Source organism: Micromys minutus (assembly GCF_963924665.1).
Source record: "Micromys minutus genome assembly, chromosome: 33".
In the NCBI taxonomy this organism is placed as follows: Eukaryota; Metazoa; Chordata; class Mammalia; order Rodentia; family Muridae; genus Micromys; species Micromys minutus.
Window position 1 is genome coordinate 1,268,929 of NC_137968.1, and position 286,974 is coordinate 1,555,902.

The following is a 286,974-nucleotide window of genomic DNA, read 5'->3' on the forward strand; positions in this document are numbered from 1 at the left end:
TCAAGCAGCCCCTTTTATAAAGTCAGGTCACTGGGGTGGAGCATACTTGGCCAGGTAACTGAGGGGTGGGGTTTACAGAATCCCAACAGCAGTTGGGGGAGACTGATCAGCAAGTTCAGAGGGGGGACTGAAGACACTTAGGGTGAGATTTCTCTGGTGTTTGATTGCACTGTAAGGAGCCCTGTGGTGGTATGAATATTTCAAAACAACTAGAAGAAAAGAATTACGTGTCTTACCACTAAGAAATGATAAAGATATAAGGTAACGGACATGCTAAATACTTAATGATCTTGTTGTTACACAATCATATATGTACCAAAACATCCCACTTCTCCTTAAATACAATTATAATATGTCAATTAAAAACAAACAAACAAAAACCACTGTGTTACATGCAGGTTGACACCGTGCCTGTCAGTCAACAGGAAGCATGCGATTTCTCTCATCTTACTGACTGGTCTTTAGGGAGTAAGGGAGTAATTCTGGGTCAATTCTGGATGAATATGGGTAGAGTCCAGGGTAAGCTCACCATAAGCAACCAGGTAGATGTGTTCAGGACAAGTGACATTCTCTAGGAGTATTTTCTGGAGCCAGATGTGGGCAGAGATTGATCGTGGTCCTGCTCTGTGATGTAGAGAAGGGTCTGCCTCTTGTGACATGTGGCTGTGACGCACTCAGCGCTGAACCAAGATGTGACAGAGATAAAGAACAGAATTGGGATACCCCACCCTGCCCCCAACCCACACGTGGAAAGCTGTTGAGTAGCTTTTGCCATTCTATCCCCACCCTCATCTCACTTGGCAAAGAAGTTTAGTCTCCTTCCTGTTCAGCCAGAATCACTGGACCTCCATTTCAGCAGCCAGAAATCATCCTAACCGATACGCACCCTAATTCAAACCAGGAGGCTCCGATAAAACTCAGCGGAGGCCAAAGGAGGAGGCTGCCGCAGGTAGAGTTTTCTAGCCTCCTAAAGACTTGACACAGTTTTTTCTCGGCAGGGTTCGGTTTGTGAATGACACAGGGCAGCTGGCCCCAAGTCGGGTCACAGAGAGGATTCCTGGTTAACAACAAAGCCAAGGACATCAGGGATTGGAGCCCAAAGAGCTCCTTTCCTTATGCAAGGGGCTTGGCTTTAAGGAGTGTGTGTGTGTGTGTGTGTGTGTGTGTGTCTGTGTGTGTCTGTATGTGTGTCTGTGTGTGCGTCTGTGTGTGTCTCTGTGTGTGTGTGTGTGTCTCTCTCTGTGTCTGTGTGTGTACATGGGGGAGGGGAACTGAGCAGGGAGGGGGGTGGAGAGAAGGGAGAACATAAGACTAGTTGCACTGTCAAGGGTTTCTATCCAGGCAGTGACATGATCACATTTGTCTAGTTCTTCTGGTCACTCTGCAAAGCCGGACGGAGGTGGGAATGACAGAGACAAAGGTGCTGGAGGTGGCCAGCTTGTCCCAGTTCCCCTGGGACCTCTTTGTTTTAGAATTGAAGTGTTCTGGGACACCTGACTCTACCCCAACACCCTCACCCCTGGTCTCAGCTAAACAAAAAGAATGCAGTATGGGAAAACCACTCTGAGTGGGGGTTGCCTGCCTGCTGTAGCTCAGACACACCAGAAGAGGGCATCAGATCCCATTACAGTTGGCTGTGAGCCACCATGTGGTTGCTGGGATTTGAACTCAGGAGCTCTGGAAAAGCAGTCAGTGCTCTAACCACTGAGCCACCTCTCCAGCCTGGAAGTATTATTTAGCTAAAATAATGGTCAAAAAATTATAGCACAGTGTCATAGATTTATTTCCTCAGAATTGAAACATCCTGTAGAGAAGATGCATATCTTTCAGGAGATTCAGTAAATTTTGGAAACTTAAAAAGATTCCTAAGCCCCTTTCAGTCCATATGCCAAGAAGAGGCTCCTGGGCTGGCCAGACTGCCTGCAAATCGTCAGGGATCTCCAGGGACACAGCTGTCCTGAGCTGTCACTCACATCAGGGTGGGCTTCCCAGTGAAGCAGCTACCGTTGGTCACCCACACTCCTGGAAACAACTCCTCACTGTTAGACCTTGGTGGGGACGCAGTTCCGACTGTCTGGTTAAAGCAAGCTGTATTTAGAGGTGCATCAGGGGACTGGCCAGACAGATGCCTCTCCCAAAGTCCGGATCTCAGAGAACAGCAGCTCAGTGGCTTTTGAGGTCTTTTTTATGGGGCAGGGTTGGGACTGGTAGAAAAGTGCCGGGGAGACAATTGGCTGTTGGCACCTGCACAGAAAAGTGGGGGCCTCAGGGCTCAAGGTTGCTTGGGACAGATAAGTACAAGAATATGTCTTCTGGAAGGAGAGCCATCAAGGCATCTGAGAAGACACCCTTTTGTAAGGCAAAGGGACAATCATGTATCACAAGTTCAGGAGTTTAGCAAGGCAAAAGGGTGTGCACACACCATGGGGGTCATAAATTCAGCATAGGGAGTGGAAAACGTGGACTGTGGGATACATTAGATTTAGGAAACTGAAATGCATTCTTGGAAGGTGTAGAGACTTAGTAACAATGCGGCTCGTCTGTTTCACACTCACCTGTAAGCAGCCCCAGAGGGCTCTTCGGCTCAGCAAATTTTACTCTGTCATCAGTGCCCCGTCTGGGGTAAATACATGTCTATTCGTGTCGATCCAGAAAATTATTACAGGGTGTGTGGTAAAGATGTGAGTCACATAGCTAGGATCAGACATTCTGTTGTACAGGTGTGATCCGTGGTGAGCGGTGTGGTTTGTTCAATTACATCAGCATCCAAATAGCATGATCTACCATTTTACAGCGGCTACACTTGTGCCTGGCTGTAGTAAATCTCAATTACAAGTCCAGGGAACACTACTGCATGGGATATATGCCATTAGCCAAAACGTTATAGGGTTCGTGACTATTTTAGAAGAAAGTAGATTCTATGGCTTAGATCTTGAATGTTCCCCAAAGGTTCACGAGGTAAAAGTTTGGTTGTAGGTTGTGGTATTGTGGGGTTCCTTAAAATCCAACATAAACCTAACATAACTCAAACACCAGGTCAATGCAGATGGCAAAAGTCTATTATACTCAAGCTGCTGTTGATGGATCGAGGCCAAAGAAAAGACTCAGAAGCTTAACTACAACCCTGAAGAGAAATTGCACAGCACATTAAAAGGAAGAGATCATAAAGCAAGAAGGATTGGGGGTGGGCGGTAGCATTGTCCAGTTATATTTTCACATGATGGTTGAGCAACAGAGTTTCCATCAATCAGGTTAGGAAGCAGGTTCCTGGGCCTGGCAGCATAATCTTATCTGACATCCTCCAGCAAGATGGAGAAGTTGTCCGTGAGATGGCTGGGCTCAGTTTCCTTGAAATAGAAGCTGTTCGGCTATTAGGAGGCTCCCCTAGGGCCTGGGACCTTGACTTTAGTTCTCCTTATGATTAAATGGAGTCTGAAAACGAAACGGTAGTGCTTAGAGTAAGTTTCTTTTGCTTGTTCCCAACAGTAGCGAGACCTTTGAGAGTCGGAATCCCATGTGAGCTTAGGTTGTGTAGTCAGTGCCTCCAAAGGGGAGTGTTAACCTTTCCGCCCTTTCTCCTCCCATCTCTCCCCTCCAGCCTGTGAGGGGAGTGGTTTTGCTCTCCCACCATGAGGTGTTCCCCACCATAGCCAAAGAAACAGCCAGTTAATCCTGGGTTTATTGCTAAATTACTAAAGCTATGGGCCAAAGCAAACTTCCTCTTTTTCAGTTGGTTATCTCTGCTGCCTCTTTCTTGGGAGGGAAAGCTAGCTGACAGACTGGTTTCTCCACTGCAGTCTTTCGCCCACTCTGTGTTCTTCTGGAGGCGGCCACTTTGCACAGCCAGACCTAAGGAGCGGGGATTTTGCGCCACCTCCTTCTGGGAAAGTAGCTACATAAACTAGTTGGAATGTTTCTACATGAAAGATTTGTCTCTTATTTAATTTTCCAGTCATCTGTTTAGAACAGAATGGACTCCAGATGTTAACAAAGTTCGTCTTGTTGTTTGTTTTAGAGATTTAGTTTTTAAAATTTTTAAAAAAGATTTACTTACGTTATGCATATGATCACACTGTAGCTGTCTTCAGACACACCAGAAGACAGCATCAGATCCCATTACAGATGGTTGTGAGCCACCATGTGGTTGTGAGACTTGAACTCAGGACCTCTGGAAGAGCAGTCAGTGCTCTAACCACTGAGCCACCTCTCCAGCTTCCCACAGTTTGTTTTTAAAAACAGCAGTTTGCTACTTCTTTCCCTCATGGGGAAAACCAGAAAGGATACTAAACATTATCACCAAAAAAAAAACCACATTAGCCTGGTTTCAAAGTTCTTCTCTGGAGTGTGTGTGTGGGGTGCATCATGCAATCTAAAATGGTTGACTAACTCAATGAAAGTTTCCTTGCAAAAACTTCCTGCAGAATTTGTTTAATCTAGTCTAAACTAGCATTCTTTGTTTCGGCTTACTATTCAGCTTGCAGCAAACCCAGAGCAACACTTGCTTTAGAGTATAAAAACAAAACCAAACAAAAGAGCAGTTTCTTGTGCATGAGGACATCTGAGAGAGAGGGTGGGGCCATCTGAGAGAGAGGGTGGGGCCATCTGAGAGAGGGTGGAGTCATCTGAGAGAGAGGGTGGGGCCATCTGAGATAGAGGGTGGGGCCATCTGAGAGAGGGTGGGGCCATCTGAGAGAGAGGGTGGAGCATCTGAGAGAGAGGGTGGAGTCATCTGAGAGAGAGAGTGGGGCCATCTAAGAGAGGGTGGAGTCATCTGAGAGAGAGGGTGGGGCCATCTGAGAGAGAGGGTGGAGTCATCTGAGAGAGAGGGTGGAGCCATCTGAGAGAGAGGGTGGGGCCATCTGAGAGAGGGTGGAGTCATCTGAGAGAGAGGGTGGAGTCATCTGAGAGAGAGGGTGGGGCCATCTGAGAGAGAGGGTGGGGCCATCTGAGAGAGGGTGGAGTCATCTGAGAGAGAGGGTGGAGTCATCTGAGAGAGAGGGTGGAGCCATCTGAGAGAGAGGGTGGGGCCATCTGAGAGAGGGTGGAGCCATCTGAGAGAGAGGGTGGGGCCATCTGAGATAGAGGGTGGGGCCATCTGAGAGAGGGTGGGGCCATCTGAGAGAGAGGGTGGAGTCATCTGAGAGAGAGGGTGGAGTCATCTGGGAGAGAGGGTGGGGCCATCTGAGAGAGGGTGGAGTCATCTGAGAGAGAGGGTGGGGCCATCTGAGAGAGAGGGTGGAGTCATCTGAGAGAGAGGGTGGGGCCATCTGAGAGAGGGTGGGGTCATCTGAGAGAGAGGGTGGAGTCATCAGGGAGAGAGGGTGGAGTCATCAGGGAGAGAAGGTGGAGTCAGGTTCCAGTCTGACTGCATAGCTTTCTGGGCCCTCAGAATCCTGATGCCCTAGAGCTGAGTTTCACTCTCTGCAATCCAAGCACAGCCCCACCAAACAAAACCCCTGGTAGTCAAGCTTTGAGGTGGTGCCTGGTCGGCAGCCTATTACGAGTGGCCATGGTATTAGGGTACAACCTCTAGTCATTTCTTTTTTCTTCTTCTTTTTAAAAAGATTTTATTTATTTTATGTATGTGAGTACACTGTAGCTGTCTTCAGACACAACTGAAGAGGGCATTGGATCTCATTACAGATGGTTGTGAGCCACCATGTGGTTGCTGGAAATTGAACTCAGGACCTCTGGAAGCCTCAGAACTGGCTGGAGTCCTGTTTAGTCTAATTGTCTTTTTTCTTTCAATCCTTGCTCCTGCCCTGTGGGACCTGTTTTTTGATAGAACTGGTCTTGGCTACTGGGCCTTAACATTTTACCTAGGTCTTAACACAAATGGTAGATAAAACAATAGTGTAGTTATTAAGTATTGTCTCATGGGCTGGAAAGATGGCTCAGTGGTTAAGAGCACTGACTGTTCTTCCAAAGGTCCTGAGTTCAAGTCCCAGCAACCACATGGTATCACGTGCCCATGCTTCCCGCCGCTAGGAACAGGCGTGCAACAAACAAACAGATTCTTCTGTGGATAACCTTTATTGTACAGCACTTTGAGCAGGGGACTTCTTGAGCAGGAAAGTTCTCTCTGAGCCGGGGACTCCCTACCGGGGTCTACTGTCTAGGCAACCTCTCACGCGCAGTCCCCCACGTGCGATCTCTCTGTCCAGTCTCTGTCCACGCGGGATCTCCCGCAATCTCTTTTATCGGGTCTCTCTCCACGTGGTATCTCTCTGCCATCCCTCCACATGGGGTCTCCCGCAATCTCTCCACTATCTCCCTCTCTTCCTCTGTCTTCCTCTCCATGTGGGGGGGAAATGCACTGCTATATCTGCCTAGGAGACTCGTGTCGCTACCTGATTGATGCGCCCTCCAGTAACTCAATAGTATGCCCCGAGAGCGGGCTATGACGTATGTGGCGCATGCACATTAAGTCTCTTGGCTGGGCAACAGCTCTGTTTGCTGAGTTCTCGGCGGGAAGCCGGCGCCATGTTTGGGTGCGGCACAAACGGCTCCCTACAACATGGTGGGATCAGATGCCCTCTTCTGGTGTGTCTGAAATAAAATGAATAAATAAATAAATAAATCTTAATATTTTATATATATATATATATATATATATATATATATATATATATATATATATATAATCACTTTTTCCTTAAGACTACTGACTTGTGGTACTTTTAATAATGTCTGGCATGTATATCTTGTAAGACCTAAATTGAGTCTTATCTATTTGAGGCTCCCATGAATGAGACAAGAGATCGGAGATCGATGCAAAAGCAAGAGGTTTATTAGTCCAGTGCACTGGGGTGGCCTACATCCAGAGGAGAGGTGACCCTAAAAGATTGTTACAAGTAGTTTTTATACTCTTTAGGGGCACAGGTTATATTAGCAAGGTTATAATTTAAATTCATTGGCTAAGCGTATTAGCCTTTGAATCTATTGGCTAGTGAGCATGTGACAGGCCATGGGATCAGAGGGTCAGGTGACAGTACATTCTGCCGTTTTTCAAGAATGTTCCTGCTCCTCCCAAGAACTGTGGGTGAAGAATGGAACCTGGCCTTGCCTTCACCTGAGGTGGTGGGTGTGAGACTGTTGAAAGCTCCTAGGGTCCTTCAATCTAAACATGATAGATGTTTCTCACATGATGCACAGCTGCTGAAGAACAGAGGTGGGTGGCAGACCAGAAGCCCGAGGCAATCTTCAACAACACAGAACGCACAGCAGCCTCGCCTTTATGAGACCTTGTTCTCCCCAGAAAACAATGTTTCTCAATTTTGCCATCAAAAGCGATGTTTTAGTGCCCAGAGAAGTGCCTCAGTACTTAAGAATACTTGCAACTTTTCAGAGGACCAGGATCAAGGTTCAGTTTCCAGAATCTACACGGTGACTCACAACTGTCTGTAGGTACATTTCCAGAAAACGCACTTTGACAGTCCTTTCTGGCTTCCGTGCTACCAGACACACATGTGGTATTCACAAATGCGCGCCAACAAACTCTCATACACAGTTTCTGAAGTAGATAAATAAATTCAGGGGTTGAGAGGTTGCTCACTGGTTAGGGCTCTTACTGTTCCTGCAGAAAACCTAGGTTTAGTTATTAGCACCCAAAGTAGTTGGATCTCAACCACCTATAACCCCAGTTCCAGGAGATCCAATACCCTCTGGCCTCTGAAGGAACCTATCCACATACACATAAATACATACATACATACATACATATATACATAAACAAACTTTTAAAAGCCATTTTTTTTAAATTATTTATTTTATGTATAAGTACACTGTAGCTATTTTCAGACACACCAGAAGAGGGCGTCAGATCCCATTACAGGTGGTTGTGAGCCACCATGTGGTTGCTGGAAATCGTACTCAGGACCTTTGTAAAAGCAGCCACTGCTCTTAACCACTGAGTCATCTCTCCAGCCCCAACTAACTTTTTTAATAATAAAAGAAAAAATGCTAAAAGCACTAAAAATTTTAAGATATATTTTGACATGTAAACTGATGTCAATATGCAGTTCTTACTTACACAACCAAGTTGAAGAAGTTGCACCCTGCCCTTCCCATTCTTCTCCCCGCCCATGCCTGATAAACAGAGATAAAGGGAACGATGGCCCAGCTTCACCCCGCTTCAGCAGAAGGGACACCCTTGAGTAAATGATTCTCAGATAAAAACGCAGAATGTATGGACTGATAGTCACCTGACCCTCTGGTCCCAGACAGAGTTCGAATCCCTGTCACGTGCTCACGAGCCAACAGATTCAAAAGCCAATATGCTAAGCCAGTAAGTTTAAACTGTAACCTTGCTGATGTAACCTGTACCCCTAAAAAGTATAAAAACTGCTTGTAACATCCTTTTAGGGCCGCCTCTCCTCAGGGTGCAGGACAACCCCGACGGATCAATAAATGTCTTGCTTTTGCATCAATTGCTGCCTCCGAGTCTCTTTGAGAGGGGCGTCTCCTGGATACAAAGACTCTCCGAGAATTCTAGTCTAGAAGGCACTACCTTGCAGTAGACATCTTGGTCCTTTAGCTCTTAAAATTTTTCTTTCCCACCTTAGACCAAGCCCTACAGGCAAAGAGAGAGAGGGAGAATCTGTTTTCTCAAGGGACAAGCCCCTGATAGGCTATCCAATCCCAAGTGTGCAACCCTGAGCACATGTACCAGACTGAAAGGGTTCAGTAAGGTGTGTGTGTGAATAATTAAAGAAGAGGTCATGAACTTGAGCAGCAGTGGAGAGGGTTATGGGTAGAGTTGGAGCCGGGAAACAGAAGAGCAGGAATGATGTAAATATAATACCCAAGAAAGGAATTCTCTAAAAAAATTCAATATTCACATTTAAAAGGGAAAACAGAACTGACAGTGTCAGGCCATAGACCTGATAACTAAAGGTCAATAAATGAACACAATTTGAAGGAGAAAGCGCTTAACAGGGAGTGGAGGGAGATTAGCAAGGGTAGGGCTGTGGTAACTGGACATACTTTATGCATGTATGAAATTATCACAGAACAAATTTATTAAATACTTTAAAAAGATTTATTTATTATATATAAGTGCACTGTACCTGTCTTCAGACACGCCAGAAGAGGGCATCAGATCCCATTACAGATGGTTGTGAGCCACCATGGTTGCTGGGATTTGAACTCAGGAGCTCTGGAAGAGCAGTCGGTGCTCTAACCACTGAACCATCCCTCCAGCCCAAAAGATATTTTTTCAAAGTGAGATTTTTATCTTGATGGCTTTTACTTTTAGTCTTGTTTGTCTGTCAAGGGATAACTTACTTTGTTTTCTATGACTTTTAGAAGTCATCTTTTCAGGTGCTAGGGTAGGAAAGAGCCTGGCTGGCCACCTTGACCTCATTTATCCCGCCATGTTCTATTTTCTCGGGGGAAAAAACTGGATTAAAAAAATGGCAGAATTTTTAATGAGACCTAAGTGACAAAATGAAAACAAACAAACAAAAACAAAAAAGCAACAGTCAGGCGTTGGTTGTGCAAACCTCTAGTAGCCCGGGCCACAAAGAGACCCTGTCTCAAAAGACACCCCCCTCGGGCTGGAGAGATGGCTCAGTGGTTAGAGCCCTGACTGGTCTTCTGAAGACAGCTATAGATTAAAAAAAGAAGAAAAAGGAAAAAGGACACCCCCCACTCTACCCACACAGACACACAAAGGGAGGAGGGGGGGGGGGGACCCAGTGCAGAAGAAACACTGGTGAGTGACCCTGCTGTGACTTATGGAATATTCAATAGTTTATTGCATTCTAGTCCCTTCTTAATTTGTAACCATGAATGAAAAACGGAGACTTCTTAACGTGCTGGTGTGAGTCACAGGAACCAAAGGCCTCTTAACCTCACTTGGGTGCAGAAGCCCTGAGCTTCTCAATCAGAGGTTCTGGTGAATTCTCAGCTGACCACTCAGCTACACACTTACAAGGACAACGTTTAACTGGGGCTGGCTTACAGGTTCAGAGGTTCAGTCCATTATAATCAAGGCAGGAACATGGCAGCCTCCAGGCAGGCATGGTGCAGGAGGAGCTGAGAGTTCATCTTCATCTGAAGGTGCTAGCAGACGTCTGACTCCCAAGTAGCTAGGATGAGGGTCTTATAGCCCACACCCCAGTGACACACCTACTCCAACAGATGTTCTAATAGTGCCACTCCCTGGGCTAAGCATTTGCAAACCGTCACACTGATCCTGCAGAGGACCCAGATTTGAGTCCCAGAACCCAAATAGTGGCTCACAATGGTCTATAACTCCAGTTTTACAGGCTCTACATCATAGATATAGTTACTCAAGTTTCCTGTACATTTTCTTTTTTTTAAATATTTATTTATTTATTAGTACACTGACACACTGTCTTCAGACACACCAGAAGAGGGCAAAGGGTCTCCTTACAGATGGTTGTGAGCCACCATGTGGTTGCTGGGCTTTGAACTCAGGACCTCTGGAAGGGCAGTCGGTGCTCTTAACCGCTGAGCCATCTCTCCAGCCTGAAGACTCTCTTTCTGTCTAAAGTATATCTAAATAGACAAACTTTCCTTGTTTCTAGTTGTTGGGATTCTGTAAACCCCATCCCATAGTTACCTGGCAACAGCCAGGTATGCTCCGCCCCAGTTTTTGGCACTATAAAAGGGGGCTGTGTGCCTCCTCCTCTTTCTTTCTTGTTCTCTTGTTCTCTCCAGCCCTTGTTCTACCGACTTCCCCCCTCTCCCTCCACATGCTCATGGCCGGCCTCTACCCCTCTATTCCTTTTCTTCTCTTTTCTCTCTCTGCCTCTACTACCCTCTTAGCTCCCCCCATGACCTGAATAAACTCTATTCTGTACCATAGGGTCGTGTGGCTGGTCCCTCAGGGGAAGGGATTCCCAACATGGGTCCTCCAGAGGCATCTCCTTTGCCCCTATGCCTGCACCTCCATGGGCCATATCCCCCCAACCCCACCCCCTTCATCTTTTAACTAACATTGGTGCCAAAACCCTGTGACTTCATCTTTTCCCTAAGATTCTCTTTTCTTCCACTGGTTAATTTCTTTGAAAACATACAGGAGACTTAATAAGGCTTGTTGTGTAAATAACCTCACCGGTTCTTAGCATGACTACAAATGTATTTCTGAACCCATTCTAGGATTTGATCATTTGTAAGGTGACTACTAACTTGCGTCTTAAGATTATTTTCAGCAGTTTGCAATAATTTATTAGCTTTTGTAAGACTAGAGCTTTACGTTGCATGCCTGTTTGATCCTTAAGAAGTCATGACTTTGAATTTAAGCTTTTCTAATATCAAATAAAAGTTTTAATCATAGATACAGTCCATGGAGAGACTGGCAACTTTACTATATTGATCCTACTATATTGTACCATTATAGGCTACTATAGTTTTCTGTTTGACTTAGTTATCCAAACAGCTAAAATACAAAAAGTATATAAAGTATAAAAAGAAGCTAGATAGATGTCACTGTGACCCTGGGTAGACTTTAGGAGTGTATAGATCTTGATTATTAAACATACCTTGTTCATTAAGCGTATGCTGTTAGTTGTCTAAATTGTATGGCGTCTTACAATTAGCCAGGACATAAGTAATTAGCCATACACCTTAAATTAGCTTTTGTCAATCTGAATAGATCTTTATAACCTTGAAATTTCATCATCATGTACAGCATATCCACAGCTCACCTGTCATAGCTGGTGGCGGCAGCAGGGGGCGACGTAAGCTGTGAGGGCAGCCTGCAGAATCGCCGGGAGGCTAACGCCACGCTTAAACTGGGGTAGATTTTCTTAATTTGGTATTGAGAATAAGACCCAGGGCATAGGCAAGTGCTTCGTCACTGACACAACACAGTAAGAGAAAGGGGAGAACTCTGTTATGCACAGCACCATAGGAGAGTTCTACCATATACCATGTGTTAGGATGTGGGCGGTGGAGGGCAGAGGTGCCTTCTGTAGAGCAAACTGAGGGGAATATATGGGGTTCCAGGGTGTGGCGGTTCCAATAGGCTCGGCCCATGGAACGGGGCACTATTCGGAGTGTTTGGTTTTACACGCGGAACAAGGGACTGGAGTATATATTTTATGTATCAAAGAAGACCTGGCCTCCGGGTTCTCCCAGCATCCCTCAGTCCCTACCTGACCCTCCCAACCCTGAATTTTCCAGCCCAAGGGGCTGGGCTACCCTTCCCACAAAGGCTCTTCTGTATATAATCAAATATTTTATTCTTTCTCTCTCCCTCCCTCTCCCCCTTTTCCTCTCCCCCTCTCCTTTTACTTCTCTCTCTTTGCATGTGCCCTTTCTCTTTTTTTTTCCTATCCCCCCTATGATGAATTCCCTGGCTCTAATGCTTGGGGCCAGTGAACTCACCCAAGAACTGCTTCCCTGTGGGGAGCCCTCACTAAGGATTATTGCCCTGACATCACCGTTGCCATCTTGACTTTATCTACCATTTCTGAAGCTGCTAACAAAGCACTGGCTGCTCTTCCAGAGGTCCTGAGTTCAAATCCCAGCAGCCACATGGTGGCTCACAACCATCTGTAATGGGATCTGATGCCCTCTTCTGGTGTGTCTGACGACAGCTACAGTGTACTTATATATGTGATAAATAAATAAATCTTCTAAAATTTTTTTGGACTTAATCAGAATACCCCGGCTTGTCCCAATCCTTCGAGTCTCCTGTTCCTTTCTCCTCACCCCCTCTCCCAGGTCTATTGCTGACTGACCTGCAGGCCTGGACACTTCCCAATACATTTTCCTTAATATAACCTAATCTGGTTTGAATTGATTTATTTCACTGGCGGAGGGAGAAATAATCTATCAAGGAGGCGTGGCCTTACTGGAGGAGGTGTGGCCCTGTTAGAGAAAGTGTGTCACTGTGGAGGTAGGGCTTTGAGGTCTCCTATATATGCTGAGGTCTGTCTGGCCACTCAGCTCCTCCACCGCCATGTCTGCCTGCACGCTGCCATGCTTCCCACCATGATAAGAACAGATTTAGGCTCTAGTTTTGTAAGCTAGCCCCAGTTAAATATTTCCCTTTATCCGAGTTACCTTGGTCACTTTGTCCCTTAACAGCAAGGGACACCCTAACTAAGACACATGGCTTCCTAGGATTGGGCAAAATTCTAAGCTCTGCCCCACCTTTACCTGGCAACAGCCAGGTATGCTCCGCCCCACAGAGGGGGCTGCTTGCTCCCTCCTCTCTTTCTTGTTCTCTTTTGCTCTTCCTGTTCCCATTCTCTCCTCATCCTCCCCCACACCCCTCCACATGCTCATGGCTAGCCTCTACTTCCCTACCTCTTAACTCCCCTCTTCATACCTCGAACAAACTATTCTCTACTATACATTGTGTTCCCCCCCGAAGGACCCCCCCATTCTTCACCTTCATAGGACATATCTTCCTCACTTTATTTTTTTAAATATAAATATTTATTTAATGTATGTGAGCACACGGAGGTGTCTTCAGACACACCAGAAGAGGGCATCGAATCAAGTTACAGTTGGCTGTGAGCCACCATGTGGTTGCTGGGATTTGAACTCAGGACCTCTGGAAGAGCAGTCAGTGCTCCTAACTGCTGAGCCATCTCTCCAGCCCCTCGGATGTTTCTGATTGCAATCCAAATCTTTAAATATTGATGGACCGCACAGAATGCCATATTAATACCACTATTAATCAGTATTAATCAGGATCTGCTGTTTTACTGTTAGGCACATTCATCTACCATCTTCATGTCTTTCCGGTTTTTTTTTTTTTTTTTTCCTTTTTTTCCTGGAGGCAGGGTTGGTGTCTCGTGTGTTTTGTCTTCAGTCCAGGCCTGACCAACCCCCAACTCCGTGATTAATTACAGGGGCCCTGAAAGCACATCAACCTTACTCCTGACTTCTACTTTGGCTGCAGTTCAAGGCCGCAGTCAGCTCTGTGTTCTGTCTTTCAGAGTCCTGACCCTGACTCAGATAAGATCAGGTTCTCTAATGAGTCATCTGGCACAGTCCTTATTTCCTTCCATACGCTCCTACAAATGGCTTCTGTCACACCCTCTGTGGAACACCTCATTCTTACTTAACTGGGACAAGAAACAGCTCTCTCAAAACTTCTATCCTTTAGGTTACTTTAAAAAAAAAAAGATTTATTTTACCTATATAAGTACACTGTAGCTGTCTTCAGACACATCAGAAGAGGGCATCAGATCCCATTACAGATGGTTGTGAGCCACCATGTGGTTGCTGGGATTTGAACTCAGGACCTCTGGAAGAGCAGCCAGTGCTCTAACCACTGAGCCATCTCTCCAGCCCCCTTTAGGTTACTTTTTAATTTCAGGTTTATCTCCACAGCCAGCTTCCTGTGTGTATGAGATGGGGGCATACACCTGATCCTCCCTCAGAAAAGTCCTGAGCTCTGCTGCACCCATTTTGAAAGTCTTAGTAATTTTGTTATTTTGTTTCCTGAGAGCATCTCACCATGTAGCCCCCACTGTGCTGGAATTCAGTCTGCAGAGCAAGATGGCCCTTAATCGCAGAGATCCAACTACCTCTGCCTCTCAAATTATTTTTCAAACCAGATAGGTCCAAATTTTTCCTTTTGCTGGACCCCACAAGTTTCTCTGTCTTTGTGTTATATACCTCAAGTCTGTGATATTTTATATTTAGGAAATTCCAATGATTTTTTTTTAAGTCCACAATTTTCCCCAGACAATAATACAGATATTTTAGTTCAGTGTAAAGTGGCATGAGAAAGTCTTCACCTCTCCTCCCTGTTCATTGGGAGGTGTCTCGGAAGTCCTTATACTCACAGATTAGTACTGGGGGTGCCAGGATTGTTAAAAACCCCAGGGTTGTTCTTTCAAAGAGGGAGGGATGGATAGCCCATTTTTCTTCCCAGATCATTGGGATTACGGCAGAGCCTCCCCTAGGTCCTTAATTGTGAGCTGGTCAATCTATAGAACCTGTTTGTGAAAGATGTCACTTATCGTCAACCCATAGACCCCATCTTTGTAGTAGATGTCACGTGTACCTTACACAGAGTTTCAGCGCAGATAGGTGTTCTGCTTTCTTGTGCACACGGATCGATAATCATCACGAGGGAAATTTTGCACCACACTGTGCTGTGCATAAATATGTCTGAAAGAAACTCCTTGGGGTCAGACTCCCAGCATTTGAGGGCTAACACAGCCTCTGCACCTCTTACCAGAACAACCTCCCCTTCCCTTCAAACCTCAGAGGCTGTGTTAGGTGTTTTTTCTTGTTGTTTTGCTTTTTCAGTTGTAGGCTAGCCAGCTGTGGTCCTTGCAAATCCTCCTCCCTTTCTGTTTCTGTTAGTGGAGGTATATGCCTCTTCCTCAGGGTAATTGCAACTTAACCTACAGGTCTGAATTTCATTGTTTCCGGCTGTCCTGGAAGGAATTAAGGCCTTCTGAAAGGACCCTTGGGAGTCTTCTTTTGGCAATGAAACAATGCTTCCTCTTCAAATTGTAATTTCCCCAGGAATCTCCTGCTGAGGGAACTAAGTGGCTTGGAGCTGGTGCCAGCCAGAGGAAGAACCAGTCAGGGAGAGATTTCAAACAACCAGTCAGACCACTTTACAGGAGACTGGAGCTGAAACAAGGGCTGGGTGAGGTCTCACCTTACCTGCTTGTTCATACCTCATTTGCCTTCTACAGAAACCTACATTTCATGTCAGCCTCGGAAGATGGATTAGGAGCTGGGACAGAGCCTCTTTTTCCCTTTGCCCAGTGAGGCCACACTGAAAATGTCCCGCTTTTATTCTTTTCTCCAGTATTTGTCTGTTTGATTTTCCTATTGAGGACTGCTGGCTAAGTCTAGCTTGTTAGGGGCTGCTGTTTTAACTGTAACAACCCTGACCACTTCAGCACCTCTGGGAAAGCTCTCCACAATCTTCCCAGTGTGTTGCTGTAGACTTCCAAGTGAGAAGACCCCATGACAGGCTTCAAGTTGGCAGTTTAGGGGACTAGGCCTAAGAACTGGGCAAGACCAGGCAAGTCAGTTACTAGGGGAGTCAGTTCAGGATATATGTGCCATTGCCCTCTTTACAATTGGAAGTTGCAGAATCCCCCATTTTTCGGGTCCTCTAGATTCAATCATACTGACTCCACTTGGGATGGTTATCAGCAATTGTTCCAGGTCCTCTTCACCACAGAGGAGAGAGAGAAAATTGGCTTCAGACTCACCTAGGCTGCCTACTCAAGCTCAGACTGATGCAGCTTTTTTGGCTTTTTTTCACTTGAGCCGATGGGGATTTTAACACTGTTGAAGGTAAGGAGAGGTTCCAGGTCTATGGCCAGATTCTGATGAGAGGCCTCTAAGAGGCTGCCAGATGGTCCACAAATTTACCTAAGGTGAGCCTGGTGATGCAGGGAAAGAAAGAGAGCCTCGGGGAATATCTAGAAAGACTTTTGGAAGCCTATAGGACTTATACTCCTTTTGACTCAGAAGCCAGAGGGCATTAGTCAGCTGTGAACACGGTTTGAGTTAACAACCAAGCTGCCCCTAACATCCTTTGGAAGCTTTAGCCACTGAGTGGCTTTGCAGCCTGCCTCAGACACACGAAAAAACAAACTCTGTTTGCCTATGAATGGCGGGCACACCCCCAAACAACTGTGCTCCAGTGTGCATTGCAGCCCCTGACTTGGAGACATGCTAGCAGACTGCGCGAGACCAGCTACAGGAGCTGAGTCAACTTGGCTACTGAGTCTCTGCTAAGAAGGCCCAGCTTTGTCAACCTGAGGTCACCTATCTAGGGTACATATTGGGGGCGGGGGTGCAGTCCATGGTGTTGGACATCCGGGAAGCAAAGCATCCTTAGCATTCCAGGCCCATCAGCCTGAAGGCAAGTTTGGGAATTTCTGGGATCTGATGGGTTTTGTAGACTTTGGGCACCAGGGTTCACTGAGATAGCCAAACTGTTATATGAGGCTAACAGAAGCCAAGAAAACAAAATTGAAGATGGGGCTGGAGAGATGGCAGCACTGGCTGCCCTTCCAGAGGTCCTGAGTTCAAATCCCAGCAACCACATGGTGGCTCACAATCATCTGTAATGGGATCTGGTGCCCTCCTCTGCTGTGTCTGAAGACAGCTAAAATGTACTCATATACATAAAATAAATAAAATCTAAGAAAATAATTGTTAAGTGCTTTAAAAACAAAACAAAACAAACCATCTGGCCACCCAAACTTTTACTGCCAACATCCTGGTAGCTTTGCCGCCCCCTGCGTTCTCAGCCATCCCTGAATATACTGCTGAGATTTGGGGAATAAATGACATCAGGCAAAATACCAAGGAATTTACAGAAGAAAAGGATGGTTGCTGATCTCTCATGACTCTATCACCCTACCTAAGGAGTTTGCTAGGCAACGTATCTATCAGATTCATCATGCTGAAAACTGACGGCATTGCTGTGAGGGGCAAGGTTGAAAGATCAGGTAATTTCAGACTGAGCCACCTGCCAGGCTGTGAACTCCCTAGGCCACAATTAAGGGACTGGTTTAGGATCCAAAACCAGGGATCAATGGTCAGGACCTAATTATACAGAAATGAAATCAGGAACATACGGATGTAAGTATTTGCCAGTTTTTATAGATACCTTTTCAGGATGGGTAGAAGCCTACCAAAAGGAGGAGACCGACAATGTAGTGGCAAGGAAGCTTCTGGAAGACAATACACCCAGGTATAGATGGCCTACCCTGCTTGTATATGACAGTGGACCAGCATTCATTTCTTAGGCAACTCAATCTCTAGCACAGGTTCTGAGGAACAATTGGAAATTACACTGTGCACACAAACCCAAGAGTTCAGGGCAATGCACCAACCTTGTCATCAAGTTCACAGTGGCTAGCAAGAAGACTGGACTACCAGTTCTTAACTCCCCTCTCCTTGGACTTAGCATGGACTCTGAATTGGAAATAAGGTGCCCCTAGCCTATTCCCACCTACAGTCACACTGTCACCCTTACTGTTGCAGAATACGTGCCGCCCCCAGAGAATGCTTGGTGGGCTTGCACCCCAGGGCTTATTCCATGCATTTATGTCCTGGTTGTAATTAAACTTTTCTTTTCTTTTAAGATTTATTTTGTTTTATTTATAAGAGTACACTGTAGCTGTCAGAAGAGGGCATCGGATCCCATTACAGATGGTTGTGAGCCACCGTGTGGTTGCTGGGAATTGAACTCAGGACCTCTGGAAGAACAGTCAGTGCTCTAACCACTGAGCCATCTCTCCAGCCCCTACATCTTTATGTTCCAATATAGCTTGTACCCAGAGTGACTTATTACTCTGGGGATATATCTTCCACCAGCAGGTACCTCCAAACAATAGGGTTAAAAGGGTGGCCATTTTGGGTGTGTTACTAAGTTCTCTCCTTGGTATAGGGCTGGCTGAAGCTGCTAGTTTAGGGACCTCAGCCCTCATGCTCCAAGATAAAAATTACAAGGCCCTACAGATTTCAATAGATGCAGACATGCAGGAGATGGAAAAGTTCATCAAGGCCCTGCAGGATTTCCTATCCTTCCTAGCAGAAGTAGTCTTAAAGAACAGAAGAGGCCTCGACTTGCTGTTCCTCCATCAGGGAGGACTCTGTGTTGCCTTAGGTGAGGGATGTTGTTTCTGTGTTGACCCCTCACTGACAGGAGGTTAAAGAATCCATGGCCTTAGTCAGAAAGAGATGACAAGACAGACCCTACTGATGCTAGCAATGTCTTCTGGCCCCTACATCATCAATGCTTTAGTTTGGTTTGTTAAGGAATGGGTTTGTTAAACATCTCAAGAATTCAAGATGGCCCAAAACTGAAGGGGGGAAATCAGAAAGCTAGGCTGACTCCATGACAGGCCTCAAATGGGCGGTTTAGGAGACCAGGCCTAAGAACTGGGCAAGCCCAAGTGAGTCAGTTACTAACAAGACACCCCAGGCTTCAGGCAGCTAGCTAGTCAGAAACTGCTCTGCCACCTGGCCTAAGGGATGGACAGCGGGTCCTTCCAACAGTTTCCAGCCCCCTGGTAATAGAATGTCTCTAGAGATGGAGCAAGATAAAGGTCACCTACCCAAGAGTCCCCCAGTGTGCCTAAATCAGGTCTGGGAGCCCACTTGATTGTCTGTCTTGGTGATGGAAGAACCCGGCCTACTGGACTTCCGCAGAATAAAACACTTTGCGAATACCACTACATTGTGGTTAGCGGCTGTCTCTTGCTATGAAATGGCAGCCACACTCAATTAGTAGGACTGTTTAATCCCACAGACACAAGGACAGAGACCACTTCTACCACCAACCAATTAAAGAAAGCTTTGTTTTCTCATGGGCACTAGCTTGTCTGCTGTCTCATCCTGTAGTGATAGGGAGAGTGCCTCCCAGCTAGCTTTTTCAGTCTGTTTAAGCAGAGAATCTACAAGGTTAATAATTAAAAAAAAAAAAAAAAAAAAAAGCAAAACAAACAAGAAAACCACAAGAGTAGGTGCAAGAATGTTTACATGGGACAGATAATTGGTGGTTAGAAAAATACAGTGAGGGCTGGAGAGATGGCTCAGTGGCTAAGAGTACTGGCTGCTCTTCCAGAGGTCCTGAGTTCAAATCCCAGCAACCACATGGTGGCTCACAACCATCTGTAATGGGATCCAATGCCCTCTTCTGGTGTGTCTGAAGACAGCCACGGTGTGCTCACATAAAATAAATACATTTAAAAAGAAAAAGAAAAATACAACGAAAAACAAGAATTCCTAAACAAGGAAAAAAAAGTCAAGAGTTTCTATCATTTATGTGTGGAGTCATGTCATAGGGTTGGTGGTCACAGGTATAGATCAAAGTATTCCTGAAAGCATGGTTTGCAAGGTAAGGGGCAATCACACATGCTAGGGTTGGTAGCCACGGTTCAGTGTGTTGGAGACTTTTTAACTCCAGGGACTCCATCTTGTATATAATCTTCATTTTGGACTAAGATAAATTCTAAGAAACAGCTGAATCCCCACAAATGCTTTCTGGCCCCAGGTGTCCTAGATGAATTTAGACCACAATATCTCACCCCATGCTTCATAGGTCAGTTCTGGGGGGGGAGGGGCTTCCTTCCAATGTATCCATCAATGACGCTCACACCACCGACATGGTTTGAATCCCGAACCCAGCCATCCCTCTGATAGATCAGCTTTAGGTTTAGCAAACAGAAACTTATCCTAACTAGAAATCCAAGCCTATCCTATAGGGTGTGGGAACTCAGCAACAGCCTGCTTTGGTCTCACAGGACACACTCAGAAGGTTTTGATAATCAGACAAGAAAATGGGTGGCTGGTTTATTTGAAGGCATGAAGGTATCTAAGGTTTCCCTTTGTTTCACCGAGAAGTAAAACAGGCATTTAGAAGTTGTTTCCAGGTGCCAGATTATAGCTCGGCTGGTAAAATGCACACTGTGTACCACCTGAGAGACAGAGGATCAGGAATCCAAGATGGCAAAGTAGTGAGTTCGAGGCCAGCCTGAGATTTATCATAGTCTAAAAAACAGAGGAGGAATCGAAGGAGGAGTCAGAGGAGGAGTCCGGAGTGGAGGCTGCAGCTGGACGCCTCAAGGGCACACATAGGAAACCAGGGCTAGGACGAAGGCCTGGAATCTGCTATCATTTTTTTTTTCCTATTATTTCTCCATGGATGTGTTTTTACCTGCTTGTCTGTTATGTGTTCTCCTGCATTTACCTGCCCATGGAGGCCAGAAGGTGGTGTTGGGTCCTCTGGAGCTGGAGTCACCAGATGTGGGTGCTGGGAACTGGACCCAGATCTTATACAACTTCCAGGAGCAGAAGTGATGTGATTAGGAGACCACACCTTCGAGGCTGCTTAACTACGCTCCCGTTTTCTCTCTATCCAAATCTAAAGCTTATGTCAGGAGCCCAGACAGACTTAGGGTCTCTGGACCCCTCGACTTGTCCCTGTTCCCAGTGTGGTCACTTGGATGAAGCTCTGCTCTCTGCCTTTCACGGTCACCTCTCTTGAATTGTCACATCATCACGGTAAGGGGCTGGGTCTAGCCTGAAGGGGCTGCTAGACTCCAAACTTTTGTCCTAAAAAACGATCCTTACAGGAGGAAGGCAATGTTTTAAAAAATGCAGAGGACATTTGAAAGCACATTCCTGGCACAGGCCATAGGGATCTTTTCTAACAGACACTGAAGAAGTAGTTCCTCTCTTTTAAAGATTTATGTTTATTTGTATGTGCATATGTGTGTATGCATGTGTATATGTGTGCATGTGTATGTATGTGTGTGTGCGTGTGAGTATATGTGTGTATGTATGTGTGTGTATGTATGTTCATGTGTTTGTGCGTGTGTAAATGTGTATGCATGTGTGTATGCATGTGCATGTGAGTGTGCATGTATACATGTGTGTGCATTTGTGTATATGTGTGTATGCGTGTGCATGTGTGTGTGTGTGTATACATGCCCATGAGATGCCTTTTCCAGTGTTTATAAACTGCCAGATACGGGTACTGGGAGCTGAAATCAAATCCTTTGCAGTATCTGCTCTTAACCACAGAGCTATCTCTTCCACTCCCCCACCCCCTCGCCTGGGAAAAAAAAACATAGTTTTCTTTCCTTTAAAAAAATTTTATTTATTTATTTATTTATGTATGTATGTATGTACACTGTAGCTGTCTTCAGACACACCAGAAGGGGGTATCAGATCCCATTACAGATGGTTGTGAGCCACCATGTGTGTTGGGATTCTGTAAACCCCACCCCTCGATTACCCAGCAGTAACCAGGTATGCCCCACCCAGTGACCTGACACTATAAAAGGAGCTGCTTGACCCCTCCTCTCTCTCTTGCTCTTGTGCTTTTGCAGCCTTGCTCTCTCATCCCTACCCCTCCTCTTCCCTTCCCTATCTCCCTTCCTCCCCCCCACCATGTGCTCATAGCCGGCCTCTACTCCTTTTTTTCTCTTTGCCTCTACCTCCCTCTTAACTCTCCCATGACCTGAATAAACTCTATTCTGTACTATACCATTGTGTGGCTGGTCCCTCAGGGGGAAGGGATTCCCAAAATGGACTCCCCCAGAGGCATCTCCCTTGCCTCCCACTCTCTTCATCCTTCCCCTAACATTGGTGCCAAAACCCAAGACGTCATCTTTTCACAACATTGGTGCCCCGTGACTTTTCCTTTCAGTGACTTTTCCTTTCATTGGTGCCCCATCATCTTTTCCTTACAACGTGGGTGCTGGGAATTGAACTCAGGACCTCTGGAAGAGCAGCCGGTGCTCTAACCACTGAGCCATCTCTCCATCCCAAATCATAGTTTTCTTAACGGTCAGCCTTTGGAGTGCCCTGAAGTCTCTCTGAGCGTAGGTCGAGGTCAGCGGGAGCTGCAGCAAACCTCTCTAGTTCAGAAAGGGCTCTCTCTGTTCAGCTCCTGTTCTATTTGCCCCACACAAGTTTAGATAGAAGCAATGTCTTCATGCAGTTTTATTTTTAACCCAACTTGTCTGTTCCTAGTGGAGACAGCTTTCACTCATGCCTTCATTCTGGGTAGCATCAGCAACTTGCCTTAGGATTCTTCCAAACTCCACTGCAGTTACCTGGCCCTATAACAGGGGCTGCTTGTCCCCCCCCCCACTCTCTTGCTCTTACCCCTTCGTCCCTCCTCTTCCCATCCCCTCCCCATCCCCCCCATGTGCTCATGGCCACCCACCCTCTACTGCTCGTCTCTCTCTCTCTCTCTGACCCTACTCCCCTCCCCATGCCCTCAATAAACTCTATTCTATTCTATACTATACCATCATGTAGCTGGTCCCTCAGATGCCAAACATGGGCTTGCCCGAGGCACCCCTTTGCCCATACCTCACTGCACCTCCATAGAACAAACCACCACAAGTTCTACCACCAGACGAGGTGACCAATTGGGGCCAGCATCAGGACAGTGCCACCAGTCTGTATGGCCTTCCTTTTCATGCCTCACAGAGTAGGTATACAAAGTAACATTGTGCCGTCTGCATTTCCACTCTTTGAAAGTAATTCATAGTAGGGAGATTTGAAACCTTTGTAGCAGTGAATCCTAGTAATTTTAGGTCTTGAGAGTTTGAGGTAGAGGTGTTAATCTTAAACGGGGTCTCTGTACCCCACCTTTGATCATTCAGTTCCAGATAGAAGACGGAGCTTTCACTATTATTAAAGATTTATTTATTTGTTTTCTATGAGTACACTGTAGCTGTCTTCAGACACACCAGAAAAGGGCTTTGGATCCCATTACAAATGGAAGCCACCATGTGGTTGCTGGGATTTGAACTCAGGACCTCTGGAAGAGCAGTCGGTGCTCTAACCACTGAGCTATCTCTCCAGCCCCCATAGCTTTTGTTATTATAACAAGCCTTAATTAGCACTAGAGCAGGACAATTATGTCTAGTTCCCTGCCAATAACCCCACAATGTGACTTGTTCTGTTCCCTCTGGGCTGCTCTTAACTCCAGTTGGCCAGCCCTCATGGCCATGATTTCATGACTCACCTAAGGCATGTCATCTTCCCTCTGAAGAACCTCTCTGCCCCATCTCTGCTTTAATCCTTGGCAGGGAGACCCACACTCCCTTGTTACCTTGCAGAGCTAAACAACCAGCATTCCTTCCACCCCTCCTCCCTGCCCGGGTGCAGATGCCTCCTGCCTTTGAAGAGGGCAGACAAAAGGCAGCCCACCCTGGTATCCACATCTCAGCCTTAAACCCTGGTGCTGAAACTTGCACTCCCTTCTCATCAGCCAGCTCATCCCCAGAGCAGTTGGCTCCTGCCTTTGAAAGGGACAGAAATTAGTGTCCTTGAAGCGAAGAGGCTCCCACTCTTAAGCTACGGGGAAGAGGCAATTAAGTGTTCCCAGAATGCGTGACCAGTTTGTAAAAAATACGATAGCCTCCAATAACGGAATAAGTTATTTCTTCCCAGGTCAGGAAGGTCCCTTCCAGCTTCGAGGTTCTGCCTTGCTGACTGAACAAACATTAAAGGTTCTGAAGGACCGCATTCTTTACCCCTTCCCCAATCACGTAACACAAGGCCCAAGAGCCCATAAATACCCCAAACACCTGGACTCGAGTGTTGCCTTCTAACCTGCAGAGCAGGGAAATTTGCTCTCCACGTCTGGACTTGCACTATAAAAACTCCTGGTGTTTACATTGGCGTCATTTCTGGCGGTCTCCCGGGGTTCCTCCCTCTCCTCTCTTTGTCTCTCTGAATCCTGCCTCTCTCAATTCTGCCCAGCTATAGGGCTTAGACATCTTTATTCACCAATCAGGGATAACTTGGGGAACTAGGTCACTTAGGGTCCCTTGGGTCTACAAGCAGATACTCTCATTGCTGGAGGTAATCAGGCCTTTGAGGCCAGTAATTAGCATTACAATATATAGCAAAAAGGCCCACAGTCCACAAGGAGACCTAAACTCAGTCACTTGGGTGGATTCACAGATTCTCCCATCCCTCCCAGAGGAGGGAGCAACCAGGTATTTAGCATTACAATTTATAGTAAAAGACCATCAACAGGGAGGTTTAGTCTGGGCTACTTAGCCTTACTCGGTCTCAACGAAACAAAACAAAACAAACAAACAGACAAACAAAAAACCTGGGCTGGAGAGATGGCTCAGTGGTTAGAGCACTGACTGCTCTTCCAGAGGTCCTGAGTTCAAATCCCAGCAACCACATGGTGGCTCATAGTCATCTGTAATGGGATCTGATGCCCTCTTCTGGTGTGTCTGAAGACAGCGACAGTGTACTCACATATAATAAATAAATAAATCTTAAAAAAAAAAAAAAGCCCCAAATGAAAACTAAAAGCGAATAACCTGGCTCTGCGCTCTATCTAATTTACAGGGGGAAGCCCAGTTCTCTCTCCTGCTGTTTGGTTTTGGAGACAGGGTCTGGAACTGACTTGGAATTCACCACGAAGACTGGGCTGAACTTAAAACTCACAGAGATCTACCTGCCTCTGCCTCCCGCCTCCTGAGTGCTGGGATTAAAAATGTGAGCCCCCAAACCGGGCTCAGTTCTTGTTTTTCCGGCAATCCTCTATTGCATTCCAACAAGATCATTCCAAAGATGTCGGAGCTGTTTGGTTTCTCTGCCAAGCTTCAGTGTGCACATTTTCTCCAGCTAGCTTCTCTATTTTAAAATCTGTAGCAATTTGCCTACTGTGACTTCCTATCTAGAATAGTAAATTTTCTGAAATACGGAATTCACCTGAATTAATGTGTCATTTGCTTAATAAACCCGAAATCTTGGTGGGAAAAGAAGAGAGAGGGCAGTAACAGGGTAACTTTCTAAGAGTGTGAATTTTCAGTCTTTATGTTACCATCCCTTTTCTGAACACCAGTGCTTGGGCACTAATGGCTGTAGACATAATTATATACTAAGTTTTTGCAACCCCGAGGATAGAACTCAGAGCTTCTTGCAGGCTTAGATAACGCTCCACAAGAGCGGAAAGCCCCAGCCTGTAACTAACAATAGACAATCCCAGAGAGAAAATTATCTTTAATGTTAGGGAGCAAAGGCACAAACACTGGGCTTTTCTAATTCCTCCCACAACGGTTATCACGTTTGCATTTCGGCTCAAGGATCTTCACTTGGTATCTCTGGGAACAGAAGCCAAGCTTAAACCACACAAGAATGGGGTACGTGCACGTCTTTGTGAAACTAACCAATCTTGCTCTGAAGCCTCCCTAGCTAGCATTATCCTCAGTCAACTCCCAACTTATTTGACATGCATTTAAATTTAAAACCATTTTATTTCTTGTTCCAATTCTGTTATTTTGTCTTTTTTTTTTTTTTTTTTTTTTCTGAGCTGAGGACCGAACCCAGGGCCTCGAGCTTGCTAGGCAAGCGCTCTACCACTGAGCTAAATCCCCAACCCCTCTTGTTCCAATTCTGAAATGAAACCTCATTCGGCCCTTTGTCTGTCCTTCCTTCCTCCTCTCCCTCTCCTCTCTTTTCCACTCCCTCTCTTCTGCTCTCTTCTCTCTCTCTCTCTCAGGGTTTCTCTAGCAGCCCTGGCTGTCTTGGAACTTGCTCTTTAGACCAGGCTGGTGTACTTCATTCCCAAGTGTTGGGATTCAAGGCGTGTACCACCACCACCGCCAGGGTTAAGTTACCAGAGACTCTTAGCTATCACTGTGGTCTTCAAAGGCTAAACTTGGATCCTGTCCTTTAAGACAAAACAGCAGCTGGAAGGCGCTCCAAGCCAACCCCCAGTCCTATGGGTTCTTTCAACGCTGTGTATCTTGCATAGACCTCTTGGCAGTAATTGGTCCGATGATAATTTTAAAAGAATTTCAGTCATTATTAAAAATGCCACGGGAGCCCAGCGAGGTGCCCTTGACACACATTGTATTTTCTGGGAAAAGATTTCTACCAGCGTAATTGAGCTGGGAAGCTGAGACAAATGACTACTCTCTGCGGTGGTTCGAAGTACCGCAGTTGACCGGAATAATCACACAAACAGCGGAAAGGAAGCAGTTTTCGTTCCTTTCCGCCAGTTTCCAGGATAACTACAACCCTAGCACAGCACCCACGGGTTATCTGCAAGCCCGACGCGAGGCCAACACAGCTGGGACGAATCTGCATCCCAAGCAAAGGCGCACCCCCATTTCCGGAGGAAAACTCTGGAGCCTCCCCGAGGGTCCATCAACCGTGCATTTCTTTGGCTCAGCGCCCCCAGAGCCCGCAGCTGGCTGGAGCCCGCGGTGACGTCACGAGCCCGGGCAGGTCACGTGACCCAGACCTCCCCGCCCCCTCGCGTCCCTGCGGTCCTGGAGCCCAGTGTCCCATCGCAGCGGCCACTCGGAGCCTCTCGGTGCAGCGCGGAGCCAAGGGTCGGGCGAGCAGTCGGAGCGTCGGGGCGGCCAAGGAGAGGGGCCGGAGCAGCGGGCCGTGCGAGCGGGGAGCCCCGGATCGAAGAGAGCGAGGCTCTGGCAAACTTGTGCGAGCTCCGGAGCCATGAAGATGGTCGCGCCCTGGACTCGGTTCTACTCCCACAGCTGCTGCCTGTGCTGCCATGTCCGCACCGGCACCATCCTGCTGGGCATCTGGTACCTGGTGAGCGCGGCCGGGCGTGGAGAGGGGAGGCCCCCCGGGGTCCCCACGCGCGCCGCTTAAGTCGCTTCCAGGTCGGCTTCGGCCTGGGGGCCGCCCGGGATCATCCGCCTAAAGTTGTATTATTAGAAAGTTAATTCTCGGGGAGAGCTGGGCTGCAGTGGCCGGGCCGTGAGTGTGAGTGTGTGTGTGTGTGTGTGTGTGTGTGTGCGTGCGCGCGCGCCCCGTGTGCGCCTACGGGGCTCTGGGGGTGCCAGCCGGGCTTGTTCACCCCCCGGTGCTGCACCACCGCGGCTGCAGAGCGTTTGCTCTCTCGAGTTCGCGTCCGAGCAGCAACGGTTGGGAAGTTTTTTGCTCCCCGTCCAGAGGGTTTTCCCCGCAAATGCGTGTTTCCAGCTCGCACACAGGGAAGGCACCCCCAGTGTGCCTGCGTTCCAGTTGGCTTGGAGAAGCCATCTTAGCAACCTCTCAGCAACCTGCTGAACAGGGCAGGTGATTCTTCTGAATCGGCACAGCGGGCAGATGGAGTTTTTTTGTTCGTGTGTTTGATTGTTTTTTTATTTTTATTTTTTAAAGGCTAGCCTTCAGGTTGGCGCTCCTAAGTAAGATCTCATTAGTGTCGAGAACAAACAGTGATTCTCCGGGGGACCGTCAAGTTATCTTGATGGATTTATGCCCTGTGGCGCTCGCTGCCCTTGGTTGAGGATGCTTGGCAACCTTGGACTGGGTCGGATTCCTCTGCATTTTGGATTTTGTAACATCACTTAAGCGAGTTAGAGCCGAGCTACTTGGCAGTGAATAAGGCTGCAGGACAAAGAAGTGTCTTTAAAAGAGGGAGTTAAGCGGCGTAGATAACTTTTCAGTTAGAACACATTCTTAGCTCCCTTTGGTAGTTTTAAAACACACACACACACACACACACACACACACACACACACACATAACGTAAGGTATTGAATTGTAAACCGCCTTGTGCCGTTTTAAATAGCGCATTCCCCTTCCATGTGATGTTATTCTATTTATGGCTTCAAGTTTTCTTTAGTTGGGTCCATTGTGGCCACATAATAGAAATTTTTAGCCTTAAAAGCCTTCCAGCAGGCTGTTGGTATATGTTGGTTCTGTGCAGTGTGATTGCAGATGGAACATTAATGTATTGGCTCAACCCTGACTTTTTCTCAAAGCCAGGGGGTTTACAGGAATTTAAAATCATAATTGGAGTGTGGTAAGTGGCCTCACGTAGTGCTTTTATCGATGGCCAGTCAGGGCAGACAGTCGTCTACAGATGTCTGTGTCCTCCTTGGAAGTGTTCAGATCTGCAGGTTTGCAAGTGCTTCGGTTGGATGCAATTCGTAAAATCTAGGGCATTGCATTAGGCAAATGTACTACATGATCTACGGGAGAGATAAATCTACTTTGAGCCTGGCTGTTGGCAGTCATCCAACTGTGCTTTTGGTGTGACAAAAGCCAACCTCTCCCTAGGCTTCCTTTCCTGTAGGAGCCTGCCCTGTGTGTAGCAAACGCGTTCAGTAATTCAGCCATTTGCATGATAGCTTCCCAGAAGACCGGAAACCAGGGTTAGGTACCCAGACTATACAGAAATCTATTTCCCTAGACTATTGAATTGAAAACTTCTTGTTCTGTAGTTGGGTCCCCTTATAGTTTTAAATACAAATTGGTTATCTAAGATCTTAATTTCCATTTAAAAAGGTCAAGGTTGGTTGGGGTCTAAGGCCTGAGGAAAAACCCGGCACCTACTTCTCTCCTTCCTACAGCCTCCCACTTCCGGGCTCTGTCTCACCTGGTCATTCACAAGAAAGAAGGCGTGGATGGCTGTTGAAATAGAGCCCCATGTAGGCTGAGCCCAAATAAAGAAATAAACCTACTTGAACTATGTGGATTGAACTTTTCCAATCATCCTGTATTGGTATGACAAAGGCAGACTTCTCCAAATAGAAATCACTAATATATATATATATATATATTTTTTTTTTTTTTTTTAAAGTTGCTGTTTCGTATCCCTGCCTTATGAAAGGCTCACTTTTTACTAACTTTTTACTAACCAGGTGCTTCATGGGATGTCCAGTGCTCAGTAAGCTAAATTTAAATATTCCTAGTGAGATTTCATTCCTGTGCCAGGGATGGAAATCAAGGCTAAGAGCTTGCGGTCACAGTTCATGTGATAGTCGTTTTTTCTTTGAGCCTTTAAAAACTTGTGGTTTTTGCCTTGACTATCAAAGGTTTTCAGAAATATAACACTGATTTCAGTGTTTTTCTTATTAAATTACTGTTCACATACACGAGATTGACAGTGGATATGCCAACATGACTAACCCATATCTCTACCCAATAAGGTTTTCTTTTCCTCCTCTTCCTGGTTCTCTTTAGGGTGCCAGGGTAGGGGCGGAGGCTGGGCTACAGACAGAGTCTCACTGTGCACCTGAATTCCGTTCTTATTCCTTTCACTTGGAAGACACAACTTTTCCTAGTGTTGGGAGTGTGTGATTGGCTTAATGTTTGGCTGCTTAGAATACACCATTTCTTATTTGTGTGTTTCCCAGAGATGGAGCTATTTTTAGTTTGGGGCCATTCTGTGTACATTCAACTGCTCTGAACATTTTTCTTTCAAAGATTTATTTTATGTATGTGAGTACACTGTAGCCATCATCAGACACATCAGAAGAGGGTTTTGGATCCCATTACAGATGGTTGGAACTACCATGTGGTTGCTGGGATTTGAGCTCAGGACCTCTGGAAGAGCAGTCAGTGCTCTTAACCACTGAGCCATCTCTCCAGCCCCACTGGGTACACTCTTAAGTACAAATGGCCACAGCCATTGCAAGCTGTTTTTTTTTTTTTAATCTAGAATATATTCATTGGGTATTTGGAAATGGATCAGCTTAAATGATGTGAAAGGTTGACTTACTGGCTTTGCCGCTTGGTTCAAGCCTAATGCCTTCATTCTCTTGGTAACTGTCTATGAAATTGGCATAACTTTTAGCAGGCTTTCATGCTCCCCTTTTAACTTTATTTTCCTTTCATCATGTTTCTATTATTAGTATTGTTGTTGTTAATTTTGGTTTTTTTTTTTTTTTTGTTTTTTTTTTTTGAGACAGGGTTTCTCTGGGTAGCCCTGGCTATCAGGTTGGCCTTGAACTTGGAGTTTGCCAGCCTCTGCTTCCTGGGTGCTGGGATCAAAAGGGCACGGCTGCACCCAGCTATCCCGTTTGAGGCTTGACGGTGGCAGTGTAGTCTTCTAAGATTGATAGTTCCTCCACAGCCGCAGGTTATATGACTTGCTAGTAAGTCCACGGATGGGCTGACTCATGGCACTGATAGGTTTACTGTCTACTGTTCCATCTGTAAAAGATTGAAATACTGTGTGAGGAGCCGGGTTTTTTGATCTCTAGGCAATGGGGGGAGAGCCATGAACCGGGCTGATCGTGTATAGAATTTCTCTTTTTATGGTTGTTTTGAGATAGAATTTCACTCTCTGTGTGTATGTAGCCCTGGCTGGTCTAGAACTCATGGTTTAGGCTGACTTAGAACTTGTATCAGATCCTCCTTCCTCTGTCTCCCAAGTGCTACGCACAGGTATGCGGCTAGCCAGCTTTTAGGGGAGATTAAAATGGCAGGGTGTTTCAGATGGCTGTCGATCAGATCAGGGTGTGTTAACCATCTAGCTATGAGACATGACAGGTTCTTTTCAGTCAGATCCCATCTGCTGATGGTGTAATTCAGGTGGATAATTTTTAAGGTCTCTGCTGTTTAGCCTTTTTAATTATCTGATTTGAAACAATTTGGATAGTTTTGGTTTATGTTTTTTAAAAATCAGAGGCAGCTCTAAAATATTAGCTGGTAGAGTTGTTTAATGATGTGTGTGTGTGTGTGTATAATTTATTTCTGAGCTCTATTCCCCTTTATGTTTTCCTAATGGTAACTAGTTTTCCTAATGGTAACTAGTTGTTAGAACATTTGTCATGTATATTTCTGAGCACCGCCTGCATGTCCGATGCCCACAGAGGCTAGGCCCCCTGGAACTGGAATTGTAGATGGTTGTGAGCTGTCATGTGGTTGCTGGGAATTGAACCCAGGTCCTCTGCAAGAGCAGCCAGTGCTCTTAACTGCTGAGCCAGCTCTCCAGCCTCTGTAAGGATATTTTAAAGACATTCTAGACAAAAACAAAAGGTTGCTATTAAAGCTGTTTGTTAATATCAAATTTCCATGACTCCTTTAAGCATAGCTAACAGAATACCAGGTATTAACTTGATTAAAGTGGGTTTCACATTGCAAAGTGTATTATGTTGAGAAACAAAAAAGTCCCTTTAATTTGTTTTGTCAACTATGAATCTCCATCATGTAGGAGGAAGAGGCCAGAATTCTCCCTTTCCATCCATCCTGCCCCTTTCTGGGCAGCTTTTTAAAAATTCTTTCTCTCTTAGATTTTTGTGTAGGATGTGTGTGTGTGTGTGTGTGTGTGTGTGTGTGATGTGTGGTTCCTTGGCTTTCCACTTTTGGAACTTTGGAAATTGTAGAAGAGCACTGAATTTTCTATGCCCAACCCACCCTCTAAGACAGGGTTTTTTCTCTGTAGTCCTGCCTGGAACTCACTCTTAAACTCAGAGATCTGCCTGCTTCTCCCTTCTGAGTGCTGGGATTAAAGGCTTGAACTGGTTCTTATTTTACTTGAAGAAAGTACCCCCCCTTCATACACAGAAGACAGACAGACAGACATGCACTCACGCACTGAAAATAAATAGGTGCTGGAGAGATGGCTTAGCCATTAAAAGCATTTGGGTTTAGTTGCTTAGTGTCCACAAGGTGGTTCACAGCCATCTGTACGTAAGTCTGGTTCTATTTGTACACATAAAATAAACCTTAAACATTTTTTTTCTGATAAAGTAAAATAAAAACCATAAAACCTAACTTTGAGGGCTTAAGCTTTCTTATTGCAGTTTTCCAGGGATGTCTCAGAGACAATGTGAGGGGCCAAGGAAAGGTTTATAGCAACAATTTTGTTCATGATTTTTTTTTTTTAAGTTTAAGTATGAGTACACTGTAGCTATCTTCAGATGGACCAGAAGAGGGTATCAGATCGCATGCACAAACATCATAACCAGAAAGCAAGTTGGGGAGGAAAGGGTTTATTCAGCTTACACTTCCACATTGCTGTTCATCACCAAAGGAAGTCAGGACTGGAACTCAAGCAGGTCAGGAAGCAGGAGCTGATGCAGAGGCCATGGAGGGATGTCACTTACTGGCTTGCTTCCCCTGGCTTGCTCAGCCTGCTTTCTTATAGAACCCAGGTCTACCAGCCCAGGGATGGCTCCACCCACAGTGGGCTGGGCCAGGGATGGCTCCACCCACAATGGGCTGGGCCAGGGATGGCTCCACCCACAATGGGCTGGGCCAGGGATGGCTCCACCCACAACGGGCGGGGCCCTCCCCCCTAGATCACTAGTTGAGAAAATGCCTTACAGCTGGATCTCATGGAGTCATTTCCTCAACTGAGGCTCCTTTCTCTGCGATAACTCCAGCTTGTGTCAAGGTGACACAAAACCAGCCAGTACACCCCCCTTTCTAGATGGGACTGGGAGCCAAAACAACAGGAAAATCACTTGTCAGCATTGGGTACTTTTCTGTCTAGGGATTAAGGCTGAAGGAACTCTATTGTCATGAAATTAAAGCCGATCTGGGAATTTGTTGTTCTCTCTCAGAATGTCTCATTAAACCGCCTGCTTTTAGCTGGGTGAGGTGAGTTTCGGCACCAGGTGTTGGACCTGCACAGCCCAACGATGGGGTGTCCACTCCCACAGAGACACAGATAGACTGATAACCATGCAATAGTCAAGAGGTTTAATTGATAAGTTCAGTATACTGGGGTAGTTCTGTAAGTAGGACAGAGACGACCCCGAGGTTTTAAAGTACACACTTTTTATACAGTTCTGAGGGCAGGTTTCAGCAACAGCATGGGGGTGGTGGCATTGAATTGGTGGGTTACAGTGACCCTTGGATTCATTGGATGAGGGGTTTAGGCTGATGGTGATGCATATTTGAACTTTTCTATGAGACCTTGTGTCTGTCAGCCACTAAATTCTGTCCTTGTTTATTTTCTCAAAACTGGGTGTTGTGAAAAAGTCTCAGAGCAGGGGCAACTTAACCTGGCCAAGAGCCTCACAACATTCTTGGGTGTTTTGGAAAGTCCCGGGGGGGGGGGGGGCAACTGCAGTTGTCCCTAGGTGGCCTGGCCAAGAGCCATACACTGGGTCTCCTTAGCCTGGTCTGTTGGGGCCCAGTCAATAGCTTGCTATAGATTTTATTTAATAGCGCGAATGTAGTATTAAGTTGTTAGTAAAACACAGTTGAATTTTTAAAACTTTTGGCCTCCACGATGGCACGGGCAGGTGCTTCCGTGGTGCGGGTTTGGTGCAGTGGCTCTGGGCACGGGGTCTGTCTGCATCTGTAAGGTGAGCACTGTGTGGAGGGCTTGGTATTGGCAAAAATGGAGGTACTATGGGTAAAAACAGGCATGGCTTTGGGTCCACATTGGTCCTGGGGCAGTCTTGGCCTCCAATGTGCCAGTTAGAAAGCGGGGAAAAGGAATTTATTCAGTGTGTGAAGAGACATCCCAAGAGACCAAGTTCTCAGCACAAAGGAGATTTACTTGCTCCAGAGGAACACAGGGCAGGGACTAAAACCACGACAGGGCATAGAGAAGGGAGAAGAGGAAAGGAGCTAGAGGGACAGAGGGACCTGGATAGATTGGAGACAGAGGCGGCCCACAGGCAGAATAGCTGTTTATAAAGTCTCCTCTGTATAGCCTTGGCTGTCCTGGAACTCTATAGATCAGGCTGGCCTTGAACTCAGAGGCCTCCTAAGTGCTGAAATTAAAGGTGCCCCCCCATGAATTTATTTGCAGTCTGAGCTGTCACTGGGAAGGGGGAACATTCTCACTCTTAAGTTGCCCTTGGCGATATTGTAGTTTACAGAAAAGACAAAAGCCAGCCTCCCCATACTCAGGTCTCCAGCTAAAATTAGGCCAGGCCAGAGAGACTGCATCACAATTAGCTTTCCCACTAATCGAGCCCTCAGCCTCTCTGGAGATAGCATCTTATCTGTGTCCTGAAACTGAATGCCTGACTCCACCCCTGGTGAACCCACGCAGTATGAGACACAGCACTGTATCAATACAGTGGAATAAAACTGTCCCTGACGTGCGTCTGTCCACAGCCAAGTATGTACTCCTTTCCCAGAGAGGACACTAACTGTGATAGTGGGATTCAGTTCTTAACGGCTCTTCAATTGACCAAGGAGTTTACCAATCCCTGGGACTAAAGGATGTTAGGAAACATAATGAGAGACCAGGGCCAAGGTGTGTCCCCGAGAGGTTATGGCTTACCTGGTATGAAAGAGGCTTATTGGGGGAAGGGAGAGGAGTAGGGTGGGCATGCAGATAGGCAGATGACCTACATACGCTAGAATCTGTATGCTAACCGAGAGGGAAAGATGAGTTTGCCTCCTCTATGACCCTTTGTAAGGTCTCCATTTTGTTTCTCTCTGTGTCTTATTTCTGGGCTTGGTAAGAAGGTCGGGAAGGCCTCAGTCCTGCTTCCCTCTGGATAGAATAGGCAAAACTGCTGCCATCCCATCCTGTTTCCTGGAGTTCCTCACCTGTGGGCCTTCCTGAGGTCTAGAGAAGCCCCTCCTTCACTGTGGTGTGTGGTTGTGGGGGGCTGCTCACCTGTATAACAGTTTGCTCAGAAATGGAAACATTCCATCCTACCGGGAAAGCCCTTTAAACAGGAAGGTAAACATCTGAGAGCAGCTTTAGGAAGTTCCTGAAACCACTGCATACATAATCTGAAACAGAGAAGCCAGCGCCTTGTGGACTGAGAGCCATTGGGAACACTTGGCTAATCTACATCTTAGGTCCCCACAAATAGCAGGGGCTGGAGGACCATAAAGGAGGAAAATGGGGTTATCAGAGAAGCTGTGTTTGAACCCCAGTTCCCTGGGCCAGGTAGAGCCGTGTTCACGACTTGAGGTTGGTTGGGAGCTTCAGTGGCTTTGCCGAGACCGTTGGTGGGAAAGGCTTTGACAGATCTGAGTGACTTAGCCCAGCACATGGAGATGGTCCATAAAGTGAGAGAGCATCCCAGAGGAAAGAAGAACGACAGTAGAGGAAGAAGTTTGTCTTGGTTACCGTGGTGACAGATGTGCCACGACTTGTGTCCAGTCCTGCAGGACTCAGTTCGAGGGGGACCATGCCTGTGGGGAAATGGGCGAGAAAGAAAGAGCGAGACCAAGCAAAATGGTTCTCAAGGTCTGTTTAGTGTTTCAAAAGCAGTTTTAAGCTGTAGAAAGAGAAAGTAGGGAGTGGGGGTAGGAAGGAGGGGAGCCTGGTGGGAGGCCAGGGAAACCGGGAACATGAAGGTCGCAGGTGTTATTGGCTTGTGTTCCAGACTTAAGAGGGGGTTGCATTTTGTCCTCGAACGCTAGTCTCTGACAGACTTGTATTGAGCTGGAGTTGCTAAGGGGAAAACGGATGGAAAGCTACCAAACTGCTGAAGAGCTGCTGGGAGGCTTTGTGAGCCAGGAGGCATCCCTGAGGAGCAGTACAGGCCCACTGATCAAGCCTGGCCCTGGAGTGGTAATTATCCCCCAGACTAAGACCTAGGAGGGTACATTGCCCTCCAGCAAAAGGTTATTATATTCTAGGGGTGGAGGGGATGGTTTGCCCAGCCAAGGTGTGTGGTGGCTTGAGAATCAACAAGGATGCCAATCAACCCAGGGCCATCTGACCCAGGGACCCAGCAGGCGCAGCGAGAGAGAACTGGGTTATGTCACTAACTACGTCTGAGCACTTTCCCTGGTAGAGAGGTTCCATGGAAGCGCTCCAGGCTGTGGAAATGGCTCAGGGAGAATGACTGAGGAATTTTAGTGTCTTAGTTGTGAGCCTCTGGGGTTGCCTGGCACTTGCTCAAAACACATGACAGCAGATGTTCAGGGTGCCTCACCAAGTTCCTTGTAACTCCACCGTTTGTTTTGGGAAGGTGGTTCGGGTGTGGCCTTGTCCTGCCCACCTCTGGGAAAGGTTTTGTTACGTAGTAACATATAACTCGGATTGTTGCAGATTTGGAAAGGCCCTGGCAAGACAACTCGTTACAATGTTACTTCCATCTGTCTACAACCACAGTGTGGCTGGGTTCTGAAAGTTTCCCTGTGTGGGTGGAAAAGGACACCCCCAGAGGACATCACATTATTTAACAAAAACCCAATGTTAGGGTTGTTCTGTGTCCTGTGAGCCTTAGTTAACAAGGGAGGCCCTTGAAACTCCCCCCCCCAAATGTAAAGGCTACTGCTTTGGTTATTTGCCAGAACTATCTAGTAGGATCCTATTGTTGGAAACATTGCATTTGCAGGACGTAAAGGGTTTAGGCCGAGACTGTACTAGCGTCCTGATGGCTGGCTCTCCTAGTGCTCGAAGGGGCTATATATAAGGTGCTAGTGTAAACTGTCAGCAACATTCCTGCTTGGCTGTGGACCCTGTGTGCAAAATACCAACACTGCAGACCGGGTGTGCCTGCTTGTGCAGTAAGTAGCTGCCCCGCTGTCACGGGTGGGATCCACAGCCTTTCCGTTTGATGTAAGGCCTGCTCTGCATGAGGGGGTTTTGCATCTGGTATTGTAAGCCAGGAAAAAAACCTGTGCCTGGGGAGGTCATAGGTGTCAGCGGGAAGCAACTTTTATGGGTGTGATGTACCTGCGAACGGCTGATTAAACGTGTGTCTTCACATGTAGGTTCTGTTGGCAGCCTCAGCTCACCGCTCCTGAGAACAAGTGGCCATTGTGTGGCACAGTGGCCTATTCTTAAGATTTATTTATCATATGTGAGCACACTGTCGCTGTCGTCAGACACACCAGAAGAGAGCATCAGATCTCATTACAGATTGGTTGGGAGCCACCATGTGGGTGCTGGGATTTGAACTCAGGACCTCTGGAAGAGCAGTCAGTGCTCTAACCACTGGGCCTTCTCCCCAGCCCCCATTCTAGGTGTTTTTAAAACTGCAGATCTTAGGTCCCCACTGCTCAGCCTTGACTAGATTCCGGGCCAGGCCTGCCTGGTCACACGCATACAGTCAAAGTTCCAGGGTATAAATGGGGGTACCCTCTTCCTTCCAAAGCATAGATCTCATGAGACTGCGTCAGGTCAGGTGCTGTCCTCGCCTTCCTGGGGGTGGGGTGGGGGTGGGGGTATCCTTTGCTTCTGCCCACTGCCTAGCATATTTTTAAAAAGCACATTTCTTATTTGCAGATATTGTTTTTATTATGCGCATGGGCATTCTGCCTACATGTATGTCTGTACCATTTGCAGAGGGTGTTCGATTCCCTGCAACTATTATATTTCTTGTTAATTACATGGTCTTAGCCTTTTTCTTTTTTTTTTTTTTAAAGGTATGCACCACCTCATCCATTTTGAGTCTTGCATTTTGAGTGTATACCAGAGCTCAACCAAGTCCATTCAGAGAAATTGGTTGGGATTGTTTCTACTGCCTTTGTATATTGGCTTTGTTAGTCTTGCACTGAGTGACTGCCTATCCCTTTTACCTCTGGAGTGCTGGAATCAAAGGCCATGGTGCTCTGCTTTATTGAAGGTCTTGCAATGCCAGCTCACCGGTTAGGCTGTTTTTTTTTTTTTTTTTTTTTTTTTTTTTTTTTTTTTTCATGGCAGAAGAGAAAGCTTACTGTGGATAAAAGAGAGGCATTGTACTGGCTGGTTGTGTCAGCTTGACATAAGCTGGAGTTATCACAGGGAAAGGAGCCTCAGTTGAGGAAATGCCTCCATGAGATACAGCTGTAAGGCATTTTCTCAGCTAGTGATCTAGGGGGGAGGGCCCAGCCCATGGTAGGTGGAGCCATCCCTGGCCCAGCCCATTGTGGGTGGAGCCATCCCTGGGCTGGTAGACCTGGGTTCTATAAGAAAGCAGGCTGAGCAAGCCAGGGGGAGCAAGCCAGTTAATAACATCCCTCCATGGCCTCTGCTTCAGCTCCTGCTTCCTGACCTGCTTGAGTTCCAGTCCTGACTTCCTTTGGTGATGAACAGCAATGTGGAAGTGTAAGCTGAATAAACCCTTTCCTCCCCAACTTGCTTTTTGGTCATGATGTTTGTGCAGGAATAGAAACTCTGACTAAGGCAGGCACCATCAGAGGCATGGGCATCTGGGAGATGGGCTTGCTCCTGAGTCCTGTGAGGAGAGAGTGGGGAGGAGAGAGAAGAACCAGGTGCAGCAGCAGCAGCCAGGAGGCCCAAAAGATAGGAGACGGATAAGCTGCTGACCGCTCTTGACGGTGCTTTAGGTGCAGGCTACAAGTTTGTTTGAGATCTGCCACGTGATTTAAGGTCGAAAGCTCTGGAGAAGGTACAAGGGCCTAACACACCACCTAAGTAATTAAGAACAAGGAAAAAGGTGTTGCCAGCGCAGGAACTATTGGTACCCACATCACTGAAGGACACAGCCCAAACACAAGCAGGAAAATGGAGCAGGGGTGTGTCTGCTGGGTCTTCTGCAGGAGATGAGCCCTGACTACTGGATTCCTGGCACGTCTCCGGTCTCATTTGCATCAGGACTGATGACGTAATGGCTCTGTCTCAGGAAGTTCCTACCCAGGATTCTCAGGGCTTTAGCTTGTGTTTGGCCTCGTCCATCTGGTCGTGGTTAGTTGCCAAGCTGACTGATTGTCCCACCTCTTTGTGCTGCCTCACATCCTCACGGACACAACTGCGTTCATCCTGTTTGTGGTGCTTAAGTCCCGCCCAGCTGTTGAGTAGCAGTACAGGCAAGTCAGGTCGGACGGATTGTCCGGGAAGGTCTCAGCTCTCAGGGAAGAGGCAGTCAGGTGAGGGAGAGCTGGAAAGGACCACACCTTCCACAAACCTCCTCAGAGATTGGTACCCTGCGTACACCTCAGGGACGTGGGCCGCATGGAATGTTCTAAGTCCGGGGCCATAGCTGTTTATCACCCGCCTCTGCACAAGACCTCACACCTCTGGGATTACTAGGTAATTACTTGGAATGTCCAAACCCCAGGCTCCCACCAACCAAAGGCTGAGGATGCCGTCAGCATCTGAGGCTTGTTGCTGAGATTCTGTGTCCACCTACCTGATGCTCCACCAGCTTATGTGGAAGTGGAACATGGAATTTGGGGTAACTCCAAGATAGAGTTGTGGGTTCTGTCTGTCTGTTTGTTTTGTTTCATTGTTGTTGACCGTCCTTTGGATGTGCAAGAAGCTTACCACTTTTTTTTTCTTACAACTTTATTTTAAAAAGATACATGTACAGATTTTTAAAAGCATTTTGGCTTAAAACTGTATGAATATATTTTTGTCAGTACTTGATTCTTTTAGAGGTTTGATAGTATGCATTGATATCTTACTAGTTACTATAAGCATGTAGAACAGAATGTAACATGGAAACAGTCAACATTTTCTTGGTGTGTATAGATTAAACATAATGATTTTTGAATACCAAAAATTGCTACAAGGCTATATTCTTAGCTCTTGAATTATTAATGGTTTAAGGTCCAGGTGTACCACATTTTGAGAGGGTGCTATATACTTATTTTTTTTTTTTTCTAAGAAGGAGTGAGCTTTTTTTTTTTCTTTTTTTAAGAATAACACACAGGAGGCAGGTGGATCTTTGTGAGTTTTAGGCTAGCCAGAGCTGCATAGTAAGAACTTGTTTCTCTAATAAAAAAAAAAAAAATTAAGAGAAAATTCTGTGTACTTGTGGTGGTTTGGTATGTGTGTTACGTATCTATGCATGTGTGCATGCATGTGTGTATGTATATATGTATGTTGTGTGTGTATGGATGTATGCGTGTGTATACACATATACATATATACATATACATACATATATACATATATACATATACACATACACACACACATATACATACATACATACATACATACATACATACATACATATATATATATATATATATATATATATATATATATATATATGGGTCAGAGGACAAATCAGGAGTCAGTTTTTTCCTGACAGGGATCAAATCATTTCATCGAATCTTGATGCAAGTACCCGTTCTACCTGCTGAGCCACTTGCCAACCCCAACCATTGATTGTTACCTGAATTACTCCTCAAAGTTCGGGGGCCCATGGAGGCTGCAGTTCCTGGACTGACCCTGGGATACAGAGGCCTCGGGGTTCAAGGTCTGGTGAATGTAATTGTAAAAAAAAGCAGTAGGAGTGTTGGGGGAGAGAGGCTGAGTTAAACCAAGAGGGGAGAGCAGAAATGCACTAAGCTGTCAGAAACAGGGCAGGCATGGTTGTCAGGACTGGGGAGGGCCGGAAGCTGGGTGGAGCAGGCGACAGCATGGTGACCTGACTTGACATTGTGGAGGAACATGTGGCAGCTAAGACCTTATCACCTTCCCAGCCGTCATTTCTGGCGGTGACAAGATACCTCCTCACCCAGGCTGCAAGTGGGGTTAGCTTGCTTCTCTCCCTTGCCTTCATCTTTGTGTCGATTCTGGCTCTGGTGCACACCCTACCTCTGCCACACCCTCAGACCCCTGCAGGTAACACGGTGTGACAGCTGCTGAAACCTAATCTTCCTGAGCATCCAGAGGGGGCTCACATTTGTGACCATGTCCTGGCCTTCAGGGTTCTCCACCATCTTCCACCCTCAGCCTCTCACCCTGGTGTCAGGAATTATGGTTAGGTTACTAAGGTAACTGCATCCCCATCCCGTCTCTCCAGCTTGCCCCCCCCCCCCACACCGTGCTCCTCCCCCAGTACCTACATTCTTCTTAGCATCACTTTTGAGACTGTGGCCCTGACCATGGTCCACACGCATTAACCGAAATGGTTGATGTTTCTGCAGGCTAAATCGTAAAACCAGAGTAACTGGAGGAGGAAGTGTGGTGTCTGGAAGATACTGTTAAGCTCTGCAAAATGACAGATGTTGCAGGGTTATTTCAGCCCCTTCAAATACGGATGTAACCGCAGGTTTTTCTTTAAAGCTGCTGTACCCTTGAGCTTTGACATCAAGAGACATTTTGGAGGCATTAGCCTACTTTTGGTCTGACTATATATCTGTTTGTCTGTCTGTCTCTCTCTCTCAATATCTATCTATCTATCTATCTATCTATCATCTATCTATCTATCATCTATCTATCTATCTATCATCTATCTATCTATCTATCTAGGATATCTATAGGCGGTTTCTCTGTGTAGCTCTGGCTGGTCTCCTCAGAGTTAGGATTAAAGGCATACACCACCATCATTCCTCCAGTACTCTTAAGATTCATTTATTTATTATAAGCACACTGTAGCTGTCTTCAAACACACCAGAAGAGGGCATCGGATCCCATGGTTGTGAGCCACCCTGTGGTTGCTGGGATTTGAACTCAGGACCTCTGGAAGAGCAGTCAGTGCTCTTAACCACTGAGCCAGCTCCCCAACCCCAATGCCTCATACTCTTAACTGGCTTGACCGGTCATTTCTAACTCTCTCATGCTCATGCTCGGAGAGCTTTTCTTTCGAGCCTCATAGTCTCACATTCCTCGTCTTTCCATGGGCGTCATCAGCTTCCTTCAAATGAACTTTGTCGGCCAGACCGTCAGAGTGTCTTGTGAATTATCTTGGCTCTTTAGAGAAAACCAAGAAATGTTTCTATTAATAACCATGTCAGGAAACTGACTAGTTTATCAGTGTGTACGTAGCTCTGTGAGGGAGAATAGGCAGATCAGAGGAAACTCAGAAACTCGGGAGTTTCAGGCCACGCCACCCTGGCTACATAGTGAATTTCAAACCATCAAAGCTGCGTTGTGAGAGTCTAGATTAAAACAATTTTTTTTTTAAGTTAGTGCCGGGATGAAGGTCAAGTGACCAACATACACCAGACATGGTTGTCTTCCAGTAGTTTAAGAGCTTCTAGCACTCTGGAAGTGGGGGTAGTAAATTCAAGGCCAACCTGGGCTATGGAAGACCCTTTCTCAAGCCCCCACAGCCTTGATCTCATACTTGCATCTATTAAAATAATCATGCATGTGTATGTGTGCATTTAATATAATTGTGTATGTGTGTATTTAATCATGCATGCATGTGCATGTAAAGTAATCATGCATGTGTGTGTGTATTTAAAGTAATCATGCATGTGTGTGTGTGTGTGTGTGTGTGTGTATTTGTGAAATAATTTTCTTATCAGGCTGCATCTGACAGTTTGAAAAATAGAGAAGGGAAAATTAAACCTAAGTGATACAATAATTCTGAATTAATCTCTTGAGATGGTCATATTAAAAAAATTCTGCAGAGTGTGTTTACCAAATAGTCTGTCTCTGAATCTTTCCTGCAGTAAGTACTTCCACATAGTAGGATGTGCCTTTAGTTAATGTTAGTAAAAGGCTTTGAGAAGAGTAAAACCGCACACTCGAGTTTCCGAACTTGGGTGGGGTGTGGGCAGATGAGCCCAGATAATGAAGTCACACGTTTGAGCAGAGGACATGAAGTCGAGGCTTGTGATGGAGGCTCCCATGACAAATCTCTCTCCGGTCTAACTGTGATTTTGAGCAGTGTTTTTAACTTTTGAGTCTCAGTTTTCTCACAATGGGGATTATTTTGCATTGCTTTAATTAATTAGAGGATTTGTAGGGATTGGGAACGCACTTATTAAGGTGCTTGTTGGCACGTAGGAGCATTGTCCCTTTTAATCACAGTGTGTGGTACACTCCTGAGAAACAAGGAAGGGATTGGTAGAGGTGGGAGTTGTAGGCTATGATCATCTCCACGTGGGTGTGCTGTGGGTGGGTTGTGATAGTACTTTTCACAGCCTCCGGCATCGTGTGTGTTTGTGCACACGTGGGTGTGTGTGTGTGTGTGTGTGTGTGTGTACACTCGTGTAAGCACTAGGTTGTCTGGCTAGCACATTTCAGGGACCTGCCCATCCCCCATGTTTCATTTTGCTTTCTAGTACTGTGAAGATATAACCACACAACACTGCACTAAAAAATAATTGTGTGTTTACATGCACGTGTTTGTGTAAGTACACATATGAAGCTCAGAGTACAGCTTGGAAGAGCCGATTCTCCTTCCATGTGAGTTTTTGGGGATGGCATTTGCATTGATATTATCAGGTTTCGTATTGATATTATCAGGTTTGATGACGAGTGCCTTTACCCTTGTCGCCGATCCGCCCTTGCACTAAAAGGTTAAGTGGACCCTGGAGGTCTGACCTCCGGTCTTCCTGCTGGTCCAGCTGACGGGCAGCACCGTGGGTGGCCTGGGACTCTAGCCCGAGTGTCTTATGTCCCCTTTTCTGCCGCAGATCATCAACGCCGTGGTCCTGCTGATCCTTCTCAGTGCCCTGGCAGATCCTGACCAGTACCACTTTTCCGGCTCTGAACTAGGAGGGGAATTTGAGTTCATGGATGATGCCAGTAAGTACGTCCAATGACGGCGGGTGATATTTTGGGATTTCCTCGGGACGAGGAGTCTGACTGTCTGTCTTTTCTGTGAAATTACAAATATTGATTTGAGGGCCTATTTGAGCTGCTCTTTTAACTTTATTTTCTTTCTTTCCATCACTACAAATCAAATCAGCAAATGCTTATGTGCTACCCATGCCCTGGGTTCTTAATGAGTATCGGATGGTAAATTTTGCATATCTTTTTTTTTTTAAAGCATAAGTCTTACAATATACGTGTAGTCATATATAAAATCAGGTTTTCAAATATCATCAAATACTTTGTAACTATTGTTGATTTAAGTTAACCCATTAATGAGATCATTTTTTTCCATAGCATTAAACGATCTTTAAATATAATATCTGTACTTTTTTTCCCTCATTTTATTTTTATTAGATACATTTTGTTTATATTTCAAATGTTATCCCCTTTCCCAGTTTCCCCTCCATAACCCCCTATCCCCTACTCCCTCCCCTGCTTTTGTGAGGGTGCTCCCCCACTACCGTCCCTCCCGCCTTCCCACCCTGACATTCTCCTACATTGGGGCATTGGGGACCAAGGGCTTCTCCTATTGATGCCCAACAAGGCCATCCTCTGCTATATATGCAGAGTCCATGTGTACTCTTTGGATAGTGGTTTAGTCCTAGAAGCTCTGTGGTATTGTTCTTATAGGGTTGCAAACCCCTTCAGCTCCTTTAATCCTTTCTCTAACTCCTCCATTGGGGACCCTGTTTTCAGTTCAAAATGGTTGGCTGTGAGCATCTGCCTCTGTATTTGTCATGATCCGGCAAAGCCTCTTGGGACAGCGATATCAGGCTCCTGTCAGCATGTACTTATTGGAATCAGCAATATTGTCTGGGTTTGGTGGCTGTATATGGGCTGGATCTCCAGGTGGGGCAGTCTCTGGATGGCCTTTGCTTCTGTCTCTGCTTCAAACTTTGTCTCTGTATTTCCTCCTATGAATATATTTGTTTCCCCTTCTAAGAAGGACTGAAACATCTGCACATTGGTCTTTCTCCTTGACCTTCATGTGGTCTGTGAATTGCATCTTGGGTAATTCAAGGTTTTGGGCTAATATCCACTTATCAGTCAGTGCATACCATGGGTGTTCTTTTGTGACTGGGTTTCCTCACCCAGGATAATATTTTCCAGTTCTATCCATTTGCCTAAGAATTTCATGAAGTTGTTGTTTTTAATAGCTGAGTAGTACTCCATTGTGTAAATGTACCACATCTTCTTGGTTAGAATCACGCCAAGGTATTTTATGTTATTTGTGACCATTGTGAAGGGTGTCATTTCCCTAATTTCTTTCTCAGCCTGTTTATTCTTTGAATAGAGGAAGGGTACTGATTTGTTTGAGTTAGTTTTATATCCAGCCACTGCTGAAGTTGTTTATCAGCTGTAAAAGTTCTCTGGTGGAATTTTTGGGGCCACTTAAGTATAATATCATGTCATATAAAAATAGTGATGTTTTGACTTCTTCCTTTCCAATTTGTATCTCTTTGATCTCCTTTTGTTGTTTAATTGCTCTGGCTAGGACTTCAAGGAGAGAGAGAGAGAGAGAGAGAGAGAGAGAGAGAGAGAGAGAGAGAGAGAGAGAGAGAGAGAGAGGTCAGCCTTGTCTAGTCCCTGATTTTAGTGGGATTTCTTCTAATTTCTCTCCATTTAGTTTGATGTTGGCTACTGGTTTGCTGTATATTGCTTTTTTATGTTTAGATATGAGCCTTAAATTCCTGGTCTTTCCAAGACTTTTATCATGAAGGGGTGTTGAATTTTGTCTGATGCTCCCGGTCCCTCCTGCCTTTACTTCCCAGGTGCTCAGGTTTCTGTGCCAAGCTGGAATTTATATATTTAAAAACTATCACCTTCTAACAGACTTGAAGGCAGGGTTTCACGTGGCTTAGGCTGACCTGGAACTTCATCTGTAGGAAAATCTAACCCAGAACTCCCAATCCTTCTGTCTCTGGCCCCTGATGTTGGGATTATACACATATACTACCACACCCAGTTTTGCCCATAGACTTTGGCTTTTTGCATCAGAGAATGAAGAAATATCAGGAATGAATTTGAAAAGGATTACACATCTCTTTCAGGGTATTCTGTTAGCTCCAGGAGTTGCCTTCCTTCCAGGACAGCATTGTTGCTGGTTAGTTGTAATGGAGCCTTTAATGGCAATGGAATCAGGAGTGGCCATCCTCTGGGAAGGATGGCCAGCTCAGAGGTACAGGACTTGTCTACTCAGTCCTGCTGGGTCTTGGCTAAGAGACAGAGCCAATCACAACCATAAAGGGCAGGTTGGGCAAACTGATGATCAGCGCTGTAGAACATTATATGAATTTAAGAAAGTGTATCTTGGGGTTGGAGAGAGATACCTCAATGGTTAAGAGCACTGACTGCTCTTCCAGAGGAACTGAGTTCAAATCCCAGCAGCCACATGGTGGCTCACAACCATCTGTAATGAGATCTGACGCCCTCTTCTGGGGAAAGAAGGTGGAAACACGCTTAGGATGAAAAGTAGATTTTGCCTTGAAGCGTGCAGGCTCTGAAGACGGCCCTGAGTTTCTGCTGACTCCAGAGTCCCCTTGGCAAAGCAGAGGAAGTGATGGGATCCAACAGGGATGGGGTGTGAAAAGGCCTAGGACGAGGCCTGTAGTAACTGCTCAGTTAAACCCTCACTGGCTGGGTTTGTATTTGTAGATCCAGCCCTGGTGATAGAAGCAAAGAAATCAGTGTAAATAAGTGTAGAAAGGAGTCAGACAGGAGGTGTGGATTGAGTTATTTGTTTGCCCTGGGTGGGGGAGGGGAGTGGGAAAGGAGGGCAAAGTCCTAGAATAGAGTTCTAAAGGGCTCACAAGTCAGGAGGAGGACTGAGGACAGACAATAAAGCCGGTAATGGGGAAAGGGAACTGTGAGGTGCACAGATTAGGAATCAGGGTGGGGCTGGAGAGATGGCTCAGCAGGGAGTTCAATTCCCAGCACCCATGTGGTGGTTCACAACCCTTTGTAAAGGATTCTGATGCCCTCTTCTGGTGTGTCTGAAGACAGCTACAGTGTGTGTGTGAGAGTGTGTGTGGGTGTGTGTGAGTGTGTGTGTGTGTGTGTGAGTGTGTGTGTGAGTGAGTGTGTGTGTGTGTGTGTGAGTGTGTGTGTGTGTGTGTGTGTATAAAGTAAATCTTTACAAAGTGGGAGGCTGAAGCAGCAGGACCAGAAATTTTAGCTACTCTTGAGCTACCTGAGAAGTACAAGGCCACCCCTGAGCTGTGGAGGAGCACACCTCCAAACCCACAGACATACAAAGAAACAGTAAACAAGTAGTCGGGGTTATGGTGTCTTAAAAACCAAGACCCTATCAGATGTGAATGGAATCTCTTTACAGCTCCTAATTGTTCTGTTTTGAGATTGTTTCACCGTGTAGCTCTGGCTGGGCTTGGAGCGAGCTCACAGAGATCTCCTTGCCTCTTTCTACCTCTGGAGAAACGCGTCCACGCCCAGCCTGACAGTGTCTGATTGACCTAGAAAGATGTTTTCTTTCACTGTTTCCAGGCATAGGAGTGTCTTTCTGAGGTAACTGGGGAATTTTAAATGGCATCACTGTGGTCCTCTCCGATGCTTGGGCCAAGCTGGGCAAACACTGTCTGCAAGAGAGGCTTGCTGGTACTTCAGACAGAAACAGTATTTATCTTGTAAAGCCCTGAGTATTGATTGCACCGTGCATGTGTGTTTGTGTGTGTGTGTGTGTGTGTGTGTGTGTGTGAGTGTGTGTGTGTGAGTGTGTGTGTGTGAGTGTGTGTGAGTGAGTGTGTGTGAGTGTGTGTGTGAGTAAGTGTGTGTGAGTGTGTGTGTGAGTGTGTGTGTATGTGTGTGTGAGTGTGTGTGAGTGTGTGTGTGTGTGTATGTGTGTGTGAGTGTGTGTGAGTGTGTGTGTGTGAGTGTGTGTGTGTGTGTGTGAGGTTTTGCACATGTTCCACACCACGCATTTGAAAAGACTGAATGAATGCTGTACCGTTGCTATTAAGAATGATTTAAGCAGGGTGAACCTGGTGCACACGCCTTTAATCCTGGCACTTGTGAGGCAGAGGCAGGGAGATCTCTGAGTTCCAGGACAGCCAGGAGAAGCCCTGTCTCAAAGAGGGGGGGGGGGTTGGACACGAGTCGGGGCACAAGAGACAGGACAGGACTAAGTAGAGGAATGATTGAATGTGTGCCTACAGAGGTGCAGGAGAGTAGGTGTCTGAATCTTTAAAAACAACGTATTTTCTGTATGTCGATCAGTACGGTGCTCGGTGATGCTGTTCGGTATGTCGAAGCCGACTGTGAGGTGGAGCTACCTAATGGGGCTTGTTTGCAGACAGGAGGCTGAGAACAGAGTCACAGGAAGAATGCTTGCTGCTCTGCTTTCGGGCCTCAGTACTACAGAGGTGTGGGGCGGGACCATCGGCTTGTAGGTTAGACGTCATTGTGCCAGACAGGCCTTTAAGTATTTAGCCCAGGCATAGATAGGATTAAAAAGTCCTTGAGATTTAGTTCAGGCGGCAGGTTAACAGGGCTATTTGGGAAGGCGAAAGGGCCAGTTTAAAAACACCCCTTTAAAGGACTTCTTGCTATGGAGAATCTGATTGTTTCTCAGCAATATTCGTGGTATTCCCCATATCTGACTCCATTTTTAGAGGATTTGATGCCCTCTTCTGGCCTCTGTGGGTATATGCAGCCTTTTTAACATAGCACATATATACAGGCAGGCAAAACACCTATAAACACAAACTTTGTTGTTGTTGTGTTTTGTTATGTTTTGTATAGCTTTGGCTGTCCTGGAATCCTTATTGTGTAGACCAGGCTGGCCTCATACTCAGAGATCCTCCTGCCTCTGCTTCTTGAGTGCTGGGGTCAAAGGTGTCTGCCACCTCATTTCGTGTTTTTTTAACTTTAAGATTTATTTATTGATGTATGAGTGTCCCATCTGCACATACACCTGCACGAAAGAGGAGGGCATCAGATCACAATACAGATGGTTGTGAGCCACCATGTGGTTGCTGGGGACTAAACTCAGGACCTGTGGATGAGCAGACACAATCTACCCCCTGAGCCATCCCTTTTTAAAGACTCCTTTGTGTGTATGCACACATAGACAGAATACATATGGCTGGGAGCGTGTGCGTTTGCGTGTGCGTTTGCGTGTGCGTGTGTGTGTGTGTGTGTGTATGTAGATCAAACCTTGTCCATGCTAGGAGAACACCCTCACCACGCTGTAACACAGCCCGTGTCGCTGTCTGCCGGCAGCTATCTGACCGAGGATTTTACCCCGACGGACGGAGCGTGGATTTAGTTCTTTGCTATGTAGTGCTTTGTCCCAGGAGATCTGGTAGATCAAAATAGGAGATAATGAAATACTAATCTGTATATTTTTACTTTATAGAATAATTTCCAATAGAAAGTTTTTTGGGGGAAAGTTTTTTTAAAATACCTGTTTTAAAAAAAAAAAAGAACTTGAGGGGGCTGGAGAGGTGGCTCAGTGGTTAAAGATGCTGACAGCTCTTCCAGAGCAGTACCCGTAACCAGTAACCAGCACCGATGCCCTTAACAGTCACGCAGCCCCTTAGGGTTTCGGGAGAGCATCACCCGGTACTTCTTAGCTCTGGTTGGTGTAAAAAAATTTTCACCTGCAATTGGTTTTTAAGCAAAACGAAGAGAAACTCGGTGTGTTTGGTAGTGGATCTAATGGTTTCTCCCCGACTTCTGTTTTTGACCTTTTTTTTTTTTTTTTTTTTTTTGCTAGACATGTGCATTGCTATAGCAGTCTCTGTCCTCATGATCCTGATATGTGGTATGGCCACTTACGGCGCCTACAAGGTGAGTGGCTGTGGAGGGGACGGCCGGGCCCTTCAGGCTTCCGCCAGAGTGGTGGCTTTCAGTCTTCTTTTTTTTTTAGGGAGGTTTATTTATTTATTATATACAGAGTGTTCCGAATATAGATCTGCATGTCAGAAGAGGGCACCAGATCTCATTATATACAGATGGTTGTGAGCCACCATGCGGTTGCTGGGAATTGAACTCGGGGGCCTCTGGAAGAGCAGTCTGTGCTCTCAGCCTCTGAACCATCTCTCCAGCCCAATAACTTCATTTTTGTTGCTGTGTCACATCTATAATTTTGTTACTGTTATGAATTGTAATGTAAGCCCCTGCGTTTTTCAACGCTCTCTGGCAGCCCCTGTGAAGCAGGCGTTCCACTTCCAAAGGGGTTGCGACCCACAGGTTGAGAACCACAGCCGTAGTGTAACCTGAGGTTACGTTTGCTGAGTGTGGAGTTGTTCGTAGTTTCCTGCAAGTCTTCGGGAATCTCTCACTAACCCATGGTGGTACTAGAGAAACTGGTAAAACTGACATTATTGTGAACACTCGGTATTTTGTGTTTCTTTTTTCAAAGAGTTACTTGTTTTATGTATATGAGTGCTCTATCTGCGTGTGTGCCCGCACACCAGAAGAGGGCATCAGATCCCATTACAGACGGTTGTGAGCCGCTGTGTGGCTGTTGGAGATTGAACTCGGGACCTCTGGAAGATCAGACTGCTGGGACATTTCTCCCCCCACCCAGTATTTCTGTTTCTTGACCACGTCAGCTTGGCACACCAGTTTGCCATCACCACCCGGTTAATGACTGCCAGTTTCCACAGGTCCCTTCACCGATGAACCCCGTGTCTTGTTATACCCAACACACTAGCATTCTGTTCTCTCGCTTTTAGCAACACGCGGCCTGGATCATCCCGTTCTTCTGTTACCAGATCTTTGATTTCGCCCTGAATACGTTGGTTGCCATCACCGTGCTTGTGTATCCAAACTCCATTCAGGAATACATACGGCAACTGGTAGGTGACGCCCCTCCCCCACTGCCTCTCGTCCCCCCCCCCGGGGGGGGCACTGGTTGAACAAAGGACAGAGCATTATCGAGGGTCACACACTTTAAGCAGGTCTTAAACTTGCAGCTGAGTGTCTGGTAAGATGGTTGAGTTTGGGTTTTTTTTTTTTTTTCCTGGAAGTTGGGAGTTCTGATTTACCACGGTGCTTCTGGGACGTTGTAACTGTCACAGGACCTGCAGGGATGAGACAGAGCAGAAACAGCATTCCCTGTGTCTGCGAGAAGGTTGATACGTTTTGCTTAGGTGTCAGCAATGGATGGTATCTTTCCTCTGTTGCCCCGCGGGGCACAGGGAACTACTGTTCTTTCCAGACTAGTTCCCTGGAGACCCCTTTCTTCCTGATCCCTGTTAGGTCCTTTATGGACATCTGCAGATAAGGAGCTTCTAACAGCACCAGATGGAGTAATCATGGGCCCTTGCTCTTTTTAACCTTGGATTTTTAAATTTATGAATGTGTCTGAAAATGTGATTTCCTTAAAATTGTTTAAATGGCAAAACGTTCACTGTTTTGGGGAGAGGGATTATTTTTTTGTTTTGTTTTGTTTTTGTTGTTCTGTTTCTTGAGATGAGGTTTCTCTGTGTATCCCTGACTGACCTGGAACTCATTTCGTAGTCCAGGCTGGCCTTGAACTCAGAGATCCGCCTGCTTCTTCGTCCCAGGTGCTGGGGTTAAAGGTGTGAGCCACCACTGCCCTGTAAATTGTTCACTCTCGAAGGTTTCCTTTATATAATTTTATTTTTTTAATTGTGGTATCAGGGATTAAACCCAGGGCGTGCCACACGCAAGATAAACACTTTCCTGATACTGAGCTGTATCCTTACTTTGGAATTGCATTTGAGACTGGGTCTTGCTGAGTTATCCATCCTGACCTCCTCCTCCCTCAGCCCTTGGGTTGCAGGTGGTGCCAATGTGCTCATTTCTTGCAGCCTCTGCAGCAGTCTTCGACCTCAGGGCCCGAGAGCCGAGGCTACGGGATGCCTGTGGCATTGGGCACTGGACGGTCCAGTGGAAAGGATGGCTGAGGGGGCAGGGAGGAGGGAGTGAGGAGAGAAGCTTGTAGTCTTGCCGAGAGTCCCGCTTCGACCTGTACCACCACAGAAGGCCCCCAAGGTTTCGCTCCTTAGAAACGTCTACGTTGTTGTTCTTTTTATTACTGTTTGAAGAGCCAGGACTATGCTTTGTCGGGCAGTAGTGTCTTTAAAACGTCCCGTGTGCCAGTTTTGAGAGTTGCCTCTTGGGAGATAGAACATGAAGGGAGGGGTCTGATCTGTGATGGGCAGGCAGGTAGAGAATTTGCCTCTGTGCTGAGGCTTCCGTTAGCACCATGATGATCGGCTGGCTGGGCCCCTCAAATCATGCTGCAAGAGAGGAAGAAACTCAGGCCCACAAACTTGTCATGTACAGAGGCTTCAGTTGGTCTTACCGTGTCTGCTACCCTCCACTTAGTCACTTTGGGACCATCACATGGTATAACGTCAGTATTGTTGGAGCTGACAAAAATTATAATACTATTTGAAAAAAAAAAGCACCCAACTTTCACATTTATTTGTAATGACGGACCAAATACCAGAAGTGAGATATTTCAGGAAGCCAGGTGAGGTGACTGAAGTTCAAAGTCAGGGGTTGAATGTCATCTTGATCTGCATAGTGAATTTGAGGCCAACCTGGGTTACATGTGACCCTGCCTTGACTTTCCAATCCCTCTCCACAAACATTCTGTGATATTCAATAGTCATTCCCAGCTGGGCACAGTGGTGCATGCCTGTAACCCCAGCACCTAGGAGGCTGAGGAAAAGTCCACAGTCGGCCCGAGCTACTTAGTTTTCACAAAACAAACAAGCCCCAGGTCAGTTTGAGCTGTCGTAATTATCAGCAATACCTAGAGACGTCACTGAAGGGACTGTTTCCAGTCCCTCGATGGCTGCTGCTGACAAATCGAAATGTCGTGGGTTAGAAAGTCATCTGAGAAGGCTGCGGGCGAGCCCAAGCTGGAGTCTGCAAAGCCCGGTCAAAGTAATTTATCATCCTTATTTACAGAACAAACATGTAAGAGTTTGCTATCTAGAAAGATGTGCCATTAGCAAATATTCACTTCAGGGCTTCTCCTTGTCCTGCACTAAGCCTTTAGCATATCCAGAACCTGACGAAAATAAGAAAACACTACCACGTCAGACCCAGGAGTGTGCAAAGCACCGCTGTGCTGCTGAGCCCCAGGGGCATTGGAGAGTGGAGCAGTGCCACACACGTGATTGTGTCTGAGTTGGGACAGCGCTGTGTCTCACACCAGCCTCCGGTGTGCCTCTGCATTCTTCTTGGAGGATGAATGAGGTTTGCTAATGAGGCCCCCTTTCTCTTCCAGCCCCCCAACTTTCCCTACAGAGATGACATAATGTCAGTGAATCCCACCTGTTTGGTCCTTAGTATCCTCCTGTTCATTGGCATCATTTTGACATTTAAGGTAAGCATAAACGTAAGCATTCTCTTTAAGGGCGAAATGTTAAACGTATTCCTGAGTCTAAGCACATGAACAGACACGGGTGTGGGTATTTGTGCATACACCTGTATCCCCCCACACATAAGTAAATGTTATTAAAATAAGTGTAAGTCGGTGTTTTTAGTGCATTTATAGGTGTGTGCGCTGTGGCTCTAGGCCTGTGCATACTGTAATTTTTTATTTCTGTGTAGCCCTGGCTGCTCTGGAACCGGATCTGTGTAGATCTGCCTCCCAAGTGCTGTCACTTGAAGGTGTGTGCTGCCTTCCAGTCTAGAGCATTTTTTTACCACATCAGGCAACTTGATTGAAACTTGGGGCTATATACTATTTGACATCAGTGTGTGAGTTTTCCATTTTCATTTTCTCTTGAACCCTTTATTTTTGTCAAAGAATTTTAAAATTAGGGAGGGATTTTGAAATAACTGTTCTAATTCAGTTAGAGATGGCTGGAGCAAAAGCACAGAGGGTCCCTGCTCCAACGTCTCGCGGGTGGCCTCTAGCACATTGTTCTTCTGGGTGTTAATCTTAAGTATCCTCAGATGCTCCGTTTTGACAATGGTTTAATACAATCAGATAATCCTGTAGAGTAAAAACTGGAAAAGTACTTGCCTGTAATTCTAGGCGTATGCTTTGGCTACTTTACTAGGTTCTTATATCTGCCAGCCCCACCCCCAAAACCGGATAGGAGAGATTAGAGGGGAAAGGGGATTGACCTTCAGACCACCCACCAATTGCGGTTCAGTCTTAGAATATTTCCAGCCAGCAAACAGAATCCCAGCACTAGCAAAAGCAACAAATGCAGTGGCAAGAACCAGTAGCGGCTGGGAGATCCGCTGCCGCCCTGGAGTTTAAACCCTGTCCTCTCAAGAGTCCCCGGAGTTCCAAGTAAACTGTTTGTGACAGGCCAAAATCACATCCCTCCTTATAGCACCAGACAAATCACAGGGGCTGTGGGCGATCTGAAACAGCCCCATATCCCACGCCTGGGATGGAAACCAAACATAGTCACATAACGGAACTGGATTATTTAAGAAACCGAAGCTCTTACTACATGTAATACTGGAGAGCAGGCAGCTAAGCAGGAGGAACTCGAAGGCAGCCTGGGTGGCACGTCAAGTTCGGCTCACCTCTTGCCAAAGCGTACATGCTACGGTGGTAAATGGTTTAGCAAAGTTGACTGGCTTATATTTCCTTTTAACCACCCACTGTGGTGCGTCCCATCCTTAACCCCCACCACCACCCAGCATCAGTACGTCCTGTGCGGGACATGATAGAACACGGCTGTGGCAGTTTTACCCCTTGTAAATGCATCGAGTTCAGTAACATTAACATGTATGTGATAAATAAAACCTTCATAATATGGTTTCATGTTGTTCTGAGTTTCCTTTCAGTTTTGAAGATTAATAACCCGATGACTGTTGCTTGCAGGGATACTTGATTAGCTGTGTTTGGAGCTGCTACAGGTACATCAACGGCAGGAACTCCTCTGATGTTCTGGTTTATGTCACCAGCAACGATACCACAGTAAGTGTGTTGTCTCCGAACATGGGGCCTCCCCACTCTACTGTGTGACATGTTTTAGTGTTTGGTGCTACTTCCTGCTGCTTCTGAGATGTGTTTGTGTGTGTGTGTGTGTGTGTGTGTGTGTGTGTGTGAGAGAGAGAGAGAGAGAGAGAGAGAGAGAGAGAGAGAGAGAGGAGAGAGAGGATTTCTCTCTGTAGACGAGGCTGGCCTCGAACTCACTGAGATCTTTCTGCCTTTGCCTCTGTGTGTTGGGATTACCAAAGACATTTGTCATCTGTGTGCACTGCATAGCATACAGGTTGTAGGTTTTTTTTGTTGGTGTGACAGATACCTGAAAGAAATTACTTAGAAGGGGGTGAAGGGAGGCTGGAGAGATGGCTCAGTGGTTAAGAGCACTGACTGCTCTTTCAGAGGCCCTGAATTCAGTTCCCTGCAACCACATGGTGGCTCACAACCACCTGTAATGGAATCTGATGTCCTCTTCTGTATGTGTCTGAAGACAGCTACAGAGGATTCATAGAAAATAAAATTTTAAGTCTTTTTTTTAAAAAGGAGAGGGGGATTTTGGTTTTCTTTTAGACATTTCTGTAGTGTCATAGGACTTGTTCTGTTACCTCAGGCTTGTGGTAAGATTTGAGGAATACCATTGCTGTAGGCCCTGTGGAAGAAGAGGTTGCTCACACCAGGGCAGCCAAGAAGCAGAGAGGACGATGGAGACGCTCCTGGAGGACAACCACTTCCCTCTCAGCAAGCCCCACGAATGCCATCAGATTAGGAACTCATCAGTCAGTTAACCCATTGATGAGATCAGAGCCCAGTTACCCAGTTGCTTCAGTGACTGGATCCACACTGGCTGGGGACCGAGTGAGTCTTGGCAGTGAGCGGAGTTCCAGGGCATTTCACATCCAAACCATGACATAAGTAATAATTGGAACATGGAACACAGCCTGGAGAGAGAGATGGCTCCGCAGTGGCTGCTCTTTCAGACCCAGGCTCCTTTCCTAGCACCGCATGGTGCCTCACAACCACCTGTAATTATGATTCCGGTTGACCTGACTCTGCCTCTTCATAGGTACCGGCCACACACATGACACGGACGTGCATGCAGCCAAAACACTAGCATGTAAATACAATAGATATAAACTATACACACAACAAACCAGTGAGGAGCTAGGGGGCTATCCCACGTAAAACTACAAAACGACATGTATTTTGATAAGTTGTGTAAACTTGTTCTGTACCCATGCTGTACCCTGAGAAAGGGAAAACAGACGCGTTCCCTAAACACGGTTCATAGGACTAATGCTCGGCCAGACCGGCCTTGGCCAGTTGGAGCCTCAGCAATAGCTCTCGGGTGTTCTTTCTCTCTAGTATACCCCAGGCCTGTGTATTTTCTATACCACCCTTGTGGTGTGCCATTTCTCCAAAGAAATTCTTGTTGGCGGAAACCGAATCTGGAGACCCTAATATAGTGGTCCCCGTGGATAGGAGCACTTTAAGATTGTTTGGCAAAAACTAGGGGGCTTAATGTTGGCATTCTAATGTCAGAACCAAAATGTGCCGATGCCTGCCTTAGGCCATGTAGGAGGTGGGGGGTGATCTAGTTTTTCCTAGCGTGTGACCACGTCCGTTTCTCCTTTGCCATGTCAGGATTGGGCATCCACACAGACACAATAACATGGCTTTCGCTTCCTATTAGTCTTGGACCAGATGGCTCTTCTCCCAGGCTAAATACATTCACGTTGACCTTTGTGGGTAGATTCTGGAGTTCTTGTTTTCTGAGAGTGTGCACGCGTATGCTGTGATCCGGATTCCTGCTTTCCTAAGCTCTGCACACAGAGAAGACAGGAAGGAGTCATTACGTACTGTACATCATTCCCAGACCACGTTTAACCTTGCTTACGTTTCTAACCGCCTGGGGCTGGGGTGTGTGTGTGTGTGTGTGTGTGTGTGTGTGTGTGTGTCCCAAACATAATGCCTTGGAGCCTGAGAAGAATAAATACCCGACTCTTAAGAGTTTAAAATATCCCAAGGTGCCCCCTTTGCGCCTCTGCACCCGCCTGGCCCCAGCACTGTTGGTGCCTGAGGGAGATGCACCCTCCCTTAGAGCCCCTGTTGGAGAAGTCATGTGGTGGACACATTATATAATGTCACATTGGCCTCCCAATGCCATGAACATGTGCTTGCTGGAAGGAAAGCACATTAAAGTGATAAAAACATAGATTATGGATTTCTTTTCAATAGCAAACTGAAGTGTTTGACAGCTTAAACTGGGCAGCTTTGTTTCACCAGCACCACCAAAGACCTGGGTCCCAGCAGTATTTTGCCAGATGTAAAGTACTCAATCCCCGTGGGACCAGGGTTCTCGGACTCAGTAATATTCAGCCAGAACAGTGTCTGAAATTCTGATTCCAGATGAAAGCATTATCGTCTTAGATGTGAAAGGAAGGTTCTTAATGTTTTAAAAGGAAAGTGTGGATTGTTGTGCTAAGCCTTGTGGGTGCTAGTTCAGATTTCTTACGTAAGTTTATTGCTCTGACTTCTCAAAGTATTCTACTATATGAGGCTTTCTCTTTCGTCTGCTTTATAATAAGAAAGACTTCAGTTGATGGTTATACTAATAGTCATTGCCCAGTAGATTCTCTGCCATATTTACCGAGGGTCAGCTAAGGCTGACCTTGGGTCATAAAAATGCTCAGAAGAACTCAGCAGTTGGAGTGACATTTGTGGAGGTCTTGGTGACTTTCCCTGTATTATGTCTCAGTTCCTGCAGGGTTTCTCTCTTTCTCCTTCCTTCTTCATCCTGCCCTGTACCCCGGGGCTACTGTCTGATTTTCTTCACTTGGTATAAAGTAGATGGTTCTTTTCAGAGGCAGGTTCTTCACCAGGGACTGAGATGAGGTTCTTTGTGGTCAGATCGGCAGGGAGAAAGATCTTTTGTTGGTCTCGGTTCACTCATCCCCAAGGAACTAGACAGTCAGAGCCTAAAGCATTACCAAGTTTTCATCCTGTAGGTTTTGCAGAAAAATCATAACTAACCTGCCAGATAAGCGTGGGGAAGTCCTTGCTTCCAGGGCAATTGGAGGGCAAGCTTCAGATGTGTTTTCACCGGATTCAAGAGCCAGACAGGGTCTCTGTACTGTTTGGGTGATGGTGTCGCCATCTTTGTTTCAAAACTTCCACAGGGTTGACACGAGATGAAATTGTACGGTTCTTGGAACACAGCCCCACACTGTTGCACAAACCACAGCCGAAGCTCTTCCAGTAACATTTATCATTGATTAACTGATGAACTCGATTTCTTTTTCCGGATTTCATCTATTGTTTGTGTGGTATTGTTTGTGTGCACCGACAGGTTGACAGTGGGTGTCTTCCTCTGCCTTGCCACTCTAGGCAAGCACTCTACTGAGCTGGCTCCTTCTGGGAGTGGTGTGTGTGTATGTGTGTGTGTGTGTATGTGTGCATGTGTGTGTGTGTGTGTATGTGCATGTGTGTGTGTGTGTGTGTGTGTGAGAGAGAGAGAGAGAGAGAGAGAGAGAGAGAGAGAGAGAGAGCAACTGTAGAGAGCCTTCTCCTTCCTGTAAGTAGACAGTAGACAGGCCCCTCCATCTTCCCAGAAACTGTTCCCTTTCCCCCCTTCTTTCTCCCCACTGCAAGTGCACGCCCACCTCATGAGACCGAGCATTCTCTCTAATGTCCTGTTGCTGCCTCTGGCCTTCGGGGGAGGGGGCTTTTCTGGTCCGAACTGCCTTCCCCCTGTACTGGATCATCATTTCGTGTTTTGCCTGCTCTGCCTCCTAAGTAAGCCATACCCTCTTGAGCAGACGGCACAGTAAGTCACTGGGTTTGTGTTGCTGATGTGAGCACCCCCAGAGTGGCCGGTCCCTCTGTGGGGAGAGCCCTGAAGTTGCCTCCTGTCCCCTGAGTGATTTGTGAAATATTTAGGGCACTGGGACACCATTACTCCCCTGATGAGGAGACAGACACACAGCTAACAAGCAGCCCCACTGTTGCCTGCTGACTTGATTGCAGCTCGTCCTTCCTACTTGTCTCTCACCTGCTTGCCTGTGAGCCAAACCAGTCAGATTCACCATAGGAAGGAAGGGTCTTGTTGGCAGAGTCCCTGAGTTTAAGTAGGAGGTACAGACGTGGTTGTGTCAGGGTTCTCCTGACATGTCTGCTTCTTGGTCCCTCCCTGTGGATGGCCTGGGGAAACATCTGAGGAGGATGCTGACAGTAGGTGACATCTGCTGTGTTCCCCTTGCTCTCCACCCAGTCACACCTTCTTAATTGGGTCCTCAGCCCTCCAGGGCCACACTAATAACTTATCCAACCGTGGCTTCTGACTTGGCTGAGTCAAAACAATCCAGAGGAGCTTCCGCCTTAACCTGGCACCTTCATTTTCCCTCTGGGGAAACCTCAGAGGCAACTTAAAAAAAACGATTGAGGTGGTTTGCACCTACCGAGTCCCACCCCCAGGTGAACTGGAAGCCCCAGTCTTGGGTGAGGTTAAGGTTGCAGCCTATGGGAGTTACAAGTGGAAAAGAGAAACCCGTTAAGTTAGGGAGGGTGGGGGTGTCCTGAGTCGGGTGAGAGACACCGGAGTTTTCGGTGTCTGTTAATTTTTATCTTTCCATGCAGAGTGACTATAAACAGTCCTGGTTTATGCTTGAATGCCAGCGCAGATGTGTCCTGTCAGTCAGCACAGTCTTGTTAGCTCCTCTTAGGTTCATGCCAAGCACAGGGCTCTGCTTTTCAGGCCTCTCCTGTTTTACAGATGTAAACCCCGAGACTGCATAATGTACCTAAGGCCATGCAGATAACAATGTGACTCGTGACCACTCAGCATGGTAACCGTGAGTTGGGCACAGCGCTAACCATCACTTAAGGTCATCGCTGAGTGGTTTCTGTGGTCGGCTTAGTGCCCACACACCGGGAGAACCGTGTAGAAGTGTCAGAAAGGCAGAGGTGGCCGAAGTCATGCCCCCCGTTGCTTCTTTAAGGTTTCAGAGTCTCGCACTAAATGTGTCCACTTAGTGAGCTGCCAGTTATAGGAAGGGTTTAACTGTGTGCCTGTTCAGTTAAAGCCTGGCCTCAGAGTCGGGGTGGGTGCCTGCTTTAAAACACTGACCCTGGGCTCTCTCTCAGGTACTGCTCCCTCCGTACGATGATGCCACTGCTGTGACCAGCACCGCCAAGGAGCCACCACCACCCTACGTGTCTGCCTGAACCAGGTGTGGAGGGAGCCGAGAGCAACTGTTTGAGCCCCACAGCTGCGTGAATGATCCCGAGTTTTTTCTTTCTTACCTCCCTGATGAGCCCTTTGAGCTGTATGTTTTTAAAACACCATGTTGTACAATTTAGATGTTAAGTGGAAGCCTCTGTGTGACATATACCCTGTAGCCAAAGCACCGAGTAAGTCGCGGGGCTGTAGGATTGTTTTGGTAGGAGTTGAGTTCCCAGAGTCTTTCTCAAAACTATAGACGGCATTCCCCAGTTTTGTTTTTACCTGCCTGGCCCCAAAGCCAGGTTGGCAGCCATACTTCTCCTCTCTAGTCCCTCTGACTGTTTTGAAAGTATAAAACCAAAATTAGATAATACTTACTTAAACTGTATCCCTAATACAAACAGTACTAATTGCTCTAATTAGGTAGTTAGGAGCCCTTACATATGTGATATAAGAACTTCCCCCACTATCCCCAAATTCAGTGATGTTCCGAATTTGCTGGTCAAGGATTTTCTTTGGGCTAAATAAAGACTCTGAGGTGACGGCGAGGGCTGCCAGAGCTGTCTGTTGTCTTGGGCTGTAGCTGATGTGATATGTCTCCCTGTGTGAAGGGGGGCAGCTTGCTGGGCCCTTGAAAGACTCAGACTCCCTTTTCCTCTGGGTCTTGCCCCAGAAAATATCTTGCTTTGTCAAGCAGAACCACCCATGTATGTTTGGAAAAAATGGTGTTCATACTTTTTTTTTTTGGGCAAGGTACAACCTACTTTGAATTTCTAAGTATGTCTAGTCATTTATTAAAACGTCAAGCAGTCTTCAGAAAGATAAAGAGGCTTGTTCCCATGTGGAATGCTCTGGATTGTCTGAATTGCAAAAGATGTTTATGTTCATGTCTCTGACTGTGAACAGCTTCCATGCTTGTTCACATGCTGTACACGAACGCTTTGCAATTAAAGTTTGTCTGCATCCAAGAAAAAACCAACATGGCTCTGGTGACCGCCTGGTGACTCTCCCTGTCCTCGGGGCTAAACAGATACACATAACTCAGCCCATTTCACACAGATGTCCTAATACTTAAATGCTGATGAATTCTGTTGGACCAAGAATGATGGGCCAGCAGCACCCCGTGTCCTGGGTCACTTACCTGTCCCTGCACCACCTCACTCAGCGGTGGTGTGTGTGATCATGTGTTCTTGATACCCACCCCTGCCCATTTCCCCTCCCCCCTAAGAGATGGGTCCTTGCTTTATCTCCCTAATGTTGGGGTTCTAGGCATGTCCCACCACACTAGGTCACCAAGCACTTTCCTTTTTGTCTGTTTGCGGCAGGGTTCTCAGTGTCTGTCCTAGAACTTTGTGGACCAGGCTGGCATTGAACTCCGATCCACCTGCCTCCTGCTGTTGTCAACTTGATAGGATTTAAAATCACCTGGGCATGATGAGGAGGTTGAGAGCTTTGAGGTGGGAAGACCTGATTACAGTGGGGCAGGGCCATTCTCTGGGTGGCAAAGCCCGGACCCCATGAAAGTGGGGAACACGGGCACAATCTGCTTTCTCCCGAACAGTTTCCTCAGCTTCTTGCTTGCCTTGCCCTTGCCGCTTCTGCTGAGATGGCAGGGAACCCTGGTGTGTGAGCGAGAATTAAACCCTTCCTGACTTTGCTTTTGTGGGTAGTGACAGAAAAAGAACGTAAGATGTAGGGGAGTTCATTTGAAAGCTGGGCTGGCGGTGGTATTTCATCCTTGAATCAGCCTGAGCGAAGGTTTGGTTTGGTTTTCATTGGGACTCTGAATTAATCCTGAGAAATTCTGTCTCTTGTACCTGTGTCTGTAGGATCCTCACAAAGTCAGACACACAAAGCCTTCAGAGTATTAAAGGAGTTTATGATCCCCGTGGAGGACTCATAAGGAAACTACAGCTGTATGCTTATTCCCCTGCGAGGTTTTTGAGCTCTTTGCCTGATAATCTTTGCAAACAGCATGTAGTCAGATAGATAGTAGGTGTGCTTGCCTTTGGGGTGAAAGTGCACCTCTTGGCATGGAATATACATACATACCCCCACTGGTCCCCCATCTTCATAATCCAGGATGCTTTGGTCTTTTTTCATATTCACTCTCAAATCTTAATGAAATTCTCAGCTTCAAACTGGGCTCTTCATGGGTCTCAAACGGGACTGAGTTAGTAGCAGACGGTGTGAGGGAATTTTAGACCCCTGCTAGGCTACTGGGAAGGTAACCTTCTGTGATGGTCAGCTTCAGAAACTGAGCTTTTGTTTGAACCTGCTGCACAGACAGACTGTTAGGAGGGCAGCCAGGGAGAGACTTAAGGTCAAAGGGCAAAGAACCTTCTGTTCTTTCTCAAACACCTCGGTGCCTCCCCAGTCTTCATGCCTTAACTCCTCAGCAGCCCTCGGGACCAAACACCTAATGGTCACCCTTTGCCTCGCCCCACCCCTCAACTCGCACCCCACCCCTTTCCCCTCCCCTTTCCTTCCTTTCTTTTTCTTTCCAAGAAAATGCTCTTGTCACCAATATCCGTTAGTTGGACTGCTTGACCAAACCACATTCCATTTAATTTGCCCCTCCGCCCTTAGTCACAACAGTCCTTGGTAACATTCTTCGTGGGTCATCCTCGGACTGTTGATATCAAAGGAGCTGTCTCCACAGAGAGCTCACTGCATCTGAAATAGTCATCATGCGAAGGAAAAGAAAAATCCTGCTGTGCAGGACCAAGCTTCACGATAGCTAACGAGACTATAAAAACATTTATTACCTTCCATTTTTTTTAAAAAAACGATTTTTTTTTTTTTTTTTGCAGCCAGTGTGGAAGCTGACTTACATATTGAACTGCCGGGCTGCAGAGCCCTAAGCAGGCCCAGGCTTTGGGAGGGAGAAGATATCTTTGGCGAGGTCCCGAAAGATCAGCCCTTGCAGAAAGGACTGACAACATAGGTGAAGCCATTTCTGGGCTCCCTGCCTCCAGCCCTAACAACAACCAAAAACAGTGCCTGTGGATGTGTGAAATGGGTCTTGGCAGCTTATGGCTATGTGTTCTGAGAGGGAAGGAAAAGGGAGGGCTGTCTCCACACCCGTGGAATTGACTTAAAGCGTTTCTGCACAGTGGCCAAGTTCTCTGCTGAAGGGCTTGTGTATGGAATTCTGCCAGCCAGATCTGCACCCGCCTCCCCAGCCACCCTTGCTTGCCTTCCACCACCAGAGCACCAGGACAGCCGAGAGAAGCTGTCACTTAGCCACCAGAACAGGTTTCATCAAAGTGGAGCCTGAAGCCCTCTCAACCAATAGAGGACTCCACTCATTTGCTTTATCCTATACAGCACTTGATGCTTTGCCGGAAAGTCGTTAGTGGTACGGTTTTTTGTTTTAGCACAGGAACCCTTTAACACAGCAAAGACTGAACAGCTGCTACAAGGTTTACTTTGGCTCTTTCTTGATTTTAGGGGTTTCAGCAGTGTCACTTGGGCCTGTGGAAGGCAATCCCGGCCCGGCAGAGCTCTTACCTCACTGTGAGGATGTAAATGGGGAAGAGAAAGGCTAGAGTCACACGGCCCCTTGTCAAGGATTGCCAGCTACATTCCATGAGGGGCTAGTCTTTAACGATATCTTTTAAAAACGAAGTGTTTTGGGCATCAGGGGACATGCCTGGAGACATGGTTCAGAGGTTAAAAGCAGATCTGAGTTCAAATCCCGACACCCGTGTTAACCATGTTGCCTGTAACTCCAGCTCCAGGGCATACATCCTGCACCTCTGGGCTCCTCAGGCATCCAAATCAATGTGCACATACCTAAGTCAAGTCTTTAAAACATGCAAATGCTTGCTACAGTGCTTGGGTAGAGATCAGAGGACAAATTCAGGGAATCGATTCTTTTGAACATGGAGTTGGATTGTGTCATAAGTCTTGGTGGCAAGCGCCTCTATCTACGGAGCCATCTTGTTGGCTCTGGGTTTTTAATTAAACTAAATAAAAAAATAAAGCAAATAATTCATCTGTTTGGCTTCTCACCCTAAAAGTCACTTCCTTTAATCTCAAATGGCTGAGAGCACTTAAGGAAATGTTCAAAGTCCTTAGCCATGGGGGGGGAATGGAAATCCATTTTACACCTGTCAGAATGGCTAAGATGAAAACCACAAGTGACAGCTCATGTTGGGGATGTGGAGCGAGGAAACACTCCTCCATTGCTGGTGGGGGAGTGCAAACCTGTACAACCACCATGGAAATCAATATGGTGGGTTCTCAGGAAATTGGGCATCGATTTACCTCAAGACCCAGCTATAACTACGGAGAGGATGTTTGCTCAGCCATCTTCAAAGTGGCCTTAATCCCCCTCAGTATTTACGATGGGGGAAAGAGGGGACCCTCAGCAATAACACACTACTCCCCGGGAGGATGAGCCCCCTATTCTCTGATTCAGAGAGCTGTTCTATCACTCCACCCAATTTAAAGAATTGTCCCTATCTTGCCCTAAAAACCAAGCCCCGCCCCCTTTTCACCCAGTGTTTAGGTTGCCAAGGGAATTCCTATAGGTGTTGGCGCTGGAACAGCGGTCTTCAAAAAGTGACCCAAACCATGCTCAGCTCCCAAAGACAGACCGGTTCCCTGGCAGCCACGGTATTTCATGACCGACGGGGACTAGATGTTCTTACAACCAAAGGAGGTGGGTGGTCTTTGCCTTTTCCTCCAAGAACGCTGTTCCTATGTCGATGAGTCCGAAACAGTGAGAAACAATGCAGTAAGCCCTCTAGTTCCTGTGTTTAACCAACACTACATGGACGAGGATACTGCCTTTCCTAAGCCTGCTTCTCATTTCTCTGGCTTTACCATTTGCTTCCCTCATCTCCACATTCCTCCAGGGACAAATGCAAAGGATTTCTAACCACACAATCAGTTCCTTCTACAGGATTACCAACCACTGTCCACAGAGCAACCTGATGCGAATGGCTATCAAATAAGCCCCAATGGTGAGGGTCAGCTAAGCCCCAAAGTCACCCTAGACAGGTGGAAGTAGTTTAAAAGGTCTGACGCCCTGTTCCCGACCGACTCACCATCAGCCTCCCTTCCCCTTTTCTCTTTATAAGAAACAGGAATGTTGACATGAGTTGCGTCCGTGGACAGCCAGAAGCTCTTTAAACCCAGCGAGGAGACACTTCCATCCATCTCTAGGTGACAGTGCTGCTCCTGCACATGTCACATGGGTCCTGGCCTGGATAAAACTTCCTCCTCTCCCCCTCAGAGGCTGCCTCTGCCAATTAAACCTCCGGGGTGAGACCTGCGGCTGGTGTGATTTGTCCGGGATTGCACTGCATTTTCTGATAGTACAGAGTCATGGAAATTACAAAGTCGTTGTGTGGTAGAAGGTTGAGTTTGGTATATTTTTGTCAGAGCGTTTGGTAGGTCTCTGGCTTGGTTGGCCTGGATGGGAGGAGGTGGGCTAGTGGGAGAGGCCAGCGGAAGCTCATTTATTTTTCTAATGGAGCCCTGCCCTGGGTTGAAGGAAGGACGGGAAGGTGGGGCAGATAGCTTGTTTAGTGTCTCCTATTTTACATGGTCTGCCTGTGCACTGCAGAAAGGTCGGCAAAAAAATCTTGGGAGGGTTTTTTTGCTTCTTGGGTATCCCTGCTTTGGGTGAGAGAAGCTATTCTGGTCCATGAGTCAGGGCTGTAAATAGTACCATTGGCCATGCATGGCTCTATCTGAAGAACGTCCTTCCAACAAAGGCTTGTTTTTTGGTGATTTTTATTCTGTGGGATTTTAGTAGGGCACATCTCTCCCTGACCTGGGGGAATTTTCACGTGATGACAATCTGCCCTTGACAGAAAAGAGAAGAAATATCCTGTCCAGTGGGAGTGTCCCTTTGGCCTATTGGTTTTGCGGGACCCCACAGAGATACAAAACGCTGAGCCTTCCTGCAGATTTAAGGAATAGTAGCCACTATTAAATGTGGCTTTTAATTGGCTTCAGGTTTTTTGTTTTAAGAAGTTTTTAGAGCATCTTTGCCAGTGCTGTTAGCATTTTGTCTAGGTTCTATCTCAAAGTTACCTCGCAACAGCCAGGTATGCCTGACTCGATATAAAAGGGGGTGCTTCCCCCTCCTTCCTCTCATGCTCTCCCCTCTTGCCCCTGTTCCCCTCTCTTCCCCATTCTCCTCCCCCTCCTCCACGAGCTCATGGCTGACCTCTTCCCCCCCCCCCCATCTCTACTACCCCTTTACCTCCTCTCCCCGTGCCCTTAATAAACTATACCATCATGTGGCTGGTCCCTCTGGGGAAAGGGACGCCTCATCGTGGGCCCACAGAGATACCCATTCCCCCACACATACCACTGCCTCCATCAAACATATCCCTGGCTTCTCTTTCTTTTTATAAAGCACAATATTGGTGCTGGGACTCAGATTTAGAAACTCAAAGGTTCACATCCTCCGCTGTCACGTGAAGCGCCATCACAACTCGCTAGATCTATCCACCTAAACGTTGGAGAACTGATCATCGTAAACATCCCCTGATCCAAGGGGACGGTTGTCGAGCTTGGAGCCACCCCCTGTGCTGCCCTTGATGACAGAGACATTCAGTTTTTATGACTGGTCTTTCACAGACACAGATGCTTCTACTGGACCTGCTCCTTCCTACCGTCTATCAACGGTTCCACAGACCCTGGACAGCAAGGAAACAGCCAACAGCCAACTCTCCCAAGACTGGACCAACATCTCCACACCTATTTTTTTTTTTAAAGGTTTCCCAGAGATACACCCCAAACACAGCAGGAAGTAGCTAAAGTTCACAATGACCCTATTCCTGCTTCACCCCTATCACCTCTTTCTAATTTTTCCTGTTTTAATTTTAAAAAAATGAGGAAATGTTGGCATTTAGTCTAGGCTCTACCCTACAGTCACCTGGCAACAGCCAGGTGTGCCTGGCTCACTATAAAAGGGACTGCTTGTCCCTCTCTCTCTCTCTCTCTCTCTCTCTCTCTCTCTCTCTCTCTCTCTCCCTCTCCCTCCCTCTCCCTTCCTCCCCCTCCCTCCCTCCTCCCTCCCTCCCTCTCCCTCCCTCCTCTCTCTCTTTCTCTCTCTCTCCCTCCCTCCCTCCCTCTCTCTCCCTCCCTCCCTCCCTCCCTCTCCCTCCCTCTTCTCTCTCTCCCTCCCTCCTCTCTCTCTCTCTCTCTCTCTCTCTCTCTCTCTCTCTCTCTCTCTCTCGTTCCTGCTCCCCCCCCCACGAGCTCATGGCTGCCCTCTACTCCTCTACTTTACTCCTCTCCTCCCTTCCACCCTGCCTCTCATCAACTCCTCTTCTCTCAACTCCTCTCCTCGTGCCCTGAATAAAGTCTGTTCTATACTGTTGTCCCTCAGGGCGAAGGGATGCCTCAGCATGGGCCCTCAGAGCCCCTTCCCCCACATCACACCATGCCCCCACCCAAAACATATCCCTGACCTCTTATGTGTCCATTATGGGATGCTGGGTTTTAGACAGGGGTAAAGAACCTTTCACCTCACACCGGAGGCATGGATTCCTTCAGCTTGTCCAAAGTCACACCGTGGACTGAAAGCACAGCAGGAAAGGACAGGTTGCTTGTCTCTAGAGTTGGGGGCAGGGCTCACCTTCCTGTGGTATCATTGCAGTGTATCTGCTGTTCTTGCCCGATGTGATCACCAGGTACTGGTCTATGCACCAAGATGCCATCCTGAGGTCTGTGGAGCTCTGGCAGGAGTGGCCAAAGAGTTGCCCTCTCTGAAGAGGACAGGGAGCCAGATCAGGGCTAGTTGCTTCTGCAGAGTTGGTGGCAGGTGATGGGGCAAAGGTCAGATCCGCCGAGTAGCGAGTGACTGCAGTAGGCTCAAGTAGGTTTCCAGCCGTGAAAACTTTGGAACTCTTCCCCGAAGCCTTACAGCTCTATAACAATGATGCTCATGGAGGGGTCTTATATACATTTGGGGGTGGGTTGAGGTCTAAAAGGAGATGCTTTCTAATGACTTGGTCTGAGATGTTAGAGATGCCTTATCTGCACATGGAGGAGTTTCAGGGGTTGCCTCTATATAACTAACAGTCACAGTCCTCTCCATGGGGTGTCATGGTCATGTGATCCAGGGCAGGACTCTGGTCAGGAGCAGATGAAACACCTGTCATTCTCAGATGAGGGCACTGGGGCTTTTGAATCCACTCAACCTTACCAAGTTTTCTGTCTGGTGGCACAGTCCACTGCCTCACAGAAAGTGTGGTGCCTCTACATAATGAAATATTACTTCCCTGTTAAACAAAATGGCATCATGAATTTTGCAATGGATGGAACTAGTAGAAAACATCCTGAGTGAGACAACCCAGACCCAGAAAGACAAACATGGTATGCACTCACTTATAAGTGGATATTAGTTGTTAAGTAAAGGAGAATCAGGCTACAATCCACAGACCCAGAGAGGCTAAGTAAGAAAGAGGGCTCAAGGCAGGACACATGGATCTTGCTGGGAAGGACAGATAGAATAGATTTCAAGGGTGTGTGGGGTGGGTAGGGAGGGGAGCAGGTGGTGGGTGGAGGAAGAAAGTAGTAGGAGAGATTACTGGAATCAGGGAGCATTTTGGGAGCGAGATAGAAACATAGTGCAGGGGAAACTCCTTACAAGGGTGACCATAGCAAAGACTCCTAGTTATGGGAATACGGAGCCTGAGCCATCGTCTATAAACAGGCAGTGTTCCCAGCAATCTTCCACCCACAGTCTGTCCTCCCTGCAAGATGTGCTGGAGCTGGGGTTGGAGAGATGGCTCACTGGTTAGAGCACTGACTGCTCTTCCAGAGGTCCTGAGTTCAATTCCCAGCAACCACATGGTGGCTCCCAACCATCTGTCATGGGATCCGATGCCCTCTTCTGGTGTGTCTGCAAATGGCTAAAGTGTACTATCATATAACTAGCTAGCTAACTAACTAAACAAATAAATAAATATGTGCAGGCAATGGTGGCACAGGACTTGTGGGAGTGGCCAGCCATGACTGGTCTGACTTGAGGCCCACCCTAAGAGATGGAGCTCACTGCCTGGATGAACTGGATGGAAGACTGGACAGCCCAGAGACCTAGGATAGAACCAAACACAACTGGAAAAAAAAAAGTTCAACAAATGATTACTAATGATATTCTGCTATACTCATAGATTAACCTAGCCCGTCAGAGAAGTGTCATGCAGCAGCAGATGGGCGTAGGTACAGAGACCCCTGCAGAAGATGACATCATGAGAACAGCACCCACCCTTATAGGGGCTCACAGAGACTGAAGTCCCAATTGTGAACCCTGTGTGGGCCTGAGATGGGTCCTTTGCATATATGTTAGAGACGTGTAACAATAGGTGCAGGGGTGTCTCTGACTCTCTTGCCTGGTCTTGGGACCCCTTTCCTTATACTGGAAGTCTCACCAGCCTTCACGAGAGGTTTTGTGCCTAGTCTTACTGTAACTTGTTACGCCATAGCCACATTTGTTTGACATCCCTGGGAGGCCGACTCAGGTTTTGCAGGGGAATGAAGGAGATGTTGGGGAGACGGGGTGGGGAGTGGTGACTGGGAGGAGTGGAGAGAAGGGAATCGAGGGTGGGGTGTGATGTGTGAGAGAAGAATTTTTTTTTAAAAGTGACTTCAATTTAGAAATCTCATGGAAGCTGGGCTACATACACAAAGAAACTCTGTCTTGAAAAACAAGAAAAAAAGGAAGAAGAGAAAAGAGAGAGAAGAAGAAGAAAAGAAGAGAAAAGAGAGAGAAGAAAAAAAGAAAAGAAAAGAGAGAGAAGAAGAAAAAGAAAAGGAGGAGGGAGGGAGGGAAGGAAGGAGGGAGGGAGAGAGAGAGAGAGAGAGAGAGAGAGAGAGAGAGAGAGAGAGAGAGAGAGAGAGAGAGAGAGAGAGAGAGGAGTATGTATGGTTAGGAGTAGTGATACATGCCTTTCATCCCAAGAAGCACAGGCAGATCTCTGTGCATTTGAGGCCAGCCTGGTCTACAGACTGTGTCCCAGGACAGCTAAGGCTAAACAAAGAGACCCTGAGTCAGAGAAAACAAGTGAACGAGCAATTAAACAACCCCCTCAGAAAACAGTGAAAGAAACAAAAACCAAAAGGAAAGGAAATCTTATGAAGCACCATCTGGGAGGCAAGTTTGTGGTTCTCACAACACTCCCAGGACCCCCCTCTCCTGTCTGTGATTCTTTAGTTGTGGATGTGTTGCCCATTTTTTTAAAGATTTATTTATTTATTATATGTGAGTACATTGTAGCTGTTTTCAGACACACCAGAAGAGGGCATCAGATCCCATTGCAGGTGATTATGAGCCACCATGTGGTTGCTGGGATTTGAACTCAGGACCTCTGGAAGAGCAGTCAGTGCTCTAACCACTGAGCCACCTCTCCAGCCCTTGTTGCTCGCTTTTATGTCAGTGCCACGCACACATCTGGCAAATGGAAAGGTCTCAGCAAGTATTTACGAGAATAAAAATAGGCACAGGAGGCAAATTAAAGCCAGATGAAATCCCACCCCCAGGCATCGCCACAGATTCTTAACAGCTCTGTGGAGCTCAAATCCTACAGAAGAAAATTCTCACAGAGGAGCCCAGTGGGAGAAAACACATTCCTACAGAGCATTCTAAGGAAAGGGCCCCTCAGGCAGACCCCCAAAGTCACAGCTGGAGAAGTGTTTATAGCATGTGTGCAAGTGTGTGTACACGCACACACGTGTGTGACTGTATGTGTATGCATGCATGAGTGTGTGTGTTGATTTTTATTTTTTGCACATCACTCCTTCATTATACTGATCTGGAAAGAGACTTATGATGTTGAGCCCAAACGAGTTCTGAACCCAAACGAGTTCTGAACCCACCCGGTAGGGTCAAGCAGCCGGAACATGATTCAGACAGTGAAAGACAGACTTGGACATGATCAAGGGGCCCTTCACCTCTACCAAACACGGCAATCGGTACAAGGAGTTTATCCCATCTGATATGAGGAATGGCTTATTTTCTGGTGACCACATAGACTGTTTCAACTGCCACTAGCAACCTCAGAGTTGCTTTTGTGTGCTGATATATGTATATATACTATATGTATGTATGTATGTATGTATGTGTTTGTGTATGTGTATGATGTATGTGTATGTGTGCATGTATGTATGTAAATGTAACACATAGACTTGACAACACTTTCTCAGGCCAGCAGCTCCTTTAGGGTTGGAGAGAAAATAAAGTCTTTTAAGTCACTGTGATGTTACCTTCTTACTGGTCATACCACAGTGCAGTTCCTCTCTGACTTCTTCCTACGCAGCTAAACAAGGAACTAAGAAAAACTGTAATTACTGTCTCTCAACTCTCCTGGTACAGATACATCACAGAACAGAAAAGTCAGGCACGGTGACACATGATTGTACTCCCAGCACTGCAGAAGCAGAGAGGATGGGTGCCTGGAGCTCACAGTTTCCACTCCAGTCTAACCAGTAAGTCCCAGATCTAGACCGTGTCTCAAAAACCAAGGTCTCAGCACCTGAGAAAAGACGCCCAAGGTTGTCTGTCCACTGGATGCCACATGCATACCACATACAATATGCATGCGTTACCAAACACTAAGCACCTCCCACGACACACACACACACGCCAAAACAGAACCTGAATTCTCTTTGGAATGTGCTTTGTTTCTTCAACAAAGTGTTTGACCCGCTATATTAGTTTTCCCGATCCCTTTTGCCTCATGTAGTAAAAAATAGTTTATAAATTCCAGATTGGGGTTTCTTCCCACTTTAGACCATCCATGTTCCCAGATGAAAGATGCACACAGCCTTATATCATTAATACACATTAATGATTAATATATTATAATTATTAATTAATTAATATATTAGGCAGCACAATTATGGGCAGCTGCCTACACTTCCTGCTGTTAGAATCTACCTCCTACCCGTAACCCAAGCCGTTACTTACTGTTTATTTAGGCTGCTCTTAGCTCCAATTAGACAGCTGGCCCTTTGGGCCAGGGTCTCTGAGCCCCTACCCCATGGCTCTCCTAGCTTCTCTCATGGTGGCTCCCTCACGTTTTTTACCCTTTCACTGTGGTTTTTTTCTCTTTCTTATTTACCTTTCTATCCACTTATTAGGTTTCTTGGGCTTGAAACCACAAGGAAGGAGCAGGAAGAGAAAAAAAGCCTGCTGTGTGTGTCTTTTATCCAGGAACATAAATGATCTAAGGCGGGAAGAAACTCCACACCAGGATTTATTTAAAAAAAAATATATATATGTTTACTACAATCTTGTTTCTCTAAGGTGTTTATTTAGAAACCTCTCACACTGGATGTGGTGGTGTAGGACTTTAATCTCAACACAAGAGGTAGGAAGAGACCTATGAGTTTGAGGTGAGTTCCAGGCCAACCACAGTGAGACCCTGTCTAAAATAAATGGTGCGTGTATTGTGTGTATGTGTTTTGTGTGTGTGTGTTTTGTGTGTGTGTGTGTGTATGTGTGTGTGTATGTATGTGTGTGTATTGTATGTGTGCATGTGTATGTGTGTGTATGTGTGTGTGTGTTGTGTGTGTGTATGTGGCACTAGGCATGCAAGTAGTGCACAGACAAACATGCAGAAAAACACACACATAAAAACAAATCTCGAGGGCTGGAGAGATGGTTCAGTGGTTAGAGCACTGACTGCTCTTCCAGAGGTCCTGAGTTCAAATCCCAGCCACCACATGGTGGCTCACAACCATCAGTAATGAGATCTGATGCCCTCTTCTGGTGTGTCTGAAGACAGCTACAGTGTACTTGCATATAATAAATAAATCTTAAAAACAAATCTTGAAAAAATTCATATTGAGACCCTTCATAAATTATGCTTATGTGAAATTACGGCCCCTCCCCCAATCCCAAATAGACATTGTGTTAGCTTTCTTTCTATTGCTGCGATAAACCACCAACCAAGAGCAACAGGGTGTCAGTCCACTGAGGGAAGCTACGACAGGCACCTGGAGGCAGGAACTGAAGCAGAAACCCTGATCACACATTTCTCCATGGATTGCTTTTGTTTGTTTGTTTGTTTTTATTTTTCAAGATCGGGTTTCTCGGTGTATCCTTGGCTGTCCTGGATCTCGCTCCGTAAAGATCCACCTGCCTCTGCCTCCCAAGTGCTGGGACTAAGAGGTGTGTGTTGCTGGGCCAGCTCAGCTTGCTTTCTAAATACAGCTCAAGTGTATGGAACGGGTAAAATGGGCCCCAGCAGAGAGCCTCCGCAGAGATGGAATGGACGCTGGCACGCTGTACAGTTACAAATGTGTGATCCAACAGTTACCTCCTGAGCTCTTCGACACCATTGCCTTCATTCTTGGGGTTGCTCGTGTGAGTCCCCACACGAACTAGACACCTTAGCCCAATGCTTCTTCTGAATGCGGTTCCCTCCAGTCTACATTGGAGCCTCAGGCACAAAAGGCTCCAACGGTTCATCTCAGCTACTTACCTTTACCGCCTTGCCCCGCACACGAGGTACCCGAGAGGCAAATCATTGTTCCAACCGTGCATACCAGGACACTGGGCTTCCGTATGATTTGCTGGGGGCCGTGTTTGTTTGTTTCGGTTGTTGTTATTGTTTTTCGGACCTAAAGAGCATCCCATAAAGTAGAACAGCTCATTTGACCCTTTTGTCCTGCCCTTATCCTTGCGCCACCTACAGATTTCCTCTTCCTAAGAATCCCCATAGAACTCCCTGGGGGGGAAACACCCGCTTCAGTTGGCACAGACTGAATAATGCAGATCATTATTAAATCAGAGTCTCCTCAGAACTGGAAGGATTTCCAAATAGCTATTGTTTTCCTGGTAAATTACTGGACCCCGTGGGTATTTTGGGATACACACACATTTGAAATATAAATTTCCTTAACTTGTAACTCAACTTTTCCAGCTCCTCGGAGATTTTTGCTGTCTTCTATAGGATCCAAGACCAAACATTTCCTGAAGACTTTGTTCTGTTTTCTGACCTCCACCTTCTTTCTCCCAAAGCCTGAAGGAGAAATTTATGACCAGTGCAAGAAATCAGTAACATCCTGTGGCCCAAGGTTCAGGTAAAGAACTCAGGGTTGTGAGGCCCTGATTAGTTCTTGGCAGTAAGGCCAGAATGCGTTAACCCTTTGTTTTATGGGTTTTTATTGTTGCTTGGTTGGTTGTTTTTGACTGCCTCTCTATGTCGCCCTAGCTGGTCTGGAACTCACCATGTAGGTCAGACTGTCCTCAAACTCAGAGACCCCTTTATTCCTGGGTGCTGGGACTAAGGGTGTGCACCATAACCAATGGTCATTTTATTTATTCTGTTTTATTAGCTGTCTTCAGACACACCAGAAGAGGGCGTCAGATCCCATTACAGATGGCTGTGAGCCACCATGTGGTTGCTGGGAATTGAACTCAGGACCTCTGGAAGAGCAGTCAATGCTCTAACCACTGAGCCATCTCTCTAGCCCCATAGCTGAGATTTAAATTACCCACTCCTGGAGCTCTTTGTAGGAATAGGTCTTACCTGACATTTGTCTGTATTCTAGGATTTGAAACCAGTTAGTTCTGATTTTCTCTGATGGTTTGTTAAAACCCGGATGGGGGTGTGTTGGCTTAGCAATTGAGTGATAGAATTTGTTTTTTTGTTTGTTTGTTTTAAATTTGATTGGTTTATCCGAATGTACACCTGCACGCCAGAAGAGGGCAGCAGATCCCGTTACAGATGGTTATGAGTTGCCATGTGGTTGCTGGGGACTGAACTCAGGACCTCTGGAAGAGCAGCTCTTAACCCCTGAGCCATCCCTCCAGCTCCAGAATTAGGGTTTTATTAGATGCCTGGCCATCTGAAGAGTCCTGTCATCCCAAATTGGTAATCCCGGAGCCTGGGTGTCAGCTCGCTTCCCTGGTACCGATCAAGCCTGTTTTCTTTGTCTCTTCTAGAATGGCCGCTCTCTCGGATAATGTTTCAAAGTTACAGAATTCTTGCGGATAATTTCTCCAGTCTTGTCTGTACTAGACGTTGTTCTTTCAGGGGGAGGAATCGCACCTCCTCATCTTGGCATCTTAATGGCCTTTCCCATCCCAGGGGCTGGTCCAGAGCCAGTGGATGCTCCTAATATGAACTGGCGCTGGTGGGGCGGTCCTAGACAGCCAAGACAACTTCTGGCCCTGCCAACAGTCATTTCAAGTCTCACCAACTTCTTTCTTCATCATGGTGCTCCAAGGATGCCTTCAGGAGAAAAAAAAAATGATCCTCAATTCAAGTTATGACTCCAGCTGTATCTCCTGTTACCAGGAAACCCTCACCCCAGGCCGACAAGCCCCCTAAAGCTTTCAGTTACCTCTGCAGACCTATCCATCCACCGGGGCTGGAGATGCACCGGGAGGGTGAGGTTGGCAACGGGCAGGGAGAGCTGCCGGGGTCCCGAGCTGGGGGCGCTGCCTGCAGCGTGGGGCAGCTCTGGTTGCTGCCTCTCCCCGCCTTCCCCATCCCCAAGGAGGACACCCCTCCTTCCGCCCGCCCGCTTCCAGCCCTCGCGCGCGCGGTTCCGCCTCCTCGCGCCGCCCTCGCAGGGAGCCTCGCCGGCGAGCGCGGAGAGCGCCCTGGGATGGGACTTGGAGGCGGCGGCTTAGGACACGGCGTAGGCGCGGGATCCTCGGTCGCGCGCCCAGGGAGCTCTGCGGTCCTCTGCGGGGCGAGGCGGCGGACCACGGAGACGGACCCTCCCGGCTACGCCCCTGCCTCACTTCCTCGGTGCTGCAGGTGAGCGCGGCGCGCTGACCCGGGCGCAGACAGACGACCCCACCGACCCACAGATGCGCAATCTGTCCCGCTCCGGGGGAGCCGCTGTGTCCACGGGAGAGTGGGAGAGGAAGGCGGCGTGGCCGAGTGTCCTCAGCTGGGAGAAGTCCCGCCACGCCGAGCCAGGCGCGGGACACACGGCCCGGCAGTCGTCCACGGGTGCCCCGCGGGGGCGCTGTGCCGCGCTGCTGGGACACTCAGTCCCGCTCCACACTGACCAGGGAATGGGGACTTGTTGAGTGGGTTTCCAGTGACAGTCTATCTACCAGGTAGAAAATAACTTGGTTACCCCCTATAGACCAGGGTCGTCTAGATTTCCTTTGCCTCCTCTGTCTGGCTCAGGCTTCCTTGTATTTCGTGTTGCTAGAAGACTGGAGGACATTTTGGGGAGAGGGCAGAGCAGTATGGGGACAATCTCTTGTAAGGTCTCCAGGAGTAGGTGTTCTGGAGATACTCTACAGTAACAACTGTGGAGCGCTCACAGTGCATGTACAAAGAGGGCAGTTCCCATCAGCCTTTGAGGGTTGGACAATGAAGCTGAAAGGTTAAAGGGCAGAGGCATGGGAATCAGTAAGGCCTCGTTCAAACCACAGCTACTAAGTTTTACAGGTTGGAGTAAACTTGAGAGTTTCAGGGTTCTCGTCCACCTAGAGGGAATTTTAATGCCTACGGGGTTAAATGCGATTTGACGGGAGCACAGAGAATAGTTCTAGAAGTCTCTTACGGCTTGTGGGCTCTGCCACCCACCTTTCCAGAACAGGAAGGAATCTGTGTGAACATTGAATTCACACCCCACTCCTAATTCTAGGGCAAAGCCTTTTGAGGGTTGCTCTGAGATGGCAGATAACTTATATGTGTTAATGGAGTTTATTCTGGCACATTCTTCCTGCCTTCTTTCAAAGTGATAATTTCACAAAGCCAGTCGAGATACCAAGGTGAGTTCGTGGCGTGGAAGGCTTCCTCTAAGCCTCTGGAGTTTTTTTTCTCTCAGAAACTCCACCGGAGGAGGTGGAGGCTGCAAGTTTTCATCTCCTGTCTCACTTCTTTTTCTGCTTTTATTCCACTTGGTAGAATTCAGCTTCAGACCCCCACATCACCAGCCAGATATTTTCTATAAACCCAGGCTTCGGAGGGCCTGATTTCCAGGGTCCAGACCCCGGAGGTCAGGAGACACGGGGCCTGAAGTTCATTGCTGAGGGTATCAGTTAATTGAACTGTGAGACACCCTTGGACAACTGGCAGATCAAACTCCTATTAGACAAGGCCATTCGCGTCTGACAGGAAAAGGCTAGGCGAAAGCCGGACATGGTGGTGCATGTCTATAATGCCGGCACTTGAATCCTGGCACCAGAAACAGGAGGATGAAAAGTTCGAGGTCATCCTTGATTATATAGTAACTTTAAAACAAACCTGAACTACATGGGACCCTTTCTCAAAAAACTAAAAGAGGGAGGAAAAAAAGACAATTGGGATGAGGCTCAAGATTTTAGGAAGATGAACCACTGGAGAGTTTGCCTAGAAGCAGTTCTTACTGGTAACTAAGAGAAGGCACAGAGATAAGGGGGTGGGAAGGAGAGAGAGAGGGAGAGAAAGCCTGGTCTTAGTGGAAGCTGCGTGAGTGAGGGGTGACCAAGGGGATGCTGGGATTGGTAGGGCCGACTGGAGAGGTAACACCAGCCAGGCCAGCAAGGGCCTTTCCTGGAGTTTTCTTCCGGCATTTGCTTGCTGGTTCTATCCCATGAGCAGCCTCCTGTCCTGGGAGTCTCTGGGGGAAGCTAAGCGGGATTCCCTTCTCTGTCTAACGTGAACGTGGGGATGATGCGCAGGGCTCTGGGGATGGCTGGTACGCCAGAGAGTGGTGTGCATGGTGTTGCTAGGAAACAGTGCCGGATGCTCTTTCAAGAGCTCCCAGAGCTCCAGCCCATTAGGTCACCTTTAAGTTCTGTAGTAGAATTCAGCCGCCAGTCACCACAGCATGAAGGCGGCTTAGTTGGCAGGGCTGGGCTAAATTTCAGAGCCCTTGGACATCGTTGGTAGTGACAATGACCTGGACATATGAGGGAAAGCAAGAGAAGAGTTCAAAGCACGATGCTTGACATCTGAAGAACCAGACTTCCAGTCCTATCTCCTCATACCTGTAGGGACTTTAAAAAAAAAGTGTGCTCCGTGCCTCAGTTTCCTCCAATCAGGCGTAGGATTGTTGGGGAAACTGAGCTCACTTGCACTTGCCAAATGCTTAATGTCTGGCTCTGAGCAGAGGCTTGGTACTTACTGTCTATCCTTATGACCCTGGCTTTGGTGAGATCTGTCAAAGGTCAAGTGACAGGTTCTGAGATCCAAGTGGAGGTCATGGGACTCCACCCCGTACTCTAGGTTTCAAACTCACTTGGTTGAAACAGAAAATTTCACAAAATAGCTGCCCGTAAAAAAAAAAAAAAAAAACAGCGACTGAGCGGGCTCGATGTTCCGGGAGCGCTGACAGGGAAGCCACCGTCTACCCATGGATGTGCCCAGTGAGAGGTCAGACGCTGAAATGGGTCTTTCTGTTGGCTCTAGGAGAAATGTGACGCCTCATGTTTTCTCAGTTCTAAAACTGATTGTTTTTTTGTTTGTTTGTTTGTTTTTGGCCCTGGTCCCTTCTTCCATCTCAAAACCAGGACCAGCATCTTCTAACTTCTCTGTCCTGTTTCCCATTCTCCCTGTCTCTGTATCTCTCTCCTCCCTAACCGGTCTATTTCCCTCCCTTCCTCTCCCCGTCTGCCCTACCTTCTCATTGCCTTTCACCTGTTACTGTCTCTCAGATTCTTATACTTACATTGGGCCCATGAGGAAATGACTCATTCGACTCTACCATCTTGGAACGTGACTCAACCAGACCAGCTGAGTTCCTTTTTGAGCCCTTGGTTGTTCTCAAACTCAGGCCAGAAGTAGCTACTCCTGTTCCTTTTGTATTTTCTCAATTTCTTGGACCAACCACAACTTTTTTTTTTTTTTTTAAGATTTGATTGTTTATTTTATTCATATGAGTACACTGTAGCTGTTTTCAGACACACCAGAAAAGGGCGTCGGATCCCATTACAGATGGTTGTGAGCCGCCATGTGGTTGCTGGGAATTGAACTCAGGACCTTTGGAAGAACAGTCTGTGCTCTTAACCCCTGAGCCATCTCTCCAGGCCCCCAACCACAACTTTTTATTCTGGGCCCTTAACAGACTGTTCCCCCAACAACAGAATTAGGTGATTTTTTTTTCCAGTCTAGAAATTTTTAATATGCAGCCCTCCATTTCCAGTGAATCCATTTGCATCAGTTTCTCATGTAACAAGGCATTGCAAATTTAATTGCTCAGACCAACACAAATGCACTAGCTTATTTCGGTAGAGGTCTGAATTCTGAATGATTCTCATTGGGTAAAATCCATTGTCCTCAGGACTGGTGCCTTCAACTTCCAGAGGCTTCCTGCATCCTTGACCGGAATGTTCCATGAACGTCACGATGCCACCTGCTGGGCTCTCTCTTCTGTTTCTGTTGAGGACCCTTGTGATTATGCTTGGGTTCCTTGCCTAGTCCAGGGTCATCTCACCATTTTTGCTTTATTTTTTTTTTTTTTACATTTATTTATTGTCATGTATGTGAATGTTTCTTATGCCTGGCATCCTCACTGGCCAGAAGAGGGCATCAGATCCTCTGGACCTGGGGTAACAGTGACTACGAACTTCTGTGTGGGTGCTGGGAACTGAGTCTAGATCAGCAAGACCTGGTGATTATTAAAGCCCTTTATTATTATTATTTCTTCCTTCCTTTCTTTTTTTTTTTTTTTTTTTTTTTGAAGTAGAGGTATTACTGTGTAGCTCAGGCTGGCTTTGAGCTCATGATCCTTTTTTTTTTTTTTTTTAAAAAAAAGATTTATTTATGAGTACACTGTCGCTGTCTTCAGACACACCAGAAAAGGGCATCGAATTCCATTACAGATGGTTGTGAGCCACCATGTGGTTGCTGGGAATTGAACTCAGGACCCTTGGAACAGCAGCCAGTGCTCTTAACTGCTGAGCCATCTCTCCAGCCCTGAGCTCATGATCCTAATGCAGCTTTCTGAGTTGCAGACATTACTGCAGAGTGCTTCACCATATCCGGTATCTCTCTCTTTTTAAAATTAATTTGTTTTATGCATGTGAGTATACTGGAACTCATCTTCAGACTGTAACTGTCTTCAGAGGGCATCGGATTCCATTACAGATGGTTGTGGGCCACCATGAGGTTGCTGGGAATTGAACTCAGGACCCTTGGAACAGCAGCCAGTGCTCTTAATTGCTGAGCCAGCTCTCTAATATTTCTGTTTTTTAAAAGTTTTTTTTTTTTTTTCTTTTAAAGGTCATTTGATTAGCGGTCTTAATTCTTGTTCTTAATTTTGTTTAGGACAGGGACACGTTTAGAACACTATTATTCTCCCTCACAGGGCTTGAGAGGATGCTCTGGGAGGTGGCAACGGTACAGCCTTGTTTACTAACCATTCCTCTCTAGGAGATACAGGATGGTGAGCGGGTCCTGGGAAGCAGTCCTTATACGCTTCAATTCTGGCTGGCCCATAGCAGGATTTGAGAACCGAGCCTTGCTTAGCACTAAGTGCTTATCTGGGTTGTAGCTCCATAGGAGAATGCTCGCCTAGCATGTACAAGGACCAGGTTTTAGTTCCCAGCATGCACTTATTTCTCGGGGCACTAGGGATTGAACTCTGAACCTTACAACATGCTAGGCAAGTGCTTTTGAAACTGAAAGACAGGTAACTGAGTCCAGACACTCAGGGAACAATGTAACTACCTGCCGGCTCCGTATCTCTGAAGCTCCTCACTGAGTCCGAGTGGATCACTACCTATCTTCTGAGGTACCACTGTCGACAAAGATTAATTTCTAGAATTAAACTTTTTGTGATGTTAACATATGGAGAAGTGCACAGGTCAAGGAAGCTGCTGGGTGTGGACAAGGGTCTGAACCACAATCAGCAGAATGATCCCAGCACCCAGAATTCCTGTTAATACCCATCTCTGTGTGCTAATCCTCTCATGTAGCCACACTACTGACTGGAGTGCAGATTAGTATTTTATCTTATTCATTATTATATTGATGGTTTATCATGTATACCATGTATCATGTTGTAGACAAAGCAGTGATTCGTTCCCACTGCCACACTACTCAGCTATTAGGACCTGCTAAAATAGTTTCCAGTCACACTTTGTTTCTAAAGTGTAGCGATCGCCTATCTCACCAGCAAGGAAGATGCACCACACAGGATCCTTCTACAGGCGTTTATTGCGGGTTTGATTGCAGAGCCCAGAAACCAACCCTCCTTATATATGCTTAGGAGGACTGTGTCGCCACCTGATTGGTGCATTCTGTGTGCCCTAATTAGCATACTTGGAGTCAGCATGAGTCAGCAAAACAGGCATATGTGCATGCGCACTTAGGTTGTTTATCTCAAAACTGGCCACCCTCCCTTCCGGCTGGGCGCCATCTTGTAATGGCGAATGCGGTGGCTTCCCACACTAAAGGGTGACACCTACCCAGTACCTCAGTTGTCTTATCCAGTCAGACCTAAATGGAGACACTGTATGGTGTCTGCAATGGAGGGTTGATGCTGCAGGGAGGAGAGGGAGAGAGAGAGAATATAAGAGTGTATATGAGAGTATGAGTGTGGGTACCCAATAGCAGAAACCCTGGAGCTGGAGTTACGGGAGCTGCCAAAAATAAGTTCTGGGAACTAAACTTCAGTCTTGGAAAAGCATCAAGTGCTCTTAACTCCCGGACTAAGGATGATTTAAAAAAGAACAACGCAGCGCATAGCTAGGTGGTTTAGAGTATGGATGTATGCTTTCAGAACACTAACTGGAAACCTGTAGGGATGCCGGCCCCTAGTCCGCTCTGCCACAGGGCACGGCCACTTGGGGAGGTGGGAAGTGGGGAGTTTGACCCAGCCTATTCCACACCTCACCAGGGCATCTGGGGGCTGTAGAAAAGCCCAGGACACAAATCGGAGGGTGGGAAAGGACAGTCTGAGGCATGGGAAAACCAGAGCTGGTTTGGGGGTCCATTGGCCTGCGGACGAGGGCAGAGCATCTGTTTGTCATGCACTTGGACATCCAGGGGCCATGGCGGGTGGGAGGGAAAGAGAGTTTCCGTGGTGATTGTGCTTGGCTTGATAGCTAGCAGGCTTGGTAGTGGTTGTGGCTGGGAGCGCAGAGAGGCCTTATGGCAGGTCTATAGGCCTTCTCCAAGGCTCCCCACAGAGGATGTGGATGAAAAGAGAGTCTGTGGTTCTAAACCATTTGTTGCCATGGTGGAAAGTGGATGTGTAAAACCACACCCCACATTTCGGGGTGGGGGGGCTGAGATTAAATACCTTTTGCAGGGAGGAGTGTCTGGAAAGGAAAGCTTATTGGCTAAGCCCTCAAGACCTCTAGATACCTCATTAGCATGAAGATCTTTGTTTTGAGCCTATGTAACAACAAGTCAGGTCTCTTTTCCTATTGTCTTGGTCTGAGATGTTAAGGATATGAAAGGGCTTGGGGGCATTGCTCTTCCATGATTGATGGCCACTAATCTATGGGGGACTGTGACTAGTGATGGGCCTGGTGCCTGGGAGCAGGTGACACACCTATTGTCCCTTCAGAGTCTCTGGGACTTAACCGAGGTCCAAAGGTCCTTAACCAAGGAGCAGGCTATCTGTCACCGTGCACTCCCTTACAGTGACTGTCCACATGGTTTGTAAATTAGGACTGCTGGCCTGGGATAAAATTTCTAGTGACATAGAATACATGGATTAGAAATTGGCAGTGTCCCAAGCAACCTAGAAGTGAGCATGCTAGGGACCTCAGAGGCATCTTTAGTGTTAATACATCATCTGTGTCAGAAAGGCAAGTAACACTCAAAAACATCTTTTTTTTTTTTTTTTTTTTTTAATGTATATGAGCACACTATAGCTGTTTTCAGACACATCAGAAGAGGACATCAGATCTCATTACAGATGGTTGTGAGCCATCATGTGGTTGCTGGGAATTGAACTCAGGACCTCTGGAAGAGCAGTCAGTGCTCTTCACCACCGAGCCATCTCTCCAGGACATCATTTTATGAAAACAAAACCAGAACTTTGATTTATACAAGCTTTTCACCAAAAAGCATTATTATTATTTTTTTAATTCATATACAGTTTTACAATTTAAGACATCTTTAGTATGGATCCGTGGCACATTTTGATAGTTCATCTTTAGTCCTTTAAAAATGCATGTTTAATGTTTACATTGGTCAAGAAATTGCATGTGATGGGCTAAAGAGGTGGCTTGGTGGTTATGAGCACATGTACCCATACATGCATGAAGGCAAAACACTCACACATACAAAATACAATAAATAAGTCTATGTTTTTTTAAAAAAGATTTATTTATTTTTATGAGTACACTGTAGCTGTCTTCAGACACACCAGAAGAGGGCGTCAGATCCCATTACAGATGGTTGTGAGCCACCATGTGGTTGCTGGGAATTGAACTCAAGAAGAGCAGTCAGTGCTCTTAACCCCTGAGCCATCTCTCCAGCTGAAGCCTTATGTTTTTAAACATTATTTCAAACAGAAACTGCACGTGAGGGTCCTGCCATTAGAGTTGAGAACCTTCTATTACAGTTGCCTTCATTTGAGCAAATGTAGTCATTAAAGACAGGGGCTTGAGCTACCAGTTTGCTTTGGCCTTTATCGATCTTCTTTCGAATAGGCATTTGTCCAAAACATCAATCCTATACAAACTTATTTACAGAATTTGGAACCAGCATGTGGGAGACACAGGGGACAGGGTGTCATCACGAAGAGTAGCCCGTGCCTAGACAGGAAGAGGTTTGAGGTAGCAAGAAGAATAGGGACACAGGTAACAAGTCCATCTGTGATGTGTGGAAGCCAACCCTTGTGAAAACCAGAGGATTTTTACTGCCTGAGTGACCCACAAGTCAAACATGGAGGGCTGAATATCCTCTTGATTAATACAGAGCGTAGGCACTGGAGGACATGGGCCCAGCATAGGCAAGGTCGCCCTTTGCAAAACAATCTGGGTGCTTCCGGCTCTACTTGGAAGCCTTGGGTAAATGTGGGGACATCCATATTGTAGAGATGGCCAGTGGTCAGTCATGGAGGGTCTTGAGGGTAATATTTGTTCAGTGAGGCCATCGGCAGACCTTAAACAGATGAAGAAGCCACAGAGAGGGCGTTTCAGCAGTGCCCCAGAGAGTCTGGGTGTGAAAGGCCTAGACTGCAAAACTGGCGCAGCCATGGAAGCAGCTGGGAGAGAAGAAAGTGAAGTTTGCGCATTTCTGACTACGGCCAGGATGCAGAGGGCAGATGGAAACTGGCTTGCATTTACTGGTCTAGGTGTAGACAGCTAAGCCAAGGGGTAGCCTTGACCACCGACGGACTTGAGGAAGAGAAGATGAGCTCCTGCCTACACAAGCTGGTCTGGCAGCAGATCCTCACCTCTGGTTGGAAGTCACAGCCCTGTCAGGTCAACCCGGTAATAACCAGGGTGTAAAATTTTGAATTGTCCGTGGGTACCTTTATGTTCTAGCATATACTGGCTGGTCGTGCAAGAGATGGCGATTCTGATAACAGGTGGAAGGAAGACAGGAGAGCCCACCTCTGAGATTTATTCTCAGCATGGCCCGGTTATCTGTAAATGCTCAGAGTCACATATTGATATATGCTGACAGAGGTCTGTGAGGGACACAGTTGCCTACCCGATGTCCTGAGAGGTGGCAGGGGGAGAATCTTCATGGTTTTACCAGTTAACCAGCTCTGAGGCCTTGGAAGGTCTCCATCTATAAACCTTAGGGTTCTGTCCTCAGAAGTAAGAGCTTGTCTGCTTTGGTTGGGATCAAATGAGATGACAGTTTGCAGAATACCGGATTTCCTTCACTCAGCCAACATTAATGCCCTTCCCACTTTTTCCCTTAATTACATTTAAATTTTTATCGGATGAATTTGTGTGTATATGTGTCCATGAGCACACATGGAAGTTGGTTCCCTGCTACCAAGTGGGATAGAACTCAGACGGCCATGTTTGATAGCAAGAGCGTTCACCCACTGAGCCATCTCCCAGCCTGCCATTTCCTTTTCTTATGTGAATGGGGCTATAGACTTTTCTAGAAGAGCAGGGTACTATGGGCCTGCAGTCTTGTTTAGGAAGAGACACCGCTTCCATGTCCTGCCTCTTACTGATGGTTAATTAAAGACCAGAGAGTTATGACTCACAAGTGAGGTCTCTCAAGATCCATAGCTCCTTGTTCCTGACTGTGGAGGGACCCTACTTGCCCGATGAGTCAGATAGTGATGCTTAGAAGGCCCCCAGCTGTTAGAGCACCCCTTTTTCTCTGTCCCAGTCTCTTGGTAAAGCTGCATAAAAGAACTCATTGTCTCACGGAAAGGAGACAAATGGCCAGAACAAAAGTCAAAGCGCCTGTGGTATTATTTCCAAACATTCTTTCTGTCCCCCCTCCCCCCTTGCTTCACTGTTTCTCACAGAAAAGCTCTCAGTTGCTCAGAGCTGAAAGGACTGTGCTGAAAAGCCGGCTCATTTTTCTCTTAGGGATGTTACATCTTCTTCAGACGCCAAACCAAGAGAGCACCGTTGACTTGAGGACATGCATCGACTTGCTATTATGTGAAAAGCCCATATTGTCCGATTATAATAAGTATATTACATAACATCGCCATTACTATGCATATAGAATCTTTCTTATTTTAGTTAGCATGTATTGGTGACTACAGTAGTAGATTTCATTATGACTTTTCAGTCACATGCCCAATGCGTTTGGACCGTATTTGCCCCCATTACCCTTTCTTGTTCCCCTCCTGGTTTGACTCCTCCCCTTCCTCTTCCCAGCTCATATACTTTCATGTCTTTTAGCTTTAATTGGGGTTCACGTGGAGATGGGGAACAACTTTGTAGAGTCAATCTTTCTAACTGGATCTCTAGCCATGAGAAGCAAGTACTTTATCTCCTGATCTGTCTCACTGGCTTTCATGTCTGTGTGGTGCATGCTCCATCCCGCCCCAGTCTCTGTCTCTGTGCCTGCCTGTCTGCCTGTCTGCCTGTCTGCCTGTCTGTCTGCCTGTCTGCCTGCCTGTCTGCCTGTCTGCCTGTCTGCCTGTCTGCCTGTCTGCCTGTCTGTCTGCCTGCCTGTCTGCCTGTCTGCCTGTCTGCCTGTCTGCCTGTCTGCCTGTCTGCCTGTCTGCCTGTCTGCCTGTCTGCCTGTCTGTCTGCCTGCCTGTCTGCCTGTCTGCCTGCCTGCCTGCCTGCCTGTCTGCCTGCCCCCCCCCCACTCTGTGTGTGTGTGTGTGTGTGTGTGTGTGTTAAGGTTGGTTACAGGAGCAGGGGCAACTTCCAATGTCTACAGCACCGCAGAAAACGTCTCTCCTTCTCCTAACAACCATTAGCTACCTAGAAATCCTCCTTGGGGAGGGACATGGCCTGGGAGCTTGCCTCCCTGCATGGGGTGGGGAATATTAACAGGCCCACCCAACCTCATGCAGGTCTTGTATAGGTAATCAGAGCTGCTGAGAGCTCACCCAAGCTATGGCTAGGGCATGCCCAGAAGACAGTGTCCCACAATACTCCAACCCTTCCTCCCGCTTTTCTTCGATGCCATTCCTTTATTTTAAATAGCTTTTTTTTTTTTTTGAAGTTTAACTTACAATGGAGTTTGTTAATTTTAAAGGGTATGATTTGGTAAGTTTCAACAGATACATCGCCCCATCATAACCATAAGGTAAACAGCCTTCTAGCCTTCGTTTTGGCTTCTCCCTGGCTGGCTCCCTTTTCTTACTCACAAGCCCATTGGTTTTCTTCCTGCTCTTGTTGTATAGTTTTTGCCCTTTATTAACATTCCTCTAGTCAGAGAATTCAGAGCGTAGTCCTTTTGTGTCCGGGTTGCTTTACTTGGTGTGGTTCTGGGGTTCAGATGGCAGAGCGTTCCTAATTGCTCAGTAGGACTCCGGTGTATTCTGATCTGTTCCCCACTCATAAGCTGATGGTCATTGGGTTGTTTTCCATGTTCAGCATTGGAAAGAAAGCACAGCCCCTGTAAGCATCTGAGAAAGAGTTAAGGTGTGTATGGATGCTTGTGTCTTCTGAGTAAGTGCGTAGGGTCAGGGCTCAGAGAGGGCAATGCTTTCGATTTTCCTGGGGTTGAACGGTTTCCCAGGGTGTGGCGTTTTGGCGCTAAAAGCATGGATGAATAGAGACATTAAGTTACCTGGTGTGGTGTTATTTAGGTATAACTTCACAGGAAGCTGACAACTGTGCTCCAAAATGACACACTACTTGACATGCTTAACAGCAAATCATGAGGGTTCCAAGGTCCTTGCATCCTTTCAAGGTGGCAGGCATTGTGTTGTGGTGGCTGCCCCAGCAGGTGTGTTGAGGTGAGGTGCGTTGTGGTACCTTTGTCTGTATATTTCCTTAATAATTAACATTTAAACGTCTTTCTGTTGCCTGCTGCCTCTCAACTCCTTCTCCAGCTCCATGTCTGCCTGGACACTACAGTGTTTCCCACCATGGTATAATGGACGGAACCTCTGAAACTGTAAGCCAGCCCCAGTGAAATGTTTTCCTTAATAAGAGTTGCCTTGGTCATGGTGCCTTCCCACAGCAATAGAAACCCAAACTAAAGCATTCTTCAAACCTTTGCATATTTTCAAGTGCTCATTCTTTTTTTTATTATTGAAAAGGGTATACATTTTTATATTAACTACACAAATAATTAATTATATATATTTATAAATATCTCCTACCATTTTATGGCTTACCGTGCCATTTCCTTTTGAAATAAGAAAAATTTAAATACTTTCAGATACTTATATGTAGTTAAAAAACCTTGAATTGGGGGCTAATGAGATGCGAAAAGTTGTCCATTGCCAATCCTGACAACCTAAGTTTGATTCCTGGAATCCACATGGTAGAAGGAAAGAACCAAGTTTTTAAGTTGTCCTCTGAGTTTCCTGTGCATACTGTAGCATACATGTATCATATATATGTATACAAATATATAAAATAAATAAATGCTAAAAGCTTTTAAAAATTATGAGCTTCAGCATTGTTTTGTATGTAAACACACTATCTGGCTTCATGCTAATGAAACGGTTCACCATGACCACATTAGGGTATAGTCTCTGCTAATTGTGTGCAGAATAATAAAAATAACAAAGTGAGCTGGCAAGATAGCTCAGGGGGTAAAGATCCTTGTCCCTGAATCTGACACCTGAGTTCAATTCCTAGAATTCACATAGTGGAAGGAAAGAACTGACTACCACAAGTTGTCCTCTGACCTACATGTGCACACTGTGGAGTGTGCATGACCCCACCCCCAATAAATAAATAAAGGGAAAAAAGTGTAACAAAAATAGCATACTAGGGATTTGCATTTCCTTAAATATAATAATGTATTGTTTTAAAATTATAGTATAATCACATCAGTCCCCCTCCCTTTTCTCTCCCCAGTCTCTTCCAGGCACCCCCTTGGCTCTCTCTCAAATTCATGGTCCTTTGTCTTTCATTGGCGTACGACCCCGCTCAGTGTGTATAATGTTACCTGTATGATGTGGGGGCTGACCACTTGTTATTGGAAAGCATGTGATCACGGAAGGGGCTCGTCCCTGAAGAAGACCACCTCTCGCTCTCCACATTTCCCAGTTGTCCGCATTCTTGGTAGAGGCCTTAGGCCCTGTGAACTTTCCCCCCTCATGAGTTATCCATGGGTGGTGACGGTGCTCAGGTCTTGTTTAGGAGCTGTGATGAGTTTTCACGGGTCTTGCATCTCTAGCATTTCTAGGGCTCACACCCTCACTGCAACCCTCCTGCTCCTCTGGCTTTCACCGTCTTTCCAGCGCCTTCTCCACAGTGACTCCCGAACCTCCCACGCAAAAATGTATCGCAAGCGCATCAGTGGGGACTGGGCACAGCACCATCTCTCCATCTCTTAGTTGTGATGTTCCATAATGGTTCTTTTGCAAAGAAACGTTTCTTTTTGTTCTTGTTCTTGTTGCTGTTTTGTTTGTTTTTGAAACGGGTCTCCTTTGTGTAAACCCAGATCTGTAGACCAGGCTGGCCTCAAGCAAACAGAGATCCACCTCTCTCTGCTCCTGAGTGTTAGGATTCAAGGCGTTTGACACCACCCGGGGGCTAAGAAGTTTCTTTGGTAAGGGGTATGAACTGTCCTTAACTGTAAGGATAAATATTTAGAGTATGGGTAGAAATTGTACTGGTTTAGTAAAGTTGGGTTTAACCCGTTTTTAGATCAGAGCCTGGTATAGTGGTGAGCATTTGAGTCACAATACTGGGGAGACAGAGGCAGGAGGACATCCTTGTGAGGTGGAGGCCAGCCAGAGTCAGACAGTGGAGCCCTATTTCAACAAATTACAAAAATCATAGATGAACATGTATACATCTTTGGCTCCAGTGCAGAAGGATACGGATAACAACAGATACGGCTGGACGGATGGCTCAGTGGGAGGTGCTTGTCCCCCGGTTCGTGATATATTTATGTATGAACTAAGCAGATTGAACTGGACCATAGTCTACTACAGAAACCAGTCAGACTCAGAAAGATACAATTCAGCAACTCGCTGACAGTGATGGTGGCTCACTGTCTGTGTCACAGTGACTCACAGTGATGGTGTCACACCATCTGTCACAGTGACTCACAGTGAGGAGTCACACCATCTGTGTCATAGTGACTCACAGTGATGGAGTCAAACCATCTGTCATAGTGACTCACAGTGATGGAGTCACAACATCTATGACATAGTAACTCACAGTGATGGAATCACACCATCTGTCACAGTGACTCACAGTGATGGAGTCACACCATCTGTGCCATAGTGACTCACAGTGAGGAGTCACACCATCTCTCATAGTGACTCACAGTGATGGAATCACACCATCCGTGTCATAGTGACTCACAATGATGAAGTCACACCATCTGTCACAGTGACTCACAGTGATGGAGTCACACCATCTGTGTCACAGTGACTCATAGTGATGGAGACACACCATCTGTCACAGTGACTCACAGTGATGGAGTCACACCATCTGTCACAGTGACTCACAGTGATGGAGTCACACCACCTGTGTCATAGTGACTCACAGTGAGGAGTCACACCATCCGTGTCACAGTGACTCACAGCGAGGAGTCACACCATCTGTCACAGTGACTCACAGTGATGGAGTCACACCATCTATGGCTTAGCAACTGTGTGATTAATATCCAGGCATTATGAAAACAACTAATAGATTTTAAGATTCAAAAAAGAGCCCAAGGCTGGAGAGATGGTCCAACTGTTTTAGAAAGTATTTAATTCCAATCCAGGGTTTCAACCCTGCTTTGACCATTTAGTTCACGGATAAAAGACGCTTACAACCTCTGCATTTACAAGGAGCCTAATCAGCATAAGCTGTGCAGATATCTGCCCTCTCTGCTATTAAAATCTGTTTCCTATGGCTAACCTTGAGTTATTACTTACAATGTTTCATCTGGGCTGCTGTAAATTCCAGTTGTCCAGCCCTCAGGGCCAGGCCTTCATAAACTCATCTAAACCATGTCGACTTCTCCTTGTGGTTCTTTTTTAACCCCCACCCGAGGCCTGGGAACCCTAAAACCTGCCTCTGCCTCTTCTGCCCAGCTATTAGATGTTAGCATCTCCGTTTACCAATCAGAAATAAGCTGGGGCAAACATCACTTGGGTCCACATGCAGACCTCAGGGGTTGTCTCCCTCAGGGGCAACCAGGTCTTGGGGACCTGCACTTGGCATTAAATACAGAGCAAGAGACCAAAGTCAACACTCACCAGAAAGGCGAGCTCCGACTGCTCTTCTGAGGACTGAGGCTCAGTTCTCAGCACCCACTTGATGACCCCCAACCTTCTGTAACTACAGTTCCACGGGATCTGCTGCCCCCTGCTGGGCTCATTCATGTACTGCACAGAGACATAAATGCAGGCAAAAACACCTACACGCATAAAATCATCATAAAAAAGAAAAAGAGAAGATAGTTCACGTTTTCTTCCTTTTTCTTTTCAGAAGGAATCTCAGAGTTAGTGGTATAAAAAGTCCAACTAGAGGATTCTAAACTATTTAAATAAGGGAAGATAGACAAGAGTTATGAATAAATTTAGGCAAATTACTTGTTTGAGTTACTGTTAGAATCCAATCACTCAGTGTTTTCAAAGCCTTTGGCCCAGTACCTGGCATAGAGAAAGATACCAAATAAATAAATAGTTGCCTATTTTTAATACAACTTTGATACTTAGTAAAAAGTTTCCGGAATTGGCAGGTTCCTCAGCTGGTCAGCTCCTAAGATCTGCTGAGCAGTGCTTGGTGTGTGTGTGTGTGTGTGTGTGTGTGTGTGTGTGTGTGTTTTAATTCCGGAAACTGGTATTTGCCTCACCCCTGCCCTCTTTCTGCCTGTATCAGTTTTAAACAGCCATGGCCTTGCAGAAAAGGACACCTGGGGAATCTACATTGTGTCAGTTTAGGTTTGTGCTTGATCAATGCTATATGTGACCCTGACAAGCTGGCTGGCTTCACCGAGCCTTTGGGAATGCAGGATGAATGCTAGCTTAATGAATGAATTCATCCACCTACAGCACTTAGATGTGACTGGCACAGGAACGGGCTGAGGACAGAGTTCTGGCTGCATTATGTTCCCTCTTAATGAATGAATACAGGCTTGCTGTGGTGTTACATGACAAGCTGAGGCAGGAGGATGATGAGTTCAAGATCTACCCGGATTACATAGCAACATAGAAAACAATGCTGGAGGCTGGGGCTGGAGGCTGGGGTTGGGGATTAGGGGCTGGAGGCTGGGGTTGGGGGCTGGAGGGTGGGCTTAGGAGCCCACAACTGGCACAGTCATTAAACCCATATCAGCTCCACATTGATTTCTAGGGGCATTAATGTCTATTAATTTGTGCAGTTTGCTATTGATAGCCAGAAAGACCATGATTATCTGAATTCTAGGATCTCTTTTCCTTTTTTATTTTTCAAATCTGAGATGTAGAATGTGCCTATGAGTAACAAATAGTAACTTGAATTGATTAAAACCCTCCAAGATACATCAGTGATCCAAGGTGATAAAGGACTTCCCACGGCTCAGGGGTGCTCCAGAGGACCTGGACAACATATGCCATCCACGTAGCATGTTTGGGACCTGAAAAATCAGGGCAGCAGCACCTTCACATCTGGGATGCCCAGAAAGCTCACTTGCCTTTCTCGTGTTGTATTATAGCTGCAGCCCTGTTCCTCTTGAAGATGGAGAAGATGTTGGTGGGGTACTTGCTGACACTTGGGCAGCTTCTCCTTGTCCTCCCTGTTGGAGCCAGAGAGCGTCCCCAAGCCAGGTTCCCTTCCAGAGGGCGTCATGGCCGGATGCATCCCCAGACTGCACTGCTTGGTGAGTGGTAGTCCCTGTGGCAGCAGGCAGCGTGTGTGTGTGTGTGTGTGTGTGTGTGTGTGTGTGTGTCCCTGGACCAGAGCCTGGGCCAGGAAAGCTTCTGCCTCTTAGTTCTCTGCTGGCTGTACTGGGGACTGGGGGAATCCCTTTGGCAATTGACACCCCTGTACTAAGGATGCAAAGTGTCCATTAAATTAAATTAAATTAAATCTAAATTAAGCTTCTATTTTAAAGCCTTGAGTTTAATGTGGGCATATAACATCGCTCTAACGCACAAGGCCGAATAGCCTTGCTGGACTTGCCTGGATAGGGGTATTATGAGAAAAGAAAATGTATAAAACCTGTCTGGATACGGCCATCCATGTTGCAGCCAGGCAGAGCCTGCATTCAGATACGGGGAACGAAATAGGTAGGTCTCAGTAATTTCCACTTAGGAAACATGTCTTCTCCAGAAAGAAGATGCCACGAAACACACGGACGACCAGCAGTCTGTCTGGTCTGACGCACAGGCCATAGCTGTTAAACGCAGGGAGAACATATTTTGGAATGGGTCTGGATTCGACTCCTGCTGCTGCTTTTCACTGGGCGACCTCTCTGAGGCTCCATTCCCTCATTTGTAAAAGAGAGGCAGAAAGGTTGGCTTTGGAGCACGCTCAGAGAAGTGAGGCGATTTCTGTAAATTCTAAATACATAGTAGACATTGGCTTTAGCACAACCTCACGTGATCTCAGAAACCACTTTAACTTCATAGCTTACAGGCAGCTTCTAGAACATAGTCCCTTCAGACAGGTATCTGGGGACCACAAATTACAGTCGGGGACCAAAGGACTGAAAATTCCTGTTCTGATAGGGCAGAACCTGTTCTGATTGACTGAATGGTGAGCCAGCCTGTCTTTATTCTCCCAAGAGTCCTCGGTTCATAGTACCATAAATGCATGTCTTTTATGCATTTATGGGAACCGGGAAGGGCTTAGCGCATCAAAAATATTAAAGATATTTATATGATAAATATCATATGTATTTAGGTTTATATAAATAACTGAATGTATCTTGATGCTTCCTGTACCGCCATCTGTGACTGCATAGTTGGGCTTATTTTATTTTATTTTTTTATGATGTTAGAGGCAGAACCCAGGGCCTTTCACACTTTCACATACTGGGGAAGGACAGTATCATTCTCTCTCTCTCTCTCTCTCTCTCTCTCTCTCTCTCTCTCTCTCTCTCTCCCTCTTCCTTTCTCTTTCTCTCTTTTGGTGGGTGGTTGGCTGGTGGGGATGGGTAGATGTGAAATAGGGTTTCAATGAGAAACAACCCTGTGTATTGCTTTTTGACCAGGCTGGCCTTGAACTCACAAAGACCTGCCTGCCTCTCTGCCTCCTAAATGCGGGATTAAAGGTGTGTGCCACCACACCTGGTGGGGATGGGTTTTTCAGGACCATGGATTGGCCCTCTGAAACTGTAAGCAGGCCTCCAGTTAAATGCTTTCTTTTTATAAGTTTCCTTGGTTAGGATGTCTCTTCACAGCAATAAATCAGTTACTAACCATAACCCCATAACCAGCGTCCTCTCTTCCTCATTTTACTGGGGACTGTGACAGGGACAAAGTCGTGGGACAGGACGAGTCTTCAACCTGGGCTTGGAAGCGGCATGCCGTGTGCAGTTGCCTTTCTGCTCCCTGAGCCTCGCATACTGAGGTTCCCAGACATGCAGAAAAGCATGTTTGCTCACAAAGGATGTTGAAAAATAGCCGTGAACCTGGAAGGCAAACCCTGCAGCTCTGGCCAGGGCTCTGGACCACAGTCTCTTTTAGATGGCACTCGGAAGACAACCAGGTGGAGAAACCAACCTTAGCTAGATCATGTGACCATCCTTGTTGGGGTCCAGGAGTTACCCCACAAACCATACAAAAGCTGATCTCAGTCAGACAGGGATGGTTTATTGAACTCACACCCTAAGACCAGTCAATTAGGCTGTAGCTCAGAATTTAGGGGCTGAGCTATAACCTCAAACAAGGCCTGCTAACAAAGGCAAAAGAAAAAAGAAAATAAAAAAAAAAAAAAACAAAAACCCTCAAAAAACCACAATGAATTTATGCAGGTGCAGAAATAACCTAGTGGTTAGCTCTGTCTCAAGCTATTTTGGATAGCTAGACAGAACAGTTCTAACTGACCTTTCTTCTGATTGGTCTTAAGCCGAGCTTATGGTTGTTGAAATTCCTAAGATTAACAAACCTCAGAACATACAGAACATAACAGGGTATGTGATCAGCATGATCCTGCTCTGAGTCAAGTTATTTATCCATGCCAGTGACTGGCAGGCATATGACAATAACAGTACGAAATAGCTGGCAAGAATGGAGCAAAATGTCTACGGCTATGCTGAGGGGTGGGGAGGGGGCTGGTCAGACCTCAACAGTTCTCACAACAGGATAGCTTTTGTTTTATGTGTGTTTGTTTCTCTTTCTATGTTCAGAACACTGTCCAGGGCACGTTGCACTCTTGGCCACAATTACAGCATCTCTCAGCATGATGTATTCCCTGGTTATTTGCTTACAAGCATTTGAGTAGAAACAAAGTTATTTCTTTATTCATTCATTCATTTATTAGCTCATTCATTCATCGACAGGGTCTCAGTAATAGCTCTGGCTGGTCTGGAACTTTGTATAATAGGCTGACCTCAAACTTACAGAGATCTGCTTGTCATCTGCCTCCCAAGTGCTGTGCTTAAAGGCATACGCCACAAGTTTTTGCTCAAACTTTTTAGGTTTACAAACCTTGTACATGTGGATTTTATATCTGTAACCAAATCAGAGTCTCAGTAGCCATAGGGGGGCTGGGAAGATGGTTCTATTGATAAAGTCCTTGCTGTGCAAACATGAGTTCGATGACCAGAGTCTAACCTACTTAGCCAGCCTAGGGCAAGTGAGAGACTGTCCGAAAAACAAAGTGGGTGGAGTCATGAGGAACAACACCAATTGTTGACTTCTGGTCTATACATACATGCACATTCATGCGTCAACACACTCATAAACATGTACACACACGCATACCATCATCAGAAATGCTCTTCTATACCTGTTCCTTGTACCAGTGTGTTTGGCCACTTCTATGTACATGGGCTTATCTTGTTCTTTTCATCCACCTGGGGTTTCTAAAACCTGAAAGACATAAGACACAGTGTGGGAGGCCTCCATGAAGAGTGTGTAGTGAGGTGGCGGGGAACAGGTTTATAGAAAGATCAGTAGTTTGATAGAAGCAGTGTGGCCATGCAAGGCATCTTCAAATTAGCCGGTCTGCCAGCTGAGCATGCTTTCTCTAGCTTTTTGATCTTAGGAATCTTCCTCATACACTCAGGAGTAAATGAGAGCCTAAAGGAGCTACTTTGTATGTGAGCTAGAAATACCATGAGTGGCACCAGGATCTAAAGAGAAACTTAGAAAATACTGGCTAATAAAAAAGCAGCAATAATTCCATCTTATGTGGCGCATGCTTTTTAATCCCAGCACCCAGGAGGCAGAGGCCAGCATCTCTGAATTCGAAGCCTGCCTGGTCTACAGAGGGAATTCCAGGAAGTGCCAGAGCTCCACAGAGAATTCCTACACAATTGCTTTACCACTGAGCTATATTTCCAGCTATGGAATGTTTTGGTTGGTCTATATATAAATGCCACATAAATACACATACCACATATAGTTGGAGAACGGGCTTATAGAAATATCAGTAATCTTATACACACATGTACATGAGGCATCTTGTAGCAGTCTTCTCATGTAGAGTATTTTTTTGTCAGAACATGAAATTGAACAATGGTTTCTTGAAATTAGTTGTATGGAATCAAAAACCTCAGTCAACCTTTGTTGTTGTTGTTGTTTTTTTTTTTTTTTTGCTAAGTCTCAGAGAATCTAGAATTGTATTCTCTCTCTCTCTCTCTCTTTTTTAAATTGGATATTTTCTGCATTTACATTTCAGATATTATCCCTTTCCCCAAATCTTCTTTCCCTCCCTCTCCCATTACCTCCATGAAGGTGCTCCCTCTCCCAACCACCCTCTCCCACCTCAATGACTTGGTGTTCCCCTACAGTGGGATAGCGAGCCTTCATTGGATCATAGGCCTCTCCTCCCATTGATGCCAAACAATGCCATCCTCTGCTACATATGCACCTGGGGCCATGGGTCTCTCCATGTAAACTCATTGATTGGTGTTTTAGTCCCTGGGAGCTATGGTGGGTTTGGTTAATTAATAATTTTGTTCTTCCCACGGAGTTGCAGACCCCTTCAGCTTCTTCAGTCCTTTCTCTAGCACCTTCATCGGGGCCCCGGTATTCAGTATGGTTAGCTGCTCTGTATCAGGATGGCTTTGGCAGATCCTCTGAGAAGGCATTCATATCAGGTTCTTGCCAGTTAGAAGTACTTGGCATCAGCAATAGTGCTTGGGTTTAGTGGCTGCATATGGCATAGATATACACTCATGAAAGTCTGGGAGAATGAAGTATGTGTTTCAGATCTCACGGATCTTCTGAAGAAGGTTCAGGGAGCCTAGGAGCCCCCAAACCACTTCCATGATAGTTGATTTAAGGGAATACTACTTGTGAAGATCCTGGAGAACTATGACCATGGAGAGCCTTGGGTTGGGCAGGCAGCACAGTCATGAGAATGGAGTTCAAAGACAACCTCAGACATTGCCCTGAGGATGCTAGACTGGCTCTGGTAGGGGATTTAAAAAGGATACAATCTAAGAAGAACAAACAACCAATGACTTAGAACTTCAGGGGCTTCCAGGAAAAATATGAGGACTTTCAGTAGACAGTAACACTGACCACTTTGACTTGAACCCCACAGACCTTCTAGACTACCACAATGTTCCTGGGTAGACAAAAGCCAGACTCTTTCTAGCCATGTGACTTACAAGGATCACCCAGAGTGATGCTCTTAGGCCACTAGGAGGGCAAATGAGCTCCTACTCTTCAGTTCAAATTTCTTCCATGATGGTGGCAGGTGAAGTTTGAGCAGCATTTGTGCTATCCTAGGATAGCACAAAGGCTTCTTCCCATTTTACCAGTGCCACGGCCCCCCAAGCCCCTCAAGGTGATGTCAGCAGGAGGATACATTATTCTACCCCCAGACACTGCTTGAATCATCTGTGCACATTTGTTCTTTTATACATCACTGTCCTATGGGGGTGGTGGAGGTGTGTGTGTGTGTGTGTGTGTGTGTGTGTGTGTGTGTGTGCACTGTTTCTAAGGCAACCAGCACAGCATCACAACTGTTTGAAAACTCCTCACTGTTCTTGCCCAATTGTTTACATATTCTTCATGTCCTTTGTTCTGAAAGTGAGTGTGAAGGGAAGCCTCTTCATGGCCTTTCCACATGGGTGTTCTGCTGTTGGCTTGCCTTACAGCTTTTGTCTCTCTCAGGTATTGTTGACAGATTTATTCCTTCGTACACTTGCCATCTATCTTAATTAGGGCTCTACCGCTATAAAAAGACACCACAGCCATGGCAGCTTTTTAAAAAGAAAATAGGATTGGCTTACAGTTTCAGAGGTTTAGTTCATTATCATCAGGGTGGGAAGCATGGCAGAGCACAGGCAGACATGGCACTGGAGAAGCAGCTGAGAGTTCTATGTCCAGATCCATAGGGAGCAGGAAGAGACAGAGACATGACTTCTCCAACAAGGAGAAGGCCATTTTTATTCAAACCACTGCATCAGCCTGGCTCACTTTGTTTCTATCGACTAACCTTGAGATTTTTTTTTCCTTTCCCCATATGTTACCACCCCCGTGGCAATGCCACCCACATAAATTCCTGTTTGTTTCACATGTCCTTGTGGTGATATGGCTGTAGAGTCAAGAAGTGAGTGACAAAGGCTAAGCTGGATTCTAGCTCCTTAGCCTGGGCATTTGGAAGCAGGAGCATTATTCTTCTTCCTAAGCATATATTGTCAGGGAGAATAAATAGTGTGTGATGGAACAGTCAACAAAAATTGAGGGACATGTCTTTATAAGTGTCATTTTACTACTTAAAATTCAGATAATGTTGCTGGAGAGATGGCTTAGAGGTTAAGAGCACTGACTGCTCTTCCTGAGGTCCTGAGTTCAAGTCTCACAACCACATGGTGGCTCACAACCATCTGTAATGGGATCCACTGCATTTTTCTGGTGTATGTATGAAGACAGCTACAGTGTACTCATATAAATAAAAATAGATAATTTTTTTTGAAATGAAGAAAATCTGTATTACTCAGGGTTCTCTAGAAGATCAGAATTATAGAACAAATCTCTATGTATGGAAAGGAAATATTTATTTAGGATAACTTACTGACTGTGGTCCAGCTAACCCAACAATGCCCAGCTTTGAACGGAAAGTCCAATAATCTAGAAGTCGCTCAGTCCACAAGGCCGGATGTCTCAGCTGGTCTTTAGTATTTGCTGGAATCCCAAAAGTAGATTCTAGTGTCAGGGAAGGGATGGAGATGCCAGCAAGGTAAGAGTAAGCAGGCAAAGGACAGAAGTTTCCTTCTTCCTTGTCCTTCTGTAGGCTGCCAGCAGAAGGTATGGCCCATTAAAGATGTGTCTTCCTTCTTCAAGAAAGGCACATATTTTCCCTAGCTCAAAAGTCTGGATCAAAGGGGTATCATCCTACATCAAAGATCTGGCTGAGAAGTGGATCTTTCTACTTCATATTAAGCAAAAAAATCTCTCACAGGTTTGACCTCCATTTTGGGATTTTACTTCATTTCAGATGTAGTCAAGTTGACAACCAAGAGAAGCCAATGCAAAATAGTTTTATTTCACCTGATGTATCTCTAAACATTGCTCTTTGGAAATTACAATTTGCTGTGAAACATTTACTACACTGCAAACACCTGTAATTAAGCCTAACATTAAAATAGTAGTAGAATTATGTGGTGGTTTGAATATGCTTAGCTCAGGGAGTAGCACTATTAAGAGTTAGAAGAAGTGAGTCCTTGTTGGAGTAGGTGTGGTTTTTTTGGAGGAGGTGTGGCTTTTTTGGAGTGGGTGTGGCTTTGATGGAGGAGGTGTGGCTGTGTTGGCATAGGTGTGGCTTTGTCAAAGAAGGTGTGGCCTTGTTGGAGTAGGTGTAGCTTTGTTGGAGGAAGTGTGGCTTTGTTGGAGGAGGTGTAACTTTGTTGGAGGAGGTGTGGCTTTTTTGGAGGAGGTGTGGCTTTGTTGAGGGAGGTGTGGCCTTGTTGGAGGAGGTGTGGCCTTGTTGGAGTGGGTGTGGCTTTGATGGAGGAGGTGTGGCTGTGTTGGCATAGGTGTGGCTTTGTCAAAGAAGGTGTGGCTTTGTTGGAGGAGGTGTAACTTTGTTGGAGGAAGTGTGGCTTTGTTGGAGTAAATGTGTCACTGACAGGATGAGCTTCTACTACCTGGAATTCGGTCTTCTCCTGTTTGCCTTGGGAACAAGATGTAGAACTCTCAGCTTCTTTCTCCTGCACCATGCCTGTCTGCATGCTGCCTTGATGATGCCAGACTGAACCTCTGAAACTGTAAGCCAGCCCCAGTTAAATGTTGTCCTTTTTAAGAGTTGCCTTGGTTATAATGTGTCTTCACAGAAAACTAATTAAGGCAGATGTATAGCTGAGGGGATGGCTGAGTGGGGAAGGGGACTTGCTGCTCAAGCATTAGAACCTGATTTTGAGTCTGTAGCACCCATGTAAAAAAGCTGTGTGTAGCCGTGTTGGGGGCGGGGTCAGCAAGGATAGGAGGAACAAGAAAGCTCACTGGCTACCATCCTGTCTCAGGTTCAGAGAGACCCTCCAGGAAGTAAGGTGGGACATCCCACTCAAGTACCATGCGTTTCATTAGAAGACCAGACCCTTCCTAAATTATCAGTGTAATGAGAGAAGCTGACCCTTCTGGAGAGGAAGAGCAGGCTGTTACTGATGAGGGTCTCATGCAGCTTGCTAATCAATAGCGTTTTAATCCCCACTTTTGGATAATCATGTAGAAAGGACATTCATGTTCTCAAGCAGTACCCATGACTGGCTTTAGCTGGTTATGGTGAGGGAGGGAAAACAGATCTCAAGCTACCGTGAGGGAGGGAAAACAGATGCCAACTGCCATGAGATTCCTTGGCTCTTGGGGAGATTTCATTAAAGCTTATATCTTTTGAGGTTATTTTGAGGGGCTCAACTTTTATTTTCAAGTTCCCCCAAGATTTCTGTTTTTTATTTTCTTCCTTCTACCCAGAACATCTTTCTTCAGCCAAGACCCGTTGTGCCGACTAGCTTTATGTCCATTTGAGACAGACTAGAACCATTTGAGAAAAGAGAGCCTCGATTAAGAAAACTCCTGCATAAGATCAGGCGGAACCAGGCAGTGGGTGTGCACACCTCTCTTATCCCAGGTCTCAGGAGACAGGGGTAGGCATATCTCTGAGTTTGAGGCCAGCTTGGTCTACAGAGTGAATTTTAGGACAGCCAGAGCAACCCTGTCTCAAAAAGCAGACAAACAAAAGATCAGTCTGTAGAACGTTTTTTAAATTAGTGTTTGTTGGAAGGGCCCAGACATCTCTGGTTTGGTGGTACTGAGTCATATAAGAAACCAGTCTGAGGAAGGCACTTGAAGCAAGCCACTAAGCAATGCCACTTCATGGCCTCCGCATCAGCTCCTGCCTCCAGGTTTCTGCCCTGGTTGAGTTCCTGTCTTGATTCCAATGATGAACAGCAATGTGGGAGTATAAACCACGTAAAACCATCCCTCCCCAACTTGCCTTTTGGTTATGGTGTTTTATGGCAGCAGTAGAAATACCAAAATACCCATGCTCACTGGTGGTAGTGTAAACCTTTAATCCCAGAACTTGGGAGTTGGACCTCTGAGTTCGAGGCCAGCCTGGTCTAAAGAGTTCCAGAACAGCCAAGGCTACACAGAAGAAAGCCTGTCTCCAAAAACCAAAAATGACCCCCCTCCAAGACACCATTATCAGAGTGAAGTTAAAAAAAAAAAGTCAATTCCTTCCTCTCCCAACCAGGCGAGACCCACCTTCAGTAAGCCTCACACATTGTGGGTCTTCTGCCAAGGCAGCTCCCCTTTGTGTTGTGAGGGCAAACAGTGATTCCTCCTTTGGGGAGATCAGCATTCCTGCTATTTTTATACTTAATGTCTACCAAAGTGTGGCTCTCTGGGAAAGAGCGCATGTGAAGGGCCGCTGACCTGTGAGCTCCCGAGACAGCAGAGACGTTACTATGTTTCATCTGCAAGGTAAGTCTTGTTCTGTGCTTGATAACGAGGAGGAAACAGTGTCTGAGAGGTTAAACAATTTATCAACCTGTCAGCGCTTCCGCAGCCCTCACACAACCGGTGCCCAGCCTTATGAAAGGAACCTTGGCTTGGTGGCCCAGGCACTCAGAACAAGGAGGCGTGCCAACAGAGAAAGGCATGGACTGTGCACCTGCCTGTATACCCCCCATGGGTCATGCTGAGGTCCTGCTCACCTCCGTGACCTTGGTTTCCCCCACAAACTAGTGTATTGATATCTGATGGCTTTGTTATTTGGATCAATATTTATTTATTTGTTTATTTGCTAATTTTTTCACTGGTTTCTTTAGTGATGGTGGGGAATCCAGCCCTGGATCTTTACACATGCAGTGTTCTGTATACACACAGAGCTGCATCCTTCCTGCTCCCGGATGATTCCAGCTTGCGGAGTTTTTTCCTTTACTGTCTTTTCTGTTTTCCTCTTCCTCTCCCACAACCCCTTTGGCTGTCTCATGTGTGTGTGTGTGTGTGTGTGTGTGTGTGTGTGTGTGTGTGCGTGTGTGTGTGATGTGTTGTGTGTGTGTTTGTATATGTATGTGTGTAGTGTGTGTGTATATATGTGTGTGGTGTGTGGTGTGTGTGAGAGCATGTTTGTCTGGTGTGTGTTTATGTGTGTGGTGTGTGCATGTGTGTGAGTGTGTGTGTCGTGTGTTGTGTGTGTGTTTGTATATGTATGTGTGTAGTGTGTGTATATATGTTTGTGGTGTGTGTTTGTGTGGTGTGTGTATGTGTGTGAGTGTGTGTTTGTGTGGTGTGTATGTATGTGTGTGAATGTGTGTGGTGTGTGTGCATGTGTGTTTGTGTGGTGTGTATGTATGTGTGTGTGTATGTGTGTGAGTGTGTGTGGTGTGTGTGTGTGTGTGTGTGGTGTGTGCGCCATCCATCTTCCCATCCCTGCTCCCACGCACACACCACACTCAGGTTTTCCGTGGATGGTGAGACTCTGCATTCAGCTCCTCATGCCTGGGCAGCAAGCACGCTCTTAGCCACTGAGCCATCTCCCAGCCTGGATTCCTGTCTTGATCTGACGACTTCTTACTTAGACAAACAGTTTTCTTCTCTGAGAAGTTTTGTTTGGGACACGCCTTTCTTTGTTCCTCTCGGGAAGGGAGAGAAGGATATGGATTCCCCAGGTTTAATATAGGCGATGTGGTATCACTCTTTCTTTCCACATCCCTCTAAGCATGTGTCTGCTCTCTGCCTCACTCCCTTAGGTAAGAGTGACAAGGAAGCACTCCATTTTGGAAGCTAAGGAGGGAGAAGTTCTAGGTAGGATGAGTTAAGGAGTTGAGAGGTAGGAAAGATGGGCAACAGGACCAGGCATATTGGAATAGAGATTATTACTCACACCTGAAGGTGTCACTTAGCCGGTTTTGCTAACTTAAACGGCTGCATTTCTCAGGACTCCAGCATGAGAACCGTCACCGAAGAGCAATCTTGGAGGCGGGGTGGAAATGGACAAGAGGAAGGCCTTGGGAGATGCTGTGGTGCCTGAGCCAGGAAGAGGATTCGAGATGAATAACATCTGCAGGGAAACTGCAGCTGGAGGATTAACTAACTTCAGGCTGGGTCCACCCCTCTGAAAGTTCAAAAATAAGCTGCTCCCATTTTCCTTCCCAGGGAGGGGTTAGCAGAGGTTGAGCCCACGCCCGTGTGGGAAGCCAGTTTCGTCCAGCACAGCGGGTCACACGGCATCTCCACAGGCTCCATTAGGACTGATCATAAAAGTGAAGGTTGATGTATAGAGTTTATGGGACTGTTCTAAACTCCGGAGTCAGAGGGATTATGGGCCCCACAGAGGGAATCATAGCTGCTTCTTGAGACGGGCATGTCATCCTGTATCAGATACTCCTTTCACGCCTGATAAATACATAAACCACCTCCGTTGTTATTCATTTTCAATAAACCGTATAAAATAAATCCCCTCTCTTACCTTGTGATTAATACTTAGAGAATTCTCGAAGTTCTGGTTTTCAACAAGCCACAGGTTTAAAAGCTTTCCTAGCCAATGGGTAAGTTGATTTTTTCCCTCCTCCTATATGACATGACCCTTTCCTTCTATTCCCTATTAAAGTCTTCCCCCGTCTCCTATCTCTTTCCCCTTCCGTTGTCTTCTCTTATCGACTCTTACCTTGCCTTCTCTCGTTGCCTTCCTCAGTTCCCACAAGCTGCATCCCCAGTGGGTCCTGTACCTGCCCTATGTGGATGTCATGTGGAGAAGAGGTGGGGTGGGGTCCCCTCTGTGGGCGACAAAGCTACCGATCTCCAGTCTCCTGTTTCCTCCAAGGGCCAGTCATGTCCCTGGTCTCTGTAACTGATACTAATGATGACAGTGACAGGCAGTGATGGCCACTGTGGGGCTCTTTGTTGGCTTGACTTGTTTTTGTTATTTCTCCTTTGCATCTGCCGTCTACCTGCACCGTGCTAGAGCAGTTCACACTTCACTCAGCTCAGTGCAATTATTCTCTCTCTCTCTCTTTGTGAGTGTGCATGTGTGTGCTTGTGTGTGCATATGTGTGCATGCAAGTGTGTGTGAATGCATGTGTGTGTGCCTGTGTATGTATATATGTGTATGTGCCTGCATATATGTGTGCTTGTGTGTATGCATGTGCATGTGTGTGTGCTTGTGTGTGCATGTGTGTGCATGCATGTGTGTGTGCTTGTATGTGCCTGTGTGTGTTTGTGTGTGTGGATGCATGTATGTGTGCCTGTGTATGTATATGTGTATGTGCCTGCATGTATGTGTGCTTGTGTGTATGTATGTGCATGTGTGTGCTTGTGTGTACTTGAGTGTGTACATGTGTGTATTTGTGTGTGTGCATGCATGTGTATGTGCTTTTGTATGTGCATGTGTGTGCTTGTGTATATGCATGTGCATGTGTGTGCTTGTGTGCACTTGTGTGTATTTGTGTGTGTGCATACATGTGTATGTGCTTTTGTATGTGCATGTGTGTGCATGTGTATGTGCTTGTATTTATATGCAAGTGAAAGCCAGAGATTAATGATGGGTGGTTTTCTCAATCACCTTCCATCTCACTTTTTTGAGGCAGGGTCTGTCTTGGCGATAAAACACCACGACCAGAGCAGTTTGGGGAGGAAAGGGTTGACTTCAGCTCACAATCCCACATCACAGTTTGTCATCCAAAGCAGTCAGGGCAGGACCTAAAAGCACCCAGGACCACCTGCCCAGAGCTGGTACTATCCACAGTAGTCTGGGCCCTCCTACATCAGTCACTAAGAAGGGGTTTGCCTACAGCCTGATCCCATGGAGGCACAGGCTCCCTCCTCTCCGATGACTCTAGCCTATATCGAGTTGACAAAAAGCCTCGCCAGCACAGGCTCTCTGTGTTTGGTTGTGCTGACTGCTCATGGTGGCCTCACAGCACAGTCACAGATGCGCATGCTACCATGCTTGGCTGTTTCATGGGTGCTGGGCCCCAAACTCAGGTCCTCCTCGCATCTCCATGGTCCCTTGTCTCCGGTTGCTTTCGGATACAGTGTTTCACTGTGTATCTCAGCCGCTCCAGTGCTGGCACTGCAGGAATGCACCACCTTGCTCAAATCTAGCTACGTTCCTCTTTTCTCAAGCTCAACATTCTTTTTCTTTTTTTCTTTTTGTCCTCCCTCCCTTCCTCCCTCCCTTCCTTCCTTCTTTTCTTCCTCCCTTTCATTCTTCCTTCCTTTCTTGTCCTTCTCTTCTTCTTAGATCCTTTACTGCTTGGTATAACAAGTTAGGGTCACTTGCAAATTTGGCAAGAAGCCTTCTGTGTCTTCAAGTCACGTTGAAATATTAAAAGAAAATTTGTTAAAATTTGTTTTATCTTTGATGAAATTTTAGTCTGGATGACAAATGGGTCTTGCCGTGACATCACTGCACATCTGTGGCATTCCACTTGTTCCTTTTCACCCCAGCGACACCTCCAGGCGTGTTGCTCCCCTCTTTCTCCAAACCGAGCCCGTCCTGCTGTCACAACTCTATTTCATTGCTCTCTCCCATGGCCCTGTGTGTGTTACAGCTCAGATAGGAAAGGTAGGAACACCACAGAGCACCTCTCAGCAAACTCCACACAACGGATTTACTCGGAGGGGAAATCCCAGGAGGACTGAGAACTGAGCAGAAGACAGGGTTTATATACAGCTTCTGGTGGGGGTGGGGGTTGGAAGGGGACAGGAATGTGAGGTGGGTATGGGGAGGGGGACTCAGGAGTGGGGTAGGGACTGGGTGGAGGAGGTACTGGTGCATCTTTCCAAGGTGGCCTGGATTGGAGGGATTATGTGGCCTGATCTTGGTGCAAACTTAGGAATTGGTGGCATTCTTTTCTGTAGGGCCTGGTCACTCTCCGATCCCATGGGGCTGGGAATAGCTGTTATGGTCCTTAGAGAAGGCTGGGGTGTGGGGAGGAGACAGGTCTTGCCTCTGGAGCTCCTTAGGGATGGGTCCTAGCTTTTGGAGTTCCTGGGGGTGGAGTGGGGGCTGGCCACTCCAATGTCTCTAGGGGTCAGGCCTAGTGCCAGAGTATTTTGGGGGTGAAGCCTGGCCACAGGAGATCTTCAGTGATAGGACATACAAAGGGAGTCTCTGTATGCCTACCCACACCACCAGAGTAGGAATGAATAGCTACGATCCTCCTTCCACCCTCCCTCTCCACTTCCTTCTCTCTCCCCCTTTACTCTCATGTTCTACACACATTCATGCACACACAACACACACACACACACACACACACATGCATACATTTAAATCAAGATTTTTGCATACAAGGAAAAGCATGGTATTGATCTGTTATTTGTCTTTTAAAATTGCCATTTCTATTTTCCTGTGAATGACATAAGTTCAGTCTTCTCAAATCTTTTGTTCATTTGTTAAAAAAATTTCATACAATGTACTTTGATCTTATTACCCCCATCCTTCCCTTAATTTTTTCTAGATGGCTCCCCACTTCCTAACTTAGTGCTCTGTCCTTTTAAATAGTTTATTGACGAGGCCCTTCAACTTATGCTGCACATATAACCATAATTTCTTAAAATAAACACTTTATATTCTTTACTTTTTAAGATCATATCTAGATACTTAATGAGGGTTGCTGAAAAATTCGAAAGAGCTTGTTCTTAAGTGTGGTTCGAATTCAGTATGTAAATTCTTATGGGGTTCTGTTAATCCCACTTTTCTAGTTTGTTCCTTAAGTAGCTCCCTTCTTCTTTCTGACTCACCTGATGTGACATATGTCTTGTGACTTCCCCAAGCATATTCAGACTTCAGCAGAGTAGGGTGCACATTTCCAGTTGCAGGTTTGAGTCACTAAAGTGAGCCCAACCTTCTATCCAGTTGCCTAGCCAAGGTCCTGCGGCTACAGATGGGAACTGAGCATAATGTAAGGGTGGGGGTGGAACCCCAGGTTTGAGGAAACTGTTCCAAAATACAGAAATGAGAACCTCATGTTGAGAAAGCCTTGCTTCCAGACATGCAAGTGGACACAGAAATAAGGAAGAGAGGCAGTGTGTGTATTTTGGCTGCTCAGAGTGTGGTGGGGCCAGTGAGGGAAGAGGGAGACATTCTCATAAATCCCAGAGCCAGAAAGTAAGTCTAAACTTCAGAGGAAGACCTGGGTGACCAAATGTACAAAGGGCTGTGGGAAACAAAATGAATGTTGGCGTTGCATAGCTTGAGCTCAGAGCCAGGAGGGGCCTATGGCAAGGCATTACATGTAGTGTGGGTGTTGGGCCATGAGAGGCCCTGGAAACCAGTCCAGAGGCTCTTCAAATCAGGTTGAGCTGTGAAGGCTGCATCCGAGGAGACTGGACCTGGCAAAGGTAGTGAGTACCTGCTATCTACCTCCAGATCTCCTCCAGTGCTGACTCCAGGGCCAGTGCCTTGCTATTTGACTTATCCAGCAAAGAACTGTATTTTCCAGGACCCCCTTGGTCCCAGGGCTGAGTTTGGACTAGAGATGGAAAATCCTTACATCTTAGAGATGGGAGGGGGTGTCCTGTTCAGCTGTGTGCGCCTAGAATCAGGTACACCCTCCTTTTGTCATTGGATCGTAATGCCATCTCCAAAGTTCAGGCTTGAGAAGTTTAGGCTTGTTTTTTTGTTTTTGAAACAGGATTTCTCTATGTCTCACTGGCTGTCCTGAAACCCACTCTGTAGACCAGGCTAACCTCGAATTCAGAGACCTGCCTGCCTCTGCTTCCCGAGGGCTAGGATTAATGGTGCGTACCACCACTGCCTGGTGAGAAGAGACGTCTTGATTAGGATTTCTTCTGCTGCCATAGAACACCTTGACCAAAAAGCAAGTTGGGGAGGAAAGGATTTATTTGGTTTTTACTTCTTCATTGTTGTCCATCACCAAAGGAAGTCAGGACAGAAACTCAAAGATCCTGGAGGCAGGAGCTGATGCAGAGGTCATGGAGGAGTGCTGCTTACTGGCTTGCTCCCCATAGCTTGTTCAGCCTGCTTTCTTGTAGAGCCCAGGACCACCAGCCTATGGATAGCACCACCCACCACCCAGAGAGACTTTTTCCTCTCTGATGACTCTAGCTTGTGACAAGTTGACCCAGAATACCAGCCAGTACAGAGATTCTTCTTGACAACTTATTGAATTTCTTTGAAAGCTACCCATAGATTTGGCTTTTTTTTAAAATTTATTTTTCAGTCTCCTCTGGTATAATCGGTTTCCTTAAAAGCTGCTCCACTTATCTGCACGGTCAAGTTTATTGGTGTAAATTGCACTTCCCAACACTGAGGCACAGCTCAAGAAGTAACACAAGTGTCCCTTTAGTAAAACGTGCCCATTGTTTTGTTTTCAGAGATCATAAAACTTTTAGCAGAAAGTTCTGGAAAAACATTGAGACCTCAGGATAGGCTTGTGTTTGATATGTATATATATAGGATGTGAGCTCTTGGTTTCTCTGTGAGATTTAGCCTTGATGACAGAGCTTCAACAAACATACTTTCTTATCTTACAACTTTCTTGACTCCTTGGCCCACCTAATGACCCCAGCTTCTCACAGTGTGAGCCTACACCCCAGTGATGTGGAGGGTCATCTGCCTTCCATAGCAAACTTGAGACAGTAGGCTTTCAGAAGTGGATGGCCCAGTCTATTTGGGGTCAGATTTGGGAGATGCGTGTAGGGTTGTCTGTATTTGTTATTTGACTCACACTAAGGAACTCTGGGTTTTCTGGGATGCTATAGACCCTGTGGTATGAGGGAGTCTCTGACCCTGTGAGACCTTGATTTAGATTGGTCCATCTTTCTGGAAAAGGAGGGGCTACATGTATGATGTCTAGGCAGAAGGAGTGCTCAGGCATTTTCTGACAATCTCAGTTTATGGTTATAAGTTATGTTTTTATATATAACATATTTTTTTTAAAGAAAGCATCCAGTGTTTTCTTTCCATGGATCATAAAAGGCTTTTTGTAAAAATCTGAAGAAACATTTTGACCTGAGGCATGGTTGTGACTCTGGGAAGAGAAACTGCTGCTGACGCTTGCGTTTTTCTGATCACTTCCACCGTTTATGGAACAGCTTTACAATTTAGAGTACTTACTGCTTGTTGGCCTTGTCAAGTCCTTGAGGATTAGATTTTATAACGGTGACTAATTTATAGATAAGGAGATCATGACCTGAGATATCATCTTCATTGCTTTTTCTATTGCTGTGACAAAACAGGATTACCAACACTGTTAAACAGTAAAGCTTTTAATTGAGCTTATGGTTTCAGAGTGCTAGAGTTCATGATGGTGAATCGAAAACATGGTGGCAGGAAGAGCTGAGAGTTTATTCATCCCCAGGTAGGAGACATAGAGACCTAACTGGGAATGATGGGAGTCCGGAATGATGAAATCTCAAAGCCCATCCCCATTGACACACCTCCTTCAACAAGGCCACACCTTCTAATACTTCCCAAACAGTTCCACCAAGTGGGACCCAAATATCTAAATACTAAGGTCTTTCTTAGTTAAAGCACCACAGATGTTTAAGCACCCGTAATGGTCAGATGAAACCAGAGGCCACTCCTTGATTATGCCATCTTATTTACAAGGAACAATATTTTAGGTTAAGATTTTTTTTAAAGATTTATTTATTTGTGTATATGAGCACTCTGTTGCTGACACACCAGAAGAAGGCATCAGATCCAATTACAGATGGTTGTGAGACACTCTGTGGGTGCTGTGCCCTTGACTGCTATTCCCGTGGCTTGAGCTGTCCTCTCCAGGGGTTCTGGATCCATATAGATCTTGCCACATTTGCTTTTGAGTAACTACTTTGCCCTGCTTTTGGTGTGTGTGGGGGACACTTTTTTGTTGTTGTTGTTGTCGGTTTTGTCTGTTTTGTTTTGGGACAGGGCTTTTCTGTGTAGCCTTGGAATCCTAGAACTCTCTCTGTACACCAGGCTGAACTTGAGGTCACAGAGATCTGCCTCTGCCCCCGCCCCCGCTTCTACCCCTGCCTCCCGAGTGCTGGGATTAAAGGCATGCGCCATCACAACCCAGCTGCCCTACTCTTACCTGGAATGGATTGTGTTAGCACTTTACGATTCTGATTTACAGGACAGCCGGAGGCATTTGGGTCTGCTGGGCCTTTCTACCTCATAAACAGGATGTTTCATATTCATGTAATGCCAGTTCAGCTCCGTTATAGTCCCACGATCCCTTCTAGGTTAATTCCTTCCCAAATACTCCTGTGGATACTGTTCTACTAGGTCCAGTGAACTGGGCCTCAAATATCCGGCCTCCAGGTACTATGTGTCCCCGCTCTGTCCTGACGTCTAATACCGAGGACCAAGTGTTCCTAATGGCACAAGCCCGTTCATTAGCAACCGATTTCCCACATTCCGCATCAGGTTATGAAGCCTTTGTCATAAGAAGGAATGAGTAATCCAAAGAAATGACGGAATTTCACTTGGCTTTTAAAGAATCTGTGTGATCAAGGTTAGGATAAGGAGGGCACAGGCGAGCTCTGCCCAGGGGGTAAATACTGTAGTTCAGGTGAGGCTAATGGTGGAGATGGAAAATCTCTGCAGTGTAACAGGGGACACAGCATCATTTTATTTGGTGACAATCCCAAAGTTTTCTTTGAAGATTATTAGGTTGCGGAACAACCTGTAGCTCAGGGGACAGCCTGTAGTTATAACTGGGCAGCATGGATGTATATCAAGTTCAACAGATTGTGTTCTAGTAGCTATGTGTGTGTGTGTGTGTGTGTGCATATGTGTGTGCACATGTGTATGTGTGTGTGCATTTGTGTGTGTGTGTGTGTTTGCTCTTCCAGTACAATCATAGGAACTCCAGAGTCAGATACAGTTCAGTCCTCACCCCATTTACTATGTGTGTGGTCCTGGGCCTCTCAGAACTATAGCTTCCGGTCTGAAATGGAGGCCATGTGAGGACTACCATGCTAATACATCCTGTTGGTCTATAACCATTACTCTATAAACCACGGGGGAAGGGCCAAAGCACACCAGAGCTGGGAAGGCATACCATCTCATCCAACAGCCATTTTCTAGGAAAGGAATAGAAAATGATACAGTAAATATGTATGGTTAGCGTTCTCTCACTAGGCCTAGCATGCAGGTCTCTGGACTTTCAGGGTGTCTGCCTCTTCCATACATCATCACCAAGGACCTTCATGTGTTTCTAGGTGAGAATACTAAAAACAATAGCAAACTAGCATGATCTCCCTCTGTGTACCATTCTCAATACACACTGTCATTCAATCCCCACGACGGCCCCATCTTATTGTCCCGATCTTGTAGAAAACCGAAGATCACAGAGACCTAACTTCTTGTCCCCAGTGGAAAAGCATGGCTTGAAGACAGGGGCAGACTAGAAGTCAGAAGCCTCAACACACCATGGAACACACACGTCTTCATTGGAAAAATACAATCATTAAGTGCCCCTTTCAGTTTTAAAATGTCTAAGTCCCAAGTGCTTGATGACTCTGGGCTTGAAGAAATGCCGTTTCAGCTCATTAGCTTGCTGTCTTATTTATTGTAAATCAGGCCTCATGTTAATGATCGGCTATGAGAAAGGCTTCTGTAGAAGCAGAGGTACCAAATCTGCGTGGTGCGGATTCCCAGCATGTTATTTCTGGCTTCCATGGCAACCCTAATGTTGGGTGGCAATCTCGAAGAAGAAGCAGCCGACGGCAGCAGCTGGAGGCAGAGCATTTGCTAAAGTGCTGTGAGCAGCAAGGGAGACAAATTGCTTGCCCAATAGTTTTCCTTTTGAGTAATTACTGTCCCTGTGTGTTTGGGGAGTTGAAACTGAAGCCAAGTTAAGTAGGCGTGGAGGGAAAAGAAATAGCATGATACCAAAGTGAAAGAGGACAAAATTTTCAAGAGAACATCCAGCCAGGAAGTCACTGGAGAGAAGGGTGTAGGGGTGGGTATTCAGAAGGGCTAGGTGACCAGAAGGTGAAGACGGTTCGTTTGCACAAAGCCTGGGGAGGTTGAGTGTTCTCGACAGTACTGAGCAACGCTGGGTTGGATTATTCCGATCCAACAAATTGGAGCCTCCATCTGGAACCATCCGAGGACGGACAAGGCATTAAGCAGAGAGGCGACTATTGAAATAGTGCAGGAAAGCAGAAAGCGGTTCAGCACAGGGAGCCGCACGCTTGACACTTGGCACCAGGTATAGGAAATGTCAAAAAGCCCTTACGGTCAACCTGTATTTTCTCCCTCACCTACCCATGCCTACGATTAGACTTATTCCTGTGGCAGACATGCAACTCTCAAAACCAAAGGGGTTGAAGAGATCTTCTCTGAGTTTTTGTTTCAGGCTTATCCACAGGGGTCTGAGAATTTATACCTGAGACCTTGTTGCGGATCTACAGGAAGGAACACACAGGTAGTAATAGGTTGGGGATAGGTCTTGTGAGACTGGGTTAGACATGAAGTCTGGGCTGAGTGTGTGTCTGGATGAACACACACACACACACACACACACACACACACAAAACGTTTTCTATAGCTCCACTTCAGCTTCTAGTAGTGACTATATGTGGTCCCAGACAGCCTGTCACCCTGCCTCCTTAGGATCCAGCCTTACCACCCACTCTGGGTTCCTTGTATAGCTGGTCTGGCTCTGAGCCTGTTTTCACACTTCCCTACGGTGTCTACTCAGTCTCTGGCCTGACCCAATCTATCATGTAAGCTTGCGATGCAGTAACCTTGCTCAGCAATCCCCCAGTCCCCAAACCTAGCATGGTCCTCTGTTTCAGGCTTATTTTTCATGCCTTTTGCAAACCTCCCAAATATGCCTACTCTGTGAAACATCTTGTTGAGACTGTTATGTGGTGTCTTTAGAATCTTGTACAAGAGCACTTGTGTTTGTACAGTTGAAAGTGTCTCTCTTGCTGGCCCAGAGGTGCAGCACTCAGAGATACATTCCTTTCATAAAACTCATCTTTAACCTGGGGAAAAGACACCAGGACCCCGTGCCACGAGGCTGAACGTACGGGGCCTCTTTCTCCTCCTGGCTCTAAGAGCTTAGCTGTGCTGCATTGCTGTTAACGCTCTGTCTGCCCTGCTTCTGTTTGCTGAACTCTTATAAAGCAGACGAGGCCACTGCTCGAGTGTGTGTGTGAAAGGCTAGACTCCCGGGTCGGGGATATTCCGACCTTCAAAGTGCGTGTTCTCCACACCTCCCAGGAAAGGCGACACCCCAAATCACTCACGAGAAACGGTCTTGATCAAACTGCAAGAGGATTTTTATTCCGAGTGCGCTTGGGGCCCGCAACCTGTATACCATGTTGGAGTAGAGGGCTGCGGACCATGAGAGCAGAATTGGGACAGATTTTATATAGCTCACAACAAAGCCTGAGAATCACAAACCAATCATTTCATAGCAAAAGCCTGTGAGTTACAACCAATCATTGCAAAACCTGTGAATCACAAACCAATCATTTCCCTATAGTCTCAGAGGTCTGTATTTGTGTGGTCTCCTGGGTGGGGGTGACAATGGCCGTCAGAAGTCACTAGGGTGGGGAGTTTCTATGGTGCAGTTTGCAGAAGCCAGATAAGTGGTTAAGTCAGCTTATCTCCTGTTAACTTACTAGGCCCGGCTCTCGTATCCAAGAGCCTATACTACACCCTTTTACCCAGTTTCATACAGAAAGCAGGCTCCGGAACAGCAAGGAGTATGACCTTATATCTGCTTACTGGCAGAGAGCAGGGTCTGAAATTTGAGTTATTTAGGGGTTCTTAGGCACGGGGGTTAAGGCTCCTTTAGCTTGGGGTCCTTGGAGGGGTTGGGCTATATTTTTTATCCTTTCATGTGCACGCACATTCACACTCAGATCTGTGGACTCTAATGGAAGATAGTGCTATTCCTCAATTTAAGAAAAAAAAATGCCCAGACTGTTTGCTAATAATTCTAAAGTTTTTTTTTTCCCATTTTTTATTCTGTCAGCTCCTGTTTTTCCAAAGGATCTAAAGCCCCTGACTACGTATGTGTTTCTTTACCAATTACAGGAGAATTTGTGCAGCAGACTCTGAGAGGTCCTGTCGAGCATTTATTTCTCAGTGAGGTTGGAGCAAACTGCTTCATCTTGCAAGGAAATTTCAGTTCATCGGAAACTTTTTCTCCAGGGCTGAACTGGGGCAGCCTTTTCCTTGGCAACCTTGTAAAGAAACCTGTCCAGGGTTCTGGAAGCCACAGTTGTCAAAGCTCATACGATGCCTCCTTTCAGCTCCTGTAAAACTTAGCTGAGGAGAATGGTATGATGTGGCATTCTTTTTTCCTTTCCCCTTTTCTGGCTCCTTGGTGCGTGCTCCCTAAGGGCCTTGGAGAGCCGAGTTCCTGAAGGAATTTATGACAACTGACATTTGAGCTGGTGTCAACTGGGATCCCTCAGGGGGCCCCTGGCCTGTGACTTCTTATTAAGCAGCAGTATTGCTGTGCAGAGATGCCCACTCATCAAAGTCTTTGTAAAATATCAGGAAGGAAACAAGTATATTTTTGCAAGGACTCTGCCCGTGTGTATGTGTGTGTATGTGTGTGTGAGTGTGTGTGTGTGTGTGTGTGTGTGTGTGTGTGTGTGTCTCCAGGTCGGGAAGAATTTGTCTGTTGGGGCTTATCCCAGTACGTTTGTCCTTCTGTATATTTTCTTCTGGTGCACACACTGGCAATCCCAATGCTTCTGCCTTTGACCTCGGGTTCCACTGGTATGTACTAAAAAGAACATACAGGCTGATATTCAGACGCTGTTTTGGGTATTCCTGAGGGAAGCCAGGGCCTGAGTAAGTTCAGTGATGTCAGCTGCTCTCTACCCAAAAAGATGCTCTGCACAGAAAGGACAAAACGTGCTTGTCTGGCAGGAAGGGGAGCCGAGCTATTGCATTTCCTCTCTCTTCGGTCATGTTTCTTTTATTTTGACCAGACATTCCACTTGGGCTGTGGAGGGATGACCCTGAGCGTTGTCTCGGCTTAATGTGTGATGTGACGTTTAGTCTCAGTGGGAGGCCAGGACTAGAGATTATGTGAGCATGTATTTGCACTGGGTTCACGAAATTCTCTCTGTGTCTTTCAGTCAGATGTCAGATCTCTGGGGTCTGTGATGGGGTAGGATCTTCTCAGAAAGCACATTTGATGTGGCTTGGATGGTGTACCGGCTGGTTTTGTGTCAACTTGACACAAACTGGAGTTATCACAGAGAAGGAGCTTCAGTTGAGGAAATGCCTCCATGAGATCCAGCTGTAAGGCATTTTCTCAACTAGTGATCAAGGGAGGAGGGCCCAGCTCATTGTGGGTGGAGCCATCCCTGGCCCAGCCCATTGTGGGTGGAGCCATCCCTGGGCTGGTAGACCTGGGTTCTATAAGGAAGCAGGCTGAGCAAGCCAGGGGAAGCAAGCCAGTAAGTGACATCCCTCCATGGCCTCTGCATCAGCTCCTGCTTCCTGACCTGCTTGAGTTCCAGTCCCGACTTCCTCTGGTGATGAACAGCAATGTGGAAGTGTCAGCTGAATAAACCCTTTCCTCCCCAACTTGCTTCTTGGTCATGATGTTTGTGCAGGAATAGAAACCCTGACTAAGACAGATGGTAACTCATCTGACTCTGCCCTGATCTACAGTCAAGGGTAGTTACTTACATCAGTGAGCAGATAAGTGTGACCAACTACCTGGTACATCTCAGAATGCCCATGTCCCCACAGCACCAAGCGTGGTCTTTGGCCTATGATGCCTTCAGTTCACCACCTTCAGTGCACACATCTGAGCTAGGCCGTCACACACCGAGGATTAATGCAGTCCAGATATGTGTCAAAGTGTAGTCTGACCTGTGGGCCTTCTGGGGCAGCAAGCGCTGTGCTTATGGGATGTCACTACCAAGCACGTGTCACTGCATACCCTGGGATGCACAGCAGATAAAGTGTGTGACGTTGGTTGCATTTTATCATCTCATTCTCCTCCCAGTCTCGGGTACCAGCTAGTGTGCTATCTCCAGACTTGTCTGTGGGACATTTTTCTGTTGAAAGGAAACTACATGCTAGGCTGCGTATTGCAATGCAACAGTGGTTGGGAATCCAAAGGGTAGAGTCAGACTGACGGGTTTTCAAGGTCTTTCCACCATTTCCCATCAGCCCCGTGTCCATGGAGTACCTAAGGGATCTCTAAGTCTCTTTGCCCTCTTCCTCCTCACACTCCTTCCTGTGTAGTCGTGGGCCTAACTTCTTTACTGTCTCAATCTAACTGGAAACTACGGCATAGCTGTCACATACATGATTCAGCCATGGGACGATATTTGCACCAGGAGACAGGTGTCACCGTATTTCTGAGACTACTCCTCGTAATGGAGACACAGTCATGAAGTACCCTACTGCTATCCCTCTTCTAGGCTCTTGGCAGACAGCCCCTCATGAGTACGTGTCTCTAGAGATGGAGCGAGTGCTGGTCCTTGCCTATAAAGGATCTGAGTCATTGACTTTAGGACTCAGCATTTTGAATACATTTGCCAAGTGTTTCTGACATCACCAGACCACTAGGGATCTCTGTCATGGCTGTCCCTCATTGAACCTGCAGATCAGCTTTTCCATCCACCCACGCTCCTCTACCTCTTTTTTCCCCCACTCCTTACACCTGCATGTACACACCAAAAGGAATAAGCAAAGATTTAGACAAGAGCAGCCAACTACATGGCGCTTTTGCTGAGTCCCAGGATTCATAGGAGACCATGTTTGTGGCTAAATAGCTTCATACATGAAACACAGAGAAAGGATTTTAGTTAGAGGTAAACAGGGGATATGAGAGACGGTCACTGGGGTCAGTGGAGGTCCACTAGGAGAGGTGTTCAAAACAAGACCCCAAGGCTTAGGGCATCATAGCAGCATGGAGTAGTGTGCAGAAGGCCTCCTGAAAATGACAGTGACCTTACTGTCAGTGACCTTGGGGCGGTGGCTTTAGGAACCACTCCCTGAGGCTTCATGGTCCTGGGCACTTCATCGCTGTCAGACAAACTGTTGTGACTCGGATCAAAATGTCACCAGATACTCATTCGTGGGAAGTTCTGATATGAAGAGAAGATTGAGGTCCCTTGAGTTAGGAGAGGCCAGGAGGGCCATTGATGGGACAGTTAAAATATTAATGTTAGGAGGAGTCTAATGATGTGCTGGCACACTGGCGTTCTTCCACAAACCCCTGGTTGGGAGATCTTGACTTGTGGTGTTGATGGGAATCCTACAGCTAAAATTTGACGTTAAAGCCAAGGATTTGGGGCTGGGAACAGAGGCTGTGGTGTAGATCTACCTGCCATTCTGGTCCCGATTTTAATCCTTAACCAGCTGTCAATCCGGAAGTCCCTCTCCTTGGTGGGTTCATAAATCGATAATTGAACCTCATGTAAATCGAGCAGCACTAACTTCTATTAGGTTTCGCCATATTGGTTTTGATTCGCTATTCTAGAAATACCTCGTGACCCTGACTCTGTTTCTTTATTGACTCGTGATTCTTCCCAACAACGTGCCTGGAGAGACCACAAGAGCCGTTCCTCCCCGCCCCCCCCCCCCGACTTTGGAGAATGCTCGGAAAGTGTTACCCAGGACAAAAGGTGTTGTCGATGAGTCTGGGAGATGTCCTGGTCCCCAGTCAGCAGCGGAGGGCGTTGCTGTTTCCAGCAGTGCATTTGGAAGATGTGATTGTGCATGGAAGTGACAGGGTCAGAGAAAGCCATCGCTCATCAGCCGTGCAGTGTCTGATGTGAAGTAACGCAGCAGCTGGCTTCTGACTAACAAGGGAGTTGGAGAAACAAGAGTTGATTACAGGTCTTCCAGGCCCGGCCAGGGTCCAGGCCCTCTATTAAAGTGCCTAAAAAATGTAGGAATTACAGGTCAAGTCACACTGGGGACAAAAGCCAAAGATGAGTCAAATTATTTCTGAAATATCCCTTTTACCATCTGTAAGCCCTGCAAGTTGGTCACAGTCTCTGGGCACACGGGGACAAAATCACGCGTGTCATGTGCTTGTGGCATGGGAGGGGGCTACCACGCCATTGCTTGCACGATGGCCTTCGCTCCAGGCACTCCCCACCCCTGCCGCCCACCTCTCCTGTGCTCCCCAGAAATCCTTTCAGGTCCTTCCTTTTCTCTATAATGCTTTAGTCACAAATCTAAATCCTGTCCAAGTCCCTCTGGTCAACCCTAATAGCGAGAGCAGTTGTAGCTGGTAGCTCACACCATTCCCGTCTTCAGCATGACTCTTGCCATGATGTTGGCGAGCTCAGTACGCACATCATCCTGAGCTCATCTATTAGCTTCTCTTACCTCCACCCTGTGTGTAACTGCTCTCCCTGCCTCACGCCTGCACTCCGACAATGCTGAGGTCTTATCTGGACTTCTCATCCATTGATCTCACCGCCCCCTTTGCCCTTCGCTTTCCCAGTTGCCTGCCCTGCCCTTCCAGATTTACCGCTGTCAACCTTTGCCCCTCTCACCCCCCATCCACCCGATAACCCTGGATGTAACCCCAGCTTTTGCCCAACTTCCCCCAAGTCGGAGTAGCTGCAACGAAACACCCTCAATGTGCTCACTGGTCTCACGTATCATGACCCTCTTCCTTCAAGCCAGCCTTTGGGCTGTTTAAGATCACTCGTTCTGAACACAGTCAGAGCCCTAGAAACTATTGTCTTTTCCCCATTCAAATCTTCGGTTCCCTTAGTTCCCACAAACCTTCTGCTTGTGGAACTTTAAGGACTGATATGAAGCCACTGGTCTCTGTGATCCGTTCTCATTGGTCTGTTGTCCTGACTACATCCTTCCTCGTTCCCACAGTCACTGAAAAACCAGCGGCCTGTCTTTCTATCTCAGCGTCTCCCTCCCTCAGACTCCTCAGATCTCACACCAGCTGAACCCTTAGCAAGCCTTGTCAAGTGATTGTGAGTGTGTGCTAACTGGCAGCCTAAAGTCCCAGGCTCCTGTTGTGATGAAGGGGGGGGGGTGTTTTTATCATTTGGTTAAGTTAAATGAGTGTTTAGCAAGGGGGAAAAGCCCTTGGTGAGGTGCAGGTAAGTTTGGGCCATGTTGCTCCGCCTGCATTCCAGAAAATGAAAGAACTGTCCCCTCTCCCGGCTTCCCGGAGGGCAGACACAATCCTGGTGGTCCCAGGATTCTGGGAAAGGAAGGTGACAAGGATGAGGTGACCACAGTATGGTGGTTAGTGTGAGCCTTGGTTCCCCACACCAGCACAGTCAGACAGGTTTCAAACCAACGTCTCCACCTCCTAGACAGGAAGGAGACGGTAAGCAGTTTGGACTCCCTAGAGCCATGTCCTCATCTGTAATGTGGAAACAGAAACTACCCAGTTCCTAAGGTGACTAGGGAATAAACAGGCCGGCATATGGAAAACATTCCCGACAAGGTTGGGCAGTTCAGTGTGATCTACAACTTAGTGCAGTGTCCTCTTTGAATCTTACGAGTTTTTTTTTGGTTTTTTTTTTTTTTTTTTTTTGAGGTTTTCTTGTCCTATTTTACAGAAGACTGAGGATTGGCCTAGGGAGAGGGCTCCATTCCTAGAAACTTAAAACAAACAAACCGGTCATAGTGTCACGCACTTTTAATCTAATGCTGGGGTAGTAGAGGTAGGTAGACCCTTGGGGCTTATTGGCTGACAAGTCTAGCTTACTTTGTGAGAGAGACCCCATCTCAAAACAAAGCACAAACAAACATGAAGGGAGACAGTGCTGAGGAACAACAGCCAAGGTTGTCCAACATAAAACATGGGCAAGCGCACACGTGCACACAGACACACACATACACAGACACACACATACACAGACACACACATACACAGACACACACATACACAGACACACACAGAGACACATACATATACACAGACACATACACACGCACACACACAGATACACACATACACATACTCACACACATATACACATATGCACACACACATACACATGCACACACAGAGATACACACACATACTCATACAAGCACACACAGAGAGACACATACATATACACAGATACATACACACAGATACACACACATACTCACACACATATACACATATACACACATATGCACACACATATACATATGTACACACACGGATACACACACATACACATACAAGCACACACAGAGAGACACATACATATACACAGACACATACACACAGATACATACACATACTCACACACATACACAAACACATATGCACACACACATACATATGCACACACACAGAGGCACACACACACATACATATGCACACACACAGGCACGCATTCACACACATTCACAAGAGACTGAGGGTCAAAGAACTTACAAAGATGCTCAGGGCTATTCAGGCAGAAACTGACAGAGGTTGGACTTGTACTGAGATCATAAGACTTTATTGCTGTTTCCCTGACAAGCCCCAAGTTCTCCAGATGAAATTACTTTATCCTCATTAGAGAGACTCACATCCTTCCCCATTCCAAAATGCCCTGACTTCCCCAGGGGATGGCACCAAATTCTCACTACGCCGCCACATACACGTGGTTGACCTTAGCCAGTGCCAACAGTGACAGATCTTCGGCCCAAGGAGAGGAAATAGTTGTGAGATTGCACACCGTCACCCGGCAGGGCAGCAATGTTCTTAAAATCCTTCTGGCCCAGTTTCTCCTTCTCTGGAAGGGCAAGAGACACTTTTCCCAAAGCCAGGACTTGGAGTCCAGATGACAGGATGGGGAGCGCAGTTTACAGAGTCCAGATCATTGCTTAATGTTGAGAGGGATGACATTTTATTATGTGCTCACAAATCCTCATCCAAGTGTGGCTGAAAGTCCTGTCATGAGGGGCCAAGAGGAAGATCATCGTGTGTTCTTCCCCCAGGCGGAGGAGGAGGGGCATCTTTCCTCAGCACCAGTAATTAACATGAAGGGATCACTCACAGAAGAGTTCATTTTTCTGGAAATATCTCTCAGCTGGCCAATTCTGGAGAAGCTACAGGTTTTCCACAGAAAGTATTTCAGTGTCCTCAGGCTTTTCGAAGCGCACATGGCTGTGTTTTCTGTCCTGATGATGTGTTAAGAAGGCCTTGAGATGTTAGGGAAGCTACCATTGTCACCCCAGCCTTGAGATTTTGCAGTGGGAGGGCCATTTTCGTTAGCCTCAGCTTGCTTTTCTGTAATGTGGGTGACTGGCCTCAACATGAGGTCTTTTGGCTTACATTTCATAAGTCTGGAGTCTATGAACTGAGAATTCAGCCCTCATAGCACTGTGTGTAAGTGTAGGAACTAAAGTTATGCCACACCTGCAGGACACACCCATGAACACTCTGGCTTTAAGGCTGATGGTGCTTCCTTCACTCCATTGCCCTGACTCAGTTTCTTCCCCTGAAGCCTTATTTTACCACTTGAAATTTCACTTAATTCTACAGATGTTGGTGTGGTGGAATACTCACTGTATTTCCTCCACATACACGTGCACACATGGGCCCGCACACACTTTCACATAGATATATGCATGCACACACATACACACGCATGCCTACACACACATATACACACACATGCACATAAACATATGTACACACATACATATGTACACACACACACTTCAGAATCCTACCTTGTGGAACTCACAGTGAGGTAGTGAAGTCAGGACATACCAGAATTCTTTTTATTCCCAGAGATTTACTTTCTGGCATGCTCAGATCATGATCCCTGGACCAGAAACAGCAAGTTAGAAAGGCAAGTTTTCATATGCCTCTCCAAACTTAGGAGCCCAACAGCTCTAGGGATGCAGCTCACTGCTTTGACCTTTGGCACATGCACACTTAGGCTTGAGAACCACTGAACTAGCCTTCTAGGGGCACACTGAGCTGGTCTGACTTCTTACGTGTAGACTGCTAGAACCTGATTTCAGCTCAGAGCTACAACTCTCGTGGAACTTCTTGACCACATTTTTGAACCATTGTGATGTTTTTGTTGTGTCCCGAGCATTGTGGAAACTATCCATTTGTTTTTCTGGGAACTAATTTAGTTTAGCACACAATTCCACATGGACCTTCCAGGATTTTCTTCAAAGTGTGTTGCTCAGTAGGATGTTGATGTCATGTGTAAGACTCACAATAAAAATCTCAGTTGGAACAAAAGCCCTTGTTACCAAATATCTCTAGGAAAGGAGAACTTTTGGTGATTTAGTCCTTTGTGAGGTCTGCTTCTTTCGAATCATTAAAATCCTTGTCTACTGTGAGGTCAGTCGGCAGAATCCCTGATCTCCTCAGCAGGTAAAGACCACTGGACCATTATCCCAGTGTACTGGCCGATCTTGTGTCAACTTGACACAAGCTGGAGTTATCACAGAGGAGCCTCAGTTGAGGAAATGCCTCCATGAGATCCAGCTGTAAGGCATTTTCTCAACTAGTGATCAAGGGGGGGAGGGCCCAGCCCATTGTGGGTGGAGCCATCCCTGGCCCAGCCCATTGTGGGTGGAGCCATCCCTGGCCCAGCCCATTGTGGGTGGAGCTATCCCTGGCCCAGCCCATTGTAGGTGGAGCCATCCCTGGGCTGGTAGACCTGGTTCTATAAGAAGGCAGGCTGAGCAAGCCAGGGGAAGCAAGCCAGTAAGTGACATCCCTCCATGGCCTCTGCATCAGCTCCTGCTTCCTGACCTGCTTGGGTTCCAGTCCTGACTTCCTTTGGTGATGAACAGCAATGTGGAAGTGTAAGCTGAATAAACCCTTTCCTCCCCAACTTGCTTCTTGGTCAAGATGTTTGTGCAGGAATAGAAACTCTGACTAAGACACCAAGAAATAAGTTCAGACTTACTTAGAAAGGGTAGGCAGGTGTGGCTTACCAGTTCCAGAAGGGGAACTGATCTGGGCCATCCTGACAGTGTCTAACTCTAGCCTAGGGCCAGATGCTAGATCATTACCCCCTCAGGCCTCTGGGGCTCAGGGCTTACCTGGCTCTTATTTCTCCTGCCCTTTGTGGGTGTGAGTATAGGAGTGTTTATGTCAGGTGCCAATTGAGCAGCTATGAGCTCTAGTCCTGCCCATTCTTGAACGGAGTATGAGAACCAAGGAAGGAGAAAGAACTTGGGAGAGGAATATAGGCAGAGGAGAGCCTGCATGATTGCTTATGTGGGTATGACCTGTCAGCCTCTTGCTCATTGCTGCCCCGAGAGCTAGGGTTTAGTGTTATCTCTGCGTGTTTTCTCTTTTCCTGAGTTATGAAAGACTCATAAACTCTTCAGCACCTCCATTTTCTCGTCTACGCAATGGGCACAGTCCTAGCACCTTTCTCAATAGCTTGTTAGAATGAACTTAGGCACCTATGATGAAATCACTCTGAAAAGAGACTTTAGAACATCTTGTGAATTTGGGGGGGGGGCATTGTCCTGAAAAACTCTCCTTCTACATACCTAGATCCCAGTATTGGATTTGGGTGTCATATGGCGATATGTTATACGTGGCTTCCTGCCAGGCTGCTGGTACTGGGGGCACCCCCTCTGCTCTGACTGTTGGGCATGTACGGCTGCAGTGGAGAGGTGTGTACTCCAGCTATACACCCCAACTCATCCCCAGGCAGATGGCTTCCCAGACCTTCTCCACTTCCCATCCTAGTGACTGGCTTCCCGGCTTCATCTTTGGTTTCTGTCTCATTCTTGCAGCTGTGGTGGTTGAGATTTTGGGAAAGGGATTGAGGTCTTTTTTTTTTTTTTTTTTTTTCTAATCTCTTTCAAATCCTGCTTGAGATGCAAAGTCCAGGGAGGGCACAGAGAACGGGGGAAGGGGAGGTTTACTCTGCCTAAAGGCAGGGTATCGGTGCGCTTTCTCCTGGGCTGAGGAAATCGGTGTAGCTAGGTGATTCTGTTAAGAAAGTCTGGGGCTGAGAGATGGCTCAATGGGGGAAAAGCTGACTGCAAATGAACAAGAAGCCGTTTGGATACCCAGTGTCCACATAAAAAGCTGAGCATGGCTTCGCATGTCCATAACCCTACCGTGTGCAGCAAGGGAGACAGAAGGATCCCCGGAGTTGGCTAGCCAGCCAGTCTATCCAACTGGCTGAGGGAGAGACCTACCTCAAAAAGGTAAGAGAGCAATAGAGAAGGACCTAGACCTCCAGCCTATGTGTGCGAACACACACACACACACACACACACACACACACACACACACACACACGCACATGTATGACATACATAGCCTAGGTGTTTTTGTCAGGCTGGAAGGTCATATGTGATCATGACTTTTTGCTGATAAGTAATCGAGGAGACATAAGGCACTGTGTGATAAAGAAGTGTATGTGTAGATTGATTGTGTCTCTTCCTGCCTCTGTCTCTCTTCTCAAAAAGTCACCAGAACTCAGCAACAGAGGCTCTGCTCCATTTGGTCCTGATTCCTAGTGAGGGCCCAACCTTTGGATGCCATAGCCCCATTAAACTTCTCTCTTCCTCAAGCTTTACAATAGGATTAAATCTGGTCACGTGACCCTCTGAGGAAGGCTCTCAAGTCCCATCCAAACAGTAGCAGGTTGTTGCTTTCTTCTCTTAGAAATTCCAACACTGGAGTGGATATATTTGGAACCTCTGCGAGACTCAAACTTCAGTTGACTCTTTTTCCTCCCATGCTGAGGGTTTAACTCAGGCTCTTGCAGGCTAGACACATGCTCTACCACCGAGCTGCATGCGTCGGCAAGCTCTGATTCGGTTGATTGCGGTCGTGTGACTTCCCTACAAGAGATGTTGTGTAACATGGTGCGAAGACATCTTACCATCTGTGACCTGTGTACAGATTTCTGAGTCTGACTCGAAAACCTTTTTATAGTTGGCTTCTGAATATTCTCAGCTAATTCTTGGTGTTCTCTGTATTCTAGAGCCGCTTCCTTAGTTTCCCACCACATTTATCCTGTCTAGGATGTTGTTCACAAGCTCCATTCCACATACTCTTTCAAGCCAAATGTTCTCTATTCACAAGACACCCATGGCTTATCTCTTTGAGCTCAGCCCCAGAGTATATTCTCCCTCACTCTTTTTCTTTTCCTCCCTCCCTTCCTCCCTCCCTCTCTTCCTCCCTCCTTCCCTCAGCCCTCCTTCCCCTTTGGAAAAAAAGATGTATTTATTTTTATTCTATATGTGTTTTTGACTGCATGTACGTCTGTGAATCTTGTGCATGTGCTGGCCCTTGGAAGCCAGAAGAGGTTGCCAGATTCCCGTAGAACTGGAATTACAGTCACTAGCCACTGTGTGGGTGTTGGGAATCAAACCCAGGTCTTGTGCAAGAACAGTATTCTTGTATTCTTGACTGCTATTCATTGTCTGCTCTCTTAGCTCCGTCTTCCAAGATAGATTGCAAGCCGTTTGATATTGGACCTTCTCAAGCATCTTTCTTGTTCTCTTCCTTGTTAGACTTACATACCATGTTACAAATAATAAAATACATTTGACTCTGATAAAGGGTTTGACTGGAACTGCACTGGTGACCTTGTAGATTTATCTTGCAAAAACAAACTCTGTGTATAGTCTAGGGTCATCTACTATGCACAGACATCCTGAGAACCTTCCTGGATAAAATTAAAACTGAATTTTGGAGGTTCTAATGGTGTCCCTGGGTCTCAGGGTTTCCCATAGGAGGCAATTCAAATTGGGTCCTTACCTCTTATCGGGTTTTGCTCAGCTTGGCAAAAACTTGCAGACACCTGGGAAAAGAGAAACTCAACTGAGAAGTCATCTTCATCAGACTGGCTTGTGGACATGTCTGTGGGGACATGTTTCTGAAGGCTGATGTTGTAAAAGGACCCAGCCCACACTGTGTGAGTCCCTGGGCAATATAGCCCAAGCTGTATAAGAAAAGTAGCCGGGAACGGCAGGAGAGGCATGTCAGTACCTAGTGTTTGTCCGCAGTCTCTGCCTTAGCTTTCCTCGATGTTGAACTATAACCTATAAGCCAATAGACTCTTTCTCCTCTGTTGAAAAAAAAAAGTATTAGCTCAGGACCCCCAAGACCAAGTTCTCAAGACAAAGGAGATTTCTTTTGCCCCAGAGGGACAGAGGGCAGGGGTAAGAGACAAAGACAGGAGATAGAGGATGAGGAAGAAGGAGAAGGAACAAGAGAGAGGGGAGGAAGAGGGCAAGGGAGAGGTGGAAGGGACATTTGTCCTGCAGTGAGACAAAGGCCTGCTTCTGGGTAGAGAAGAGGCAGATGTGGCACATAGGAAAATGGCAGTTTTCCCCTAACAAGGGAAACCCCCATGTTAGGATGAGATATTTAACTTGAACTGACCGTGGTAATTAGGTAGCCAAAGGAGGCTTTTGATTGCTGGACTTTAACACTTTGGAAACTGGACCTTAGTAGTCAGCCTCAGGAGAGGACCAAAGAAAGGAATAAACCTTAGGGGCCAGCTTTGGGAGGGTGAGCTAACAGCGTTTAGCAAGACAGAGGGAATGAGGAAGAAGGGCGAAGCCTTCCCGCACCAAGATGGCGGTGCTTGCTCACCATTCCTTATAGCCAGAGCTGTCCCTTTACCCTTGCTACTGTGGGACCAATTATTTTGTTTTAGTTTGGTTTTTTGAATTAGGGTTTCTTTGTATAGCCTTGGCTAGTTGTAGAACTAGCTCAGTAGACCAAGCTGGCCTTGAACTCACAGAGATCTGCCTGTCTGTGCTGGTATTAAAGACATCCACTACCACCACTTGGCCTGGGCCAGCATTTTCTTACAGCAACATCTGAACTTTTCCTTCCTCTGATACGTGTGACCTCTGCTCTTTCCCCAGAGAGTTCCTGTGAGAACAAGCGGGCAGACCTGGTGTTCATCATTGACAGCTCCCGAAGTGTCAACACCCACGACTACGCAAAGGTCAAGGAGTTCATTCTGGATATCCTGCAGTTCTTGGATATTGGTCCTGACGTTACCAGAGTCGGTCTGCTCCAATATGGCAGCACAGTCAAGAATGAGTTCTCTCTGAAGACCTTTAAGAGGAAGTCTGAGGTGGAGAGGGCTGTCAAGAGAATGAGGCATCTATCCACGGGCACCATGACAGGGCTGGCCATCCAGTATGCCCTCAACATTGCCTTCTCGGAAGCAGAGGGGGCCCGGCCCTTGTGGGAAAATGTGCCACGGGTCATAATGATTGTGACGGATGGAAGACCTCAGGACTCAGTGGCTGAGGTGGCCTCCAAGGCCCGGGACACAGGCATCCTGATCTTTGCCATCGGTGTGGGTCAGGTAGACCTGAACACGCTAAAGGCCATCGGGAGCGAGCCCTACAAGGACCACGTCTTCCTGGTGGCCAACTTCAGCCAGATTGAGTCCTTGACCTCAGTGTTCCAGAACAAACTGTGCAGTAAGTCCCGTGCCTCTGTGGTTTATTTGTCTTTTAAGGCCTTCAGTCTGTGTTCAGGTCCATGGGCAAGGAGAGAGGCACCATTCTTTGGAGGGTTGCACATGTATGAAGCGTATAATTACACAAACTCGAAAGTAGCCTTAATCGTTAGCAGTGTGATGGAAGAATTCAGGGCACGGTGGAACACAAAACCCCAGGGTCTAATCTAGTTATGGTGTTTACAGAGACTTTCCTCAAGGAAAGGGTTTGTGTGTGTGTGTGTACGTGCACCCACAGCTTATGTACGGAAGCATGTATGTATGTATGTATGTATGTATGTATGTATGTATGTGTGCATGTATGTATGTATGTTTGCAGGAGTTGGTTCTCTCGGCCATGTGGCTCATGGGAATTTAAACTCAGATCCTCAGGCTTGGTGACAGGTCCCTTTACTTGACAGCTCCAAGGAGTGTTGATACACAAAGAATAGAACAGGTAAGGGACAGGACAAAGGTCTCCTCAAGTTCAGCTGGTGCACTGGCGTTCCCAGGATCGGAACTTTCAAGTTGGAGTGGGAAGAGGAGCAGACAGCGGAAATGATAGCTTCCCGTGTGGGGACGGTGTGAGCAGTGGGTGCTGGGGAGGACGGTGTGAGCAGTGGGTGCTGAGGGGGACGGTGTGAGCAGTGGGTGCTGGGGGGGACGGTGTGAGCAGTGGGTGCTGAGGGGGACGGTGTGAGTAGTGGGTGCTGGGGGGGACGGTGTGAGCAGCAGGTGCTGGGGGGGACGGTGTGAGCAGTGGGTGCTGGGGGGGACGGTGTGAGCAGTGGGTGCTGGAGGGGACGGTGTGAGCGGTGGGTGTTGGGGGGGACGGTGTGAGCGGTGGGTGCTGGGGGGGACGGTGTGAGCAGTGGGTGCTGGGGGGGACGGTGTGAGCGGTGGGTGCTGGGGGGGCAGTGTGAGTAGTGGGTGCTGGGGGGGACGGTGTGAGCGGTGGGTGCTGGGGGGCAGTGTGAGCAGTGGGTGCTGGGGGGGACGGTGTGAGCGGTGGGTGCTGGGGGGGACGGTGTGAGCAGTGGGTGCTGGGGGGGACGGTGTGAGCAGTGGGTGCTGGGGGGGACGGTGTGAGCAGTGGGTGCTGGGGGGGCAGTGTGAGTAGTGGGTGCTGGGGGGACAGTGTGAGTAGTGGGTGCTGGGGGAATGGTGTGAGCAGTGGGTGCTGGGGGGACGGTGTGAGCAGTGGGTCCTTGGGCATTGGAAAGAAAATGCCGGGGTGGGAATTTTAGCTCAGGCAGGAGCAGCAGGGCAGGCGGAGTGAACCACTTGAGGAAGTGTGGAGAAGGCGGCTTGCAATCCGAGTGACAGTTCGTGCCCACGGGGGCCGTTAAAAGGATAGGCCATTCCTTTTTAATATTTACTGCAACACATTTTAAATTTTATTATTATTATTATTAATTCACTTTACATTCTGCTCATTGGTTCCCTCCTACTTACCGCCTCTCAAAATCTTACCCGTATTGCCCCTCCCCTTCTCCTCTGAGCACGTGGGCATCCTCCTGGGGACCCCTCCCATCCTTGTACATCAAATTCCTGAGAGGCTAGGCACATCCTCTCCCACTGAGGGCAGACAAGGCAGCCCAGCTCGAAGAACATATCCCAAATACAGGCGACAGCTTTTGGGACAGCCCCTGCTCCAGTTGTTGGGGACCCACATGAAGACCAAGTTGCACGTCTGCTACACGTGAGGCCCAGCCCCAGCCCGTGTATGATCTTTGGTTGGTGGTTCAGTGACAGCCCCAAGGAACCAGGTTAGTTCACTCTGTTAGCCTTCCTGTGGAGTTCCTATCCCTTTAGAGGCCAAAATCCTTCCACTTGTTCTTCCCTACGAGTCCCCAAGCTCTGTTCACTGTTTAGCTGTGGGTGTCTGTTTCTGTCTGAGTCAGCCGCTGGGGGCCTCTCACAGGAACAACCCCCCCCAAATTACACACACACACACACACACACACACACACACACATATACTTGACAGGCTTCTCTGTGTAGCCCTGGCTGACCTGGAACTCACTCTGTAGACCAGGCTGGCCTTGAACTCACAGAGATCCACCTGCCTTTGCCTCCCAATGGCTGGGATTAAAGGTGTGAGCCACCACTGACCAGCTCCACTTTTTTAAAATTCTTTGACACAAAGTCTCGATAATCCAGACTGAGTTCAGACTCCCTCTGTAGTGGGAATGACCTGGAATCATTTTATTACTGTTACTGTTATCATTCTGTTGTTTCTGCGTTTCACGAGCCAGGATGACAGGCCTGTAGCACCACGATGAGGCTGGCTGGGATACATCCCCAGCCCTAGGGTGCACTTTTGTCGTATCATTAAAAGAAGACAACCTCGCAAACCTTGCAAAAACTAACTTGAGCAAAGACTCCATCTTCTCTCAACTCCAGAGTCAAATGATTTACTTAAGAAATCAATGCCTGAAAGAAAAAAAAAAAAACAACCTTTTTTTTTCCCCTGAGCAATGTCAGTTGGAAACCGTTCAGAAGCACCATTTCCCTGGCTCTGCAGACAAGCTGCATTACTGCGGGGCACCGTGGCCTAAGTCAACTGGAAAACTCCAATCAGCAGAACGCACTGCAAACGTTTTAAAGGTTTACAACTTTAAATGACTTCAGCAGAATTTATGTTCCCCTCCCCTTTCCTGGAAATATTTTTTTAAAAAAATCAGTTCATGGGTACTGGATAGCTTCAATGGAGGAGCCTTTTATAAGCACGCTGTATTCATCAACAAATGGAAAGAAAGATGATAAGACATAGGACGTGAACGACCCCCACGTGACTGAATGTGGACTTGGGCTCAGAGAACCTTCTTTCTCTGTGCGCTTTAGACAGGCAGCAAATTTAAAGGGCCATTTGGACAGTCCCCCCCAATCATCTCTGTTTAATCTGGAGCCTTTAAGAAAACACTGATATAATCTCATTCCTTTGTGCTGCCGGAGAAATGAACCCCCTGGGACAGCTGAGCCAGGCTCATCAGCTCTCCTGAAAGGCTGAAGAGGCCCCAGAGCCTCTTTATCAACCACACGCTGAACACCACAGTAACCAACGTTCGTTTAAGCATTTTCCCCCCTTGCATTTGATGCTTAGGAAAACCAAGGAGGCAGGCTACACGGTACTGCCTGGTATGTCTGTGTTAGGGTGTCAAATCCCCTGGAAATTGAAATTACAGACAGCTGTGAGCTGCCATGTGCGTGCTGGGGTTTGAACCCTGGACCTTTGGAGGAGCAGCCATTGTTCTTAACCGTGGCGCCATCTCTCCAGCCCTGGCCTTAAAGGTTAGCAAACTTTGCTGATTCCGAGGTTCCTGTCTTGAGGTGAACCGTTTTCTAAGGGCAGCCTCCACAGGGAAAATGGCTCTGCTGAGGCCATTCATCTGAGGAGGGCAAACCTGGGAATTGGCCCATGCGTAGGTCTAGGACAGTGATTGGTGAGAGGTTGGATGTGTGGTTGGGCCCTTTGAGCTTCCCTTAGCTCATCTGTAAGGTGGGGCTTTTACAGGAGGGTGGATGTGTTACAAACACACAGTCCATATAGTCAGACCCTCTCGGGATGCATGGGCAAGGCAACTGGCTTTATCTTTGACCTGTAGTCTGACAACCAGACACGGCCATGAGCATCCTCCCGAGACATCGAACTGCAACCCCGGTGACCACAGCCGGTCATGTCTCACTTGAGGTACATTCTGTATGTTGGAGGTACATTTCGTATGTTGGAGGTACATTCCGTATGTTGGAGGTACATTCCGTATGTTGGAGGTACATTCTGTATGTTGTTCCATTTAAGCCTGAAACTGCACTCCCAGACAGGTATTCTTGCAGTGCCCCGAGTACGAAAGTGGAAACTGAGGCTTAGAAGGAAAAAAAAAAAAAAAAACAGCTTAAATACCAGCTCACGTGATTCAGAGCCTAAGTGCTTCCTTTCTGTGCACAAGCCCCAGAATTGTTGGGAAGATGTTCTCCTTCATAGCTCCAGGATAGCTGTCTGGGCTCGGAGCTCATCCCAAAGAGCTCCTGGGTCTGCATGGGGGCTCCAGGAAGCCTTTAAAACGAAGCAATAAGCGTAATAACGAACAGTCGCTGTCATCAATATATCCATGCGTCTAGGACTGATCGTACACTCCTGTCACCTGCACACTGAGGTTGAGGGGCCAAGGAGCTGGCTCAGAGGGTAGAGGCGTTGACATGGGTACCCTGAAGTCCACCCCCACAACTCACACTCACAGAAAAAGCTGGAGGCAGTGGTGAGAGAGAAGCCAAGCCTAGAGGACTGGCAAGAAGCTTCCACGCCAGATAGCCTGGGGTGCGCGCAGCATCGCAGTGATGAGCTGGATAATGAGGAGCCAGTCCTGAAATGCTACCCTGACCTCCAAAGGACACGTTGGCATGTGCCTATGTGAGTGTGTGAGTGTGTGAGTGTGTGTGTGTGTGTGTGTGAGAGAGAGAAAGAGAGAGAGAGAGAGAGAGAGAGAGAGAGAGAGAGAGAGAGAACACTCATACACAGAGGCAAAATAAAAATATAAACAATGTTTTTAAACAGACTGAAGTAGGAGGCTCTAGAGTTTAAAGTTAGCCTAGGCTATATAGGAAGTCCCTGGCCAACCTGAGCTACAAAAGAGAGACCTATCTCAGAGATGTGGGCTTGTGTGCTTTCTGGGGCTCTAAGCATATGGAAAAAAATATCATCTTATTCACACAAGAAACATAGGTACACTTGAAACTCGGGAAGAAATCAAAACTTAAAGACCTAATAATTGCCTCGCAGGGTCAGCCAGCTCTAGGTGAAGAAGAGAAGGGCAGCCGGGGGTTCTGGTTCTGAAACTACAGCTAGACCATGATGTGTGGCTCAGACGGGAAGAGGAATAGCAGCCCTCTGCCTACGGTGGCCGCCGTGATCCAAGCACAGAATGATATTTTAAAGTCTGTTTTATATGCAAATCGATGTCTCTCTGTCTATCTGCCAGTCCTGGTCCTTCCTCTGGTTTCACTCCCTCTACTGAGGGACTGTGACGATGAGGGGCCGGCGTGGGAGAGGCAGCCACTGTGTGTGTGGAGGGACAGGGTGTTGCTGGAGGCAGGGAAACGAGTTGGGCCTATGGGAGCAGCAGGCTGTGTCCAGATGTATGCAGGAAGGAGCCACTGTCATGCAGTGACCACCATGAGTAAGGAAGAATACGGGGTCTGGCTCTGGCTGTGTGACCATGAACCCGGACACAACAGCCGTTTTATGCCTGCGGTTAGTAACCTCTCAGGACAGCCACAGCATGGGGAAAACATGAGGTCATCCTCTCAGGCCACCCCGGAACCCACCGCAGATGTAGAGACCAGAGTGCTGTGAATCGAGGTCCTGTGTGCAAGCTGACCAAACCCCACACCCCCTGGCATCCATGTTCGATGTCCAGGAGCGGAAAATGCTGACTCTCGTGGTTGAAAACTGCAAGTATTGAGGTTGAAAGTCTGTCTTCTGAAATCTGGTGAGTCAGTGCAGTGTGGCTAGGGCTGAGTTTCCTTAACTCTATCCTGTCTGTTTGATCAGATGGCATTCTAGAGCTCAGAGCAAACCTCCTCCTATCCTAACAGCCCCCCTTCCCACTTAGGCACAGCTTAAGGCCCTAATAGTTTCGAAGGCACACCCTGCATTTGGGCTAAGTCTACACTGACTCCACCCCTTTGAGGCTCTGTTGTGAAACGGGGAGGCAGACCCACATAGATGCTGGCTTATATGTTTGGTGGTTGTTCCCAAGGAGACCCTCAGTCAGCCACACCGAGCAGAATGCTCAGCTGGTTATTCACACAATTACTAAAGATAGATTTCTCAAGGTGTGGTGGCGCACACCAATAGTCCCAGCGTGCAAGAGGATGAGGGAGGAGGATGACGAATTCTAGGCCAGTCTAGGCTACCTAGACTACCGCTGACTGGCTGGCGCATGTGTGTGTGTGTGTGTTTTCACATGCTCACGAGCATGTGTGCCCCCCCCACATTCTTCCCTTAGGCCAGGCTGGGTTAAATGAAACATTGTCTTAAAAAAATCAACTGAGAGGAAGGCAATGAGAGGTCTATAAAGTGAATTCAGTAAAAAATTAATTAGTAATGATAACAATAATTCCAACTCTAGCCATCACAAAATTTAACAATAAACTTAAAAATCCAGTCCCAATCTTGATTTAGACTGGATTATTATTTCTTCTGAATAAAAAAAAAAAAAACCTGGTACTTTCTGAGGAATGGGTTGAAAATGATGGAAACGCAACTTGACTTGGGTTAACTACACCGGAGTCCATCTTGGGGGAAATAACTATATGCCTCCCAGAAAAAGCATTTGAGCGTGCTCATTCCATCTGCATACAGGTGGAAGACTAGAAACCGTCCTCATGCTGACCGACAGTAAATGTCTAAGTAGGCTGAGAAATGGCCTTTGGACAACGGAAGAAGCCATCGGTAGGCTTTAGCAAGAGCCGGCTAATTTAATTCAACCAAGAAGGTTAAATTAGATTAGAGCTCAGGTTCGAGATTAAACCCAAGATAGAGTTGTTTTTCATTGTTCAACGAAGTCACTGTAAACACTGAATGGAAGAATATGGAATCATTTATTTTATATAAAACACAGGCAGGGTCAGTTGAGATGAGCCTCTGGTCATCTGACATTTTCGTAGCTGGTCAAAAATATAATCTATTCAGAGACAACAAGTTTAATATGTTTTGTTGACTCACTAACCTTGAGCTCATGGCCATCAAAGACCCTAAATCATTCTAGGTTAGAACCTATTTGAATGCATTCATTCTTCTAAAAGGGCTTTACTGTAGCTTTTCTTGTCCTTAGTGGGTCCTTTCAACCAGGAGAATTACTACAAAATCCACAGAAATGTAGACACACTGCTGCCTAGGCTGTGAGAACGATTTGTTATCATATAAAACAGAAGATTAAAGGAAGCAATGCTGCCTTGTCCAACCCACCCCAGGGCATCAGAACCAGGAGATCACTATTACTAACCTTTCAGTAACTCAGTGACGCCTGGGAATGCGCTGTACGTGTGTGTGTGTGGGGGGTGGTTACAGTACATCTCAGTGACCAGGAGAATCCACAAATGGGGAGTCTGTCGGGAATGAGGATCGTTTTAATATCCTTCAAGTTAGAGCCCATTCTGGATGCTGTAAAATACAGTGCTTGGGTTAGTATAGATAGAATTTGTCACTAATGAAAATCCAAGTGGGTGGATAGATAGATGGACAGACAGATTGATGATAGGGTATAGGAATAGATGGTATTCCCAAATGTAAAGTAAATGAAACTGGGATGGAGAGATGGCTCAGCAGTTAGAGCTCTGGTCACTCATCCAGAATATATAGGTATATGCATAAAGCAGCCCATCAGTAGCTGAGTTTCCCTACCTACTGGCTAAACACAGGGTTGCCCTTAAATTTCTCCTTTGTTGTACAAGCTTCAGAAAGCTGTTTTCTCACTTGGACATCTTTTGTCTATGAGAACACTCACATAATGTGCTCCATTAACACTGATGTCTGTTGATTTTAAATAAGCTCAAGTTTGATTGATTAAAGCCATAAACTGAGATGCTAAAAAAACAACAAGAGCTCTAGATAGACTTATGTAAGAACCTGTGTATCTGAAGCTGAGATACTTTCAGCAACTAAATGCTACAATATTTAAAACTGGGACACAAAAATCATGGCACTATAAAGCATTTGAATACGGCGTTGTTCCGAATTTTTGTGTGCTTTATGCAGATTTGAAAGTACACCATTCTTAGAATTTATGATTGTGGGAAGCTGTTGGCTTCTAACACCTTTGTTTATCCAATAGCTCTGCTCCTACCTCTACTCCTGCCTACTCAAGGTTTCATCTTCCTGAAGATGTCCCAAAATCAGAAACCTCTCTGATCTTCTCTGCTTGTCAAATAATGGTGTTAAGCTGAACCTGAAACGTGTAGATTTGTAGGTCATACAGAATCCTCGATTTTATATGGTTCACCCTAACACCATTCCTCTTTCGCCTTATGTGGTCCTTTCTTTATCCGACTGTCGGATTCAGACAGTGAACCTCCCTGCTGAAAGGGACTTCAGATGGTTTCTCTTTGGGCTCAGCTCTCCTCCCACATGCTCACGACACACATTTGCTGGGTAGACTGAAGCTAGGGGAAGGTTCCCTGCTCACTTTTACTTTCTTTGTCTTCCTTTGCAGCCGTCCACATGTGCAGCGTCTTGGAACACAACTGTGCCCACTTCTGCATCAATACACCCGGCTCGTACATCTGCAAGTGCAAGCAAGGATACATTCTCAGCACGGATCAGAAGACTTGCAGCAGTAAGACCATTTTGCTGATGTGTCACTTTGCTTGCGCTCTAGCTAAGTGCGTCTTATTCTCCCATAGTCCTTCTCTCAACCTACCTGCCACCTCCTCAGATCTGGAAATAAATCACAGTGTCTAAGCCTGGCACATAGTAGGTCACCAGGCAATGCGTGGATGGTTGGTGGAGATGCTGTCTCAGAGAAGCAGTCTCTTTCACCTCTTCTGCCCCTTGGAAGCTTTTCCGTCCTGGCTTTATTAGCTGGGCCCTAAGGAGCTGTTTCTTTTATCTTCTTCCCAAAGCATGAACTGAGGACCCGTTATCGACCTCAGCAGTGAATCATTAGACACACTCCATTCTAGAGGTATGCAAGGATCTGGCTGCTTTGGTGATAGACATTTTATTGTTCTTGTAATTAAAAAAAAAAGGAGGAGGGATAGACAGACATAAAGCATTAGAACTTAGAATGTTCTTCTCTGACCCTGCTTCCAAAACTAGACAATACACTGATATATAAGCCAGCAGGAGGTACCCCAGACTTTCAGGAATTAACCATATAGTAAGTGTGTGCCCTTTCTCCTCCTCCTCCCCTTCCTCCTCCTCCTCCTCTTCCTCCTCCATCTCCTCCTTCTCTTCCTCCTCCTCCTCTTCCTCTTCCTTCTCTTACTTCTCTTCCTCCTTCTTCTCCTCTTCCTCCATCTCCTCCTTCTCTTCCTCTTCCTCCTCCTCTTCCTCCTCCTTCTCTTACTCCTCTTCCTCCTTCTTCTCCTCTTCCTCCTCCTCCTCCATCTCCTTCTCTTCCTCTTCCTCCTCCTCCTCTTCCTTCTCCTCCTCCATCTCCTCCCCCTTCTCCATAAGTTGTAACTATAACCACTGTTTTAACCACATACAGCCCAACTGAGCACACAAGGCCTGGGAAGACCGGCTGCAAGAGAGCAAAGACAGCTCAGCTAAGTCTGATGCGTAGTTCATGCAATGCAAAGCCGTTACAATTACCACATGGCGAGCATTTCAGGCACTAACGGAAAGCAGCTTGCACAAATGGCTGTGATTAGCACTGCATTTAGAGAGCCAAGACACAGTTTGCACTTTTCTTCTCACTTCTAGGTTTCAGCACCGAGCATTTGACGGAAGGACCTCCCTGTCCCCCTGTCGACTTGGCGCTCTATTCTGGGGCTCCAAAAGCATGAGAGCTTTGTGTTCTTGGGCTCCTCTGTGACCCCCAGAACCCCAGCTGAAGCCAAATACTCATGGGTTTAATAGAATTTACTGATGAGCCAGGGAGCCTAGGATGAGTCATCTAGAACCATCTCACACACCTCTTGGCCACCTTGTCCTCCTCAGGTGTGTCCAGCCATCATGCCCACCCCCTCTCTGCCCTCTCCTCTTTGAGGGGCACAACACATTCTGTGTCTCATGCCCCATGATTGGCTGGGGCCTGGGAAGCGGCCAGTGCCCATTTTCTCTGGCTTGGCTGTGCCGGATGAATTCTAACACCAACGAATAAACAAATAGATAAAACTAAAGAGCCTTCTTTCTCTCACAAGCAGCCTTGTCAGTCCTGCCTAGCCAGTGTAGACCTGGTGTCCTCAGACTCCTCTCAGCCTGAGGGAAGTGCCTAGGCTCAGGGGAAAAACCCAAAGGAGCCAAGCAGAGCTCCGCCTAGGGCTGTGGCACCACAGAGCTCAGAGCAGAAGCTACCTGGGCTTTAAGCAGACAGTTAGGTGCGGGAGTAGGGAAGTCCACTAAAGGAAGGGCAGGAGCCCAGGGTAGAGGCTCTTAAATTCAAGAGTGACAAATGAATCAGAGAGCGACTCCCAGAGTCCTCGGCGACTGGACTCTACAATCCGTGTTTGTTCTTCACAAACAGATTTGTTTCTTTTACTTTATGTGTCCGGGTGTCCTTCCTGCATGAACGTCTGGTCAGTGCATGTACTGCATAGCTGTGGAGGCCAGATCCTCTGGAACTGAATTTACAGGTGGTTGTGCACGTGGGTCCTAGGAACCAAACTTGGGTCTTCTGCAAGAGTAACAAGTGCTCTTGATGCTGAGCCATCTCTCCAGCCTCCACCACCACCACCTCCTCCTCCCATCCCTCCTCCTCCCATCCCTCCTCCTCCTCCCATCCCTCCTCCTCCCATCCTCCTCCTCCCATCCCTCCTCCTCCCATCCTTCCTCCTCCCATCCTTCTTCCTCCCATCCCTCCTCCTCCCATCCTTCCTCCTCCCATCTTTCCTCCTCCCATCCTTCCTCCTCCCATCCTTCCTCCTCCCATCCCTCCTCCTCCCATCCTTCCTCCTCCCATCTTTCCTCCTCCCATCCTTCCTCCTCTCATTCCTCTTCCTCCCATTCCTCCTCCTCCCATTTCTCCTTCTCCCATTCCTTTCCTTTCCATTCATCCTCTGCCTCTCATTCCTCTTCCTCCCCAAAAAGTACTGTTATTTGTTTCTGTGTCATAGAAGCCAAAGGGATTCTTTCCCCTGTGATCTAGAGTTACAGGTGGTGGTGAGCCACCTGATATTGGTGCTGGGAATTGAACTCAGGTCTTTGGCAAGAGCAATGCAGGTTCTTAGTTTCTAAATTATCTACCCAGCCCCTTTTCTTTTCTTTTTTTGATACATGGCCTCTGTCCTCCTGAGTTTGGGGATTACAGGTTTAGAATCTCAGAGAGCTTCTGTCCATCAGAGAGCTGCCCTTTGAGGTCCTATAACCTTGTGCAATAAAGTTTAGGGAAAGTGTCTAGCCTTAGGGAAGAAGTTGGGGTAAAGACTGAAGTGTGGCAACCTAGTTGCCCTGAGGTTATTACTGTAGCCTTCAGCACCAGAGGTAAAGGTGCACCCTTCCCTCTCTGAAGCAAACCTTACTATCTCAACTGCATTTCTGAAATGGGGCTCATGAGACTAACAGGGCCATTAACGTTACCATCTTCTGGTTGTGGCTGCTTATTTAACTCTTTGACCCTCAGTTTCCTCACTTACTAAATCGGAATGACGGTCACAAGTTAGAACTTAGCCCTGCTGACTGAACTGTGACAGCCCATGTGCCCAGTCTCAGGATGACGAAGGCTGTGTGAAGGCAGAGCTGAGCCGGCCTGACCCCTGTCTACATGCTGTCCCTCTGCTGACACCGGTACAACGCACCAGGGGTGAAATGAGACACAGCTATATGCCATTTTTTTTATGATCCTGTTCTGATTGTAGCTGGTTAATCTCCCAGTTAAAAAGGAATGTGGATTCTGCCTCTTTCCCTGAAGCACCTCATGTTCCGGAAGAAATGCTTGCTGTTCATTTTTTTTTTCATGTGCTCACTTGTGGATCCAATTTGTCTTTTTTTTTTTTCCCTTTCGGTCTGGTCACAAGTGTTTAGACATAGAAACATACTAGGTCACATGCAGAACCCTAGAAATCAAATAATGGCTGGTGGGGGGGGGGCTTCTTTTGTTTGGAGCTTGCTTTTTTTTTTAACATGGGAGGAAACCAAATAAACAGTAATGGCAGTCGGTGCTGATGCAGCCCTTGCCCAACTCACTGCTCAGGACGTGAGGTCAGCCTAACTCCAGACGCCCTTCACGTGTTTGACATGTGCCAGGAGCTTCCTGAGAGATTTATGTCTGTTGCCCTGTGAGATTGTCCCAACGAGATCTTAAGTAGGTTTTATTACTGTCACCCTACAGATGAGGGAAACAAAGGACAAAAACATTAGACAATTTAGGAAATGTGGCTATACCCCAGTCAGAATGGTCTTGTCTCTAGCTCCTAGCCACTGCATGTCACATGTTTCTTATGAGACCCTAGAGGGCTGTAACCAGAGATTTCCTCAAGCCCAGGTTTGACATGGTCCAGGACCTGCTGATTGTGGGAGGCTCGGAACTAATTTAACCCCGAGCATACCACTGGCTGTTAATTCTCCACACCATTGCCTGTGCTATTGTTGGTACACAAAATGTGGGAGGGGCCCCAGATACTGCCCCCCCAACACACTGCATATGGAAGTATAATTTCTCTGCTGCTTTCTGTTTAGACTCTGCTTTTGTGGAGAAAGGGAGTAGGCATAGGTGGTTCATGCGCAGAATGTCATGGACTCAAAAGTTTTAGCTCCCTGCCCCAAGCAGCCACCGAACGCTATGCCCCGCAGTGTCCAAGTGAGAAATGGCTCTAGAGAAGCTGATTACGCAACTGCAAAGCCCCTGGATCCTAGACTCCTTGTGTTATCAAGTGAGCTGAATGAAATGTTATTCTTGTCATTTCTACCTTGGCTCTTGTTTGAACCCTCTGAAGCCATATTCCAGACGGACGAATACTCTTTCAGGTGTGGAAGACTATTCCTGTCTGCTCTGCCTACGGTCACTAATGTCTCTTTTTCAGAAGATATATGAGCTCATTTTAGGTGACCTGGTTTGGGGCATCTTCAGTGTCTAAGTGACCCTCAGTTTAGTGAACACCAGTTGTTGCAAAGTTTCCATCCATTCAGCACTAGATCAAATGCATGGGAGCTCACCTTCTGAGTTCCACTCTTGGAATGCACTGGAGGTCTACATTACTGATTTTTTCCCTGCCTTTCATAAAGCTTTCCCTACTCAGCTTTATCATATGAGACATTTACTGTAAAAGCACTTTTGCCTGAAGTAATTGTTGTCTTTGAGCCTTACTTCTGAATAAGCTCACCCTTTCTAGTTCTTTCTGAACTCTGGCTGGTGGTTCAACTTGGCTGGTGTGGCTCAAACATCTCTCTAAGCTGACTGACTCAGTCTGACTTCTCTTGGCTTCTCACTGAATTGCTCTGCTTGGCCTCAAACTAACTCTGGCAGTACTCTCTGTACTGACTCCCAACTGACTGATTCACCTCTGTACTGCTCTTAAGCAGCCACCCTTTCCTGCCTATTCTCATCAGAGTTGGGCATTTCCTTTTTTTTTTTTTTAAGATTTATTTATTTATTTATTTATTTATTTATTTATTTATTTATTTATTTATTAGATATAAGCACACTGTTGCTGTCTTCAGACACACCAGAAGAGGGCATCCGATCTCATTACAGATGGTTGTGAGCCACCACGTGGTTGCTGAGATTTGAATTTAGGACCTCTGGAAGAGCACCCGGTGCTCTTAACCACTGAGCCATCTCTCCAGCCCGAGCTGGTCATTTCCTATCTCTGACATATCCTGTCAAATCTTTTCTCTGATTCATCATATTATCTGCCTCTCAATTAGATGTCACTTTGAAACATGGCTGTTTCCTTCTACAAATTAGCTGCACCTACATTGTTTGGGATTAAAGGTGTGCACTAAGGGCCTGTCTGTATTTCAGGCAGAAGGAGCGAGAGTGTGTGGTGTAGCTGCTGCATTCTAGCTGGGATCATACAGACCTAGAAGGTCTTTGGGTGTGATCGGAGCACATGCTGCTGGATTAAAATTCATCTACAATGTATAGATGCACTAGAATGGTGCTAGAACAGTGAACATTTGAAGGTGTGTGTGGGAAAACCTTGTGTGTTCCTGCACACCCACATCTGCTCACCATCTCTGTTTGAATTACTTTTCCACTAGAGAGACCTCACCCCCTTCCTTTCTCTGTTTCCCCCCCTGCACCCCTCAGGTTTTTGGAGACAAGGTCTTTCCATGTAGTGCCCTGGCTGTCCTGGAACTCACTCTGTAGCCCAGGCTGGCCTCCAACATGTGGCAATCTCCCCACTCTGTGCCTCCCAAGTACTGGGATTACAAACGTGGGCCACCACGCCCAGCCTGGTAACTGAAACTCCACCTACTTCTAATCCCCAGCCACTTTCACTTAGCTGTAAATTGGGGAGCAAAGTCTACATTGTATCACTTGGTGAGTGAGGAGCTGCTCACGGAAGGGGGTGGGGAGGGCGGACGACTTGTCATTTCCTCCATGCTGACAGAGAGAGAACAGACCAGGACCAATGGGAGGAGCAGGTGGAGGAGTTGCAGAGGAGCAAGGAACTTTGGGGTTGATGATTATATTTGCTATCTGGACCGTGTTGGTAATGTGTAGATATGCCCGGTTTATCAATTCAAACAACTTAACTTGTATTGAGATGGGTCTTTCATTTGTAGCCCAATCTGGTCTCAGACTCACGGTTCTTTGGCCTCTGCCTCCCCAGGGCCAGGCTGCGCTGCCGTAGTTGCTTGACCTCGAATTTAACAGTTTGTTTCTGCCGATTACAAGTCAATAGAGCCGGCGTCTGTAAATCAGAATTATGGCTCCGAAGGTTAGCAGTGTTCAAAGTGCTGCGAGCAAAAGAGACCACAGAAAGAGTCTTGGAACTAGGCTGGACTCAGCGACGAGAGTCTCTGGTGACGAGAGCCGAACGTGTGTGTCAAGGGCAAAGTCCCAATTAGTCCTGCATATTAAAATCACGGTTGGATCTGACGTGAATGTTTCCTCTGTCCTAGAAGGCAAATTATGATTCAAAGATGCCATTCATTTATTCAGTGCCTGTGGGGGTCCTTTCTGTGAGTGACACTCTTCCTGGGCATTTCTCTCCCACGTGTGAGACTTAACCTCAGATTTTAGCTTCCCCTCCACCCCATCCACAGCACAGGCCATGAAGGCTAACAACCCGTTTAGGATGCTGACTGGTTTCCATCCCGTGTGCACTCTTTATGCCTACAGAATTGTTACAGCCACAGCAATGATTTGCCCCGAGGATGACTTTATGACATGAAGTGGGGTGGGTGGGTAGGTGGGTACTGAGACTGGCACATTTCTTGATAGAGAAACATGGTTTTGAGAGCAAACGGCAGGGTCCAGGAGCCAGGCAGTGAAGGGAAAGCCTGGGCAGGACATGATTGTTACTGGTTAGCAGAGGGGTCTCGGGGGGCGGGGAGAGAGGGAGAGAAAGAGGCAGAGACAGACAGAGAGAGACAGAAAGAGACAGAGAGAGAGACAGAGACAAACAGATGACAGAAAGAGACACAGAGAGAGACAGAGACAGACAGAGAGACAGAGACAGACAGAGATAACAGAAAGAGAGAGACAGACAGACAGAGAGACAGATAGAGACAGAGACAGTAAGAGAAAGACAGAGGTGGGGCAGGGAGGCAGGGGGAGCAGGGCATCACTAACCCAGCTGCTGAGAAGTAAATCCGGGCTCCCAGCTTCTTCCCAATCCTGGCTGCCGAGCCCAGAGTTTAGAGATCGTGGTGTATCATTCGCTCACCCTCTGCCTGTGTCAGGTACGGAGTTAAAAACAGGCGGGATCTGGGGAGACCTGACCCGACTAAACACGAAGCAGTAACAGTTTTGAAAGAATTCCACACAAGCCTAAACCTTGCGTCACTTCTGCGTGTTCCAGACTCCACCTGCCCAGACCTGATAAATCAGGCCCTCCCCGCAGGGCTCACAAGCCACCTTGGATTCTAATGTCCATTATCTTAAAGCCTTCGACAGAGACATTTAACTCTCACTGGGAAGCTCACTGAGTCTGCGCGTGCGTGCATGTGTGCGTGCGTGCGTATTAAGACCATAATGGGGCTGGAGAGATGGCTCAGCAGCTAAGAGCACTGACTGCTCTTCCAGAGGCCCTGAGTTCAATTCCCAGCAACCACATGGTGCCTCACAACCATCTGTCACGGGGTCTGACGCCCTTTTCTGGTGTCTGAAGAGAGCAACAGTGTACTTCACTAGATCTGTGATGTGATAACTTTGAAAACTGAAAGGCGCCGCTCTCCCACAATGAAGTATGATTTCACTGATTACTTCATTCAGTCGAGGTCTTTTTGAAATGTATATGTATATGGTGTTGCCCGTAGGTATGTCTGTGCATCATTTTGTGTGTGTGGTACCTGTGGAGGACAGAAGGGAGCACCGGATCTCCTGGACCTGTTGTGAGCCTCTGTGGGGATCCACGGAAAAGGCACGGGCTGTTCTTACCTCTGAGCTCTGTCCCTAGCCCATTACTTGGGCTTTAGTATTTTGTGTGGACACCTCCCCATATCCTTTCTTTCCTTTTTTCAAGGAAAGCCAAAATCTCACAGTGAATAGGAGAACTGATTCTGCAGAGAGAAGAACAGGCCCAGCTGGAGCCTGCCAGGGAGGGCAGCTTTGTCTTCTCTGGGACTTTTGGGTTCATTTTGTTTCTTTCGGGAGAGAAGCACAAGGCCGATGACTCACATTTACTGTTGAGTCTTAAAAGTCCAAATTGCAGCTGTCAAAATAAGATTAGTGCTTTCAGGCAGGATGAAAAAAATGGGGTGGGAATGGCCCCCAAAATGTGGGCTTGGGTTTGACTTTCCTTTGTAGATGTCTAGCCCAGGGGTGAGTTTTGAGGTTGAGGCAGGTAGAGACCCCGGTGTTGCCAATGAGTGAAATGCCAGCTGTGGTAACAGCTTTCCTTTCTCCATCTTGGATTAAATTCTAGAAGGAGGTATTGAGAAAAAAAGAGTGCCTTAGTGAAGGTGTTCATTTGTTTTGACTCCAAAGGAGAAATTAAGCCGTCCTTGGTGCCAGTAGCATGCGCTGTGGCTTGTCTGAAGTTCTCAAAGATCTCTAAAAGCCCTTTGAGTAAGCCCCGGGGTGACGTTAGCTAAGCAGCCACAGCCCCGGCCACATGCTCCCCTCCCCCAACGTGAGCACATCCCAAGCTCCCAGGCTGAGACCCAGCACTAAGATCAAGATTCCGGAGAAGGGAAATGCTTAAATGCAGGGTTTGTGTGCCCCTCTGGGGAGACCCCATGGGTGAATTGCAGCAGCCTTGAGGCCCGGAGCTACGGTGCCCTTATTAATTGATACCACCTGTCCTTGCAGCCCACTGCTCCAAATTCTCCAGGGCCGAGGACTGATGGGCGCATTTCACTGACCCTGTGCTAACAGTTGCCTCTGGCAAAACATAGCCTGAATTTGGCCAGACCATTTGTTATAAGCTTCAAAATGCCAGTTTTGCTGTATCAGACCAATTTAGCAAACCAGACATAGCCAAAGATACTTTTAAAATATTTTGTGAGTGTCATACCCATGTCTGAAGCTCCCCTAAGTACCCAGTAAAATGAAACCATCTTTATGGAATTGGAACTTGGGCAAATCTTGTCTCTAGGGTCATTCCTGTGCCATGTAGACCTTTCTCCGTCCTGTCTCAAGGCCTAGGAAGCAGGGTATGTGTGTGTGTGTGTGTGTGTGTGTGTGTGAGTGTGTGTGAGTGTGTGTGAGTGTGTGTGTGAGTGTGTGTGTGAGTGTGTGTGTGTGTGTGAGTGTGTGTGTGTGTGTGTGTGTGTGGTTGTTTAGCCTGCTCCAGGCCTCATGCTTCTCCATCTCTTATTATTCCCTTGAACTCTGTAAACAGGGCACTTTCTACATTCAATTCCACAGCTTTTCTTGCTGCGTGTGGTGGAATACTCTTTTAATCCCAGCCTGGTCTACAAAGTGAGTTCCAAGACAGCCAGGGCTCTGTTACACCGAGAAACCTTGTTTCAAACAAAACAAACAAACAATCCAGGACCCAACAAACAAACAAACCCGTTTCTTGAAGGTCATTTGCTGGAGTCTCCCAGCTAAGGCCAAGTTTGCCTCTGAAGACGTCATTCCACCTGCTTGCCTCACACCCCTAGCTTCCCAGAAGAGGCATGGTGCTGTCTTCATCGACAACTCGTGCAAGACTCTGTTTCTACATCATTTCTTCACGTCTTTGCACAGAGTCACCTCAGCAAAGCCACGTTTTCTATCACATTGTGTGAAGTGTGTTTCAGTTAGGATTTTACTGCTGTGAGCAGATACCATAACCAAGGCAACTCTTTGGAGCTGGCTCACAGGTTCAGAGCTTTGCTCCATTATCAGCAAGGCGGGAACATGGCGGCATTCAGGCAGGCGTGGAGCAGGAGGAACTGAGAGTTCTACCTCTTCATCTGAAGGCTGCTAGGAGAAGACTGGCTTTCATGAAGCTAGGACAAGGGTATTAAAGCCCACACCCACAGTGACACACTAATCCAACAAGGCCACTATCTCCTAATAGGGCCACTCTCTGGGCCAAGCATATGGGAACTACCACAATGGTAGTCTGTAAACATGCCTTACTCCCTGCTTACAAGACAGCGTTGCGGGTCCTCATTAGTGATTTGCTGGTAAGTGTAACTATCTCTCTGGGGGAAAAGGCTTTGGTTTGCAGTGTTTGCCAACTTCCCTAGTGTAAACACTCCTGACATGGCCGTTTCAAGCCGCCTATGTGGAAGAAACGCCAACCAACAGTTCTGGATGAGCTGACTCCAGCACATCGAAGAATTCCTTACTAGGTTCTCAATGGAATTTTTTTCTTGCTTTTTTTTTTTTTTTTTTTTGGCCCATTTGATTTACTATTGTTTTCCTCATACAATGGAGAATTTTCTTGAATGAACAAGTAGAATAATCCTGTCATTCACAAACGTTCCTTCGTCAACTACCTGCCAGGCATTAGGCCGGGTAGCTGAGCTTACTAAGTCAAACAGGCACAAAGACCTATCTGCTCCTGCGTGACGGGGGATGGGTTCATGTTATTTACAAATTAAACATTAAATTATAATTATTGTGAAAACTGTAGAGGGAAACTGTGATGGGGGACTTGACAAATGCAGCTGAAGTCTCCTTGGCAAAAATACTTTTTAAGATATGATATATATGCTCTGTCTTCAGACACACCAGAAGAGGGATTTAGAGCCCATTACAGATGGTTGTGATCCACATATGTGTGCTGGGACTTGAACTCAGGACCTCTGGAAGAGCAGTCAGAGCTTTTCACTGCTGAGACGTCTCTCCAGCCCTTCTAAAATAAAGCTTTAAGATGTATCCTAAAGGATTCGTAAAAATTAGATAGGTGGAAAGCAGATAAGGAAGAGGTATGAATGTGTGAGGTTTAAAAAAAAAAAAGAACAGCGTGTACAGAAGTCTTGGAGCATGAAAAGTCTTGGTTTGGAAGATAAAGAGGAGTGGAGAAGCATTGGCTATAATGGAAGAGTAATTTTATGGTACTCTGGAAGGCTGGGATATCAGGCTGGACGATCGGGAAGCCACTAAGACTTACACAGAGGAGAGGCCAGAGTGGATTGCTGCACCATGCTGCAGCCACACCAGAAGACCAGGTGGCGTTTTTTCCAAGACTGATTGAACTGATTCTGGCTCCTCTTGGCAGGGCACGTTGAGAACAGTAGCAAACAGTATCAAAGACTTGGTTGAGTTTGAAGGACGGGGAGTGGGAGGACACCCAAGAGTTCCAAATTTCTGGGATCATCTTCAACGCCAAGGCAAAAATCTGCTAATGGGGGTGGGGGGAATACCTTTGCTGAAGGGAAAGTAAAAATTAAAGAACAATAGGGTTCTTTGTGTGGGCGGAGAGGAGGCTGTCAGATCACCTAAGCCTGAGGCTTGAAACTCACAATCTGATCTATGATGCCACAGGAATGCCCGCCCTTCAGTGTTGGCCCAGGTAAGAAGAATAAATTAGAGACGCCCAACAAGCCTTGTGTGACACGGATGTGAATTTATTTATCTGTCCAACGTGCCGGGCACTGCAGTTGGTACTAGGCATTAGCAGAGAGCACGCAGGTTCTCTACCCACCATGACAGCTTTTCCGGTATCTCCAGCTAGAGACTGGTGCCTCCGCCCCTATCCTCAGACAGGAGTGTGTTTTGTTGTGAGGACCATGAAGATGTGCAGAAGTTCGTTTTCATCTCTCTCATCTTTCCCAGATCCTATTTCTGTTGTGGGGAAGGGCTTCGGGGAGTTACAAACATCTTTGCGGGAAGGCAGGGGATTTTGATCTTTGTCATTGGTCAGGCACCTCCATGGCCAGCCCGAGGGGCGTGGCTACAGCAGGTCCATGGCTGCCAAGAGGCATTTCCCATAGCTACCTAGTGTCGCATGTCCTCCTCCTGCACGTGTGCCACATTCCTGATAAAAGGCCCTTTCCTCCGCCCAGAGGCAGTTTCTGTATCCCCTTCCCCTTCTTCCTCTGGATAAAACCTCCCACATGAGGCCTGTCCCACGGTGCGACTTTGTGGATCCCGACGCATCGATCCAACACTCAGGGACAGCCCAGGAGGCTCTGAGCAGTCAGGTGGAACAGACCAGTTTATGCTTTCTGGTCCAGGCAGGCACACGCCCAACCTTTCCAGAACCGGGGTAAATGGTCACGAAGCTGTAGGAGGAAATCTTTGAACAGGCTTCTGGAAGAGATGATGCTTGACTGAAGTCGCAAGCCATTCTTAGGTCACCAGGCAGAGAAGGCAGGAGGGTGTGCCAGGGTAACAGGAAATCTGAAGTCAAGGTCTCTTCAGTGCCCCAAAGTGGGTTTATCACTGTCCAGTGAAGTTCTTCCAGGCTGCAAAGGAGAAAAAAAAAAGTTGTTTTTCAAAAGGGTAAGGAATTGTCCAAAAAACATCTATTTTTTTTTTTTTTTTTCAAATGGAAGTGATCAATGCTAGGAAAACAAGAAGGCATTTGGTTAGAGCCCAGTCTCCGTTTATTCCTTTGTCTTTGTTTAATAAAATTAATCCCTCAACAGTCTCCCTTGGGTCAGTGCAAATTACTCATGGCCATAAATCCCGACATACTAAAAACAGTATGAAAGAACAGTCACACAGAGCCAACTGGCGAGCTCAGTATTCATGGGACAATTCTTTGGGACTGGGAGCTGTAATCTTTCCTGGTCCTACCAGATTCTGCACTCTCACGTGTGTCTGGAGAGAGAAAGCTGAGCCTTGGGGTCCCAGGTCACAAGAGAAGACTGAATGCTTTCCTCTCAGAGAATTGTGGAGATTTTTTTCTTTTTCATGGGGTTCGGTGATTGTTAACCACCGCACTCTGGGGATTTTGAGGATGTTTAGCAAACACTGCTACTGAGATCCTACCCCTTAGCCAGTCTAGTTTAACAGAAGTGGTGTATCTTGGCATTGGGAGAGTGCTGTGTGTGTGTGTGTGTGTGTGTGTGTGTGTGTGTAGGGGGTCTAGTGACCCAAAGGGGGCCAGGTGACACTTGAAGCAGGCACAAGCTCTTGCCTCCTGGAAAGATAGCTAGCAGCAAGTTGCCATGAGCTGAACCTGTATTTCCTCAGCATCAGGACTTTGTGCTGGATAACTGCAAAGGGACACAGAGCCTAGTAAGGATGGCGTAGTAACTGCACCACCACATTAACATCACGATGCATGCTTCAGAGGGAGCAAAGCAGGGGTGCACCGGTGTGTGAGGCTGAAAGCTCCTCACAGCACGAGGCAAACTGGCTGTCACCTGACAGGCACAGTGAAGCCTGGGACTGAGGACCCTGATGCTGTTCTCATACAAATACTTGTCCTTGAGCTATGCTGGAAGTCTGCTAAGGTCCCCAGAGCTGAGACTGGCTGGGGCAGATGCTGTCAGACACACAGGAGCACAGAGCACAGTTTGGATGAAATCGCCCTTACCGACGTGTCCCCAAAGTCTCCATTCACCTTCTTAGACCTGAGCATTTTCATACGTGAGAGTGTAAACCTTTATTCATTTTTTAAGGGCTCATCTCAAGCTGGAGAGGGAAGGCTCCATGGGGGGAGGAGGAGAGGAAACAAGAAAAGTCAAGAAACAAAAAAACCACTGGCTGCTCTTCCAGAGCATTTGGTTTGACTCCCAGCACCCATGTGACAGCTCACAACTGTTGTAACGCCTGTTCTAGGGGCTAGGATGCCCTCTCTTGCCCTGCTTGGGAACTATATGCAGGGTTGTAGTGCGCAAACCTCCACGCAGACAAACATCCATACACATAAAAATTAAAAGTAAAAAAAAAAAAAAAGTGCAAAGTAAAAAAATGTGCCCAATTTATTTAATAGAGATGCTGAGTCAGATCAGTTTTTGTCTTTTTTTTTTTTTTTTTTTTTTTTTTTTGGTCAATTTAATATGTTTTATCTGAAAGCATAATACACAGTTCAAAGACCAAGTAGGTGATAATTTTATTTGTGTGTGTGTGTGTGCACATCTGTGGAAGTCAGAAGACAGCTTGCATTGTTATTCCTCAGACACCATGCACCTTTATCCTGAGGGTCTGCCCCTGGTCTATGTCTTCGGCAAGTGAGGCCAGCTAGCAGGGAGTACCAGCTATTCTGTTCCGCCTCCTATCTCACTGCCAGGATTACAAGTACCTGCTACCATTCTTGGCTTTCTATGTGGGTTCTGGGGATCAAACCAGGTTCCTCATGTTGCCAAGATGAAAACGTTGCAGACTGAGCCATTGTCCCCAGGAGAGGACAGTTAGACAAACCGCATTTTACAGTGTGATCGAGACAAATACAGACCTGCGGATATTCACGGGGCTGAGGATATGTGACAGTTGGGGGCTTCTTCCTAAAAGGGCTTATGGCTCAGCGGTTAACAGCACTGACTGCTCTTCCAGAGTTCAATTCCCAGCAACCACATGGTGGCTCACAACCATCTGTAATGAGATCTGATGCCCTCTTTTGGTGTGTCTGAAGACAGCTACAGTGTACTTGCATATAACAAATATATTTAAAAATCTAATTTATTTAATAAAGAATATTTTAGTAACAAGGAAGGATGACGAGGCTGGAGAGATGGCCGAGCCACTGAGAGCATCCTGCAGAGGATGTGAGTTCAGTTCTCAGAACCATGTCAGGTGACAGCGTGTGTCACCAGCTCCAGAGGATCTGAACCCTGTGCTCCGTCCTGTGGGCAGCTGTGCTGGTGGCCACATATAAACAGACACACAGTTAAAGATAAAAATCAATCTTTAAGTGCTGTAGACTTTATTTTTTCCTTTAAGTATAAACGTTAGAGTCAGGGACCGACAGCTTGCTGGGTAACTGAGTTTTCATCACACTTGATGTAGTGATGCTTTGTAGCCAGAGGAACGTCCCTTTAATGCATCCAGTCTCCTTTGCATTCTCTGGCTTTCGCTGGTTTTAATGGCAGAATCGTGAATAGTATCATCTCATGGTATCCAAGCAGCCTCCTTGCTAGGAAACAGCACCATCATGTCTGCCCATCTGTGCCAAGGAGAGACTGAGTCAGTGGTGGGTGGAAGGTGCCTTTAACTTTTTCTTCCTCTGACGTATTTCCCTGCAATTCTGCATACACGCATCTCTGAGTGTGAGTGACTAGCCAGCTCGCCGCACTGTGGCTATGTGATGCCTAACTCAAACCAGACCGTGAATAGTCACTCCCTGCAATCTTAGCTCCTCTCATGGTACCTGGTGTCTGCTGTGCAAATGGTCAAGTAGCCCGCAGAGAGAGCTTTCAAAGACCTTTCCTGGGGTCGGGTGGGAAGAGGCTGAGGGGAATCTGAAGATGGTGCTGTGCTCGGACTTGCCACATGTCCTAGTCAGTGCCCTATTGCTGTGAAGAGACAGGATTGCCATGGTGACTCTTACAAAGGAAAACACCGAACTGAGGCTAGCTTACACTTACAGTCCATTATTGTCCTGATGGGATGCATGGCGGTATGTAGGTGGACACAGTGCTGGATAGGTAGGAGGGAGAGAGAGATCTACACCTGGATTTGGCAGGCAGCAGAAAGACAGAGAGCATTTGAAGCCCCCCAAAGCCCTTCCTGAGTGACACACTTCCTCTAATAAGGCCACACCCACCCCAACGAGATCACACCCACCCAAAGCCACACCCACTCCAACAAGACCACACCCACCCCAAAGCCACACCTACTCCCACAAGGCTACACCTATCCCAAAGCCACACCCACTCCGAGACCACACCGACCCCCAAAGCCACACCCACTCCAATGAGACCACACCTACTCCAACAAGGCCACACCTGCTAATAGTGCCACTTCTTGGTGAGAGCCTATAGGGGCCGTTCTTACTCAGACTGGTAAGTCAGTAACTTCCTTGGCTGCCTTATCTGCACACTGTCAGAGGCAGCTCAAAACAAAGTCCTCCCAGCAAACACTGGTGAAGCCACCCATGCCCGAAGGCTAGGAATGGTACTTTCTGGAAGCAAGGAGAAGCTCTCGATCACGATTCAACTCTCATGAGCCCTCGGAACATGTTCAAAGCGGTTTTCACTGCCACTTTTACAAAAAAGGATAAAATTTATATTAATTAAAATTATTTAGTTTCCATATAATCCCAACTTTGAAAATGTTTCTAATCTACACTAAAATGCATAAAATGTCCGCAGTGGTCGCCTCTGGGAAGAAGACTTCAGGTGGATTTTCCTTTTATGCATTTTGCCACGCAGTTTTCTACAACGATAATATGTCAAAACGTGTAGTGTTACTTAAGATCTCTGGAGTAAGTTCTACGGAGTTGAATTGTCATGGGTCAGGAGCTGTGTGCTAATGGTGTGACTTTGCCTCAGTCCAGGACCTGTGTGCCACAGAGGACCATGGCTGTGAGCAGCTGTGTGTGAACATGCTGGGCTCCTTCGTCTGCCAATGCTACGGTGGCTACACCCTGGCGGAGGACGGGAAGCGATGTACAGGTGGGTGTTGCTCCGGCCTGTGTGCTGAGGAAGGGCACATCAAGAACAGGGTGGAACACGACAAACCCAGACTGTCCTTTGGGCTTTAATGAAGTTCTTGGTTTCATGGTCTAGTTTGTAGGCAGATTTTGAACTTTAAAGACTTGGTTTTGTGCTTGGGGTCAGTATCTGCGCATTCCAGACCATCCACATAAAGCACCCTTGATAATCTACATAAATATAAATTGCTTTCTGCTTCACGGCTTTAAAAGGGCAGAGCTTGGGGACGTAACTATATAGCTCATGTACTATTTATTAATCCTGCTTGGTGATGGGGCACATGGCAGCCTTGTCTTTCACTTTGGACCTGCAGTTCAGTGAAAGGCTCAGCTGTCTGAACTGGCATCGTGGTCACAGAAAATAAACAGCTTCTAACACAAAGCCAGGGAGCGAGAGTCCCCGTCAAATGTAAGCTGCAAGCACAGATTTGAAGTTGAACACCCTCCCATCTCGGGGACGCCACACTGAATGACTGGGTTAGGGGCTGGGATGGCCTCTGATTTCTTCACTGATAGGTTGTAGTTTTCCTTAACCCTTGGAGAGCAGGCCAGCAAACCCCTAGCATGCAGGACCTTCCTGATTGGCTATAATACCCTTGGCTGATCTCATTCATCATCTGAGCAAGAAATGGCAGGTAAACCGCAGGTGATCGAGCAGAGCCAAAGGAACGTAGGTTCCTGACCAAATCTTGCTGTTCTGTAGCTTTCAGAGGCTCTGCTGCCTCTCTTCATATAATATACATTCAATCTTTCGTATCTCAAATGCATGTTTTCCAGAATACCCTGGTTATTAGGTGTATGAAAGAGGAAAAAGATAACCAAAATAAAAGTGGTCATTTGCTATCTGCATGGGAGACGTGAGAGCGTTGTGGCTTTGCTTTTATACGCTGTTATAAAAGAGATCAGCAAATGGGATTGGTCTCCTAAGCCTTTGGAGCTATTTATTGGGGATGGGGTGTTAATTTCCTGGTGGTGACTATGACAAAGTGGCAGGGTATTCTGTTGACACCAAAATGGAAGCCGACGCTGATCCACCAGGTATTATTTCATTTCATTAACTTTTTACTGTACAACTAATATTCAAAGGGTGAGAAAAATCACTGCCCACAATTCATTGTTTTCTACCATATCCACCCCCCAGAAATATGTACTACAAACCACTTCGCCCCTTCCTGTTGTCAAATAAGTAGAAACTTTGTGAACCAGAAAAAAAGAGAGAAACAAAGAAAGAAAGAAAAGGAAACGGGGTGGGGAGTGGGGGGTCTTTGTGAGTAAAAATGGAGACCCTGTCAAGGAGCCAGGAGACAAGTTCTAATGAGTGAGGGAGAAACAGAATGAACTAAGAATGTGACATTCACAGGGGACAGACGGACGAGCGGGAGGCCAACTCTTGGTCCTTGGAAAACTGGAGGGTGGCGTGGAACGCAGCCCTCTCTGTGACCAAATAATTGTCCGATTGTCCCAGCGCAGTAGAGAATCTTTGTTCCTCTCGGGGCTCTGCCGTCAGTTTGGAATCTGACATTTGCTGAAGCGCGTCCGCGCTGTGGTTGCCAGGGAGCAGCGCTGTATTCTAGTCATCCAAGAAGGGCGCTTTCTGGCTGGTACTTATAAGCACGCGTTGTGTGTAATTTTTAAAAAATGCACTTGCGCCTTTGCCCAGGGCCGTGCTCTCCTCTTAGCTCGGAGCTCACACCCCCGCCAGCTTGCTACCTCCTTCCCGGAGACTCTGTGCTCTGGCCTCTCCTGGTTTAGCTCCGAGATCGGCAGCCACACTCACTTCCCGCTAGCTTTGCCGAGCCACCACCGACCACCCCGGCTGCCCGCTTTCTCCTTCTGCCCATCTTAGTCCCACGACTGGAAAACACTGGACAGTTTTGTTATTTTTAAATTAGCCAATGGCTGGGCGAAGACTCCCCACCCTAGGCCCTAGTCGTATGAGTAACAGCTCCTGCCAACCTCCCCTCTCCCCTATTCCTGTGCTCTGCGTGTGTGTCCTGTGTGGAAAGTACCATGTGCTCTTACACATCTCTGGATTTCTTTATGGTTCAATCACCTCAGTCTGTAAATTAAGGATAATAACATGTAGCTTACAGGCCAGTTCAACATGTGACTCTATTAGAGTCGGGTGTCTAATTGTCTTGATCTCAATTAGATGCTTGTGAGTACTTCCTAAGGGTGACTCGGTTTAACGATGTCACTGAGGTATGCTCTAGTCACTTCTCGGTTGCTGTGATAGAACATCATGACAAATGTCCGTCTTGGTCTTTATCGCTGCACTAAAGTTTATGTCTGAAGAGAGCTGAGTGGTTGCTCACACACTGGGCAGAGACTGGATACAGGAAGGCTCATTTCTGACTCTAGGACATTAGCCCTCTGTGATCTATCTATATGGCTAGCCAGGGAGTGACAGTATTCCTCCCATCTATGAAGGTGCACATAGAGACTCCAGGCAGAGATAACGGAAGGGATTGTGTTAGAGTGCATAAGGAGAGTGGTCAGCTTTACACGTCTGCCCGTAACCTTGGCCTTCCTTTTCAAAAGTACAGTTTTGCAACTTGGGAAGTTATGCAACAAATCCAAATTCTTGGTGTTGAAGAGAGCCAGAGCTGAGTGGACCGGAACTCTCCGGATCCTAAAACTCTGAAGTTCACATGGGTTTCTTCATGTCTGACTGCTGAGTGGTTGGCCTAGACCACCACCACCCCTAAGTGTCAATGACAGCATTTAAACATTGAGAGTTTATAGACCAGGGTCTTGGGAACTTACCATCACTGAATCCAGCCTTTCCTTAGTACAGACATGTGTGCACCCAGAGGATAAAGCAGCCTGAGAGTCAGCCTGGGTGAAGCTCCTATGACAGTCGCCTGTGGAGGTCTAGTGAATGGAACATACCAGCCCCCCCCCAAAAAAAAGTCCTAAACACTATGAATTCAGCTGGAAGGGCATAGTGCTATACAATTGTGTAATCCAAGAACTCCAAAGACATTGCTACCAAATTCCAGGCCAGTTTAATCTACATATTAAGACTCTGTCCCCATCACAAACCTCAAACCAAGCAGCTTCTCTCCTAAACACATCTCATCTACACACACAAACGTATCTTAATTGTTAAAAACAAGTGTACATTTGATAAAAGTTATATTTAGTAGTAGTTTCAAAACATTTAATAGGCTCGTTTGAAAAAAATATATATGTTTTTCAACATCTTTCTTGTATAAATCATTCCCATGACATAATGTATGGAATTTTTCCAAGTTTGGAGTTCTTTAGGTTGGCACGGGATTTGAAGAATTAGGTAAAATAATCTAGGGTCAGAATCCTTGTTGATATCAGTGACAAAATGTTCCATCTTTTATATTTATAATACCATAAAAATTATTGTTCTTGGAGTAACTTTATTTGGTACCAAGTGCCTTAAGTTTCTCCAAAGCTTAACTTATATTTTTAAGGAAAATTCCGAGTGCTTATATTTACTTCTTATTATTATAGCTACAGTATCATGTGCAAATGGCATATGTAGTACGTGCTACAATGTAACAGAGACTATTAAACTTTAGCTTGCACCAGAATTCCCTACTTGCTCACTTGTTGACACAGATCTCAGGTTCCAATACCCAAAAATTCTGATTCCACTTGTCTAGGGCAGGACCAGAAAATTGATATTATGGGTAAGTTTTCAAACGACAGGCCAAACCGTGAGAACCTTGGCCTTTCATTCATACCACGTGGTCATCGGGAGAGCGAGGTTTTCAAGAGCACAGGTCTGCTCTATAAGCACGCATCCAGCCAAGGTGAGGTACGTGCAGAGTCTAGAATGCAGGGACTCCAACTGCCTCAGTCACTCCCCAGAAGCCCTAGAGGAGAGAACTGTGACTTATCAAGAATTGTGACTCTTACTGCTGTTCACATTTATATAGTAACACGGGGATTGTGCTGATGTGCTGCTCTGGGTTTCACGCCTTTGTGGTTTTAGGGTGCTGGGGATGGTCTCGGAGCCTCGGGAGTGCAAGGCAAGTGTGCTCTCACTGAGCTCTGAGCTGCCGCTGGGTGTTATCTGATCTCTGTTTTTCCCAGTTCAGTAGGCGTGCCTTGTAATAATTTCGATTTGCTTTTCTGTCCCATACATCCTTTATCTTCCAGAATGAAAGCTTGATCTAGATTCTTGATTATTATTATTATTATTTTTAGAGACCATACTGACTCTAGTTTTGTTCTGATGTTCTGTTGCGCCCTCCTTTGTCTTCCAAATTAAAATCTAAATGTGTGTTGTGCTTTGTAGCTGTGGACTACTGTGCCTCAGAAAGCCACGGATGTGAACACGAGTGTGTAAATGGCGAGAGTTCCTACCTGTGCCGGTGCCAAGAGGGATTTACTCTTAATGCAGATAAGAAAACATGCTCAAGTAAGTTACATGCACCTGCATACACTCTCGAGTTCGAGTGCACACACACATCACACACATATACACGCACACGCACGCACATACAGTGCTGTTGCTGTGGGCACTGTGGACCTCTCAGAGCATGGATTAGCCCGTGTTAAGTCATGAGACTCTGCCCCATTCCTCCCTTTTAATATAGTCCTAAGATGGTGGCTTGCTCAGTCTCAATATCCCCAAAGTTTTTGGTGGCAGCATCTTTAGTTAGAGACAAACATGCTAACAACCAAACCAGTGTCCCACATGCTGCCTCAGTGTGGCTGTGCCTAGCATCATAACAGGACCCCACAAACATTTTCACTGAAGCGCTGTGGTTTGTGGGCTCCAGCTCTGACTCCACATGAGGACCAGAACATCGCTGAGCCAAAAGGAACTGAATGTGGTTTCTTGATGGCAGGGTGGGGATAGGTGAACAGCATCTTACTGGAAACTGCTCAAGTATTCTGAAAACTAATTCAGCTTGATTTTAGCTATGTGCATAAATGTTGATCTTAATTTAAACTCCTGAAACAGGAACAGAAAAATCTATAAACTAAAGGTGGCCACCAGTGTTAAAAGATGCCAGTATTTTTTTTTTTAATATAAAGGTGTAGGGGAACACTTTGGGGGCTTTGGTGAATAGATTATTATCCTGTGAATCAGTGGGAGGGTCACATGAGGAATGCCTACTTCTGAAATATTGGGGCCCAGTGATATTCTAATGAGATTCAATAACAATTAAAATAAAATAAGGCATCTCTACAGTGTGCATCAATGAGAAAATAGGATTTTAATGAGTAAAAAGTTGCTGTAAACGTCCACCTTTCAAAAGTATATCCAGTACGTACTGCTGTGTGTATTTTCAAAAGCGTCCTTTCCTTTTCCTGTTCTCCAATCCCTTACTATTAGCAGCTTAAAAACCCAGAGCTGGATTCAGGGCATATTACATCGAAAACATATGTTACTGGAGCCCAGCCGCGAGCCAGTAGAAACAAAGGAGGCAAAGTCCTTGGCTGAGGCCAGATCTTGGCTGGATTTTAAAAGTGAGCCATCATTTGCCACACAAAGCAGGGGAGAGGTGGGTGCTGAAAGTAGAAAGGAAGGTGATAGAACAGCTTAGTCCAGAGCTGGTCTAAGATACGGCACTGAGAACTCCATGCCCAGTACATAGCTCAAGTGCAGCCACTGGTTTGCTTTTGGAAGGAAAGAGGGGTTTGATAGGCTCCTCTGCTCCCTGTGTCCCCACCCCCTTCTGTGCAAACTTGAGCAGTTCTCATCGAGATGCTGTGTACCTAGTCCCACCACACCCTCAAGAAACACATTCTGAACTGGAAAACAACAGCCAGGCTGTCACTGAGGCTGGGAGCTATGGTCACTGGGCTGATGAACCAGCATTCCCGATCGAAGGGGGACCCTGTTCAAATCTCAGCCTCTCTGCCTTCACTCTGGGTGATCTCTGAGAAACCTTGGGCTGCAACCTCCGAGACTGTGACGGGGGATAATTCAGTCTGTTAGCTTAAAGACTAACTGGGATCGTTTATAGGAATCAAATTGCCAAGTGCTGATTACATTTTCACCGAGGAGGATGCTGGGATGTGGGGGTATGACTCAGTCGATAGGGAGATTTGAATCTCTGGCACCCCCATGAAAAGGGGCTCACAGTGAGGAGGTAGAAACAGGAGGCTCCCAGGGACCCACTGACCAACAAGTCTAGACTAATAAGTAAACCCCAGGTTCAGAGAAAGACCTGTTCTAAGAAGAGGATGGAGAACAATTGAAGAAGATACCCAGCACTGACCTCTGACCTCCACTCGTGTGTACATACATGTGCACACACGAACACTAACAAAAAGATAACACTGGCCACAAATATTTTAGTATTAACTAGCATGTACCATATGCCTTGACTAAGCAAGAAGGTACGTAAAAACTCAAGACTTCTGTTGAAATTTTGTGGGAAACCAAGTCCTACCACACAGAGGAGTTCGGTCACAACACCAGGACGAGTGTAACCAAGAGCCCTGAGTTGGACTAGAGGAGGCGAAAGCATGGCCCCATTGTCAGAGAAATGGAGGGAAACGCATCTGTCCGATTTCAAAACTTCCTCCCGGGAGGAGTCCCGATCACATTACCAGAACAGCATCCTCGTCCCCAGTGTCCCTCAGCACGTTTCCTATCGCTAAATCCTATTCCAAACCCCAGAGTGATGCGGAAAAGCTCTGAGCTTTGTGGTCAGGTCCTGAAGAAGCCGCAGTGTAGAGACCTGGCTGGGACTCAGGGACAGGCTCTTCCAGCTGGGAGGTCTCACCAGCTGGGCGCACAGCCAGCAGCTCAGCTATCTTCCGGCCATGTTAAAGGCAAGCCCTTGAAGCTGGCCAGCCCAATGCGTGGGCAGGAGGAATGCTGGGAAAGCTGTGGGGTCCAGGCCAACAGCACCAGGGTGAACTGCCCCCTAGAAAGGCCGTCTTCCCACCATTCTTGGGGGTGGGCGAAAGCCAGATGGAAAAGCCTGGCAAGAGAAAAGAGATGTTCCAAGTATTCAGAAAATGGTGCAGGAAGTAAAGAGAAAACCCGCTCGTGTGGATATAACGCCGGGTGTCCCTGTCTCCGGCAGGACAAGAGAGAGCTGAGAAACAGCCGATGGTAAGCATTATGACACAAGAAACAAATCCAGCAGCAGCCAGGCAACAACCTTGTTTGTAGCTTTGAGGCATCACAGACCCAGCTACCTGGCCACTGCTCTTGTGCTTGGGGGAAAGATCGCAGTTCTTACACACGTCCACAAAAAAATTAGTGAAATTTCTGAAAACTCAATTCTTTGCATTTTGGTGTCTATAAATCTTATTATACATGTATTTTTCTTTTGAAAACGTGTGTGTGTGTGTGTGTGTGTGTGTGTAACCTATGCACATTAAGGCTAGAATTATAGGGGTTTGTGAACCACTGGGTATGGGTACCGTGAACCAAACTTGGGTCCTCTGCAAGAATTGTATGTGTTCTTAACTGCTAAGTCGTCTTTCTAAAATATACTTAAAAGTAACTGTCTATAGATGGTCTTCTAGTCAAGGTAATGCACCAAGCACGACCAAGGTATGATTGGGCTAAAATGTGTCAAGTTTCTGAGCATGTGTGTGTGTGTGTGTGTGTGTGTGTGTGTGTGTGTGTGAACAGAGATGAGTAATATCCAAAAGCATCCCCAATTCATACACCTGAAACCCCCGCACCGGGAAAGCAGAGGAGTCAAGGTCAACCTGGTCACTGTAGTGAATTTGAAGCCAGCCAGGCCCTGGTCTCAAAGACAAATGAACAAAACAAAACCAAAAGAAAGTTAACACAAAAACAGACAGTCACTTAGTCTTTTAGCTAAGTTCAAAAATAAAAACAAATCAGCTAAACACATCCCGGTGGGAAGAGGATAGCTCTGGTTTGCAGATGCATTGGCTAGGATTTTTCATTTTTATTGCTGTAAGAATACACACACAAACACACACACAGACAAACACACACACACACATGCACACACACATACAAACACACACACAGACAAACACACACACACATGCACACACACATACACACACACATGCACACACACACAAACACACACACGCACTCGCACACACACACACAATCTAATTTGCTACTATGGGGCTGGAGAGATGACTCAAGTGCTCAGGTATTGGGAGAACTGCCTGTTTTTCCAGTGGACCCCAGTTTTTTATTCCCAACACCCTCGTGATGGTTCACAATCGTCTGTAACTCCAGTTCCAGGGCATCCAACACCCTCTTCTGGACTCCAGGAGCACCAGGCATGCTGGTGGTGCACAGACATACAGGCACACAAAGTAGCCACCAGGTATTACTCTATTAGGAGTAGTAACAATAATCATTTAACCATATTCATTGAGCAGCTACTGTGTGCTAGATACAGCTGTAGACACAGGGCTTACCTCTCAGTCCTAACACTTCGGAGCAGGAACTCCAAGCAATGCCCAAGTCTCAGTGACACACCTCCTCCAACAAGGCCACACCTCCTCCTCCAAGGCCACACCTCCTCCAACAAGGCCACACCTCCTCCAACAAGGCCACACCTCCTCCAGCAAGGCCACACCTCCTCCAACAAGGCCACACCTCCTCCAACAAAACTATACCTCTTAATCTTTCTAATCCTCAAACCATTCCATTCCCTAATGACTAAGCATTCAATTGTATGAACCTCTGGGGGCTATTCTTTTTCAAACCTAAGAACATAAAAACACAAGAATTTTATGCATATGGATTTGAACAACCTGTTACAAAAAAACAAACCTGTTTAACAGATCATACCGTGTAATATACAGAATATTATATAGACATTAAAATGTTTTATACATTCAAATGATATGTTAAAATGCTGCTGATTTAATGTTATATTGTATGATCCTAAAACTACAAAAACACATCCAAATGTGTACCTTTTTAAAAGAAAGACTGGGCTGGAGAGATGGCTCTTCCAGAGGCCCTGAGTTAAATTCCCAGCAACCACATGGTGGCTCACAACCATCTGTAATGGGATCTGATGCCCTCTTCTGCTGTGTCTGAAGACAGCTACAGTGTGCTCAAAATAAGTAAACAAATCTTTAAAAAAATAAATAAAATAATAAAAGAGAGACTGTTGAGATGGGTCAGTGCTTGCACAAAAACCTTATCTGAGTTCAAGCCCTGGAACATGTGTGTGGTAGCTCCATTGAAGGATTAGGAGGTGTGGCCTTGTTGGAGGAGGTGTGGCCTTGTTGGAGGAGGTGTGGCCTTGTTGGAGGAGGTGTGGCCTTGTTGGAGGAGGTGTGACCTTGTTGGAGGAGGTGTGGCCTTGTTGGAGGAGGTGTGGCCTTGTTGGAGTAGGTGTGGCCTTGTTGGAGTAGGTGTGGCCTTGTTAAAGGAGGTGTGACCTTGTTGGAGGAGGTGTGGCCTTGTTGGAGGAGGTGTGGCCTTGTTGGAGGAGGTGTGGCCTTGTTGGAGGAGGTGTGGCCTTGTTGGAGGAGGTCTCCAACGGGTAGGTTTTCTTTTTTTGTTTTTGTTTTGTTTTGCTGGGTGGCATTGCAGAGGCAGAGACAAGCAGATCTGTGTGAGTTCGGGGTTTCCCTGGTCTGCAGCGTAAATTCTAGAGAAGCCCTGTCTCTGGAAACCAAAACTAATAGATAAATATCTAAGGCCGTGGGGGGAGCAATCAAATAAACAAACAACAATGGCTGCCTAAGAACAACCAGAACAAACCACAGCAGGAGACGTGTGAGTCGCGTGGACACAGGCAACTCGGGAACAAATCTTCCCCAGGGAGGAGCCCTAGTTGGTTTCTGATACCAAGTGGCCAGCCCTGAAATCATCCACATGCTGACCACACTAAGCGGAGTCAGCAAGGTGTGTGCGTGTGTGTGTGTGTATGTGTGTATGTGTATGTGTTTTTTTGCATGTGTGTGTGTATGTGTGTGTATGTGTGTATGTGTGTATGTGTGTGTGTGTGTGTTTGCTTGCATGTGTGTTTGTGTGTGTGTGTTTTCTTGCATGTGTGTGTGTGTGTGTGTTTGCTTACATATGTCTGTGTGTGTATGTGTGTGTGTTTGCTTGCATGTGTGTGTACGCGTGTGTGTTTGCTTTCATGTGTGTGTGTTTGTGTGTGTGTGTGCGCACGCACACGCGCGCGCGCACACATATTAAAGAAACAGAGGCCATGAATTTGAATTTGAAAGGGAGGGAAGTGGGTGGGAGATGAGAAAGGTTGGCGGGAGAAGGAACGAGGGGATGATAAAACTCTGGGATTTTGAAGTCACCACATGTCGGGGCCCAGGTGTCACAGGAAAACACATGAACACTGGTGTCCGTCAGATTCAGAGCTGGTCTATAACAGAGAAACACAGCAAAACCACAGTGAGCTCTGTGTAGGCCCAGGAAGGGCTGCCCAGTGGTTGGCTCTGACCCACGACATTTCAGACACAGCTGTTCACGCCCACCTTTAGTGTGACAGGTCCTATGCAAAGCTTCACGGACTTTAAGGTTAATTCACCTTACTCAGGACGTTAACAGGGCGTGTGGTCGGCAAGACCTCGCTCTGGGTCATTTTTCTGTGTGGATGACGGTTGTACGTGTCACGACGACAGTATGAAATACACGTGCACAAGTCCCTCCGCTGTACAGATATTTTATAGAATCGACTGTCAAAAAGATCTTTGTGATGAGAACATACAGTGTAGACCTGGAAATGGATTTTTGTTGTTGTTGTTGATGAGGCTCCTCTGGGTCAACATGAGAAGGTCTGTGTTTTGTGCCCTGGGGAAATGGAGACAGAGCCCTCGGTTCTCACGGGCAGCCATATTGCCTCATTCATGATCCCCACGCTTTCTTCCCAGAGACAGACTTCTGTGCCTCGTCGGATCACGGGTGTGAGCACGAGTGTGTCAGTGCGCAGACGTCAGCTCTCTGCCGCTGCCTGAAGGGATTCACGCTAAATCCAGACGGGAAGACCTGCCGCAGTGAGTGTCCCATTGTGTGTGTAACGGGCGGGTTTCCCTTTTCGCGTGTATAACACATGTTCATGTCTATTTAAGATCACACGGCACTCATGGCCTTTTGCCTCAGCAGCATCGTTTTCGGGGAGGGACTAAGTCTGGGTGTGAGATTTGCATGCACACTACATGCCTGTCCCGTGTCACTACAGGCATGTGTGGGAAATTCAGGGAGAAAAAAAGCAGAGGTGACATCAGAGGAGCCGCTTTCCTCGGGTTTCACAGGACGTCACCTGACCCACACGCCTGTCACATGAAGTACTGATAGGTGGCAACTCCAGACCTCTAGGCTACATCCTAATATCTGGAGATGCACACTCACATACACACAAATACACATGTGCACACACCCTAACATGCACACACATACACACATGCATACATGTGTACACACAGACACACACACTGTTTCCTAGGGGATGAGTGTTTGTCCACATATGTTTCATGGCGGCAGCTCCATTTCCTCTGTAGCCAGGTGCCCTGCTTTTATAGCCAAAGAAACAGATTTTCCTAAGAGCTGGTGTCTTTGTTGGTTCATCTCCTCCTCCACCTCCTCCTCTTCCTCCTCCACCTCTTCCTCCCTCTCTTCCTCCTCCTTTTCCTTCTCTTCCTCCCCCTCTTCCTCCTTTCCCTCCTCCTCTTCCTCTTCCTCCTCCTCTTTCTCCTCCACCTCCTCCTCTTCCTCTTCCTCCTCCACCTCTTCCTCCCTCTCTTCCTTCTCCTTTTCCTCCTCCTTTTCCTTCTCTTCCTCCTCCTCTTTCTCCTCCACCTCCTCCTCTTCCTCCTCCTCTTCCTCCTCTTTCTCCTCCTCTTCCTTCCCCTCTTCTTCCTCCTCCTTCCCATCCTCCTACTCTTCCTCTTCTTCCTCCCCATCCTCATTACATTTTCTGTTGTCTCTGCTGCAAACCCAGGCCTGTCACAGCCGCCCCCCTAATGCTTGCACTGTGAAGGCTGTAGTGCAAAGCCTGGAATGCCATCAGGGTCTGAGCTGAGCAACTGCAGCGTGACCGAGATGTGGGCTGTGAGATTCTTGGATTCTGGCACTCGGGCTGGGGCTCATCACAGCTGGAATAACATCCTTAAAAGCCAGTGTGAATTTCCTAATTAGTCTGAGTCGTGAGGTCCAGCTGGGGAGCTGCCATCCCATCAGCGACGTCCTTCAGACATGTTTCTACTTCTCTGGAACCTGGAATTCCTTAGTGAGGAGTTCAGACTCCGCTTCAACATTTTTAACCTTTGTAGTAATTCTGGAATGTCTTTCCCAAGTCATCCTAGTGGCGTGACTTGATGCGTGGGGTTTCTTGTCACTCCTATTTTCAGTCTAACCTTCTTTATCTGCCTTGAACTCTTTATGAATTGACTACAAAAAGGACACTGTGTGACAATTCTGGCATGTGACTTCAGCATACCAGATGTCACTAGATGAAGTTGTGTCCATTCCTCTCCCTTCACGCTGCTCCCCAGTTTACGGTTTAACCAGCAGTGCGGTGCACAGAAGGCATTGATAACCGCACCTCACTTCTTGGCACTCAGTTACATCTTTAGTGTCTAACTTTGGTCCAGATTCGGTTTTGCTGTGTCTCCAGAGTGCAAACCCTTGAAGGCCGGCCCTCGGCAATGCTCACATTTACGTGGATACCTCCAGCTTAGGGCCTGGCTGTTGGCTGATAAATGGCTGACTAGGTGATAACTCCCAGCTTGCTTCCGCAAGCAGTATCCAGCAGCTTTTTCCGTGGAGTCTGGGGGAACCTACTCTAACAGCCTCACACAGTCTTTGCTTTCTCTCCTCAGGGATCAACTACTGTGCACGGAACAAGCCAGGCTGTGAGCACGAGTGTGTGAACACCGAGGAGGGTCACTACTGCCGCTGTCGTCGGGGCTACACTCTGGACCCCAACGGCAAGACCTGCAGCCGTGAGTGTGCGCCAGGGGTGTGGGAGCTGGTGGAGTAGCATCAGGTCACAGTCCTGTGGGCTCATTGGCATCCACACCCTTCCAGAGCTTCTGGGTGTCCTGCAATTTGCAAACCATCAAGTGTCACTGTTGGTACTGCCCACGTCAAAGGCTGAGTTGTCACGATCATGATCATACGGGGCCTAGAGAGGATCCATGGTTAAGGGTACTTGCTGCTCTTGTAGGAGACCCAGATTCTGTTCCCAGAACCCACCTAGCAGCTCATAACTGTAAACCCAGTTCCAGGGGATTCAGCACCATTTTCTGATTTCTGTGAACATATGATACACATACATACATATATACATACACACATATATACATACATATACATACATACATATATACATACATACATACATATATACATACATACACACATATATACATACATATATACATACATACATATATACACACATACACATATATACATACATACATACATACAGGCAAAGTTCTGTTACACATAAAATACATAAATCTAAAAGAAATTTAAAGAGAGTACATGCTAAGTACAATGGAGTGGCACTGTTAGGAAGTGTGCCATTGTTGGAGAAGAAAATATGTCACTTGGGACATGGTCTTTGAGATCCTCCTCCTAACTGTCTGGAAGCCAGTGTTTTCCTGGCTGCCTTCAAATCAAGAAGCAGCTTTTCCAGCAGCCTGTCTGCGTGGATGATTCCATGCTTCCTGCCATGAGGAAACTGTAAGCCAGCCAGATTAAACGTTGTCCTTCATGAAAGTTGCCTTGGTGTGGTGTCTATCCACAGCAATGGAAATCCAAACTAAGACAGAAGTTGGTAGCAGGGACTGGGGTATTGCTGCAATGGGCCTGAGCATGTTTCGGTTTGGAGGAGTGTGGATTTGGGGACTTTGGATTTGGAAAACCATGGGTTGCTTTAAGCGGGACTTAATGGGCCATTCTAGTAGGACATTGGCATTGAGGTGATTTGAACTCCGGAGGTTGTTCTTATGATGTTTTGGTGAAGAACATTGCTGCTTTTTGCCCTTATCCAAGCAGTGTGCCTGAGGCTAAGGTAAAGAGGTTTGTTTATATTTATTGCATTGACAAAGGAAATCTCGAAAAAGCCCAGCATAGACTTTGCTCTCTGGTAACTCTCATGGAGAGTCATCTTAGAAAGGAAAAGTACAAAATGTATGGCTCCAAGAGTAATGGAGTACCAGGAAGTGGAATGACAAGAAATCCTGTGTTCAAAGATTTTAAATGGGATTAAGGAAGTGGTGACCCAGATAAACTTCTATTTGCAGTTGTATGAAGAAGGGTTATATCACGTTAGGTGCTATTATGACCTGGTTATTGTTTTCTCCTGGGCATAAGGAGATGTGATTGTGTGTCAAATTGATGAGGGATGGATTGTGATAGCTATTCTCAGTTTTCTACTTGATTAAGATCTGTGATGAAAAGCTTAGGTTCAAGGCATGACGGTACATACCTTTAATCCCAGGAGACAGAGACAAGCAGATCTCTGGTACAGAACAAGTTCCAGGTAAAGAAAGCTTAAGTCCGGGTGTGGTGGCACATGCCCTTAATCCCAGCAACCAGGGGACAGAGTCATATAGATCACTGAGTTCACAGTCAGTCGACAACAAGTTCCAGGAAAGCCAAGCTTAGGCAGTCAGGGAGTTGAAACACAGAAAGCTGACAGTACAGTAAGGGGGCCATGTTCCAGCTCCAGCAAGCACCAGAACTTGGCAGCTTCAGCCATGTGGCCTTGGCTTTCCAGTCAAGAATAAAAAAGACTACTGGGACAATTAAGGCTGCTTAGCTGGAGCTACGAAGTTAGCGGTGATTAAGATGAGACCAGCATCTAGGAAGTATTTTCTGAGAGCACAAAGAAGGTATGTTCCAGAGATAGATAGCGAAGGTTGTACCTTGTGTTGCAGTTGGACTTGGTAATGTTTAAGAATCACCCATGTGATACTGGTTTTGAAGGCATGAAGGGGTCGTGAAGAGCAGCTGAGGCTTGGCTCTGTGAGAGGCTTGGGAAGCCATTGGTGAAGGTGCAGCTTCAGATGGTCCAGGACTGCAAGGGTCACACAAAGAAGAGCTTTAGCACCATGAAGAGAGCCTATGAGAGGCTATTGGTGAAGTCTAGTTGCAGCAGAAGATTCCAGCATATTGGAGATGCCAGTACCATGGGATGACCACCAAGAACAGCAGCAGCAGTGGAGTGGAGTCAACCAGAGCCTAGAGTTCTACAGAGGACAGAGTTGGAGAAGTGACCCAAGCCCCTTAGAGGAACCCAGAAGATCATGTGTGGATCCCAGTCATTGGAACAATAATCTGTAAAGTTGAGGTTGCCTTGGAGACCCCAAGATGTTAGAGATGTCATAGGACACCTTCTGAGGAAAGCTGCTAACAGGGAGTTGAGCCAGCCCAAGAAAAAGAAGTTTGTTGCTCTCAACAAAGATGAATAGAGTTGGAGATTTGAAAAGCGATTTGACTTCAGACATGGAGACACAGAGTTTGGGTTTGCCCACCAGGTTTCTTTGGTTTTTTGGTTTGGTTTGGTTTTTGTTGTTGTTTTGTTGTTGTTGTTGTTGTTGTTGTTGTTGCTGTTGTTGGTTTGGTTTGGGTTGGGTTTTTTGGTCTTGTTTTAGCGCAGTATTTTCTCACTATGATGTTTTAGAATGGTGACATATATCATATGATGTTGGAGGTATGTGATCTGCTTTTTGATTTTACAGGAGATTACAGTTAAGTGATTAGATGAATCTTAGAAGAGACTTTGGACTTCTTACATTTTTGAGACTGTTATAGACTATGAGGACTTTGGAAGTTGAACTAAATGTATTTTTTTTTTTTTTTTTTTTTTTTGTATTAAGCTATGGCTAGGTGTGGCTCCCATAGACTCCTGTGTTGAACACACCTATGGGGGCTAAGGTGTGGAATGCGGTGGTTTGAATATGCTTGCCCCACGTCGTGGCATTATTGGGGGCCTTGTTGGAGGAGGTGTTCTCTTGTTGGAGAAGGTGTTCCCTTGTTGGAGGAGGTGTTCTCTTGTTGGAGGAGGTGTTCCCTTGTTGAAGGAGGTGTTCCCTTGTTGGAGGAGGTGTTCCCTTGTTGGAGGAGGTGTTCTCTTGTTGGAGGAGGTGGTCCCTTGTTGGAGGAGGTGGTCCCTTGTTGGAGGAGGTGTTCCCTTGTTGGAGGAGGTGTTCTCTTGTTGAAGGAGGTGTTCTCTTGTTGGAGGAGGTGTTCTCTTGTTGGAGGAGGTGTTCCCTTGTTGGAGGAGGTGTTCCCTTGTTGGAGGAGGTGTTCTCTTGTTGGAGGAGGTGGTCCCTTGTTGGAGGAGGTGGTCCCTTGTTGGAGGAGGTGTTCCCTTGTTGGAGGAGGTGTTCCCTTGTTGAAGGAGGTGTTCCCTTGTTGGAGGAGGTGTTCTCTTGTTGGAGGAGGTGTTCTCTTGTTGGAGGAGGTGTTCCCTTGTTGGAGGAGGTGTTCCCTTGTTGGAGGAGGTGTTCCCTTGTTGGAGGAGGTGTTCCCTTGTTGGAGGAGGTGTTCCCTTGTTGAAGGAGGTGTTCTCTTGTTGGAGGAGGTGTTCTCTTGTTGGAGGAGGTGTTCCCTTGTTGAAGGAGGTGTTCCCTTGTTGGAGGAGGTGTTCTCTTGTTGGAGGAGGTGTTCTCTTGTTGGAGGAGGTGTTCCCTTGTTGGAGGAGGTGTTCCCTTGTTGGAGGAGGTGTTCCCTTGTTGGAGGAGGTGTTCCCTTGTTGGAGGAGGTGTTCCCTTGTTGAAGGAGGTGTTCTCTTGTTGGAGGAGGTGTTCTCTTGTTGGAGGAGGTGTTCCCTTGTTGGAGGAGGTGGTCCCTTGTTGGAGGAGGTGTTCCCTTGTTGAAGGAGGTGTTCCCTTGTTGAAGGAGATGTTCCCTTGTTGGAGGAGGTGTGGCCTTGTTGGAGGAGGTGTTCCCTTGTTGGAGGAGGTGTTCTCTTGTTGGAGGAGGTGTTCCCTTGTTGAAGGAGGTGTTCCCTTGTTGGAGGAGGTGTTCCCTTGTTGAAGGAGGTGTTCCCTTGTTGAAGGAGGTGTTCTCTTGTTGGAGGAGGTGTTCCCTTGTTGGAGGAGGTGTTCCCTTGTTGAAGGAGGTGTTCTCTTGTTGGAGGAGGTGTTCCCTTGTTGAAGGAGGTGTTCCCTTGTTGAAGGAGGTATGTCTCTTTGGATGTGGACCCTGAGACTCTCTTCCTAGATGCCTGGAAGCCAGTCTTCTCCTGACTGCCTCCAGATGAAGATGCAAATCTCTCAGCTTCTCCAAGACCCTGTCTGCCATGTTTCCTGCCATCATGAAATTGTAAGCCAGCCTCAGTGAAATGTTGTCCTTTATAAAAGTTGCCTTGGCCATGGTGTCTGGTATCTCTCTCTTCACAGCCATGGGAATCCAAACTGGTGGTGTTGAGGGTGTAGCTGAGTCAGGAGGTAGAGTGCTGACTTTGCACAATGCTATCGGTTAGATGCCAACAATAATAAAGCTGGGAGGAGGTGGGGGTGGGGGGAAGAGAGAGAGAGAGAGAGAGAGAGAGAGAGAGAGAGAAGGCTGCTTAGAACAGGGCTGCTAGCAGCTATTAGTCTTTGCTATTAAAAGCATTTGTTAAATCAAATAGGCCCGAATTTCAATCTAAGTTCCATTGCATTCTATATACATGACTCAGACAGGTTGTTCTCCAAGCTTTGATTCCATATATTTTTTAAAGTTAATAGCATTGATTTCCCCAGGCGGTTATGGGAAATAAATTGAAGCCATTTCCAATCCCTTGGCCCAGTGCCCAGTTATGATAGCCAAAGTGCTGAAGATAAAAGATAATAGTTCATATCACAAAGCCTGAGAGAGTGGCTAATGACAATACCAGGTTGGACAAGAAGCCAGAAGGGGTGGGGGCCTTGGAAAACTTTGGACTACCCAAGCTGCCGTGAGGAAAGAAACTGGGCAACACGGGAATTTTGTGAAGTTGTTTCCTTATATCTGACTCACAAGAAGCTTGGTGATATCAACATGAGGACTTTCAGATCTTGCAAGCTGGAGGGGCCCATGACTTTTGGGGGGGGGGGTACAGTCTTCACGGTCCCAAGCCAGCTGAGGCTAAGGGCATGTGGAGGCTGTGACAGATACACACTGAGACACTGAGAGCTGGGGCTAGTGACGCTGGGCTACATATAATCGTTCCTTTGTGCCTTGCACACAGTGTGCTATGCTTCTGCTCGGCTCTGCAGACAGAAGACTGTGGGTGAGAAGCGGGCAGCTGTTGAACATTTGGACCCTTGGCTGCCAGGAGAGGAATTTCCACAGCTGGAGCGTGAGATACCGGGCCAGCCTGTGGGAACCTCGTTCTCCTGTCTCCAGAAGGAATGAGATTGGCGTTTCTAATCACGATCCCAGAAGGCAAGGGGTGTTTGAATGAAGAGGTTGATGCAGAAGCCAGCACTGTGCTTCTGGCTGTGGCTGGGTCCTGAGCTGACGAGGAGTAGAAGGAGATTTTTGTTCAACAAGAAGATGCTGGTGCCAAATCCTGCCTTCTTTTCAGCAAGTGTAGGTTTGGCTTGCTGCTGACCCTGGTAGTAATCTGCAACCTCGCTGAGTCTACCTTAGGCATCAAAGAGTCCCGGACTCCCTGACTCTCCCAGCATGCCTTGGGGAATCTAGAAGAGCACAGATCTGAGCCCTAAAGAGTTGGGGGGGTGCTTTATAAGACTTGTCATCGTTTAGAAAGTATAAACCGAGCTGCTTCTATCCCAAAGTCCCCAGGGAGATTCCTGGGGTTCTTAAAGAGCGTCCCACATGCTGAACGTGATGGCCGCCGACCCTTCCGAGGTGCTCATTCCGTGCGTGCGGGCGCAGTTGTGAGCACCCCAGCTCTCACATGCTTCCCAATAATTCTGCCTGGTAAATGGCAGATTAGGAAGTGAGCATGCGCATAGGACTCCCGAGACCCTGGAAGAGTGTACAGTAGGTATGGCCCCTCCTGCACTGTTGTAGAAGACACTAGTCCGTAGCTGTGCACAGTGAAAGGGACTGCTCTCTGTGGGAGCCACAGCCGTGAGTTTCCTGCTTCCCGCTCTCCCTGCCCATGGCTGTCTGCTGTTCAGGTGCCAGAAAAGGCCACACAGGCAGATGAAGCTTTTGTTTATTTTCCGAATCTGGATTTCCTGATTTAAGAGAGTTTTTTCTTTTAAATTGGCTTTTTAAAAAAATTTTCAAATAGAAATGAGTTACATAATAATTCCCTCTGAGCACTACCTGTAATATATATAATATTATTATGTACCTATAATAATAGCTATTCATTAAGTGGTTGCCATATGCCAGTCACTGGAAGGCTTTAGATGGATTATCTCCTCTAAGTCTGACTGTGTTATGACCACCAGTTGTCTAGGGGAGATAACCATTAGTAAAGTGTTTCCTCTGCAAGCCAGGGGTCTGAGCTCTACATCCAGAACCTGGCTGAGGTGTGGTGACAACAAGCACTGTGATTTCAGCACAGGGCAGGTGGAGACAGAACAGTGTATGGAGGCTTGTTTTTTTTTTTTTTTTTTGTTTTGTTTATTTTTTTCAAAACCTACTTTGATAAAGGCTCTTAAATACTTCAACCTCCGTTCTAGCCCGCCAGCCAAAGGTAGGGGAGAAGAAAGGTTAACAGGAAACAGGAGAGGTGAAGCTGTTTAGAAGTAGTTCTTTGGGGTGATTCCCAAACACAAATCAGTAGCAGCGGCTTGATCCAGAAGAAACCACGAGGCCCCGCCGAGTCAGCACAAGTCCTCCCACGTGCCGGGAAGCAGCCGGGATCCCATGAGGAGTTCTTTGGCTCTCTTCTCTCTGTGAAGTCACCACAAGTGAAGATCAGTGAAGAACTGCAAAGTGTTACGAAGCAAATCGGTGCAAGAGTCTGCTGGGTTCTATGTATACACTTTCCAAACATCACGCGTCTGCTTTAGCAAAACATCCTCTCATAACACAGCTTCCAGAAAAAAACATCACATGACACAACTGAGTTTCCAAGTAAACCAGAAATTTCCGCTTCAGAAAGGCTCCTGTTAGCCAGCCAGGCTGGCCTAAGTGTCGGTCTCCACGCTAGTGAGAGACCCTGTCTAAAAGAGGTGGACTACATTTCCTGATGATCTCTGGGCTCCACAAGCTCACACGTGTGCTCCACCATACACAAACACAGAGTCATTGGAGGCATGAAGAAAAGGGACTTCTATTATTACACACACACATAGCACACACACACACACACACACACACACACACACACACACACGCAAACACACACAAGCACACACGTGCATACACATGCGCACACACAGACACATGTGTGCACACACACATATACACACATACACACTTCATTCAGGAGGTCATAGTGCAGAGAGGCAAAGTGTAACCACATCCACACAAGGACATGGGATTCAGCCCTGACCTAGTTCGCTTCTCTGCTGCTGGGATAAACTCCATAACGTGACCCAAAGCACTTTGTTGTGGTTTGCAATCCCAGGGAATGGTTCCTGATGGAGGGAACTCAAGGCAGGAACGGAGGCAGAGACCACGGAGCGTTGCTGCCCTGCATCCAGGTTCCCATTCAGCTTGCTTTGTACCACTCAGGGGTGAAACCATTCACAGTGGGCCTCAGGCAATATCAAGGGCACGCCACACACCCCCACGGGCCACTTTTGGGAAGGCAATTCCTCAGCTGAGATGCCCTCATCCCAGGGGACTCTGGGTTGGCGTCACTGACAGGGAGCAAGGCTGATTCCTCAGCAAGCACGCTGCCAGAAAGACTTTGCTTAGCCTTGCTCAATGGCACATTGGTACCTGTCCCGGCTGGTTTTGTGTCAACTTGACACAAGCTGGAGTCATCACAGAGAAAGGAGCCTCAGTTGAGGAAATGCCTCCATGAGATCCAGCTGTAAGGCATTTTCTCAACTAGTGATCAAGGGGGGAGGGCCCAGCCCATTGTGGGTGGAGCCATCCCTGGACCAGCCCATTGTGGGTGGAGCCATCCCTGGCCCAGCCCATTGTGGGTGGAGCCATCCCTGGTCCAGCCCATTGTGGGTGGAGCCATCCCTGGGCTGGTAGACCTGGTTCTATAAGAAGGCAGGCTGAGCAAGCCAGGGGGAGCAAGCCAGTAAGTGACATCCCTCCATGGCCTCTGCATCAGCTCCTGCTTCCTGACCTGCTTGAGTTCCAGTCCTGACTTCCTTTGGTGATGAACAGCAGTGTGGAAGTGTGAGCTGAATAAACCCTTTCCTCCCCGACTTGCTTCTTGGTCATGATGTTTGTGCAGGAATAGAAACCCCGCCCAAGACAGCACCTAAGTTTATGTTTTCGGATCTTGTGACCCATGCAGGGGTGGATCACTGTGCACAGGAGGACCATGGCTGTGAGCAGCTGTGCCTGAACACGGAGGAGTCCTTTGTCTGCCAGTGCTCTGAAGGCTTCCTTATTAATGATGACCTCAAGACCTGCTCCAGTGAGTTCCCCTTTCACCTCTCTACCGAGTGTGCAGACAGCGCGGAGAACAGCATGTTCTCTTCTGCCCTCGTCTTTCTCCCGCGGGGAGACTAAGGGGAATCTGCTGAGGACCACATGCTGTCAGCGGCAGAGTCCCGTCACGACCCAGAAGGCAGGCTGAGACAGGGACCTCACTGGGCTTTGGTCTTACAGGGGTCGATTACTGCTTGCTGAGCAACCATGGCTGCGAATACTCCTGTGTCAACACGGACAAATCCTTTGCCTGCCAGTGTCCTGAAGGTCATGTGCTCCGAAGCGATGGGAGGACCTGTGCAAGTGAGTCTCGTTACTCGTTACATTTGAGATCCTGGGACAGACAGGCCCAGCACTAGCCCTCCTGGCTGCCAGTGGGCTGCTGACATGGGCACGTACCTGAGCATCCTCCCTGATGTGTGTGCCTGTATCTCGAAGCCGTTGGTGCCCCTGCCCAAACTCCCTTCCTATCTTTACGCTAACCCCGCGCCCTGCCTCGCCAGCATTAGGAAACAAGGTCCTCACTGTTGACGTCCTACAAGTGGTTTGAGCTCTGGGTTTGTTCAAAGTCAGGCTCCACCTCGGTTGCCGTCACGTGGTACGTTTGAGACGTGGAATTTTTCCAAGACGATTGTGCTGGCGGGAAGGATTGATGCCTCTCTCGTGGGAGTGGGCTGGTTACGGAGAGTAATATAGCGTGGGTCGGTCCCTCTGTCCCCGCCTCTTTGGTACATAAGTCCTCGCTGTGCTTTCCCTCGATGAGATAAAACAGGATGGAGCCCTAACTTCTTAAACTTCTGTTCTTCCTGGTCATCTCAGCACGTGTGACACACGCTAGAGCACAGACCGAGAAACACTCTCACACACGTGCTGTGACACACACTAGAGCACAGACTGAGACACACTCTCACATACGTGCTGTGACACACGCTAGAGCACAGACTGAGACACACTCTCACACACGTGCTGTGACACACGCTAGAGCACAGACTGAGACACACTCTCACACACGTGCTGTGACACACGCTAGAGCACAGACTGAGACACACTCTCACACATGCGCTGTGACACACGCTAGAGCACAGACTGAGACACACTCTCACACCTGGGTACCACGATACAGAGACCTGCTGACTGCCAGCCAGCTGCATGCCAGGCACTGAGCACTCTGCTGAGCTATCACACGCCAGGGACAGACGTGTGTGTGTGTGTGTGTGTGTGTGTGTGTAATCTCCAGGCTTCCTCAACTCTTGGACTCAAGAATGTTGTGCCTTCTGCCCCGTGCTCCTATTTCCACATAAACCAAGATGAAGGGCTTAGAACAGTTTGAGAGAAAGGGTCAACACGGACCATACTGTGCTTTCCCTGGCTCCTGCCTTTCTGGTTGTAGGACCGGTCCTTCACCACCGGCACAACCGGAGGCACAGCAGCAGCCCCCCTCCCTCTGAGAGATCAGTTCCCACGGGCAGATGAGCAGCCGGCACAGCTGCACAGCCGAACTGCACTTCCTGTGAGAAAATCGTTCCCCAGGTTGGGATGGGTTCTGGGATCTTGGCGAGGAGGTTTGCTTGCTTGTTGAACTCTGCCCAGCTGCCTCGAAGACTGCGGCTGCAGCCAACTCTGGTAGGGCCCGGGCACTGGGGGTGTAGAAAAAGGGTGGGTACATTAAATACATTTTAGACTTGCCTGCCTGCCAAAGCCAGATGTGAGGGGATTATGGTTGTAATTTTCCAGTACTTAGGGTTATTCCCTCCTTTGTTTTCCTGGCTCTGATGAGCAAGAGCTGAGGGTGATCCGATCGTACGACCTCCTGAAACACATGCAGACCTCCCTTCATCTTCCTGCCTCTCACCTAATGGACTCTTGCTGCCACTGCCCTCAAGCGTCGCCTGTTTCCTCAGTTAAACTGTTTGTAACTTAGGGATGGTGTCATCGACAAATGCGTTTAAGTCCAACAGGGGTGTGCCCCCAGAACTCACGGGGCGGGAGCGTTTTACCCGCCAGAGCTGTTCCCCTAGTTGAAGACTTTCTGTCTGCTCTCAAGTGACTCGGTGCAGCTGCTCCGTCCTGTAACCGAGGTCCAGGTTTCCACTGCACTCACAGCTAATAGCACCGGGCTGGATGTGCCTCTGCCCCAAGGCCAGGTAACATGGCTGTACCTTTTTAGTAAAGTCTGGTGGGCAGGCCTTGCTCAATACGCGAGGGGTTCCTCGGCCTTTATTTAGACCCTTGGCAACAGAGGGCTGGAAGAGTCTGTCGCTCATTCTGCAAGGTCCTGAAGCACAGATCGAAGTCCGGGGTCCTGGGTCAGAGCGGGTCCTGGCTGGCATGAAGTCCGACCCTCTCTTCCTCTCAGCCCTCGGACACCGGTTCTAGCTGTTCAGTCTGGGAGTGGGCTGGGGAGGGGCCTCTTTCCCTCACTAGGACGCATTTCCTTTAAACGCAGCTTGTACGAAATCAGCACCGAGGCAAACAACATTCCACAGGCTCAGCCCAAGGCACAGTGTGCAGAGTGCTCAGCCTTCACACCTTTGGGAGCCAGAGGTCAGAAACCCGGTCTTACCTGGAGTTCCCCGGGCCCAGTCTAGCAAAGTCAAAGGGATGGGTTAGCGAGGGAGCAAAGACCAGCTCTTCTCTGACTCCCAGAAAGATAACATCCAGTGACGATCCTTGATTAGCAGTGTGGGAAAGTTCTACCTTTGATGGCCTTTCCCTAACAGCCTCAGTTAAAGGGGTCCCTGAACAAAGGCTCCTCCCTTCCCTGACCCCTCCCACCTTGCTTATCATCAGCCCCACGGAAACTTCCTCCTCCCTAACCACTGGGTGCCAAGGTTCTCCTCCCACCCCCTGGACACTCGTGTTCACACGTGAGAAGAAACACAGACTAGAAAGAGTGTGGACCTGGGACCCAAATTCACATTTCTAACTTGGGCAAGCGTTGCTCACCTTCAAGCTGGGGTGGCTCTCCTGTTAGGGTCGCACTCCTGAGCTTTAGCCTGCTCTTCACCGAGAGGCCCAAAGGGGGCGCCCTGTATGAGACCTGTCCCTGGGGATAGGCCCACGCACACTCTCCTTGCGGGGCTCAGAGATACCAGTCCGGAAGTTAGCAAGCTCAGGAGCCACACACTGTCCTAGAAGAAGCTCTTCTCTCCAGCTGTGGAGGGCTCTGCTTGTGTAAGAGCCAGAGCTTTGAAGCCTCTGGGATCCAACTGGCCACACGCCCAGTCCATCGACCACAGGCTAACACGAGAAACCTCCTCAGCCTCAAAATCCTACCCTTATCCTGCCCCAACCCTAGTCGTCCAAGTCTGCTCGGAAAGCCACGACAAAAAAAACAGACAGCGTATTGTTTTCTACCCACAGAAATGTCTTTCTCATTGTACTGGAGGCTAGAAGTCTGAACGCAGGGGTTGGGGGGCAGCATGTTGGTAACGCTCTGGTGAAGGCTTTCCCCCCCACCAATGGCTGTGTCCTCTCGTGAAGGGAGAGAGATGGAGGCAGGGAGTGAGTGATCGGGCTCTTTGGTGTCTTTTAAAATAAGAATTCTAGTCCTGGGCCAGCAAGCTGACTCCGTAAAGGGCCTGCCTGTCAGCCTGGTGAGCTGCTCAAGCCCGAGAACGCGCAAAGGTAGGAGACCGACTCCAGGAGGCTGTTCTCTGATCTCCAGGTTGCACCTGAGCTGACACATCAGATACACTTGGTGATGAAGAGGGGGAGGATGGTGGTGGTGGTGGTGGTGGTGATGGTGGTGGTGATGGTGATGGTGGTGGTGGTGATGATGGTGATGGTGGTGGTGGTGATGATGGTGATGATAATGGTGATGATGGTGGTGGTGGTGGTAGTGGTGATGATGGTGGTGATGGTGGTGGTGACGATGGTGGTCGTGGTGGCGGTGGTCGTCGTGGTGGCAGTGGTGGTGATGGTGGTGGTGGTGGTGGTGGTGGTGATGATGGTAATGATGATGGTGGTGATGATGGTGATGGTGGTGGTGGTGGTGATGATGGTGGTGGTAGTGGTGATGGTGGTGGTGGTAGTGATGGTGATGGTGGTGGTGGTGGTGATGGTGGTGGTGGTAGTGATGGTGATGGTGGTGATGATGGTGATGATGGTGGTGGTGGTAGTGATGGTGATGGTGGTGATAGTGATGGTGGTAGTAGTGGTGATGATGATGACCATAGTGGTGATATGTGGATGCTTTCTAGTTTAAGAAAAGGCTTCTACAGAGGCACCAATGGGTCAGCTGCCCCCCGAAACCATCATGGTAGCTGTTGACTTTCTGTTAGTCACCTTCTTGGCAGACTACCCGTAGGACCATCTCCTGAAGTCAGGTGTGTCTCAGTTTCACAGGAGTGGCTGTCTGTCACTGTTGACAGTCTGACTACACCGGACACATTCCCCCACCCCACATGTGCCACCTGGTTTGTAACTTAGACGTGAGAAGCACAGTTTGTGTCCGTGTACAAGACCCCAATAACTAAGCTATGCTGCACAACCTCTAGCCATCCTGGGCACAGAGGGCAGACCACATTCACAGTGAGGCCTTAATCAAATGTGTGACCTGGGAACAGAAAGGGGAGGCATGTCTTTGAGTGAGAGATGCTTTTGTCCTGCTTCCTGAGACTTCTTAAGCTTTCTACCCTGTTCTACTTCCGCATTGATTAGTAACTGAGTCTGACTCACCTCCTTGCCCAGGCAGGGGTCCTAATATCTGCTTAAGCACTTGTTCCTTTTTCCTTCTCCTCTCAAGTGTTTGCCTGAGGTACACCAGTTGCTGGCGGTCCCTGGGACTGACGTCATTTAATTTCTGCCCCAGCAGTGGTTAAAGTTCCTCTGGAAGAGATATTTAAGATGTGTCAGCCAATGTGTGTGGTAGCCACTGGGCAGAACAGCCACAATAGGGAGTCCCAAGACTCAGGAAAGATGTTTAAATCTGATGCCAGACACTCAGTCAGGAGAGTCAGCCACAGGTACAGCCTAAGACCTTCCCTGACAGGGACACCAGCGGTGCAGGTGAATGATCCAGTCAGGCCAGAGGGAGCCACAGAGCAGGTGTGACCTGTCGCCTGTAGCCCAGAGAGTGACAGGAAACTTTCTGGCGCGTACCTTGACCAACTATTAGTTTGTCTTCCAGGAGCCTTACCAGACTGATTAGCCCCATAGAGCAGTGAAGGAAACACAGAGGGGGGGATGTGTGACCTACTGGGGTCAGTACAGCTAAGACAAGTCACCTCTTCAGGTTAAGGAGCCTTGAAATGGCCACTTCTGCCCACCGGCCATCCGTTTCCTCACCTCTAACGTGGAGTTGGACCAGCATACTTCCGAAGGCTGTTCTAGCCTCTAAATAGAGATGGTAGTGGGCACAGGTCATTGCTCCACAGATGCTTGTCCTGATGGAAGTGCACATCATTTCCACAGGCCAGTAGCAAGTTAGAGAAACAGATCACATACTTCCAACATACAGTGACACAGGATGCACAGTACCATTCCAAAGGGAGCGCGGCGAGGAAATACTGGACCAACACAAGGCTGAAAATTGGCAGGGCAAGCTCCTCTGAGCTCCCCATGTCTAATATCTAAGGTCCCCAGCTCCTTTCAGTTTTGTTGACTGCAGCTTGCTTCTCTGTCTTGACCTGGTTCCACATCTGGTCTGAGCTTTCCTTGGCAGGTGTCCCATGGCTCTGGCATCCCCAACATCCTGGAGTTCTGCAACACGGTCCAGCTAGGTCACAGATTCCCACTACTGAAGCAGTAGCTGAGAGCAACACACTGACCCAGACACACACACACACACACACACACACACACACATACACACCACACACACACACACACATACACACACATGTGAGTAGCACTCTGGGCTTACCTTGGACTTTTGAAACCTCAGAACACACCCCCCAGTGACACACTTCCTTCAACAAAGCCACACCCCCTGTCCTTCTCAAACAGTGCCACTCCTGGTGCCTAAGCATTCAGATCTTTGAGCCTGTAGGGGACGTTCTTATTCAAACCCACACAAATACATAGGCAGTTCCTCATCCTCTTTACAGCTGTATAATATTCCATTGCATTTGACCAGTCCTGTTCCTGGACATTTTGGTTGACCCTCACTTTGGAAGCTGTGTCTTTACCAGTCATCTGAAGAAGTCTCCTATGACTGACTGAGAGTCTCCCATCCTGCTCTGGATCAGCTATCCTGAGGCAGTGAGCAGAGGGAAAGATAAGCTTGTAAGCCCGTCCGTGACTTTAAAGCATGCCCACAGTAACAGTTCCAGAACTGAGGGACTTGGCTGAGAGCTATGGGGTAAGGACATGACCCTATGGGCACAGGGCTTCTCCCTGGCTGCCCTGACCTCTGATAAAGAAAACCATCTGACAGACATGGGCTTGGGCTACTCCGGCTTGGGAAAGTGGAGCTCAGCAGCCTTGTCTCCATGGAGAAGGACCCTGTACTCTTCAGGAGGAAAGCCTGGGCTGTAACTGGTAGAGCAGGCTAGGCTTAGGAAGAGTGTGACCAAAGAGTTCGCTCTGGATTAGGACTTGGCGAGATTGGCCTGAGAGACCTCCTGCTACTTTATTACCTTGGAAAATGGGGTCTTACAAAAAGCGTGGTAAAGGAGGGAAATCCTCCTCTGTGCCAGCCTCTGTGTCTGTGCTGTGTGTCACTTGGTGGTACTTTTAAGTCTCTGAGGAACTCCCCAGCCACAGGGACATGGTCTGCATTAATAATGAGCCCAGAATGTGCCCAGAGAAGTAAGTCACACCCAGAGCACACAGGAGAACCCACCTCTGCTTAGAATCGCCTCTGCAGTTAAAAATTCCAGTCTGGCAGTGCTCCTGACTGAAGAAAGGAATTCCCCTTGTGTCTGAAAGCTTAGCAGATGGTGATGCTGTGTAGCTGGGGAAAGTCAGGGGCTTCATTATCAAAAAATAATAGTAATATTAATAATAGCATTTGAAATTAGGTTCCTCCATTTATTAGCAAGTGGTCTTGGCGAACTGTAATAAACCCTCCTCAGTTTTAATTTCTTTTGCTGGTAATTGCAAATAACATTGGGTCCCTTCACCAGCCTGCAGAATATAGTTCTGAGGACTTCCCTCTTCTGAAAAAGCACTGCGGTAATGCTTAATAAAAACAAAGTTGATGAGTTCTTCCTGTTGTAACCCCTGCCAGGTTCATTTACCACTTTGGTGCACACCCTCTGTTGAAATCCCGTTCATTTCCTAAAAGGCTGGGTTAGCTTTCAGTTAACTGTGTGGTTCTCATAAAGCCTTACTGCCCCCTCCCACTGGGGCTGGAGAGATTGCTCAGTGGTTAGAGCACTGGCTGCTCTTCCAGGGGTCCTGGGTTCAATTCCCAGCAACCACGTGATGGCTCACAGCCATCTGTAATGGGATCTGATGCCATCTTCTGACATGCTGTGTACATGCAGCTAAGCACTCATACATCTAATTAATTAATTAACTTTTAAAAAGATGTCACTGCTGCCCAGCCCTATAAAATAAAATGCTATATAAAATAAGACGGGAGAGAGTCCCGGATTCTAAAGAACAAAGGCCATTCTCATTCATAGTTGTCAGTGGGGGTGGCCAGACCCATCCCATGTGATTGGGCCTGACGCTGGCTGAAGTCGTAGTTCAAGGGTTGTCCAGGGGTCAGGGTGACCGGGCTCCCTCACAGAGGGAAGAGAGAACTCCCAGGAAGACAGGCCTCCAGGAGGTGTGGCCTGATATTCTGGAAGGGGGAGAAAAGACAGCTAGAAGGTCTAACATCAATCTACCAGCAAATCGTATAGGCTCTACCCTCAAAACATCGCCAGTCTTACCACATGGTCACCACCGGGTTCTGGGCCAGCAGGATCTCTGCAGTATATCTAACTCCTTCCCCACCCACATAGCTCTCTGCTTTTACGACGCAGCCAGACTGGAAGATTCTCCTGCTCCAAGCATCCTACGACTGCCCTTCTCCCTCCGACATGTCCTGCCCACCCCCTACCCTGCTGGCCTCTTTGCCTTTCCTGAAGCATGATGAGCGTGCTCTTGCATCTGCAACAGACGGATAGTCATTCCTCTCACCCAGATGCTCTTCCTCAGACACCAGCATTCCCCTCCAGGGCTCTCCGCTCCTTATCTGACACCATAAAGTGTCAAGTCCAACCCGGCAGGCCCCCTCTGTCCCTCCTCCCCAACCGAGAAGACACACATTGTCTATTGTAAAAATATATATTTACTGGTTGTTCTGTTCTTAGTGTCTAGAGCAATGCCTGACCCGCAGTAAGAACTCCCAACAGCCTTGCCGATTATCTAGGTGTGCTGAACCTTACCTTAGTTAGTGCTCAGGCTAAAGTAAAAGATCACGGGTTCAAGGGCAACCTGGGCTACATAGTGGTAGCCTATCCTGAAATATGAACAAACGGTTTTGCTGCCTCGAATAAGTAAATGAATAGGTCAAGTGTCCTACGTGCCTACGTAGATCCACAGGAAAGCTGGTATTACTTTATTCTCCTTCAGACTAAGCTGTCTACACCTCCTTTTGAGAACTGTCCTTTTCTGTTTTCTTTCCCCCGTGGAGCTGGGTGTTTTGTTTATGTATGTTCTCTGTATATATTAGGAATGTTTGCTCATAGGTACCTTCTGAAATGAACCATGTGAGAAAAGACACTGTTTCACTTAAGATGTCTGAAATGCCTTTTAGAAATGAATAGGTCACTGTTCATTTAGCTAGGAATAATTCTCTTCCATTTCTGCAATTCCAAGCAGAACTGGACTCCTGCACTCTGGGGGACCACGGTTGTGAACATTCATGTGTAAGCAGTAAAGACTCATTCATGTGCCAGTGCTTTGAAGGATACATCCTCCGTGACGATGGGAAGACCTGTAGACGTAAGTTTGCTAGATCTAGCTCATCTACCATGGCAGCCTTCGTGTGAGCTAATTACTCTCAGCAGCTAACGCCACGCAATCGAACGTCCTGTGGTGTCCTTGGTGGGGTCCTGGAACAGAAGAGGGGTGCTGTGTGATAAAAAAAAATAACTATATAACTGTGTCTTACTAAATAATATTTGTCAAGCCAGGTGTAGTGTTACGTGTTTTGTTTCCCATTCCCCGGGAGGCAGAGGTAGGTGGGTCTCTGTGTAACCAAACTCTCTCTACTCTACGTAGCAAGTTCTAGGCTGCCCTACACAGTGACACCGTCTCTGAGTAACAGCAATATACTAAGCTGGGCCTGGTGGTCTACTCCTATAATCCTGGCTGCTTAGAAAGCTGAAGCAGGAGCACAGCAAATTCACAGACTTTCTGGGCGGTAGGCTATCCTGGACAATTCAGTGAGACACTGACTCAAAATACAAAAAAACAAACAAAAAAAAAAAAACCCAAAACAAAACAAAACAAAAAAACCAACAAAAACAAAAACCCGAGGGCTGGAGAGGTGGCTTAATTAAGGATACTTGGGCCCTTCCAGAGGCTAAGGATTCAGTTCCTAGCACTCAGCACCATAGACTCTGGTGCCCTCTCCTGGTTTTTGCAGGCAACTGCGCTCATGTACACGTACAAGTAGAAACAAGTAATTTACGTGCACGTGTAGGCGATTAGATCTCATCTCTGTCAGTCCTCTTCTCTGGCCTCTCAAAACTCTTCCCAAAGAAGGAAGAAAGGAAGAAGGAAAGGCGAGGGCCTGGAGTCATTACTCTCATTTTCAGACAGGGAAGCTAAGATTCTGAGAGGTTACGTGAATTTCCCCTAAATCATAGATTATGCCGGGGACAGAGGCAAGATCAGCTCTCAGTGCTAGCAATGTAAAAGGAAGCTTTCCCCTTACCAACAACACCTTCCCATGATGCCAGAGGCCATGTATGCAGACCGCGGGCGCCGGCTTGCACCCTGAGACACTCAAGTCGGTGCTGGAGACTAGAGGTTGGCTATGGCGGTGGGAATGTTTAAAGACTGAGGTCCATCCAAGAGCCACCAAACTCCATCCAATTTCACTTCCTACTCAAGCCGCGGTCCAGAGGCCATGAGGCTCTTCCTGGGGGAATCCACGTAGACTTTTTGTTGACGCCGTTGTTTTAATCACTGCATTCTCCTCAGGGAAAGATGTCTGCCAGGCTGTAGACCATGGCTGCGAGCACCTTTGTGTGAACAGTGGCGAATCATACGTCTGCAAGTGCCTGGAAGGATTCAGGCTGGCTGAGGATGGGAGGCACTGCAGGAGTAAGTAGCCCGGGCATGCGTATGACTCTGGCACCGCCCCTCCCTGCATCCTCATGATCTTCCTTTATAGAATTCGTAACTGCGTCCCAAGCTCAGATTCCAACTTTGGAGGATCTGACAGTGTTGCCAAGGGACCAAGTGTAACGAAAAGATGATGGGGCACCAATGTTGCGAAAAGATGACGTCCCGGGTTTCGGCACCAATGTTAGGGGAAGGATGAAGAGAGTGGGGGGCATATGGCCCATGGAGGTGCGGCGAGGCCTGGGGGTAAGGGGGATGCCTCTGGGGCGTCCATGTTGGGAATCCCTTCCCCCTGAGGGACCAGCCACACAACGGTGTAGTACAGAATAGAGTTTATTCAGGTCACGGGAGAGTTAAGAGGGTGGTAGAGACAGGGGGGGGAGGAATAGAGGAGTAGAGGCCGGCCATGAGCACGTGGGGGGGGGGAGGGAAAGAGGAGGGATGGGGTGAGAGAGCAAGAGAACCCGGAAGCAAGAGAGGCCAAGAGAGGGAGGAGGGGACAAGCAGCCCCTTTTATAGTGTCAGGTCACTGGGGCAGAGCATATCTGGCTACTGCCAGGTAATTGAGGGGTGGGATTTACAGAATCCCAACACCAAGTCAGCTGACTCTGGGCTCTTTGGGAATCTTCGCAGCAGTCCTAAATTGACAGGCTCTTTGCTTCTGTTTCCTCTCAGCTTTTCATGGTGGTTAGGTGGCTGCAAAGGGCCTAGTGCCTAGCAAGTCGATGGGCAAAACTAGAGCCATTGGTATCAATTGACTACAAGGACCAAAAAGATAATTTCAGTGCTTTTTCTTCTTGGCAGACCATATATGCGAGAAGAAGGGTAGGAGAAAGGTTGGAGGGAGGTTCTGTGGGTTTTTAAGAGGGGAAAGGAACTCAAACTAACAACAGCAAAGCCCTGTCATTTGCTTCTCTAAACCAGGTTTCTCAGAGCAGAGTTTCATCAGGAAGTTTAGGAGGGAATCTCAGAGATGTCTCAGTTGGTAAAGAGCTGAATAGGTAGGAGGCCCCAAGGTCCATCCCCAATGCCATGTAAAAGCAAGCGTGGTGGAATACACGTCACCTTAGCGTTGAGAGGCAAATGCCGGAGACTCCCAGAGACTTGCTGGCCAGCCAGTTTAGTTGATTTGGTGATCTGAAGGCTCAGAGAGAGAGACCTTGTCTCAAAAACTAAAGTGGACAGTGACTGAGGAAAACATTGACCTCTGACCCTCACAAGCACATACAAACATGCCCGAGTACACACACTCATATAGACTCGTGCTAGGATTCACCAGAGAAATAGGTAACAGTGTTTATGTGTACATACATGTTGAAAGGAAGAAAGAGGGAGAAAAAGGAAGAGAAATCGACTATAAGGAAATTGGCTCGTGAGGAGGAAGTCTGAAGGGTAGGCTGGAAACCCAGTAAGATCTAAACTTACAGGTGAAGGGAGTCACTCTTTGGGAAACGTAGCCTGCTCCGAAGGCCTTCGCGTGACTAGATGCTTTGCTCCGAATCTGCAGATCTAAATGTTAACCTCATGCACAAGGTACCCTTCACAGCAACTTCTAGACCTGTGCTTGACAACAAGAACAATACAAAAAGCCAGCACCAGAGCCAAAGTTTGCATCAAATTAGCCACTCAGTGACATGGGGGTCAAAATATAGATACAGACTTTCCTTTCTAGATGTTAGTCCTCTTTTGGGGGCAGGGATTGATCTATGTAGGTTTTTTTTTTTTGTTTGTTTGTTTGTTTGTTTTTTTAATTCTGCTGTAGTGGGCAGAATTGTCCTTTCTTGGTTAAACAAAGCAAGTTCGTTTGCTTTTGAGGTTGCTTTGTGGGCAGTTTCTTCACACACTCCTTGGGAGCAAGGGGGCACTGCACATGTCAGCAAAGCTGAGCTGAGACCTTATAAGGGCCATTCTTCTCCTGGAGCAGGGCTGTGTCTAGAGAGAGACTCTGAGTGAGTGGGTGCCTTCCGGCCCTGGCTGGCCTCTGCCGGCCTCACCGCTGTCTGCCCTTCTTGCTGCACACCACAGTCCTTCTTCACGGAGGTCATACTTCCGTCCTGTCTGCCTGAGCCAGTTTTTCTATGCATGTAACATACGTGTCAGTCGATACATTGAACAGGTATATATAGTTTCTAGCCTTGCCGTTTGATCCCTGAATTAAATCTCACAGTTTCCCCACTTCCTAGAGGTATCTATAGTTTCATATTCCAATTTCACGTAAGGTTTCTCCTTTTAAAGGGTAGACAGAGGCCCAGGGGCGTTGTACAGTCAGAAAGTGAAGACTCAGGAAAGTATGCAATCCTCTGGCTAGACAGCCTTGTACAACTCAGTCAGACACATGGCATTTATAGCTTCATTTATTCTCTGTGTGCACCTAGCCACGCCCCCAGGGTTTTGTTAGGATTAAAGGTCATTAACTACTTCAAAAAGTTCGAATCGCCTCACCTGTGGGAAATGCTTATTAGACAACCAGCATGGGGGATCTGGGATCTCTACTAAAAAGTAAGAAGCTAACACCTAGATAGCCATTCTAAAATCAAATGACAAATCCACCAGGCCCAGCAGGGCCAAGCGAACCCTGAGGGGAACTGCTCCTTGATCTTGGCCTGTTCTGGCATGAACTGCAAAGGTGGCGGTTTTAGCAAACATGTGTTCTTTAAGATGGATTACTTCCTTACCCTCCCCTGGCATGGCTGGTCTCAATAGCTCCTTTCCACAATAATAGGTTGCTCATCTCCCACATTTTCCCCAGGGAAGGATGTCTGCAAGTCAACCCAGCACGGCTGTGAACACATCTGTGTGAATAATGGGAATTCCTATCTGTGCAGGTGCTCAGAGGGCTTTGTTCTGGCTGAGGACAGAAGGCACTGCAAGCGTAAGTGACTAGAACTGACTTTTGCTGCTTCCATTCGGTTTGGGTGCAATGGCTTTTTGGTGCGTTTTCGGGCAATAGACCCTTTAGCCCTCCTCCCATAAACATAGATGTATATGCAGACAGCAGAAGCAACACCCAACACCTTTAAGTTAGTAGACAGGAAATACAATGGCTGGTTCTGTTCTGTAAGTAGATGGATGGATGGATGGATGGATGGATGGATGGATGGATAGGTAGATATATATATATATATATATATATATATATATATAGATAGATAGATAGATAGATAGATAGATATGTGTGGGGGGTGGGTGGGTGGGTGGGTGGGTGGGTGGGTGGATGGATGGATGGATGGATGGATGGATGGATGGATGGATAGGTAGGTAGGTGAATGGATGGATGGATGGATGGATGGATAGATAGGTAGATAGATATATGGATGGATGGATGGATGGATGGATGGATGGATGGATAGGTAGGTAGATAGATAGATAGATAGATAGATAGATAGATAGATAGATAGGTAGATAGATAGATAAATGGATTGATGGATAGATAGATAGGTAGATAGAGAGATAGATAGGTAGGTAGGTAGGTGGGTGGGTGGATGGATGGATGGATGGAAGGATGGATGGATGGATGGAAGGATGGATAGATGGATAGATAGATAGATAGATAGATAGATAGATAGATAGATAAATAGATAGATAGGTAGATAGATAAATGGATTGATGGATAGATAGATAGGTAGATAGAGAGATAGATAGGTAGGTAGGTAGGTGGGTGGGTGGATGGATGGATGGATGGAAGGATGGATAGATGGATAGATAGATAGATAGATAGATAGATAGATAGATAGATAGATAGATAGATAGGCAGATAATATAGAGAGAGGATATTACTCCAGTACCTCTGACATCTGCTGGAGAGCCACATGCATGGTATCTGAGTCCTTTCTGGTTTCCTTTCTATAATAAATCAATAGACTGGGTAATAGATAAGCATTTAATGAAGAAAGAGAACCCCTGGGGCTGGAGAGGTAGCTCCGTGATTAAGACACTATCTGTTCTTTCCAAGAACCCAACATCCATCTGGCAGCTCACGGCTGTCTGTGGGTTCAGCTCCAGAAAACCTGAGACATATACATGCAGGCAGAACACTCATGCACATAAAACAAAATAAAATTTAAAAAAGGGAGAGAACTCAACCTCCAGCTACCCTCCACACACACTTGGAACACTCACATTAGCATTTTCTGCTGGCCGGACATAGAAGTATCTTTACATATGTGCCTTTGCTTGCTTTATTGTTGTATTTCACTTTGAAAGAGTCGACAGTTGCTTGATCTATATAAAAAAGATTATACTAACATACTATAGACTGTTTGAAATGAGGTCATCTATATGGACCCAGTGCAATTCTCTTATGCAACCCTACATACAAAGTCTCTTAGCATCAAAAGTGCCTTTATATCTATAAAAAGTTTTTCTTTTTACTGTTAAAAAAGTTTTCCAAAACACTTTTTTAAAACTTACATTAAGTCTTAATAGGTCAGTAGAGTACTTGTTCCTGTGCTACCAAGCAGATACTACTGGGCTATTTTATTCTGCCAGTAGTAATATATAGAATACCTATAGTGTGCCAAACATAATGGGACCAAAAATAAAAGACACTTAGTATCTACTGAAGGAGAATTCAGACCAGGGGAAAAGACACATAGTTAAATAATTATCCTACCTCATGGATACAGCTTAGGGCACACTGGATTTAGGCAAAGAGGTTTTAGACACTGTGTGTTCGTCATTATCAGAATCCTGCTGTGTCCACTGCCTTGCACAAAGCAGATACTCAATACATTGATTGTGGTTGAAAACAGTAACGTGTTAGGGTATTCAGAGAGTAGCTGACACAGTTGGGTCACTGTGTAAGCTTCTTGGAAGAGGTAATGGCTGAGGAGAAACCAAGTATATCTTCTACTGTCAGTCAAAACATTAGCCTCCCACAACAAAGCAAAAGGAACTGCCATGGTCTAGCCTAGTCCAGTGGTTCTTAACCTGTGGGTCTTGGCAGAGCCTTACAATTCATAGCAGTAGCAGAATTACAGTTATGAAATGTTATGATGGGGGTCACCACAACTTGAGGAAGTGTATTAAAGGGTTACATCATTAGGAAGGTTGAGAACCACTGGTCCTTTACTGGACTCTGCGCACAGTAAGGCCTCGCTGCCAGGAATTGGTGTGCGAGTTCCTTCACCATGCGTATACACTGCGTAGCTCACTTAGGGAAATTACTGGTGTTGATAATTGTTAACTCAAACATAGAAGGGTATCAGGGAGAACCAGTATTTATGTTATTTCCCCCTCCCCACTTGTTTATCCTGTGTGCTAGCTGAAAAACAAAACAACAACAGAAAAAAGGGCTGTCTAGATTCGCCTGTGCCTCCTGGTGACGCCTGCTTTTTGATACATTGTATACACATGATCTCTAACTTTTTAACCATGTTAAAACCATGTTTAACCATCTCATAACCTTTCTGTTTGTTACTATAGGATGCACTGAAGGCCCAATTGACCTCGTCTTTGTGATTGATGGGTCCAAGAGCCTTGGAGAAGAGAATTTTGAGATTGTGAAGCATTTTGTCACCGGAATCATAGATTCCTTGGCAGTTTCCCCGAAAGCTGCTCGCGTGGGGCTGCTGCAGTATTCCACACAGGTCCGCACGGAGTTCACCCTGAAGGGCTTCAGCTCAGCCAAGGACATGAAGAAAGCCGTGGCCCACATGAAATACATGGGCAGAGGCTCTATGACTGGGTTGGCCCTGAAACACATGTTTGAGAGAAGTTTTACTCAAGTAGAAGGAGCCAGGCCCCTCTCCGCACGGGTGCCCAGAGTAGCCATTGTGTTCACCGACGGACGGGCTCAGGATGACGTCTCCGAGTGGGCCAGTAAAGCCAAGGCCAATGGTAAAATGGGATGGGGATGTGGTTCAGATTACTCCAAGTTTGGGCCTCTTAAATTCACAGCTGGTCTTAGGAGCCAGAGTGTTTGAGCAGTTGTTGGGTAAGCCATTAAAAATATCCTTGGCAATACCGCCACCCACAGGCCATAATGGGACCCTGGAGATGCTGAATAAAATGCACCTCACAGGCCGGGAAATAGGATCTACCACCTAGTATGTGACCTTCAGTAGAGACAATCACCTCAGCAAGCGTTATTTAATTACAGCATGCGAGTGTTTCAACACCCTGGTATGTTTCATCCACAGTCACCTGAAGACACTGTTTAAAAGATTGGATTTCTGGTGGCAACTTTACTGACACAAGTACACTTTCTAATTTTTTATATATATATTTTTTATTTTCATGCGTATTGCTGTCTTACCAACATGTATGCCTATATGGGGGCATCAGATCTCCTAGAACTGGAGTTAGGGACAGCTGTGATCTGCCATGTAGGTGTGGGAATTGAACCCGAGTCCTCTAGAAGAGCAGCCAGTGCTTCTTACCACTGAGCCATCACCCTAACCCCTTTAAAAAAAATGGAGGAAGAAGGAGGGAAGTGACTGAGGGAGGGGGAGGGAAGAAACAAAAAGAAATGATTCTCTTTCTAGCTCAGACTGGCCTGAAACACACTCTGAAGCACAGAACAGCTTCAAACTCAGGGCCTCAACCTCTCTAGTACTTGAACCACAAGCATGAGCCAACACATGAATAGATTTTTGGTCAAGCCTTTGAGTGAATACTCTGAAGTGGCGAAGACTTTGAGTAGAGAAGACCTGTGTTGACAGAAACCTGGTTCTTGGAAAGAACAAACTTGGATGGGTCCAAGTTCCTATTGCTCCATAAAGCTCCATCCATTCTCTCTGGGGTTTCCCTGACTTTGTGTATTCTGCAGGGAGGGTGTGGAGGGTGACTTTATTTGCATAGACGTGGAAGAGTGTGGCCTTTGATTCATGGGAGGTCAAAAGCAAGGGTGGATGTTGGAGCCGGTTTATGATGGTTATATATGGATTTCCTTGGCTGCACATTCATTACCTGACCCTCTTGAGAACTAATCAGTAAATCTGTGCTGAATCTCTAGGATCCTCTATGTTCGTAGGTCCAAAATAAAAATGTTAGACACTATAAAGGGGTTGTTGGCACTGATGCTTCAAATCCACAACTTAATACCTGACTCTGGGCACAGCACAATGTCCAGACTGTGGGAATGCAATGGTAACTTACTCTAATTTCTGTTGCTTAGGCGTCACTATGTATGCGGTCGGTGTAGGAAAAGCCATCGAGGAAGAACTACAGGACATTGCCTCTGAGCCCACTGACAAGCATCTCTTCTATGCAGAAGACTTCAGCACAATGGGAGAAATAAGTGAGAAGCTGAAGCAAGGCATCTGTGAAGGTGTGTACAATGTGTCTAGGGTAGACCTCAGCCACAGGGCAGCATGAGCTCTGGAGAAAACCCTCGAACTGCTTCTTCACTGCTCAGAAAAATGCCTCCCTGCCGACCAGGACAGGTGATACGGAAAGACACTGCACCCAAAAAGAATGGAGCAAAGACAAATGTGATAGCTACCATGTCTTGCTATGCCAAACAGCATACTAAATTTTTCTTAAGACTTATTTTATGTTGAGTGATCTGCATGTACCCCTGCATGCCAGAAGAGGGCATCAGATGGTTGTGAATCACCGTGTGGTTGCTGGGAATTAAACTCAGGACCTCTGAGCTCTTAACCACTGAGCTATCTCTCCAGCCCCCATTCTAAATGTTTTAATATACTAGACTTAATCGTCATCAAACCCTGGAGAAGTTTAAGCAAAGAGACATCACTAAAGAAACCAAGACATAAATAAGTACTTCAGGAAATTTGCAGAAATGCCTGTCCTTGATGGTGCACTGTTGGACACCTAAAGGGTACTTTCCTGCAGGAACTTGTTCCTAGAATGACTATCCTTAAGATATTTAATATACTTTACTCCAGTTCATTCACTAATCCAGTTATGCATCCACATAGTACACATTTTGCCTTTTAGTCACAGATGCCCTATTCCTCTAAAGCAAAGAACTCTGGAGTGAAGAAAAAAGCCTTCCAGATTCCCAAGGGTAGCGCATGCTTTGCCTTGTGGCTTTCATCCCTAGCGCAGTGTCTCAAGTAGTCAGGGCTGCAGTGATTGTACTAGGTCTTTTAGCAACCTCAATTTTTTTCCAACATCACCTTCTTGGCATGGCACGGGGCATTCCTTAGATGTGATTTAAGTTCTCTCCTGGAGAGAACTGCTCTAACACAGTCAAAGATCATCACAATAGTCACCTACTCTTTGAATCTTTGGTGGTACCAAATAACACCAAAAGAACCCGGGTCCTAAAGAGCTTGTGTGCAACCATCACTCCCTTTGGCCGTCTCTTTCCATCCAGCTCTAGAAGACTCTGATGGACGACAGGACTCACCAGCAGGGGACCTGCCAAGGCAGGCCCACCAGCCAACAGGTGAGTCTTTGCAGCTTCTGCCTTAGCTCCCTGTAGACAGAAGTCGTAAAATGACAGATAGTTAAGACCTCAATGTCAGCTAGGGCCAGTTTCCTCTGACAGAAAAGCTTCACTCTGTCCCTTGAGCTATAGGTGGTAGCCACCATCTCTGCCAAGTCTTTTTGTCACAGTACGTCTTGGAGCAAAGCTCTACACCGAAGTGGAGGAATACCAGACGCCTCAGCTGGAGGCTGCTTTAGACAAGAACGTGAAGCAGATTTGAACCCACTTTTTTCTCTTCACAGAATCTGAGCCAGTCACCATAAGTATCAGGGACCTACTTTCCTGTTCTAATTTTGCAGTGCAACATAGATACCTGTTTGAAGAAGACAATCTTGCACGGTCTACGCAAAAACTTTTCCACGCAACGAAATCTTCAGGTAATTCCAAGTGAGCCGTCACCACTAGATAATGTGCAGCAGTCTTTCAGTTTGCTAACAGATTTTAAAACTGGGAAAGTGGAAATTGGCTTAAGTGCGTGACTACTAAAACAGTAGTAGTCCTTTGCCCCGGAAGTACAATGCCTCTTCCAGTGTTCGGAGCCAGCATTCACTCCCCTGGATTCGGATGCATGGAAAAAAGACTTCGTTATAGTTTCCTGTACACTGGTCAGTACCATTATTGTGTCTGGGAAGTGTGGTAAAGACTCTTTCATCTGCTTTCTCAGGAAACCCTTTGGAAGAAAACCAGGACCAATGCAAATGTGAAAACCTTATACAGTTCCAGAACCTTGCAAATGAAGAAGTAAGAAAATTAACCCAACGCTATATCCTTTTCCAGTAGGACGCTCTGTTGTTGAAAATATTTAATTTCAATTAGTGATTTGTGCCCCACCTTTGATCATTCAGTTATGAGCCTTGATCAGCACTGGAGCTAGGCAGATATCTACCCTCCATGCTATTAAAATGTTTCCCCATCAATAACTCTAAATCATAACTCCTTATGTTCCGTTGAGGCTGCTCTTAACTCCAAGTGGCCAGCCTTAGTGGCCAAATATTCATAATTCACTCTAGCAGCTTCCTTTTCTTTCCTCTTCCCATCAGATGTCAAGCCAGGTCTTCTGCCCAGCTCCTGGTTGTAGGCACCCTTCACCCCTCAGGGATAACCTCAGCGGAGGGTGGGGCAAGGTTACCTAAGTTTATTAGCGTAGTATAGACTCTCAGTCACGGGGCAACCTGGCCTGGCGGCCCAGTATTTAAAATTACAATACAAGCAGAAGACCAAATCTCCATATATTTGCAAGACTTTACAAATAACTGCAGATTCCATTTGTAAAAAGCAACACTGAACCAGGAAAGGCTTTCTTTTTCTGTAAGAGGCAGTTGAGAGATGAGGACAAGCTAAGCCTAGTGAAAGTGGTCACCTCCTATTTAGTATAGGAATAACAACCTTATCAGGCATCATGTAAAGTGTAAGGGATTTACGTCTGCATTAGGATGGATATGCACTAAGAATAAAGCACCTCAGATGTCTTGGCAAACTCCATCAAACCTCTAAACCTTCAGCCCTAAACCAGAGGCCACATACGTGTGCAGACTTTAAAGAGCTGGGTGCTTCCCTTTTGTTTTCGGCAGCAAGATCCTTTACATTAAATCTCTCAAGATTGTTAAGAAGGGAACCAAATACTCATTTAAACAGGAATGCACTGGGATAATAGGAGTTGGTGCCTTTACACATTTAACTGTCGGCTCCTCTCACCTTAAAAATTACAGTAAATTTGCTAAAGCTCAATGATCCACACCTCAGTGTCAACTAGCCCATGGGGATGGCTGAATACCCAACCACTCCTGTGCTAGCAGTTTACAGAGCACACAGCAATTCTCCGTGTAAGGGGGGTGTGGTTAGCACTGGTCCTCCACTGTCTTCCGGATGGATATATAGGTAAGGCTGGACTCAATCTGTCTTGGGGACAGATAAGGACTGAGTGGTTTAGAGGGAAGACACGCATCCTCTGCACCTCTTCCTGTCCCCTGCCCTCATTCCCATACCAGTCTTCTGACTTGGTACCTTCACACCTTAAGATGGGAACAGCACTGGCTAATTAGTTATAAGCAACACTGGTGTGGTTAAGGTTTGTTTTTTTAATCATAAGGAAAAGTAAATTCAAACTGATCTGGCTTTGATGTTTTGAAAATGAGCTTACCATTAACTTTATATAGTCTTAAAGGCATGTTAAATTATTATAAATGTATGAGGGTTCTTAAATACTAGATAGTTTGGTTTTTGGCAGTTCTTATTAAATCAAATTGTACTTGGTTGTAAGCTAAAAGCAGGCAATCCAGACTCTTCCTTAATTTGAGATTTACTAGAAGAAATGACTCAAAGGATGGAAGCCTTGGAGAATCGCCTAAGATACAGATGAAGACTAAGTGTTTTTATGTTTGTACACCATCCTAAGGATTTAAACAAAGGCAGGAGCCTGAGAATTCACCGTAAGTAGATCTTGAAGATGTAAAATAAGAGTACAGAAGACACTGCATTGCCTGATGCTGTTCAAGAGAACGTGGACACTGGAGTGTGTAAGCTCAGTGGTGCAGGGAAAGGAACCCTGAATTCTGAGTTTGGCACGAGAACCTGGAAGCTGTGCAGTGTTCCATGATGTACTGTGGACACGCCTTCCTTCTGCCAACACCCAAACTTCATCTGACAACTCAAGTGTCTTAATTCAGCAGAAACCCGACTCCGCAAATTGTTTTTTGTACTGGAACATATCTTTATGTGTATATGGACATGTGCATAAGTCTCGGGGACCTATGTTCTGTAATAAGTTGGATTTCTACACAGTATTAAAATTCACCACTCCAGAAAAGTGTTGAGTAAAATTTCTAGTTTAAATTTGAGAAGACTCTGACTGTAACAGCTACTGTTTGAGATCAAATCAAATGGCCTTAACATATACATCAGAACTGACCATGTGGTCTGTATCACAGAAATACTATACATATACACAAATTCCCCATATCCATGGAAAAACACAAAGCTAAGGTAACTTTTTAAACGGTAGGATTTCAAGTATTCCTGGGATGCCCTCAAACCCACTATACCCTCTTGCTTCACTAGAGTGCTGAGGACTAGGCATGCACCAGCACGCCTGGCTTACCTGGGTCAGGGAAGCACTCAATAACTGAGCCACACTCCAGCCCCCAGATCAATGACAACTTGGGGAAACAGACCAAACCCAGCCTGATCTGAGACCCGGACATCTAGCATTCTGGTAATTCTACGGATTAACACAATTAGCTATGTAGCAATATATTAATACACACATTCAGTGGAAATGAGTCAAGGGGAATTTACAGTATCAAGAACACACTTAGTGGGCTGGAGAAATGGCTCAGCGGTTAGAGCAGACTGCTCTTCCAGCATCCTGAGTTCAGTTCCCAGTAACCACGTGGTGGCTCACAACCATCAGTAATGGGATCTGATGCCCTCTTCTGGTGTGTCTGAAGACAGCGACAGTGCACTCATAAATCTTTAAAAACCATTCCTACCCCTTTCTCCTCGATGCTACATATAATGCACAAGCCTGCAGCCCACCCACCAGGATTAGGACTAGACAGAGTGCCTGCTGCTGAACTGGGTTCCCACATTAGGCAGCTCCGCTGTCTCCAGGAACTCCAGCTACAAGCCATCAAATGCAGATGGTAAATAAAACGTTTTAGTCTTTCAAAAAAATTAACAGGGCTGGGAAGGTGAGATGGCTCAGCAGCTAAGAGCACTGGCTGTCTTTCCAGAAGGGAGGGCCCAGGTTCAACTCCCAAAGAGCCACAAGGCAGGTCACAACTGCAGTTCCAGGGTATCCGACACCTTCACAGATACATACAGGCAAAACACAGGTGCATATAAAAATCTTTCAAAATTGAGCTTGTATGGGCATTTTGTCTTATTTCATTGACACTAACCTCTTTAAGCCTGTATGCTGTCACAGTACTGTTATAATATTGAGCACATATACGTTTAGAAATCTCAAAACATTTACACACTATTTAATGAAGCATGGCTCAGTGGGTAAGTGCAATTGCCGTCATCAACCATCTGTGACTCGGTTCCTGGGGACCCAAGAGCAGCACTTAAATGCACCGTAGGTAAACCACACACACACAGATTATGCCAATCTTTATGCTGGAGGGACATCTTAGGAATTAAGTTCCCTTGTTTTTGCAGATGATCCAGGATCTGGAGAAATCAATGCCCCTGCTGGCCTCCTTGGGAATAGACGTGCAGTGGTAAATAGATAAGCAAAACACGCATACACGTAATCTTCATCTTAAATGCCCAGCATTAGCTGTGGCTATCTTATTCTTCACCACCGGCCCCACAAGATGGGGCTTATACTGAGTAAGGACCATTTTGTTTGACTCTGAACCAGAAGAACAGCAAATTAAATGACAAAACACAATATAGAAAATTTACTATTAACAAGGCAAAATGGAAAAGTTCTGGGGAATGACTTATGTACTGGAAAATATTAAAATTGTTTGTAAACAAAGTGAAAACACTGAATCCTTAGTTCTCCAAGACTGTGATGAGATACAGATATGACTAATTTTATTGAGAAAAAGTCAATACTAGGTGGCACCTAGATCAAATACAGGTAAACCCAAAATTGGGGCAGGAAACCTTTGCCATTGTGGGCAAAAGCACAGCAAAGTTCTGAAGATGAGCCAGAGAATCTTTCCATGAGATGTGACTATCTTCCACATTATACAACTAACTCCATGCGTGACTAGCAATTTTTTCCTTAAATATTGTTTGAGCCTATGTAACGGCTTGTCTTATGAGGAAAAAACGCCGGAATAGGTTAGGCTCTCTTGCTATAGCAAGCTCAAATTGTGTCAGACAGTTTTGTTCATCTGCCACAGAGTGTTGCTTGCAGTTGACTTACTCCACACCCAACCAGTAGGGCTGTGGGTTAAGTTCAGCTAGAACCCCCTGCACGTTTAAAACACCACTTTCTGCCACCCTGACTCGGGATAGTGACCTTTCCCCTCACTATAATGACACTTCTTACAGAGTAAGGTGTTTCCTACCATCTACCTTTAGACTTTCCTCTGTATTTTAAACCCTTCTTACAGACACAATGACTATACAAAATGTATAATTAAAAAAAATTATCTTATACCACATTATCACTACCCACAAAGCCTTAGAATCCGACCGTTAAAAAAGCTTTGGTCCATCACAGATCTTAGAGCACCAATGCCTCTCACACAGGCCCAGAGATAGGATGCAAACATGGAGAATGGCCCAAGTACGGAGCTGGGGACAACAGCCTATAGGCAAAGCTTTTTGTGCATGATGAAAACTGCAGCTTAACCTCCAGCACCCATGTAATGGTGGGTGCCAGCCTACAGCTCCAGAGATTCCCCAGAGGAAGTTGGCTAGACGAGCTGGCATTGCCAACCTCCAGGTTTAAGTGATAAAAGCACCAAATAACCTTTTGAGAAGATATTACACCAACACAAATGTATATTTTAATACTAGAATTATACTTGGAAATGCCTGTTCCACATATGCTGCAATACCTGTTGTAAGCGATACAACGTACAATCTTTTATCAAAACAGAAGCCCAGCAAAATGGAAACCAGACATTGCTAACTTTTCACCCAAGTCCTGCCTGTGGTTTCAAGAAAGCCAAATGATAGGAAGAAAACCCAGACACCATGTTTTTCAAAAGGAGCTCTGGCAAAGTTTTATTAAGGGAAAACTTTGTTTACTTCTCACCAGTCTGTTCTGGCATGCTTCTAATAATATCAGAATCACCTAAAAAATAAAAAGTTTAAAAGTCATTCAATGGCAACTGATAGACCCCTACATGTTCCCAGTGTTAAAGTGGTGATTGCCACTCTTAAAACCAATTAAAAATAACTTAAAATCTCAGCCATCCTATGATCAAACATATAATGAATCAGACGGGCTTGTCACCAGCATTTAGAAAACCAGACCCAGGGGAAGAACTAGGTCTGGGGACACATGCGTGGCCTTACTCTAGCGAATGTCTAGCCTGTCCTGATTATCACAGAATCAGGACAGCGAGAATATTCGCAGTGTTCTACGAGGAACTAAAATGTCTAAACTCAAAACCTAAGACATTTATTCCCAAGCAACACAGATTACTTCTTTAGACAGGTATTTTAACCTCCCACCAAACGTTTCTTCCCAAGGGGGTGTGGTGTGGCCAGAGGGGTTAAGAGTGAGTTTCACTGTTGCCCCAGCTGTCCTGGAACTCACTCTGTAGACCAGGCTAGCCTCGCTTCATTCACAAAATTCATAACATCAAAGTTAAAAAAATATTTACAGAAAGAGCCAATTATAACGTACTGACATGCATCATAAATTCTCTGAAAAATAAGACTATGGCATATCTCTTTCAATATTAAAGTTCTAATGGTCTGACTCAGGAGCCAAAGCTACTGCCTAATAAGAAACACATACAGTAGAAAAAAAATGTTAGCGCATACCTGGGTCGATGATAGCCAGTGTGCAGACTCTGTAGTATTTCCCACACGCTGTGCCCAGTTCAATATTATTGCCACTGTAGTGATGGACACCGGTTTTAGCCAACATGGCATAGTATTCTATTTCAGATTTCCTTGGGGAACAACAACAAAAAGTCAGAGAAAATCCCATACCAAGGTACTGACAGCCTTACTATAAATTGGTGAGGCCTTTAAAACAGTAACTAAATTCCAGCTCTTAAGGAGATCCTCTCTAGCTGTTCTGACCATCACAGAGCCTTTATTAGTGTGCACTGTTCCGTCCACCTAATACCTACTTTGTTGAGTTAGTATCTGGCACTAAATACATTGTGATCATGTTTCAATTTACCAAATAAGTTTAAAATGTGTTTCAAATAAGTTACTACTAGAAAGGGAAATAACAGACATAAAAAAGTCAATGTGGAGATACTTCCCAGCATTCACACCAGCCATCTCACAACCACCTCATAACTCCAACGCCAGGACAACCTCCTGGATTCTCACAAGGGTGTATTTCTCATGTCAGTAACAAGCATTATATACTCCACTTGAACAAAGAAACTAAGGCAAAGAATAGGCAGGTGGAGTGGAATAAAAATTGGAGTAGAGGGTCAGAAACCTAAAAAAAGCCCATTTTAAACCACCCACCACATACTGAATACTACATAAGGACTGCTGATACTGTTACTCAAAGGATAAACACTCCAGTGGCAGGTTAATGGACACAAACGGTTATGATTTGGAAGTTGCACAGAACCTTGAGCTTAGACCATCAACAGTGCTCCAAAGTGCCTATGTGCCCCAGCCTGGACCACTGATTGTTTATGCTGCCACTATAAATTGAAAAATACAAACCAACCCCCCTCAACCTAAAAGGTTTAAAAGACCAAAGATTACAATTCTGCTACTAAGTATAGACACCAAACACCAAAGATTGAAGGTGCACAATTACCATAGAAGACCAAAATATATAATCTCTTTTAGAAAGCTTACTTAAAATGCTTATTAGGCTCAAGTTAAAATAGTTCAGCAAGAGTAAACATATGTTCAGAAAACTGGACCCTGCTAAATAGGTGATTTTACGAAGTCAGCCATTAGTGTTAAAAACTAAAACAGGCACATGCAACGAAATGTCAACACTTCAAACCTTGAAGCCACATCCATTTAGTTTGCCTCCATTACCTCAAAGCCGGGCAGTTGTTGGCGAGGATAACCAACTTCGCTTTGCCTTGTCTGATCATCTTCAGAGTCTGTTTGTACCCCAGCACGTACTTTCCGCTTTTCATAACAAGCTGGAGCCTGGAGTTGATAGACTCCAGAGACTTTTTCTACAATGCAAACATTTGAGACTTCAGAACCACTCGCAGTCATCTCAAAAGCAAATCCAGCTCTAGGTCTCTGGAAACCGAACCCTTTAACGATGCCTGCGAGGTCACACAGAGCCTCTCGGATGCACTTTGAGACCCCGGGACGGCAACGGCATGCTGTCCACCCAGTGCGCTCACATCTTTCCGCCCCGGCCCAGACCCAGCTCTCCACGTGAAGCGGCTTCCGGGCTCGGGCGGCTTCACTCACCGTCTTCTTTGCGGCCACCATCTTCTTGCCTCACGTGCGGGACGACCCCCAACCTAGCATACACAGAGGACAGAACAGAGGGTTGTGATACAGAGCGTCAAACAGCAACTAGCGGAGCCCCCGGAGCCGCCTAAACCTCTACCGAGCAGAGCTCACTCACCAAGATCAGCCGCCAAGATGGCCGGGGAGCGAGAAAGGAAGGAGTTCCCACAATGCAAAGCTCTTCTAGGCGGACGGAGGATTATGGGACCGGAAGCGGAAGCAGAAGCCGATCCCGGTCGTAAGCGGAAGAAGAAAGCTCTCGCGGGAGTGGACTGTGGTTGCTATGGGGACCGGGTTACAGCGGCGGCTGGGCTGCTGCGCGGCCTGGGCTGAGGCCTACGGTTCTGGGTTGTGTTCTGCTCCCGCGGGCTCGGACTTGGGAGAGAACCGGAGCCCGAAGGGAGCGGGCGGCGACCAGGTCTGGCCTCTGCCGGGCGTGCTCCGGGGGGACCCCGGGACGTCGCTTTTCCTGCGGAGGCGTCTGTGTCCTGCACGCCGCTCCGTAGGAGACCCCCCCATCCCCACTTACACCCCCCGTGGCGGTTTTATACCGTGTCACTTTGCACGGGGACCGCAATTTAAAAAAAACAACAAAACATTTAAGTCGGTGAGGTGACTGAGCGGGTAAAGGCGCTTGCGGCTAAGCAGATGAACGGAGCTCCGAACCCACGTGGTGGAAGGGGAGCGCCAACTCGGGCAGGTTGTAAGACTAAAAGCCTCTCCTGTTTATGCACCAGCACCAACAAAAACCAGGGTTTTTTTGTTGAGATGGTTCAGTCAGGATAGTGCAAGCATGAAGACCTGAATTCTGTGCCTAGACCTCCCCGCCACACCCCCAAAACTCGGGCAAGGTTGTGCACGCTTGTAATTCCGTTTCTGCAGCAGATCCCTGAAGCTAGCTAGCCAGCCAGTGTAGCCTAAACCTGTCAGCTCCAGGTCCCAGTGAGAGATCCTGTGAAAAGTAAGGTGTGCAGCCACCGTGTAAGCACACCAGAAATTGACCTGTGACCTCCGCACGACTGCACAGGCACCCGCGCCCACCAAACTTACATAAGCATAAAAAAAAAAACCAGGTCAGTAAGTAAGCTGTACGGTGTGTTCCTTTGTTGATAAAAATAATTTAAAAAACATCCATGAGCCAGGTGGGTGGTGGGGGCCTATGCCTTTAATCTCACCTGGGGCAGGCAGTCTCTGAGTTGATCTTTAACAAATAGCTCGTATGATTTAAACTCAAAGAAATAAGCCTAGATTGGAATTGTGACCTTGCTGTTTAAAATGCCACCCTACCCCATACACCCCCATTCTTTTTTTTTTTTGTTTGTTTGTTTGTGGTTGTCATCTGATTAGGAAATAAAATGCCTGCCTACGAGAGCACTTTGCATTCTCTTCAGGTACAGTTTGGGAAAGTTAAGGTCCTCCTGTTCATGTTAGACATTCAGGTGTGAGTCTCCCGCCACCTTCCCCCCCCCCCCCCCCGTACTTAAAGAGAACCACACTCTACCCTCAGAACTAATGTCACGCTAAGATGCAGCGTGAGTCTAACTGCTGCGTAAAGAAATTGTTCTGGGCATTATAAGTATTAATTTGAAATGGCGCCTTGTACCAAGCCCTTGGTATTGCTGGCCCTGTAAGGTGCTGGTGATGTGATATATCTCAGTTGGTGGACGTTTGGCTGCCATGCACAAAGTCCTGGATTTTAACCCCAGTACTACCAAAACCTGGGAGTAGTAATGCATGCAGTGTAGCCCCAGCAGGGGGTGGGGAAGGGGGTAGAAGTTCTAGTCATTTTCCATTGCATATCAAGTTCAAGGCCTTCCTGAGACCTTTTTAAAAAAATAGGTAAATAAAGAATAGAATGTCTGTTTACAAATGTGCAGACTTTAATATACTTTTGGTAAACTTTAACTTATGATCATGAAAACGTCATAGACCATATCAATCTTTTCTTATAGAGGATAAAACTAGATAAAAATGGGGGGCAGTTGCAAACCTTTAATTCCAGAACTTTGCATGCAGAGGAAGCAGATCTCTGAGTTCAAGGCCAGCCTAGGCCATTACACACAAAAACCTTACCTTTAAAAAAAAAAAAAAAAAAAAAGAAAGAAAGAAAAAGAAAGAAGAAATCAGGCTGAACAAGCCTTGGAAAGTGTGTGTGTGTGTGTGTGTGTGTGTATTCAAAATAATCAGAATTACTGCAACTTTATAGAAAATCCTTTAAGTAACTTTCCTGAAGTGATTTTTGTCCTGATACCTCATTTCCTGTCCTCACCATTAAAGAACCACTTTTTCTGCAGATATCTTAACTACAGTGGTGAAATCCAATGAAACATTTGTAGAAATGATTTGGCCTGTGATGGGAGATTACTGCTATCATGTCTTCATCTTCAGATTAATTTCAGTAAAACACCTGCTGATAGGTAAGTAGGGCACAGGCAAGAACCAACAGCACAAGCTATGGAATCCAGGCGGAGCGCATTCTTGTGCTTTAAAGAGATCCACATGAGCCAGCAGGTGGCAGCACAACCCTTTGACCCCAACACGGGGAGGCAGGGGCTGGTGAATCTCAGTTGTAAGTTCCAGGACAGCCAGGGATACACAGAGAAACCCTGTCCTGAACAAACAAATCTCCATACTGAAAACCTACGAAATGTATGTTCTTTAAGAGGTCTTTACCATCCAATGCATCTTTGTATCTAGCATCTCATTGTGATTTTCAAAACAGCATAATTACAATAGAAGAAAATTAACACAAGGCTCTTTGTCTTTCCTTCACGAAAATTGCCATTCCAAGCTTCTGAAAAAAAAAAAAAAACAACAAAAACCACACACACAAGCACCTACATTCGTAGTGCTTCCTGGGTTTTGTTTTGTTTTGTTTTTCCGTTTTTTTCCTGCTATGAGAATTAAAAGTGACAGGCTGTATCCCTTATGAGAGCACAAACAGTTCTAACAAGTACATCTGATAGTTGTTATTCAGTGCACTGGCCCTTGCTGTTCAGCTAAAATGACCATGTTAGCAGTTACTTGACATTCATAGCAAACGCCTCAGTGCTTGTGGGACTCAGCCTTCACATTCTATCCAGCCCACGTGCACATCAGCCATGCTGATAAATATGTTGGTGGGGACGATGAACCCAAGGAATCAGTCTTTGGAAACTTGGGGAATGACCACTGTGTACTCGCCGGAGCCTTCCAGTGGGGCAAGAGAGAATGGCAGCTGCCCAGACCCTCCTCCCATCCAACAGACTACAACTCTTGAGCCAGAATAATATTCCCCCTTGTCTAATTCTACTTTATTTTGCCATTTTGTATCCAAAGTAGCATAAGTTTGTATACCCATTGATACAAAGAACCAATTAATACTTCCTTTCTGTGTGAATTATGGGGAGTAAAAGTAAAGTGCTATCTATGTTCTTGGTCTTTGGGTTAGCACTCAGGAAGCAGAAGCAGATGGATCTCTGAGTTCGAGGTCATCCTAGTCTTCAAAGGGAGTTCCAGGACAGACAGGGCTGCCACACAGAGAAACCCTGTCTGGGAAAACCAAAAAAGTAAAATAAAAATCACAGTAGCAGTTCTGACCAGATAGTATTAAGCCAGTCATCTACTAAGACTAAAGGAGGTCAGGTGATTATAGATACCAGTCAGGCAGAGGCATGCATTGTGTGGTCTGCAGGCTTATGCAGAAACAGGAGACCAATTAAGTAGAAAAGCAGTTTACTTTGCAGTTCAACAAATGGACAATGTAACCAGAGGTCAGGACCTAGGTCTGTGCAGACTGGGCGTGGCAGAAACAGCATCGTGTTTCTGGTTCAAAGGAAACTGCAAAACACCGGACAGGAGCTCAGTCTTATCTTGGGTGGTGTCATAATTGGGTGCTTCATTTACAACCCCACCACTCCCCAGGTTCGTCTGCTTCTGGGTAGATACACGGAAAGACAGTAAGTCATGTAGAAATTAACTTATCACCATCCCTGTGTCATTAAAAAGGTGAGTTCTTTGATAAGATACACTTTGGAGTGGAATGCGCCAGGCAGGTAGCGTGTCTTGTTTTCATTTTCTCTTTTCGACATGGGCCAGTCTTGCTGTGCTGCCCAAGGTGACCTCAACATTCTGATTCTCCTTGCTTAGCATGACCCCACCCCTCATAGCTGGGAGGGTGGGGGTGGGGTGATATATCTACATCTGGCAAAGGATGTCTAATATCTTAATGACAGGACCACTGATGAGGATACTGGCCAAGATGTGGTGGATAGAAATAAGTCTGATGGAGCATCCATTACAGTAAAAAGGTGTCTGCTCACCTAGCATTGCAGAGAAGGCTCAGTGGATAAAGCGTTTGCCTCAAAAGCATGAGGACCCGAATTCAGGTCTCCAGAATCCACATAAGGTTGGGTCCCATAGTGTATACAATCACCAGGATGGAAGGTGGAGAGACTGGAGGGTCCCTAGAAGCTTGTAAGCGAACACACTAGCAAACAAGAATCTCTGTATCAAAGTGAGTATCAACACCAGAGGGTGTGCTAGCCACTCCGGACCGGGGTTTAATCCCAGCACTCAGAAGGCAGAGGCAGGCAGATCTCGGTGAATTCCAGGCCAGCCTGGCCTATAGAGTCCCAGAATAGCTAGGGCTACATCCAGAAACCTTGTCTCGGAAACAGAACAACACTCTAACCCCCACATATACACCATACACTCATACAAACATGCACACATAACACACACACACACACACACACACTGGTGTCCTAAAAGCAATTCATTCTACCTTTCTCCAGAAGGTTGCCAGATCTCATCTGAGTATCATTTCAGAGACTTTACATCTGTCCTCACCTTTGCTGGGAAGTTGCACACGCAGCCAGGTAAGCTCTGGGAAATGGAAGAACCCTGTTCCTACACCTGGTTTATCCCTGTGCTGATTTATGAAGCAATGAGACGATCCCTGAAAAACACCAATTCTCATTAACTACCTGGTTGTTTCTGTCTGCCTAGTCACCAAGTGCCTCCTCTGAAGATGATAGAGGCCACCAAGGCTTAGACAGCAAATTATCCCTGAGGGAACTTCAGGCAAACCCTAAAACTGGTTGATTAGGAAAATGGAGAACGTAACTGAATCCTATTTTAGCATAAAATGTGCAGTTTAGGGAATTAAAAGTCACTGAGGCTGGAGAGATGGCTCAGCAGTTAAGAGCACTGGCTGCTCTTCCAAAGGTCCTGAGTTCAAATCCCAGCAACCCCATGGTGGCTCACAACCATCTGTAACGAGATCTGATGCCTTCTTCTGGTGTGTCTGAAGACAGCTACTGTAATAAATATTTAAGAAGAAGAAGAAATTGAGGAGGAGGAGGAGAAGAACAAGAAAAAGAAATCCTGTAGCTGTTTTCTAAACTCTAGAACTGTGAGCAAATACATTTCTATTGTTCAAGGAACTCAGTCTCTGGTGTTTTGTTATAGCACCGCCAGCAAATTAGTACAGATGATAGCTGAATAAATATAATATAAATAAGAGCCTGTGGGTATCCACTGCTATAAATCACCAAGGGGAGGGTAAAGGAAAGTGCTTCCTTAAAATAAAACGCCAATTAACAAATGAAGAAGGTCGACATTCCATAACAGTAGTGACTGATCCAAGTGAGAGATGGCGGGATCAAAGTAGCTATAATAGTTTGATGGGAAACAGAACACTGCTTAGCTAACAGTCTCACGCCTTAAACTACAAGTCATATAGTAGTGACTCTACAGGGGGGAAACCCAGTGAACACTCCCTGAACTTCCTAGTATCCGGGCACTCTGTTTTCGCTGACTCCTTAGGAATGAGTGGGAATCGCTGTGGTCAAAATGTATCACATGAAAACAATCTTGAACAAATCAGACAAAACCAAAGCAAAGAAGAAGAAGAAAAAAAAAAAACCCAATAAGACAAACAGCCTGTTCTGAACGTTAAAGACCTTGAAGATAAAGCAAGGGGCTGGAAAGTGGCTCAGCGTTTCAGGGAACTGCTGCTCTTCCAGGCGACCCACACCGAGGGCCACAGCCGCCTGTAACTCTAGTTTCAGAGACTCCAAGGCCCTGTGTACCCACGTGACACATGGCCTGGCGCGATACTGCTCACCTTTAATCTCAGCACTCAAGAAGCAGAAGCAGGTGGATCTCTTTGAATTCGAGGCCAGAATGGTCTACATAATGAATTCCAGGACAGCCAGGACTGTGTATAGACCCCATCTCAAATAAGAAAACACTTAAAACGGCAATTTTAGGTAATTAATTAAAATGACAAAGCGTGATTAGGGGAGCTGCTCCTGATGGAAGTAAACAAACAAACAAAAAAGAAGCAGGTCACCAGAGTGATAGGTGTAGTTCTGGATGCATCAAGAGCTTGGAGCTGACCATGGGGGGCAGATTTCCCGGCTTGGTATTCATTGTTGAACTTCCTTGTGGTAACTGTGTTTGAGTTATGTAAGAGGATAAGGCTGTCACCGCACATCTAGTCTACCAATCAATTGCCTCTGGCTGCAGCCGCCGCCTCCCCTCCCTAGCTATTTAGGGACGATTGTTCACTCTATTCCTCCCAGCGCTTCGCCTTTGTCCCCCCCAATCTCATCTCCTGAGCTTGTCCCTCCGCCTCCTGTACAGCGGGTCCCTCGGTTTTAATTGTCCCTGCTCTCTCTTTTCCGCTGGTCCTCCCGCTGTCTGGCACTCTGCCCTCTCCGGCTTTCTCCACCTGTGCATCTCTCGCTTGCCCCTCCAGGCGCGCACCCCGCAGCCAGAGCTCCGCTACGCGTGCGCCCTGAGCGCTTGAGAAAGCAAGATCTCAGAGTTGGAGAAACTTCAGCCGCTAGGTTTGCGGTGAGCGTCGCCTCCACGCCCCGCGACCTATACCTGTGCGGGGCTGGGCCAGGTGACTGCGCTTTGCGCTATGGGCTGCTCCAGCAGCGCCCTCAACAAGGCGGGCGACAGCAGCAGACTTGGCAGCGGAGGTGAGCAAGGGACCCACACCGCACCTGGGGGATTCTACGCGCTGGCTGTCCCCAGATCCAGAGGGTGCGGGCCCCGGCCCAGCCTCGCCAGCAGGGGGAAAGCCCCTTCTCCAACCAGGAGAGCGCAACTGGGAGGGATTCTGGGACTATTGAGAGCTGCGTCTACTGTGGGAGTGAGGCGTGCCCATTCCGGTGCGTCCGGTGTGTGCTAGCTCAGGACGCCAAGGCCAAGAGCTGAGTGCTGCCTTGCCGGTGGGAGCGAAGGTTCTTGGTGCTAAATTACTAACTAAACTAGCTACGACGTCCCCCTCCACCACGCAGATGAGAAATGTCCCATTGGAAGTCCCATTTTGCTCTCCCGTGGACGGTTCTGCATCTCCATGCATATCCCCACCATATAATAGGTTCCCCCTGAGGTTTTGAGAGATCACACTTTTCCCTGGCCTCAATTTATAAATATTCTGGAGACATGTTGTGTGTGATGTAAGGTGGCCATCACTGATTACTGTTAGGAAATTCAGCCAGCACGTTTTGATCCGTGTACACAGATGCTGGAGAGGAACACAAACACGTACAATCATTCTGACGGCAATAAATACTGTAGACAGAACAGACGACGTAGATCAAGGACCTAGGGAGTGACTGGGTTTTACCGTCAGTAGATTATAGAGTTCTTAGATTACAAAGTGCTAGCGTTTTTTTGGACGGTGATAAAACGTTGAGCGCATTCCTTCAAGCGGCTTCTAGTCTCTGTCAAGGCCAGACGTTTTAGGGGGAATTTTACTTTTTTAGTTTTTAAAATTTTTATTTATTTAACGTATATGAGTACACTGTAGCTGTCTTCAGACACAGCAGAAGAGGGCATCAGATCCCATCACAGATGGTTGTGAGCCACCATGTGGTTGCTGGGATTTGAACTCAGGACCTCTGGAAGAGCAGTCAGTGCTCTAACCACTGAGCCATCTCTCCAGCCCAAATTTTACTTTTTTTATTTTTTAAAAAATAACTTTTCACTGGAGTTACTGCAGAAGCAGAGGTTTTCGGTTGTTTTGTTTTGAGGCAGAGAACACAAGATTATCACGCGAGATATTTCAGAATCTAACCAATATGTCCTTCTGAGAAATGTACTGCTGCTACTTTTGTGCAGTGAGCATTGAGATTTCTACCTTCCGTAGATAAGCGGAAAGTGAAGAAGTAGACGATTCAAACCTTCGTCACAGACAATATAAAGACATGGAAAGTTTATTCTAAAACGGTGTCTGCTGACCCCACCCCACCTCTACCACGAGTTCAGAACCCCTCACACCTCAAGGAGCTCCATTAAGGGGCAGTGCAGTTAGAAATTGTTTTCGTGTTTCATGTCTCATTTTATAAAATCAGATGGACTTTTGCCCTTTTCCATGAGAATTCATGAGAAACATAAACAAAGGCGATGTTTTCAGGAGATATTATCACAGCCTCTCTCATCCCCTCTCGGTGGTGTCCTTGGTTAGAGTGAACGCAGCTCAGCGACAGAACAAGTAAGCAGTGTACAAGGTTCAGCACACACGCACATGCACACACACACACACACACGCACACACGTATCCCAGGGAATGTAACTCGAGAGGTGGTAAATGTATCTAATCAATAGAATGGGGTTTAAATTCTCTCATTCGGAAGGCATTTGATCACTATATTAACAATTCATATGAGTTAAACTCTCACTTTTTTTTAATCCTTGGCTCCTTTTGTAAGTTTACATAAATGTTGTTCTGAAAGAAATGTTAAATACTTGCCAACGAATTGGACTATGTAGAAGATTGATTAGTACCTACCATAAACTGCTTAAAACATATACTGAATTAACCATCAGGTGTATTGCCTCTGAGCTTCCATGGGACAATACCTTGGTAATTGAATACCATTGTATGCTCAGCATTTCAAGTTTGTGATCTTAGAGGCCTGATAAATAATTCATTACTCTCTGTACAGCTTAATTTTTAAAAAAAATTCTAGATATAACCCAGGCCTGTGGCCGTGGTGGTGGCTTTTAGATTAAAAACAGTCCACATTTATTAAATGCCAGGAATATGCACCCATTCACCGCATAGTCCAGTGCCTGACAATGTTTAGAATGTGATAGGCTCTTTGGCGAAAAATAGTGTGAAATGTTCTGGTTCTCGGAAGTGCAGGATTGTGAAGGGAAGGGCAGTTAGTCTAAAATAAAATAGCAGGAGACAGTGAAAGACTCCCAAACTCTCACTTCCTTGGTCCAGTCCTAAACTATTATGTCAGAAACTTTGCCAAATCCCACTTAAGTTCCACGGTGAGAGACACCTGCACACCCCCCTCCACCGAATGCCAGTGGTGACACAGCCCTTTAACCCTAGCACTTGGGAGGCAGGGACAGGCAGATCTCTGTGAACTGGAGGCCAGTTTGTTCTACAAAGTGAGTTCCAGGACAGCCAGAGCTGCACAGTGGAATCCTGTCTTGAGAAAGCAAAAACACGGGTCTGCCAAATCTTATTATTTGGGGGTGTTTGTTTGTGTTTGTTTGTTTGTTTGATACAAGGTCTCACTGTATAGCCTGGAACTCAGACTGCTGGCTGTCTTATCACCATGCCCAGTTTCAGGTCTCTCAAATCTTATAAATGTGGTACCTTTCACTTCTACCCTGACAGTAGCCTTAGTTAAGTTCCCTACTGCTCTGCTAAGCATCATGACAAAAAGCAACTTGGGAAAGAGTTTATTTCGGATCACACTTCACCACAGAGGGAAGTTAGGGCAGAACTCACGGCAGGAACTTAGAGGCAGGAACTGAAACAGAAGCCACTGAGGGTGGTACTTATGGGCTTGTTCCTCGTGGTTTGCTCCACCTGCTTTTATATCGTCTGCCCTGGGATGGTGATGCCTACAGTAAGCTGAACCTACCCACATCAGCAATCTTCTCACAGGCTAGCCCATAGGCTAATCAGTTAGGGGCATTTTCTCAGTTGAGGTTTCTGCATCCCAAGTGACTCTAGCTTGTGTCAAGTTGTAAAACAAGCAAACGAACGAGCAAAACCTATCCAAGACAACTGCTAAGAACAAGATGTCAGGGCAGTATTTTTCCCTTCCTGCAGCTAAGCAGCAAAATTCAACAGACTATTTTATCAGCGGGCTTTTGGGGAGGGGTTTAATGTTTTTAAAAAGAGGTATATTTATTTTGTTTTATACGCCTGAGTGTTTCACCTGCGTGTATGTATGCGGACCATGTATATACCGCACCCAGGGAGGTCAGAAGAGAGCGTTTGAGCCCTGAGAACGGTGTTACACGTAGTTATGAGCCGCCATGCTGGTGCTTGGAACGGAACATGGGTCTTCTGTAACCAGTGCTCTAAATCACCGAATTATTCTCCAGCCTGCCTGGGAAGTGTTTTAAAGAAGCCACTTCTGATGATATAGGAAGTGCCATCAAATTCTGACCACAATTTTCTAAGTGCTCGGCTTGCAAGCAACACAGTGTACTAGGAACCGTTGTACCTCCTCCAGTCTCCAATAACAGAGTGAGATGAACTCGTACGGGGTTTTGCCTCTAATATTTTAGGTTTCCTTAAACACAGCAAATGATACATTTTGTTCAGTGGGTAAAGCAGTTACCTGACAACCTGTGTCCCAACCCCAGACACGTGAAAAGGTAGACAGAGAGAGCTGAGCTTCAAGGTTGTCCTCTGACCTTTATATTTGTATGATGGTACAGTGAAGTCCACATCATGAACCAGGCGTGGTGGTGCACGCCTTTAACCCCAGCAGAGGTAGGCAGAGCTCTGAATTTGGGGCTAGCCTAGTCTACAGACAGGCTTCCAGGACAGCCAGGGTTACACAGAGAAACCCTGTCTTGAAAAACAGAGAGAAAAGGAAGGGAGGGAGGGAGGGAAGGAGGAAGGAAAGGAAAACCTCATCCTGTTGTATATTTAAATGTAGATAATTAAGACATTCTTTAAAGTTGCTGTCGGTAATTATCTGTTGAACTTCATTTAACCCTGACGAGAACGCTGTAACTAAAATTATGCTCATTTCTACTTTACAGAGACGTACAAATAATTTACCACAGGTCAGGTCTGCCTAAGCTTGGAGCGGAGCTCCGTGCAGAGGTTTTTGAGCCAGTTTGTGATGACTATGATTAACTGTGTTTGTATCCGATCACTCTGGATCCCCATTTGGTATGCGGTCACTCTGGAAACAGCCAAAGAAATACACTAAAAAGTACTTATTCTCATACCTAGGGTTTATGCAAATATTATAGAACATATATCATATGTTATTTATAAATATGTATTGCATAAAAATATGCTATATCATACTGTTGTATAAATATGTAACTTACATTGTATATTAGTATACTATACCCTATATTACTATTACATATTTATAATATATTAGTATATATTTCTTTTGTTTCCATAGCAAGTACTTCATACTTAATAGGGATTTAAAGTGATTTGGGGCATACAATATAAATATATCACAAGTACAACACCTATTATAATTCCTAAGACTTGGGGAAGTAGAAATATTTGGAGCACATTTCTGATCTTAAGGACTTTTTAAAAGCTACATGTGCCTGTGAGTGTAGGTGCCTGTGAGCTGTCTCTCTGACTTCCCAACTTTCTCTGTTGAGATAATTCTCCAACTGAATCTAAAGATCACAGGACTACGTTGGTTTGGCCAGTGAGCTTCGGAGATGTGTCTGGCACTTCAGTTCTGAGATTATAGGTGCCATCTCTGGGTGGTTCTGGGATTTGAACTCAGGTCCTTGTGCTTGTCTGGCACTTTACAAACTAACCTATTTTCCTGGACCCAGAAGACCCTATTTTCTAGGCTCAAATGCCAATCAAGGTGAGACTGGTTAGTTAGTTAGTGGGAGGCACAGGAATAATGTGTTCCGGTAATGGTGGGTGGATGTTTGCTGGAACTCAGTTCCCCACCTACCCGTAGGTCTGTCCATCACCCCTGAAGCCAAGGCACTAGTATGTGCCTTAGGGACAGAGGAGAATGGCCCCTGGCTGCTCCAGGGGTGCTCCCAGGTTTGCTACCATGCCATTTGCATATTTATTTAGAAAACTGTGAAGAGAGAGGTTTTTGTTTGGGGAAGAAAGGATAAATACGCACAGGCGAGAGTTTCTTAAGTTTGTTGGAGTACATTCTAAGTATTACAGCCATTTCTGGTCTACCGGGGTCTGAGCATGAGGCTCGTATCTGCTTCAGAGGCTTTAATGTCTCCCGTGGTCTCCCCAGCCTCCTCCCCACCCCGCCAGCTCCTTGCTGACCTGAGTAATGGCTGTTCCTGATATAAATGCCGGGGCTCCCCACCTCTACGGTTTACAGTTTAAGCACCGATGTGGACAAAATAAACACGGGGTAATTATTGATGAATCTATTGCCAGGTTAATGTGTACGTTTCCGCCGACAGGTATAATCGCCCGTGTGTTCTAACAGGAACTTGCACTAGCTGCTCGGAGTCTGTTCCCTAGGCAATCTGGGAGGTTCGAATTTCACGTGGTGAGAAAACGGCCTTCGGAAAGGTCTTTGTCCAGCCTTCAACTAATATTTCCACACACGGACACTTCAGTCTTTATCAGATTATTGTAGCATTGTAATTGAAGGGCATCACCCAAAATCAACATCAACTCATAGTTTTTTTCCCCTTCGGTATAGATACTGTATGAATGGGATTTTTTTTTTTTTTTTTTTTTTTTTTTTTTTTTTAACGTGCTAGAAGTCTCTGGACTGAGTTTGGAATGCTCGAAATGCCTTTGGCATGGACCTAGGTATTCCACGCTTCTACTTTGGATAAAATGTAGGGAATGCCGATATATGGGTCAAAATGTGAAGTTTTTGAAAAAGGTATGGGAAATTATTACCCTCCCCCGCCAGCGCCACCTCGGTTGTCCCGTTGTTCCGTGTTTTGTTGGGGATATGTTTTGTTTGGTTTTAAACTCCCACGCTGTAGCTCAGGCTAGCCTCGAATTCAACGGCTAGCCCATGCTGCCTCCACGCCATGAGGCCTCCTGCCTCTGCTCTCTAAGAGCTAAGATTACGGGAATGCCATCCCCACAGAAGTGGGTTCTGAGTTTTCGTTTGCTTGTTTTTCAATGGCTTGTTTTTGTACATTTGTCCCTTGAGTTTTGTTTTGATTTTTCATTTTTTGTATTTTTTTCCTTTTATTGAAAGTAGATTCCCCCCCCCCACACACAGCATTTCCTGATTAGGCTTTCTCCTCCATTTCCTCCTCCTAGTTCCCTCCTACCTCCCTCCGATCTGGGTCCATTCGTTTCTGCCTCTCAGAAAGCAAACACGAGATACTAATAAAGTAAGATAACACAAAACTTCACAGATCAGAGTAGGAAAAAACAGACAGAAGGAAAGAACCCAAAAAAAGACACAAGAAACAGACTCAGGAATCCTAAGAAACGCTGGAGGCCATACTGTCTGTGCAAAGAATCTGCAGGGTAAAAAGACGGAAGAAAATTATAAATAAAATAAAAACAAACAAGATAATTTTTTAAGGGAAAACTTCTGACATTGTAAGACAAGGAACCTCCAAAAATGTCCTTCACTTCATTTTCTTTTTTTGAAGATTTATTTATTATATAAGTACACTGTCGCTGTCTTCAGACACACCAGAAGAGGGCATCAGATCCCATTACAGATGGTCGTGAACCACCATGTGGTGCTGGGATTTGAACTCGGGACCTCTGGAAGAGCAGTCAGTGCTCTAACCACTGAGCAGTCTCTCCAGCTTGAGTTCATTTTCTGTTGGCATCTACCACTGGGCGTGCAGCCTATCCTTGAGAGTAGTTTGTTTCTGTGTAAGTCTCCCTTGGATTAAACTAGATTTTCATTAGCAATTGGTTATGAATTGGAGAGAGCTTCTGGGAGAGGTATGGCGTATGTGTCTCAGCTGTAGGACCCCAGAGACAGGCAGGCTCTGGTTCTGAGACAGGGTCACACTATGCAGGCCAGGTTGGTGAGCCCCCTGACTCAGTATCATAGATGCTGGGGTTGTAAATGTTTACCACCACCCTCAGCTGGTAGGTTTTTTTTTTTTTTTTTTTTTTTTTTTTTTAATGCATTGCAGGTAGTCTTTTCTTGGCTTTGTTTGTAAAACACAGTGTATCTACCCACAGTTTTTCTAGTCCTAACAAGAGAGAAGCACTGTTATCCCTTCTATACCTACAAAATAATCTGTTGTGTGACTTATTTGGCTAGTCCCCTACTGGGAGACATCTGATCTCTCTCAGGTCTTTTCTTTTGTGAACGAGGTTGTGGTGAATTCCTTTGTGCGTCCGTCATTTTGAACAAGTGCAAGCCTATCTGTAGACCGTTCCCAGAAGCGGCATTACTAGGTCGAAGGTGGCACACGTTTATAATTTTGATAGAAAGTGGCCTAAAGGCCTCCATGACAGTATTGTACGTTTACAACCTCAGCACCGAGCCTTTCTCACAAGAGAAACCTTTCAGACACTTACACAGCTAGGTCAACGCACAAGCAGGCAGGATGCAGGAAAGAGGCCAACCGCTTGATTCCAAATCCCTCTTGTGCTTTTAGTGCCTGAGAGGTCTTGGAGCAAACATGAGAACCAAATATACCTGGAAACTAAAGCTATGTGGGGAGGAGTAACCTGCCAGACGGTGGGATGTACTAGGCTACCACGTACGCCCATGTGCGACCCCATAGCTTCCACTTAGCCGGCAGTTCACCTGCAGTCTAGCCCAGTGTCAACATGTGTTTTGCCACATCACAACCTTATATGTAGGAAAAGTGGGGTCGGTAACTGCCGAGAGAGACTGGAGAGTCAGGTGGGTTTAACTGGAGTCTGTCAGAAAGGCAGAAGAAGCGTGAGGATTCTAGAGACGCAGACAAGGGGAAGGGAGCTCGGGCTGGGGCTGGGAGGAAGGCAAGCAGTAAAACAAAGCTTCATTCAAGCTTTCAGGCAGTTTCATTTCTGTGTTAATGTTTCACAGCATCAAGTCTGAAAAGATATCACAGCGCCTGGGAGGTTTACTCAAAGCTTTCCTAATATTTGCCGAAAAGCATCAAACTCTACTAGTAGTACGCCTGAGATCTAGTGTGTGTGTGTGTGTGTGTGTTGGTACTGCTGGGTCATAATTGTGGTTTTTTTTCCATTAATTTATTTATTTGCTTCGAATACCAATATCTGCCCCCCTCCTCCTAGACTCCCCTCCCACAGCTCCCTCCTCCTCATTCCCCCCTCTCCTTCTGCCCTGAGAATGGGAAGGGCCCACCCCTGGGTATCACGCCACCCTGCCACATCAAGTTCCTGCAGGACAAGGTGCATCCTCTCCCACTGAGGCCAGACAAGGCAGCCCAGTTAGGGAAACAGGTTCCAGAGACAGGCAACAGATCCAGGGACAGCCCCCATTACAGTTGTTGGGGGACCTGCATGAAGACCAAGCTGAAAATCTGCTACATGTATGTGGAGGCTTGCCTAGGTCCAGCCCAGGCTAGCTCTTGGGATGGTGGTTCAGTCTCCGGGAACCCCCAAGGGCCGAGGTTAGTTGACACTGTTGGTCCCCCTGTGGAGTTCCTGTCCTCTTCAGGTCCTTCAATCTTCCCCTAACTCTTCCATAGACTCACTGGGCCCCATCTACTGTTTGGCTGTGGGTTTCTGCGTCCGCTTCCATCAGCTGCTGGGCGGGGCCTCTCAGAGTTACGCTAGGCATAATTGTTTTTTAAGTGATATACTAGAATCAAGTATTGACCCAGGAGTGCAAATGTCTCCCAAGTGCCACATGACCTTAGAGGCTTTGGAAATCACCTTCTTTGACCCTCCCCTTGGGGATTTCCTTAAAGTTTCTAGAGTGTATTTTTGGGAGAGTATTGTATGCTTCCGTATAAGTCTAAGGATATCCAACTTTGCCTTTAGGACTGAAGTTTTTTTTTTTTTTTTAACGTGCCCCTAGGAATCCAGCAGAAGATGGGGAGGAAGGATTGTAGGAGCCAGAGGGGTCGAGGGACAGTACAAGAGAGCTCACAGAATCGACTAACCTGGCTCATAGAGTTTCACAGAGACTGAACCGCCAACCAGGGAACCTGCATGGCACTGACCTAGGCAATGACCTCTGAGTATATGTTACAGATGTATAGCTGGGTCTTCTTGCAGGACTCCTACCAGTAGGAGCGGGGGGGGGGGGGCTGTCTCTGACTCTTTTGCCTGCTTTTGAGACCCCTTTCCTTATACTGGGCCACCTCATCCAGCCTTAATGGTCTTACTACAAGTTGATATGCCATGTTTGGTTAACATCCATGAGAGGCCTGCCCTCTTCTGATGAGAAACAGGAGGAATGGAGTGGGAGTTTGTGGGGAGGGAAAGTAGGGGAGGGACTGAGAGGAGAGGAGAGAGAAGAAGCTCTTTAGTCAGAATGTAAAATAATAATAATAATAATAATAATAATAATAATAAACATTTAAAAATGCCCCTAGGAACTGAGCTTTGCCAGTGTGTTTTACTGTGTGCCATCTGTGTTGTGTGTTTTACTGTGTGCTATCTGCATTGTGTGTTTTACTGTGTGCTATCTGTGTTGTGTGTTTTATTGTGTGCTATCTGTGTTGTGTGTTTTACTGTGTGCTATCTGTGTTGTGTGTTTTATTGTGTGCTATCTGTGTTGTGTGTTTTACTGTGTGCTATCTGCATTGTGTGTTTTACTGTGCGCTATCTGTGTTGTGTGTTTTACTGTGTGCTATCTGCATTGTGTGTTTTACTGTGCGCTATCTGTGTTGTGTGTTTTACTGTGTGCTATCTGTGTTGTGTGTTTTACTGCGTGCTATCTGTGTTGTGTGTTTTACTGTGTGCTATCTGTGTTGTGTGTTTTACTGTGCGTTATCTGTGTTGTGTGTTTTACTGTGTGCTATCTGTGTTGTGTGTTTTACTGTGCGCTATCTGTGTTGTGTGTCTGTTTCTCAGTCTGTGGGAATGAATGACTTACAGTGTGCTGGTGACTCTTCAGCCCTCAACAAACAGCCAGCCAGGGGGCAACAGCCCATGTCCTTAGGGAGCAGCTTTCTTTGCCACAGTCTGTGTGTCAGGACATGAAAGGCGGCCATTTCTACCACTCCACTCTGGCTGAGACCCTTCTGTGGTCAGCTGCCCTAAACTGGTAAAGACCCATGCTGTGGCATTCTCCTTAAAACATTCTTTTTCTCATTCTTCTCTATAGTCATAATAACGATAATGGATTCTTAATTTTTTTTGTCTATAAGTTGGTTTTCTCGTCTTTTTATATTTTCCCGTTGCTCTGATAAAAAATATGTATTTTCTTTCGGTTAATTCTTTTTCTTCTTCTAGATTAGATGGAGATAGCAAACTCTGGTTATCTGTGCTCTTTGTGGGGAGGGGCACGTGTTTCTGTTTGTGTATGTGTCTCTACACGCCGAGAGATGGCACACATCAGGGACTGAGATTATAGGTTCTGGAGACTGGACACACAGCTCAGAGGTTGAGAGCGTGCGCTGCTCTTGCAGAGGATCTGGATTCGGTCCCCAGAACCTCTGTGGGGAGGCTCACACCTGTACCTCCAGCCCCAGAGCATCCAGTATCCTTTTCTAGTCACCTTGGGCACCGCGCTCATGAACACAACCCCATCCCCACCCGTTATAGACACATAATTTTCAAATCAGGGGCCGGGGAGATGGCTCAGCACCAACTGCCCTTCCAGATGACCCAAATTCAGTTCCCAGCACCCGTGTAGTGGCTCACAACTGTAATCCAGTTCCAGACATCCAATAACTACTTCTGGCCTCTAAAGGCATCGCAGGACTGGAGAGATGGCTCAGTGGTTAGAGCACTGACTGCTCTTCCAGAGGTCCTGAGTTCAATTCCCAGCAACCACATGGTGGCTCACAACCATCTGTAATGGGATCTGATGCCCTCTTCTGGTGCGTCTGAAGACAGCAACAGTGTACTCATATACACAAAATAAATAAAAATCGTTTTTTTTTGTTTTTTTTTTAAATGAAGGCCTTGCTGTCATGTGCATATACTATCCCCACGGACACGCACATAGTAAAAAAATAGTAAAAATAATTTTGTAGAAAATTAAAAAATGAATCTATATTAAAAGAGAACGTAGGTGATCTGGGTATAGTGGTGCACACATTCAATCCCAGCACTCTGGAGACAGAGGCAGGTGGGTCTCTGTGCTCGAGGCCAGCCTGATCTACGTAATGCGTTTCAGGCTAGCCGGGACTGCATAGAGAGACCCAGTCAAACAAAACAAAACAAGCATGTAGGTTCTGCAGGTGTGGCAGCCGTACAAAGTTGTGATCCCAGCACTAGGAATCTGTGCACAGAACAGTAGTCCCTGTTTTTCAATAATGGAGCTAAAAGAAAGAATATGGGTCTATGAAGGGACCATCTGGGCTCAAATCCTGGTTCAGAACCACTCACTAATTGTGTTACCTTGAACCAGTCACTCCTTGTGCCTAATAGTGATATCTATTTCCAGAAGTTCTCCTGAGGAATCGACCGGTTAACATACACAGTGCATCTAGACAGAGATTAAATACTGCCCAAGACAGGGAAATGCAGCCCACTACCTGGATTTGTAAGTCAAGTTTCAGTGGAACACAGACCTAAACATGGATGACGCGTTGTCTGTGGCTGCTTTCTCAGTACAGCAAGAAGAGAAATCTTGTATTAAAATGTCTAACAGGTAGTTAGAAAACATTGTTTCCCCCCATTCATTAATTAATGTATGTTTCCACTTTACATCCCAGTCACTGCCCGCCTTCCACCTTACATGATTCCTCCGCTCCCCAAAACACTGCTTTTAAAAAATGTAATCTCTATAGGTCTTTTTCGTTAATATGTTGTTCAATTCCATGACATGTTGCTTAAATTCACCTCTGCTCAAAATGAGGACCCTGTTCATATCTTCTGGTAGATAGAGAGCGTCCTACTTTGGGGGTGGGATTGGAGTCGTGGTAACAGGACAACACGTTCACACACTGTGCTGTAGAAGGGCCCGGTACAGCCACGCAGAATAGCTCCCTGGTGTTGCTGGGATGGGGAGGGGTCTTCCCGGAATAAGACTGGGACGAGAGCGAGGGAAATGGGCACGGTGGGCAGATTCACCCTGTGCCACTGTTGCTCCAAAGCTGCCTAATAGTAGGTTATCGTGACTAAGCTTAGGAGACAGATGGGAGGCCATGACCTGAGAGGTAGAGCCTCTCCGTGGACGAATGAAAAGTTCTCAGAACCCACCGAGAGCATCTCCCGGGGATACTGTAGAAGTCTGTGAAGACAGGCTGAGGCCTTTGGGTTTGTGTGTGGCTCAGCCCACGGAATGTTGGCCTCGGGTGTTTCTCCTTGCTGGGTAGGAAGCTTTCATTTCCAATCAGGGGAATGAACTTGACTGGAAAAGCTCCCACCATAATGTGAGTTTCAGGTATGTTAGCTGCGGCTCTAATCCTTCCGGTAATGCGGCCTGGTATTTAGTTTCTTTGTGTGCCCGTTACAACCCCGCTGGCGACAAGGTTGAGCTGTCACAACTCATTTGTGCTCCGGCCAGTTTAGAGCAGAGTCAGACACAGTCAGCAGCGGAGGATTAGGGTAAGATTGGATGAAACCGAGGGCTCAGAAAGCAGACACCTCTTCAACCAGTTCTGGGTGTGGAGCCAGTGCCTCTGTCCTCAGAGCCGATTACAGATGACGTAGGGCTAGGTACCAAAATATGAGTAGCTCATGTCAGGGAGCCAGAGGAATGCACTGCTTTATCTACCTCAAGGACGGGGTTCACGTGGAGTGAATGGAGATGCTCGCGTGCCAGATACTACACAAGGACCAAGTTGTGGTTGGTGAGGAAGTGGGTATTGTTTACATTTTCCTACAGACAGGAAGCCCTAAGAGAGCAGGGAAGAGCCCTTCCTTGTAGCCTGATATCATCCCCGTGCCCAGCCCAGAGCCTGCCTATGACGGAGGCCGAAGAAAACTTGATAAAAAATGAAATCGGGCTGGAGGGATGGCTCAGTGGTTAGAGCACTGGCTGCTCTTCCAGAGGTCCTGAGTTCAAATCCCAGCAACCACATGGTGACTCACAATCATCTGGAATGGGCTCTGATGGCCTCTTCTGGTGTCTGGTGACAGCTATAGTGCACTCATATACATAAAATAAATAAATAAACAAATAAACCGTTCTTTAAAAAAATGAAATTGAAGCTGCACATAGAACAAAACGCTTTTTATGTTTAATTTTAAAAATCATTTTTATTCTTTTTAGTTACGCACATGGATGTGTCAGTGTGCGTGGGAATGGGCGTAGGGGTCTGTAGAGGCCAGAGGTGTCTGGCTTTGGAGATGGAGGTATAGGTGGTTTGTGAGCCAACCAGATGTTACTGCAAGGGATCAAGCTGGGTCCTCCCGAGAGTAGCACACATTCTCTTAACCTCTGAGCCATCTCGGTTTTGTTTTTGGTTTCTGTGGGGAGTTTTTGTTGTTGTTTTTCTGTGTAGAAGTTACCAGCAGCATATTTCGAGGTCAGTCAACTCCGACCAAATTGTTGCTGCCATCGTGACGACGGTTCCGTTGTCCGTCCCTGATCACGCTCCCAAGCCCATCAGAACACTACACTTTGGTTGGCCAGTCTTGTCGACTCAGTGTGTTTAGGGGACCGAGTACCAAAGCCCTCTTGTGCTGCGGTTCATTCTTTATGTTGCAAGGGTCAGATAAGAGATTTAACTAATAAAGAGTAACAGCTGTATTTTACGCTCATTAAGTTGCTCAGAGATGGATGCTGGTTTAACTCGGATATTGTCTAGATTACTTAACCCTCACCTTGTGCTATCAGGTGCTTCTGTTAGACTTATTTAGCAAAAGGAGTGAAGTCTACACATTTAACTTTTTTTGTGAAGTGTATCTGCTGTTAAAAATTATACATAATAACCCGTTCCTGTGATTTGGGTGTGGTAGCACCTTCCCTCCCTCCAGAAGGGTCACACCTGGGGAAGGCACCCAGATGCCACAGGTGGGTGAACACGGCTTGCTCCATTTCACTGACAGTCCTAATCACCATGGTAACTGTTACATCAGGAAATGTCACTGGGCAAACATCTGTGATTAATACAGTACCGCACTGAGACGCTCACTCCTGAGGGCAGTTCCTGCCGGGACAGCCTCGTATGGGGGCAAAGTGAGTTGTTTTCTTATCATGGTGGGTTTCTTTGTGGTCCTGAGAAAGCACCGTCAGCACGCTGCCTCTCTTACTGTTGTTTGGAAAGTTTCCCTCAGGCCGAACGAGGAAGGGGAGGGAGAAGAGAGACTTCTCTCCGTTTGGCCATGAGCCCTTAACACTGACAGACTGTGTCTGATTGCTCTGAACACTGGTACTTAGCCGTGGTTTTCATTTCTGGACCTTCCTGTGAGAATCACAGTCTGCAGAACAAGGTGGAGCAATACATGGCTCTCTGTTTCTCTGCACACCCCCACCCGCCCCATCCCTGCACCCTCTTTTTGGCTTTATGCCCTTTCTAGACACAAGTAACATGCATTTTGGTCAAGATCTGGCTGCTTCCAGACATTGCCTTTCTACCCGCCCCCACCACATGCGTCAGGCACAACCATGCAGGTCTCTTTCTCTCAACCCAAATCCTTTACATATATATATATATTTATCTTCAGGATCCACGTGATTATTCAGTGGTAGCCAAGACTCTCCCTTGTGCAGCCTTTACACCCAGCGTTTATCCCCCTTTCTGGGTCCTAGAGCACTAAACGAAACCCCTACCCCTAAGAAGGAGGCTTTTTAAAATCTGTATCTGAGCCACACACTCCCATGTTGACAGGTTTTTTTTCCTACATTATTTTATTATTTTGAAGTTAGCAGATTGGGGGAGTATTGTTGATGTACCGATGGTATATCCTGCACATTTACCATGGCACTTCAGCAAGTTTGGCACATGTGTGGACCAACCAATGTACCCATCGCGGTCAGCAATCTCGATTGAGACTGTTTCTGTTTTTCCACATGTTTCCTCATGCCTCTTGGAAATCTCCCGTCCCATCCTGTCCCAGTTCTAGCTCTGCACGTATCACTGATAAGCAGGTCGGAATATTTTCTAGTTTATTAAAAAAAAAAAAAACAAAACTGTGGTCATACAGTATATATTCTGTCTTCTTTCACGAAGCATTTTTTAAAAAAATTCTTTGAAATTTAATCTTGAAAATTAGTGAACCCAGGCTGTTGCACTTATCGATTTCTGTCTTCATTTGTTTGAGTCCGGTCCCACTGTGTGGGCCTGGCTGGCCTGGAACTTGTGGTCTCCCTGCCTCCTGATCGCTGAGACTCCAGGTGTACATCACTAAGTTTGGTGTAAGCACTCCACTGTGTGAACGTCCCGCAATATGCCCGTTAGTCTCCTGATGAAAATGTAACACGTATGTATAGTATGCATCTCCCTGTAAGCACCTGCTTTCTCCTGGCAGAATAAGAGAGAAACGGCTGTGCTCTGTGCTGACTTTGCTGCTGAGAACTGAGCCCAGGGTCTTGTGCACGCTGAGCACACGCAGTCCTTCCGAGCCGAGCCCTAATCTATCTGTTTATCATTTTAGGAAAGCCCCGTTCACAAGTGTTGTTTTTCAGTCTGGGCTCATCAGCGCCACCTATAGGCCAGGCCCCTCCACGCTCTTACCCCAGCCCCGAATTCGAGTTACCCTTCCTGGAAGCCTCCAGATCCTCTAGTGCGTTCTTTAGGAACTCCAAAGAAGCTGTTCCGTACCGTCCGGTGCTTGCCAGATCTCTCCCCACAGAGCTGAAATACCTCAGGGTTTAAAATATCCTAAAGTACAATTCATTTGGATATCTAGAGAAAAGACATTCTTCCAGCAGGGTGTGATGGGGGAACGCTGATAAGCCTAGGACTGGGAGGCTGAACCCGGATGGAAGCTGAACCCAGAGCATCCTGTGCAGACGCCAACCTGTGTCAAACAAACATCCTCCCCAAACAACTAACAGAAAGACACTGTGTGTTCCTAGAGAGGTGGGATGGGAGAGGAGAGGGTTCCTAGAGAGGAGACCTGAGAATTACTTAACTCCCCTGGGGACCAGGAAATGCATCTTTCTTATTTTAATAATTTTATTTATATTTATTCATTCATTCATTCATTATATATAAGTCCACTGTAGCTGTCTTCAGACACACCAGAAGAGGGCATCAGATCCCATTACAGATGGTTGTGAGCCACCATGTGGTTGCTGGGATTTGAACTCAGGACCTCTGGAAGAGCAGTCAGTGCTCTTAACCACTGAGCCATCTCTCCAGCCCCAGGAAACAGATCTTTACATCATGGGTATATATAACTGGGCTGGGAAAAGAGAAGAGAGACTAAGGAAAAACATCCCTTTAGAAGCAGGGGAGGGGCTGGAGAGATGGCTCAGAGGTTAAAACCTCTTCCAGGTCAGAGATCATGAGTTCTATTTAGTAATGTGTACTGGTGACCACGTAAATCATGTAGTCACATGTCAAAATTTGCAGACTGCGCAGATGCAGATGCAGGACCTAGAACAGCCCTAAGAGAACCACGTGCTTCCCCGTGTTCTGGATTTCACATACCTCTGTCCACCTAACATGAAAGGAAACTCAGGCTAAGCTGTTCCTACGCTTTGCAGGATACTCGGCCTTTACCTATGAAGGCGTCTTTATCGTGGAGTCTTTCCTTTTCATTAAGGAACCCTGAGTTCAATAGCCCAAGGACCGCACAAGGAACGCTAAAGAGTCAGATAGAGCGAGAGCAAGAGAAGCATGTAATTGAGAAAAATTAGTATATGGGACAGATGCCTTGACAGGGTGCACTGGAGGAAGCCAGGTTAGAGAACTCTGTTGCTGGGGGTGAGCACTTTGTGCTGACAGTATTAAAGGGCTTTGGTCAGAAGTGATGGTTGTGGTTTGATATAACCATTAAATCTACTTGGTACCAATTAACTTTCCCAAGATGGCTAAATAACACAATTCTGTTCTCTCTTTCCTATTCATTTTTTTTCAACTAAATGGTCAAAAAGTACCTTCGAGTGAGAACTCTTCCGCTGTAGAACAAAACAAGTTCTGTGTAGCCCAACCCAAGCCATGCGCACCAGGAAGAGAAGCTGCCTTTCATGGCAACGCACAAAGGGAAAGACATCCTCCGCTAGAAAAGCCCAAGGCTTCGGTGGTGCCCACAGCCAATGGTGTCAAATCCTACCACCAACCATCTCTGGAAAACGATGAGATTCCTGGAAAGGAAGCTATAGATCACTCAAGACCCACAGAGAAGACTGAACCTCTAGTTCAAGGAGGAGAGTGTGAGCTACCTCAGCCTGGAGGCAAAGACGACACGCTGGGGGCTGAGGAACTGAAGAAAGATATGGAAACAAGGACAGAGGTCCAGTCTCTAAAAGGAGATGCTGAGACTGAGCCTCTGAAGATGTCAGCAGAGAGGGGCTCCCCTGGAGCAGGGGAAGACGCCGAGGCTGCAACAATTAAGTTTCTACAAATAGCCGAGAACATTCTGCCCCTGGAAACAGCTCAGGAGCCACCTCCTGAGGAAGCAACGAGAAAGGATATACAGCCCCGGATTCCCAAAGAGAACAGCTCTCCAGAAATACAGGAAGGATATCAGCCTGTGGGAAAAGTCGAGCAAAAGGAATCTCAAGAGATCCCGAGGAAGGACATGGAGTTCCAACTTCTAGAAACAACTCCCAAAGAGAACAGCTCTCCAGAAATCGCAGAGGGGAACCAGTCGGCAGGAAGCAGTGAGAAGGTGCAACTCTCAGAGGCACCAGGTGAAGCTGAGCCCCAAGTTCTAGAAATGGTTCTCAAGGAGAACGGAACACCACGGGTGCCAGACAGAAGCCAGCTAGCGCCATCACCTGTAATGGACAAGTCACCCTGCGACGCTCCCGATGGTATCAGAGACGCCAATGAATCTCAACCTCAAGTAACAGGTGGAAACAGGGAACAGCCGGCCGGAGCCGCAGAGACGACAGCAAAGGTGGAACTAGCGGGAGAAATCCACTTGGAGAAAGAAGAGCAACACATTGAAGGTAAATGGAGGGTCCACCTGCTTGGACAGGTTCCAAGGGGACAGAGGCCAGCCGTGGGGACAGGGCTGAAGTTCACTTGACCCCAACACGGAAGACTTCTGTTTACTTGGGGAACATTCTGTCATGGCTTTAATTCAGCTCCCAGCAAATTATTTCTAAGACACAAGCTGTGTCAACATTTTTTAAAATTACTTTATTATTAGTATCTCTACCCGGATGCCCGAGTCCATGTGGGTGTGTACAGTGTGCACAAGTGTGTGAGCCAAGCAGTACAGACATGCTCTGTTTCAAGCAGCTTCTTACACAGGGGCTAGGGACTTGAACCGGGTCCTCCTGTTTGTGTTTCCAGCGCTCGTATCCACCGAGGCATCTCTTCATCTCCAAACAAAACTTGTGTCTCTTAGGGGATTTTGCATCTTGGCTTTACAAGCAGGCCAGGGCCCAGGATGTTAAGTGACGTGACATTGGCCCGTCAGAGACTTTGGGTAATGGGAATACTGGTATGGCAGCCCAGAAGAGACCTACTGTGTAGACCTCGAGGGCAAACATTGTCCCCAGTGGAGTCAGATGTTTTCAGTGCGTCTTTTATTTGGCTTACACTTCCATGTCATGGCCCACCACGGGAGGAAGTCAGGACAGGAACTCAAGCAGGGCAGGAACCTGGAGACAGGAGCTGATGCAGAGGGGGTGCTGCTTGCTGGTTTGTTTATCCATGGCTTGCTTAGTCTGCTTATAGAGAGCCCAGGCCCACCAACCGGGGGAAGACACCGCCCACAAAGGGCTGGGCCAGGGATGGCTCCACCCACAATGGGCTGGGCCAGGGATGCTCCACCCACAATGGGCTGGGCCAGGGATGCTCCACCCACAATGGGCTGGGCCAGGGATGCTCCACCCACAATGGGCTGGGCCAGGGATGCTCCACCCACAATGGGCTGGGCCCTCTCCACATCGATCACCAATTAAGACAATGCATTTGAGGTTGGATCACATGGAAGCTTTTTTCTCAGTTGATGCTCCCTCCTTTCAAATAATGCTGTTGTGTCAGGTGGACAAGAAAGACCAGCCGGGACACACCGCTCAGCAAAGCGTCTCTTATTGTCTCCTTTGGTTGCCTTTTCTAGGCGAGACAGGAGAGAAAGTGGAATCGGAGATGAAGGATGAGAAACAGAGTGAAGAAGCTGAAACCAAAGAGGAAGAAACGGGAGAAGCTGTGGATCTTGGAGCAGCAGGGGCCAGCGGCAGAAGGGCTTAGTGTGAAGAGTGTTAGACCAAAGGGCAGGGATGTTTGAAGCTGGGAGGGCGGGCACCACCTTTTTGTGGCCTTTTGGTTTATGCAGGGAGTGTAGCTTTAGAACGTAGGAACCCAGAGAACGATGCTGGTTTTTGTTGTTTACGCCATAAAACTGCTAAGACACAGTTTTTTTTTTTTTTTTTTTTTTTTTTTTTTTTTTTTTTTTTTTTTGGGTTCCTAGAATAATTATGAATTCAACGTGACAATAGCTAGGGACAATCAAAACTGTAAGATTGCTGGAGAGTGTGAAGTCAATTTTCGTCCCTGTAGCCACGGGGCCATTCAGGATAAAATGAGGCCCTAAAAGGAAAGTATAAACTTTTAAATTTAGGTCGCTAGAGAGAGGGACTAGCAAATTTTGAGGAATGCATGGTAAGAGAGTTGTGCAATTATCACGGTGATGGAACAATACTAAATATCTAATATTCCTATCCTGGAATAGAAATTAGACTGAAGGGAACCTTAGGGAGCCTGTATTCTAATTACTTTCTCTCCTGAAATCTACCTACTACCACAAATCGCTGTGATTCGTGGCATACTAAACGCTAACGACAATCTCCGGGGAGTGCAAACTGGGGTATTGTTGCAAGGTTTGGAATTTTTCACAGTTCCAGAGTTCGAATTTTCCATGTGCCATTTTGAATTGGCTGGTGATTTTATACTTACAGGAGATGTTTCAGTTGGTGATTTATCTATCTATCTATCTATCTATCTATCTATCTATCTATCTATCTCCCTCTTTCCCTCCCTCTCTTTCCTATCTTTTCTTTCTTTCTTTCTTTCTTTCTTTCTTTCTTTCTTTCTTTCTTTTTCTTTCTTTCTTCCTTCCTTCTTTCCTTCCTTTCTTTCTTTCCTTCCTTCCTTCCTTCTTTCTTTCTCTCTTTTGTTTAACTTACTAATTAACTTACTAATTAAATTAAAGTAAAATAATTTTAAATTACTTGATGCTCAGTGCATTTCTGAGACAATAACAAATGGAACACAAGCAGCAAGGATTAAGACCTAGCTTTAGGAGTGTGGAGATAAGTCTAGCAGTTTCCCAAGTGTTCAGAAACAGCTCTGGGTGGGTGTGGTAGCTGCTTGTTAATCCTGCCAGAGGGCCGCCCAGGGATCCTCAGAGCTGGCCAGGGAGACTAATCTTAATGGCCAACCATGAGCTGGACTGAGAGATACTGCCTTAAAGAATAAGGTGAAGCATCGAGCCAGGAATGTGTCTGATATCAGCCATGTTCCTCTGCACACACATGTACACACATTCCTCCACACATATGAGAGCATGGGTACATGCACATGTGTGAGAAAAGGTAAAACAAAACCAGAAACCTCCAAAAAAAAAAAAACCCCAAACAAACAAACCCCAAACACCCTCGCTTAGCTTGATTGTTTGCACATAATCTTCCTGAGCCTGCTTTCTTTTAAGTGACTGAAAAAATAGCCTTAGATTTCAGATGTGAGAAAGAACTAAGGAGTCGAGATTTTAAAAACATTTATGTATTACAGGAGGTAATTTTTTTCCAGAGCTTTTCCAAAGCAGGCGACGGCTGCTGCTGCTGATTGTGTGTGAATTACAATATGGCAGTTAATTTGTTCCTTATTAAGTGATTTGTGCTTATGAATATCAAGGTACGTTTATGGACAAATTTACTATTTTGGGGATGCATAGTTTTAAGGTAACCACTTGGATGAACCAACTAGCATCTTCTGCTTTAGTGTCTACGTTAAAGTAAAAACCTCCTAAGGTGAGCTGAGACTAAGAGTAACACTGGAAAGAATGTATCATCTGCTGCCCCACTAAGAGTAGCACTGGAAAGAATGTATCATCTGCTGCCCTACTAAGAGTAACACTGGAAAGAATGTATCATCTGCTGCCCCACTAAGAGCAACACTGGAAAGAATGTATCATCTGCTGCCCTACTAAGAGTAACACTGGAAAGAATGTATCATCTGCTGCCCGGTGCCTCTGAGAGACCTAGAGCTGCCCGGTGAAGGCTCCTTCTACTGCAAAACAGAGGCTGGACTGCTCTCATCAAGAGCAAGCAGTTTTATGTAACCTTGAATCCAGGTATTTGGTGCCTTCAATAGACTGTTATGGATCCTCTACATATCTACTGAGTCAATGTATGAAAACCGAGAAACAATATATTGCAAATATAAATTTGTGTGACCTTACCCCAGTTCTATCTTGTAAATGGGAAAGTCCATTTTCCTGTCGAAATTGCTCAAGCGCAAATGCTTCAGAGCAGTTCCCCAGACAAGATGTTTAGGTCAGAAACTCATATTAGTAGAGGCTTTATACAGCGTGCATTTCAAGTTACATTTGTTTCTTCTAGTTTTTCTTCATTAGGAGATTCAATAAATAGAAAATGTCAGAGCAGGGGTGTGTGGTGGTATTTTGACATACCCATTCCAGAATCTATTCACACACACACACACACACACACACACACACACACACATACTCACTATAACATATTGTACTTAATAGTCGACAATTAAAAATAAAGTTAAATGTAAGGGCTTAGTATAAAACATCCATAATCATGCTTTTTTGTTTATTGTTTGAGACAGGGTCTCACATGTAACTCTGGCTTTCCTGGACTCAGGTCTCCAGTGATAGGACTAAAAATGTGTCCAGCTGTTAGAGACTATTTTAACAGCTGAATCTTCCTTTATAGCAAACTCTCAGAGGGACAGATTTGATTAACAGGCACAGGCTCTAAAGTCTGTTCTTCATTGGGTGGCCTATCTTTTTGTGTCTATGTGACAGGGTCTCACTGTGTAGTCTTGGCTAACCTTGAACTTACTACGTAGACCAGGCTGCCTTTTGAACTCACAGATATCCACCTGCCTCTGCCTTCCAAATGCTAGAATTATAGGTCTCTTCCACCATCCCCAGCTCAAAACGCCTTTGGTCCTTGAGATTTTGTTTTGAGACAGGGACTCCTGCAGGATGATCCTGAGTTCCTGGTCCTCCTGCCTCCTTTCCTGAGCGCTGAGATCACAGGTGTGGAAATACCATGGCAGGCTTATACAACAGCCATTCTAGAAAGAACACTCTCAAAAAGTATACTAAAGCTCAAATATAAAAGATTGACAGGTTGCCTACTAATGCTCTACTTTCTATTCCAAGTGCTTTCTTACCTTTAGAAATTCGTATGCAATTTTTTGTGTGTGCTTTCTATATTTTTACCTTTAATGTGGCTACTAGGATATTAGAAACCTTAAAAAAAAAAAAAACAAAGGATTTGCGTGTTTATTTTTAGATGTTGAGACAGGGTTTATCGGTGTAGCCCTGGCAGCCCTGGAACTCACTATGTAGACCAGCCTGGCCTAGAACACAAGACCACACCAAGAGCCCCCTGAATCTATATCAGCACTGCCCAGCAAGAAACGAGTTTGTTCTTTTAGATTAAAAAACAAATGTACAGGGGCTGAGAGATTGCTCAGTGGTTAGAGCACTGACTGCTCTCCCAGAGGTCCTGAGTTCAAATCCCAGCAACCACATGGTGGCTCCCAATCATCTTTAAGGAGATCGGATGCCCTCTTCTGTTGTCTGAAGACAGCTACAGTGCACTCATATATAATGAGTAAATAAACCTTAAAAAAAAAACCCACAAATGTATAGCCACTTTATAACCCAGTTTATGTCTGGAGGGAAGACACGAAGTCCTGACCCAGTTACAAACCACTCAGTTCCCACGGCTGCCACGTCTCATTGTACTTCCGGTTCTCTCATCCAGAGTTTGGTTTGGAAGTCACAACCTAAATGTAGGGAGTTGAGAGGGTGTCTGAGACCCTCACGCCAGTGGAGGACGAAAAGGCTGTCTGGTTCAATGGGAGCCTGACTCCAAGTCATTTATTTTAGGCATATCTACACACAGCATAATTTGGTGAAAGCTACTGGTGATAATTAACTCGATCCAGACATACAACAAAGCATATGTAAATTTCCTTGAGGAACAAAGTCAGCTAAGTACAGATCAGACAAGGCTTCATCAAAACTCTTTGTAAAGTCCATAAAGATACTGTTTTTTTTTTAGTCAGTGTTTGTACTGGCTGGTTTTGTGTCAACTTGACACAAGCTGGAGTTATCACAGAGAAAGGAGCCTCAGCTCTCTGTTCTCAATGCCTTGTTGGACAGAGCATAAGAGACTGAGAGCTCTTAGGAGGCTCTTGGTCTGTACAAGCCCTATCCCCAAGTCTATATAAGCAGTGACCACTGTGAGGCAGAGGAGCCTCTGCCCAGCTAAGCTGCCTGCAAGGTGTGTACGAAACCTCAGAGGTTAGCTTTGCGTGGTTCATTGCCCATGGTGGTGGTGGGGGGGCTCTTTGGCTATTCATACTCCTAGAGGTAACCCTGATACACTCACAGGTTCACTACGGTAGTCTTGGGTGGAATCATTTCTTTGGTATGTCGTTGGTGTCCTGTCTGGGGTAAAGAGACATCTGTCCACATCTTCTGCAAAAAAGTCAACCCAACAAAGACCACAGTAGCACTGATGTAAAATGTTAATTTTGAGAACACTGGTTTGTATAAGCAGTTAATCACCCAAAAATCTATCCACCCAAAAGAATAGTCTACTCTAGTCTTACAACTTTAAAAGTTTTTAAAATGTAGTGTTAAGAATTGACTGTATATAATGTATATAATGACTGTTCACTTATGTAAGTTGTCAAAACAAAGGCAGATAATTGAGTGTGTAAAAGGCTATCTGCAGTCTCTCAGAAAGCATCGGGCAGTACTCACATTTTTGGGGGGGGGCTAAGTGGGAAGGAATGTGACCCAGAAAGTTCCTTTGTAATTTATGTTATTCTTACTCTACCGTGAGAAATTATTCATGCAGCTGTTGTAAAACGTTGAAGGGCTTTAGGGCTCAGCACACAAGTGGTCTGGCTGTCCCAGTGGCTGAGGCAAGAGGACTGCTTGGGCCCCGGAGGAAGCCCAGGCTAGATAACACAGCAAGGTCTCTGTCTCAGGGTTTCACTGTTGTGGACAGACACCATGACCAAGGTGAGTCCAATAAGGACAACATTTAACTGGGGCTGGCTCACAGGTTCAGAGGTTCAGTCCGTTATCATCAAGGCAGGAGCATGGCAGGGTCCAGGCAGGCGTGGTGCAGGAGGAGCCGAGAGGTCTACATTTTGTTCCAAAGGCAGCTAGGAGAACACTGCCTTCCAGGCAGTTAGGAGGAAATATGTCCACAGTCAGAATCTAACTAAAGACTTTAAAGTGAAGATGGAGAGATGCTGTAGCAAAGAAAAATGCTGACCCGTTTCCCAGAGGACTTGGGTTCAATTGCTACCACCTCCATAGTGGCGCTCAACCTTCCATCTCCAGCCGAGGATGATCCGGTGCCCTCTTGTGGCCACAGCAGGCATTGCACAAAATGGACGTGTAGGAAAAGTACTCATCCACAAAAAGTAAGGCTTTCAAGTGTGAACATATGGTAAAACGCAATCTAATTACAACAGAGAAAGCTTAAAAGGCAGAAACAAACTTCAAGCAATGAAATAACTGGAGAGTCTTCTTTTTAATATTTTATTTATTTTATGTATAAGTGTTCTATCTTCATGTAAGCCTACATGCCAGAAGAGGGCATGGTTCTGAGCCATGATGAGGTTGCTAGGATTTGAACTCAGGACCTCTGGAAGATCAGTCAGTGATCTTAACCGCTGAGCCATCTCTCTAGCCCCTGATTTTACGATTTCTACTCACCCTTTACTGGGTAGTAGTTTTAATGTGTAATTAAACTGTTAAAAAGATAAGAGAACAAAATTACAAACCAAGGGAAAAATTATACATCTATTTTTTATTTCCATTGAAGCAATATTATCGTGTAAGATTTTGGTCCATTTCTCTTTCCTTCCTTATACTATTCAAGTTTGAATATTTTAATTTAGTTTCTTATATCTAACACGAAAACTAAGTATTTCAAATTAATATGGTTTAATTAGTCGTGTCCTTTACTATTTCTCATGAACCGCAGCTCATCTTTCTTGCTGTTCCTCATCTCAGAAGCTATGAGCCTCCTCTCTCACACCCATCAGAGCATCAGCCGCTGTATTAAAAACCTCCAGTTAGTGTCAAATCTCCACATATATGGTCATTTCCACGATAACTTCAACCAGCCCGGTCATGTTTACACTCCCCAGCATCATTGTAAAAACTAAAGTGTGAAAGACGTTCTGAAAGCTCCGGAATCAGCGTGAGCATGGTGACTTATAGTCATGCTGTGGTGAAGGGCCCCTGCACAGCGATTGCTTCGATCTCGATTCGACTTCCCTGTAAGGAAAACAGAAGTCACTGTCTCAATCCTTTAATGCGAGTCAACATTCAATAAAACACTCAACTAATGGCAGTGAGTATTTTCACCACTAATCTCTTCACAGGAAGCAAGGATGAGGAAGAGTTTACTAAGACCCACAATAGGTCAGGCTACCATGCTAGGCCCATTCATACATTACTTCACTTGCTTCTCACAGCAGCCCTGGTGGTGACAAGGTGCCATCCTCAGAAAGGCCGGAAAAGCGGTCCCACGTCACAAAGACTGGCAGTGGACAACCAAACCCACGTCTTCCGGTTCCAAGTTTAAAGCTCTTTCTAATACTCCAGTTTGACAACGACCCTTCCCAGGAAAAACAAACTAAAGCAAAAACATATGACACTCAGCAGGTGTCCAGTGTGGGCGGGAGGCATAGGAAAAGAGACCCCAGGGAGGGAACACCGGAACCAGGATGGAAGGCATTGCTCCAGCGAGTGATCTATATTTTTCACTGTATGAGAGCCACGTGAATTTGTTTTTATTAAGATAAATGGTGATACTATCCAAATTCTCTGACCAATACTCCAAAAACAGAGTACGGATTAGCAAGAGTGTTAGTTTCACACAGCTTCCTTCAGCCAGGACAAAAGCTGCCTAGAAGTCTCCACGGAATTCTACGCTGTGCTCCATTTTCAGAAGTCCTTACTGAAAGGCAGACACTGAGGCAGGCTGTAGGGAGACACACAGTAGGGCCCAGCAATCCACACTCCTCCAAGGAACTAACGCCCCAGCACACATTTCCTTCCCTATGTAACGTCAAAACACAACCGCTCTTAAGGCTTTTCTTATAACTTGTGTCCGACAGATCGTGTACTACTTTGTACGATCTCTTGGCTTTTTCCAGATCACAATAGTGATCAGGGTTATTGACTTTCAGACTCTGTATTTCTGAGAAACAGTTTCCTTTCAAAGTGACAGGTCTCACGCACCGTGTGTGCATTGGCACCGTATCAGGTACTTACTCTGGGCAAAGCGGCGACTTGGTAAGCGGCCCTGGCAGGAAGGCTACCCTGGAAATCTGAATGTAGTACAATGTCAGGTTCATGTCCATTGGGTTCCATTGGGTTTGGTATTTATTTATTTATTTATTTACTTATTTATTTATTATATATATAAGCACACTGTTGCTGTCTTCAGACAGACCAGAAGAGGGCATCAGATCCCATTACAGATGGTTGTGAGCCACCATGTGGTTGCTGGGATTTGAACTCAGGACCTCTGGAAGAGCAGACAGTGCTCTAACCAGTGACCTACCCCTCCTCAGAATCTTGTCCTCACTTTACATACTAAAAACTAGAATGGAAAGGTTCCTGTGATTCTGAGAGAGCCACAAGATGGTAGCCAGACCATAGCTTTAGAGAAGGCTTAAAAAGCCAAAGAAACAAATAATAAAGCTACGTTTTAGGGAAACCAGTATGTCAGGCTTATATATATTATATTTTTAAGAACAGCGATAGAAATACAGATGTTTGCCATGAGGACATACTACTATTATGTTTCTAACCAGATGAGGGGTTCTGTCAGGACAATATCATGTTAGCAGACACTTCTATCTACTTGACCACGATACATTTATATCAGCAGATTTATTTCTCTTTAAAAAGTAAGTGGGAATAAAGTCAAATCACTTACACGTTTTGTAGATCTCATTGACGGTACCAAAGTCATTGATGTCAGCCAATAAAACAGTTGTCTTCACCACTAGAAGAAAGACACACACATATATAACATTTTTTTTCCTTCCTTAGTTTTAGCCATTTCAACAGACTCAAAACATGCCTTTAATTTCAGCACTCAGGATGCGGAGGCAGGTGGAGCTCTATGAGTCAGGGGCCAGCCAGAGTGAGTTCCAGGACATCCAAAGCTACTCAGAGAAACCCTATCTCAAAAACCCCAAAACACCGAGACAAAGCATCACCCCCACTCCCAAAACAAACGAAACCCAAAATTCCAGTGTATGATTTTTTTATGAGTATCTTGATGAAAACAAGACTAAAGACATGAAATGGTATTGTCTTTTAGAGCATTAAAAACACAACATTTGGGGCTGGAGAGATGGTTCACTGGTTAGAGCACTGACTGCTCTTCCAGAGGTCCTGAGTTCAAATCCCAGCAACCACATGGTGGCTCACAACCATCTGTAATGGGATCTGATGCCCTCTTCTGGTGTGTCTGAACACAGCCACAGTGTACTTATACATAAAGTAAACAAACAGATCTTAAGAAAAAAAAAAACAACACAACCTTTAGGGCTAGAGATGTTTCAGTGGTTAAGAGCACAGACTGCTCTTCTAGAGGTTCTGAATTCAATTCTCAGCAACCACACGGTGGCTCACAACCATCTATAACAAGATTTGGTGCCCTCTTCTGGTGTGCAGGAGGAATACGTGCGGGCAGAATACTATCTACATAATAAAAACAAACAACCCCATAACCTTTAGTGAGAAAGACATGGATACCCAGATTGTTGGACATTGTATTTCTTCCACGAAGACCAAGGAAGTGCCAAACACAATAACAGTGTTGGGGGTGTAGCTCAACAGCAGAACTGGCATGCCTGAGGCCTTGAGTTGGAACCTGAGTGCTACAAACATCACAAGACAACAAAACCCTTCAAGGAACAGGGAAGAAAGACCCAGTTGCTCACCATTAGTAAAGTCACAGCCTGCAGCTTTCAGAATCTCACCCAGGTTCTTAAGAGCCTGCGAGTCAAGACAAGAAAGGTTATTGATGATGCCGTGTGATCACTTTAACTGATGTTTCCACACACGCCACTTTTGTACTGGCCTTCCACTAGTGACGGGATCTCTCTAAATTGTAGTGAAAGGCTTTTTATTTTGTAGGAATCTGGGGCAGATATGGTGTTCCACTGGGGAGGCTAAGGAAAGAGCCCAAGTTCACCTATAACTGCACAGTGAGTTCAAAGCCACCTAGGCTACACTAGACCCTGTCTCAAAGATTAAAACCCCCAACCCCAATCCAAAATAAAACCTCAAATAATCAAATCGTCAGAAACGAGTTACATATATACATCCTTTGGATAGAGGAGGAGGTCAATGGCCCGGAAAACAAACTTCCCAACCCACATGGACACATCAGCATTTGATTTTAATAACCCAGGTAATACGGTGGTTTTCTCTGTTGTTAAGTCATAAAGGGGCTGCAGCCACGGCCCCTGGTTAAGAACACTTGTCGCTCTTGCAGAGGACACAGCTAGACTCCCAGCACCCACGTGGTGGTTTATGACCATGTGTAAACCCAGTTCCAGGGAACCCAACAGGCAAACATGTGCTAAACATACACGCATGCAGGTGAAATATTGTCTTTAAAAAAGTCTTAAATAGAGCAGTGAGTAGCTGAAAACATGTTTATCTGCTGATCGCTACTCAGGGTCATAGACTGTCTGCACCGCTCAATATTACGAAGTCATGGAAACTGGAGCCTCTCCTGTGGAGAACGACTTACTTGTTTAGCTTCTTCTACAACACCTCCTGGCACAAGCTGTCCACTGGAAGGATCCAAGCCTACCTGTCCAGAAACGTAAATGGTCCTGTCCACTAGCACAGCTTGGCTGAAATAAACAAAAGCCAAGATATATACACATACATATATATTTATACATACATACATACATACATACATACATACATACATACATATATAAAAAAGATAACATAAAAGCCAATGCTAAAATAGCAATTTAATAAGATACAAAAAGTATAAGTTGTAAAATAAAAGAAACTGATGAATCTGACTTTTAATAAGTTTAAAATTTTGTTTATTGATAAGACATCTTTAAGAATGTAAAACAGTCACAACATATATCTAACAAAGGACTTGCACCCAGAACATAGAATAACTAGTAACTAAATATATTAAGATACACAACCAATAAAACACAGGTAGTTGGTTTCGTTAGCTACTTAGTCAGACGAACAATTAAGGGGCACAGGAAAGATGCTTTATTAGTCATTAGAGATACCCAAACCATAACATGCCACTGGTGTCAGAGCATTACATTGCCGGTAACACGTCAAACCAGTGAGCATAAAGCAGTGGGAAATGTAGAATGATTGAGCCCTTCATGCATGGTCCATTTCAACACACACACACACACACACACACACACACACACACACACACACACACTCAACACATTACCCAGTGTGATGGTTTGTTTATGCTCAGCCCATGGAGTGGCACTGTTAGGAGGTGTGACCTTGTTGGAGTAGGCGTGTTACTGTGGGTGTGGGCTTTAATACCTCAGTCCTAGCTGCCTGGAAGTGAGTATTCTGTTAGCAGCCTTCAGATGAAGATGTAGAACTCTCAGCTCCTCCTGCACCATGCCTGCATGGATGCTGCCACGCTGTTCCGCCCTGATGATACTAGACTGAACCTCTGACCTCTGAACCTGTAAGCCAGCCCCAACTGAACGCTGTCCTTATAAGAGTTGCTTTGGTCACGGCCACTCTTCACGTAGTCTCTTCACAGCAATAAAACCCTAAGACACCCAGTATTATTCAGTCCCTTAGGCAAATATGTAAGTGAGGATTAAAACATCCCCAAAACTTTGCGTGAATGCTTGGAAACAATGATGGGAGAAAGCTTTTAATCCTTGTTCTTTAACAGAGACAGAATACTGTATTATATAGATATACTTCAGTTATCATTAAAACCAACCTCCCGCCCCCCGAATCTCCACCTCTCTGTCTGCCTCTCTCCACTATAATCCAAGGGTCTCCTTAAAATGGCTTTTTTGAGACAGGGTTTCTCTGTGCAGCCCTGGCTGTCCCAGAATCCTCCTTGGTATAATGATGCAAACCTATAACTCCAGTACTCAGGAGGCCAATGTGGGGCCAGCCTGGGATGTGTAGTGAATTCTGAGCTGTCTGGGACCACAATGAGATTGCATGAAAACAAAACAAAACCAGACAAACAAACAAACAAAACCACTAAGAGAAAACACCTATGTGAAAGCAAACCAAGCCCAAAATGAGGGGTGGTAGAACTTAAGTTTCAAGTCCTGATCCGAGCTACATTATGGCCCTGCTAATAAAACAGAAAGCCACTGAATAGCGCTGGTGTTGGAACCCCTCCTGGTCTGTCCTCAGGATCCTAAAAATGTGCTGAGTTGTGCTTAGCTAATCAGTAACAACACTCCATTCATCCCAAAGCCGAGGACTACAAAAACCCAGCACATTAGCATTCTCTCAAGAGAAGCTAGAATTTCAAAAAGTGTACTCATCACAAACTTCATACAGTGAAGACTTTAATTCCAAATGGTTCCCACATGCGCATTCAGAGGTCAGAAATGCCTTGTTCAATCCCTCTCTACCTTATATATTATATCGATTTGACTAGTCTATCTAGTCAGCCTGCCCTGGGGAGTTTTTGCCTCTGCCACATACTGTTTATGTAGTTGCTTAGTAGGGATCAGACTCAGGTCTCCATGGAGAACAGATCTAGACAGGATGAGGGACTAATTCTACAAGAGGCTCTAACAGTGTTGACTGATGGTTCCGTTTAACCTGAGAGGAGCTTACACATTAGCTCAGTAGTTATCTGAAGACACATTTTCGTTACCAGGCTTTGGGACAAAGTGTCTCTTTTGCAACGGATGCCTTTTGTTCTGAAGCAAAGATGTTACAACTATCAGCAATAGTTGAAAGGGCAGAATTAGGGTCGAGGAAAAAATTATTATTATTATTATTATTATTGTTATTATTATTATTTTGGTTTTTCAAGATACAGTTTTACTGTGTAACAGGCCTCGCTGTCCTAGAACTCACTCTGTAGACCAGGCTAGCCTTAACTCACAGATATCTACCTGCTTCCAGAGTGCTGGGATTAGAGGCATGCACCACTGCTTCCTGGCACTTATTTTAAATTACATAACAATATTTCACTCTGCTTCACATGTCTATCAGAAGTGTTTTCTTAAAAGGGATTTGTTGGACTGGTGACTCCCTTCCTTACGTAAGGTTAAGAACCAGTGTTACTGTTTGTGTCCATTTAGAAGATAAAGAAGCAAACTAGGAGACAAAGTCTCTCTGCAAAGTCACACCATTAAAAAGAAGCCAAGTAAATTTAAATCCAAAGTCCACTTCTCTCCTGACACAGTCCAACACTTAATGTCAACTTTTGAATTTTTTTCCCCAGAAAGTCACCCCCAGACAGGGAATCGTAGCTTCATTTTTTTTAGCTTTCTTTTAATCCTTCTAAGATGGGGAAATCAAAGAGATTATTCAGACTGGGCCCTGGGGTCTATTACACTTTCAAATTGTATTACACTTCTTAGTGGCAAATTATTCAGCTTAGGATATATCAGCTCTCACATCTGAAAAACGGAGTCGGAGCTGGGTGGCGGTGGTGGCCACACAGCATGGTCTTTAACTGAGCTACATCCAGCCTCAGCCAGAAAGACATTGAAATGGTCACATTATTTATGTGCACACACCTATGTGCACCACCTGTGTACGTAGCCTTGGAGGCCAGAAGAGTCTCTGGATCCTCTGAAGCTGCAGTTGCAGATGGTAGTGGACGGACTGATGTGGGTGCTGGGAACCAAACTCGGTTCCCTGGAAGAGCAGAAAGTCATCTCTCCAGCCCCAGTCAGAAACATTTTAACAAAGAGAGTAGGACCAAGGTTTTGAGTCAACTGCAATGTATGCATAGAATTTTGGAACTGACTAATACTTTTTATTTGAGTTTTTTAAGGTTTATTTATTTATTATATATTAATACATTGCAGCTGTCTTCAGACACACCAGAAGAGGGTATCAAATTTCATTACTGATGGTTGTGAGCCACCATGTGGTGGCTGGGATTTGAACTCAAGGACCTCTGGAAGAGCAGTCAGTGCTCTTAACCACTGAGCCATCTCTTCTGCCTCTAGTTTTTTTTTTTTTTTTTTTAATAGTTACTTTCTATTGTACTGTTTTCTATTTAGAGTATTTTGATAAAGTTTATTTTAAAATTAACTTAAGTGAAAGTAGGTCATTTCAAAGAAAATGTTATAAAACACCAGGTACACAGTTTGGGAGAAAATAGTTCAGTTGGAAAAACTCTCTCTCCCAAACCCCTACGTTCAGTATTCTTTCACCTCTGAACCTCTGAGCCTTCACTTAAGCTGTCTCCTCAGGTAGGAATGTTAGTCCGTAACTAATTAACTTTGATGCGTTTAACCCGACTCCCTTTTACAGGAGCTTCTCCAAAACTTTCTCTGCTCCAAGTCGAAGTCAGCTTTCCTCCCTTTCATTCGGTCTCTCACTCCACGAAATTCCCTTTCCAATCTCATTACCATAATGATTGCTTTACCACACAGGACTGTTATTTCTCTTGATATGAAGGGAGCTAGGGTTGGAGTTCAAGCCAAGATGGCACTTGTTGACTGTATTTCCTAGAGAAGGTTGACCTTGAGCTTGTCCTTTTGAAAAATGGAGAGACAACTGAAAAGTGGTTGTCATAGTACCTGTCACGTTACATCTGCTAAACTAATGCTTCTTTTTCTTATATAGGTGAAGACCTATATATAACCATGGCGGATTACTTACACATTTTTTTTTGTATCAGTTAAATACTGGGCATGCACACATATCTTCTACAGTACTGATGTTGAGGCTGTATAAAATCTTCAGTTTTGATTGACAGCAAAGAGACACTATGTCCGAAACTATTTTTTCAAAGGCTCTAGATACATTTTAGTGAAGGCTTAGGAACTAGAGAGGAGAAAGTCAGATAAGACACTATCCACCGATTTTTAAAGCTGAGGCATTTTGAAGAATAAGGGTTTAAACTAGGTGTTGTTGGTCCTCATGATCAAGAAGGAGAACAGCAGGCTCTAGGTTAGTCTGAGCTACAAAGCGAGACCCTGTCCTTCCACAGAAGGAAGTGAAAAGAAAGTACCATTTCTATTTAAAAGAACTTCTGGTAAGTGGAGATAAACGCCAAAGGGCAGGGTTTTGTCCAGTACATATATGGTCAGCTCTAATATATAGGGTAATCTCAGATCACCTTTGGTGTTACTAGCATTTGGTAGTAGTGGTAAATAGAGATGGATAAACCATTCATAAAAGTTATAGCATTCCTACGTGTTGTAGAAACCAGGGACTTGGATAGACATACAGGTATTTGCTGAGTATCGTTGCCCAAATGAAACAAGCAAATCTTGTAAATTAAAAAAGGGTTAGATCGAATTTCATGAGAGGGAAAGCCTGACACAGAGGACCAAACATCGTATTATACTTTTTATATTAAACGTCTTTAACGGATAAACCCGATGGCGATGGAGAGTAAATAAATGGTTGGTTGTAAGGAGCTGGGGGAAGAGGCTATGGTAATGGCGTAAACCTTATTCAGGGTAAATGTTTGAGAGTAGAAAGCGACGATGGCTACACACGTTTTGGGCACAGTAAACGCCACTGAACTGAACTCACTAACGCAATGAGAATTCTATGGGTTGTTTAAAAACCAGAAGCCACCAAGACGAAAGAAAGGCCAACCACACTTTTAACCAGAGAATTCGTGTGGCAAGCTCGCCTTCGGGGCCGGGAAGCTCCAGATGGGGGCAGATCCCAGGAGTGCAAGCTTCTGGTCACACCAGGGCTCCCCCATTCCCTGAGAGATTTGGACGCACTGTCCTGTTTCTGAACTCAGTTTCTTCGCGCGTGGTTCTGAGACGCTCTTCTGCTCGGACTCCAAACTCGCAGCCCCGCACCCACCTGGTCCTTCACTGCTACTGTAAGAAACTTTACCTGTAGGCACCAATGGCGGCCGGGGCTTTTGTGGTGCTGATCACCTTTCTGATTATGGACGACATGCTAATCCTTCCTTCCTGAAGACCCTCCAGAAGAAGAAACGATGGTAACTACATCCACTCTTTTCCCAAACTGACTAGACAGCCCGAGGTAAAAGGGTTTTGGTTCAGGGACCGCCCCTGGTGAACTCGCAGGGCCCGATGGGAATTGTAGTTCATACGCGACTCTGGGACACGTGGAGGAAGAAGCCGTGCTGCGCATGCGTCCTCAACTCTCTCGCTCATCTGCTGTGGTGGGAGCTTCTAGGGGGTCTCAGAACCTTGTCATTCTGACCGGCGAAGCCCTCGGAGCATTTGGCAGGTTGGTAGTGAGGCGCTAGTGCCTAGCGGGGCCGCCAGCTCGCGGGGGTCGCGGGTGGGGGCTTGCCCGCAGTGGCGGTGTCGCGTTGCGGCATCGTGCGCTTGGGGAGGTCCATGCTACCCCGACCGGCCCTCTTGCAGTCCAGAGCCCCCTGGCTCCTGCGCTTGTTTTTTTGCTTGTCGTGCCCTGCCTGGCGGAATCCCCTCTGGGACGCTCGTGTATTCCTTTCCGGGTGCATTAAAGGGCCAGGGTGGGTCATTCGGGGGAACCAAGCAGAGGTGTGGCGTTGTCTGCCTTTCGCCACCCCCTCCTTCCTTCCTATGCTCGATCTACTCAAGATTTGAGCAGAGCCCTAGTGACTGGGGTCTGCTTTCTGGAGGAGAGTCATCTTCCTCTCTGCTTTCTGGAGGAGAGTCATCTTCTAGCTCACGACTTCAGCTTTCCCACTCACGACCCTGGGTATATTAAGAAGATGTACCAACCAGTAACCGATAGCAGACCATAAAGACGTGTATTTTAAAGCGATTCTTTAGTATATGTGGTGTGATTTTTGCCTTTTGAGATGGATAAAAATCAATTTGCACCCTCTTAAGATAGATGTGTGTGTTTATTCTTTTATAAAGATGAGTTTTGGCTGAGTATTTGATACTGCAGGACATAAAGCATCTAAAGTGTTTTTAAAAAATGTTATTTATTATATATATATAAGTACACCGTAGCTGTCTCCAGACACACCAGAAGACGGCATCAGATCCCATTACAGATGGTTGTGAGCCACCATGTGGTTGCTGGGATTTGAACTCAGGACCTCTGGAAGAGCAGCCAGTGCTCTAACCACTGGGCTATGTCTCCAGCCCTTAAGCAGTTTTTGAAATCAAACAGTGCAACCCAGCACGCTCTGAAGATGTGTTAATTTGGCACATGAGGAAAACAATTTTAAGGGAGATTTAGGCTTGTTTTTCTAACATTGTTTCTCAAGAGCATAAACCTGTATGTCCAGTAAAAACACCGGGTTCATAACTTTGCCTGGAATCTTGGCTGAGACGTTTCAGGCGGTATTTGTTGGTGTTGTATGTGTGGCGTGTAAGCGTGGGCTGTCACCGCTGAACTGAGGCTGTAGTGAAGTCAAGGTACAGCACAGCTGAACACTGCCAGGTTCACTACACATTTGGCTTTTTGAATTGTTCTTGCTAGATTCTTCATCACCCCACGTTCAGCTCCATGACCTATATGGGGCTGTGACCCACAGTTGGAAGGAGTTCTGAGGCTACATACAGTTTTCATGCTTCGTCAGAAGGAATGTAGTGGGCTAAATGTTTCTTACCTGTTAACGTGTGCTTTATAGTCATGCACCATTTATATGTGCATGTGAACTTGTGTTTTATCCCGTAGTAGTCCTTCTAAGTGCGGTGTGACAGTGACGATGGTCACACCCGCTGTCAGTGTGCACTGTAGGAAACATCCTCTTTATTCCTTGTATTCAAGAATGATGAGATTCTGTTTCTTGGTTTAGGGCTTCGTCCTGGAATAATGTGGACTCCACAGCCTATTGGTTCATCTTCTTTCACCCATGTTCCTATTCTAGTCCTTCCGAGTTCTGGTTCCTGTGTTTACGTGGTGGATTCCGAAACAGAAATTACAGCTGACGTTTTCTTACTGGCTTTCTCTGAGGTTGCACAGTTATCCCCGGGCCCCAGTCGTTTTGAGTTTTAGGAATAGTGAATGGAGCTAGCAAGCCTGGACTGAATCTCTGAATGTTCATCAGCTTGGAACGTTACATCGCCAGTGGCTTGGTTACCTGTTCTCTGAGGTATAACAAGAATAACACGCTTGGCCTTGCTGGTGTCTCCATGAAGTTCGAGTGTTGGTAGAAGTAAATTCTGATATGAAAGAATTGAAATGCAGGCTTGGTAACTGCTGCTCTGAGCTTTTCTGTATTTCAGTATCTCCACGGGGCACATTTTAGCCTTCGCACCATCAGCAAAAGAATTAATGGCTGTTGAATGGGGTGAAGGCTTCCAGGGCCTGTCTCAGGCTTTATGAATTATGCCAAATGCCAATGTTGGTTCCTTCGTTGAATATTCGGTGAATATCCATTAGGTTAAAAATCTCCATTTCAGACTGTTATCTAGTGTAGTTGTGGGAAAATACATACAGACATGCGTATTGTTTTATTAAAATAACCTCGGGTCTTTATGTCACATAGTATGGGTATTGTTAAAAGTTACATCTCTAGTCAGCCATGTTACAAGTGTTTCAAGTTGACTAAGAAAGGAGGGTGTTGGTCCAGGTGTGGGAACTCCTAAATAAACCACCAGGTTCTCCCTTCTTTTATGTGCTTCACCCAAGTGAAGTCTGTGTGAAAAATACCAGTAATTTATCTTCAGTTTGGGCTCAGATATTTTAATTATAATTTATCACGGTCTTACTTGAGCTAAGAGCCAAGATAAAGTGTTATAAGTAATTTAATTTTAATGATCTTACCTCATTTTATGCATCATTAGTTTTTGCATGGAGTTTAGCTATTTGGCAGTGCAAAATATGCCAGGTGGGGCAGTTCTATGAAGAAACTCTGTTCCGTTGTCTTTTTAAGACAAAAGCTGAAGCCCAGGATAGTCTGGGACTTCCTGTGTAGTCCAGGTTGGTCTCAACCTCGAAGATTTCCTTCTGCCCAGTCTCCACTGCTACCCTGGGTGCTGGGTTTATAAGCCTGCAGCCACACTTACTGCTGAGATGCGTTTTGGGTATAGGTACCATTCATGACTTTATTGAACGCTCTCTGTTCTGGAATCCCTGCTATAGATTAATGGTAACATTTTGGCATCATCAAACTTGGAGTTATATAAATATTTATTAAAGATATTAATCTTTTTTTTTTTACCTTTCTTATTTATTTGTGTTGGGGGTTAGGAACATACCTCGGTGGGCATGTAGTTGTCAGAGGACAGCTTTTGGGAGTAGGCTCTCTCCCTGCATTTTGTAGGTCCAGGTTTAGTGGCAGCTGCCTTTAACTTGTATTCTTTGTTGTGTTTGGAACTAGGGTCTCAGGTAGTTCTGGCTGATCTCATGTTGTGTAGCTGAAGGATGACCTTTGAACTGTCTCTGCTTTCCACACCTGGCAATTCATTTAGTGAAGAGAGTTCTCTTTCTCTGTTAAGTGTATCGTTTTCTTTCCAGACATGTCTAATGCAAAGGAAAGAAAACACGCTAAGAAAATGAGAAACCAGCCCAGCAATGTGACTCTGTCCTCCGGCTTTGGTGCTGAGAGAGATGCGAAGCAGCCTTTTGGAGCGGGGAGGCCTTCCCAGTCTCAGAAACAAGGTAAGGTGCACACCGCAGCTTTTACCAGATTCGCCTTCATCTCGGACACGAACAAGTTCATGTAAAGGAAGATCCAGAAAACTCTCGTCAGCACTGGTGCTTGCAAATCTCCCTTCTCGTTAAACTTCACTTATAACCCCACATGAGCACTTACAGAGCTGTACCACGTCCCTGGACACAGAGAGCAGGGAGAAACTGCAGTGTGTCCCAGCAGCTTCCTTCCTCAGAGGCTGTGGACGGAACAGCTCTGCGTGGAGTTTGAATCTCAGCTGCGGCCTCACCCTCCGCGGTCACAGAACACTTTGGAATTTCGTTCTCTCTTCTGAAAAATAAAGGAAATAGAACCCACCTTGATGAGTTGTTTCTAGACTTTAAAATACAGGCTGGTAAGGAGCTCAGAATCTGGTGCCCAGTGGGTTCGGGCCACAGCAAGGGGCTTACATTAGCAGTTCATGTTGCATTGGAAATCTCCAAGGAGAAAATTGCCTTGTACCTGTTAATTATCTTGCACTGATGCGATTGCTGTTGTATGTGTTAACGTGTCACACTGATGTGATTCCTGTTGTATGTGTTAACATGTCACACCGATGTGATTGCTGTTGTAAGTGTTAACATGTCACACTGATGTGATTGCTGTTGTATGTGTTAACATGTCACACTGATGTGATTGCTGTTGTATGTGTTAACGTGTCAAAACGATGTGATTGCTGTTGTATGTGTTAACATGCCACACTAATGTGATTCCTGTTGTATGTGTTAACATGTTTAACGTGTCACACTGATGTGATTCTTGTTGTATGTGTTAACGTGTCACACCAACGTGATTGCTGTTGTATGTGTTAGCATGTCACACCGGTGTGATTCCTGTTGCATGTGTTAACGTGTCACACTGATGTGATTGCTGTTGCATGTGTTAACGTGTCACACCGATGTGATTCCTGTTGCATGTGTTAACGTGTCACACTGATGTGATTGCTGTTGCATGTGTTAACGTGTCACACCGATGTGATTCCTGTTGTATGTGTTAACATGTCACACTGATTTGATTACCTGTTGAACTGCTTACTTACTTTTTGACCTTCCTTTTTTCCCCCCCTTGGGAAAGTCCTCTTTCCACACAAGATTCCTCTTTAAAAAAGATAGTAGGGCCTATGAGATGGTCCAGAGGGTGAAAGCCCTTTCTTGATGAGCCTGGAGACCTGAGTTTAGTTCTCAGAACCTGTGCTCGTGTGTGTGTGTGTGTGTGTGTGTGTGTGTACATGTGTGTATGTACGTACAAGTTAATTCTGAGCTGTGGTCCTGTCTCTGGTATGGGTGATGTATTTCTTTTTGTTTTCCTTTTGAAAATGTACTAGAGCTTCATTCCGGAACCTCGCGGCAGTGGCAAATCAAGGTGAACCCCCACTTACTTCCTGAGTCTGATGCGAATGAACAGTCTTCCTCCAAAGCCACGTTTAAGAAAAAGGGAGGCTGGAAAGCAGGCCCTGAGGGCGCTTCTCAGGAGATCCCCAAATACATAACTGGTAGGTGTTTGTCAGGACACACTACTCTTTGCTACCCTGCCCCTGTCCTAACCACCTGTTCCGCTCTCGGATTTGATTGTTTATCTAGCACCCTGCCAAGAGAGAGAAGGTTGACACTGATTCTGTTTTTTAATGAAGAAAATCAATAATAATAATTATAAGTTCTGAAAAAAAAAAAACAAAAACAGAAACAAAATAGCAAAAGAAAGTCCCCTTGAAGCCAGAACTCTGTTTTTTCTAATACGTGAATGTTGTCCTTAAGAGTGGTTATGACAGGGGCCGGCTCGGTGGCTAGGTGGTCATAGCACTTGATGTGCAAATGTGAGAGCCCAAGTTTGTGTCTCTTGTGCACACATGCAGGTGGGCGTGGCTGCACATGCTAATAACCCCAGGGCTGTGGGGGGCAAAGACAGGTTGATCCTGGGTGCTTTCTGCTCAGCCAGTTCTGCCAAGCCAGCGAGCTTCTGGTCCAGTGAAGAGACCCACCTCGAAGGAACCAATCAGAATGACAGAGGAAGATATCTTCCTCTGCCTCTGCTTGTATGAACCTGGGCACAAGTAGCCACATGCTCACATGTAAACATACAGCACACACGCACAGCTAGTAAGTATAGGAAACAACGGTTGTGATTATGTTGTGAGAACTCCTCAAGTTGGCCAGCCTTTTTCCCTTGATGAGAATGTTTAGGAAGCTTGAGATATTTTCCTAATCAGAAGATGGGATTCTTTTAGAAAACGTGGAAAAATGTTAACACTGAAGCGTCTCCTTGAGGGAACAGAACACAGAAATGACCGCGGTGGGTGCTTACCTCACAGGGGGCATAGCGCCTGACTGTAAGGTAACACCCGGCAGGGAGACGGCCGACTCAAGACTTGTTATTACCGACTTTGCCCTTTGCCTTTTCCTTCACCAGCTTCTACCTTTGCTCAAGCACGGGCCGCGGAAATTAGTGCCATGTTAAAAGCTGTGACCCAGAAGTCATCTAACTCACTGGTTTTCCAGACTCTTCCACGGCACATGCGGCGAAGAGCCATGAGCCACAACGTCAAACGCCTCCCTAGACGGTTGCAGGAGGTGGCCAGAAAAGAGGTGGGTACTTCGCTCGTGAAACTGTTCACGTCAGTAGGTCCTAGAAGGATTAACAAGTATCAGTCCAGAAGCTTAGGGAGGCAGCACACTTCCTGTACTTTTCTCTTTCTCCCCTTGAATTCTTTGATTGTTATGTAGCCCTATCCACTTCTCTAGCTGCTTTAGATATTATAGCTGCTTTTAGTAGACCTTTTATCTTGTGCTCAGGAGGCAGAGGCAGGGGGATCTCTGAATTTGAAACCGTCTGGTCTATAGAATGATTTTTCAGGCCAACCAGGATGGTATGTTTAGACCCTATCCTATCTGCAATACAAGAATTTAAGATACAGTATTTGGAACTTTTCTGTTCCTGTTCTCTCTCTCTCTTCTTCTTCTTCTTCTTCTTCTTCTTCCTCTTCCTCTTCCTCTTCCTCTTCCTCCTCCTCCTCCTCCTCCTCCTCTTCCTCCTCTTCCTCCTCTTCCCCCTCTTCCTCTTCCTCTTCCCCTTCCCCTTCCCCTTCTTCTTCTCTTCCTTCTCCTTCTTCTCCTTCTCCTTCTTCTCCTTCTTTCTTCTTTCTTTTTTCTTCTTCTTCTTTTTAAATTTGAACAGGGTTTGACCTGTGCCCAAGGATGACTGTGAACTCCCTGCCTTGGGTTACAGGCAAGGACCGCCACACCCAGTGAAACATCCTCTTTGTTTTTTTGTTTTGTTTTGTTTTGAGACAGGGTTTTTCTAGCCTTGGCTGTCCTGGGACTCACTATAGACCAGGCTGGCCTCTGCCTCCTGAGTACTGGGATCAAAGGTGTGCGTTGCAGCTGCAACCTCCCCTCCCCCGCAAATTTTTTACTTTCTAGATTTGTGAGTGTGAGGTCTGTTTTCTGGCAAAATTTAGCGTTTGTCTGTAGTCTAATGAAATGAATGAATTGGTCTTTCTATTTCTGTATTTCTAATCTTAGGTGAAGATTAAAACAGGAAGTTAGTGTTTTATTTTTTGTTATCTTGCTGATAGCCACATGGAGCTTATGCTGCAGTGTGTGCCTGGTGCCACGGGGTCATTAAAGGGCACCAGACGCTGTGGATGGTTTTAAGCCACCACATGTGGTTGCTGGGAACTGAACCTGGGTCTTTGCAAGAGTAAGGTGCTGTAAACCACTGAGCCATCACTCCAGCCTAGTGTGTTGTATCTCCATAAAGGCCTGCTTGTCCTGTTAGCAAGTGTCAGGGCTTTGCCTCTTTTCTGGGCTCACCTGCCTCTGAAATCTTAACACTTTCCAATGTCTCCCTCTTCATTCACTGTGAAGAAGACTCTACACTAACCAGCTAAACAGAGTGGCCTGTCAGGTCTCCGCCCCATCTGTTCATACTTAGTCATTTGGATCTTAATGCTCAGCCTTGCTCTGAGATGCTTACAGAGCGAGTTCAGCCTTTCTTCTTTAAACTGTAGGCTGAGAAAGTTGCTCATCAGAAGAAAGAACTTTCAAAGAATAAATGCCACAAAGCCCGAAGGTGTCACATAAACCGGACCCTGGAATTTAACCGCAGACAACAGAAGAATATATGGTTAGAGACTCACATTTGGCACGCCAAACGGTTTCATATGGTGAAGAGGTGGGGTTACTGCCTCGGGGACAGGCCCACGGCCAAGAGCCACCGGGCCTGCTATCGCGCAATGACAGACTTCTGCCTCCTGCAGGTAAACCGTGCTACTGGACTTAGAACGTTCTCTGTGCCGACTCTTGTTCACGATGTGATAAAGTCTTTTCAGTAACCTTACACATCCTACAGGTGAAGACAAGGACCCCTCTGGACTCTGGAGATAAAGAAGCTTAGTGAGAGAGACACGCATCTGTCAAATTATTAGTCAGATAGATGGGTGTGGGGGACAGGAATCCATGAGGGACCGGAGCCTCACGTGCCCATTGTCCTTACAACAAGAGCTTGGGGAAGTAAGTTCCTGTCTTATAGATGTGGAAACTAAGTTACTCCTGACCGTACAACCACTGAGCTTGGGGCTCAGGCCATCTGACTTTAGGCCAGTTTTCTTTGTAGCGACCCAGTTGTATAAATTTGGGTGAGCTCCATCTGGTCACTGGTAACTGTGAGGGAGTCACTGTTGGCAGGAAGGTTTCTGTCAACCACGATGGCATGGTTGACAGGGACTTGTTCACGTCACCGCTGTGACTTTCAGCTCTTGACTGATTCGCAGACTGGACTTGCTCAGGGTGCCGGGAGAGGGCTGCTTTGGGAACCGGTCCTGGCCGGAGTGCACAAATCAGTGTTTTTCGGTGCCTTGGTGCCCTTTCCTGGGACATAAAGAACAGTAGGACCGACGGCTAACTTCAGGGTCTCCATCTGTTTTTTCCTCGGCCTTCTCTGTTCCTCATGTGCGTTGCTTATTCGGAGACGGGCAGATTCATTCTTCATGTCCCCGCTCAGCGCTGCCGAAGTGGGCAGCTTTAGCGTGGTTTCTGGAATTCTCTTACCGTGGCTTCCTTCTGCCCTCTGTAGTGGGGGAGTGAGTGGTCCTGTATTTAGAAGCAGTCGTTTTTGATAGACAGTTCTAAACTTGCTTGTGAGGGTAGAGTAAAGCGCGTTATGGTTGCCAAAGTGTAGGCCACTGCGTATGATACGTTAAATGAAGACGCCTTTTGATTTTTGACTCAGATTGGCCTAAGAGTATCTGCTAACGAAATAGCAGTAGGCAGGCTTTAGACTTGGAGTTGTTGAAAAGCTGGCTTCAGGTAACCGATTTTGTTCTGAGAACAGGTTTTCTGGTTGCCAGAGGTGTTGGATCAGATCCTCTCTGGACCTGGAGTGACGGGCAGTTGGGAACTACCCAACGTGGGTGCTGGGAATTGGACTTGGGTTCTTTGCAAGAATAGTTTGTGCTCTTAACCTCCGAGCCCTCCCTCCTGTGTTCCTCAACAGGGTTTTCTGACACAGCACTGGCTTCTTAGCATTTTTATCCCATAACAGAGCATAGAATATTTAATTATGTTTCTCCTTTGTTCAGGATTTATCATATTACTGTTGTTTGGAGTTGAAGGGCAAAGAGGAAGAAATACTGAAGGCACTTTCTCAAATGTGCAGCGTAGACACAGGTAATTGCTTGTAGAGCCGGAACCTTGTGTGTCTGCTCTTTTGTAAATGAATGTCCACTGTAAACACCACTAAGCACTTCACAGTTTTAATATGGCAGTGTGAGATTTTCTTATTCCCAGCGAGTATGTGGAGTTGGCGCTTAGATGTGTAGAATGAGCCGTGGAGTAAACTTAGGCGGAAACTAAGTAGCTGTGTGTGAGTGCGCGGTTACACGGTTTCATTTGTGTGTGCCAGGCCTGACCTTTGCTGCAGTTCACTGCTTGTTGGGGAAGCGGCAGGGCAGCCTCGTGCTTTACCGGGCAAATAAGTATCCCAGAGAAATGCTTGGGCCGGTTACCTTCATCTGGAAGCCTAGGAAGACGCCAGGGGACGCTTCCGAGGATAGGCAGCTGTGGCTCTGGCTTCACCCAAGTCTTAAACTGGTATGTCTTTTTGTTGTGTTCCATCTCTTTAATTACACAGGGTGTGGAGGGACTTAGTCACACACGTGTGGGATCCGCCCTTTCCTTCCACCATGACCACATGCTTACTCTTACAATGTTACCATTGAAAGACAGTATTTTAGAAATTTCAGTGGTATAAAAGTTTGGCTGACAGTTCCATGTGATACTTTTTTAAAAAAAATGAATCAATTAAAATGTTAGTTTCCTTCCTTCCTTCCTTCCTTCCTTCCTTCCTTCCTTCCTTCCTTCCTCCTTTCCTTTCTTCCTTCCTTCCTTTCTTTTTTTAAAATAGAGCCTGTGTAGCCCTGATTCTCCTATATTTGCTGTATAGACCAAACTGGCCTCAAACTCCAGGGGATCTGCCTGTTTCTGTCTCCCCCCAAAAAACCCACAAGTCATCATGCCTGACTGATTTTTTTTTAAATTTAATTTTTTAATCTAAAACTGTCGAGCAAAAAATGGATAGACTTAGTCTGACCATAATGATTTGAGGAATATATACACGCATCATGTAATGTTTAGCACAGCGAACATACTCATCTCTGTCCATGTAACTTGTAACATTGTTAGTTACAAGTGTGTAAAAACTTGTAACTTAAAAAAAGCCGTTTTTAAGGATTTATTGTTTTCTATTTTATGAGCATGTCCACTTCCCACGGTGGCCGGAAGAGGTGGTTTTAGCCACTAAGACATGTATCTCTTGAGCCCTCTGTGTTTAAGTTTTGAAGATTAAAGTAAATGCTTAATGTACTCCCTTAGGCTGTCCTAGAAGAAATAAAAGCAACGTGCCGGTGTTCAGAACCCGTCAAGTCAGGTGTCTGCGAGCCTGACCAACTCCTGACACCAGCCCAGGAGGACGCTGAAACAGCTGATGACCAAATCGGCAAGAAAAGAAAAAGGAGAGATGATGGGGAAAGGGCCAGACAAGCTAAGAAGACCATTGGTGACGGCACCAGGGATCCCTGCCAGCCACGATCATGGCTGTCTCCCACTACAGGGATTGTAGTCAGGTAGGAGGGGTTCGGTGTGAGGGTGTGAGACTGTCCTGAGAACACAAGGAACCCCCCCCCCCCCCCCGCCATGCCTCTTGCTTTTTTCAATAGCGGGTTTTCCTGGCTGTCTTTAGAACAGTGTGTAGACCAGGCTGGCCTCAAACTCAGATTGCCTGCCTCTGCCTCCCAAGTGCCAGAATTAAAGGTGCGTGCCACCCTGCTTGGCTGTGCCCTGTGCTCTGTGCCACTACGACTTGTCCCATTTTTTGCCAGTGGTTACAGACATCATGTATGATGGGTTGCAGACAGACATCATGTATGATGGGTTGCAGACAGACATCATGTATGATGGGTTGCAGGCATATATGATGGGTTACAGACATCATGTATGATGGGTTACAGGCATGTATGATGGGTTACAGACATCATGTATGATAGGTTACAGACATCATGTATGATGGGTTACAGGCATGTATGATGGGTTACAGACATCATGTATGATGGGTTACAGGCATGTATGATGGGTTACAGACATCATGTATGATGGGTTACAGACATCATGTATGATGGGTTACAGACATCATGTATGATGGGTTACAGACAGACATCATGTATGATGGGTTACAGACAGACATCATGTATGATGGGTTGCAGACAGACATCATGTATGATGGGTTGCAGACAGACATCATGTATGATGGGTTGCAGGCATATATGATGGGTTACAGACATCATGTATGATGGGTTACAGACAGACATCATGTATGATGGGTTGCAGGCATGTATGATGGGTTACAGACATCATGTATGATAGGTTACAGACATCATGTATGATGGGTTACAGGCATGTATGATGGGTTACAGACATCATGTATGATGGGTTACAGGCATGTATGATAGGTTACAGACATCATGTATGATGGGTTACAGGCATGTATGATGGGTTACAGACATCATGTATGATGGGTTACAGGCATGTATGATGGGTTACAGACATCATGTATGATGGGTTACAGGCATGTATGATGGGTTACAGGCATGTATGATGGGTTGCAGGCATATATGATGGGTTACAGACATCATGTATGATGGGTTGCAGACAGACATCATGTATGATGGGTTGCAGACAGACATCATGTATGATGGGTTACAGACATCATGTATGATGGGTTACAGGCATGTATGATGGGTTACAGACATCATGTATGATGGGTTACAGGCATGTATGATGGGTTACAGACATCATGTATGATGGGTTACAGGCATGTATGATGGGTTACAGGCATGTATGATGGGTTACAGACATCATGTATGATGGGTTACAGGCATGTATGATGGGTTACAGACATCATGTATGATAGGTATTTCCGACTTCTCCCAGTGACTTGACAATGGAGATGAACAGGTTCCGGCTGATCGGCCCCCTTTCACACTGTATCCTGACCTCAGCGTTGGAGGCTGCTACAGTACACACGGTGAGCAGACACAGCAGCAGATTTGTGAGGCCTCACGTGCAGTCTGGTATCCGGTTGGGCTGCCTTGTAATTAATGCCTTTTATTTCCCAGCTTGGTTTTTCTAATGAATATAGTTTTTAATCTTTGACTTCTACAAGATCGAATTGCAGTGGGTGTGACAGTCAATATTTAGTTTGTATCTTCTGCTTGCTTTCGTGATTTGTAGAAAGGGATCCCTGCTCCATATATGGGCAATGGGATGTCTCTGAAATCTCTGACATTTTATGTCAGTCCCTCCCCCCCCCCTTCAGTTTTTGTTTTTTTTTCTTTTGGCTTGGCTTATCTGACTGGTTTTCTGGAAAGTTACGAGCAGAAAGTCTCCCGGCACTTGTGATCAAAAGCAGGGCTGGCATCCTTTGTGTTCTTGAGATTGCTGCACACCAGTCATGTGACAGTACGTGACGAAGCGGCTGAGGAACCAATTTGTACCTTCATTCAATTTTAACTCAGGGTTACATTCGGGTGGCTCTTTGAGGCCTGTGTCATCTGCACATGCCCTCCTCCCCTCACCTTTGACCTTTGGCCACGTTGGCCTTCAGGTTCTGGAATGTATTACTTCCCATTCCCATCACGGCTCATACGTGTTTCCACCCGTTGAGTGCTGTGCTACTCTTGGTTGGGCTGAACGTCCCTCATTCCTCCAGTGCTGGCCTGGCTCCTGCACTCTGTTCCCTCCGGAACCTTCCCTGCGCTCTGGTTAACTCGCTGCCTGTTGTTTCTGCGGCACCTGCACCTTTCCTCAGTTCACTAGTACATTCTGCTCTGCATTAACGTCTCATTGACATCCAATGGCAGGTGGCACTGGCCCTGCCCTCTACCTTGTCCCCAGCGCTTAGCATAGTGCCCAGCATACAGAGAAGTTCTTGTGTCTGCTCACAGCTGATGGGGTGAGTTCAGAAGGCCTGATGCTAGGGCCCGGGACTGCAAACCACTTCGCTCTGCTAGGGGAATGGCGGACAAGTTAGATCGTTAGGGTCTCCTTTCAGCATGAATAGTGGCTCTAGGCTATTTGCCACGCTTCCATACTCAAAATGCTTTGGCAACCTTGCTAAGCCCAGCCTTGCCAAGAAAGATGTCAGTGAAGTGTTTAGGCATCCCGTCCGGTGTTGCTGAGAACACTTCAGTGGTTTACTTGAGGTTTTCATTGGTTTGGTGAGAAAGGAACTCTTTGGCATAAACTAGAGAGGATGAAGGTGGCAAGGTGGGAGAGGGAAAGAGGGACGGCGCTTACCTAAGCCGTGTCTTTGAAAAGCATGTGTCGAGTGTTCAGTCTGGTAGCAATTGCTGTCTTAGATACGCCGGCATCTCCACGGCCGCTCCATGTGAAACAGACACGCTCACACACAGACAGGAAGTGATCTGAGCCTTGTTACAGCTGCAGCAGGTCCTAGGCCAGGCTCACCGTTTCTGTGCTGAGGAGTCCTTGTTTTCCAGGGACAAGAGGATGCAGAAGAGACGCCCCATCACTGGTGGACTGACACTTGCAGGAGCCCTGATGGCCTTTCTCTTCACCAGAGACAAGAAGCGGTGTTTCAGTTGTTGGGAGGTACAAGGAGGGAGGGTCTGGGTGCTGGGGAGGAGGGAAGGGAGGAGTGAGAAGTGGTCAGGAGAGTGGTTTGCAGGGGGGCCCCTGAGGAGTAGCCTCGCTGTTTATCCTGCGGTTATTGTGGTGTATCAAGAGAAACAGTAAGAAGCCCAGAGTTAAAGATCAGAGCATTGGGCTCCAGGTGTTGACCTAGTGCCTGACTTGCTGCTCTGAGTGTGCATAGCCGTTTGACAAGTGGGTACCCAGCTGCAAGGTAATAACTTAGTGGTCTTTTAATTTTATTTTTCAAGAAACCATTTTTAAAGTGTTAATTTATTTTCTGAAGGTATTAGTGGGCAAAAGGTGATAAGTATTTTAAAACAGTTAATCCCAAAGAAAAACGTTTCATGGGGAAAAATCTTCAAGATTCCAGAATACAGACAAGGTCGTGTTGATAAAACATTTTTTATCACCTTTATTAATCGTTTTGTGTTTGTGTATGTGGTCATGTGCACGTGTGTACTTATGGAAGTCAGTTCTCTCCGTTACTCTAAGGGATCGAACTCAGGTTGTCAGATTTGGCCGCATCGCAGGCCCTGGGAGTGCCTTTCTGTAAACCTGCGTTCTGTTCTGTTGAAGGCATTTCGTCACCAGCAGAAATCCCCAAAGGCACTGTCCTGGGCTTGACAGTTCGGGACCCGAGAGTCATTTTGCCCCCACAGCGATGCAGAGCTTTGCCTGATCCAGAACGGTACCAAGGTAAGCGCCTGTCTTGCCCCCTGCTGAGCGGCCAAGACACAGGAGGAATTCTGCCTGTCACTTGTGTAGTGGCTGCATCTAGGGCACGTCAGGGACGTTGCGCTGAAGCTCTTTCACATGGGAGATGAAAACCACAGACTCAGCTGCCTAGGTTTGTTCTTCATCTTTTTTTCCTGAGTTCTGTCTTTTAGTATCCAGTAAAGCGTGTCTTTCTTTATTCTCTCAAATGACCGAAGTTTCGGGATTTACCTATGAGGAAGGGATGTGCACCGGCAGCTGGTCTTGTGCTCATTGGAAGCCTCTGTCTGACCGTACAGATGATCCAGGTTCGAATCCTGGCAAGGCCATCCCGGGTGCTGAAGTATCAGACCTGAAGCAGGGACAGAGTAGCGGTTACCTGAGAGCTGTTTGCTGGGAATGTGGGAAGGCGGGTTTGGGCTGGCCGGGACTTTCGGGGTTTGCCGCGGTTGTGATAACGTTGCATTGGGTTTGCTGTCATTTAAACACCACCAGTTAGGGGAGTAGTTTAGCTTGTGAGCTTTGAGAGAAAAGCCTTTTAAGTGTGTGTCATAACAACCTCACAATTTTGTTTTTAACCTCTCTGCATGAAGTTAGCTAGCTTATTAGGGACCAATAAACGGCCCCGTGAGAGTTCCCTATAAAAGGTGGCCGAGAGGATTTGAAGACACGTTAGGTAAGTTAGTTGTTGTGGAGCCCAAGTTGACGTTGTTACCTTCATCTACTATGCGTGTGGCTTAGCGTGACCGGGAACCAGAGTGTCTGCTGAAAATTACATGCAGACGGTACCTTAAGGCTCCGGGCCGGCTCTCCACCTCCTGGCTCCCTCTTACACGGTTTCGGTTGCATCCTTTCTAACAGGCTTAATGTGAATCAGTCCGAGGATGTGAAAGTCTGTTGTGAAAAGTATGATTTGGTTTCCCCTGCCAAATTCACACTTGTGTCAGGCGTTGCTATGTCTGCTACAGCCTGTTTTTGTTGTTGCTGTTTTATCTTTTGAGACAGGTTCTTACCGAGTATCCCTGGCCTGGCCTAGAACTCTGTATGTAGAACAGGTTGGCCTTGAACTCTCCCGGGCTCTGTCTCCTGAGTGCTTAGATAACTAAGACCAGTTTTAAGTGCTGTGATTTATTTGGAGATAATGTAGTATTCGATATTTGAGCCACACAAAGAAGTTCACTTTTTGGCTGGGGATGTAGCTCTGTGGTGGAGTGCTTGCCTAGTATGTGAGAGGCCCTGAGTTTAATCCTTAATTGTTTTGAGATGAGGACTTGTTGTTACCTATACCTGGCCTGGAGCTTGTATAAGACGGCAGGCCTTGAGCCTCCTTGGTGTTCCTGCCTCACCATCCTGAGTACGGGATTGCAGGCAAGAGTTGATATGCCTCACAAGGAAGACACTGTTCACTCGAATTAGTTGAATTAGTATTGTATCAGCACTTTTAATATCTCACCTAGGAAGATAAATAGAGATGAAGGATAAAAATAAACTTTGAGTACTGGGTCATTTAAAAAGTCAATCCTTAGAAGAGTCTCAAACAGTAAAGTCAGCTCAGATATACTAGTCCTTAAAGAAGGGTTTGCCTGTTTTGGGTAACAAGCTTCTCATTTTCTTGTATAAACTGGATTTCAGGCAGCTTTTAAAGGAAAAGGTTCCTAGGAACCTGACTGCCGTGTTCTCACGCTTTGAACTGTTTACCTCTTACGTAAGAGTTAATTATTAACGTGTTTTAAAAAGCACTTCTCACTTTCATTAACAGAATGGTTTACCGTGTAAGTAGCATTGAGGTGAGATTTCAAAATACAGATCCAAGGCTGGAGGTGTAGCTCGGTGATAGAGCTCTTACCTAACACCACACGGCCCAAGTTCAAGGCCCTGGGGAAGTGGGAGGAAAACCTCACACCACATTTGTGCTGTACGATTTGTTTAATCTGCTGCCTCAGCAGCCGCTGCTGTGCTGCTGTGCTTTCAGAGACCGGAACCTGTCCTGGCCAGACAAGAGCTGGTTTTAACCTTGGCCGTGGGAGCCGGGAGTGGTGCTCAGAGGCAGGGAATGCACTCTTAGTTCACTCCCTTGCAGCAAACAAACCCAAATAAAAGGAAAAGAAAGAAAGCACTGGGCTACTGCATTGTATGTGTGGGCTGTGTGTCCTTCCCAAACCACCAGAGCCATGAAGTACTGTCTGGTTGCTTCCAAATGGCAGACGGACGGTCCTCTTCTCCTGTTCCAGTGCTCTGAGCACACCTACAGCTCAGGGCAGTAGAGGGCTTCCGGAGCTCAGTTCGGGGTCTTTTTATACAACCGTGTTTCTCCTTCTGGGAAGAAGAAGCTACTTGAGCTTGGAGCTGTCTGCTCTTAACCTCGAGGTGAAGGCTGCTGCTTCCTTCCTGCTGACCCCCTGTGTTTTCACTGTGTGTGTGTGTGTGTGTGTGTGTGTGTGTGTGTGTAGTTCTGCCTGGCAGATGTCACATTCCCTTTAGTCCGTCATCTGGAATGTCTGAAGAATGAGCCACTCTCCTGGGCCTTTGTTCCGAGAATTCTCTCTTCTTTGTAACTCAGTCTGAATAATGCCTCAGTTCTGCCCCTCAGATTTGTGTGAGCTCCGTGGGGCAGCATTCTGGGTCAGGCAGGGCTATTGGGGATGGGGCTGGTCTTTCATGAGCAGTATGACCCTCCCTGGTACTTAGCACTACACCTACGACCATACTGGTTAGTTTCCACAGGTTAAACCTCTTCCACGAGGTTAGACCTTCTACGAGGTTAGACCTCTTCCACAAGGTTAGACCTTCCACAAGGTTAGCCCTCATCTATATGGTTAGATCTCATCCACGAAGTTAGACCTTCTGTGAGGTTAGACCTCTTAGGACATCTACAGATTCCAGTGCTGGTTTGGCATCAGTTACGTTTTCCCCAGCTTTTTTTTCTGTCACACCCGCCCTAGTTATTTCTCTGGCCAGCAGACCCACACAGGTGTGTGCTTTTGAGTGAGTCCGTGTTGGTATCTTGGGACACTCGCCCCCTTCCTCAGTTTTCTTTTTTCTTTTTCTTTTTTGTTTTTCTGACAAAAATCAGATTCGAAAGACTTTATCTCTGTCACTGAGAAACGTTTTTCAAGAAACGTTGGAGTTCGCAAGCACCGCTCACCTTAAGGAATGGAGAATGGGTTTTGCAGGCAGGAGTGAGTAGCTGGGTAAATGTTAGTGTAGACCAGAGATGAAGTGTAACAGTTTGACTCTCCTAACGGAGAGGGGCAGCCCCTTAGTGTTACAGTTATGTGCCTGCACAAAGCGAGCGTCGAAGAAAAGTCTTTAGTATTTATTAGCCTTGGTCTTTTCATGGTCTGGGAAACCAATTTTAAGAATAATTATCTTTTTTTTTTTTTTTGCCAAGGAAAGCCGTGTAGTTCAGTAGCTGCCTGTTTGCTGAATGAACATCTTTCCTGTTCTCAGTCTTCCCTCTTAGGGTTTGATGGGCTCAGAGTGTGGTTTGAGGGCCGTTTCTTTTCCCTCCTAGATAATGAGCAAGTAAAGCAGCTGCTTTTGGAAGGTGTGCCTGTGGAGTGTGCACACAGCTTCATCTGGGACCGGGACATCTGTAGGAGTGTCACGGAGAATAAAGTCTTGGATCAGGTAACTAACGTCAGGTTACGGGTAAGCTCGTGACTGCCAGGGGGCGTCACCCCACACGGTGCTTTTACGTTTCAGAGTCCCCGTGTGCTTACATGTTCTTACTGTGATACATTGATTTTTCTTTTTAAAAGAACGATTTCTAGTAAAAGACCTTTTTCCGAAGTGTAAAAATCTCATGGTTTAAATATGTTTTTCTTTGATCTTATTTTCTTTACAGTGGACTTCACGCTAGCAGTATGTGGAGGGAAGGTTAGACTGGGGTTCTGCTTGGGAGAGAGCCTTAAAAGAAACATATCAAACAGCTGAGTGTCAGGAAAGAAGGAAATACACCAGATAGGACATGGTGGGAGTTGGAATTGTGCAGGAGCTAGTAGCTGAGGCTGCAGTATACCAAACCGTGGAGGAGTGCTCGGCCCCAGGCAGCGGAGACACTAGCTGAGCAGCTCCGAACTCAGCACGTGTGTTCTCCTTCCTTGAGCAGACCGAGGGAAGTCTGAGAGGACGGCGTTCACTCCCTGTGTTGCGTTGGCTCGAGCCGTTCTGTTTTTAACCATTCAGACTTGCTAAGGCATTTCCTCAAGAGCAGAGAGCATTTCCCCCAAGCGCCCAGAAAGTTGTGGCTAATTCTTGTACCGCTTCACTTAACCACGGCAGCATAATCCAAATAGAAGGGGTGGAGTGTACGGATTCTGATACTAGCAGAGCGGGCCTACGTCAGCTCGCTCTGAGTCTTCTGAATCCTCTAGCCAGAGAGCAAGTTGTAAGTTTGCTCCTGGGGAGGCCCCGTGAAGATCTAGAAGGCTGTGTCTGTGTATCGACTTGTCTTCTTCCCTTAGGATTTGAACCGCATGAGAAGTGAGTTGCTGGTGCCCGGTTCGAAGCTTGCCCTAGGGGCTCACGAGTCCAAGATTCCTATACTTTTGATTCAGCAGCCAGGAAAAGTGACTGGCGAAGACCGGCAGGGCTGGGGCAGTGGCTGGGACGTTCTCCTTCCCAAGGGCTGGGGCATGGCTTTCTGGATCCCATTCGTAAGTCTCCTCTTGGTTTCAGCTAATAATTGCAATATTTAAAAGTCAATCTCAATTGTTAACAGATGCTAAGTGTCCCGGGCCTTATGCACAGTTTAGGAGCTGAACAGTGTACGTCTGTCCTTAAGAGGTGAAACTGGATGTAAAAATACAGAATATTTTATAACACGTGGTTCCTGGAGCCAGGTTCTCATGGGTAGCCTGTGGGCCAGCAGGGTGGCTCAGCAGGTTAGGGTGCTTGCCACCAAGTCTGACAACCTGAGTTTGCTTCTCAGTACCATATGGTGGAAGGAAAGAACCAGCTCTCTCAAGTTGTCCTCTGACCCCCCCCCCCACACACACATGTACAACCACACGCATGCCCATGTGCATAAGAACCAGCTCTCTCAAGGTGTCCTCTGACCCCCCCCCACGTACCATTACACGCATGTCCATGTGCATGCACACGTACGCAGAGCAGATAAAGTAGTGTAGCCCTCCCTCTTCCTCCGAAGACCGTCTTTCCGTGTAGCTCGTGCTGGCCTGGAATTTGTTCTCTTGCTTAGGCTCCCAGGCAGGTTAGACACAGTACTGTAACATGTTTCCCCACACGCTTTATTTCTTGCTTTCTTGCAGTGATTAGCGTTAACTGCGCAGCTACTCTGATAGTTCCATACATGCTTGCTTTATGTGTTGGTCGTCCATATGTCTACCTTATCCCATGACCTCCTCCCCAGGTACCATCCCCCACCCTGCTAAGGAACAACATGTGAAGGTCCTGAGATGAAATAATGTCACATTTTAAACTTGAATATGTGCATTAGTTTTTATAGCAGCACAGAGCACACTGTTGTGATGTTTAAATGCTAACTATAAGCATGTACTGTCCCTACTTTTTAAACTGCAGCCAAAACCTTCATTAGAACCTGTGTGTGAGCATCTTGTGTTAGTTTAGGCATCACTCTGCTAGAGATTTAAGAGGTATATCAGTGTAGACTGCTCGGTCTCACTTAGGAATCAAAGCTTACAGCTTTGCTGCCAACTCTCCGTGTCACTCACACCTCTCAGCTCTTTCTAAACGACACCGTTATGGTTTGTTTGTTATCTTCTCATGCCTTTAGCGGATGCTTGTATCTCTGTAAGTACACGTTTTTGGTCTTCATGCCTATTGTGGATATGCGTCCACAACTGGTCGTTTTTACTGGATATTGAGTTTTTTCCCAGGCTGACTGGATTGTCTGGTGTTTGGTTATAGGGTTATCTCAACCCGCATTTATCAGTTTTCCTTGTGCTGGGTTTTAAGGTTGTTTCTCATCCCCCTAGACAGACAGTTTAGCTGTTTCTTTTGACTTTTCTTTTACTTAGATCTACCGAGGTGCAAGGGTTGGTGGATTAAAAGAGGCTGCAGTACATTCTCAGTACAGACGGTCACCTAACATCCCAGGCGATTTCCCAGACTGCCATGCTGGGGTTCTGTTCGCTGAAGATCAAGCTAAGGCTCTTCTAGAGAAGTTCAAAAGGTAAGGGAAGAACTGTTCTGCTAGTCTGGCCTCAGGGACGGGAGGCGCCTGCTTGAATTGCCTGTTGGCTTCGGGATGGCTTCAGTAACCAGTACACACTATCCTCGTCGCATCGTCTGTTGCCCCTCCGCGGCCCATCTGGTGCAACTCTTCTCTGTGTTATTTCCTGACTCCAGTGATGGGCGTCTGAGCCACAACACGCACTTCCGATACCTGCTACGGATCTCATTACTGTCCTACCCCCAGCCTCACTCTTGCAGGAATTGCACTTTTAAAGAACTTGGTTTTGGAGTAGTACCAGTTTATAAAAGCTAAGGAAACTGTGGATGTAGGCAAAACTTTATAGTGGTGCAGTTCCGCCATCCGGAGAGATACGCGGTGTTTTCGATATTTCAGTATTATCCTGTGGCCTTTCTTCTTGTATATCTTTCGTTAGAGATGAGCGGATGAGGGTCTTTATTTCGGTTACATAGAGAGGTCCAGGTAAACCATAGGAACCCATGTTTCCCCGGAGGCACAGACACTCTCGTTTCTGGTGCTTGTGGGTCTACTCATGGGTGGCGTACACTGGGCCTCTCTAGCATTTGTTGTTTGATGAATGAGTGGATAATTGAACGTTGCTGTGGCTTTGACAACAACCACAGACAGAGGTGGTGTGTGCGTGCGTGTGTATGTGTGCGTGTGTGCATGTGTGTGTGCGTGTGCGTGTGTGTGTGTGTGTCTGTGTGGTATAGGGTTGGCTGGCTTTCTAGCCATTTGTTGAGTGATAGACAGATGATTGACTTAGTGGTTAGGTTGTAGCTTAATCCTGGATCAGCTTCCTGGCAACTCTGTGCTGTCTGACTGTGCGCCACCTGTGCCGTGTGGCTGAGAATGTTGATTTTCCACTGTTGAGGCTCTTTCATATAGATTCTCTATAAGTACGGAGTCTCCCAAATAAAAGAATGGTGTCATCCACACTACAGTGAACCCTGAGCGTCCCATTTAACAGGCATGTGGACGTCCCTATATCAATAAACAATGTTGGCGGGCTTTTTTGTAGAGGGCCGAGCGATGCGCACTTTTAACGGTCGACCCTTTGGTCTCTGGGACAGGAAAACCTGCTGCAGTGACAGGTAGCAGGATGTGCTGGAGTTCCAGCCAGTTCTTACGTCCGGGTCACTCACAGAATTTTCAGTCATAAATAAAGTAGGACCGTTTTCCCTTTCCATTGACTAGAAATGTGGAAATCTGTCTTAGCTCATGGGTCATATAAAAGCAGATAACAGGCCAGGTTTGGCTCATGTGGTTCTGCTGCGGGCGCTGAGCCGTCCTGTGTGGCTGCAGTGCGCATGTAAACTGGGCACCTCTGGTCGTTCTGTGCCTTGGGGAACTTTCCCCTAAATCCACCTCTGTATTTGTCTGAATTACGCGTTCATCTATAACGTGTTTATTTCGAGCCGCCAACAGGCACAGGGTAAGCCAACATCAGTTTCGTTTTTACTTTATTTTCTTGATGGCGCCGTATGATGGCCACGTAGTCCTCTTACCACCCTGCCCGTTCCTACTCACCTCCCTTTTATCTTTGACTCACTGATGGAATTCGGGTTGCTTGTGTGCGCGTGGGCATAGGTTATGTCTTGGGGCATCAGCAACTTAACGCTGCTATACTCTGTAGACCAGGCTGGCCTCTGCCTCCCGGGCTACCTACAAAGGTGTGTGCCACCACCGCCTGGATTAAAAGCTAATATCATATCCCCGCCCCCTCCCGTGCACTCCCACCCCCTGGAGTTTTGATTGGCTTGACTTCTAGGTCGTCTCCACGTGTCTGAGACTTGCATGGCTCGGCCCTGTTCAGAAGACAGTTTTGCATAAGTGCGCATACGCTCTTTCCCACTGTGCCCCAGACCCGCAGGGTGTTGTACCTGTTTCTGACCAAGCATCCAGTGGTAACTGACTCTGGCAAGCTGTAAGACTAATTGTCACCCACTGCACAAAGAAGACACTCCAACTGGGAGCCACACAGTCCGAGAGCATAGGCACAAATATTATTGAGAAGGCAGTTTGACTACAGCGGTTAGCAGGACAGAAGTCGTTTGATTCTTCCCAGGAGACTGTGGCTGGCAGACTGTGAAGCTTCTTCCTCCCTTGTGACCTGGAGCCCCGCCACCTCCCAGGAGCTTGACATAACAACCACTTCCAGGTCTAGTGTTTGTACGAATAATTGTGCAGGCACGCACTGGTTCTTCTTGCTCTTTCCGATTTTCTTGTTGCCGGGTCAGGAGTGAGGGAGAAGCTTCACTCTTTCACTTAGAGTCTTCGAAATCTACAGGGACAGCACGCCCAACCCCAGAAGACCATCGAGAGCAGTACTGAAGTGCAACACACACTTGTAGATGTGCTATCTCTTAAACAAAACAAAACACCCCAAGATCCGGGCTGGAGAGATGGCTCAGTGGTGAAGAGCACTGACTGCTCTTCCAGAGGTTCTGAGTTCAAGTCCCAGCAACCACATGGTGGCTCACAACCATCTGTGATGGGATCTGACGCCCTCTTTTTGCGTGTCAGCGATAACATACATCAAACAAACAAACAAAAAACTCCACAAAGATGTGCTCCTTTAAACCTTGCGCTGGGGAAGCAGAGGCAGGCGGGAAGGCTTGTGCGTGCGTGTGTGTGTGTGTGTGTGTGTGTGTGTGTGTGTTTGGACATGTGTTAAAATGATCATGGCTGTTTTAATTCTCTACTCTTCAATATTTCTTTCTTTCTTTCTTTTTTTTGTTAGGCGCCCTCCTGCTAAAAGGCCCAACTATGTTAAGCTTGGCACACTGGCTCCTTTCTGTTGTCCCTGGGAACAGTTAACTCGGGACTGGGAGTCCAGGATTCAGGCCCAAGAGGCAGCTTTTATCAGTTCAGTGCCTGGTGCCCAGGAGACCGACCCAAGACGTCTTGGAGTGCCTTGTGTCCCCAAAGAGACCTGTGAGCTATCTAGTGAGGCAGGCATAGCTGCTGAAAACCAACCCAGGAAGCCAGAAGTTACAGGCTGTCAAGTGCAGGCGGGGACTGAGGAAACCCCGGAACAGAATGCCAGCGAGAGCCAGCTCTGTGTTGTTCGGTAAGTGGAGACGCCTGGTGACTTTTCTGGAAAGGGGAGAGCCGTTTCCCTTGGTTTGAGGCAACCTAGGAAATGGTTGAAAATCCTGTCCTCAGCCACGCGAGCCTCCGTTCTGAGCCGGCCTGTCCAGTGTGAGTTGTGTGGATGTGGGACGGGCCAGTGGCACGGTGGAGATGCCTCGGCTTCCACGTCAGTGATTGGCTCTGTGCTGCGGTGTGCTCAGCTCCGTCCGCGCCGTCCTACCGAGCAGTCTCGTCTCTTCCCTTATCTTGTTTCCCTCTTTCTTCCCAAACTCCTACAATTATAACCCTTCCATCCATCTAATTCTTTCTGTATGCCTTATTTTTTTCTCTGTTCCAGTTCTATAATCTTTACTCCTAGCTTGAGATGGCGGACACGGGAAGGAAGATTACTAGAACTGGATACATCTTGTGCTTTTCAGTGGTTTTTAATTTTGTACGTCTCTTTGTGTAGGAGCAGGAAACTGCTGAAGCAACTCTCTTCGTGGTGTGGGCCGAGTTCTGCGGTCAGGAGGGCTTCCTGCAGAGGCCAGCAAGAACTGACCGGAAAGGCCTCCTTGTCCATTCTGCGTGATTTCCCCAGAGCCCTGGTGTGGGTCAGCTTGTCCCTGCTCAGGAAGGGCAGCCCAGAGCCACACACCATGATCTGTGTCCCATCTAAGGACGACCTGCTCCAGCTCAGTCAGGATCAGAGTTACCATGGACCCTTGGAATCCAAACACAGCGATCCATTTAAAAGCCTGATTCTGAAGGAGAAAGAAAAGAAGAAAAGGAAGAGGCAGAGCGGCGAACTTGGGGCCTCCCAGGGTCTGGCAGCAGGGGCACCTACGGCTGAGCAGGAAGCTCTGACTCAGGGGCTGTGGTCAGGCCCCGTTCTAGGACTAACTTCACACTGCTCCAGGGTCCTTCTGGGCTTTGTAACACAGGGGGATTTCTCTATGGCTGTTGGCTGTGGAGAAGGCTTAGGGTTTGTTAGTGTGACTGGCTTGCTGGAAATGCTGTCCAGCCAGTCAGCGGCCATGAGGGGCCTGGTGCTGCTGCGGCCTCCGACCTCACTGCAGTATCGGTTTGCAAGGATCACCATTGAGGTTTGAGTGTGAGTTTACAGCCTGGACTTAGATTATGCCTATTTTCTTGTCAAATTCCATAGAGAGTCCTGGCTGTCTCTGTCATCTGATTTAAAATACAACGTGGAACTGCTCGGAAAACAAGAATTAAAATCATATAATTATGTGGATAGTGATCTGTTTATAATCGGAATCTTTCCCCTCTTTCCCTGTCATGGGAACATGCTTCATTGTTTAACATGCTAGCTGAACACTTTGTATTTTACAGTCACATGGTGTGCAACAATATTTTCCTAAGGAAGAGCCTGTAGGGTCCTGGGGTACCTCAGTGGTCAAACCCTTCCGTGTTTGAGTGCCTGGGTTTGAGGAGCTAGAGAAGCAGGCAGACGCTGTAGATGCCTGGCCCTGCATCCGGGGCCCAGGCTATGTGGGCTGCACCTAGTTATGTCCTGTTGCTGAACTATTCATCTGCCATAAAGAAGTCACCAGCTGCTGCATATTGTCAGCTGGGCTGGGCGTGTGACAGTGGGCTGGGCGCTCTGGTGCAGCTTTGTTGTTTCTTAATCTTTCAGAAACGCCACGGAAATGCTACTTTTTATGGGATTGTCAAATTGCCTGGCTGATCTTTAGCTAGAGAACTTTTTGGAACCATTGAGGAGATCCTGGGTGCTGCATAGCCCATGGGCTACAATGTGGATGGCTGTCACCCTTGTGACATGTATGACATCATGTGTGACATGTATGACACAACATGTGATGTGTATGGCATCACACGTGACATGTATGATGTCCTATGTGACATGTATGACATCACGTGCAACATGTATGATATCACATGTGACATGTATGACATCATGTGTGACATGCATGATGTCCTATGTGACATGTATGGCATCATGTGTGACATCATACAGGTCATCAAGAGTGGTGCAGTGGAATACCCGGCTAGTTAAGAAACAACCACAGTGCCCACTTCAGCAGCACATATACTAAAGCTGTGTACAGATATACAGATTACCATGGCCTGTGCGCAAGGATGACACTCAGGTTCATGGAGCAACAAGAGAAAATATTCCAACTAAAAAAAAAATCTAGTTAAAAAAAACTACTGTTCTTACAGATAATTTCCAGAGGCCATGAAGGTTCATTTTTCAAAATACATTCTGTGAAATATGTTAACAAGGCAAAACCCAAGGTCAGGCTGAGGTTAAGGTAATTTAGGTTTAGCAAAAACATTTCTTTTGGGACCTGAGAGATGGCTCAGCAGTTAAGAGCACTAGATGTTCTTCCAGAGGTCCCAAGTTCAATTCCCAGCAACCACATGGTGGCTCACAGCCATCTGCAGTGAGATCTGGCCTCTCTGGCCTGCAGGCAGAATGCCACATACATAATAAGCAAATCTTTAAAAAATGTTTCTTTCTGTAATTAAAGGATTTCTGGGAACTTCAGTGTGGCAGTGGGCATTGGGAGTCTCCAGGAAGTAGACAAGAGCGCCTAATGTTTTTCTACCTCTTTGATCTTATCCTTTTTGGATGAACATTTTATATGACCAATTAGTAAGTAAGGACATGCTCTGGTTTGTGTGGCCAGGACACATGACAGCACCCTCGGTAGGAACCGCCGAGGGAACAGCAGGCCACACCAGTGCGGTCAGGGTTCACTGGAGGTCTTAAAAGGAGGCGGGAAAGAGCTCTTTGGGTGGCCCAGTAAGTGCCACTAGGGTTCTTTCACTCCTTGGAAATCGGACAGGATGGGTTAGAAAAAAAGACAACAGGCCTTACGGCTGAGGCTTGAGCCACACCAGCGTCCTTCAGTGTGACTCAAAAAAAAAGGAGTCTGTAAACAGAAAAAAATTACCCAATGTCAGTAGCAGGTGTTGGGCCTTTACACACTTTGTTGCTTAGCAGCTGTTTGGCTGCTATCTGAGCCTGTTGTGCTGCTCCCCAGCTGCAGTCTGTGCAGTGCCCCGCCTTCCCCAGCTGCACTCTGCAGTGCCCCGCCTTCCCCAGCTGCACTCTGCAGTGCCCCGCCTTCCCCAGCTGCACTCTGCAGTGCCCCGCCTTCCCCAGCTGCACTCTGCAGTGCCCCGCCTTCCCCAGCTGCAGTCTGCAGTGCCCCGCCTTCCCCAGCTGCAGTCTGCAGTGCCCCGCCTTCCCCAGCTGCAGTCTGCAGTGCCCCACCTTCCCCAGCTGCAGTCTGCAGTGCCCCGCCTTCCCCAGCTGCACTCTGCAGTGCCCGCCTTCCCCAGCTGCACTCTGCAGTGCCCCGCCTTCCCCAGCTGCATTCGGCAGTGCCCGCCTTCCCCAGCTGCAGTCTGTGCAGTGCCCCGCCTTCCCCAGCTGCACTCTGCAGTGCCCCACCTTCCCCAGCTGCACTCTGCAGTGCCCCACCTTCCCCAGCTGCACTCTGCAGTGCCCCGCCTTCCCCACCTGCACTCTGCAGTGCCCCACCTTCCCCAGCTGCACTCTGCAGTGCCCCACCTTCCCCAGCTGCAGTCTGCAGTGCCCCACCTTCCCCAGCTGCACTCTGCAGTGCCCCGCCTTCCCCAGCTGCATTCGGCAGTGCCCGCCTTCCCCAGCTGCAGTCTGTGCAGTGCCCCGCCTTCCCCAGCTGCACTCTGCAGTGCCCCACCTTCCCCAGCTGCACTCTGCAGTGCCCCACCTTCCCCAGCTGCACTCTGCAGTGCCCCGCCTTCCCCAGCTGCACTCTGCAGTGCCCCGCCTTCCCCACCTGCACTCTGCAGTGCCCCGCCTTCCCCAGCTGCACTCTGCAGTGCCCCACCTTCCCCAGCTGCAGTCTGCAGTGCCCCACCTTCCCCAGCTGTACTCTGCAGTTCCCCGCCTTCCCCAGCTGAACTTCGAAGTTCCCCACCTTCCCCAGCTGCACTCTGCAGTGCCCTGCCTTCCCCAGTTGCACTCTGCAGTGCCCCACCTTCCCCAGCTGCAGTCTGCAGTGCCCCGCCTTCCCCAGCTGCAGTCTGCAGTGCCCCGCCTTCCCCAGCTGCAGTCTGTGCAGTGCCCCACCTTCCCCAGCTGCAGTCTGCAGTGCCCCGCCTTCCCCAGCTGCAGTCTGCAGTTCCCCGCCTTCCCCAGCTGCAGTCTGCAGTGCCCCGCCTTCCCCAGATGCACTCTGCAGTGCCCCACCTTCCCCAGCTGCAGTGCCCCGCCTTCCCCAGCTGCATTCTGCAGTGCCCTGCCTGCTGCTCTGAGGATGGCCCTTCTGCAGTTACTCTGCCCCGTGGTTCCTGTAGCTCTAAGAGCCACGTGATGAGAGGATAGGTAGCACTTCCCACCTGAGCACTGGAACTGGCGAACAGTTCTGCCCACGCGAATCTGGGAGGAGCTCCACTGTATTCCACTGCAGATTCCTAGTGGGTATTTGCATAGTGGAGACTTCAGGGAACAATTCTGTCTTCCAGAATCTTGCATACCCACTGACTTCCACTCCCATTGTCTGGGAAACATATGTTGTTTGAAAAAGTGGTGGTCTGTCAGAGAGACCCAAATCTCTCAAGAAGACTGGTAGGGTGCCCGTTCTCTATAGCAATGGAATTGAGACATGGAGTAAGGCCCATAGCTTCTGTCCTCTTATTGAGCGGCAAGGATGTCAAGGCCCACAAAGTCACGTGCTGTCCCAAATACTGTAAGCTGAACACTCAGATCGTTACACAGAGTCACGCAAGACACCGAATTAATTCTGGGTGATTTTGTTTTGCACTTTTGGGGGAGGGTGTATGCCATTACGTAGCCCTGGCTATCCTAGAGCCAGGCTGGCCTTGAATTCAGAGGTCCAACTGCCTCTGCCTCCTGAGTGCTGGGGCTGGCATTAGAGGGGTACATCACCATTCGCAGCTTCTGGGTCATAGTCTGTATATGTCAACTTCAAGGTCTGTTGGAGACAAGCCTGCAGGACCTGTTAGGGACTGTCTGAGGTCAGCCGGCAGGTATGCCTGTGGGGTTAGTTGAAGCAAGAAGACCTTTCTCCTTTGGGTTGCTTTTGTTAGGGTGGTGGCAGCGATGGGAAAAGGAACAGGCCGCGGAAGCCAGTCGATTGTATTTGTCAGGAAAAGTAGAAAGCAAAGACAACAGCAGTGTTTGTTGGTTTGAGATAGGCTCTTTGCAGCCATTTTCTTACCTCGGCCGTAAACTGCTGTGCCTAGCAGCAATTTTCTTTTTCCCAGGCTGGCCTCAAACTCCTGGCTCAGCCTTCAGGGTGTTTTTATTTCTTGTGCTGCTGCACCTGGTTAACAACATAATTTAAAACACCCTACTTCCACCATCCAGATGAGAGCTGTACTGGCTTTCTGGAGCCATCCATTTAGACATTCAGACATTTAAGAAAAAGAAATGTAGGGTTTAAACTTGGTTCACTGAAAACCTATGCTCACATAGTAGAAGAGAATCAACTCCTAAGTGTTGTCTTTTGACCTCCACATATGCTTGCACACACACACACACACACACACACGCACACAGAGTCTTAGTTGCAGATGTCCGAATAGCAGGTCAGTTACACAGTTCTGGGCAGGTCTCCCCAGATCTATAATAACCAGAGAGCCCGCGCCTCAGTTCAGAAATCCATCTCCCCCTGAGCTGAATCCTGAGTGTTTGTCAACTGCTCTCTGGCTCCTGATGATGCGGGACTCCAGTAGCCCAGAGCACCAAGGGCTTTGTTTTGATATTTTCCTCTCCTGCTAAGGTCCCAAGCTCAGATGTTCGCGGCTTTGCTGGCAAACCTTGGAGGTACTCTACTCACTCCGCGGGATGTCAGTTTAACTGGACTTAGAGGTGCCTAGGAGGCCGCAGATTTAGAACCACTATTCTGACTTTCAAAATGAGGTTCTGCTGTAATGCCCTGGAGATGTGCCTGTCAGTTAAGGGAGGGGCCGGGCAGCCAGCCACAAACAGACACAGGCCTGACAGATCCAGCTGGGGCCAAGGGAGTGGCCAAACTCAATTCAAAGCATTTCCAACCTCTCCCCATCCATTAAAAAAAAATAGTATAAATTTTACTGGATTCTGTCCTTGGGGACAACCTCTGCCCCCAACCCCTGTTTCACCATCTGTGTGCATTCATTTAAGGACACACTCATTTCGGGCCAGTCTCATCATGGTCCCCTGGGCCTGCTCACAGTGTTCTGGACAAGCTGGACTTTGTGCTCTTTCCGTAGCTGCTTGAGACCTTGACCCCTTTGCCTCTGCAAAGACAGGCTCTGTTTTCACAGAATATCCTCATCCAGTTCCATCTCACCCTTTTGTGTGTGACTTTGGTGGCTTTATCCGCTGCTCTGCTTAAAAATATGCTGCTTTCATAGACCTTGGGAGGCTGAGGCCAGAGGACGAAGAGGTCAAGACTTGCCTGAGCTACTTAGTGAGATACTGTTTCGAAACACAAAATCAAGACCAAGCCATTGTTCTACAGACATCGTCCGCCAGCCCATGACAATTTTATTCCCTGGTGACATTGCAGTGTGTGATCATGTTCGAATTGTGTACTTGTCTAACTCTTACACATCGGCCTCAGGAAGGCGAGACTGTGTCTTTGGTTAATATTTCACCCACCTTCCTTCCTGGTTCTTAACTTATCACGTCTGTCTAATAAATTTTTTGTTGAATTGAAATTTTAAACCGTCAGAGATTAGGTAAAGGTTGTAATGAGCAAATGAGCCACTAGGTGGTGCCAAGACCTCACGAGTAAGCATAGGCTGTGGTTAAAAAAAATCCAATTAAAATACAATTTTGTTGTGTAATATCCTTGTTACATGAATGTCCTTGTTACTAAGGACATTCGTGAGGTCTTAGATTAGTCAGTCTCCACCTTTTAGAGGGTAGACCCATTTGAGCAGAATTCTAATTGAGAAGGTTTTGTTATTTGGGGTGTGTGTGTGTGTGTGTGTGTGTGTGTGTGTGTGTGTGTAAGTGTATGGTGTGTGCATCCATGCATCCAATCGTAGAAGCCAGAGAAAGATGTTATGCGTCTTCTTGTTTCTCTCTCCCCTCCATTCTGCCTTGGCATCAGGTCTCTCCGTGAACCAGAAGCCTGGCTGACCAGTCAGCTCTCAGGATCCAGGTACCTCTGCCTCGTGCTGAGGTTAGAGGTGTGTACAGCCACGGCCGAGGGTTAGGGGCTTCGGAGTCAGGTCTTCATGCTTCGAGGCCAGTGCTCTTATGAATTGAACCATCTCCCTATCCTAGTTCTGTGAAGTGTGTGTGGTTGTATGTGTGTATGTGTGTTTGTGTTTCTGTGTGTGTAAGTATGTGTGTTTGTATGTGTTTTGTGTGTTTGTGTTTCTGTGTGTATGTTTGTGTGTTTGTATATGTTTCTGTGTGTGTATGTATGTGCTTATGTGTGTTTGTATGTGTTTTGTGTGTTTGTGTTTCTCTGTGTGTATGTATGTGTTTCTGTGTGTTTGTGTGTGTATGCATGTGGTGTGATATGTTTGTGTGTGTGCATGCATGTATGTATGTATTTGTATGTGTGTATTAGGGTGTGTTTGAGTGTGTGTATGTGTGTATGTTAGGGTCTGTGTATGTGTGTTTGTGTGTGTGTTAGGGTGTATGTATGTGTGGCTCACATGTAGATGTGAGCAGACAATTTTCAGGAGTCATTTCTCTCTGTGGGATGCAGGGATTGAGCTCAGGCTCACCCCACAAATGCTTTTACCCCATCTCGCCAGCCCATGAGCTCTGCGAATCATGTCTAGAAAAGAAACACTGGGAACTGTCTCATGTAAAGTGTAAAACCTGCTCACGGCATCCAGCCAGTCCATCAGAGCAGAAGGCTTCGGTGACAGTGACCTCCCTCCCTTCTTTCTGCTCTGCTCCTGTTTTTATTGAAGTCACTCATTAACCTTTTGTTTTCTAGGCAAACTAGCCTTGTGTCTCTAGCAGAAAAACCTTCACCGACCACCTCCCTTTCCTTACAGTCCTGCAGTTGCCCCAGGGGGCGCTCATTTTCTGGCCCCTAGTGTCCAATTTCCGTGGAAGGCCAGAAGGAAGCCCCAAGGGCAAGTTCCACCTGTTCCCTAGAAGCCCAAAAGTAGGCCAGGAAAATATGAGATAGGGCCTTCCAGGTCAGGATGACTATGTCCTGTTGTATCTTTAGTAGAGTTGTGCGTGTGTGTCTGTGTGTGTGTGCCTGAGTGTCTGTGCCTGTGTGTACATGTGTGTGCATGTGTGTGCATGCGTGTGTCTGTAACTTCCTGAGGTGGACTCTGGAACAAGCCCTAGCAACTGGCATGTGCATTCTACCGTCAGTTTTGCCAACACAGAGCTATGGCTGTCAGCTGCCCAGCAGATTCCCAGACCCGGGGACCTGTGATGCCGGTACCCCCAGTGGTCATTAGGAAGCAGGCCTGTTACCCGATCAGAACACAATAAACTAGTTACCCCGCTGGCCTCGGGCTAGCTGTGCACGGCACCTGCTCTTGCTCTGCTTCTGTGCAGCTTCCTCCCACGGCATTTTCTTCTCTTCCTGCTCGGTGGCTTCCCTCTGGGCTTTTTCCTGTTTCTCAGTAAGATGGGGGATATGAGAGAACAGAATCTGATAGGCTCGTGTTCCTGGGATCAGCAGCCTTAGTAACGGGGACTTAGAATCTCAGGTGCCGTTCTCAGACCTGGAGGAGACCAAGCATCTGGACAAAACCCTCGACTGATTCCCACAGGCAGGAATGTTCCGGGGCTGTTCCCAGAGTCCCAGGTGTCCAAACATTGCTACCGTACCACCCAGCTATCACCAGGGCTCCTGGGCACCTGCCAAAGGCTCACATTGCTCAGCACCAGCCCCCAGAGAGCCCAGCTGCGTCAGGCCTGTGGGTGGCCATCAGTTTGTGGTTTCATTAGCTCTGGGGGTGATTTTGTGGGGGTGTCGTCAGAATCACAAGGCTAGACCATCTTCTGGGTGTTCTCTGCTTCCGGGTCTCTGATGTTTTTTGCTATTGACACTCTTGGGGTGTTAGAAATCAAGGCAAAATTTTTGTTCGCGTGTTTGTTTGTTTTATGTGCAGAGGCTGAGGCTACTGTGTGCCTTCCCTATACCCTACCCCTCAGTGGGCCTTGGTTTCTGGCCGTTGAAGAGCCTGGTCTTCCCCCAACATCTTTCAGGTATCTGCCATGTAGCTCCCTTGGGAGATACTGGGGAGTCAGCTCTGAGTAAGTTCTGGCGGGCTGGGGGTAGCCAGATGTTAGGATATTCGGGGTTAGGCAACAGCATCTTGACTCTCTGGTTGCCGTTGAGCAAAATGTCAATGTCTGCTGTATTTCTAATGTTCCAGTCATCTTTGTGTCCCCAGAAGCCCATGTGGATGCTAAGAAAGGAGTCCTTGGCCCTTGGTTGGGTATCTTGGGGTTGCCGGTCTTCACAGGGGGGAGAAGCCAGTGGGTGAGGCAGCAGCTGGCCAGAGGTGTAGATCACTTGGGGGAGAGAAGATCTTCAGGCATCCTGCCAGGCCAGAAGTTAAGAAGTAGCAGGAGGCGCCAAACCAGAGCCAAGATTTCCGTAGAAGCCTCTCTAGGGATGGGTGACCTCAGACTTCATTTCCTAAGCTTCCCCGAGCTCCTTGACTCCTTGAGGTCTATCTGTGGGCCCTTTCTTTGAAAGGTGGAAGGTCGGAGTTACTTCTTACCCCAGGGAAGAGCTTGGTTCCTGAGTCACTCCATCTTCCTGTCCTTTTTCCCACACGGGGAGCTGTGCAGCAGCTGGAAGGTTTTACTTCTCTACCTCCAGCTCCGTTTACAGACAGCTCTTTGCTCTGTTCGTCCCGTTACACCCAGCGGCTGGGGAGGAGGTACTTGTGGTCTGAGCCTCCTCTCTGTATGGTAGAATTTAGGCACCATGTTGTAAGTCGGGTAGAGGTGTCCACCAAACTGTAGTGACGGTAGAAACAAGCTCAAACGTGGCCTTGAGCAAGAGTCCCCAAACTCAGCGTGAGGCCTCTTTTGTTGTCCCTCCCCCAGCCCCCGTCTTCTTCATCTTCTCTCTTTCTCAGTGAGGAAACAAAAATACCAGTCCTGCTAGCGCGCTGTGCAGACTTCCAGCGACCTCGCTCAGGCACCATTCTGTCAAAGGAACACCGAGCTTGTGATATCACCACCAGGGCTTTTTCTGTGCCGGGATGTATTTACTACAACCACACGCTGATGAAGACTCCCATTTTCCTTTCTAGATGAGGAGAGAGGCCACGGACGGCTGGTAGGAGGCAGAACTTAGGCTGACCTAAGTCACACACACACAGACACAGACACACACACACACACACACACACAGACACACACACACACACAGACACACACACACACACACACACACACACACACACACGTGAGCTTGTCCCATTTGCTAGGGTTTCTACATTAGAGTCAAGCTGGTGGTTCTGCGTTGGGTACAGGGCTCAGAAGCACCTGGGAGTCACACATTACCTCGCTCCTAAGCAACTCTGGCTTCAGTGGCTGCTCAGGCTGTCAGGGAAACCTGGCTTTGCTTGGCCTGGTGTTTCTCCGGAGTCCTGATGGTTTTATTTTCTTTGCTTTCATTTTGCCCTGATACGCTGGTGACATTTATGACGCCAGCACCACCCACAGCATCCATCTTACCCTTGTTAGGCATGTGTGCATATGAAAGGTCCGTGATTACATCTCCCAATTGGCCCGCTCATGTTGAAAACATCAGCCAAAAGCAAGACAATAACTAACACACAGCCACCCTCTACCCTGAGGCGCTCATTCCGAACCCTGTGCTCCTTCAAACTGTAGCCCATGCCCTGCCCAGTGTGGTCTTCCAGGCCGATGATCACTCGGTCTTACAATCTTGCCCATAAATCACTAGCCTGGCTCCCAGGCCTCCGTGGACACGGTTACTCGTTTCCAGCGGGGATTAGCGGTAATGTGATAGAACCCATCTGTCACTGGGCCACCCCAGGGCAGAGTTCTGGTTCTCTGCGGGCCACCTGTGACCCTCCTGAGGACATCTAGGGAGCACCCGAAGGGTACAGATTACGGAATAACAAGATGTCGGGCTGGGCAGGTGATTTGGAGTCCCTTGTCCCAATTGTCCTGGGGACACAGTCACTCAGTCACATAACACAGCTTCTATGTATAAACTAAGGACAGAACCTCCTGACATACTGGGTACTCCTCAGGACCAGGGTTTGAAAAAACCTGTGCTGTGCTAGATTTAAGTCTGTGCCTTTCTTTCTTCCTCTTTAGATCCTGGCAACTTTCTCCCACTGGATCTGCAACTCAAGGGGCAGAACTTTCAAGGGATGTTGGCAAGATTCATGAAGATGGGCTTTAAGTCCGGCCTTTTTTTCCCTCAAACCAACAGACCTTGGGAGAAGTCACTTAAGCCCTCCGGTCCCCAGTGTCCTTGTCAACAATGAAGATGGCACTAATGTTCCCTTCACCGTCCTCGCTGAGCTGAGATGGAATAACAGAAACTTAAGTGCCTTGTGTTTATATTTGCTAAGTGCTTTCATGTGCCTGCCAGAGAGCTTTAGCTCACTTTATATGGATTATTTATTTTAATCCCATAGCGATTCTGTAAGCTGTGTAATCTCTTTTTTTTGCAGAAAGGCTGCAAAAGATGTTTCACTGAGAAAGTCCGCTGGTTACAAAGTAATCGTCCAGGGCAGCACAGCGCAGCAAGAGAGTGGCGTCCAATATCTGTCAGTCACCATCCTGGCCAGAATCTTTGGTAAAGATTTTTTTGGTAAAGGCTTGTCACAGCCTGTCGCTTCCCTTTTATCTCTCTCAAATATGACCTCATTAGCAATCCGTTGGCAAATGGATGCTTTAATGCACAAAGGATAAAATAGTTATTCTGAGATGTTATGGGAGAAAGAGGTGGGGTGAACATGGCTATTTGGGGGACCCCATTTTCCCTAGTATGAGACTGTCTAGAGTTGTCCACGGGGAACATGCAGTTCCCAAGTACAACCACAGGGTGGCAGTATGGACCAACAGTGACACTTCCCGACGTTCAGGTCCTAGACATGAAGGGGATGTTCCCTAGAACCTGTAGGCAAATGGCAAAGGCAGAGATGTCTCTTTAGATTCAACTGGTGTTTGTGGACCAGTTGCAGACCCGGGTCTACACTCAGGGATCCAGGAGGTGTAAGGTTTGTTGCTGTCCCTGGAAACTCTGTCCACTTGGGGAGGCAAGAAAGTGGTGCATTATTCAAGACCTATAAAAATAAACCAAAAGTTGAATTTGCTGCACTGAGATCAAAGAAGACTCACGTTTTCCTAGATCCTCACACCTTCACCTTGCTGCTCTTTCAAAGTTCCCTGTCCCCAAAGCAAAGGAGACTCAGAGAATTCAGCCTTTAGTGACCATGGACGACTCCCACTCTTAAGCATATCCATGATTCACAGCCGGTCCTGACCTCTCATCCGCCCTGACCCCCATTCCATTAGCCCGGGAAGATTCTTCCTCACCGTGATGCCAGATCTGTGCCTTTCTACCAACACCGCTGTGTGCCTCCCACACTGGCCTCTCCCTTCGTGTGTACAATCACCCCACTATACAGAACGTGTCAGTTTACACACGCACTCCACTGAACTGACTGAAATGTCGCCGGGGGTGGGGAGGGCAGACTCCCTGTGCTCAGCACCTGCAGCTCTGTCAAGACGGCAGGGCGCCTCCCCAGGTACCCCCGCCATTTTATTACTGGACGGAAAAGTACACATGCTGTTTTCGGGAGTTGCCCTGTGCCTTGGTATTACAGAAATTACTTTATAGGTACAGGGATGATGGGGACAGACAGACCTGACAGTCTTAGTGGCTTACCGTGCCCGTAGGACCCGGACAGCCGTCTCCCATCTTGATACTACATCATCTAGAACACACCTTTCTGAGGCTGCTCTCTGCTTGTCTCTGGCTGCTGTGGAAAAATTACCCAGGCTGGTCAGTGGCTTAACAGACACTTATTTCTTACTGTTCTGAAGGCTGGGTGGTTGAAGGTCAAGTGCTACCAGACTTGGCTCCTGGTGAGAGCCCTCTTGCTAACATGCATGGCCTCGGTTGTAAGCTGTATTATGTCCTACTTGGAATAAAACAGGGAAAGTTATTGATTGCAGTTGGTGCTTGAACATCCTCCTCTCTCTCCTTCCCACCCTCATGACCTCACCTGAACCTGACATCTGTCCAAAGGCCTCACTTCTCAGTGCCACCGAGTGGGGTGGTTGTCAGGGCTTCAAGCTGCACAACTCCAGAGCTGATTTGTTTACAGTCAAATCACCCAAACTAGCCATGCTGGCCTAGAAAGTTCTCCCCCACAAGTACTGATTTGCCAGTAATCCGAGTTCAGCCTGGATTTAGTGGGTGTGAGTGTGCACGGGAGCCAGAGGGTGACCTTAAGTGTCCCGTGGAAGGTGTTATCCAACTCATTTTCTGAGACAGAGTCTGTCTCTTCCTCTCTCACATGTGGATTTTACGTTTGCACACATATAAAGATGGTAGATACAGGTTGTAAAGCTAGAAGTTAGACCGCAAAAGGGCAAATGTAGGCTCTAAGAGAACAGTAGAAGGAAAAAAATCCTAGGGTGACAGAAGACATGTGACACAGAAGACACCGTGAACCAGGAGGGTGTGACATGTGACACAGAAGACACCATGAACCAGGGGAGTGTGACATGTGTCACAGAAGACACCGTGAACCAGGGAAGTGTGACAAGGAAGAGGTAATGAACTCCAGGCAACTGAGGAATGCTGGAAGCCCCCAGGTCGTGGTTGAGGGAAATGTTTGTATCGTAGCTGTAGTGGAGACTCCAGCCAGAAGCATCTGCAACAGTCCAGACCAGGGCGAGAAAGTAGCAGATTAAACATGGCCGGCAGATTGGGTTGAGTCACAGAGGGATTTGGGGTGAGAGAGGAGAAGGAGGAGGAGGAGAAGGAGGAGGAGGAGGAGGAGGAGGAGGAGGAGGAAGATGAGGAGGAGGAAGGGGAGGAGGAGGAGGAGGAGGAAGAGGAGGGGGAGGAGGAGGAGGAGGAGGAGGGGGAGGAGGGGGAGGAGGAGGAGGAGGAGGGGGAGGAGGAGGAGGAGGGGGAGGAGGAGGAGGAGAGGACTCAGAGTGCGCAGGTTTATACGGAAATGAGAAGATGCTGGAAGGCGTCTCGTGATCAGGAGATGTTTAGGGTCAAGAAGAGCCAGGATGCTAACCCAGACTCTGTAACGGGTATTTGCAATGCTGAGAGAGCCCAGGGGCCAGCATGAGTTTTTGGTATGCCAATAGGCACCACAAACAGCCATTTGTCCTTCTGTCAGATAAGGAAGTGGCTCCTTTGGTAGAGGACACTAGTACTGCTCACCCACTGTGGTCGGTGCTCCACGCCGCCTGCACCCTGTCCCGTCGGCAGCGTTGACACTGGCCCCCCATTGCTCATGCCTGGTGTCCTCAGCACTGGCTGGCACCTGCCCCGGCCCTGGGTAAAACATCAGAGCCTGATCTCAGCATTCTTCCCTTGTGGGAAGTGGACCACATGGTCACAGATGACTTTCCTCCTGAGTCCTCTCAGAAGCTCCATCATGACTGTGATTATTTGAGGATGGGGAAGGACGGAGAGGGACAGGCTTTTCTGGCTGGGATCCGGGAAGGAGAGCTGAACAGGTTGAAGAAAAATGTCATTTATTCTTATTAAATTACTTTATTCAGCCACTTTATTTTGTGCATGTGTGCAGGACCTTTGGCCTGCAGGTATTTATGTGCTCCACATGCATTTCTTGGTGTCTTTTGGAGACCAGAAGAGGGGATGGGGATAGGATGGAGACTGTGAGATGTCATGTGGGTGACTGGATCGAACCCAAGTACTCAGGAAGAGCAGACAGCGCTCATAACAGCCGAGCCACCTCTGTCCCCCACATCCAACTTCAAATCTTTTAAGAGGAATGTTATTCTTACGCGAATCTATGCAAAGATACCTATTCAGCCAGACAGTAAGGGTCTCAAGGGCAGAGACTCTACCTTTCCCATTAATTAATTCAATCAATTAACCATCCATCTGTTTACTTGACCACTCACTTGTCAATTTATTTGCTCATTATCTGTTCCCCTGGCCCTCCCTCCTTCCCTCCCTCCCTCCCTCCCTCCCTCCCTCCCTCCCTCTCCCTTTCTCTGTTTCAGGAAGCTGACACTCAGGCTGGGAAAACAGACAACAAACAGAAGTATAATACACTGACTATTTTTTTTCCCAGCCGGAAGTACTGCGAGGGTGAACCTCTAGAGGCAGTCTCCATCTTTGTACCGAGTCAAAGACTCTTTGACCAGCTGATACGGGGTGGGTGACAGCTGAGTCCCCCTGATGTCACCACTAGGCCTCAGTGCAGAGGCCTGGATGTGGAAACATGGGGTACAGTGGTGAGACTGAGCTAATGGGGCAGGAAAAGCAGCAGTGTGAGTGGCCGCCATTGAGGCTATGACCACAGGGTGAGGGGTGACGATCTCAGACCCCCACCTAGATGGAGTGCGGCCGTACAACGGGTTTCTAAGGGTCTTGTTACAAAGCACACTCTGCCTCGGTCTCCTTCCCAGGCACACGCAGACAGGAATCTAAGTTCTGCTTAGATTCTGCTCCCATGGGGCCCTCAGCCTTCCTTTCCTAAGGGGACTGCAGGCTAACACAGATCTAGGTGTGATTCTGTTTGAGGCCACAGGGCCACTTGGAGCCACCCGCTGCAGGGCACTGATGTGAAACCTTTGGAAACCGTGCCCAAGCGTGCGCACTGCTACGGGACTAATGTCACCCGGTCTCCTCCCAGGAAGCAGCATTCAGAGGCCACTCCTTGTCAATCCTCTCTCAGAAGCCAGGGCCTTCAAGACTCACCCTCCCTATGCTTTGGCTCAACACGAGCTCCACCCTTCTTATCAGACACAGAGAGGCCTTGACTCTGGCAGGCGCTGTCACCACCAGCAGGAGCTAAGGTCCCAGCCAGCTGGCCGAATTTTCTGGACATTCGGACACTGGGATAGCTCCTTCTGAGGTCCCACCCTATCTCATGGAGTCTGGTCACATTTCCTGACCCTCAAGCCTTTCCTCCCAGGCTCCTTCTGCTGCTCTCTGCAGGATCCTGCCTGTCGGATCACTCCAGCCTCAACATCGGAGTCACACTTAGGCGCCATTTCTGAAAACAGCCTGAGGTGCCCACCCCTTAGAGACCGAGACTCCGCGTTTGTGATTTTTATATTACGATCGTATGTGATCTGTATGTATATGTCTCCGGTGACACTGAAACGTCGTTCTCGGGGTGGACTGATGTCTTGCTGCAGTGATATGGAATTCATTTTCTTCTTGACCCCGCAGAACTCAGCAGAGATAAATCTGCAGGCACCCACCTCTCCCCAGGCATTCTGTGACTCAGAAGCCCCAGGCTGGAGAACACACGCAGGCCTTCCTAACGTCCCACCTCCGCCTCTGTGACCTGTCTTTCCAGAGATGCAGTGATGGTCAGGGCTTGGTTCTGAGATGGTGGTGTTATTAAAAACAGATTTAGTAATGCTCTAAGCTGTTAGCCTGCCTGGCCAGCAATGGTTTATCATAGTCATAAAGCTAAGCAGGACCGTTGGGGTCAGATAATCTTTGCTTTCAGGCATAACCACACCTACGTCATCCCAGAGGGATGGGATTATTCTTTTATTTGTTATTTCTTTAAAGACTTTCAGAGGGCTGGGGCTCAGAGTTCAGCCTGCCTCAAATATCACCTCTAGGGTTATAATATTTTCAGGGCTATGCCAGTGTGTGTGTGTGTGTGTGTGTGTATGTGTGTGTGTGCATGTGTGTGTGTATGTGTATGTGTGTGTATGTGTGTGTGTATGTGTGTGTGTATGTGTGTGTATGTGTATATGTGTGTGTGTGTATGTGTGTGTGTATGTGTGTGTATATGTGTGTGTATGTGTGTGTGTATGTGTGTGTATATGTGTATGTGTGTGTGTATATGTATGTGTGTGTATGTGTGTATGTGTATGTGTGTGTGTGTGTGTGTGTGTGTGTATGAACTGCACACTTTAGGGTTTCCATGGTACCTTTTGTCTATCCAAACATGTCCCCTGCTGACCTTTTTAGGCACAAGGCTGAGACATCGGCAGCAGAAGGGCGGGGCCCCACCCCACCTCACTTCCCGCTCTGTGCTCCAAGGTGAGTCAGTGCCTCGCTGTGCCTCGGCTGCCTTGGCTGTAAGGGGGAGCTATGACTTGGCAGTTCTGTGGAACTTGAGAGAATGCATGTCACGTGGCGTGTGCATTGTAGGAGCTCTGTTTATGCCAGAGATGGCTCGGAATAGAGAAAGACAAGAGAGTAGGAGTCGCCAGGAGCGCTATGGCTCGAGTCTCTTGAGAACACACTGGGTGACCTCAGACACAGCCAGCCTCCAGGTAGCCCCCCAGCACGCTGTGTGAGGCTCCTGGAATTGCAAGGCCAGTCTTACAACCATTTGATCCAGGACACTCAACTGCAGGCTTCTGGCTATGCCCCTGTGTTCTAGGGGATGCAATGTATGTTGTTTCACTTAATGAGGAACAACCTGTCTCTGGACCGTTGGTTTCCATGACAGCAGGGGGAAGAGGAACGGAGCAACCAGGAATTATGCTTAAGGAAACAAAGAAAAAAACCAAGACAAGATTTGATGATGGTAGCTATGTGTACACAGAATCCAGAGATGCACTTAGATAACAAATATTTGCAAGCCCACCATGCTTTCTTGTGCTTCACAGATATTACACATTTATAAATGCACAGGAAGTCCCCGCATGAGCACACACTTCAGCAATGTCCTCTCAGCATTGTCTGTGATGACCCAACATCAATTCTTACTGCTGTAACTGCTTTGGGGGTGACACAAATGCCACCATATTGAACTTAATCTGCACATGCTATGGTGTTTTGTCTGCCCCACGGAGTGGCTATTCCCCGTCTTTCTCCCTCTACAGAACCCCCCCCCACACACACACACTCTGAGATACAATATTGAAGCCAGGCCAGTTAATTCTCCTAAAGTAAGCTTGCACGTAAGAAGAGTTTCAGGAGACATGAGGAGGGAGGGAGGGAGGCATGGGGAACACTGAGACAGGCCCAGAGCTGGGCCTTTTGCAACAGCCAGCCGGCCATTTTGTTGTACTAAGAAAAGAGAAGAGCAGGAGTTCTCAAAGGATACTAAAAGCAAATGCACACGTCCCCTTCAGCCAAGAGCAAGGTTCTGTTCTGTTCCGAGAAGGCTGACAGAAGTGCAGAGGCTGCTGAGGCTGAGTCTGCAGCCAGCAGGAGTTGGCTCACGCCACCTAAGGGAAGTACCTGTCTCTATAATAGAAAGCAAGGAGAGCAAGCTGAGTCCATGAAAAACTGGAGCCATTCCCAGAAGAGAGCCATGCTAACAAATGTTCTGGAAGAAGATGCCACGGAGGCTTTCAGAGCCAACGAAGAGAAACCAATGCTTGGTTTCTAAACTTTGAAGGGTGCGCTGACTCTCCTGGTGGGGTGGGGGCTGCTAAAGACTTTAATGAACGCTAATGCCCATCTGCTTAGGACGTGGCTCTCGGAAGCTCCTCAAGCCGCTGTTGGAAACTACTCCTCAGACAAAATGGTTTCCTTAAAAAAAAGAAGTCACCGTTCACACCTCTGTTTGAGGTGAGCGCTGCTTTCCCGTCTCCCACACAGCCTCCATTTCGCTGCCTATGGATTGAGGAGTAATTTTGAACTTTCAAGTCTTATTATTTAAAAATGCATGCCACGAGTCTGGAGCTAGAGATGGAGGAAGACAAAATGTTCGAGAAAGGGTTCACCGTTCTAGATGTCACTGGGAATCACGAGGACCTGAGTTTGAACCGTTGTATCCACATAAGAGCTGAGCACGGCTGCGGGGCACGTCCATTACCCTAGCACTATGGAGGTAGGGAAGACGTGCAGATGCTAGGGCTCTCTGACCAGACAGTCTACGTGGTGATAAACACCAACTTCAGTGAGAGATCTTGTCTCCAAAAGTAACAGGGAGGGTAAGAGAGCAAGACCCCTGATATCCACGTCTGGCTTCCACACATACACCATCAGGCAAGCATGTGTGCGTGCACACACTCACACACGCTATACAAATAAAACAAGAAAGAAAGAACACTTTCTTCAAACCCTCAGCGTTAACAGGCTTTTGGCAGCAGCCCCCGGGGGTGACTTTGAGGGCCCAAAGCTTCAGAAGAGAAAGGACTTAGCTGTCCACAAGGTGGGAGAGCTGGAATCAGAGGGGGAGAGGGAGTTGGTGGTGGACCAGCAAAGGAAGTGTCTCCTGGCAAAGGGGATGGGATGAGTGTTGAAACCACAACAGCCTTACACTAGAGCTGTCGTCTCTTAGGGGGCAAAGCAGCCTCAAGAGGTAAAGAATTTCTGCCAAGTGCATTTCACGCCGCAGAGGCATCCAGTCATGAAACGAAGAGTGTGGGTGCCGCGTAGGCCACTGGGGTAACTCTCTGCAGCTACCCAGTCCTCTGCAGCCACCGCCCTGACTGGAGCTAGAAGCTGCTCATGTGGAGGGAGGCAAGACCTCCCGATACCAAAAATTACATCTCAGTGTGCGCTCGGGATGCTGCTAGCATTTTGCAGTAACAAAGTATTGTTAGTATTTTTTTAAAAAAATTTTATCTTTCATTTATGTGTCTGTGTGCATCTATGTGAGTGTATTCCGTGTGTGTGTGTGTGTGTGTGTGTGTGTGTGTGTGTGTGTGTGTGCCCCCCTAGAGGCCAGAGGAGGGCGTCAGTGTCCATGGAACTTGAGTTACCAGCAGTTATATACCCGATATAAGTACTGGGAACCGCCCTCTGGCCCTCTGGAAGAACAGCAAAAATGCTCTTAGCTGCTGGCCTTCCTCACTAGCTCGGCAGCACGGAATTGTTAAAGTGTAACCACCTTTAGAGGTTTTATATGGCGCAATGACGGTGTAGATCCAACCTCCAAAAGCACTGGGAAGTAAGAACGGCGAAACTCACTTTGTGCTGGCGCCATAGTCAGGGGTGGAACCGGCTACGTGTCGGAAGTAGGCGCGTCTTGAACCCCCGCCAGCTACGGGGCACGAGGGCACGCAGTGGCTGTGACGGGTCAAGACTGTTGATCCAGGAGGCTGACGACACGGCAGGCAAGTGTAGATGGACCACAGACGAACCATACGCACAACAAATGCACAGACTGTGCAGCCGGAGGTGCCGCAGAGGAGGGTCAGGGCTCGGAAAGGGGGTGAGCCCACGTGAAGATGGCTTCCCGCGGCCTGGCTTCCGGGTACACGGATGGGACAGACAGACTGTCGGCCATCACCACTACTGCTGGCTAATGCGCACATTTAAAACTGCCCACACTCTGACTTTAGCTTTTTTGGAATGTAGTGTCTACTACCTGGGGATGGGAAGATGGGAAGCTGGTTTCACCTTGTACAATAGAAGGGAGTAGGGGCCCCCTCTCTCTCTATGTCTCTGTCTGTCTCCATCTGCCTCTGTCTCTCTGTCTGTCTGTCTCTGTCTGTCTGTATCTCTGTCTCTGTCTGTCTCTCTGTCTCTGTTTCTGTCTCTCTGTCTCCGTCTGTCTCCGTCTGTCTGTCTGTCTCTCTCATTTCTATCTCGCACCTCAAACCCTGCACCCAAGTGCTCAAGCAGACAGAAGCTCTTGGATTAGTTTGTTACACCTACTGTGACAAATTAGGGCCCTAAAAAAAAAAAAAAGACAAACAAACATTTATCATCTCATAGTTGGGAGTGTTTGAGGTTAGCAATATGGAGTGCCCCTGCTGAGGGATGAGGGGGTAAACTGTTTCTTGCCTCTTGGCTCTTTTCATCGTTGTTGACTGTTCATTGTTGATTGATGGTTCTTCCTGTATCTTCAGCCTTTGTGAGTCTAGTCCGAACCTCTCCTTCCCAATAGTAAGGGCACCAGACATACTGATAAGGGCTCACCCTAAGGCTCCACCTATACCGGAATTACCCCTCTGAAGGCCTTTCAGAAGGTCTCATTCTGGCTGTGTGGGGTCGGGTGGGGAGAGCTTCCACGTATGTTTTCTGGGGAATGCAGCAATCCCTCCCAGGGAGGCTGGTTGGCTTGTAACCTTGCTCTCCACTTCTCTTCCTCACAGGACAAGATGGGTTTCCTACTGACCCCCACCCCCTTTTTTTGGAAAGGTATTTATGCAATCGTCAATTTTTTTAAATTATGAAAATTAAATGTCTGCTCTGGGGTTTCAACCCTTCTTTTTAAAAAAAAAAAAAAAACAAAAAACAAAAAAACAAGTTAACAGGCTTGGGTTTGTTGTCAGCGACTTTCTGTTGATAATCTGTACTGTTCGGAGTGTCCTCGGCCATGATTTGCACTTCACTGCTGTGGTGCAAAGGATCCAGTGCAGAACGTGAAGTTGTTGTCACTGCTTTTGGATGAAGTCGACATGAGTAGCGTGTGGGATGTGGGGAGACCATGTACCAACCTGCAGCCTGCAGCAAAGACCTGTCATTGTTGGCCACACAGAAATGTCTCGTTCAACCCTGTGACCAAACATGCGCCACATCCCAGCGGTTATAAGAAGGGACCTGCAGTCACGCACGAGTGTGTTATACCCGCTCCTTTTGGGTAGCCTTTCCTGCCTGGCCAGGGTGTGGCACAGGTCTCAGGTTCCCCCAGTCCTTCCACGTTTGTGTCCTGTCTCCCCAACATCTTATTCAGAAGCTCTGACCTAATTGGCTGTTCTGTGTAGATGGGGCAGTGGGAGCTCA

General features: G+C 46.8%; 6 protein-coding genes across 8 annotated transcripts; 4 read left to right on the plus strand and 2 right to left on the minus strand.

Moving 5' to 3' along the window:
• The first annotated feature begins 26,763 nt into the window (after positions 1–26,763).
• LAPTM4B (lysosomal protein transmembrane 4 beta) lies at positions 26,764–60,626 on the plus strand. The gene is made up of 7 exons (XM_080909366.1): positions 26,764–27,030; positions 43,378–43,489; positions 49,290–49,363; positions 50,254–50,376; positions 52,788–52,886; positions 54,351–54,446; positions 59,595–60,626. Exons 1-7 carry the CDS (start codon positions 26,932–26,934, stop codon positions 59,673–59,675), a joined length of 684 nt encoding a protein of 227 aa, XP_080765492.1. The 5' UTR covers positions 26,764–26,931; the 3' UTR covers positions 59,676–60,626.
• Positions 60,627–75,318: 14,692 nt separating this feature from the next.
• On the plus strand, positions 75,319–194,533 carry MATN2 (matrilin 2). 3 transcript variants are annotated; one of them, XM_080909430.1, is made up of 19 exons: positions 75,319–75,419; positions 91,767–91,931; positions 126,428–126,997; positions 135,228–135,350; positions 151,610–151,732; positions 156,050–156,172; positions 162,571–162,693; positions 164,518–164,640; positions 173,028–173,150; positions 173,345–173,467; positions 181,925–182,047; positions 183,254–183,376; positions 186,147–186,269; positions 188,822–189,235; positions 190,515–190,667; positions 191,682–191,753; positions 192,038–192,172; positions 192,460–192,558; positions 194,099–194,533. In XM_080909430.1, the coding sequence occupies exons 2-19, from the start codon at positions 91,790–91,792 to the stop codon at positions 194,152–194,154; spliced, it is 2,871 nt and encodes a 956-aa protein (XP_080765556.1). In that variant the 5' UTR covers positions 75,319–75,419; positions 91,767–91,789; the 3' UTR covers positions 194,155–194,533. The 3 variants fall into 3 exon arrangements, with proteins under 3 accessions (XP_080765556.1, XP_080765557.1, XP_080765558.1); XM_080909431.1 differs by having other exon boundaries at positions 192,095–192,172; XM_080909432.1 differs by lacking the exon at positions 191,682–191,753 and having other exon boundaries at positions 192,095–192,172.
• Positions 194,534–197,264: 2,731 nt separating this feature from the next.
• On the minus strand, positions 197,265–200,026 carry RPL30 (ribosomal protein L30). Its single transcript, XM_080909388.1, has 5 exons — positions 200,008–200,026; positions 199,848–199,900; positions 199,455–199,600; positions 198,255–198,385; positions 197,265–197,556 (listed from the first exon to the last, which is right to left on the minus strand). The coding sequence occupies exons 2-5, from the start codon at positions 199,866–199,868 to the stop codon at positions 197,507–197,509; spliced, it is 348 nt and encodes a 115-aa protein (XP_080765514.1). The 5' UTR covers positions 199,869–199,900; positions 200,008–200,026; the 3' UTR covers positions 197,265–197,506.
• Positions 200,027–206,802: 6,776 nt separating this feature from the next.
• On the plus strand, positions 206,803–226,172 carry ERICH5 (glutamate rich 5; the record flags this gene model as incomplete). The annotated part of the gene is made up of 3 exons (XM_080909405.1): positions 206,803–206,863; positions 223,901–224,920; positions 226,042–226,172. The coding sequence occupies 3 exons, from the start codon at positions 206,803–206,805 to the stop codon at positions 226,170–226,172; spliced, it is 1,212 nt and encodes a 403-aa protein (XP_080765531.1).
• A 5,640-nt stretch (positions 226,173–231,812) lies between these two features.
• Positions 231,813–241,459, minus strand: RIDA (reactive intermediate imine deaminase A). The gene is made up of 6 exons (XM_080909436.1): positions 241,288–241,459; positions 236,000–236,105; positions 235,182–235,236; positions 234,167–234,235; positions 233,497–233,552; positions 231,813–232,494 (listed from the first exon to the last, which is right to left on the minus strand). Exons 1-6 carry the CDS (start codon positions 241,350–241,352, stop codon positions 232,438–232,440), a joined length of 408 nt encoding a protein of 135 aa, XP_080765562.1. The 5' UTR covers positions 241,353–241,459; the 3' UTR covers positions 231,813–232,437.
• Positions 241,460–241,576: 117 nt separating this feature from the next.
• Positions 241,577–266,283, plus strand: POP1 (POP1 homolog, ribonuclease P/MRP subunit; the record flags this gene model as incomplete). The annotated part of the gene is made up of 17 exons (XM_080909371.1): positions 241,577–241,650; positions 244,828–244,971; positions 246,327–246,494; positions 247,409–247,584; positions 249,009–249,257; positions 250,578–250,665; positions 250,901–251,088; positions 251,869–252,119; positions 253,483–253,576; positions 255,051–255,162; positions 255,781–255,900; positions 256,137–256,226; positions 259,433–259,548; positions 260,385–260,576; positions 261,921–262,075; positions 264,840–265,169; positions 265,644–266,283. The coding sequence occupies exons 2-17, from the start codon at positions 244,830–244,832 to the stop codon at positions 266,281–266,283; spliced, it is 3,111 nt and encodes a 1,036-aa protein (XP_080765497.1). The 5' UTR covers positions 241,577–241,650; positions 244,828–244,829.
• Between the last annotated feature and the right edge of the window lie 20,691 nt (positions 266,284–286,974).

Bases quoted from the DNA above. Each gene is read 5' to 3' on its own strand.
- MATN2 (XM_080909430.1), top strand. From the start codon at position 91,790: ATGGAGAAGATGTTGGTGGGGTACTTGCTGACACTTGGGCAGCTTCTC. The intron at 162,694-164,517 runs GTGAGTGTCCCA...TTCTCTCCTCAG, and splicing joins AGACGGGAAGACCTGCCGCA to GGATCAACTACTGTGCACGG. The intron at 173,468-181,924 runs GTGAGTCTCGTT...AATTCCAAGCAG, and splicing joins CGATGGGAGGACCTGTGCAA to AACTGGACTCCTGCACTCTG.
- RIDA (XM_080909436.1), bottom strand. From the start codon at position 241,352: ATGTCGTCCATAATCAGAAAGGTGATCAGCACCACAAAAGCCCCGGCC. The intron at 235,237-235,999 runs GTAAGTCGTTCT...CTTGACTCGCAG, and splicing joins TTGTAGAAGAAGCTAAACAA to GCTCTTAAGAACCTGGGTGA. The intron at 234,236-235,181 runs GTGAGCAACTGG...TCTTTCTTCTAG, and splicing joins AGGCTGTGACTTTACTAATG to TGGTGAAGACAACTGTTTTA.
- RPL30 (XM_080909388.1), bottom strand. From the start codon at position 199,868: ATGGTGGCCGCAAAGAAGACG. The intron at 199,601-199,847 runs GTGAGTGAAGCC...TTTGCATTGTAG, and splicing joins TGGTGGCCGCAAAGAAGACG to AAAAAGTCTCTGGAGTCTAT. The intron at 198,386-199,454 runs GTAATGGAGGCA...TTGTTCCCCAAG, and splicing joins AACAACTGCCCGGCTTTGAG to GAAATCTGAAATAGAATACT.
- LAPTM4B (XM_080909366.1), top strand. From the start codon at position 26,932: ATGAAGATGGTCGCGCCCTGGACTCGGTTCTACTCCCACAGCTGCTGC. The intron at 43,490-49,289 runs GTAAGTACGTCC...TTTTTTTGCTAG, and splicing joins TGAGTTCATGGATGATGCCA to ACATGTGCATTGCTATAGCA. The intron at 49,364-50,253 runs GTGAGTGGCTGT...TCTCGCTTTTAG, and splicing joins CCACTTACGGCGCCTACAAG to CAACACGCGGCCTGGATCAT.